The 288,358-nt window shown below is 44.1% G+C and overlaps 4 protein-coding genes across 8 annotated transcripts; 1 reads left to right on the top strand and 3 right to left on the bottom strand.

Annotated features, from left to right (window-relative positions):
• Window positions 1–35,992: 35,992 nt before the first annotated feature.
• LOC120978909 (putative ferric-chelate reductase 1) lies at window positions 35,993–41,221 on the bottom strand. The gene is made up of 5 exons (XM_040407331.1): window positions 41,136–41,221; window positions 40,640–40,779; window positions 38,846–38,937; window positions 37,218–37,308; window positions 35,993–36,125 (listed from the first exon to the last, which is right to left on the bottom strand). Exons 1-5 carry the CDS (start codon window positions 41,173–41,175, stop codon window positions 36,057–36,059), a joined length of 432 nt encoding a protein of 143 aa, XP_040263265.1. The 5' UTR covers window positions 41,176–41,221; the 3' UTR covers window positions 35,993–36,056.
• Window positions 41,222–74,921: 33,700 nt separating this feature from the next.
• On the bottom strand, window positions 74,922–91,235 carry LOC120978908 (putative ferric-chelate reductase 1). Of its 2 annotated transcripts, none has more exons than XM_040407329.1 (6): window positions 91,132–91,235; window positions 85,361–85,569; window positions 82,233–82,372; window positions 80,975–81,066; window positions 75,684–75,771; window positions 74,922–75,440 (listed from the first exon to the last, which is right to left on the bottom strand). In XM_040407329.1, the coding sequence occupies exons 1-6, from the start codon at window positions 91,143–91,145 to the stop codon at window positions 75,375–75,377; spliced, it is 609 nt and encodes a 202-aa protein (XP_040263263.1). In that variant the 5' UTR covers window positions 91,146–91,235; the 3' UTR covers window positions 74,922–75,374. The 2 variants fall into 2 exon arrangements, with proteins under 2 accessions (XP_040263263.1, XP_040263264.1); XM_040407330.1 differs by lacking the exon at window positions 91,132–91,235 and adding an exon at window positions 87,906–88,075 and having other exon boundaries at window positions 85,361–85,571.
• A 53,374-nt stretch (window positions 91,236–144,609) lies between these two features.
• AGL (amylo-alpha-1, 6-glucosidase, 4-alpha-glucanotransferase) lies at window positions 144,610–286,556 on the bottom strand. Of its 4 annotated transcripts, none has more exons than XM_040407326.1 (34): window positions 286,515–286,556; window positions 243,935–244,078; window positions 233,669–233,879; window positions 231,904–232,070; window positions 231,020–231,223; window positions 223,311–223,492; window positions 220,561–220,675; window positions 220,343–220,466; window positions 220,118–220,220; window positions 219,068–219,165; window positions 216,782–216,921; window positions 211,485–211,672; window positions 208,139–208,262; window positions 204,464–204,627; window positions 200,244–200,345; window positions 198,907–199,062; window positions 198,624–198,774; window positions 197,051–197,175; window positions 196,229–196,341; window positions 185,508–185,642; window positions 183,075–183,205; window positions 180,496–180,632; window positions 180,183–180,316; window positions 178,349–178,524; window positions 175,754–175,856; window positions 175,119–175,344; window positions 173,217–173,328; window positions 172,987–173,122; window positions 170,591–170,703; window positions 169,944–170,155; window positions 166,242–166,339; window positions 148,012–148,099; window positions 147,793–147,926; window positions 144,610–145,372 (listed from the first exon to the last, which is right to left on the bottom strand). In XM_040407326.1, the coding sequence occupies exons 2-34, from the start codon at window positions 244,014–244,016 to the stop codon at window positions 145,255–145,257; spliced, it is 4,602 nt and encodes a 1,533-aa protein (XP_040263260.1). In that variant the 5' UTR covers window positions 244,017–244,078; window positions 286,515–286,556; the 3' UTR covers window positions 144,610–145,254. The 4 variants fall into 4 exon arrangements, with proteins under 4 accessions (XP_040263260.1, XP_040263257.1, XP_040263261.1 ...); XM_040407323.1 differs by lacking the exon at window positions 286,515–286,556 and adding an exon at window positions 244,389–244,528; XM_040407327.1 differs by lacking the exons at window positions 208,139–208,262; window positions 286,515–286,556 and adding exons at window positions 206,372–206,495; window positions 244,389–244,528.
• Window positions 256,625–266,270, top strand: LOC120978907. Its single transcript, XM_040407328.1, has 3 exons — window positions 256,625–256,776; window positions 259,914–260,285; window positions 265,905–266,270. Exons 1-3 carry the CDS (start codon window positions 256,707–256,709, stop codon window positions 266,159–266,161), a joined length of 699 nt encoding a protein of 232 aa, XP_040263262.1. The 5' UTR covers window positions 256,625–256,706; the 3' UTR covers window positions 266,162–266,270.
• Window positions 286,557–288,358: the final 1,802 nt, after the last annotated feature.

The raw sequence follows: 288,358 nt of genomic DNA, 5'->3' as shown, positions 1-288,358 counted from the left end.
GCCAAGTCAAAATGTGCCATGCTGATAGACTCATACCCAAAAAGACTGAGTGCTGTAATAAAATCAAAAGGTGCTTTAACAAAGTATTAGTTTAAGGGTGTGCACACTTATGCAACCATATTATTTTATTTTTTTCTTCCCTCTACCTAAAAGATTTCAGTTCAGTTTTTCAATTGAGTTGTACGGTTTATAGGTCACATTAAAGGTGGAAAAAGTTCTGAAATGATTTATCTTTGTCTCATTTTTTTACATCACAGAAACCTGACATTTTAACAGGGGTGTGTAGACTTTTTATATCCACTGTATATATACATATATATATATATATATATATATATATATATATATATATATATATATTTATTTATATACAAAAAAAAGCAAATGATGAGGCAGCACTCCAAATTCAGTAAAGGGTGTTAGATCTGTTTAGTTCCCCAGTCGTAACGTTTCAGCCCAGCTCAATGAGACCTTTTATAGCAATATAATGATGTAATGTGCAAACCTTAAATACCCACAAGTTAATTATAATACATGATTGAATAATTAATAATCGATAGACATGATCCAGTGAAAATGAATACATAAACGTGAATCCAAAACATACATGATCAATGTGTATCATATTCAATATCTCATAAGTTGCCCTAGAATACAGATAAATTGATTGAAAAAAGTATAATAAACTGCCCAGTGCATAAATAATTAATGACCTACCCTGTGCCTCGTGCAATTATTCTAAAATCACAAATAGCAACAGCTGTATTGTAAAAAAAGTTTATCCTTTACACCTACTACATCGTTGGTGGTTCCAGTGGGAGGGATGGCGTCCCCAGCTGCGCAGTGCGCATGTCAGAGCCATCCTGCCACTTCCACCCGCGTTTGCCAGGGCGTATATCACGTGATCCCCGGAGCGTCATCACGCAGTCACGTGAGCGCTCCCAGGAACTCGCAGTGACGCCAAGGGGAGGAGGGGAAGAAGCGGGCGGTCACCTGACCGTCATTGTCACCTGACTGGGCCGTACATGTTAGCAAACATAAATCATAATATGGCCAGAATAAGGAACACCCACAACGAACATAATACCTAAGCAAACTGTCTTATATATATTAATTAATAGTGAAATAATGTAAGGCACATGACTTAGCAGAAATAGGGAAAAAATTCCCATTAATAGGGTTCAAAAAAGTAATACAAAAATATAAGGGGGAGGAGCTAACCATTATCCATGGCCAGGCAACTACCCCTATAGCGGAATGTAAAGGTGAGGATTGGGTGGAGTACACACCAGTGTCAATGGCTGAGTTCCTCACACCTATTATGACCTCCTGTGGGGCGGCACAAGTTTATGTCACCCCACATGTGGCCAAATTCTACATCCCAACACAATCAAAGTATAGTATATGTTTGTTATTATTTAACATTCCCGATCAGGGTACTGTTAGAACTTTGAACCCACCGTCACAACAAATAAAAGTGCATCCTAATAAAAGGTATGCTGGTCAGAAATGCATGTGCCTTAGAGGTGATAATCCTAAAGGTGTTCCAGTTGAGGTCCATGGAGAACAGCTAAATAAACGAAAAATGTAGATCTTACAAAAATTCCAAACTGGTACGAGCAGGATGTAGTGGTGATGAAGAGACAAAGGTGATGAATATCTGTATAGAAAAAAAGAAAAATGTAAAAAAGACGAATCAATAGAAAACTGTGATATCTCAACAAATTAACATCAATTCTACCATAGCAGACCAAATAACTCTAACCAAACAGACCCCATTTAAATTCTGTATTGAGACCCATTTACAAAACTTTGTTTTCCGTCCAGCATAACGGAAACCAGACGGATCCGTTCTGTTTGCCCATATACTTCTATTATGACTGATCAAAATGGAATGCTTCTAAAGGTTTCCGTTTTGATTTCCATCTTATGGATTCCATTATTTTCAGTTATAACCATGTTATAACGAAAAGCCATAATGGAATACATAACGGCGATGTGAACAAGCCTTTATCTTCTGTCATGAAGCATGGTTAGGTGAAGGGGGCCGTTACCTTGTCGCCCCATTCCAGGAGGACAGAGCTTCTTTTTTTTCTTTCAGGTTTTTTTTATACAGGGAGAACTTCTGGGGGAGCAGAAGACAGGTCTCCTGGATTCTTCCTGATTCGCTCTCCAACAGAAGTCGCTGTACACTGCGTGCAGAATTATTAGGCAAATGAGTATTTTGACCACATCATCCTCTTTATGCATGTTGTCTTACTCCAAGCTGTAAAGGCTCGAAAGCCTACTACCAATTAAGCATATTAGGTGATGTGCATCTCTGTAATGAGAAGGGGTGTGGTCTAATGACATCAACACCCTATATTAGGTGTGCATAATTATTAGGCAACTTCCTTTCCTTTGGCAAAATGGGTCAAAAGAAGGACTTGACAGGCTCAGAAAAGTCAAAAATAGTGAGATATCTTGCAGAGGGATGCAGCACTCTTAAAATTGCAAAGCTTCTGAAGCGTGATCATCGAACAATCAAGCGTTTCATTCAAAATAGTCAACAGGGTCGCAAGAAGCGTGTGGAAAAACCAAGGCGCAAAATAACTGCCCATGAACTGAGAAAAGTCAAGCGTGCAGCTGCCAAGATGCCACTTGCCACCAGTTTGGCCATATTTCAGAGCTGCAACATCACTGGAGTGCCCAAAAGCACAAGGTGTGCAATACTCAGAGACATGGCCAAGGTAAGAAAGGCTGAAAGACGACAACCACTGAACAAGACACACAAGCTGAAACGTCAAGACTGGGCCAAGAAATATCTCAAGACTGATTTTTCTAAGGTTTTATGGACTGATGAAATGAGAGTGAGTCTTGATGGGCCAGATGGATGGGCCTGTGGCTGGATTGGTAAAGGGCAGAGAGCTCCAGTCCGACTGCAAGGTGGAGGTGGAGTACTGGTTTGGGCTGGTATCATCAAAGATGAGCTTGTGGGGCCTTTTCGGGTTGAGGATGGAGTCAAGCTCAACTCCCAGTCCTACTGCCAGTTTCTGGAAGACACCTTCTTCAAGCAGTGGTACAGGAAGAAGTCTGCCTCCTTCAAGAAAAACATGATTTTCATGCAGGACAATGCTCCATCACACGCGTCCAAGTACTCCACAGCGTGGCTGGCAAGAAAGGGTATAAAAGAAGAAAATCTAATGACATGGCCTCCTTGTTCACCTGATCTGAACCCCATTGAGAACCTGTGGTCCATCATCAAATGTGAGATTTACAAGGAGGGAAAACAGTACACCTCTCTGAACAGTGTCTGGGAGGCTGTGGTTGCTGCTGCACGCAATGTTGATGGTGAACAGATCAAAACACTGACAGAATCCATGGATGGCAGGCTTTTGAGTGTCCTTGCAAAGAAAGGTGGCTATATTGGTCACTGATTTGTTTTTGTTTTGTTTTTGAATGTCAGAAATGTATATTTGTGAATGTTGAGATGTTATATTGGTTTCACTGGTAAAAATAAATAATTGAAATGGGTATATATTTGTTTTTTGTTAAGTTGCCTAATAATTATGCACAGTAATAGTCACCTGCACACACAGATATCCCGCTATTCAGCTTTGATATTAATGAGTTTTTTGGGTTCATTGAGAACATGGTTGTTGTTCAATAATAAAATTAATCCTCAAAAATACAACTTGCCTAATAATTCTGCACTCCCTGTATTTAGTTACAGCCAACAGACGCTCAGCTTTACTTTGTGGGGAATAGTCGGTGAAATTTACCCCGACGTCCAGAGGTCGCTTGACCCTTCCTCATTCACCCCTCCCTCTCCCTCCAGTATTCTGTTTGTTCCGTAACACAGCCTGCTTATAAAGACTGGCAATACACTGCAGGATTTTAAGAGAGTGGGTGTTTTGGATTGACAGGGGCTCTTTGGAAACGTAGGGCCCGGGGGGGGGCGGACACAAAAGTGCCTACTATAATCCGCGATTGCTGACACTAACATTGACATGTAATACTGACACACAGTAAATCTACAGCTAACAGAAGGGATTAAAAAGCATGTGTTTGGACTGCCATAACATGCATTAAAGGGACATTTTGTTCTCCACTAGTTTATTGGTGCTGCCTCCATTTCTTTATTTTGTTCCACTAAGGAGCCATTTGGACACAGCTCCTGCAGGGGCATGCACCGTTTTTTTGCTTTACTGAAGGGTGCTGTCAGGGCTGGCTCCAGGTTCATGTGGGCCCTGGGGCGATAAATCTCAATGGGCCCCCTTGTGACATTTGTCAAATGTCACCGTGTCATCTGAGAGTGTTAAAAAACGGAAGAGTGGGCTCCCTGCTCAGACGCGCCTTTCCCCAGTGGAGATAGGGGAAAGCACCCTGTTCTAAAAATTAGCCGCAGCCTATACTAGGCTTCCAGGCTCTTTATTAGTATATCCCAATTCAGGCCACTAGGTGGCAGCACTAAACTGTGATATAATGATTTCTTTACAGAATAATGGAGCAATTTCCATTATTCTGTATCAGTTGCAATCTGATGAAAAGTAATAAAAAAAAAGTAAAAAAAAAAAAAAGTTAAATCATACCACTTTCCCCAAAATAAAAATAAACAAAAAAAGAATAACATTATAGGCATCGTCACATACGAAAAACACCCATACTATTAAAATATAAAAAAAAAGGTTAGCCCATATGGTGAAGGATGTAACAGAAAAAAATAAAGGCTGAATTGACGTTTTTTTCATCACTTTATCTCCCAAGAAAATTTAATAAAAAGTGATCAAGTCATACACACCCCAAAATGGTGTTGTCAAAAAAGACAGATTTACGTCAAATAAGCCCCCATAAATCTCCGTAGACATAACTATAAAAAAAGTTATGGGGGTCACCGGGGAGCAGGGGTTCTGTTAGGGTTGCCACCTTTCCCAACAAAAAATAATAGTTACACAAAGAAGGTTGGTGTGTCTATTTAAGTTTTATTTAGCCTCTATATTTTTAAATGATTCTGCTGGGATCACAGCCATCTACATTAAAGTCAAGAACCTTAACCACTGGGCTATATGTCTGTGAAGGTTCTCATTTATCCAGGTCATGGTATATCTGTAAAGAATAAATCAAGGCAACTGGACTTACTGTAGATTTCTTGAAAACGTTTCACTCGTTCTTCCAACGAGCTTTCTCAATTCTGAGTGACTGTACAAGAATTCTCTGGGAATAAATATGTAACTGAATCAACATCTGGTAATTATACCCAGCATGGGGTCAGAGGTGTTGATTCCACTATCCTAATTGGAGTCAGTAGGTGATAATGACCTCCACTGGGCTATAGCACTTCAGGTTATGTACTATGTTACTATGTTAGGTTAACCCACTGTAACTATATTATGGCTAAAAACCTCAGTAGTAGTTTCCCACATAATATGTATTCATATATATCAGAGGTATGATTTTATATATTTATTTTTTTGTAATTACACATTTATTATGTGCCATACATTTTTTTACAATTACTAAAAATATATATATATATATTTCTGCTGTATAGGAATACCTAATACATGAAAAACTACTATGAAGTTATTCTGTCTCAGCTTAGCATTGAGCTCAATAGCTCAGTGGTTAAGGTTCTTATCGTTAATGTAGAAGGTTGTGAGTTCAAATCCAAGCAGGAACATTTTAGAAAGATAGGGTAATTAGACTTAAATACACATGGTGTCCCCAAGCATACTGACAATGCTTGGGGATACCCTATTCATGGTCATAGCACTGATTCCAAATATGTACATATCCATATATGGAGTCAGAGCAGGGACTCCCAAGCCAGGAAGAGTCCGGACTCTTCGGGATTCCCCACTGTTCAGTCATCTGCAACTGGACCTGAATGGGCCCCCCAAGAGCAGTGGGCCCCTGCTTTGCCGGGTGCTAACGCCGGCCCTGGATGCTATATGCTTTTCTTTTTATTTTACAGAATGAATTAGCTATGAATCTTGGGGCCCTACACAGTGATGTAGATGACAATAAATTACACCTTTTAATACTGACTGCACGATACCTACAGAACATATTAACTATGAATGTGGATGCACTAGAATGTAATACAATCTCCCTATAGGTTAAGTTCCAAGTCTTCACACTGAGTTTGGGACACCAAGTGGGATGAATATGATTAGGCAGAGTGGCCTGGGTATACCTGGGTATATTTATCATGATCTGTGACAAATTAATTCATAATGAATTTAATTTCTTGTCGAAGTTCAGCAAATCGGCAGAAATTTAATTTTTCTAAACTTCGCTCATCTCTAGCTTTAATGATAGGTAATAAAAATGTTTGCTTGTAGGTAAGGTATGGGGCATTAATGGAATATCTTTTAGTAAATTGGCCCATCCTTGTTCTAAAACCCCACCCAGATCTTTACACCTTTTCTGTTCAGACTTATGAGGGTAAACAGTCAATACATCATTTCTTAAAAATGTATATAATTTAGGTGAAATTCTCTTTTGTATTTTGTGATGACATGATGATATTTAAAATATGGGCATCTTATATCTTTAGCCTCACTGGACAAACAATGTTGCAACAAGCTGATATACACAACCAAAGATGTTAGGCTAGCTTGTAAATGAATATGTGTGTGGATAAGTAGAAAACCTAAAAAGTCTCACACATATATAATTGATAAATCTTTATTAATAGAAAGACAAAAATAATGAGTAATACATATGCAGCGGTTTCAATTAATGGTAAAAAGTGCAGGAGGATAAAGTGACAAGTGCACGGAGCCACCAATAGTCCTAAACTGGTAAGTCAGATAATGCATGAGGCTGAATGAGACAAAGTGTTGTCTATGCTGATGTGATGAATGGTAGTAATTACCTATGAATAACCACACAGAGGACACAGTCTCAATTGCGCCACCACATGTCACAGAAAAATACATAAGTCGCAATAATATTGCAGGGAGGTCAGCCGAACAAAAGATCACAAAACCGTGACCAATTGCTGACGCGCCTGCAACAAGCAATACAAAATACAACTGACAGTGGAGCAGCCTATACTAACCAGGAAAGGATGATGTGATGGCTCCTAGCCCGACGCGCGTTTCGCCTCGCTTCTTCAGCGGGCGTATGGCTTGTTGCAGGCGGGTCAGCAATTGGTCACGGTTTTGTAATCTTATGTTCAGCTGACCTCCCTGCAATATTATTGCGACTTATGTATTTTTCTGTGACATGTGGTGGCGCAATTGAGACTGTGTGTCCTCTGTGTGGTTATTCATAGGTAATTACTACCATTCATCACATCAGCATAGACAACACTTTGTCTCATTCAGCCTCATGCATTATCTGACTCACCAGTTTAGGACTATTGGTGGCTCCGTGCACTTGTCACTTTATCCTCCTGCACTTTTTACCATTAATTGTAACCGCTGCATATGTATTACTCATTATTTTTGTCTTTCTATTAATAAAGATTTATCAATTATATATGTGTGAGACTTTTTAGGTTTTCAACAAGCTGATATAACCTGAAGATATCTGAAACAAGACATATTTGGTAAATTATACTCACTTTATAATATTTCAAAGGGTTCAAAATGTAATCATCACTAAATAATTCACCAGCATTTTTGATGGCAGTGAGGCTATAAATTACAGTTTAAAATGTAAGCCCATCAAAGATGGCTAATTATCTGTCAGTGAGAATGTGTAGAACTTTTGGGAACACAACCATTTTAATTAACCTGAAATCTATTCTACCATAAATGACAAATTAAATTTTAACTAGAAGTTTGCAAAATGGAAATGGAATAGATTTCATCCCGTTGAGAATACAATATGAGAATATAGCAAATAATTTTAATTTAGAAATTAAAAAAGAATTACATGTTTATAAGATTGTCACCAGCAAAAAATAGAATGTTATCTTTTTTTTTTTTTTCAATTTATGGTTTTTATTTTCATAAAAAACACATGTAGAAAAACACGTAACATGTAACATTACAGGTACATATATCTCATGCACAAAATAATTTTAAGAGAACCCGGTGAAGTAAAGACGTTATCATCAGTATATTACCCCAGTAGTACTTGTAGGCCAGATATTGAAAAGACAGCTCAATGCGTATAAATCAGGCAACTTAATAATCGAGAGGGGGGGGGGGGGGGGAGGGGGAAAGGGAAAAAGAAGGGGGAGGGAAGGAAGGCAAGAAAAATAGACAAGGGGATAAGGGGAGGCAATTCCATGGCATGATATGTCATATGCTTAATTGAAATACATTATGAGAAATGCCTGAATTCTTTCCACGGATTCCAGATTTTTAGAAAAACAGATCTTGTTCTCAGTTCCCAATGAGAGATTTCCTCCATTCTATATATTTGGTCTATCTTAGCATACCAACTCTAAAGGCTGGGAGTATCTAGAGTAAGCCATAGTTTCGGGAGAAGTAGTCTAGCTGCGCTTAGCATAAGTAAGAAAAGAGAAGCTTTATATTTAGGAATTTTCTGGACTCCCAGGGAGAGAAGGGTTAGTTCCGGGGTACAGGAAATATTAGTCTGGCATATTTTGTTGATGGTCTTCAGTATCTCCTCCCACCACCTCCTGATCACACTACAAGACCACCAAATGTGAAAATAAGAACCTTTCTCTGTTTGACATCTCCAACAGAGATCTGAAGAGTCTCTGCTGTACAGGCAGGTTTTGTCTGGGGTTTTATACCAGCGGGATATAATCTTATAGCTATTTTCTTGCGCTCGGGTGCATCTAGAAATTTTATGTGGGGAAATCAGTATGGAGGAAATCTCAGCTTCTGATAGGGAGCGTTGTAGATCTCTCTCCCATAGGCCTACCATGGCTGGTTTGGGGTCGGAAACTGAGCTTTTTAGGTTCCTATATATTGTGGAGATAGTCTTGGGGGGGTATAGCTTAGTGTTTAAGAGTTTTTCAAACCAGGAGAGTTCAGTATGGGTCGGAGTTACTGAGCTTAATTTTTAGAAGGGCGCATAACTTTTGGTCAGGTAGCAAAGTCCCCTCTGAGTCTACCAATGTCTCTATAGGGGAGTCAGAGGTGTGCAGGGAGGGGGGAAAGCTATCTCTAAGCTCTTTCGGAGCAAGGGAGATTATATCCTTAATGAGTAGCAGAGGGGAGGGGTATGGAACCTTTATTTGCTACAAACCAGTTCCAAGTTTTTAAAGTATTCCTAATCACAGTATTAGGAATAAAGCGTAGACTAGGGAGAGGTTTTCCTGATAATAAAAGGGCCCTTAAAGGAGTGTTTAGGAATGAGTTTTCCAGTATAACCCATGTTTTGGAGGGGGGGATCTAATCCGATCTATAATCCTAGACAGGAGAACAGATCTCATGTATATTTCAGGGTCAGGTAACCCTATCCCTCCAGCTTTTTTTGGCTTGGAAAGAGTAGAGAGGGAGATATGAGGAGCCTTGCCTTGCCAAATAAATTTACGTATATGTTTGTTCAAAAGATTATAGAAAGACCTGGGTAATTCTATAGGGAGAGTCTGCATTAAATATGTAAGCCTTGGCATAATGAGGGACATAAGAAGGTTTTTTCTCCCAAACCAGGATAGAAAGGGGAAATCAAGTGAGTCCAGTTGGGCAGTAATGGATGCTAATAAGGGTTTAAAGTTTAGAGCATAAAGGTCCGTTAAAAAGGGGGTAAGTTTAACACCTAAGTATGTTAATTGCTGGGTATCCAGTTAAAGGGGGTGGAGGCCTTGAGGGAGGAGAGAGTCGCACGGGGCAAACCCATGTGTATCACCTGGGACTTAGTGGGGTTAACTTTAAAGTTGGATATGGACCCAAATCTGCTCAGAAGCGAGAGAATTATGGGCATGGATTTCAAGGGGTTAGTTGTAATAATCAAAAGGTCGTCTGCGAAGGCAGCCAACTTAAATTCCAGTCCCCCTACATGAAGGCCTCGGATGTCTCTCTCCCGCCTCAAAGCCTGTAGAAGTGTTTCCATAATAAGGACAAAGATAAGAGGGGAAAGAGGGCATCCCTGTCTAGTTCCGTTACTAATTGGGAAGTTAGATGAAGGGATTCCGTTGACCAACACGGACGCCGAGGAGTGGGTATACATCGAGAAGACTGAGTTGATAAAAGAGTCTGGTAATTGAAATTTTTGTAGTGTGAGACGGATATATGACCAGTCCACCCTATCAAAAGCCTTCTCGGCGTCCGTGCCGATCAAGATTAAGGGTGAGGATTAATAAGAGGCATAGAAAAGGGAGTTCAGGACTTTGGCAGTATTATCCTTGCCCTCTCGGCCCTTAACAAAACCCACCTAGTCCGGATGGATCAGTAAGGGGAGGAAGTTATTCAAACGAAGGGCGAACATTTTGGCTAGAAGCTTTAAATCTACATTGAGTAGAGAAATGGGACGATAGTTGGAACAGGAGGAGGGATCTTTCCCGTCTTTAGGAATTATAGTGATGGTGGCCCTAGTTATGTCTGAAGATACTGGCTTTCCCTCCAGAGAGGAATTATAAATTGGGAGAAGGAAGGGGGTCAGAATGCTTTGAAAAGCGGAATAATATGGAATCAGGAGGCCATCCGGACCTGGGCATTTCCCACTTGGGGCAGATTTTATGGCTGACTCTAATTCTTGGGTCGAGAAAGGCCTGGTGAGAGACTCTTTCTGGGAAGGGGTCAGTGTTGGGAGAGTGAGGGATTCCAGAAAGTGGTTGATACGGGGTATTTTCTCCTCAGGGTAGTATTTTAGCTTTTGGGAGGGGAGGTTATATAGTGACTCATAGAAGAGTTTAAATTGGCCAGCGATTTCCTCAGATTTAAACAAGGACGAGCCTTGGGGGGTTTTAATGCATTGGACAAATCGGGACTCCCTTCTCTGTCTAATCCTCCTCATCATGTATTTAGAAGCTTTGTCGACATGAGCGTAAAACTTCTGCTGAGAAGATAAAAAGTATTTAGCAGAGCGTTCATTCAGGAGGTTCTTAAGTTCAGTCCTTAGAGAAAGGAGTTCCGACAGGTGCAAGGCAAGGTGGGATTGTTTGTGTTTCTTCTCTATAGTGTGGATCTGTGACAGAAGAAGATTCAATTTTTTCTCTGTTTCTTTTTTGAGGAATGAGCAGAGGCTTATGAGCTTGCCCCTGATATAGGGCTTGTGAGCATCCCATAACGTTTGGGGGGATATATCTGGGGTGTTATTAATAGAAAAATACTCCTCAAGGTGGGAGGCTATCTGGTTTTTGTGGGTGGTATTGTTTAGTAGCGATTTATTAAACCTCCAGTTTGGGGTTCTAGGAGGGGAGGATAAAAGATGCAGTTCGCATGAGATTGGAGCGTGATCAGATAATGTGATGTCACTAATCTTGGCTAGCTTGCATAATTGTAGTTTTTCTTTAGGTAGGAAAATATAATCTATCCTGGTATATGTGTCATTTGCTGCAGAGTAAAATGAGAAGTCTAATTCGTCTGGGTGTAAACACCTCCAAACGTCTACCAGGCCCAAATTAAATATTTTGACTTGGAGAGATCTGAGGTTTCTATGAGAGATTGAGGATTTTTTCGAGGAAGAGTCCAGAAGTGGATTTAGTGTAAGGTTAAGATCCCCTCCTAGGATTAGGGAGCCTTCCACGTGGTCCTCTAATAGGTTAAGGAGGGAGAGAAGCCAATCTACTTGACCTGAGTTTGGGGCATAGACATTCACTAGAGTGAAGGTTTATTGGCCAATTGTGCCCTTCAGGATAAGGTATCTGCCTTCTGGATCTAAGATTTGTGAAGGAGGGTGAAAGGGAAGTTTTTGCGGAACCCTATGCTCACACCCCTTGAGGCAGCACCACTAGCCCCACAGTGGAACCAAGTGGGATATTTGGCATAAGAGAGATTGGGATATTGGCCGTGTTTGAAATGGGTCTCTTGGAGAAAAATAATAGAGCCATTAGCTTTTTTCAATAGTGAGAATATTCTACATCTCTTAGAAGGAGATCTCAGTCCCTTGACATTATAGGAAATCAGGTGAACGTCCGTCATCATCTTATATAAGGTGTGATAGGGGAGAGATTAGAGGACGTCAACCTGATTCCCCAAACAAAGGTGCTGCCCTACAGAGCGAGAGACAAAGGACAAGCAAGTAAAACAAAAAAGACCTGTTTGATGAGGGGAGGAGACCGAGAGTGCATAGTAGTAATCTGACATCTAGCGTCTACAGGGCAGCACTGGGTTATCCTGTGGTTAGAGAAGGAGTACCTGTCACAAAAAAAAAAATTGAGAACAAATAACAAAAAACAAAACAAGAGCTTGAGAACAAGCTCAAACCTGAGGTTACTGTTAAAGCATGATAGAGCAAAATACAATAACTTTAACATTGACATTGACGTCGGAGGGGGAATTAGACTAAACGTCATGTAATTATGTAGATAATACCCTTAAAGGGCCAATACTACTGGAGAGCTAGATAATAGGGGGAAAGCAGGTAATCATTTATCTGGCAGAGAGAGTCTCTTAGGGGTAGAGGCGGGGTAATTTTTCTTGGTCTTCTGTGATCTTGGGGTGCGCAGGGTCTCCCAGGAAGATATCGCAGGTAGTGATGTTAATGGTGGAAGGCTCTGGACCATCTCCCAATTTTCTATGTCCAGAGGAGGAATTTTCAAATGGATATAAGCCTTTTCTAAGTCCCTATAGGAGGAGATGTTGACACGCCGTCCTTCATATGCAAAAGACAGACCGAACGGGAAGGTCCATCTGTATATGGTGTTATGTTGACGGAGCCATTCCGTTAATGGCTTCAGGGATCGATGCTTCTTCAAGGTGGACTGCGATAGATCTTGAAAAACAGTCATAGGGTTGTTCTCCCATCTCAGAGGATCTACTTGCCTGGCTCCGGATTTGCAGGCAAATTTGGATGACTGTGTGTGGAACATCTACTGGGGACACTGACTCGGGTATTCCACGGAAACGCAGGTTGTTTCTCCTCCCTCTGTTTTCCTGATCCTCAACGGCTGCGTACAGTGAGTTAAGGTGATTCTGGCACATCATGAGACTATTAGCTGCTTCTGATTGATGACTGATGATGACAGCCTGATTTTCTTCTAGGCCTTCCACTCTTCTGCCTATGTGGCGGACATCTTCCTTGATGGAGGCTAAATCTAGGCTGATGGGGCCCAGGGTGTCTAATAAAGCCTCTTTAAGGTAGGAGCGGGATATGGGGAGGCTATCAGGGTCAGGAGAAACATCTCTTACCCCATCTGATTCGGCCGCTTCTCTGGCTGATCTGCTGTTGCCGCTCCTAGGAGTGCCGGGCACCATCTTGGGATCTTTATTCACAGCAGCAGCTGCTGCTTTTTTGATAAATCGATCCATATCGCCAGGCTGACTGGCGGAACGAGCTTGACCTGCTTGGTCAGTAGGCTTTTGGCCACCTATCTTGACCATTTTGGCGACCAGTGGAGCAGGAAATCCAGGCTTTTTAGGGTATATCTGCAGGAGAGCAGCGCTTCACATGTCCGCTCTGTTTTGGCGCTAGCTCCGCCCCCAAAAATAGAATGTTATCTTGAATTGGATTCATATTGAAATCCCACAAGTGACACAACAAAAGTCAGGGCTGAAAGCGGGTGCCCTTAGTGTATTCTCTGATTTGATAAAATATTATTGTGGACCATTATTGTCTTGCACAAGGATTGTTATATAGAATCTTTAGCCAAGTTATAAATGTCTCTCAAAATACAAGACCATTAAATACAGATCAGATACATTTTAATTTTTGACAGCTCCTTTAGAAAATGAAAAGTAGAATCTAATTGGTTGCTATGGGAAACTAAGCCAGTTCTAATTTACATCAAAATGATAAGTTTTTCTATAAGGCTACTTTCACACTTGCGGCAGAGAGATCCGGCAAGCAGTTCCGTCGCCGGAACTGCCTGCCGGATCAGGCAAAATGTATGCTAACTGATGGCATTAGTAAGACTGATCAGGATCCTGATTAGTCTTAAAAATGCCTGATCAGTCGAAAAAATGCATTGAAATGCCGGATCCGTCTTTCCGGTGTCATCCGGCAAAAACGGATCCGGCATTTATTTTTTCACCTTTTTTTCAGTCTGCGCATGCGCATATCGGAAGGACGGATCCGGCATTCCGGTATTCTGAATGCCGGATCCGGCACTAATACATTCCTATGGGAAAAAATGCCGGATCCGGCATTCAGGCAAGTCTTCCGTTTTTTTAGCCGGAGATAAAACCGTAGCATGCTACGGTTTTATCTTTTGCCTGATCAGTCAAGACGACTGAACTGAAGACATCCTGATGCAAACTGAACGGATTACTCTCCATTCAGAATGCATGGGGATATGCCTGATCAGTTATTTTCCGGTATAGAGCCCCTGTGACGGAACTCTATGCCGGAAAAGAACAACGCAAGTGTGAAAGTAGCCTTAGCACTGCAGGATTTTTGCTATTGAAGAGTGAAACTTTCCACTTACAGCACCTACACTCACACACAGAACCCTGAGTGACAGTATACTTTCCCTGTCTGATAAAACCTTGACTTTTCTACCTATTAATTCAATCTGCCTAACCAAATATGTCCCTATACTGTCCCTATAGCACTCTAAGGGCTCATGCACACGACCGCGTGCTGGCCGGGCACCGACCGTGGGGCAGTCGCATGCAGATCGCGGACCCATTCACTGGGGTCCGCGATTCCCATCCGATGGTTCCGCACCACAAAAAAAGTAGTACATGCTCTACTTTTTTGCAGTGCGAATGCATGGACAGGAAACCCACAAAAGCACTCCGTAGTGCTTCTGTGGGCTTCCGATCCGTGACTCCATTCCGCACCGCATCTCGGATTGCAAACCCATCCAAGTGAATGGGTCCGCATTGGTGGTGCGCGGTGCACACGAGGTTCACACAGCTGGTGCCCGTGTATTGCGGACCCGCTGCATGCAGGCCGCAATACGGCCATGGCCGGACAACAGCCGTGTGCATGAGCCCTTAGATTGAAATGGTACAGGCTCCGTTTTGTGCTATTCCTCTTAAGCGAATCACCAAAACTTTGGAATCATTTGGCAGCAGAATTTTTTGTGAAGTTCGCATTGAATCCAATAAGATCAGAATTTATTTGCTCAAATCTAATCCAATTGTTATCTAAATCACAATTATAGACAAGCACAATCTAAGTAAACTAATACCACAAAAACAGTTGTACCATTCATGTTATTTATTATGCAAATTGCATAAACATCAACAGTGAACAAAAGTAACTACTTTAATGAGCTTAATAGCAAAAGGTGTTTAAATTAAGGAGACAAAATTGTACAGTGCTGCCCATAATTATTCATACCCCTGGCAAATTTTGACTTAAAGTTACTTTGACGGGAAATTACATAGGTATCTCCCAAAAGATAATAAGACGGTGTACAAGAGGCATTATTGTGGAAAAAAAAAACATTTCTCAGCTTTTATTTACATTTGAGCAAAAAGTGTCCAGTCCAAAATTATTCATACCCTTCTCAATAATCAATAGCCTTTATTGGCTAATACAGCAATCAAACGCTTCCTATAATTGCAGACCAGCTTTTTGCATGTCTCCACAGGTATTTTTGCCCATTCATCTTTAGCAATGAGCTTTCAGGTTGGAGGGTCTTCTTGCCATCACCCTGATCTTTAGCTCCCTCCACAGATTCTCAATTGGATTCAAGTCTGGACTCTGGCTGGGCCACTCCAAAACGTTAATGTTGTTGTCTGCTAACCATTTCTTCACCACTTTTGCTATGTGTTTTGGGTCATTGTCATGCTGAAATGTCCACTGGTGCCCAAGGCCAAGTTTCTCTGCAGACTGCCTGATGTTGTCGTTGAGAATCCTCATGTAATGCTCTTTTTTCATGGTGCCGTTTACTGTGATTAGGTTCCCTGGTCCATTGGCTGAAAAACACCCCCAAAGCATTAGGTTCCCACTAACATGTTTGACAGTGGGGATGGTGTTCTTTAGGTTGAAGCCTTCTCCTTTTTTACGCCAAATAAAGGAAACATCATTGTGACCAAACAATTCAATTTTTGTTTCATCTGACCATAACACAGAAGACCAGAAGTCTTCTTCTTTGTCCAGATGAGCTTTTGCAAAGGGCAAGCAAGCTTTTGTGTGCCTTATCTGGAGAAGGGGAACCCAGCAGTGTGCAGTGTTCGTTAGATTGTTTGCCTTGAGACATTACCACCAGCAGAGCGCAGATTCACCAGGATGGCCTTGGTGGTGATCCTTGGATTCTTTTTCACCTCTCTAACTATCCTCCTGGCAAGCACAGGTGTCACTTTTGGCTTCCGACCACGTCCTCTGAGATTTTCCACAGTGCGGAACATCTTGTATTTTTTGCTCAAATGTAAGTAAAAGCTGAGAAATATTTTTTTTCCACAATAATGCCTCTTGTACATCGTCTTATTATCTTTTGGGAGACACCTATGTCATTTCCCGTCAAAAAATTACTTGCTGGTTGAATAAAAGTAACTTTAAAAGATAACTGTTGTATTTTTTTTTTTTTTGGAGTATTGGATTGTGGTGATTAATATCACCTTGGTGGCCCTATTTCAACTTTTCACTGTGTATTCAATTACCCCTTAAATCCACATTTTTTGTTCCCTGTACAGCCTACTTTTACCTGTGCTTAAATTATAAAATAGGGTTGCTAGGCATGGTCCGTCTATCTGTTGATAGACAGAGCACGTAGCGTGCAGGGTCACATTACTGACAGCCAGGGACTGTAAGTAAATGATTAAAGCCAGGTCCTCCCCAGCAGCTGAAAACAGTGCCTGGGCTGTGTGCACTTCTCCCTGTTCCTGCGCTTGGCAGACGCTCCCTCACTCAGCAGAGCTGGAGAATGCAGAGTTGGTGCAGCGCTGACCAGACCAGGGAAGGGAGATCTGCCATGTGCACAGTGCTTAAATGAAAGCAACATGTGGTAAGAGGACCCCTTTGTGCTGCAGGAGACACTTTTGGGGGGCTATTGTTACTGGCTAGTGAGTGAGTTAGTGATGGCAGGCGGGATTAGCCTCAGGGTGAGGGCAGTGGCGGCCATCTTAACTGAATAGTGAAATTGCAGTTTTATGCAGACTGGTTGCTAAGGTGTAAAGGGGGATTATTAATCACCAATATTTATGCAAATATCGGTAATTAATATTCATAAATAGGAGGAGCCGTCTATTGATGACTTCGCCTATTTATACCTTTATATAACAATACAATATTTTCCCTGTACTTTACCTTACGCTAATCACTAAAACTAGCTGCATGCGCCTTACTGAACTAACTATCGCCAATAACTACACGTTACACAGATAGTTACAAGTAAAACAAGATATTTATTAATACCAACAATACACTACGCACGCAATACACTAACAATACAGCACTAAATATACAGCACTAAACTACACTACACGGTTCCAAAATTCCACCCACAATAACTATACAATACACTCACACACAAATATTAACAGCCCACCCACCTGGTTCTATTTACTATCCCTATGTGGTACGACGAGGGTTGACAGTGGCGCTGCTGGGGTGAATACAGGCCACAGACTCAGAATACAAGGGTAAATACCCTACAAGTGTTAGGGGTACAGAGAGGGGGTGTATATGGGTTGCACAGCAGTACAAGGGTGATCAAGGGAATCAGGGGCACAGCAATGCAAGGGTAAATCAGGGGAATCAGGGGCACATCAATGTAAGGGTTAATCAGGGGAGCAATGTAAGGGTAAATCAGGGGAAACAGGGGAGTACGGGTCTGGATATATAAGGGTTAAATAGGGGGGAAATCGTTGGTGGGATAGCGGTAGGGGATCAGGGGTTTAAGGGTTGATATCGTTGGTGGGATAGGGGTTAATAAAGGGGGTGATACTCAAGGTTTAGTTGCTCGTTCATCCAGGGGTTTGCTCGTTCGTCCAGGGGTGGTCTCCTTGTGGGGGGCGGCACCGCTCTTCTTCTTAGTACAGGGACCGCCGGATATTTATGTCCGGCGGCCCGCACTGCCGCACCGCCCACATGATGGCCCGCGCGCGCCACCATTGGAGACACGTGGGCCGGCGCAGTGAGATGACGTCACCGCGCCAGCCCGCACGTCCCCGAATGTGCACGTCGGGGCCGCGCTATATGGTAACAGGCGGGAGAAGCCTTTGATCTCCCGCCTGTAGCATTTAGCATTCCGGACAGCGTGATGGTAATTGCGCTGCCAGAATGCGCATAATAGAAGGAGGGGAGACTTCTCCCTTCCTTCTATCATGCATAATTATCTCCAGCAGCGCTGGAGATAATTACAACAAAGGGCTCAGATTCTGTTGAATCTGAGTCCTTTGTAGTCATCAGGGTGACCGGACCTTTGTCCGGTCATTCTGAGGCAATCAACCAGATTGCATCTGTGTGAATGCTTGGGGCCCATTCACACCGATGCACCTGGTTTCAGGTATAGGGGGTGATGTATAATACATATAAGGCACAGATGATAATATATATATATATATCATAGAAGGGGGCACAGCTAAAGGGGGCACAGATGATTATATATATATATATATATATATATATATATCATAGAAGGGGGCACTGCTAAAGGGGGCACAGTCTAAAGGGGGCACAGCTATATATAATAAGGGGAGCAAGGGACCTATAAAGGAGGCACATATTTCCCACAGGGACCACCATGAGCCCCTGTGGGCCACCATGGGCAGACGTGCACATGCCCCGTGCAGATAGCACGTGTATAGACGTCAGGCAGCTCTTTAATCCAAGCGCTGCAAAACGCTTGGATTAAAGCTTCTGCCCATGTCCTGCTACTGTCACGGACAACATACAGTCTAGTAATGCCGGCAAGGGACCAATCAGAGTGGTCCCTTGCCAGCAATTGATCTTAATCAGATCGCGGCAGTGAAAAAATGCAGATCAGAGCCTGAAATCAGGTAGTGTCCTCGTGCCCCCCGATCTGTGCCCCCTTCCTGTGCGCCTCCAAGCCCCCCCTTGTCCCCGCCTGCCCCTGATGCAGTTTCCCCCGCCCCATCCATATTCATGCAGCCTGCCCCTGATGTGGTCCTCCTCCCCCTTTCCAGCGCTGCCCCCTGCCCTCTGCCCCGATGCGGTGCGGTCCCCCTGCTGTGTTTGATGGCGGCGGCTCCATTCCTTAGCCGCCGCCATCAGCAGCGAATGTCAGCTCTATGCTGACACTCTGCTGTAACCCCATAGATGCCGCGGCAGCGGCATCCATGGGGTTAATAGAGGGAAGGGCAGCGCCCGATGGTTGCCATGGCAACCGGACGCTTTAAAAAGGCGTCCGCTGTTGCCACCTACAGGACATCTGATAGTACAGCCATCAGCCCCACTGGATCTTCAAGATTATTGTGTTAAAGTGAAATAAATAAAAAAAACATATTAGGTATCGCCGCATCCGTAATAACCTGCTCGATAAAAATATCACATGATCTAACCCCTCAGATGAACACCGTAAAAAAAAAAAAAAAACTGTGCCAAAGCAGCTATTTTTGTCACCTTACATCACAAAAAGTGCAACAGCAAGCGATCAAAAAAGCTTATGACCCCCAAAATAGTACCAATCAAACCGTCACCTCATCCCGCAAAAAATGATACCCTATTTAAGACAATTGCCCAAAAAATAAAAAAGCTATGGCTCTCAGTCGACTATGGAGACACTAAAACATCATTTTTTTGGTTTCAGAAATGCTATTATTGTGTAAAACTTAAATAAATAAGAAAAAGTATACATATTAGGTATTGCCACGTCCATAACGATCTGCTCTATAAAATTGTCACATGACCTAACTCCTCAGATGAACGCTGTAAAAAAATAATAATAATAAAATAAAAACTGTTCCAAAACAGCCAAAGTGTAATGATGAATGATCAAAAAATCCTATGTACCCAAAAATGGTACCAATTAAAACCTCAACACTTTCTGCAATAAACAAGCCCCTGCACAGGACGATCGACTGAAAAATAAAAAAACATATGGCGTTCAGAAAATGGACACACAAAAACATAATTTCTTTTTCAAAAATGCTTTATTATGTAAAACTGAAACAAACAAAGAAAGAAAGTAGACATATTTGATATCATTGCGTCCGTAACAACCTGCTCTATAAAAATAGCACATGATCTACCCTGTCAGATGAATCTTGTAAAAATAAAAATAAAACGGTGCCAAAACAGCAATTTTTCGGATACCTTGCCTTACAAAAAACTTAATATAGAGCAATTAAAAATCATATGTACCCCAAAATAGTACCAATAAAACTGGCACCTTATCCCCTAGTTTCCAAAATAGGGTCACTTTTTGGGAGTTTCTACTGTATGGGTGCATCAGGGGGGTTTTAAATGGGACATGGCATCTAAAACCAGTCCAGCAAAATCTGCTTTCCAAAAACCATACGGCGCTCCTTTTCTTCTGCACCCTGCCGTGCGCCCTTACATCAGTTTACGACCACATGTGGGGTGTTTCTGTAAACCGCGGAATCAGGGTAATAAATATTGAGCTTTGTTTGGCTGTTAACCAGTGGCGACTCTAGGAACAATATATAGGGGGGGGGCACAAAGATACCACAGTCAAAAATGGGGGGGCAAAAACAAAATAAGTATATACAAATAAGATTACAAAATACTAGAGAATTGCGGTATGCAGGGATACATTTATAATAAAACAATTTACTTACAAAAGAAGCTATTCAGTCGTCTGCTGTGCTGTCCTCTGCTTGCTTCCGCAGATTATTTCCCCTTCTTTCTGTCTCTCGTCAGTGCGTAGGCGCACTGTTATGGTGGATCTGTGGAAGACACACTGTTATGGGGGCATCTGTGGATGACACTGTTATTATGCCTCTCATTAGCCCTCATTATGCCTCTCATCACTCCCATATCAGCCCCCATGCCTCTCATTAGCCCCCATATCAGCCCTTATGCCTCATTAGCCCCATTATAAGCCCTTATGCCTCATTAGCCCCCATTATTCCTCTCATTAGCCCTCATTATGCCTCTCATCACACCCATATCAGCCCCCATGCCTCTCATTAGCCCCATATCATATGTACTATAGCTTCACCACACTGAGAACTGCTCAGAAAGCTAATATACATATTGCTGCTTTATTTACCAGCACAATATACAGGCGAAACTCGAAAATTTTGAATATCGTGCAAAGTTCATTTATTTCAGTAATACAACTTAAAAGGGGAAACTAATATGAGATAGACGCATTACTTGCAAAGCGAGATATTTCAAGCCTTTATTTGTTATAATTTGGATGATTATGGCCTATAGCTTATGAAACCCCAAAGTCACAATTTTCAGGTACCCTTTGCTCAGGGGGTATGGATTAATTAGCTGACTAGAGTGTGACACTTTGAGCCTAGAATATCGAACCTTTTCACAAAATTCAAATTTTAAGCTGCATTAACGCAATTCCTTTTAATTTGCATTACTGAAATAAATGGACTTTTGCACGATATTCTAATTTTTCGAGTTTCACCTGCATGATTATAAAGACACCAGTAATATGTGTTAGCTTATAAGCATAGAAAAGACATACATCCCTATGTGGTAATGCTATAGCTTGGTGGTAATTTTTTCTTTGCATGTAGAGATCCTAGGTTTGAATCCTGGGAGAGACTTCAAGGTTTTTTTCTTCAGATATTTTTTTTCTTCCACATTTAACCCCTTATAAAAGTCTATTTTTTCTTATCCACATTGAGAATATTTTCTTTTAGAAAGCTAATAAATATTACTGGGTTCTTTATAATCATAAATATGTTTGTGAATAAACTAGTAATGGATTTCAGGTTTCTAAGAAAAAACACTATTCTCAATATAATAAGTCTTTATTATTATTATTATTATTATTATTTATTATAGTATAGCCTTTTATTATGGCTTAAATAAAAGAGAAATAAAAATAAATTGAATTTAGAATTATCTATAGAGATGTCGCGAACATAAAATTTTCTGTTCGCGAACGGCGAACGCGAATTTCCGCAAATGTTCGCGAACGGGCGAACCGGGTGAACCGCCATTGACTTCAATAGACAGGCGAATTTTATAACCCACAGGGACTCTTTCTGGCCACAATAGTGATGGAAAAGTTGTTTCAAGGGGACTAACACCTGGACTGTGGCATGCCGGAGGGGGATCCATGGCAAAACTCCCATGGAAAATTACGTAGTTGACGCAGAGCGTGGTAAGGTAAATTCGCAATGCGATTAATATAACCTGTATTAATCACATTGCGATTACAACTTAGATCTGAGTTCCTAATGGTTGTATTGCTAGAATATAATGAAGATTGAGAAAATAGTGCTATATTCGTCAATTCTAGCAATACAACCATTAGGAACTCAGATCTAAGTTGTAATCGCAATGCGATTAATACAGGTTATATTAATCGCATTGCGATTACAACTTAGATCCAGTGGCGTTGCGAGGGGGGTGCGGTGGGTACGGGCCGCGCCGGGTGACACCAGTCTGATAGGGTGTCATCTGCGGCCCGCCGGAGCAGGAGTTCTCACTCACAAGTTCAACTTCTAAACTTCGCAAGCAAGCAAGCACGTCGCGCCGTCACGTGGTAAAGGGGGATGGGGGTGTGACTCACTGCAGCCTGGTGAGTGGTGGGGCGCCGCGGCAGCTGCCCTGCAGGAGTCTGGTGCCGGGAGGAGGAGGTAGGTAGAGCGGCTCTGACTTTATAGACCAAATTATTTTAATAATACCCCAATAATAATAAGTTAATACTCTAACCCCATTCATAAATTACTGTGGATTATTATAGAGATGGCCCCAGGACAGGAGACATAAGGGGTTGGGTTGAACTGTGGGCTGGGGACACCTGGCCACATTTACTAATCTTTGCTCAGGGGGGCCCTCATAAATATAGACCCACATGGTGTGGACTGGTCATTTATACTAAGGAATATAGTTTAAACGTTTATGTGTAAAAGAGAAAATAAGAAGTCAGCTCCAATCAGATATCTGCACATAGACCAAGACTCTGGGTCAATGCAGATATCTGATTGGAGCTGACTTAGTGACTTCTTTTTTTTTTTCTCTTTATCTCTTTATTATGGCTTCGGGGGGGGGGGGGGGCAGGGGTGACACCATTTTCGACCGCACCGGATGACACCAGCCATAGCAACGCCAACCATTAGGAACCTAGCTCTAAGTTGAATTCGCAATGCGATTAATATAACCTGTATTAATCGCATTGCGATTACAACTTAGTCAAATTTGTGACACTGCAGCTTCAGAATGAATCGAAGATGGATGCAGTCCTTGCTTTTTGATAGGAGGTGGGAGGGTCTGGGAGGGAGGGTATGCTGATTGGCTGGAATGTGTCTGCTGACTGTGAGGTACAGGGTGTTCTGTCCCCACATGAAGGCGAATGAAGGTGTAACTGATAATGACTTTGTGACTGTCCTACCTTCGTATCCAAGCAGTGGAGCAGACCGGACCGGCAGATGCTCAGGTTAGATGAATCCAGATGTAGACATGAGGATGCAATCAAACGTGGGTTTATTTGATCCAAAGCAGCGACATACGGTGATGCAATACAGTGATGCAGTTGCAGAGTAGATGCTGTCATGTGGATGTCTTTCCTGAGGCTAACTGCTGGTCAAAAACTGATGCCTTCACAAGCCAAGGTGTGTGTCTCCAGTCACAAAGGAATGCACCACTGAAAAAATGGCTACAGGAAGTGACAAGAACCAAGGCTGCTAAAACCACGCCCAGCAGAGAAAAACTTTATTTAACAAGAACAAGGCGTGCAGCATACGAATTCCGGCCAGCAGATGGCAGCAGAGAACAATAGATAGAAACAACATAGTAAAGAAGAGATAATAATACAGTGTAGGAATTAAATTTGAAAGAACAGCATACTCCCTGTCTGAAATTCACTTCGGGGATTTCACTACGACGAATGTCCATAAAATATAAACAACCTGTAAAAAGAACATGATAGAATGCAAGTTAGATACAGTCCTGTTCACCCAGCAGGGACGTTCTCGATGGGTAATATTAAAATGAGTTCGTTGATTGGTCTTGAGGAGGATTGAAAATCCAGGTGCAACCTTTTTCCGCCAACTGATCTTGAATGGACTGATCTTGAATGGCTGCACAACTTATCTGAAAACCGAAGGAGTCAGCCGAGAGATCCCATCTGAGGCCCAAACTCCTCTGCACAGGTGGACTGTCCAGTCCCAAGTTAATGTCCTTGAATCCTGGTGCATGATCGCCTGATTCAAAGGCCCTCATAACGGCCAGGCTGTTTGAAGCAATTTTGTGTATTCTAAGCTTAACTTGGTACAACATACTTTGAGTCCTTTTGAGCAGATCGATAGACGCTTCTTTAGTCGGTAGTGATTTGAGTCCATCGTCTACGTAAAAGTCCTTTTCTACAAAGTCTCTGGCGTCTTTACCGTACTCGGATTCTCCCTCTAATGCAGTTCGCCGAAGGCCGTAAGTTGCCACGGCAGGTGAAGGGCTGTTTCCAAATACGTGTACCCTCATTCGATATTCTGCCATCTCTGCGTTGGTGTCGTTATTCTTGTACCACAGAAACCTGAGGAAATTCCGGTGGTCCTCTCTGACTACGAAACAGTGGAACATCTGTTCAATGTCAGCGGTGATGGCAACGAGCTCTTTTCTGAACCTCATCAGCACTCCAACTAGGTTATTCGTCAGATTAGGACCTGTGAGAAGGACATCATTAAGAGACACACCTTGATGTTTGGCGCTTGAGTCGAAAACAACCCTAATTTGATTAGGTCTCCATGGGTGATACACTCCAAACGAGTGTACCAGCACTCGTCGTTCTTCCCTAAGGATAGAGCTGGTTCTGCATGGTTGTTGCAGAATATTTTGTCGATAAAGGCAACAATGTGTTCTCTCATCTCAGGCTTACTGTTCATGGTACGCTGAAGAGAGTTAAATCTAGATAGAGCTTGTTCCCTATTGTTCGGGAGTCTCACCCTGGTAGCTCGGAAGGGTAATGGAGAAAACCAAGTGATTGGTTTCGTCTTTAAGGAACTCATTGTCCATTATCTTGATAAATTCTCTGTCCTCTACTGACAAAGCTACTTTATCATCGTCCTTGCTTGTGTGAAAGACTAATCTTCCCAAGTTGTCGGCAAAGGAGGGAGGAATGTCGTCAGGTGGTTGTATGAGGTCTGGAGGCTTCTCTTTCACCTCATAGTGATGAGGGCAAGGCTTAATGCAAGTTGTGCGTCCATCTCCACGAACGTACGTTTTGAAAGAGCGGATTCTTGGTTGATCCAAGCATACATTTCCTATGACCACCCATCCCAAGTCCAGTCTCTGGGCGTATGGTGCATAGTCGGGACCATTACACTGTTGACGCACCTTGTGTACCCTTAGATTGTCTCTGCCAAGCAGGAGTAGAATCTCAGCGTTGTTGTCCATAGGTGGGATAACGTTGGCTAGGTGCCTTAGGTGTGGATAGTGAAATTCAGCTTCCGGGGTAGGAATTTCATCCCTATGGTTGGGTATTTGATCGCATTCGATCAGCATCGGTAGAGGTATTTCCGTATTTCCACTGACGGAACAAACAATGAATCCTTGTGCCCTCCTGCCGCTAGTCTCTATGCGACCCGAGCAGGTGTTTAAGATGTAGGGTTCTGACGGTCCCTTTATTCCAAAGGCTTCATTTAGGCCCTGCTAGGGAGCGGTTGCTTTGGTCGTCAATGATGGCATACATTTTTACTGCCTTTTCTAGTAGCCCCTCCGGGTAGACCTTGATTAGGCATATGCGGGCACAACATTTCTCACTCTGGCCCTCCCACATACGTCCAAGCATGAGCAGGAAACAGCAGTGGCTGTGTTAGCGTGGTTCTGGGGCTCCCCGCCATGACTTTGAGCAGGACTGGTGGTGACAGCAGCCGGCGAATCCCTTGTGAGTGGAGTTGGGTGCATAGCTGAGGCATGTCTTTCACTACGACACTCCTCACACTTGATAAAGGATTTACAGTCCTTAGCCATCTGCTCCAATGAAGCACAGCACCTGAAACATACCCCAAGCTCGGTGAGGACTTTCTCACGCTCCTGTATGGTTTTGGATCTAAATCCTCTGCATTTGTTCAGTGAGTGTGGTTCTTTATGAATGGGACATTCACGGTTGAAGGCCTTGTCTCCTGATGAGGTAGTGTACTGTTTACCAGTGGGTACTGCAGATGATGGTAGGTTAGTCTTTCTAACATTCACGCTGCTCTTAAAATCTCTGTGTTTATGCACAATACTTTCATACCTTGATGATGGTGTCACTGAAGCTGTAGTATTGAACTCCAGGAAGTCGAGGCTGGGGTCATTCCTCATCTGGGACTGTTCATCGGTGAACCTACAGAAATGAATAAATGGGGGAAAATGACATCATGCACTCTTTTGTACCTTGAGACTAATGCCGCGCACTTCTCTTGCAGGCTGTATGGTAACTTCATGACAATTGGGTTCACCCCATGGGCTGTATCCAGGTAGTACAGCCCGAACAGCACACAGGGTCAAAGTTTGCTCAATGATAATGTATAGGGGGCGGACCGAACATTGCATATGTTGCGGACCGAACATTGCATATTCGCTGGCGAATAGTTCGGGACATCTCTAATTATCTACACACATGACAGATCACTTACCAATAAGCTGTAACATTATCACATTGAGAAATATGTTTTTCTATGCTTATAAGCTAACATATATTACTGGTGTCTTTATCATCATATATTGTGTTTGTGAATAAAGCGGTAATATGTAGATTAGCTTTCTGAGCATATCTCAGTGTAGTGAAGCTATAGTACATAGTCTACAGTCGTGGCCAAAAGTTTTGAGAATTACATAAATATTGGAAATTGGAAAAGTTGCTGCTTAAGTTTTTATAATAGAAATTTGCATATACTCCAGAATGTTATGAAGAGTGATCAAATGAATTGCATAGTCCTTCTTTGCCATGAAAATTAACTTAATCCCAAAAAAAACTTTCCACTGCATTTCATTGATGTCATTAAACGACCTGCTGAGATCATTTCAGTAATCGTCTTGTTAACTCAGGTGAGAATGTTGACGAGCACAAGGCTGGAGATCATTATGTCAGGCTGATTGGGTTAAAATGGCAGACTTGACATGTTAAAAGGAGGGTGATGCTTGAAATCATTGTTCTTCCATTGTTAACCATGGTGACCTGCAAAGAAACGCGTGCAGCCATCATTGCGTTGCATAAAAATTGCTTCACAGGCAAGGATATTGTGGCTACTAAGATTGCAAACAAGAGTAGGATATGGCGGCACTGCATATATCAGGTGAGTCAAACCGGCCCTGTATACTGGCTCAAATAACGGCACTGCAGTGAACATATACTTCGTACGTGGTGCTCAGCATGAAAAGGAGGAGCTGGGTCAGATGCAACAATGTAGAAGAAATAACTGAGAAAGTATGTGGCACTCACCGAAGTATGCAAAATGTTGCTCTTTATTAATCCTCCATTCAGGACCAAGTGAGTGGGGTGCTGGGACGGACAGGCTCCTGCAGATGATTAGCGGCTACGGCCGTTTAGCGCAGTGTATCGCGCTTCTTCTGGCCGCTCTACTCGTCATAGCGCAATACTGCGCCATATATAGGCGACCCTTCAGGGACCCTTTGGACCCGGGATTTAAATATTACAGTTCAAATAGCCAGAGGCTAATAAGTTCCCGTTTAAGGTCTATTTTAAAACATAACATTTACTTCTTTATTAAAAGATCTATGGGAAGAAAAGAAAATGTTCTTAAAAATAAAATGCAGTTTAGCTCTACGGCACTGGGGTGATATGATAATTATATCATTATTAGTGCTTCTATTTGCAGTCTCTTTTCCTGTGTTTTTCTTTTCCCTGTCTTTGGAGATCGGATATCACTCTATTTTTTTTTGCAGTACACTAACACATGGACACTGAGTCACAGCTTCACTTGCCTAAAACCTAAATGGCAGCTCCCCCTTTGATAGTAGCTCCATTCCCCTGAAGACGCCACAGTAGGGGTAAAACATGTTGGGGGAGCTGCCATTTAGGTTTTAGGCAAGTGAAGCTGTGACTCAGTGTCCATGTGTTAGTGTACTGCAGGCACGGAGCACTTGGACACAAACGGCAGGGGAAACTCTAACCTAGTAGCAAACTAGGAAGGAAGGGAGGAAAAGGATATCATAGGAAAATAATCTTAGACAGGTATATGGAGACAGAAAGCAGATAGCTCACCATGTCAACAGATAGAGAAAAAATAGAGTGATATCCGATCTCCAAAGACAGGGAAAAGAAAAATACAGGAAAAGAGACTGCAAATAGAAGCACTAATAATGATATAATTATCATATCACCCCAGTGCCGTAGAGCTAAACTGCATTTTATTTTTAAGAAAATTTTCTTTTCTTCCCATAGATCTTTTAATAAAGAAGTAAATGTTATGTTTTAAAATAGACCTTAAACGGGAACTTATTAGCCTCTGGCTATTTGAACTGTAATATATAGGCGACGCCCCACAGCCGGTATCATGTGCGGCAGCTGTGCGCCGCCAGTGGGTGACGTAAAAACATATATATGACGGGGGAAAAGAGAAAAAAACAAAACACACAGATACATGAATAAGCAGCAAAGGTTGGGTTAAATCGCGCTGGCAATACAGTCATTCCACATGCAATATTCACTTTTGTATGTGACAATCTTAGTCTATACAGCGCCATAAGGAGAGAGCTAGGCGCGAGGGAGTTAATCTCTTAAAGGGACCTGAGGCCTATTATCCAAAAAACTGGCTCACACCTGAAACTGAATTTCTTGGCATCTCACTCTTAAAGGAACACGGACATGTCGTTCCTATCGTTCAGTCCTGCCGCGCCAGTGGCTTTGGTAAGAAGAATCCACCTTGCTTCCCTCTGCAGGAGCAGCCGGTGGCGATCCCCTCCCCTAGGGATGGATCGAACCTGTTCCACTCCTGCAAAGGAAAGACAACGCGGACGGCCACCATGCGCGGCCCTGACATGCTCAATCAGGCGGGGACATCCTCTACCTGAACGAACGGAATTGACATGTTCTCATATTCGCTCGAAGAGTGGGCGAATTGTTTTACCGATATAGAATCTATTACATGGACAAAATACGGCGTACACGACATAGGGTGTCTGACACGTTATGAAGTCCCGTACCACATGTTGAACCCCTCCTATTTGCAGCCACTTACTAGACACATTTAATGCGCAAAAAGAGCAATGCCCATATTTATGATTGCCTTCAGGTTTTTTGCTGGTGAGCCACGTCTCCACCTGAGACGTGCGGAATACGCTATTCACCAGTTTATCTTTAAGGGTTGCGCATTTTCTGAATGTGACTAATGGTCGCTGACTAGAGAGGTTGCTCAAAGCTGGATCCCCTTTTAGAAGGTCCCAATTCTCATATATTACCCGCTTAATGATATCTGCGGCAGGACTGTACTTAAATGCAAAGGCAAAGCGGGGCCGCTCAGTATTTCTGTTCTTTTCCACCAGCAATGTGCTACGGTCAAGTGCAGCAGCCTTCCGTAGGGCTGCTGAGACTATTCCCAGCGGGCAACCCCGATCCATAAGTCGGTTGCTGAGCTCTTCAGCTTGCCTGTGGAACCCGGCTTCAGTGTCGTTGATCCTCCTCAAACGGACAAATTGTCCGTATGGGACGGCTTTCTTCACCGATGGCGGGTGAAAGCTGGTCTGGTGAAGCAGCGAATTGGTCGCTGTGGGCTTGCGAAAGCCCGTGGTGTGTAATACACCATCCCTCACTGTAATACGCACATCCAGGAAGTCAAGCGACTCACCCCCAAAATTGAGGGTGAATCGCATGTTCATCCTGTTGTGCGTGTTGAGGTAATCCACAAACTTGCGGCACAACTCCTCGCCACCTGACCAGACCAGAAAAATATCGTCCACATAGCGTAGAAATAGATGCATAAACCGCAGGAAGGGGTTACCCACCGAAAATATGTAAGTCTCTTCAAATACCGTCGGGTACAGGTTCGCAAATGTGCACGACACGGGCGTGCCCATTGCGGTACCTAGTACCTGGCGGTACCATTGACCATCAAACTGGAACACATTGCTGGTGAGGACCAGTTCCAGTGCCTCCATGATGAAGCTGTTAAACGTGGCATCTTTATCACTCATACTCAGTACTATGTTAACAGCCCGGAGTCCTAGATCGTGAGGGATCCTGGTATACAGACTCTCGACGTCCAAGGACACCAGGCAGAACTCCCTCCGCCACTCAAAGTGTTGGAGTGCTCGGAGGAAGTCCCCGGTGTCCTTGAGATACGTCGGAGTCCCCACAAGGAGTGGCCTGAGGAGCCAGTCCACATAGCCAGATAGTGGTTCCGTCACTGACCCAATCCCGGCCAATATGGGGCGGCCTGGGGGCTGGGTCAGCGACTTGTGAATTTAATTGCCTACCTGCCTCCTCCATATAATACTCCCTGGTCATCAGGACCACGTTCCCTCCCTTGTCGGCCGGCTTAATAATGATATTATCCTGTTGTTTCAACCACAAAAGGGCCCGATACTCTTCCCCAGTGACATTCGGGGGTGCTGCTGGGTAAATCAGCGCAAGTATCTCTCTCAACACCCGTTTGTGGAACAGGTCTATCGCTGAGCCTGCCGGCATGGGAGGAAGGAAAGTGGACCCGATGCCACTGGTATACTTATCTACCTTACTGCCACTACTGTCTAACGTGTCTGTCTCCATGCTACCTAGAAACTGGATACACTGTATCTCCTCTTCATTGAAGCGACCCTTAAGATGGAAATCGGTCCCTGTAATTGTCGCTGGGATTTCCCCTGGCAACTGAAGTGCATTGCTAGAGGGGGATTCAGCAAACATTTTTTTCAAGAATAATTTGCGGATAGACAGGAACAAGTCAATCTCAAAGTCCACAGGGCTGAACTGCTCAGCTAGGCTGAATCCCAACCCTCGATTGAGGAGGGGGATGCAGCCCGGGGGCAGTTCTAAGCCCGTGAGTCCTGCCGCAGATATCATTAAGCAGGTAATATATGAGAATTGGGACCTTCTAAAAGGGGATCCAGCTTTGAGTAACCTCTCTAGTCAGCGACCATTAGTCACATTTAGAAAATGCGCAACCCTTAAAGGGAACCTGTCATGTGGAAATTTGATTATAATCTAACTAATTATATACAATCATTAACTACTAAAAAGTGCCTTAGATGTATTCACTTACTGGTGTGACAGATGGTTACCTCATAATATACACACAAAGATGCCGCATGCCACATGCTAATGAGCTGATTTGAGTCCAGCGTGATGTCATTGAGTCCAGCGTATATTTAATTCAGAGCTATAGCCACTCCCCTGCCCACCTGCTGCTGGTTCATATGGAAACAAACTGTCACTCAGCAGCAGGTGGGCGGGGAGAGTCAGGAGATCATGAATATTCATGACTCATCATTATCAGCTGGAGCTTTTCAATACAAGATGTTGGCAGATTGACTGGGTCAATTAAAGAAAGTGACCCAGCATTGTGCTAAGAGAATGAATCACTTATTTATGTTGCCCTTAGTTAGGACACCATAAAACTGGTGACAGGTTCCCTTTGAAGATAAACTGGTGAATAGCGTATTCCGCACGTCTCAGGTGGAGACGTGGCTCACCAGCAAAAAACCTGAAGGCAATCATAAATGTGGGCATTGCTCTTTTTGCGCATTAAATGTGTGTAGTAAGTGGCTGCAAATAGGAGGGGTTCAACATGTGGTACGGGACTTCATAACGTGCCGGACACCCTATGTCATGTACGCCGTATTTTGTCCATGTAATAGATTCTATATCGGTAAAACAATTCGCCCACTCTTCGAGCGAATACAAGAACATGTCAATTCAGTTCGTTCAGGTAGAGGATGTCCCCGCCTGATTGAGCATGTCAGGGCCGCGCATGGTGGCCGTCCGCGTTGTCTTTCCTTTGCAGGAGTAGTACAGATTCGATCCATACCTAGGGGAGGGGATCGCCACCGGCTGCTCCTGCAGAGGGAAGCAAGGTGGATTCTTCTTACCAAAGCCACTGGCGCGGCAGGACTGAACGATAGGAACAACATGTCCGTGTTCCTTTAAGAGTGAGATGCCAAGAAATTCAGTTTCAGGTGTGAGCCAGTTTTTTGGATAATAGGCCTCAGGTCCCTTTAAGAGATTAACACCCTCGCGCCTAGCTCTCTCCTTATGGCGCTGTATAGACTAAGATTGTCACCATACAAAAGTGAATATTGCATGTAGAATGGCTGTATTGCCAGCGCAATTTAACCCAACCTTTGCTGCTTATTCATGTATCTGTGTGTTTTGTTTTTTTCTCTTTTCCCCCGTCATATATATGTTTTTACGTCACCCACTGGCGGCGCACAGCTGCTGCACATGATACCGGCTGTGGGGCGTCGCCTATATATGGCGCAGTATTGCGCTATGACGAGTAGAGCGGCCAGAAGAAGCGCGATACACTGCACGAAACGGCCGTAGCCGCTAATCATCTGCAGGAGCCTGTCCGTCCCAGCACCCCACTCACTTGGTCCTGAATGAAGGATTAATAAAGAGCAACATTTTGGATACTTCGGTGAGTGCCGCATACTTTCTTAGTTATTTCTTATACATTGTTGCTACTAAGATTGCACCTCAATCAACAATTTATAGGATCATCAAGAACTTCAAGGAAAGAGGTTCAATTCTTGTTAAGAAGGCTTCAGTGCGTCCAAGAAAGTCCAGCAAGCGCCAGGATCGTCTCCTAAAGAGGATTCAGCTGCGGGATCGGAGTGCCACCCGTGCAGAGCTTGCTCAGGAATGGCAGCAGGCAGGTGTGAGCGCATCTGCACGCACAGTGAGGCGAAGACTTTTGGAAGATGGCCTGGTGTCAAGAAGGGCAACAAAGAAGCCACTTCTCTCCAAAAAAAACATCAGGGACAGATTGATCTTCTGCAGAAAGTATGGTGAATGGACTGCTGAGGACTGGGGCAAAGTCATATTCTCTGATGAAGCCTCTTTCCGATTGTTTGGGGCATCTGGAAAAAGGCTTGTCCGGAGAAGAAAAGGTGAGCGCTACCATCAGTCCTGTGTCATGCCAACAGTAAAGCATCCTGAGACCATTCATGTGTGGGGTTGCTTCTCATCCAAGGGAGTGGGCTCACTCACAATTTTGCCCAAAAACACAGCCATGAATAAAGAATGGTACCAAAACACCCTCCAACAGCAACTTCTTCCAACAATCCAACAACAGTTTGGTGAAGAAAAATGCATTTTCCAGCACGATGGAGCACCGTGCCATAAGGCAAAAGTGATAACTAAGTGGCTCGGGGACCAAAACGTTGACATTTTGGGTTCATGGCCTGGAAACTCTCCAGATCTTAATTCCATTGAGAACTTGTGGTCAATCCTCAAGAGGCGGGTGGACAAACAAAAACCCACTAATTCTGACAAACTCCAAGAAGTGATTATGAAAGAATGGGTTGCTATCAGTCAGGAATTGGCCCAGAAGTTGATTGAGAGCATGCCCAGTCGAATTGCAGAGGTCCTGAAAAAGAAGGGCCAACACTGCAAATACTGACTCTTTGCATAAATGTCATGTAATTGTCGATAAAAGCCTTTGAAACGTATGAAGTGCGTGTAATTATATTTCACTACATCACAGAAACAACTGAAACAAAGATCTAAAAGCAGTTTAGCAGCAAACTTTGTGAAAACTAATATTTGTGTCATTCTCAAAACTTTTGGCCACGACTGTATATGATATGTAGATGCTATGACACAGCTCTGCCCTCAGCATGTCTAGCCCTGTTAATCAAGGGGAGGGGGGAGTGTAGCACAGGGGGTGTTATAAAGCAGCAATGAAATGATTCAGCCCCCACCTCCTGGTGCTCCAGGCAGTATGTCTAGTTTAATAGGGTAGATCCTGGTGACAGAGCCACTTTAAATAAAGGTACACAAAACCTGGTTACTGACAAATCAGTTCTTCTGATGAAAGATTAGCTAGTGTTAACCATGCCTCAATGTAAACATTTCAAAAGACCTCATAAGACATGTTAGGCTAGTTTCACACTAGCGTTTACCATCTTCCGGATGCTACCTGACACCCGCTGGCCCTATTGACTATAATGAGGACCGGCTGAGATCTGGTCACAACCTGGCAAACATGTCAAGAATCGGCTAGACGAAAACTGCTGCACTTAACGGTTTTCATCTGGCCGATTCTCTGCATTTTGCCTCTGCCGGTACCCTTTATAGTCAAAAGGGGCCATGCTTTGTAGGATTTTCCAGCTTCAGATTCAGACATCTCCAGCATACTGCTCCCTGTCAGACCAGCCTGCCGGAGATGGTAAATGCTAGTATGAAACTAGCCTTCTAGAGACACATGGAAGCTGGAAAATCCTATAAAGCATGGATATAACGTGGGTCTACATTATTTTACAGTTAGACAAATTGTCTACAAATGTAGAATATTTAGGACAACAGGCAATCATGAAAGAAGTATGAAAGAATCTAAGGGTAACAGCAAAAGACCTACTGAAGACTATAAACCACAGAAACCTCTGTTTATGTGTCCACTATTAGAAAAAACTGAAGGACACCACAAAGATAGTCACTGCTGCCCAAAAATCATTGCAGTGTGGCTCAAGTTTGTCCAAGACCACCCCGGATGGTGCACAATGCTTTTGGGAAATGTTTCATAGACAGATGAGACTAAAATGGAATGATTAGCACAAATGCACAACAATATATTTCGAGCATAGACAACACTGGACACCAACACCAAGTTTGGTCAGGGAATGTTTCCTGGAAGAATTTTTTTTGGAACACCCAAGAAAAACCAAAGATAATAAATTTCATTTCACATAATTCAACTTTGAGTAAAATTGTACAATTGTGGCCTTCACTTTTTCTGGGAACGCTAGTAACCTTTATATCTGCCGAATAGATAAATAAATCTATCCTCAAGCATTTTTTGACGGAAACGGGGTTGAATTGTAGTCTATTTGCATTGTACCAACAGAATCCTCCAGTATATTTAGATTTTCTCATATCATCTCTAATAAATTGACTATCCACCTTCAATTCACCAACCTTGTGCGGACAACTGTTGCATTGCTACAGTCTCCTGTAAGGTAAAGTTTTCAGCTGATGAGAACTTGTTGAAATCAGTTATAATCACATGTAGTGTGGACATTTTTGAAACCATTGAAGCTTTGTCCATTAGTGAATTAGAAACTGCAGCCTCTTATTCTGCAATACAGAGGTTTTGTATTACCATCCCTTTTCCTCCTTCAGGAGCACCTCCAATGAGCATTAACGGTGCCAAAGGATCCACCAAGCAATACCAAGCAGAATGGCCAGCTCAGTTTGGAAGCATTCAAGGCCAAGCACAAATGGTGGAGCACAGCCAGACAGGTAAGTTTTAGCATTGCGGAAGTGACTTCACATCTGCTCAACATACACCCACCATCCTTTCATTTTACAACATCTCATGGTTGCTATTTTGCTGACCAGCCCATAAGAATTGGTGTAATAGAAGTTGCTTCTTCTCTTCAGCTCTGAACACATTAGGTGGACATTCAGAGAGTGGAATGAAAAGGACACCATGACATCATGAAACCAGAATATCAAGACAGGAGCATTTTTAAAATGTTGGCAATCGAAAAATGTGTTTTGTGTGATCTTTTATGAAGTGTAGTGTGAAATTTCATTTTCAGATTTTTTATTTTTTTTTTGCATGTAATGCATACTTCATGTTACCTGTATTTTTTGCCCATTTTAACCAACGGTTATTGTTAAATTATAATTGTCTAAAAATACAATTTTAATATTTATTATACAATAATAATTGTGCAAATTAGAAAAAAAGAAATATGAATAAAATGTAGTACAAGTCAGGATTTGATCCAAGTAAGCTAACAGGCAATGAAAGGTACATGGTAGGATAATTCCTCTATTTAGGTATCTCTATCTTGAGGATTTAAATGTATGCTGATGATTCTGCTTTCTTGTATATTCCTCCACCCAAATGTGATGATCTTGAGATCTTCATTCAGTTGTTTTATAATTGTGTAAAGAATGTCAGCAGGATCCTGAACAATATTGATATGTATGTAATACACAGGGAAGCCTGAAAGACAAACCAAGGCACAATACATAATGGAAATGGAGAAACAAGACATGGTGGAATCTAGTGAGAAGCTTCAGTAGATGTTTCTTATCCACCCAGTATTTTATGCTTACAAGTTCAACCTGTATTATAAGGGTTTTTTTCTGGCCAGTAAAAAATTCTCTCAGCTGTGGAAAGAGTGACATGATTTTGTCATGTGCCAGCATCACAAGGATGGCACTTCATAGCAGGGGAAGAAATAGACAGCAAAAGAGTTCCTGTCCAAGAACAATGTAGTGTCCTTCAGCATGGATCAAAGCCATGCATCAAAGTTTGGCAGACAAACAACATTTATCACCTATCAACCCAGGTTGAATGGGATGGAACTGCAATACCTGACACAGACTATGGATAATAGTTTTACTGTTTCTGAATTTAAAAAAACTGACATTTTTCTAAGCTCATGCGACCTCTTGAGGCTTCAAAGTCACTGCACTATCTCATTTAATAGAGAATGGTGTATCTAGCAAATTTCTAAATCACTTCATTTAAATATGTCTGCATCCACTTGAAAATAAGTTAAAGTCATGGCCACAAGGGGTCCCCTGCATGTTGTCAGCAAGATCCATCCCTGGTTACAGAGACAGAATATGGCTGGCAGGAAGTGGGGGCCTGTCAGAGCTAGTTCAGATTGTGAGCCTGATAAAACAATTGCTTCTACGCAACTTCTGAACATTACAGGAGCCTTCTGCATTTCTGTAAGTGTGATCTCCAACTACTTAGCTTTTCTGTGAGCTCCAGAGCTGAAAACAAATGTAGTGGAAAGTACGGGAAGTGAGGTCACTGCATACTGTACACTTCTGGCAGAAGGGAGACACCCCCTGCTTGTAAGTGAAATGCATCTAGCTATGCAGCAAAGACAGGGCATTGTATGGCTGAAAAACACTAAGAAAACCCAGATATAACTCTTCCTTCACAGTTATGATTGTACAAAGCACAGCCATTATGCAAACTTTTTTTTTTTTCTAAACTCAGGTATGATTTGTAAAGTATGCTTTGGTCACTTGGTGGATTCTTAGTCACTCAGTGGAAAAAGTCTTAAAATTAAGTTACCATTATGTGGGATCCTCCAGAACCAGCATATGTGAGACTTGGTCCAGCAACATTTGTCCAGAAAATAGATGTATTTCTCACAACTGTGGCCCTAGAAGAAGTAAATGAAATGGTCTTACTATTTGAAGACCTGAGTATGTTCATTAGTTTAATCTATTGTAACGGGGAACCGGCGATGCACTTCCCCTCTGCAGCGCCGCCGGCATCCCGCGAGGACGGGGAGAACCCGGCTGCACACGCTTCCTGGGCGTGGCCGGCGTCCTCCATCCCCTAGGCAATGAGCATGTGGGGAACTGAGTGCCAATATTGATGAGTGCTCAGCTGTTCTGAGTTGCGGGGGATGGGTCATGTGAGGCTGGCCACGTCACTTGACCCATCAGGAGGACCTATTTAAACAGGTAACCTGCTGGCCACAGGTTGCCTGTGATTGGTCTTGCTACCCTTACCAGCAGTCTTCTATTGTGCATTTCTGTGTTCTTGGACCTCAGCTCTGTTTTTGATCTCGACCTTGTGACCTCCCTGGATTTGACGTGACCTCTTGGAATCTGACTCCGGATTGTGTTTTGACCTCGTTATTGTATTGCTCCCTGTTTTCCTGCGTGACCTCCTGGCTTTGACTTTGGCTTGCCTGACTCTGTTACGGTATTCCTCTTATCTTCTTAGGCCCCTGTATGTATATAAGCGAGGGACCACCGCCAAGTTGTACGCCGTCGGTTAGGATGGGCGGTGCAAGTAGACAGAGGTCCGGTGGAGTTTAGGACAGCACTTATCCCTCCCCTCTGTCATGACACTATTCTAGTTTGTTCGCAAAACTAGGCCCATTTACCCTATATTAGCCCAGTGGTCCGTGCCAGCGCTGCTGCCCCTGCCCGTGGGCAGGGGCTCCGGGCTACCTCTTTCCCTCCTGCTGCCATGCGCCGTGCTGACAAGCGCGGGCAGCAGGTAGCTTAACTGTTGCATCTGTGCTGCATGCAAGAGTTTACTTCCTGCTGGAGACCTGTACTGTTGTTAGGGCTTGCATGGGTGTGTCTCTCCTCACTTGTGAGGCAGCACGTACACGTCCTCTGTCTCACCAACCTATGTCTGGATTGCAGGAAGTATTTAAAGGTGCTTCCTAACACAGGAAGATGCCTGAGATACTCATGGTCACTAGCTTGCCTAGTTCCAAATGTGTAGGTGTTTTTCAAGTTCTGCTTTGCTGTGTACCGGACCCTGCTTTTGTAATTATCGGATTTTGCCTGTTTGCCGCCTGCCTCTGACCTTGGACTTCGTTTACGAACCATGCCTGTTTGCCACCTGCCTCTGACCTCAGACATCGTTTACGGACCTTGCTTGTTTGCCGCCTGCCTATGACCTCGGATTTCATTTACGGACCTTGCTTGATCTCTGCCTGCCCTGATCGTGTACTTCCCCTCGGTGCTTGCAGCGGTATCTATGACCACCTGGTCAGCTGCCACTGACTTGGGGACTGCTCTGGAGTGGCAACTGGAAACTACCCTAATGGCCCAAGCCTATCCTCACCATCAGAGACTCTAGTGAAGACCAGGTAGTTGCTTAGTCATGCCCTCCAGAGTATAGCCAGTCAGTGGCGCAGTAGGTCCACGCCCGCTTGCATAACACCCTATTACCTGAGTTGGATGTTTGAGATGTTTTTCCCTGGTGCGATCCAGGTCACCTCCACACTAGTTTTGGTGTTGTCAGATGTGTGACTCACTGCACTCTGTAAAAAATATGTAACATTTAGATGGTTATAATAATCTTAATTCAATAAAATACAAAATTTTACATTAACAAACTGAAATGCTGTGGATTTCCTACTGCAGATTTTCGTGTAATAAATCCACAGTATTTTACAGCACCAGCAAAGTGGATGAGATTTTAGAAATTGTAAAAAATTTGCAACGTAATTTGCTGTGCAGATTTGAGATATGCAGCTTGTCAATTTATACTGAGGGTTTCCCATGTGAATTTCATCCTTTGCAATGGAGAGGGTGAAATCCACAGTCATCTGTGTGGCAAAAAACGCATACAATACATGCAGTTTTTGCCATAGTTTTTGCCACAGTTTTGGCAAAGTACGCAACAGGATTTTTTGCTGTATTTTTCATCACATGTGGTTATATACATTTTCAGTCGCTGTAGGCCAAATGCCCCCTATATACATACATACTCAGCTTGGCACAGCTGAGCACGAATGTATATTCAATTGAGAAATGTTAGAAAGTCACTGTCAGTTGGCTTTGCTGGTGGCTTATCCCTTAGGACAAGCATGCTCAACCTGCGGCCCCACAGCGGTTGTAAAACAACTCCCACAATGCCCTGCTGTAGGCTGATAGATGTAGGCTGTTCAGGCATGCTGGGAGTTGTAGTTTTGCAACAGCTGGAGGGCCGCAGGTTGAGCATGCCTGCCTTAGGAGAACAAAAGAATCGGACATTAAAACTGAAAGTGCCTGATCCTTCTCTCATCCATTACCAGCTGCAGTGTGGAAGCATTTTAGTGTCAATACCCTGTCCTCACAACCTTCTGTTAAACTTCATACAGATCACCACTGGTCATCTGCAGGAGAATACAGGCATGGCAATGAATCATATCACACTTGTTCTCGTGGGGTTGTGAAGTGCTATTGACATCATACATGTTGCTTCTTTATATACTTTGTATATCACTCATAGGAGATAGGTATATTGTCATTTTTACAAGTTTCTATCTCTGGTTATATTAATAGCTCTTACTGATTAAATGCAGCCTTAGGCTACTTTCACACTGGCGTTTCTGGGTCTGCTTGTGAGATCCGTTTCAGGGCTCTCACAAGCGGCCCAAAATAGATCAGTTCAGCCCCAATGCATTCTGAATGGATAAGGATCCATTCAGAATGCATCAATTTGGCTGCGTTTGGCCTCCGCTGCGTTTTTTAGACGGTCACTAAAACGCAGCTTTCAGCGCTTTTGTGACCGTCTGACTATGCAGGGCCTAACGGATCCGTCTAGACTTACAATGTAAGTCAATGGGGACAGATCCGTTTTTCACTGACACAATATGGTGCAATTCAAAACTGATCCGTCCGCCATTGACTTTCAATGTAAGTCAGAACAGATCCGTTTTGACTTAGACTTTTTTTTTTATGAATAATGCAAACGGAACCGTTATTAACGGATACAAGCGTTTGCATTATTCGTGGTGATCCGTCTGTGCAGATACAAGACAGATCCGCACCGAACGCCAGTGTGAAAGTAGCCTAAGTCAAGTTCACAAAAACAGACTCGCTGCAGAAATATCTGCAACTGAAAAATCCATTCCATTCATCTGAATGTTCGAGCAGCATGTACAAGCATTTCTACAAGTCCTAGTCTGACAAATGGGCCAGTGACAGAAATTTCTGCAACAGGTTAGAATTTTGGAGAAATTTACCCTAAAAACTCACCGCAGCAGTGGTGCAAGTTAGGGTCTGTACTTCTGAGCCACTGATTTGGAATGAGCCCAGAGGAGTGTTACTGTCCAGTTCACGGGCTTGGATCAGAAAACCTTCGATAGGGTACTCTTGTGATGTATTTTGGAGTGTGACTGTTACATAATATCAAGAAATAGAGGGTTTAGTTATATGACAAAAAAAAACTGTAAACCCCTTGAAGACATAGTCAGTGTATAAGGTGCCCGTACACATAGTAGCTTTTGCCACAGAGTTGAGAATACTCAGCCAAAACCATATGGGAATTGTCAGACAAAGTGTGAAAAAAAATTGCTTTACTTATTAGAAAAATGCATCGGAAACCACAGAGATTCGCAGTAAAACCATATACAGTTTTGGTTACGAGGCCCTCGCCTGCATAGCAAAGAATCGGGCACCCTCATGTTCCAAGTGTCCTAAGTGCATCTGCCTTGGTGGTGGTGCCTGTCAATTTATTAAAGACATTTATTACCTGTGATTTTCTCTCCTGACAGGTAACTGGTTTTTGACATGGTCAGAGTGTAAGGGGCACTGCTGTTCTGAGCTGGGAAACCATGGTTGGGTATCATTTCCACACAGGCTGCTTCAACTTTACCATTGGGATAAGCAGTGACTTGGAGAGGAAACAGGACAACAAGGGTGACCACAGTGTGTCGGAACGAAGGATTCATCTAGAATAGAAACAACGTTCTTAATTACATTTCTGGGTGGAAAAGTAATAACACTTTTATAATATTTTTATTATTTTGTTTAACGGAAATCTCCTTTTAAAGGGGTTGTACCACATTTTTAAGTTATCCCCTGGCTATCTCTGGCTTTGCCACAGTGTTCATTCCATTAAAGCGAGGGAACAGAACCCCATTATTGTGATTAGAGGGGTCCCAGTGGTCGGACCCCCAGCAATCAGCTCGTCATTCATTATTCACTGAAAAGGATGGGTATTCTGATCTTAACCATGAATAGCTGGAATGAAAATACTCATTAAAACATTAGGTGTTATGGAAATAACATAACATGGGAGGGAGAAGTGAAGCAATGTTAACCTGTGGTTCTTAAAGCCCACCAGTGGAATTGGTGGTGGTTCTGAAGACCCTCACTACAGATATATTACTGTGTTCAGATATCCGTCCATAAACAGCTGTTTAACCCCTTAAGGACACATGACGTACCGGTACGTCATGGCTTTAAATCGTGATGCCGGCGCCGCGGGGGTTAATCGGAACGGGATGCCGGCTGAAATCATTCAGCCGGCATCCTGTAACAATGCAGGGGGGGGGTCATTTGACCCCCCCGCATCGACGATCGCAGAAAACCGCAGGTCAATTCAGACCTGCGGTTTTCTGCGTTTCCGGTCCATTCGGGTGTCCTGTGACCCGATGAACCGGAAAAAGACTGCGATCGGTGGCGTAATTATACACCACCTATCGCAGTCCGAGGATTTGGAGAGGCGGTGCTGGCCCTGGTGCTGAACGCCGCTGTCCAGGGTGCTGATTGGTGCAGGGGAGAGAGGCGCGAGATTCAAACTTCCTGCACTCCCCTCTCCCCTCCTCTTCCTGTCCAGCACCCTGACCGTGCAGCATCGTCCAGCACCAGCTCCTGTGTCACCCAAATCGCATCCATCACCCTCCTGCACCCATCACCACCCAGGTAGGTTAGGGTCAGTGAGGGAGAGGCACCTTTAGGCAGGGATAGAAGAAAAAAGTTAAAAAAAAAAAAAAAAGCACATTTATTCCAAACTTTTTTGTTTCAGCTTTCAGACCCCTGCCACTTGCCCCCCCGCATCTCCCCCACCACCAGCCCCCCCACCCCACCAACCCCTCCACCCCCCCCCCCCCCCCCCCCGGCCCTTCCCCCACCACCACTTTTTTTTTTTCTGCGTGCGCTGACTGGCCGGCACTCTTAGCGTCCGGCCACTGTTAGCGCATCGTCCGCCCCACCGCTGATCAGCGTTGAACCGCTGATCAGCAAGTTTGAACTTTTTTTTTTTCCTAAACACTTGCCCATTTTTTTGCCTGGACTTTTTAGTACGTGAACACCCGTGCCCCCACACACACGCACATAGAATAAAGGTTTACACGCACGCACATACACACGCACACACACACACATCCATGGCCCGCCGGATGTTCTCGGTGGCGGAGGCATACGCCCAGATTGCCTCCGACTCCGAGAGCCCCAGTGAGGATGAGGATGACCCCACGTTTCTTTTGTCATCCGCATCCTCCTCATCATCATCGGATGACGATGAGCCACCAAGGCGGCGGAGACGCCGCCAGGCGGAGCTAGGGGCCCCACATGCTAGGGATCCTGTGGCCCACCCTAGTACGAGCCGCCCTGGGGTTCGTACTGGTTTCCCGGCCCACCAAATAAGCCCACCGGAGCCCCCTGCCGATGAACTTAGCTGGTGTCCCCCAGTGGACTTTGAGCCCGAGATTCCGGATTTTGCTGGCAATCCAGGAATCCAGATTCCCACAGTGGGGTTTACTGAAATTGACTTTTTTAGTTTTTTTTTCAGTAACCCACTGGTGAATCTGATGGTGGAGCAGACGAATCTGTATGCCCAACAGTTCGTCGCTCAAAACCCGGGCTCATTTTTGGCTAGACCCGGTGGCTGGACGCCGGTCAGTGCAGCAGAGATGAGGACATTTTGGGGCCTCGTGCTGCATATGGGTCTAGTGCAAAAACCCAGTGTCAGGCAATACTGGAGTAGGGACATACTCTACCAGACCCCACTGTACAGTATGGCCATGACACGCTCCCGGTTTGAGGCCATCCGGAAATGTCTGCATTATTCCGATAATGCAGCATGTCCCCCCCGAAGTGATCCTGCCTATGACCGGCTGTATAAGATACGGCCGGTCATCGATCACTTTGGGGCCACATTTCAGCAGGCCTACGTACCTGAAAGGGAGGTCGCGGTTGATGAGTCTCTCGTTGCGTTCAAGGGGTGACTCAGTTTCCGCCAATACATTCCCACAAAGCGGGCGAGGTATGGCGTGAAGCTATACAAAATTTGTGAGAGTACCTCAGGGTACACTTACAAATTTCGTGTGTACGAGGGGCGAGATTCCCGGATTCAACCCCCAGAATGTCCCCCCACTCTGGGTGTTACCGGGAAACTCGTGTGGGACCTTATGTACCCACTGCTGGATAAGGGTTACCACTTGTACGTGGACAACTTTTATACCAGCATTCCCTTGTTCAGGTCCCTTGCCGCCAGATCCACGTTCGCTTGTGGGACCGTGCGGAAAAATCAACGCGGCCTCCCTGCCCACCCCCTCCAGGTACCTATCCCCAGGGGTGAGACCCATGCCCTTACCAGTGGAAGCCTGTTGCTGGTCAGGTATAAGGACAAGAGGGATGTCCTTATGCTGTCCACAATCCACAGTAACAGCACCACCCCCGTCTCTGTGCGAGGTACCGCGGCAACGGTCCTCAAGCCCGATTGTATCGTCGACTACAATCGGTATATGGGAGGAGTTGATCTCTCTGATCAAGTCCTCAAGCCATATAATGCCATGCGCAAAACCCGGGCATGGTACAAAAAAGTTGCGGTCTACTTGGTACAGGTTGCCATGTACAACTCTTTTGTACTATCCCGAAGCGCTGGCAGCACAGGGACATTCCTCCAATTCTATGAGGCAGTCCTCAAGGCCCTGATCTTTTCGGATCGGGAAAGAGCAGTCCGGAGTACCTCGGGAACTGGAGGCGCCCGGATCGTCCCTGGCCAACACTTTCCAGGTGTGGTCCCCCATACTGGAAAGAAGGGACGAACCCAAAAAAGATGCAGAGTATGTCACAAGAGGGGGATACGGAAGGACACCACCACTCAATGTGACACTTGCCCCGATCATCCGGGCCTCTGCGTTATCGATTGCTTCAGGGAGTATCACACTTCCATGGAGTACAAAATTTTTATAATCTCCAACAGTCCCCTAGAGAACATAAAAAACTATGTCTCTTAGACTTTGGAGACACAGAAAAAAATTTTTTTCCCCAAAAAAATATTAGTTTTAGTGCTGGCATCCTCAAACTGCGGCCCTCCAGATGTTGTAAAACTATAACTCCCAGCATACCCAGACAACCTACAGCCATCAGCAGGGCATGGTGGGAATTGTAGTTTTACAACATCTGGAGGGCCGCAGATTTAGGATGCCTGCTTAGTGTCTCCAAAGTCTGAGAGCCATACATATTGGGCATCGTCGTGTGCGTAAAAGTCGTCGCTATAAAAATAACATTTGACCAAACCCCTCGGATTAACAGCGTTAAAAATATAAAATAAAAACGGTGCCAAAACACCCATTTTTGGGCAAAATTTCCATTTGAATCCTTTTTTTCCAGTAATAAAGCAAGGGTTAACAGCCAAAAAAACTCAATATTTTTTTGGCCCTGATTCTGTAGTTTGCAGAAACACCCCATATGTCGTCGTAAATGGCTATATAGCCGCACGGCAGGGCATAGAACGAAGGGAACTCCATATGGTTTATGGAAGGCAGATTTTGATGGACAGTTTTTTTTTTGACACCATGTCCCATTAGAAGCCCCCCCTGATGTAGCCTAGACTAGAAACTCCAAAAAAGTGACCCCCATCTAAGAAACTACACCCCTCAAGGTATTCAAAAGTTACTTTACAAACTTTGTTAACCCTTTAGGTGTTCCACAAAACTAAATAGCGAATGTAGAAAAATTTTAGAATTTTATTTTTTTGTTACCTTGCCTCAAAAAGGTGTAATATAGAGCAACCAAAAATCATATTTACCCCTAAAATAGTCCCAAAACAACAACCACCTTATCCCGTAGTTTCCTAGATGGGGTCACTTTTATGGAGTTTCTACTCTAGGGGTGCATCAGGGGGCTTGAAAGGGTACATGGTGTAAATAAACCAGTCCAGAAAAATCTGCCTTCCAAAAACCGTATGGCATTCCCCTTCTTCTATGTCCTGCCGTTTAGCCAAATAGTAGTTTACGACCACATTTGGGGTGTTTCTGCGAACTACAGAATCAGGGCAACCCATTTTGAGTTTTGTTTGGCTGTTAACCCTTGTTTTACTCCTGGAAAAAATAGATTATATTGGAAAATTTTCAAAAAAATAGAAATTTCTAAATTGTTTCTCCATCTGCCATTAACTCTTGTGGAACACCTAAAGGGTTAACAAAGTTTGTAAACCCAGTTTTGAATACCTTGAGGGGTGTACTTTCTTAGATGGAGTCACTTTTTTGAAATTTCTATTCTAGGGGTGCAACAGGGGGCTTCAAATGGGACATGGTATAAACAAAACCAGTCCTGCCAAATCTGCCTTCCAAAACCCATATGGTGTTCCCCTCCTTCTATGTGCTACCGTTCGGCCAAACAGTAGTTTACGACCACATATGGGGTGTTTTTGCAAACTACAGAATCAGGGCAACCCATTTTGAGTGTTGTTTGGCAGTTAACCCTTGTTTTACTCCTGGAAAAAATGTATTATATTGGAAAATTTTCCAAAAAATAGAAATTTCAAAATTGTTTCTCCATCTGCCATTAACTCTTCTGGAAGACCTAAAGGGTTAATAAAGTTTGAAAAAACAGTTTTGGATACCTTGAGGGGTGTAGTTTCTAGAATGGGGTCATTTTTGGGAGGTTTCTATTATCTAAGCCTCACAATATGACTTCAAACCTGAACTGGTCCATAAAAAGTGGGATTTTGAAGATTTTTGAAAAATTTCAAAATTTGCTTCTAAACTTCTAAGCCTTGTAACATCCCCAAAAAATAAAATATCATTTCCAAAATGCTACAAACATGAAGTAGACATATGGAGAATGTAAAGTCATAACAATTTTTGGGGGTATTACTATGTATTACAGAAGTAGAGAAACTGAAACTTTGAAATTTGCAAATTTTTCAAAATTTTTGGTAAAAATTGTATTTTTTTATGCAAAAAAATTAACTTTTTTGACCCAATTTTAGCAGTGTCATGAAGTACAATATGTGATGAAAAAACAATCTCAGAACGGCCTGGGTAAGTCAAAGCGTTTTAAAGTTATGAGCACTTAAAGTGACACTGGTCAGATTTTCAAAAAATGGCCTGGTCCTTAAGGTGAAATAAGGCTGTGTCCTTAAGGGGTTAAGGGTGAATATCTGGTTTGGTTATATTCCCTTGTCAAATCCCAAGGCTTGTTGGAAAGTTGGATCATGACTTATAGGGAGCCACTTCCAATAGATGTCAGCATTGAGATGGTTCTCTTTCTTGGGAGATACCTCTTTGCACAGTTCAGGTGCAGAGAAAGAATAGTGCTTTATTTAGCCTGCAAATGTACTATCAGTAGATGGATCTTTTTATACAGTCTTTTCCGTATCTTTTTTTTTTTTGGTTGTTTTTTGTTTTGTTTTTTTTACTCCCTGTCTTCTAAATGTCATAACTTTTTTTAATATTTACATAGCGATACGAGGACTTGTTTTTTGCGTGACAAGTTGTACTTTCTAATGGCACCATTTAATTTGCCATATCATATATTGAAAAACAAGTCTGGTGAGATTGAAAAATGTTTTAAATTCCACCATTGTTTGTTAGATTTTGTTTTTACTGGCATTCCCTGTCTGCTAAAAAAATGACATACAATCCTTATTCTACAGGTTGCAGGTTCTGCAGAGGTTTTTAACCCTATAATGACTGCCCATTGGTGGGTCCTCAGCCTACAGCGACAACTTTTGGTATCACTGGAGTTGTGGGTGGTTAACTGCTCCGGCCTCATTCCTGCGCAAAGAACCAGCTGTTACTAACACTCCTTCATAGCTGGGGTTGAAACTCCAATTCTTGCTGTTAGCCCTTTGATTGACACAGTACATGTTTAAACTCTATTTTAAGTCTCTGTAGGGGCTTATACCATAGACTGCAATGGTTTACCATTTATATGTTCCTATTGAGCACTGTCTGATCTGATCCCATTGAGGATGGGTTATTTGGGCACTGGAAGCAGCCTGCTCCCAGCAAGGGACCTTTCAGATGCTGTGGTTGCACACAGATGCTGTGGTTGCAATTAATAATATATATGCTTTATATATATATATATTCTGCTAACATTTCCTGCAGAGGAAGTACATAAAAGGCTGCATGAGCTGCCACCAGTTAATATAAACATTAAGTGCACTGAAGTGTATGGAGTAGCAGGGGTATAGTTGGTTGATGAGTACAAGTCCTTGGTGATAATAAAGACAGGGGCAATTGACCACGGCATATGATAGGTTATAGGTCTTTGATTTCAGTACCATGATCCTGCTGGACTGCTACTGTGACTTGCATCTACAAAGGGAGCCCTCTGTGCTCGGTGAAGAAGGCCCTCTGCATCCTGTAAATGACTGCGGACATTCCTGTACCGAGATAGTCCTGTATCGGGGTAGTCATGCTGCCCTAGCCTACTGTGACAAGAAATCAACTGTAAAGCATGGAAGCCTGGCATTAGAGGGACACTAAACCTGAATCTAAACAAATAAAAAGAACAACAGACAAAATGTACCATGTTCTCCTTTTTTTCTTGCTCCTCTTCTGTGCGATATTACAATTGCAGACCATAAAAAATAATAGAAAATCAGTGTATTCTTCTCTTAGGCTGTAGGCTTGTCTTCTCCCCCTCCCTCTTCCCCATCTGATTCTAGTGCACGTGAACCAGGAGGTTTAGGAGGAGAGAGATGGATTTAGGCTTCATACTTTGTCTACACAGTGAGCGTGGACATTTTATTTTTATTTATTTTTGAAAGAATGTATTAGTTACCAATAGTATTAAATAAATACAGTGCCAGGTGTAGTAATAATACCAGTATTAGTACACACAGTAACACCAGCCAGCTGTACTGACAGAGGCAGAGGCAACAGGGACAGAAGTATACGTACAAATTTTCCTTACTGATATATATATATATATATATATATATATATATTCAAATCACCCCCTTTTCCCCATATAAAAATAAACAATAAAAAAAAAACAATAATCTTTGGCATTGCCGCATCCAAAAACACCCATACTATTAAAATATAAATGTATTAATCCCATACGGTGAATGCCATAATGGAAAAAAATCTAATTTGCCGTTTCTTCGTTACTTCACCACCCCAAAAAAAATATTAAAAAGTGATCAAAATGTCATACATACTCCAAACTATAAAAATGTGTTATCCCTGTAATTGTACTGACCCAGAGAATGACGTTAACAGATCAGTTTTACCACACAGTGAATGCCCTAAAAACAAAACCCATAAAACTATGGTGGATTTGTGTGTGTTTTCCAATTCCACCCCATTTGGAATTTTTTTCCACTACATTGTATGCAATATTAAATGGTTCAATTACAAAGTACAACTAATCCCACAAAAACAAGTCCTGATACAGCTACATGAATGGAAAAATAAAAGTAATGGCTCAGGGAAGGCATAGAGTAAAAAACTAAAATGCAAAAACAGAGAATTTGCGTGTCAGAAAGGAGTTAAGATACAATGTTATAACCAAGCTTTGGAAGTGGTGGCCAAGAACTCTACCAAAGCACTATGCTATAAAACCTTACGTGTGTGTCTGGGATTGCTATCACTTATGGCAAGAATTAGAAAATACAGTAGAGCTGCTAATTATACAGCTCCAGCTTAATGCCTATTCTGTAACATAAAAGCAGCTTTACCAAAAGTTGAACTTAATAAAAGCATATAAGCAAACTGCACATAAAAAAATCCTCTAATAAATGAGTCTAAATACCTCTACACTTAAGGGTACATGCAGACTGCAGTGTTTACACGGATCTTCTGTGCAAAATCGGCACCAATATCTGCATGTGCTATTTGCAGATTTTGATGCGGATTTGCTCCAGATCTTATCCTTTGCATTGCAAAGGATGAAAATCTGTATTGAAAATCCTCCAAAAAAATTGACATGCTGCAGATTTCAAAATCTGCACTGAAAGTCAATTTCCACACTCAGAATTTCTGCACCGTGTGTATAAGATTTTGAAAATGTCATCTACTTTGCTGGTACTGTAGTATTACACTGCAGATTATACACAAAGAAAGTGGAGTGTAATGGAGTGTAATATGCATGATGCGCATGTACCCTTAGGGTATATGCACAAGGTACTTAATATTTGTGGATTTTGGTGCGGAAAATCCGCAGTGTAATACAGTACAAGATAAGTAGTTGGGATTTCCAAAATCTCATGGTTATGCAGCAGAAATATTCCAAGCTGAAATTGACCTGCGGTGTGGATTTTGAAATCCACAGCATGTCAATTGTTTGTTCAGATTTTCAGTACAGACTTCATCCTTTGCAATGTAAAGAGTAAGATCAGGGGCAAATATGCATCAAAATCCTTGACAAAACTTAGAAGTAACACAAAAATTTTGGTTTGGATTTGGTGCAGAAACACCGCACCACAGAAAAATCGCACAAAGATCCACACAGAAAATCCCCATAAACTACATTGCCATATGCATGTACCCTAAAGAGTCTGCTTAGAATCTCTGTGTTTTCAAATATAAGTCACAAATTAGAAAAAAAAAAAAAAGACCCAGTACTCCGTGCAGACTGCACGGTCAAAATACCCCATCTTCTGTAATGAACGGTGCTCACCTGAGAGGGTTGAGTGTAACACAACAACAGCCAAATATTATGGAGGCCTACCTGGGCTTGAGGATTCAGGATGCAGCTGCCAGGAACCCACCATCTGAGGAGGACGCTCAGGGACGGATATTCAAGACATAAAGAAAAACTGAAGAAAAAAAACGGGTCCAAGGATGGTGCACTTTCCATGTACCTGATGATTGTTTTTTTTTTCCAAAACACATTGTCTACTGGACTAAAATGGTGATATGCAAAAGACTGATGTCCCTTTATCTTCATTGGAACTTGTGTAGAATTGTTTGGGAAGCCCACCATCCTTGCAAAACCGCTGGAGCAATGAGCTCACCGCTTTAATGTGAAGCTCCGTGCTCGGATCCAGGAGAAGCAAGTCCAATTTCACATAAATAGAAGAGGTAAATCCAGCACTTAGAGAATACAAATCTTCTTTATTAGGACAAATTTAAAAAGTTCATATGCATCACAGGCATACATCCCCATAATAATAATCTTTATTTATATAGCACCAACATATTCTGCAGCGCTTTACAATCAGGGGGTTCAAGTACAAACAGAGTCATAAATAACATAACAGCAAGCAAGTCAACAATTAAAACAAGAGGAATGAGAGCCCTGCTCGCAAGAGCTTACAATCTATGAAGAAATGAGGGTGACACAATAGGTAAAAGTGGTTATTTAAACAATGGTCCGACCATTAACAATGGTCCGACCGTTTACATCTACTCCCCCGTTAACTCAATGGGGGAGTAGATGTAAGGCTGCATGAGCCAGTCACCAGCTCTTTTATTCATGAGATATAAAAGTTCATATGCATCATAGGCATACATCCACATGGACAACGTCTATATGCTTCGGACTGTACCTACTACTGTAACCTAGAAACATATAGATGTTGTCCATGTGGATGTATGCCTGTGATGCATATGAACATAATTTGTCTTAAAAAAGAAGATTTTTAATCTCCACGTGCTGGATTTACCTCTTCTATTTTTGCACCATCCTTGGACCCGTTTTTTCCTCAGTTTTTCTTTGTGTTTTTAAATATAAATCAGAGACATTCTACAAAAACCACATAGCTTTACTCTAAAAAAGACTTACTTTTTATGCTTCTATTACCAAAACCACACATTTTCACTGAGGAAAATAAACTGTCAGATAAAATGCAGAGTATAATTCCCCAGTAAAAGTGCCCTGTTTGACCCAGGAAGAAGTGCAGTGGTGTCTTAAAAATATAGAAATGGACAAATCGCCGGGACCAGATGGCATACACACCTTTATCTTAAGAGAATTAAGTAATGTCATAGGCAGACCCTTATTTCTGATATTTAAAGACTCTATATTGGCAGGGAGTGTTCCACAGGATTGGTGCTTAGCAAATGTGGTGCCAATATTCAAAAAGGGGTCAAAAACAGAGCCTGGAAACTATAGGCCGGTAAGTTTAACATCTGTCATGGGTAAACTGTTTGAAGGTTTTCTAAGAGATGCTATCTTGGAGTACCTCAATGAAAATAAGCGAATAATGCCGTATCAGTATCGCTTCATGAGGGATCAGTCATGTCAAACTAATTTAATCAGTTTCTGAGGAGGTAAGTTCTAGAGGGGTACCATGGGGGTCAGTATTGGGTCCTATTCTCTTCAATATTTTTATTAATGATCTTGTAGAAGGCTTTCACAAATTGCTTTGCTAAAATATCAATTTTTGCAGATGACACTAAACTGTGTGAAGTAATTCACACGGAAGAGGACAGTATACTGTTACAAATGGGTCTGAATAGATTGGAGGCTTGGGCAGAGAAGTGGCAGATGAGGTTTAACACTGACAAATGTAAGGTTATGCACATGGGAAGGAATAATTCAAGTCACCAGTACATACTAAATGGTAAAACATTGGGTAACACTGACATGGAAAAGGAATTTTAGGAATTTTAGTAAACAGCAAACTAAGCTGTAGAAACCAGTGTCAGGTAGCTGCTGCTAAGGCCAATAAGATAATGGGTTGCATCAAGATGCCCATGATGAGAACATACTGTAGTCCTGCCACTTTACAAATCACTAGTCAGACCACACATGGAGTACTGTGTACAGTTCTGGGCTCCTGTGAACAAGGCAGACATAGCAGAGCTGGAGAGGGTTCAGAGGAGGGCAACTAAAGTAATAACTGGAATGGATGGACTACAGTACCCTGAAAGATTATCAAAAATAGGGTTATTCAGTTTAAAAATATATAAATATATCAGGGGTCAGTACAGAGATATCTCCCATCATCTGTTTATTCCCAGGACTGTGACTGTGACAAGGGGACATCCTCTGCGTCTGGAAGAAAGAAGGTTTGTACACAAACATAGAAGAGGATTCTTTATTGTAAGAGGAGTGAGACTATGGAACTCTCTGCCCGAGGAGGTGGTTATAGTGAATTCACTAAAAGAGTTCAAAAGGGGCTTATCAGGGGCTTTTCAGTACAGCATTATACCATTATTTAGTCATACCATTACTAGTCATGCCTCTTTAAGCACTGAGATGCAAACCCACATTTGCTAGGTATCGTTATGTGAAAAATTGTATTTAACATTAACATAAAACAAAATTATATGTTACCTAGTAAAATGACAGGTAAGAAAATAAAGCTCCTATGCATTACAATAATTAGGGTGCCATACAATATGAAAACTATACATTCACTTACAGACCACACAATGTAAACCAGTTTCTGCCGGGAAAATAATAATTGCATGTAGCAATTCACGAATAATAGGGAGATAGGTATTGTTATATAGACATAATTCTGTTTCTTTTATCAATTACATTCTAACATTGATATACAATTGCTGAAGAAAAGCTGAGAATGATGATATTCTGAAAAGACCAGAATCCTTACGATCTTACCTTGTTTTTACAGAGTTGATCTGCCCGCACTAACTCAAGATCAGGTTCTCACTGCTGTTCTACAGCATGAAGAGCAGTCTTATAAATAATGCAGGTATGGAGTTTGGGGAGGGGTCACCTGTCTATATTGTCTAGGACTATGTGCTGTGTTATTGTACTTGATAAGTCAATTAGAGAGAAAAAACAAGTAAAAAAAAAACTGACGACCAGAACACAAGAATTTGAGACATTAAAACATAAACCTCATGAGATAGAAAAATATAAAGTAAGTAATAAAACGTTTACAAAAAGTTGAATGTAGCAAGGGATGTATTAAAGGGGTTCTCCTACCCCTATGAATAATGCCTGTTATAAAAAAAAATGCTAAAAAAATAAAATGTAATATACTTGCTGTTAACATGTTGCGCTGTTTTCTCGCCATTAGTGCTGTAGTCCACCAGGGTTCCCTCAGCAGCACAATGCTGCGTTGTACATTGACAATGGTTGGCCGCAGCAGTGGAATCAGTATGCACACCTGCTATCAAAACCTATGCACACAGCCCTTCAAAACCATTTGCTGCCCTATTACCCAATTTGATTGATTCATATTGAGCGGAACATCGCTATGTTTAATGTACAGTTGGATTGAGAATACAGTATTTGGACAATGACCATAAAACTTGAGTCTTCATTTAATCCATTAAAAGCGATGCAGGTAGATAAAGTCTACACGTTTTGGACAGCACAATCCGTCCTTACAAATGACATATTAAAACGCAGGATAAACTTCACTTTTAAAAGAGAAAACACACCTCCAAACAAATCACTCCCACTACCTTCATTGCTGCTCTTACCCTGTTCATTAACCCTTCCTAATCCCGTTTTTTTTTATATATACAGTTTGGCATGATTTTTAATACGTCATGAGTAAGGACGTATCTACCTGTATCCCTTTTAATGGATTAAATAATGACTCAAGTTTTATAAATGAAGTGCCGATTTAGAAACTTTTCTTTGAATGAGTTACTGCAGCTAAAGCAGCTGTTTCCGAGCACCTTCCTTGATGGGTGCAGCTACACATGGAGGTCAAGTGGTCAGCTGAACTGGTTTTTCTATTCATTTATTTACATTTGGAAAATGACACAGTTTTCATAGATTTTCAATAGATTTGAAACAAAGCCATCAATATGTGATGAAAGGGGTTGAGCAGCGTTTTTTAAGTGATGGCCCATCCTCAACATACAATATTGACATTGCCCTGTAGTTCATGTAGTTCATGTTAGCAATGGGAAACATGCAAGTGTTTAATAGGGGGTAATTGGGACCACATAATCAATCATTTTATCAGAAAAGGGTAAACTAGAATCCTTATGATAAAGGGGATTTCACGCACTTCAAGTTCCACAGCGTTCTTCCCTAGAAGAGTAAGAGACTTTAAGGAAGACTGCTGTCCATGATAAGGCATTATCATTATCATTTTTTATCATTGTTTCTAATAGTATTCATGAAAAAAACTCTTTGCTTTCATGTAGAAATCGGTGACACCATGGAGGTTTATCTGATGTCCATGGAATATTATAAACAGTGTATTCAGGATCTGTATTACATTGACACTCATGTGCTTAAGGCCTTATAGTTTTATGGTTTTGGTTATCTTTTTAGATGATAAAAGAATGCTCTAAACTGTAAGCATTGAGCCAAGATCTTTATATGATGCTGAAAAATGCCAACCTATAAATTTTGATAGAAACACAGGTTTGCCCCATGCACTGTATTTCTTGCCCTGAACATATCCGTTTTTGGTGGCCCCTTCACACACAAATTTAATTTGGTGGGGTTTTTTACAGCTAAAAAGAGGTCATTGGCTTTTTCAAAATGTGTATAAATAATGTGTCTGTTTCCATGCTAATTTTCCCTATACAGTCGTGGCCAAAAGTTTTGAGAATGACACAAATATTAGTTTTCACAAAGTTTGCTACTAAACTGCTTTTAGATCTTTATTTCAGTTGTTTCTGTGATGTAGTGAAATATAATTACATGCACTTCATATGTTTCAAAGGCTTTTATCGACAATTACATGACATTTATGCAAAGAGTCAGTATTTGCAGTGTTGGCCCTTCTTTTTCAGGACCTCTGCAATTCGACTGGGCATGCTTTCAATCAACTTCTGGGCCAGTTCCTGACTGATAGCAACCCATTCTTTCATAATCACTTCTTGGAGTTTGTCAGAATTAGTGGGTTTTTGTTTGTCCACCTGCCTCTTGAGGATTGACCACAAGTTCTCAATGGGATTAAGATCTGGGGAGTTTCCAGGCCATGGACCCAAAATGTCAATGTTTTGGTCCCCGAGCCACTTAGTTATCACTTTTGCCTTATGGCACAGTGCTCCATCGTGCTGGAAAATGCATTGTTCTTCACCAAACTGTTGTTGGATTGTTGGAAGAAGTTGCTGTTGGAGGGTGTTTTGGTACCATTCTTTATTCATGGCTGTGTTTTTGTGCAAAATTGTGAGTGAGCCTACTCCCTTGGATGAGAAGCAACCCCACACATGAATGGTCTCAGGATGCTTTACTGTTGGCATGACACAGGACTGATGGTAGCGCTCACCTTTTCTTCTCCAGACAAGCCTTTTTCCAGATGCCCCAAACAATCGGAAAGAGGCTTCATCAGAGAATATGACTTTGCCCCAGTCCTCAGCAGTCCATTCACCATACTTTCTGCAGAAGATCAATCTGTCCCTGATGTTTTTTTTTTGAGAGAAGTGGCTTCTTTGCTGGCCTTCTTGACACCAGGCCATCTTCCAAAAGTCTTCGCCTCACTGTGTGTGCAGATGCGCTCACACCTGCCTGCTGCCATTCCTGAGCAAGCTCTGCACTGGTGGCACTCCGATCCCACAGCTGAATACTCTTTAGGAGACGATCCTGGCGCTTGCTGGACTTTCTTGGACGCCCTGAAGCCTTCTTAACAAGAATTGAACCTCTTTCCTTGAAGTTCTTGATGATCCTTTAATTTGTTGATTGAGGTGCAATCTTAGTAGCCACAATATCCTTGCCTGTGAAGCCATGTTTATGCAACGCAGTGATGGCTGCACGCGTTTCTTTGCAGGTCACCATGGTTAACAATGGAAGAACAATGATTTCAAGCATCACCCTCCTTTTACCATGTCAAGTCTGCCATTTTAACCCAATCAGCCTGACATAATGATCTCCAGCCTTGTGCTCGTCAACATTCTCACCTGAGTTAACAAGACGATTACTGAAATTATCTCAGCAGGTCCTTTAATGACAGCAATGAAATGCAGTGGAAAGGTTTTTTTGGGATTAAGTTAATTTTCATGGCAAAGAAGGACTATGCAATTCATCTGATCACTCTTCATAACATTCTGGAGTATATGCAAATTGCTATTATAAAAACTTAAGCAGCAACTTTTCCAATTTCCAATATTTATGTAATTCTCAAAACATTTTGCCACGACTGTAAATGAGGGAAAGGAAAAAAAAATGAAAAAGCACAATTGCTTCAACAAGTTGCGTAAAAAAATAAAAATAAGCTGTATATATTTTTAAAAAGTAACCAAATTGAGAAAATAACACCACTAGCTAAAAAGTACATGTGTCTCCTGTGTTTCATATTTCCCATACACTTTTAGCTAACATCTAGAGTTGCTGTTTTTACAACAAAAATCTCACCAAAAAAGCATGTTCTAAAAAAAATCTCAAAACATGCACAAGTGGAGAAAAACAAAAAATACTATGTGTAAATCCAGCCTTAGATGGACTTATTGCTTTGAGTCCAAGCTGTTAATAAATCTTGAGCTGTGTTTTACAACCAAATGGCTGAGGGAAAGAATGAAGATCTTGACCTTTAGCACAGAGTTCCTGAGCTTTGACAGCCACCACAACTAGAGTTGAGCGAACCCAAACTGTAAAGTTCGGGTTCGTACCAACTTTAGGTTTTTCGGCACCCACACCCGAACCCGAACATTTACGTAAAAGTTCGGGTTCGGGTTCGGTGTTCGGCGATTTTTATGGCGCTTTTTGAAAGGCTGCAAAGCAGCCAATCAACAAGCGTCATACTACTTGCCCCAAAAGGCCATCACAGCCATGCCTATTATTGGCATGGCTGTGATTGGCCAACTGCAGCATGTGACCCAGCCTCTATTTAAGGTGGAGTCACTTAGTGCCGCCCGTCACTCTGCTCGGATTAGTGTAGGGAGAGGCTGCAGCTGCTGTGAGGGAGAGATCAGGGAGCTATCTTATCAAGAACTGGTTTATGTACTCAGTGATCTACAGAAAAAGTGTTTTGTGGGTGCAGTGCACAATTTTTTTAAGCCTGCCCTGAGCCAACTACTGCTGAAAACAAACGTTTTTTTCTTCATTTCATCAATATCAATACCTGATCGGCAGCCATTTTATGCAACGATAGTGCACCAGCATAGGCTATATGCAAGTCCAGAAATACAGCTTTGGCATACTGGGGTGAAAAAACCCTCTAATATACTGCACATCTGGGATTAGACAAGCATAAGTGACTGTCACATTTAGGACAGAAATACAGCTTTTTGGTTAGGGTGAAAAAAGCCTCTAATATACTGCACATCTGTGATTACACGTGCATAAGTCACTGGCACATTTAGGACAGAAATGCAGCTTTTGGTTACTGGGGTGAAAAAAGCCTGTAATATACTGCACATCTGTGATTACACGTGCATACGTCACTGTCACATTTAGGACAGAAATACAGCTTTTTGGTTACATACTGCACATCTGTGATTACACGTGCATAAGTCACTGTCACATTTAGGACAGAAATACAGCTTTTTTTCTTACTGGGGTGAAGAAACCCTCTGATATACTGCACATCTGTGATTACACATGCATAAGTGACTGTCACATTTAGGACAGAAATACAGCTTTTTGGTTAGGGTAAAAAAAAACCTCTAATATACTGCACATCTGGGATTACACGTGCATAAGTGACTGTCACATATAGGCCATAAATACGGCTTTTTGGTTACTGGGGTGAAAAAAAGCCTCTAATATACTGCACATCTGGGATTACACGTGCATAAGTGACTGTCACATTTAGGCCATAAATACGGCTTTGGCATACTGGGGTGAAAAAAGCCTCTCATATACTGCACATCTGGGATTACACGTGCATAAGTGACTGTCACATTTAGGACAGAAATACAGCTTTTTTGTTAGGGTGAAAAAACCCTCTAATATACTGCACATCTGGGATTACACGTGCATAAGTGACTCCCACATTTAGGCCATAAATACGGATTTGGCATACTGGGGTGAAAAAAGCCTCTCATATACTGCACATCTGGGATTACACGTGCATAAGTAACTGTCACATTTAGGCCATAAATACGGCTTTGGCATACTGGGGTGAAAAAAGCCTCTCATATACTGCACATCTGGGATTAGACAGGCGTAAGTGACTGTCACATTTAGTCCAGAAATACGGCATTTTGGTTACTGGGGTGAAAAAAGCCTCTGATATACTGCACATCTAGGATTAGACATGCATAAGTGACTGTCACATTTAGGCCAGAAATACGGCTTTTTGGTTACTGGGGTGAAAAAACCCTCTGATATACTGCACATCTGGGATTAGACAAGCATAAGTGACTGTCACATTTAGGCCAGAAATACGGCTTTTTGGTTACTGGGGTGAAAAAACCCTCTGATATACTGCACATCTGGGATAAGACGTGCATAAGTGAGTGTCACATTTAGGCCACAAATACCGCTGTCATATAGAGTTTTAAAAAATAAAATAGAGTGCAATACCCTACATCAGGGTTTATATTGGCGGTTAATTATTTTTAACATACTTAACCACTTTTTACTTTGCTTTGTGAATGCTAACTATGAGGCAAACATCTAATAAGGGACGCGGTCATGGTCGTGGTGGTGGTGTTGGTGGAGCCTCTGGTGCAGGGAGAGGACGTGGCCATTCTGCCACAGCTACACGTCCTACTGAACCTACTACCTCAGGTCCCAGTAGCCGCCAGAATCTACAGCGATATTTGGTCGGGCCTAATGCCGTTCTAAGGATGGTAAGGCCTGAGCAAGTACAGGCGCTAGTCAATTGGGTGTCCGACAGTGGATCCAGCACGTTCACATTATCTCCCACCCAGTCTTCTGCAGAAAGCGCACAGGTAGCGCCTGAAACCCATGCCCATCAGTCTGTCACATCACCCCCGTGCATATCGGGGAACCTGTCTGAGACTCAAGTCATGCAGCAGTCTCTTATGCTGTTTGAAGACTCTGCTGGCAGGGTTTCCCAAGGGCATCCACCTAGCCCTTCCCCAGGGGTGGAAGACATGGAATGCACTGACGCACAACCACTTATGTTTCCTGATGAGGACATGGGAATACCACCTCAGCACGTCTCTGATGATGACGAAACACAGGTGCCAACTGCTGCGTCTTTCTGCAGTGTACAGACTGAAAAGGAGGTCAGGGAGGAAGACTGGGTAGAAGACGATGCAGGGGACGATGAGGTCCTAGAACTCACATGGAATGAAGGTCGTGCCACTGACTTTCAGAGTTCGGAGGAAGAGGCAGTGGTGAGACCGAGCCAACAGCATAGCAAAAGCGGGAGCAGGGTGCAAAAGCAGAGCAGCCATCGCCAAAACAGTTCGCCTGCTACTGGCCACCGTCAACAGGGACCGAGCACACCAAAGGCAGCTTCAAGGAGTTCCCTGGCACCGCACTTCTTCACACAATGTGCTGACGACAAGATCCGAGTGGTTTGCACGCTGTGCCATCAGAGCCTGAAGCGAGGCATTAACGTTCTGAACCTTAGCACAACCTGCATGACCAGGCATCTACATGCGAGACATGGGCTGCAGTGGAGTAAGCACCTTCAAAACCAAGAAAGGGCTCAGGCCCCTCCTGCTCCCTCTTCTGCTGCTGCCTCGGCCTCTTCCTCCGCCTCTGCCCAGCAAACAGAGGATGTGCCACCAACAACACCACCTCCGTCACCAAGCATCTCCACCATGTCACACGGAAGCGTTCAGCTCTCCATCTCACAAACCTTTGAGAGAAAGCGTAAATTCCCACCTAGCCACCCTCGATCCCTGGCCCTGAATGCCAGCATTTCTAAACTGCTGGCCTTTGAAATGCTGTCATTCAGGCTGGTGGAGACGGACAGCTTCAAACAGCTCATGTTGCTTGCTGTCCCACAGTACGTCGTTCCCAGCCGCCACTACTTCTCCAGGAGAGCCGTGCCCTCCCTGCACAACCAAGTATCAGATAAAATCAAGTGTGCACTGCGCAACGTCATCTGTGGCAAGGTCCACCTAACCACAGATACGTGGACCAGTAGGCACGGCCAGGGACGCTATATCTCCCTAACTGCACACTGGGTAAATGTAGTGGTGGCTGGGCCGCAGGCGGAGAGCTGTTTGGCGCACGTCCTTTCGTCGCCAAGGATCGCAGGGCATCATTCTTTGCCTCCTGTTGCCTCCTCTTCCTACTCGGCTTCCTCCTCCTCTTCTTCCCCCTCCTCATTTGGTCAGCGACAGACCTTCACCACCAACTTCAGCACAGCCAGGGGTAAACGTCAACAGGCCGTTCCGAAACTAATGCGTTTGGGGGACAGGCCCCATACTGCGCAGGAGTTGTGGCGGGGTATAGAACAACAGACCGACGGTTGCTGCCAGTGGAACTCAAGCCCGGCCTGGTGGTGTGCGATAATGGGCGAAATCTCGTTGCAGCTCTGGGACTAGCCGGTTTGACGCACATCCCTTGCCTGGCGCATGTGCTGAATTTGGTGGTGCAGAAATTCATTCACAACTACCCCGACATGTCTGAGCTGCTGCATAAAGTGCGGGCCATCTGTGCGCGCTTTCGGCGTTCTCACCCTGCTGCTGCTCGCCTGTCAGCGCTGCAGCGTAATTTCGGCCTTCCCGCCCACCGCCTCATATGCGACGTGCCCACCAGGTGGAACTCCACCTTGCACATGCTGGAGAGACTGTGCGAGCAGCAGCAGGCCATAGTGGAGTTTCAGCTGCAGCACGGACGGGTGATTCGCACTGCGGAACAGCACCTCTTCACCACCAATGACTGGGCCTCCATGCGAGACCTGTGTGCCCTGTTGCGCTGTTTCGAGTACTCCACCAACATGGCCAGTGGCGAGGACACCGTTATCAGCGTTACAATACCACTTCTATGTCTCCTTGAGAAAACACTTAGGGCGATGATGGAAGAGGATGTGGCCCAGGACGAGGAGGAGGAAGAGAGGTCATCTCTAACACTTTCAGGCCAGTCTTTTAGAAGTGGCTCAGAAAGAGGATTTTTGCAACAGCAGAGGCCAGGTACAAATTTGGCCAGCCAGGGCCCATTACTGGAGGAGGAGGAGGATGAGGAGGAGGATGGGGATGAAGCATGTTCACAGCAGGGTGGCATCCAACGCAACTCGGGCCCATCACTGGTGCGTGGCTGGGGGGATACGGAGGACGCAGACGATACGCCTCCCACAGAGGACAACTTGTCCTTACCTCTGGGCAGCCTGGCACACATGAGCGACTACATGCTGCAATGCCTGCGCAACGACTGCAGAGTTGCCCACATTTTAACGTGTGCGGACTACTGGGTGGCCACCCTGCTGGATCCCCGTTACAAAGACAATGTGCCGTCCTTAATTCCCTCAATGGAGCGTAATCGGAAGATGCGCGACTACAGGCGCACGCTGGTAGACGCGCTCCTGAGAGCATTCCCGACTGACGCCAGGGGACAAGTGGAAGCACAAGGCGAAGGCAGGGGAGGAGGAAGAAGTCGCCAACGCAGCTCTGTCAGCGCCAGCACCTCAGAAGGCAGGGTTAGCATGGCCGATTTGTGGAAAAGCTTTGTCACCTCGCCGCAACAACCGGCCCCAACTGCTGATATGGAGCGTGTTAGCAGGAGGCAGCATTTGAACAACATGGTGGAACAGTACCTGTGCACACGACTACACGTACTGACTGATGGTTCTGCCCCATTCAACTTCTGGGTCTCCAAATTGTCCACATGGCCAGAGCTTGCCCTGTATGCCTTGGAGGTGCTGGCCTGCCCTGCAGCCAGTGTACTCTCTGAATGTGTATTTAGCAGTGCAGGAGGCGTCATTACAGACAGACGCAGCCGCCTGTTCACAGCCAACGTGGACAAGCTCACGTTCATTAAAATAAACCAGGTTTGGATCCCACAAGTCTTGTCTGTACCTTGTGCAGAATAGACATTTATACCACCATCAAACATACATTCTTGTACTCAAGTCAAGTGCAATGATTCTTTGTTTTCTTTTTTTTTAATTTGGCCCAATACATTGTTGGCTACCTGTTCCTCCTCCATTGCTTCCTCCACCTACAACAGCACATTCACCGCCTCCTCAACCTCCGACTCCATATCCACCTCCTTCTCAGAGTTGCAAGTTAATAATTTGTAATTTTTTGTTATTTTATTTCATTTTAAGTTACTTCCCTATCCACATTTGTTTGCAGAGCAGTTTCCATGCTCTTAGGGTCCATTCACACGTCCGTTTTTTCTTTCCTGATCTGTTCCGTTTTTTCAGGAACAGATCTGGACCAGATCTGGACCCATTCATTTTCAATGGGTCCTGAAAAAAATCAGACATTGAGCTGTCCGTTTTTTTCCAGGACCCATTGAAAATGAATGGGTCCAGATCTGGTCCAGATCTGTTCCTGAAAAAACGGAACAGATCAGGAAAGAAAAAACGGACGTGTGAATGGACCCTAAAGCACATTTTACTGCCTTTTACATCCCTCTAGCCTTTTCAAGGACTATTTTAGAGCCATTTTAATTTAAAAAAAAGTGGCAATTTTAGTGCCCTAAATTGAAAAAAATCTTATTTTCAATTGTCGGGTGACATTTTACCATTTTTGGCGTATACAAACCCCTGCTGTGCCTGGGTAACAGGGGTCTAAATCTCTCAAAATCCTCTGTTGTATTGCTGGGTGACATGAACCCCCTTTTGCCGTGAATGAACCCCTGCTCTGCATTGCTGACATGGGCCTAAATCTCTCAAAATCCTCTTTTGTATTGCTGGGTGACATGAACCCTCTTTTGCCGTGAATGAACCCCTGCTGTGCCTGGGTGACATGGGCCTAAATCTCTCAAAATCCTCTGTTCTATTGCTGGGTGACATGAACCCCCTTTTGCCGTGAATGAACCCCTGCTGTGCATTGTTGACAGGGAACTAAATTTAGTGAAAACATCTGTTACTGATCGGAAGATGCGCGACTATAAGCGCATGCTGCTGGTAGCATTCCCACCTGACAGCGGGGGCACAGTGGAAGCACAAGGTGAAGGCAGAGGAAGAGGTCGCCAACGCAGCTGGGGCACCACCAGCACCTGAGTAGGCAGGGTTAGCATGGCCCAAATGTGGAAAAGCTTTGTCAGCCTTGGAGGTGCTGACCTGCCCTGCAGCCAGTGTATAGTGTGAACGTGTGTTTAGCACAAGAGAGCATTATCACAGGCCACAGCCAATGTGGACAAGCTTACATTTATTAAAATGAACCAGGCATGGATCCCACAGGACTTGTCCGTACCTTGTGCAGAATAGACTATTATACCAGCCTCAACCATCCATTCTTGTACTCAAGTGCACTTATTCTTAGTTTTATTTTGTTATATGTCCCAATATTTTGGGGGATACCCCAATTAAAAAATAACACAAATCAGTGTTGGCTACCTATTCCTCCTTCACCGCCGCTTCCACCTACACCGCTACGTCAACCTACACCTCCACATACAGCCATCCACCGCCTCCTCAAACTCCTACTCCTAGATCCAGATTGTTATTTAAAAATTTTCTGTATTTTATGTTATTTTAAGTCACTTCCCTATCCACATTTGTTTGCAGAACAGTTGCCATGCTCTTAAGCACATTTTGATGCCTTTTGCAGCCCTCTAGCCCTTTCCAGGACTATTTTAGAGCCATTTTAGTGCCCAAAAGTTCAGGTCTCCATTGACTTCAATGGGGTTCGGGTTCGGGGTCAAGTTCGGGTCAAGTTCGGGTCCCGAACCCGAACTTTTTTTTTCAAGTTCGGCCGAACCTGCCGAACCCGAACATCCAGGTGTCCGCTCAACTCTAACCACAACTATTGTGTAGAAGTGTCATCAAAAATGTTTAAGAACTGACACTAGTAGTGATGGGCGAACATCGGCCAGGACGATTCGCGAACGCGCGTTCGCAATCAAATGTTCGCGAACCGCGCGTTCACGGCAGGCCCCATTCACTTTAATGGCAGGCGAACCTGAAAAACCTTCAGGTCATATTTGCAGCCAGCAAACACTTACTTGAAGTACACAAATAGTACCACAACATGGACAGTGATATACCAGAGGGGGATCATTGGCAAAAATTCCCACCAAAAATATGTATTTTAATCAGGGGCCATTTTTATGCGTCTTAAAGGGAAACTCTCAAAAATGTACCCTGCTGGACCCTAGAAAAATTTAGTTTCCTAGCAGTTTGATGTATACAAATGTGCAGCACTCCATGTTTTTGCATCCTGCATAGTCCATTAAAAAAATGCACACGTTAACATATTTTTTTTTTTTACCATGGAACTGTATGGTAAACGGACGCCACTGTACGGCATCAGTCTGAGGCATCTGTTAGCGCATACATTTTTGGTATGCATTAAATGGATGGCAAAAATAGGATGTGAACCCAGCCCTAGTGTCAGAATAAGCACAAGTACACAGTGGAGCAGCGTGGCGGAGAGGGGAGGCCGCCATGTACTGACAGATCGCTACCTGGTCCTGGTGGTCAGGGATGAGGACTGTGTTTCCCAAGGATCATTTTCTACTGAGAAATACAGGGAACAGTATAATACACTAGAATCTATATAATATAAAGATATTAGCCCTACCCCCGAATAATAATACAATTAGGTGGTCATTTATTATATAGAAATACGTCTATGTTAGGCTTATTTCTGACACAGATTGTGGCGCAAAGGTCCTTAGCCCCGCAATCTGCATATTTTTGGCGCTCATGCTAGGTTTAAAAAAGGATGGCGTGGGCAGGGAAAGGGATACAGTTATAGCCATCCAGTTATTGGAATCCACCGCCATACATTGACCGATAACACCTCTGTACAGTGACCGGATAACACCGCCATACCGTGACCGGATAAAAGGGTATAAGAGGGCACAGTACAGGGAATGACTAGGGGCACTTCACAGGGTGTGGTAAGAGGGCACAATGCAGGGTATAAGGGGGCACAGTACGAGGTGAGGGGCACAGTACAGGGTGGGGGGTACAGTCACATGACCCTGTGACATTAGAAGGTCCTTATGGTGAATGCGGTTCATACGCCACCATAATGAGAGGCAGAGGAGTGAGACAGGGGTGTGATTATGTGGCTAGAGATAAAAAAATATAACTGTCGGACAGTACAGGCCCCAAAAATTAGGCAATAGACATTCACCTGACAGCAAAGAACTTTGGATTCTGTGGCTGGAGGTACATTAGGCGGTCACAGGATAAATATGTAACTGTTGGCCAGTATAGGTCTCAAAAATTATGCAATAGGCATTCACCTGACAGCAAATCAAGCATATACAAGGTGGAGTTCCAGCGCATCGGGCGCATCGGGCAGTCACAAATCAGACGTCTGACGGGCAAGTGGTGTCGCCGCTGAACGTCAGCAAGGCGAGCCATGGCCGTGTAAGATCTTCTAAAATGGCCAGAGATTTTCGTGGCCTGCCGCAAGACGTCCTGGACCCCAAGGTATTTGGCAACGAATCGCTGCATGACTAAGTTCAGGACGTGTGCCATGCATGGCACATGTGTCATTTTGCCCTGTTTCAGCGCGCTCAGCGGATTGGCACCGTTGTCATACACCACTTTACCAACTGTCAAATTGAGCGGGGTTAGCCACTGATCGGCCTGTGACCGCAGAGCTGAAAGGAGTGCAGGACCAATGTGGCTCTTGGCTTCCAGGCACAACAGCAGCAGGACAGCATGGCAACGTCTCACCTGGTACGTCGAATAGGTTCTGGGGAGCTTGGGGGGTGCAGCGGAATAGGCAGTAGCAGTGGAAAAGGAGGAGTCAGCCGAGGAGGAGATGGAGGATGGAGTAGGAGGAGGAGAAGAAGAGGCAGGCCTGCATGCAATCCGTGGCGGTAAAACCAAATCCACACGGGTGCCACGGGTTACATGCTAGACTGCCGTCAGAAGGTTCACCCAGTGGGCAGTAAAAGTTATGTACAGATGTAGAAGGTTTAGCACTCCAGCTCTTAAGTCAAATTTCTTAACTCATCGCGTTATCTTGAGACAAAAGCCATTGAAAAGCAATTTGAAATGAGCCGGACCGTGGGTGCAGTTACACGGACGCCAATTATGCAGTGGGTCAGGATATGGGTATAATAGTCTATGGTTTTTGTTTGTGACGCCAATTGCAGCGTGTGCAGGGTACTAACACAGGGCCCTTTAAGGTGTTGCAACTCACGTACCAGGTTAGGAATGCCAGAGTGGGCTAATGTCTCTGTGTGAAAGTGGCAATAGTGTCAATGGTGTCTTCTACCTTGGTACGGCTGGACTCCTGGATCCTGGCTCACTTGCAATAAAATGAGTGTTGCTAGTAGGAGTAATTGAGGGATTTAGTAGCAGAAATTGAGATCCAGACTTGGAATATAATTCAAACTGGTCTTTACTTGATGCAGCAGTAATCCATGTGAGATACAGCAATAGTCTGAAGTCCCAGCAGGTATTGGCAATGTATGGCAGGAATCTATCTTCTGCTTCTATCATGTGCCTGGAGCTCTCTGCAGGATAAGTCGTCAGCTTGTGGCTCTGTAATGTGGCAGGAATCTATATCTTCTGCGCTATCTGTCTTCTGCTGTGTTGGGGACTGACTAGCTGAGGAGGAATCTGGCTTCTCCAGGTCTCTGGACGGTACTCACAGTTGTACTCACAGGGTATGGAGTTCTGGAGGTGGCTGCTTGGTTTCCACCAGCTGAGGCTGAAAGGCTCAGACTGGAAATGGTGATCTTTCGTCTCAGCCGAGACAAGAGACTGGCTTGGATACCTATAACTGGGAGCTCCTACTTGCACAGCCATCCCCTAGCCGGGGTGGCTGGCACACTAACTGAACTTCCTTCCCCACCCATGAGGCAGGATGTGGGAAAATTCCACACCTCCTCACAGAGGGGTGGGAGCTAAACTGGAATGTACTATTCCAGTCTAGAAATGCTAAACTGAACTAAGTCCCTGGTAACACATTGCTGCCACCTGCTGGTGTACATGGAAAATTACAGCAATATTCATGTAACAAGGATTTCAATGCACATTAGTGAGGATGTGATGTTAAATTACACAGGATGACTGTACAAATACACCTAACAGGTTGTAGCGGGGTAAAAGATTTTTAGTAACATAACTCTGGGATGTTACAAATTGAAGGTGTTTGCTTAGATTAGATAACACAACTCAGAAATCTCAGAAAACAGGAGTGTTAACTCTACTCCATCCGTACCTTCCCTGCCCGTGTTTGCTAGACCACGTGTCTGTGGTCAGATGTATCTTGGCACCAACACTGTGTGCCAGAGATATATTAACTTGCCGCTGAACGTGGCCATATATTTCAGGGATGCCCTTTCCCTCGGGGACCTTCCATTGCGGTGTGCCAATGGCCACAAATTTTCTAAAGGCCTCTGAGTCCACCAATTTATATGGCAGTAGTTGGCAGGCTAGCAGTTCCGACAAGCCAACGGTCAGCCGTTGGGCAAGAGGATTATCCGGTGTCATTATTTTTTTCCGCTCGAACATTTGGGCCACGGAAACCTGCCTTGTGCCAGATGAACGCGACGAAGGCACGGTGGAAGGTGGAGGACAAATGGGAGGAGAGAGGAGAAGGAAAAGAGGCAGGACGTGGAGCGCTGGGAGTGTGGCTTTATGGGTTCTGATGGCGTTGCTCCCACTGGGCTCGGTAATGGGAGGCCAGGTGCCTTCTTAAGGAGGTCGTCCCTAGGTGAGTGGTGGGCTTACCGCGACTTATGCGTTGACAGCACAGGCTGCAGATGGTAACACTATTATCAGCAGCTGACATGTTAAAAAAAATCCCACATTGCGGAGCCATGTCCTGGCGTCCTGGGAGCGCAAGATGTGACTGTGCATGGTGGATGGCTCGCTCCAGATACATTTGCAGTCTGCTTTTTCCCTCCTGTGCACTGCAAGTTCTGCCTGCTTCTCCTTCTTATCCCTATCTGCTGCTCTGTCTCTCCCTCTGAACTCCCCTCCTCTTACTCTCTTGTGGGCTCCCACGTGACGTCCATCGAGACGTCATCATTGTCATCTTCACCACCACTGACATTAGAGATCTCGGAGTAGGCAGCATCAGCGGGGACCACCCTCTTTCGGCCGATCTGGGTACTGTCGTCAGACCGCTATGTGGCGGCCGTTGCTACCTCCTCATCCGATATCAAGAATGGCTGCGCATCGGTAAGGTCTAGGAATGGATTGGAAAATAATTCCTCTGACTCGAGTGGAGGGGCTATGGTGGTGGTGTTGTCTTTGGGGGTGCACACAGCAGAGAGTGAGGAGGGTGCAGATACAGAGGATGAGGAGGGTGCAGAAGCGGAAGGCTGAGTGAGCCACTCAACCAACTCTGGTGTGTCCTTTGAAGTTATCGCACGCACCTTCTCCAACTTTCCACTTAGGCTCCTGCCTGGTGCACCTGCCCGACCCCTACCATCCCTGCGGAACGGTCTGCCTCTGTCTCTGCCTGTCATTTTCTAAATGACCCTCTGCCTAAGTCTGTAGTGAAGAGCAGTATTTGTGGAAGAAGGTATATCGCAGCCCTCAATCAGTATTTGGTGGAAGAAGGTATATAGCAATAGCACCCCTCAATCAGTATTTAGTGGAAAAAGGTATATGGCACCCCTCAATCAGTATTTGGCAGAAACAGGTGTATAGCACCCCTCAATCAGTATTTGGCGGAAACAGGTGTATCGCAGCCCTCAATCAGTTTTTGGTGGAAGAAGGTATATAGCAATAGCACCCCTCAATCAGTATTTAGTGGAAGAAGGTTTTTGGCACCCCTCAATCAGTATTTGGCAGAAACAGGTATATAGCACCCCTCAATGAGTATTTGGCGGAAACAGGTATATAGCATTCCTCAATCAGTATTTGGCGGAAACAGGTATATAGCACCCCTCAATCAGTATTTGGCAGAAACAGGTATATGGCACCAATCAATCAGTATTTTGAGGAAGCAGGTGTATTGCACCCCTCAATCAGTATTTGGTGGAAGAACGTATATAGCAATAGCACCCCTCAATCTTTATTTTGTGGAAGAAAGTATATGGCACCCCTAAATCAGTATTTGGCAGAAACAGTTATATAGCTCCCCTCAATCAGTATTTGTCGGAAACAGGTATATGGCACCCCTCAATCAGTATTTTGTGGAAGCAGGTGTATCGCAGCCCTCAATCAGTATTTGGTGGAAGAAGGTATATAGCAATAGCACCTCTCAAACAGTATATTGTGGAAGAAGGTATATAGCACCCCTCAACCAGTTTTTTGGGGGGCAACAGGTATATTACACCCGTTGCAATTAGTTACTCCAATAGCGTTTGTCCCTCTATCTAGCTGCAGTATCACAGCAAAACCGCACATAACTGCTGCACAATACAAATACACTATAATTTCCATGTTAGAAAGTATATTATAAGTATATCACACCCCTCTATATCACACCTATCGATAGCACACCTATACCAGTCCATAAAAGGACTTTTGTGGCCCTATTAGCTAGCATTTGGTGTTCCTAACTGTCCCTGCTCCAAAATGCAACCTCTCCCTACACTGGCAAAGCACATAATGTAAAATGGCTGCCAGATCGGGTTTATTTATTGGGTAGGGGGAGTGTCCATGTGCTCAAACGTCTCAATTGGCTGTCCTGATGGATGTGTCATGGGGAAAAGTTCAGAGCTATGCAAAAAAATATGGCACGTGCCGCATGTTCGGCGAATTGCAAACTAGAAAAGTTTGCCGAGAAACGACCGCTGGGCGAACCGCAAAGCCATCTCTAGACACTAGTGTAATCATGTAATCAGGTCAGATTGTTTGTTGAAATGATACAACTGGTAAATTATCATGCTGATCCGGGAGAAAGCAAAAAAGAATGTGCTTGCACAAAGTACAAAAATTAATGACCAAATATGCCATAATCTATAACCTGTATGTAGGACTTTTTTCCATCTAAAATAACAGATCTCTCTGAGGGAAATGGCTAAAATAGATGCCAAATGTGCATAACTGAGTATGACGGATGTTTAAAATAAAGGATCATTTAAAAAAAAAGATATTCTGATGGATCAGAAGAATGGAAAAGAAAACCGTGATGTGAACCTAGCCTAAGTCCTACAGCTCTTGTCTGTGTCCTGATATTCATGAACTCCCAGCTTTTCATGAATATCAGGACTCCTCGGCATGAACTGGAGTCCCAGTACAAGACTTCAGCAAAACAGCTGGGTCAATTACCATATTTTCCCCCCAATAAGACGCACTTTTTCCCCACAAAAGTGGGGGGGAAATTGCAGTGCATCTTATGGGGCAAATGCTGCAGTTTACAATGATACACCGCTGACTGCATGCTGCACAGCACGGCCAGCGGGTGTATCAGTGGGGAGGGAGGAGGGGCTGGGGGCCAACATCTAGTTTTGAATGGCAGCGGGGCCCGGTGCAGTCACTGTATTCTATTGCACCGGGCCCTGCTCACAGTAGTAATCCTATCTATAACTGTAGGCATTGTTTAACAATAATCTTCAATACATCCATTAATCTTCACTTACTAACGTCCGTATCAAGCAGGAGGCCGGGCGGGCACTGGCAGCGTAACTCACTACGTCACGCTCCTGCTCCGCCCACTTTATGAATGAAGCAGGCGGTGCGGGCGAGTGACGTAGTGAGTTACACTGCCAGTGCCCGCCCCGGCCTCCTGCTTGATACGGACGTTAGTAAGTGAAGATTAATGGATGTATTGAAGATTATTGTTAAACAATGCCTACAGTTATAGATAGGATTACTACAGTGAGCCAGGCACAATAGAATACAGCGACTGCACTGGGCCCCGCTGCCATTACAAAACTAGATGCCTGCCCCCACCCTCTGTATTGGGGTTCATTCACACTACACAGGGACACTGTTATGGAGGGGATCCACAGATGCCCCTCATAACAGTGCCATCCACAGATGCCCCCATAACAGTGCCATCCACAGATGCCCCCATAACAGTGTCATCCACATATCCCCCATAACAGTGTCAGCCACAGATCCCCCCATAACAGTGTCAGCCACAGATCTCCCCATAACAGTGTCAGCCACAGATCTCCCCATAACAGTGTCAGCCACAGATCCCCCATAACAGTGTCAGACACAGATCCCCCATAACAGTGTCATTTACAGATCCCCCATAACAGTGTCAGCCACAGATCCTCCATAACAGTGTCAGCCACAGATCCCCCCATAACAGTGTCAGCCATAGATCCCCCATAACAGTGTCAGCCACAGATCCCCCCATAACAGTGTCATCCACAGATCCCCATAACAGTGTCATCCACAGATCCCCCCATAACAGTGTTAGCCACAGATCCCCCCATAACAGTGTCAGCCACAGATCCCCTATAACAGTGCCATCCACAGATGCCCCCATAACAATGCCATCCACAGATGCCTCCATAACAGTGTCATTCACATATCCCCCATAACAGTGTCAGCCACAGATCCCCCCATAACAGTGTCAGCCACAGATCCCCCCATAACAGTGTCAGCCACAGATCCCCATAACAGTGTCAGCCACAGATCCCCCATAACAGTGTCAGCCACAGATCCCCCATAACAGTGTCAGCCATAGATCCCCCATAATAGTGTCATCCACAGACCACCATTAGTTCAAAACCCACCAAAAGCACACCTTTTGGTTAAAAAAATTTTTTTTCTTATTTTCCTCCTCAAAAACCTAGGTGCATCTTATGGGCCGGTGCATCTTATAGGGCGAAAAATACGGTAGATAAAGTGACCCATGGTTTTCATTTCATAAGGGAATCTGTCACTAGTTTATGCAGCCCTTAGTTAGGACACCATAAAAGTGGTAACAGATTCCCTTTAAGGTGAGTGTTATTTTACCTAGTGTTTTACCAAGTGAGACAGAAACATTGAGAGAGCTAATCTTATGAGCATTAATTCACACAAAGGCTGGTTGGGCTAACAGTGGAGGAGCGAGGTTTGCAGGGCCATTTTGCATACCATCACTGATGTAGTGTAAGGCGCAGTGAGCCTTGGAAATGTTGAGGAGAACTACAGTTCAAGGTCTGTTTTGGAATTAAACTCAGCATTCTTGCCGTTAAAGCATTGGATTTTGCAGGAAAATCAAGGGAGTTCTCACAAAAAGAAATACATCAAAATGTAATTTTATTTTTCTAAATTGTTAAAACAAAATATTACACATCTATAGCATCGCCACAATCATAACTACCCATACAATGCAGTTAACATGTTAAACTGTATGGTAAACTAAAAAAAAACATGTTCATTGACTTGATGCGTTGTCTATGTGAGATTGTAAATAAAGGACTTTTGGTATATTTCAACTCCATTAATTTTGGACTACTTCATTCCAGTTCAGAAGCTGACATCGCCGCACCTGACGTCATTCTGTTTTGTTTATGCATGGTGAACAGCTTAAAAAATACAAGATGCAACAGACATATTTGATTTTTTACCCGTCTCCCTCCAAAATTAAATAAAGTTAAAGGGAACCTGTCACCTGGATTTAGTGCATAGAGCTGGGGACATGGGCTGCTAGATGGCCGCTAGCACATCTGCAATACCCAGTCCCCATAGCTCTCTGCGCTTTTATTGTGTAAAAAAACTGTTTTGATCCATATGCAAATGACCTGATATGAGTCCTGTATCCGGAGATGAGTCGATGAGCTAGCGCATGCGTAGTTCGTTCCCTGTGCTGATGCCAGTACAGGGAATGAACATGATGCCAACACTGCGCATGCGCTAGCTCGCGCATCGCGAGATTTCGGCGCTCCAGCTCTGTGACGTCAGCCAGCAAGGAGGAGATTTGAAGGACGCGGGGCGGTGCTGGGCTCCTTTCTGCTTGACTCATCTTTGGATACAGGACTCATATCAGGTAATTTGCATATGGATCAAAACTGTTTTTTAACACAATAAAAGCGCAGAGAGCTGTGGGGACTGGGTATTGCAGATGTGCTAGTGGCCATCTAGCAGCCCATGTCCCCAGCTCTATGCACTAAATCCTGGTGACAGGTTCCCTTTAATCAATAATGTACCCTTAGATGCTGCTATTAAAAATATGACCTGGCACCATGGAATGTGGTGACACAATGGCTACTATTTTTTTCTTTAAATCATGTTATAATTGTGTAACACAAAAGTAACAAAAAACCCATAGAATAAGGGTAACACGTTATTTATGCTGCATGAAGCTAAATACTGTAGAGTGCAGCAATAAGCTATATGTACTCTAAAATGTTACTGCTGCAATATACAACTTATCATGCAAAACAAAACCTTCATATTGCTACATCCAAAAAAAAAGCTATGGCTCTCTGAATACGGTGACACGTAGATGAAAAACATGTCTGTAGTCCTTAAAGAGAACCTGTCACCTAAAAATGTATACAAGCTGCAGGCAGTGTGTTACATAGTGTTGAGCGTGAATATTCGAATCGCAAATTTTAATCGCGAATATATTACATTGCCGATTTTCGCAATCAAGAAAATAATGACTGGAGATCACGAATTCTCAAATTTGTGAATTTATGGTAAATATTCGGCCAAAAATTAGCGAAATATCGCAAATTCGAATATTGCCTATGCCGCTCATCACTGGTGTTTTAGAGCTGAGCAGATTGACATATGGTTTTGTGAGAAAATGTTTAATAAAACTTGTAATTTTACACATAAATCTCTGCTCTTTCTGAGCTCAGGACGGCCTATTCAGCTATTATCAGTGATTGATAGCATTCTCTGTAAATATATATACAGAGATCGCTGTCACTGATAAGAAATGTATAAATTTCAAGCTTTGCTTAATTTTTTCCCACAAAACTATATATCAACCTGCTCAACTTCTGCTTTATAACATGTAGATCGCACTCAATTTCGTGGTGACAGGTTCTTTTTATCTTGGTCTATAAAGATCATCTTTCTGCATGATGGACCCTATTAAACCAGGCATTCTTCCTGTTAGGGATGATCATGCTGAGTGAAAATACTCTTCTCTTGTTGTAATCCATGGCCCCATTTACAAGAAATCTGAGGTTTATTCGATATTCTAATTAGGTAGTCAGTGCATTGATGGGCAGGCCTAGCCCCTCGGAGCACTACTTTATCGCCCCTTTTCCCTCTTAACCACTCCTAATGCAGATGTTGTGTCTGCACATGCACAGCTTCAACCTCAGTATCAGGGAGGTGACTGCACATGCACCAATTGAACATTCACCGGTAGATAAAGGAAAAATAACTAGGCGGGGGAAAGGTAGTGGTGAAGTGGTGCTCTGAGAGCTTGGGTCTACCCCTTGGTGAGTGAATACTGATTTCATTAGCATATCAAATAAACTGCAGATTGCAACCAAAGGGGACTTGTTCCTCTCAGCATGATTAATCCTACCAGGCAGTACACCTTGTTTTACATGTGCGCTGGGAATTTCGGTAGTGTGTTCTGGTAGAGGAACAGACTACTAGCGTGCACTAGTAGTCTGTTGGACACTGGTTTTCCTTTTTGGCCGTGTAGTAAAATAAAATAATATTATTGTCATAATATGTGGACAAAAGCAATGGCAAAGCATGAGGTATATTGATAGACTAGGCAAGGCTCTGTTCATACTGCCACTGAGTTTTGTTCAAATCAGATTCCAGTGTTATTGCCAAAAATATAGTGTAGCCTGCAGCACTGTTCATGCCATCAAGAACAGTAGAAACCAAATGGAAATCTGACATCATGACATTTATGTGAAAGATCTATCGCAGCTATTGTTAGGAACAGAATACATGGTTGTAGGGTGTAAAGAGCCTGAAGCAGCTATTCACTTAATCATAGGACACTTGTCTTAAAAAGCATTCTAGAAACACATACAGAAAATAATATTTTTGGCTTTGAGTCTTCACATGGCAAGCAGAATCAACATTGAAAATATCACTAGAGTTTTTAGGGCCTTCAAATGGTACATCAGGTTGGATTTGCACTATTCAGAAGGTGAACAGACCATAGAACAGGGCAGTGCTGCACAGTAGTAGTTGGATTAAGGAGGAAGCCTGAAAGACAAAACATATAATGTAAAGAAACAATACAGCTTTCTAAGACATTTCGGATATGGGAATCCTTGTACTATGCAGGTTTCATTTAGTTTAGAACATAGTTAATAATCATGAGATTTCTTTGTATGCTGCCCAACCCCACTTTACTAATTGTTTTACTGGACACCAGCCACATCTAGGAAAATTATAACCTTCTCTTCTAAAGCATTTTAATATTTTTAAATTTTTAAATTTTATTACCGAATGTTGCGGTCCTGCACCAGTAAGTGGGATGATATCACTTAATACATTTGTCCAAATCTTTTGCGTATATTGCACCACTGTAGCCCTAAAAAAGATAAAAAAAAAGGTCAAGTTTAGCAGCCTGCATAATTGTCATATACTTGGGGCTTTTTTTTTTTTTTTTACAAGGGCCAATATGGCGAGTGTGATGAGAAATGAAGACATACTTTTTTCGCTTATTGGCTACGTTTATATGCAGTAATCATCACTACTGCATGGGGATGAACAATCGTTACTATGGTTGTTCATCCCCATACAGTTTCATTGTTTGTTGGCAGCACATCAGATTTCTAACAAATTTTCTAGTATTCACACAAATCAGTAAACATTGCCATTTTATAGATCAAAAGACAGTAAATATAAGGAAGGAGAATCATATGAGCCTGCCTGCACCCCAGCCTGGCATGCTTGACTGTAATGCCTTGTCGTCAGCCTCAGCCAATCATGAGGGACTATAGCTGTGATGTAGGGATGACTCAGTGGACACGTTATAGGCACAATATACAGTAACATCCCAACCAGGGATGTGTTTTCTGAGCTTTTACATAGGAGAGATAAAACACCTGGAAGGTAGAGCTCTCAAAACACAGAATACATCTAATTTAGTGTCAATGACATTTTATTGAGTGCTGAGGCAGCCTCTCATTTCTCAGTACTATGCCTCAAGCTACAGAGACTAACCATATCTACATGAACCATATCTAAGAGAATCATCTTAATACATAATACACTACTCCAAGAAAGGAGAGAGTGAACAGAGCTGGAAGTTCCAGGATCTGTAATGGCTCAGCAAACTGAGTCAGTAAGGTACATTGCAGCCTAAAGGCTTGTAGACTACTGCTGTAAGTGGAAAACTGCTAATCAACACTGAGACAAAACCTGGCCAGTCGTATCTTAAACCCTGTATGCCCCAGTTGCAGATTACAGACATTTCCCAAAGTATTATTGCCAGCCTCAGATTCTGCAGAGAAAAAGAGTGGGAGTACGTCAATCGTAAGCCTTGCCCATACCCATACAAAGTCATCTGGGAAGATTTACACTGTGAATTGTTGGAACTGTGTTGTGATATTTTTAGAAGTACTACAAGCCTCATTTTGCACTTCAATAAAGAGTTTATTGCACTTCAGTAAAGAGGCATTTATTTTGCTACACCTGGTCTGGTCACTGCATCATAAACCCAAAAACTTTACCACCAAGGGCACCCCAACTATCATCAGGTGGGAGCCCCAATATCAGGGTGTTCCCCAAGAGAAGAAACGGTGTGCCTTCATTTCACTGTCCTGGCCCTAGGGAGTGATGGTGTGAGCCACTGTGATAGACTTTTGCAGCTACAGCCATTATCATTCTTATGCTCTGCTGTGGCTCCTCAGGGGCTTGTGTCACTGCAATGCAGTCACTTCCAAACCTCTTAGTGGATTATACTACCTTTAGGTAACTGATGACGTGCACCTTAATGCAGGATACCTAACTGCCATTATTTAAAAAAATAATAATAATAATTACCCTGCCTTGTGTTGGAGTATGTGAGTTGCTCATTGGAAAGGAAGGTGCACAGCATCAACAATATGTGGAGCAGCAATTGAGACTAGGGACTGTACATGTCTTTCAAGGCCCGCTAAGCCAATGTTTTGCATGGAAGTGTCGATTATGCACCACAGCAACGAGGTCAGCGGATGCCACAGACATCTATCTCCACAGTTTGGTTCCCACAGCAGGCACTTATCCATCTCCTCTATCTCACCCTTAATAGACATCTTCCCATCCTGGACAGAAACAGGGTAGAGCACTCCCTCCTTTCATATGTGTAAGTGTTTGCCATGCTGTCTTAGCACTAATGAGCCTGGACGAGAGAGGCTTCACAGCAGATCTGTTGCTATTCTGCATCAAGCAGCAAATTTCTCGCTGGATGTCTTCCCACCAACTACAATTGGGTAACGTAGTCAGTGACAATGGCAGGAATCTGAAAATGTATTATGGCTTGCAGAAGGTGCTGATCCTTTCCAGGAGAGTGTCTGCACATTTAGCCATCCTCCTTAGACTCGAAACAAAAGTCTGCTTTTGAGATTCTTGATGTGCGTTGTTCCAACTTGTTGGAATTCAACCTTGCATAAGCTGTACCATCTGTACAAGCCGTGTAAAACGGTCAATGATTACATCATGCGCTAGACCACATAGCAGGGGCCATGTACTATTTTGAACGGAGGCAGCTCTTTGGGTAAATGTGTCACGTGAACAGGTGTCATGCTCTTCATAGAGACCACCAGATTTGTGAGTAGGGACAACAGCAGTATTAACAATGTCATCTCCCTGATATACTGGAGCAAATGCTCACACTGATGCAACAAAGGATAACGGAAGAAGAACAGCCTCCACTTCCTGCTCAATGCCATGTGACTGATCCCGCACATACAGGAAGACATGGAGAAAGATGAGGAGGTAGCCTTGGAGGAGGATTAGGAGGAATTGGTGGTAAAGGGGGACATGGAGTTTTCACAGGCACAGCTAGGGGAACAGGCTGACACTCATGGTGGTACACCATGATGATGATAATGACGACAACACTGGCCATGACCATCTATCGTAGTGCAAGGTGGAGAATGAGACAACTGAGTGCTCGGGCACGATGGCAAGCATGAAAAGGTGCATGCTTGGTTGCTTACATGCTGACAGGTTTATCGTTAGTATCAAGCAAAGTAATCACTATTGGATAACCAAGCTTTTAGATATTTTCTATAAAGGGAAAATGGGGGATTTTATTTCCTGCTTCCAAAAGGGAGGCAAAATTGGCATATTAACAGGATATACCCAGCTCGCCGCAGATTTCATGGAGCAGACGCCTGCTGGCTGCATGTCTGCCCAGGAGCCCCTCTCGACTCCCCACTGAGTCACCGCTCTACCGCCTCTGCCAGTGCTACCACTACACCAAATAGAGTAACAGAGGCAGCACCACCAGCTGCAGCCAAAAAAGTTTGTTGAACATGACAATACAGTTTTTTTAACTTCTGCATAAACCTGAAGCACATTGACAAACAGGTGCATACCGCCTGAACAACCACATTCAGTTGCACAGGGACTGTGCTCTTTCTCAGATACCCTGAACCCTGAATCAGTAATGGATCTGTGAGTATGTTCACACACCCCTGCCCGATGCCACTGAATATATGATTACTAATGCTGAGTTCACATTACAGAGCTTGGAATTGTCTCCTGTGTTTGCTCTTCTCCCTACAGATTCATGTGAGCAGCACATCCCACAAGGTGATCTGCCGTCTAGAGACAATGCTTTGATGTGCCATATAACAGATGCCGTCACTAAACGAATGAGCATTCCTGAAAATTGCCTTGTGTAAAAGGTCATTAGGATGTGCACCCTCATGAGGCTTGAATTTTGGTTACATGAAATTGCAGCCTGCAGGCCCGTGGGGGAGGCATGGGGGGCAGTGGTGGTGGTAGTCCTCACAGTAGCTAAACCCCAGCTCCAGATCACTGCCAGACCACATGTTCAGCTGAATGAAGGGGTGCAACCCTTCCTCCCCTCAAGTCACACCCTGGACGTTGTGGGGTCTCCTGTCTGGTGGTGGCAGGGGAGCCTCTTGTGTTATGTATGCAGGTATGCATCGGGCTGCAGGGCAGAAAAACTGGGAAGGAATGAGAAAGGGTACATGGATTGGGAACGGAGACCAAAGACCAGACCGGATTGGTTACTGTACAACCTTTACTGAATTGACGATAGGGGTCACAATACAAATACAAGCAGCAGGCACAGTTCTTCAGTATTTCACAGAGTATTCTTTCCTTAAAGGCTGGATATAGGAGGTAGATATGAGACTCTCCTTGAGTCTCTCTCTTTTTGTAGATACTAGCAATCTTCCCAAATGACCAAAAGCATGCCATTCCTCAATATTTATTTTCAGTTCCCAGCTGTGGGGTGTAGTCTTAGATGAGATTACCAGTTACCAGTGTGGAGGCACCAGAAGAAATGAACCCTAACCATGGGCAGTAAAGTCTAAAGCCATATGCATGCATTAAGGCTGTACTACATACAGCGATACAGCAGCCAATAGTCGGGAGGGAAGTGTACCTTCCCAGCAATTCCCTTCAATTGCTTGCTAATAAATGCAGCAATCTCCTCCACAGTATGGGAAGGAGCAACCACTAATGCCATCCCTGGTCCCTATGCTGATTAGTTGTTTGCCAACGGCATGATCTGCCGCCGACAAAAAATCTTTTTTACACAGTTTAAAAATCTTGATTGCCAGATAAACTAGCATTTACTCGTTTAATGCTTAATCAGCAGCAGTATTACACTGCCAGATCATCACTAATGAGCGTAAGTGATGATCTGGTTGACTATCTGTCAGCCTAATACAGTCTTTACCTTTACTGACCAAGTCCAAGCACGGCCTTCATGGTCCTCAATCTTCTGCAATAATTCAGTGCTTCTTTTTCTCAGAGGTAGTTCCCGGCAAAGTTATTTTTTTAGCAGCTTTCACTCTCAGGAATCATATTTTCCAGGGGAAAGATTTTGTCTTGGCCCACTTTACTGCAGCACACTCTAGACAGGTCGGGGGAGATTTATCAAACTAGTGTAAAGTAGAATGTAAAGTAGAACTGGCTTAGTTGCCCATAGCAACCAATCAGATTCCACCTTTCATTTTTGACAGCTCATTTGGAAAATGAAAGGTGGAATCTGATTGGTTGCTTTGGGCAACTAAGCCAGTTCTACTTTACACCAGTTTGATAAATCTCCCCCATCCTCTCTCTTGCTTGTTCAGCAGAAGATTCCACTAACCAAGGGAAAATGGGACTAATACTAAGAAACTTCCAGATAACTTTCTCCTTCAATACATAGCCTTTTGGGTTTACATAGTACATAAAGTCAATCACAGTGAACATCCTAACAGCTCTGAGCGCGAATGTTAGGATAAACCTTGCAGTCAACTATAATGTTCACCTATAAGCAGTGAATGGTGGGTCACTGCAGAATCTCAATAGCAATGTTCATCCGAGACGCAATGACTGTTATTTGGGACACAAACGTAATGATGTCACCAAGCTGGGACCTTGAATCACTAATCTTTCCTTGAAAAAAGTTTTCTATAGTTGCCATGGGAGCTTTTCCTTAATTATAATTTATATGTTAAATAACAAATTCACTTTCTTGGCATACATAACGAGAATATCATATGTGATGGTTTGGTGGAGCCAGGACACATCTACGGTGCCAATCCCCCTAAAAACACCATTACCTGAATTGTATGTCTGTAGAGGCTTTTGTTGGAGGAAGCCAGATCACTGATACATTTGATTTCATCGAGCGAGATGTGTGACTCACGGCACTCTGTTAAAATATCAAGCCATATAAAAAATATATATATGATCATTAATATTGGGTAATAATATACTGTATGAATACCTCACAGTCATATTTAGTCCCATAATAACCCTTGTGTCTCTTACTACTGATTGTATTGCACCCTAAATAAAAAAAATTATGGCTATTGTTTTTGTCAGTTCTCATTCTAGTTTGTTGTGTTCCTTTTTATTGTTCTCTTAGAATAGATATATGTTTATTCCCAGCATGCACAAAGTTGAGTTAGGCTACTTTCACATCTGCGCTTTTGCTGCCCGGTTTTGAGATCCGGCATAGGATCTCAAAACCACAGCAAAGCGCCTCCGTTATTATAATACACCCGGCTGCATCCATTTAGAATGGATATGGTTGTATTATATCGAAAATGAACACCACAAAACCATTGAAAGTAAATGGGCGCCGGATCCGTTTTTTTTTCGTGTCCGAAAAAACTGGATTCAGCACTGGTTTCTGGTGCTGGATCTGGCACGTTCAGTTTCCCATGCCACACTGCTTGGAGCAGTTTTGTGTCCGGCATGAGAACGCAACAAATCGGAACGGAAAGCACTCTGTTCCGGTCTGTTCAGTTTTGTCCCCATTGACAATGAATGGGACAAAACTGAAGCGTTGTGCTGTGGTTTTGAGACCCTGTGCCGGATCTCAAAACCGGACAGCACAAAGCAGAGATGAAAGTAGCCTTACTGTTGGTTTTCCAACCACAATTTTCTCCCACAATGAACTCCATGTCCCCTTGTGCTTGTGCGCAGTTTCTTGTTATAGGTAATCTATGAAATTGGCTGACCTGCTGCGTGTGCGCTTGGCATCTGAAGGCATCTGTGTTGATCCCATGTGCATATGTGTCCGTATTACTGAGAAAAATGATGGTTCAATATAGGCAAATGAGCCTCTAGTAGCAACGGGGGTGTTGCCTTTGTTTCACCTCTGGGGCATCTAGTACTGCTAAATGGCACCAATCTATGGGCATTATATGACACTAATAGAACTGGACTCAAAGGTCTCTTGCAGTGCCGAAATAACTGGAATGCAGCTCTATGTTAGTTGCTTAGTGCCCTCTTAATGTATTGTAATGATGAATTCTATGACTAAGAAGGTTGCAACAGAAAAGTGACTTGGCAAACCTAGATCACACTTACATCAAGAGTAGTGCAATTCAGGGTCTGGGCATCTGAGGTCATGACTACGAATGTGCCCTGGGGAGTGTCACCACCAGGTGCACGAGCCTGAATCAAGAAGCCTTTGAAGTCGCTTGTACCAGGTTCTTTGTTAAGAGTGACTGCAAAAAAAATATATAATAATAATAATGTATCAGTATAATAGTGACTAAAGAGAAATTCAGTAACTACCCAACAGAAGAACATCTCATTGAAGGCCCCGTCACATACTGAATGTTCAGAGATCCGGTTCAGTTCCCCTCTGGTGAGCAACAGAAAAACCTGGAGGGAAACTGAAGTCAGAACTGATCCCATAGTATTCTGTGGTATCATTCTACTGCATCCAGCCCATCAGTCGTGATGTCGGATGTCATATGACACCCGACAGAAAAACGCTGCATTCTCGGTTTTTCTGTCTGGCGCTATCAGTTTACAGACACCAGATCTGTGCACTAAAGTACAGTACACACGCCCCAGCCAGCCCACATTCGTGTGCATGAGCCCTAACACACTGCAACAGAGACATCATAAAACAGAGCCAGGGACTACATGTACTGCCATGTGTATGAGACCTATGGCTATGTAGTGGACTTGGAGCTCTGTCTCATGAGCTCCAACCTCTGTTCACGTAAATCACTGCGGCACAGAATTTTGCACCTACAGTATCTAGAATAAGAAAATCTAAATTGGCATGCACCTCAAAGGGGTTGTCTGACCCCCAAGGTAAAATCCACAAAGACCTGGAATGTGGAAAGCTGTGCCCCCTAACAGCATGTGACCACCAAGGCCAGTAAACGGCTGCGGAGGTGATGATGGTAAGTTTTGCACAAGGGGGCAGGACCACAACGTCCGACACATTTACTATAATCATGCCATAATACTGGAATCAATTCTAACAACTGAGATCTACGCCAGGTGCTAGATGGCACAGATTTCAGTTTATGTTGCATGCAGCTCATAATAAACGAGTCGCATCTTACTCCAGCGGGCTAAGACTAGAGTGTGAAATGCCAGTCTTTAGTAAATGAGTGTCTATGATTCCAAATGCCTGTTCACATGTATGTCCAGCCCTACAGTCTCTTTCGCCTATACAGTCTCTTTCTGCTTATAAAACTGATCCCATGGTTTTCTATGCTAAAACATACCCTTCTTTCCATGGCCAGAAGTTAGAAAATGCAATATGTAAATAACATGGCAAGTGCCCAGTGGGTGGTCCCCGAGACCGGCAAGTGCACAGGCAAATGCATTGCACATCCACAGTCCGGGGGTTTTCACAATGCATGCATTTAAGTGCAGGGATGTGTGATACAAGATAGTGATGAAGAAGAGACAGATGGAGGTGCGGAGTTGGAGTTAGTGAACCTTCATTCATGGAAAAAAATGTTCTAACAACTATTGAAGTTCTTTCACAATGCTGGTAGAACTTATCTAAAATAAATGGAGCTAACAGTCTCTTTTCACTTGCAGCAGATGTTGATGCAGAATTTGCTGTACCAGAAAATCAGCTCCATTCACCTGAATGGAACTGATTTTCAGTTGTAGATATTCCTGCAACAAAATCTGCACAGGGATCCCATATGTTCAAGAGTAATTTCTTGAAATTTCAGATCTTTAATTTGTTGTCTGATCCCTATTAATAAAAGAAAGCCATTTACTTGTTCACCGATGCTCTGTTCCAATACTGAGCGTCCCTACCCCCTGCCGGTGCTTCAGGTCCTCTATTGACTGAAAGCGTGACATCCTATCTGTCGTCACATGCACTGCTGCAGCCATTCACTGGTCTCAGCAGTCACATGCTACTTGGGGACACATCATAGAAGCATAGAAACATAGAATGTGTCGGCAGATAAGAACCATTTGGCCCATCTAGTCTGCCCAATATACTGAATACTATGAATAGCCCTTGGCCCTATCTTATATGAAGGATGGCCTTATGCCTATCCCATGCATGCTTAAACCCCTTCACTGTATTTGCAGCTACCACTTCTGCAGGAACGCTATTCCATGCATCCACTACTCTCTCAGTAAAGTAATACTTCCTTATATTACTTTTAAACCTTTGCCCCTCTAATTTAAAACTATGTCCTCTTGTAGCAGTTTTTCTTCTTTTAAATATTCTTTCCTCTTTTACCTTGTTGATTCCCTTTATGTATTTAAAAGTTTCTATCATATCCCCTCTGCCTCGTCTTTCTTACAAGCTATAGATGTTAAGGTCCTTTAATCTTTCCTGGTAAGTTTTATCCTGCAATCCATGTACTAGTTTAGTAGTTCTTCTCTGAACTCTCTCCAAAGTATCAATATCCTTCTGGAGATATGGTCTCCAGCACTGAGCACAATACTCCAAATGAGGTCTCACTAGTGCTCTGTAGAGCGGCATGAGCACCTCCCTCTTTCTACTGGTAATGCCTCTCCCTATACACCCAAGCATTCTGCTAGCATTTCCTGCTGCTCTATGACATTGTCTTCCCACCTTTAAGTCTTCTGAAATAATGATCCCTAAATCCCTTTCCTCAGATACTGAGGTTAGGACTGTATCACTGATTTTATATTCTGCTCTTGGGTTTTTACGCCCCAGGTGCATTATCTTGCACTTATCAACATAAAATTTTAGTTGCCAGATTTTTGACCATTCCTCTAGTTTTCCTAAATCCTTTTCCATTTGGTGTATCCCTCCAGGAACATCAACCCTGTTACAAATCTTTGTGTCCTCAGCAAAAAGACACACCTTACCATCGAGGCCTTCTGCAATTTCGCTGATAAAGAATTGAAACAATATGGGTCCCAGAACAGATCCCTGAGGTACCCCACTGGTAACAATACCACGGTCTGAATATACTCCATTGACTACAACCCTCTGTTGTCTGTCCCTCAGCCACTGCCTAATCATCACTGAAGCCAGTTGAATGGCTGCAGCTGTGCATGTGACAGAGGGGATGTCACAATTCTGATCCGCAGTGGACCAGAAGCAGCAGAGATGGGACCCTCAGCACTGGAATGGTGTGCCTGTGAATGGGTAAGCAGGCTTTTTTTTTTTAGGCTCATTGCATTCTGGGCAATAACTGATTTATCATCCTAATTATGGCTAATTTGCAAATGTATTGATCACTTACCTCTGAATCCCAATATTCCTGTGTGGTTCACACTAGAAAAGCTAAGACTATATGGAGGAAAGGAAGGATCAGCATCTGCATTATGATTTGGCATCATTGTCTTACAAGCCGGTTCCACTCTACCATTTGGATATCCATTACAATGCATGGGAAGAAACGTGAGCAACAGCAAAGGCAAGATTCTCACCGGAAGATCCATTTTAGCAACTCTGCAGGGGATAGAAAGACAAAGCATTCTACGTTTAACATACAAGTGCTTCATGATGTATGGTCTTGTCTTTAGGTCCAACCCAAGCTTAGAAGATTCCTGCATACAGATTCATGTACTGGGTAAACACTTTGTGCTACACCACAACTAACACAATGAGAATGTTCAAGGTACACATAATGTAGTAGATAACATAGAGATAAAGATAATGTAGTAGATGACCTGCAGTCCTGTGTAACATCACAGATAACACAATGATAACTCTCTGAGTAGAGATAATGTAATAGATGTCATCTGCAGTTCCATGTAGCACTACATATAGCATGAAGTGATAATGCGAAGTACATATAATGTAGTAGATGTTATCTGCAGTCCTATGTAACACCCCAAATAACACACAATCATCATTTTCTAAACAAATAGACACATAGGTTGAAATTTAGGTTTAATTATAATCCTCAATGCCATTTGCTATTAGATAAGCAACCAGACATTTTTAAAAGCTGACTTAGCTGGGTTTCCATATTCAGGATTTCAATTTTTCAGTTTATCTGATCTTTCTTTATAACAATTTAGAGTTAACAAATTGCCGCTTAAAAACTTTAGTCCATCATTGTATGTAGTGCAGTGCATTATGCTGTCAGTAGAGACTGTGCCTCTGGCACAGCTTATTAGACATAGACAGATGGCAGACCAGGGGGCCTTCATTGGACCCCCGACTGCCAAGTACAGACACTGGCACTTCTCAATCTCAATCACGGCGGTGCAGATGGCTGACAGAGGGAGCCCCCTTCTTCTAAAGCCACCTAGATGCCGCAGTCACTACCAGGGCTGATTCTAGGTGAAATGGGGCCCTGGGACGGAAAACAATAAGGGCCCCCCCCCCCACATGACACTTGCTGACTTTGATGACGTCACTTGGCAGCAGCACATCTCTCCACCCCCCCCTCCCCAAAATGCACATTTCTCCAGTCCAACTGACTCCAAACAGAACCAGGGCAGGCTAGTACACTGGCACGGGTAAGATGGTGCCTGTGGGATGGATCCAATCCAGTTTAATCAACCAACCTACCAGACTGGGATGGATTCCGATCCAGTTTAATCAACCAATCAGTTACTGGTAGGTTGGTTGATTAAACTGGATCGGATCCATCCCAGGCACCATCTCACCCGTCCCTGTGCCAGTGTACTAGTCTGCCCTGGTTCTGTTTGGACAGTTGGACTGGAGAAATGTGCATTGGGGGGGGGGGGGGCAATTACTGGTAGGTTGGTTGATTAAACTGGATCGGATCCATCCCAGGCACCATCTCACCCGTCCCAGTGCCAGTATACTAGCCCGCCCTGGTTCTGTTTGGACAGTTGGAGTGGAGAAATGTGCATTTGGGGGGGGGGGGGCAGTTACTGCCTTACTGGTAGTACCAGTAACTGCCCCCCCCCCCCCCCCCAAGTGCACATTTCTCCAGTCCAACTGACTCCAAACACAAACAGAACCAGGGCCGCAGGGCGGGCTAGTAGTACACTGGGACGGCCCGGACGGGTGAGATGGTGCCTGGGACTAAGTAAGTGAGTGGGAAACTGGGAATGGATGGATCATGGATCCGATCCAGTTTAATTAACAACAATATAACCAACCTACCAGACAGTAACTGTAACTGGTCTGTGACTGTGTTCTGTAGACTGTACACTACTTGGAAGTCAGTGGAACTTGGCTGGCTGCCTTCTGTGGGCGGCGGGCCCCGGGCCTTCCCTGGCGCTGGCAGAGTCAGACTGGGCTGTGACTGGCTGGCTGCCAATGGCGCTTGCTCCTTCTTCAAGACCAAGTTCTCGGCTCTGGGGGGCGGAGCCTATGGCAACGTCAGCCAGACGCGAGATGTGCCTGCTTGTGCTGTGCATGCCGCTCCAGTCTCGAATCTCTTAAAGAGACAAGCAGCGCAGCGCAGGGGGGCCCCTCCAGTCCAGTTTAATTACATTACTCCGTTTTCAGACTGGACCGCCCGGGACTCCTGCAGGGTTTTTATTAGCACTGTCTGCAGACAGTGCAGCGCCGCCACACACTCCTGTCCGTCCCACTCAGAATAGAATTATAGATAGTAGTTGCGGGCCGGCGCTGGGGGCCCCTAAGGAGTCGGGGGCCCGGGGGCAATTGCCCCCCTTGCCTCTATGGAAGCGCTGGCCCTGGTCACTACTCACTAGTCACTAGTCCACCTAAGAACCTAATCCTTTGATCCAACATTATCCACCATACTCATTGCACTCAAAAGCAGCTCTATGTGTTCTCCTATTCACTCCTATTTATTTAAGATGGCTGGACCATTATACAAAACAAGCACTTTTACCTTTTGTGTCACCCGTATTTCCTTAGAGATTGTAAGCTCTTGCGCACAGGGTTCTCCTCCCTTTGAATTGTTGATTAGCTTGTTTCTTTCTAATGTCTGGTTTTGTATTCACCTGTATCCACTGACTGTCAAAATTGTGGAATAGGTTGGCACTAGGGATGAGCGAATCGACTTTGGATGAAACATTTTACTTTCTACCAAACTCGGGTTTGGTCCCAAGGTACCACTTGGAACCGAAACTCAGTTCAATAAGATTTTTTACAGTTGAAATACATTTTTGAAGTTATTACCCGAAGTCTCGCGTTGCTTGGTGAAGCAATAACTTTGGCTCATCGTACAGTATTGTAACGAAGTCGCTCATCCCTAGTTGGCACGATATAAAGATTATTATCCCAAAAATTGTTGACAGATACACTTTCAAATGAAACCTTACTTTTGTTAATCATCTTGTGACTCTCATTAGATGTTGTCCTTCATTTTAAGCAGATGGGCAGCTCAAATCTGACCAAGGGCAACATCTGCATGGAGTTTGTATGTTCTCCCCATGTTTGCCTGGGGTTCTCCCCTGGGTACTCCGGTTTTCTCCCACAATCCAAATACATACTGATAGGGACCATAGGTTGTGAGCCCGGCTAGGAACAGTGAGTGATGATAATGTCTGTAAAGCTCTGTGAAATATGTTGGCGCTATATAAGCAAGAGAACGGGCAGAGAAAGGGCAGATAAAATAAGACCTACTGGTACCTCACCCATGCCTTTCTCCAACATCTTGGCACACGCTGCTGCAAAAAGCATTTCACTTCTTCCATGTACAAATTGAAGCAACATTTATAATTTTGACTTTTATGATTTGTTTGGGGACCATATTGCTCAAAAGGAGGCAAGGAGCTATCATTTATGCTAAATATTTTGCATTTCATGTGATTATTTGAGCAAGAAGAATGTCATAATCCCAGAAAATGGAGAAGTAAGGTACATTTTACAAGAAGGAGTTTTGTTTTGCATTTACAGTATTTTGCAGCATTACACTTGTGAAATAGGCATGTTCCTGTTTGTCATACCGTTCAAAGTAAAACTGCACTCGACAGCTGTTAGGTAACATACATCCACTAGAACATAAAAATTCCTACTCCATATCTTCCATGTATAATAAAATGGAAATATTTATGACCCAAAAATATTACATTCCATACACATGGCAAAGGTTGCAACCTGCATGTACAGAATGTACTAGGAGTTCACTGAGTTTATTAAAGGGGTTGTCCAGGTCCAAAGCTGAACCCGGACATGTCCTCATTTTCACCCCAGCAGCCCCCCTGACTTGAGCATCGGAGCAGTTCATGCTCCGATGCTCTCCTTTGTCCTGCGCTAAATCGCGCAGGGCAAAGGCATTTTTTGGAGTTCTGGTGACGTACTGGGCTCTCCTTAGGGCTGCCAAGCGGAGGCTTCCGCCCAGCAGCGAGCCCGGCGACGTCACTGGCACTGTGCGGGCTTTATCGATGCCCTAGCCTGTAAAATGGCTAGTGCAGGGCTAAAGCTTGCCCATCAGAGCCAGTGACATCACCGAACACACTGGCGGGCGGAAGCTTCCGCCCGGCAGTGTGTTATTGTAAACAAAAGAGCCCTTGCCCTGCGCAATCCAACACAGGGCAAGGGAGCACATCGGAGCATGAAACGCTCTGATGCTAACATCACGGGGGCTGCCTGGGTGAAATTATGGGTATATCCGGGTTCAGCTCTGAACCCGGACAACCCCTTTAAGTTAGATTACAGCTGTTTATTTTCATCCAGTGCAGCCTCAGTACATATATAGAATTATATGTATGAATGCCTAAAGAACACTGTCTAGGTAGCTGTCAACCTAGAAATCTTCTTTCCAGGTTACAAGAGTATTGGTACAAGATATAACTATATACAGTATATAGTGTAAGCCTCCTCAAGTATAGACATATAGGATAAACAGATACAGTAAAGTAAAAGCTTACACTGTGGGGGTCATTTATTAAGATCAGTGTTTTAGACAGGGGCAGGTGGGAAGACATTTTCACTGTCTGGTCCTGTCAATCAAAGTGCAGTGGGTGCAGCAGTTGCAGAGAGCACAGAGCCTCTAGGTGTAATGGTAATGCCCCCGTTGCTCCTAGAGGCTCATTTGCATATATTAAAACATAATTTTTCTCAGCAATGCGGGCACATATGAACATGGGGCCAACACAGATGTCTTCAGCTGCCAAGCACACATGTAACAGGTCAGCCAGTGTCATAGGTACAAATCTGCTGACAGACGCCCTTTATGGTGTAGAAGTTGTTTGATCCTTCATTGAAGTGACTTTTATTGAAGTGTGTGACGCAAAAGTCTATGATTAAAGAGTATCCGAACTTGAAATTGTGCATTTATCAGCAAAAGACGGCAGCAAAGATAGCTTTTCATAAATCTGTCCCATTGTATAAGCCTATATATGGTACGCATGCATATAATTTACTCACATATAGTATACACGCATATAGCATATGAGCATATAGTATATGCATAAACAGTATAGTCTATACAGGTAGAGTAAAGATAAATATTGTGCATAAACATACTGTAATATAATGCACATATAGTATATATAAATATCGTGTAAACACATCCTATATACTATATGCCTATACAGTATAAACACATACTGTAAGCATATATAATAGTTATTGCATCTCCCTGTGTTTATAAAATAATTAAGAACATTTAGAATATCAATAATGTGAACACAATCACATCTAGTGCAACTCAGCGATGCAGCACTATATAATGTATGCAACCTGTTGGGACAAGGGCTTGGCAAAGTAGATAGCTGCCTAGGGTGCCATTGAAGGGGTGCCATTGAAATATTCCATCAAATTAAAATAGATTTCTTTGTACAGCCAATTGGATACTGGATCAAATTGTGGAAATGCTGTAGGTTTTGGGGTCCTATAGACATGAAATAATTAATTGTCCATCTTACAGATATTATGCTGAACTTTAGAAAAGTAAGAGGCTTAGGGGGCACATTCTGAAAACCATGCCTTGGGCACCAAGGAAACTTGTCCCTTGCCTCTTCATATTCTCTGTAATAAAGAGTCCTTCTAATTTCCTGGAGTGATATTAAAGCTGGTTTACTATGCTTCTAAATGTTAATGTCACATTCATGACCTAATAGTATACAGAGAGGAATGCGACCTAGCACCAGTAATGAAAGTTATACTCACCTCCTGGAGCTCATAGAATGTGCTATTCTTTAGTTCCACTGTTCGTACCTTACAATTTGGACTTCTCCTTTGCTCTGCTCCACCCATATGATTCACTATTTCCTTCATGTTTGGTGAAATCCAGGCATATATTAACTGCTAAGTAGATAAGAATACACAATAAAGATTATGTTTGAACTTAAAGTGAATATTCCTCGAGTACAGACATGTTATTACCTAATAAATCCCTACATTTCTCCTCCAAGGTTGACAGCTGTGCAAAAACATGTACAATAGGTCAGGCAACAATAACATAGTGTAGGAGAAGAGTAAATGGGGGCAAATTCTACTTATATAACTATACATGACAGTGTAGATAATTATTTTGTTGGCCCAACTCCTTGCCTTCATGGGTACAGGGCTTTTTCTTCACATAAACCACCAGGGGAGGACCATAAATGCTACAGGGTCAATATCCATGGACCCATCCCAGCCCTCCTTAAGGCCACTGGCTAGGTCTGTGATGGCTAACCTTCGGCACTCCAGCTGTGGTAAAACTATGACTCTCAAGATGCACACTTGCTTGGCTGTTGTCAGAACTCCATAAAAATGAATGGAGCATGCTGGAAGTCGTAGTTTCACCACAGCTGGAGTGCCAGAGGTTAGCCATCACTGTGCTAGGTACATAACAATCTGATGGCCTATGACCTGCATAGTTGATGGCAGTTTGAAATGGGACTCAGGTATTTAATTTTTTTTTCCTTGGGGGCAATGCTAGGTGAAGTCTAGGCAACATGCAGAAGGTAGGGCTGGCTTGGAGCTATGGCCCGCATCCCACCTCCTAAACTCGCTGCTCCATATCTTAATAAGAGACAACTGGAGGAGGAGGACAGAATATGACAGCTATTGATGGCCACCACAGAGGAGCAGCTTCTGAGACAGCATTTTATGTTGCACATTTGTATTTGGTCCTGCTGGGATTATACTTTGAGCTGCTGTTAAAGGGTTTCTATCACTTCGTTTCACCTATTTAGCTTTCAGACACTAGCGATCCGCTAGTGTCTGCTTTATCTAACCATCCTAATATAACAGCTTATTGTCCTGCCGTTTAGCTAAAAAAATAACTTATATAGATATGCAAATGAGCCTCTAGGTGCTATGGGGGCGTGATTAGCACCTAGAGGCTCCGTCTACCTTAACAAACTGCCGCCGCCCAGCGCGTCCCTCCAGCCCGCCCATCTCCTCCGGAATGCGATGCTCCTCGTATTCGGCGCATGCGCAGTGAATGTCTGATCGCTTCCCTGCTCAGACATCTCCACTGCGCCTGCGCCGATGACGTCATAGTGCTCCGAGGAACAGGCGCAGTGGAGATGTCTGAGCAGGGAAGCGATCAGACATTCACTGCGCATGCGCAGAACAGAGACGCGCACGGAGAGGATCGCTTCAGCTGGAGATGGGCGGGCTGGAGGGACGCGCTGGGCGGCGGCAGTTTGTTAAGGTAGACGGAGCCTCTAGGTGCTAATCACGCCCCCATAGCACCTAGAGGCTCATTTGCATATCTATATAAGTTATTTTTTTAGCTAAACGGCAGGACAATAAGCTCTTATATTAGGATGGTTAGATAAAGCAGACACTAGCGGATCGCTAGTGTCTGAAAGCTAAATAGGTGAAACGAAGTGATAGAAACCCTTTAAGGGAGATATTAATTATTAATATTTTGGATAACACCAATAATTAATATTCATAAATAGGCGTGAGTCGTCTAGTGATGCCTCCACCTATTTATACCTTGAATACAAATACACTGATTGCCCTACTCTATACTGAACTATACAACAAAAAGACTACACGTCTACAGTCTAATTATTGCTTATAATTATATATATCTATATCAATTGGAATAGATATATATATTTATAGCAGCACACAGTAATATATATATATACAGGGAGTGCAGAATTATTAGGCAAGTTGTATTTTTGAGGATTAATTTTATTATTGAACAACAACCATGTTCTCAATGAACCCAAAAAACTCATTAATATCAAAGCTGAATATTTTTGGAAGTAGTTTTTAGTTTGTTTTTGAGTAAAAAATCGTAAATGGAATACAGCGGTTCACCCCTATCTCGTATGGATAGGTGCTCACCCTCCGGTCCTACCCTCAGGACCTAAAAGGATTGTAAGACGTATAGAAAAGTGAGGGGGCACACACACAAGGGAAACACTGAATGAATGAATAAATGGTATTTAATATTCTAAAAACAAACCCCTAAAATATATATAAAAAGTACATATATATGATGTAACAGCCTATAATACACACTTCCCAATGCAATATCTATTGTGCACCGGCCTGCACACTACTATGGGTACAATGTGGTCACGCAAAGTTCATACAAACAATGTCCCAATTTAGGTTGTAATGTCTATGACAACCTATATAATGCTGTGTGGGGGATGTGGCAGCACAAAATGTCCCAATAGTGGTAGTGGTATTGGATATCCGGAAGATAGCACCAATGAATCAATGAACTATGTCCAGGTAAGATGGAGCACTAATGGTGACTGGATGACAATGTCCAGTGTTCAGAGATGCGTACCGGTGAAGCACATATGAACTAGCCTCCAAGTTACTTACAATGTCCAGCCGCTTATGCTCTCCCGGTCTCACCCTTCCTTGCTGCCTGGCCGCAGCGCTGGTCTCCCAGGTGGCCGAGCACGGCCGACTGTGGCGTCCCACGTGACCTGGTGATCTGGGGTTCGGGGCGGACGCTTAGATGACGTCACTGCTGTGCGGCGGTAATTTCAAATTTAGAGGTAGATCTCTTGCGCTTACAGCTTGATATCCAGTTGCTTTGTTCTTGTCTTGAATCCACGCTCACTCTGTAATGCCAGACGCGTTTCAGTTTGTTTTTAGTTTTAGCTATTTTAGCGGGATATCTGTGTGTGCAGGTGACTATTACTGTGCATAATTATTAGGCAACTTAACAAAAAACAAATATATACCCATTTCAATTGTTTATTTTTACCAGTGAAACCAATATAACATCTCAACATTCACAAATATACATTTCTGACATTCAAAAACAAAACAAAAACAAATCAGTGACCAATATAGCCACCTTTCTTTGCAAGGACACTCAAAAGCCTGCCATCCATGGATTCTGTCAGTGTTTTGATCTGTTCACCATCAACATTGCGTGCAGCAGCAACCACAGCCTCCCAGACACTGTTCAGAGAGGTGTACTGTTTTCCCTCCTTGTAAATCTCACATTTGATGATGGACCACAGGTTCTCAATGGGGTTCAGATCAGGTGAACAAGGCCCCACAAGCCCATCTTTGATGATACCAGCCCAAACCAGTACTCCACCTCCACCCCGCTGGCGTCTGAGTCGGACTGGAGCTCTCTGCCCTTTACCAATCCAGCCAGGGCCCATCCATCTGGCCCATCAAGACTCACTCTCATTTCATCAGTCCATAAAACCTTAGAAAAATCAATCTTGAGATATTTCTTGGCCCAGTCTTGACGTTTCAGCTTGTGTGTCTTGTTCAGTGGTGGTCGTCTTTCAGCCTTTCTTACCTTGGCCATGTCTCTGAGTATTGCACACCTTGTGCTTTTGGGCACTCCAGTGATGTTGCAGCTCTGAAATATGGCCAAACTGGTGGCAAGTGGCATCTTGGCAGCTGCACGCTTGACTTTTCTCAGTTCATGGGCAGTTATTTTGCGCCTTGTTTTTTCCACACGCTTCTTGCGACCCTGTTGACTATTTTGAATGAAACGCTTGATTGTTCGATGATCACGCTTCAGAAGCTTTGCAATTTTAAGAGTGCTGCATCCCTCTGCAAGATATCTCACTATTTTTGACTTTTCTGAGCCTGTCAAGTCTTTCTTTTGACCCATTTTGCCAAAGGAAAGGAAGTTGCCTAATAATTATGCACACCTAATATAGGGTGTTGATGTCATTACACCACACCCCTTCTCATTACAGAGATGCACATCACCTAATATGCTTAATTGGTAGTAGGCTTTTTATCCTATACAGCTTGGAGTAAGAGAACATGCATAAAGAGGATGATGTGGTCAAAATACTCATTTGCCTAATAATTCTGCACGCAGTGTATATAATCACACTATAACACAACACTATACTGTCCTAACTACGCTAACACAATCCCAAGTCCTCCCCAGAATCTAACTACAATTATAGTTACTTACTCACTATTTAGCAGCAACCCACCCAACCTGGCTATCCTATGTGGAGACAAAGGGGTTAAAAACACACTGCAGGGGATATTAGCCCAGTAAATAGTTAATACAGGGCTATAGCAGGGGAAAAGTGGTTGGAATGCAGGGCAGAGGTACAGCAGGGGTTAATGGACTGCCACTTGGTTTTGCAGGGCAGGGGAGCAAGGGTTAATGCAAGGGTGGCGTTGGTGGTATAAGGGTATAGGGTGTTGGTGGTATTGGGCAGGGGTTAATGCAGGGAATACAGGGTCAGGGAATGCTGCGTTGGTGGTATAGGGAATGCAGGGGTTAATGAGTGCAGGAGTTTGTTGGTGGTATAGGGAATGCAGGGGTTAATGCCGAATGCAGGGGTTAATGCAGATCGTTGGTGGTATAGTGAATGCAGGGGTAAATGCAGCGTTGGTGGTATAGGGAGGCAAAGCTGGGGTAAAAGATACTTGCTCGCTGTCCAGGGGTTGATTCTCTTCTTGCGTCGGGTGGCACGGCTCAACTGCTGTGCGTCGCACGGCCTTGGTATTTAAACCCGGCCGCACTCGCTCCCGTCTTCCCGCGCTCAACCCAGTCCACGTGGGCTGGCGCGGTGATATGACATCACCGCACCAGCCCGCGCATCCTGGTGCGCGCTTCCAGGCGGGGGGATCCTTTTATCCCCCCGCCTGTGAAGATAATGCATACCTCTGGCGCTGTAATTACAGCGCCGGAGGTAAGCGGCACACAGGGGCATGGGAACTCTTTGTTCCCTTGTCCCTGTTAGGCATAACATCTCCGGCGCTGCCGGATATGTTATCAAAGGGCAGAGGATCTTTATTGATCCTCTGTCCTTTGAAGAGGCCGAAACTGGACATAATTGTCCAGTTGTTGGCCTCTCCCTCCTGCACGCACATTCCAGAGGGGGGGGGGCATCAATGGGGGATCTTCTGGCCACTTTTTAACCCTATATATATATTTATAGATGCTTGGGGCACATCCATAAATATATATATATATATATATACAAACCGGATTCCAAAAAAGTTGGGACACTAAACAAATTGTGAATAAAAACTGAATGCAATGATGTGGAGATGGCAAATGTCAATATTTTATTTGTAATAGAACGTAGATGACAGATCAAACGTTTAATCCGAGTAAATGTATCATTTTAAAGAAAAAATACGTTGATTCCAATTTTCACGGTGTCAACAAATCCCAAAAAAGCTGGGACAAGTAGCAATAAGAGGCTGGAAAAAGTAAATTTGAGCATAATGAAGAGCTGGAAGACCAATTAACACTAATTAGGTAAATTGGCAAAATGATTGGGTATAAAAAGAGCTTCTCAGAGTGGCAGTGTCTCTCAGAAGCCAAGATCGGTAGAGGATCACCAATTCCCACAATGTTGCGCAGAAAGATAGTGGAGCAATATCAGAAAAGTGTTACCCAGCGAAAAATTGCAAAGACTTTGCATCTATCATCATCAACTGTGCATAACATCATCCGAAGATTTATAGAATCTGGAACAATGTCTGTGCGTAAGGGTCAAGGCCGTAAAACCATACTGGATGCCCGTGATCTCCGGGCCCTTAAACGACACCACAAACAGGAATGCTACTGTAAAGGAAATCACAGAATGGGCTCAGGAATACTTCCAGAAACCATTGTCAGTGAACACAATCCACCGTGCCATCCGCCATTGCCAGCTGAAACTCTACAGTGCAAAGAAGAAGCCATTTCTAAGCAAGATCCACAAGCTCAGGCGTTTTCACTGGGCCAGGGATCATTTAAAATGGAGTGTGGCAAAATGGAAGACTGTTCTGTGGTCAGACGAGTCACGATTCGAAGTTCTTTTTGGAAATCTGGGACGCCATGTCATCCGGACCAAAGAGGACAAGGACAACCCAAGTTGTTATCAACGCTCAGTTCAGAAGCCTGCATCTCTGATGGTATGGGGTTGCATGAGTGCGTGTGGCATGGGCAGCTTGCATGTCTGGAAAGGCACCATCAATGCAGAAAAATATATTCAGGTTCTAGAACAACATATGCTCCCATCCAGACGTCATCTCTTTTAGGGAAGACCCTGCATTTTTCAACAAGATAATGCCAGACCACATTCTGCATCAATCACAACATCATGGCTGCGTAGGAGAAGAATCCGGGTACTGAAATGGCCAGTCTGCAGTCCAGATCTTTCACCTATAGAGAACATTTGGCGCATCATAAAGAGGAAGGTGCAAAGAAGAAGGCCCAAGACGATTGAACAGTTAGAGGCCTGTATTAGACAAGAATGGGAGAGCATTCATATTTCTAAACTTGAGAAACTGGTCTCCTCGGTCCCCAGACGTCTGTTGAGTGTTGTAAGAAGAAGGGGAGATGCCACACAGTGGTGAAAATGGCCTTGTCCCAACTTTTTGGGGATTTGTTGACAACATGAAATTCTGATTCAACATATTTTTCCCTTAAAATGGTACATTTTCTCAGTTTAAACTTTTGTTCCGTGATTTATGTTCTATTCTGAATAAAATATTAGAAGTTGGCACCTCCACATCATTGCATTCAGTTTTTATTCACGATTTGTATAGTGTCCCAACTTTTTTGGAATCCGGTTTGTAGATATACATATAAAACTGGGGGTCTGAATGGGCAGTAAATAAGCCCACATAACATAAGTGTGTATACATAGACATGCGCGCAAATCATTCACACATATCTATACTCACACATACATGGGGCATAACATACAAGGGACATACATATGTCCCCACTTGCCATACAGGGAATATATATATATCCCTAATGGCCATATAAAGGGGCCCATATATATACCCACCTCAATGAAGGGGCAGATACATATATATATATATATATATACACCCACCTGACTTCCCTCTACAGCTGCAATTTGGTATTAACCCCATCTACTCTTGTTGGCTCTGCCTACTTGTGTCACCTACAACATGGGACCACTTTTAGTTTTTTTTACTAGGGCCACTTTAAGTCCAGTCATAGTTTATAAGGCTGAAAAAAGACATCTGTCCATCCAGTTCAGCCTGTTATCCTGCAAGGAGATACAGAGGAAGGCAAAAAAAAACTGTGAGGTAGAATCCAATTTTCCTTACTTTAGGGGAAAAAATTCCTTCCCGACTCCAATCAGAATAACTACCTGGATCAACAACCCATCTCTAGTAATTATAACATGTAATATTAAATCTCTTAAGTCCACCTCTGAGAACCACAAGTTCAGCAAACAAGTAAGAAATAAAGCCAGGCACCTGCTCACCATACAACAAGCGCCTTACATTTTTTTATTCTGATTCACGAATTGGAAATATGAGACCTTAAGCCTCATTCACACAACCATATTTTTGGTCCATATCCATTTAGCATTTTTTGCGGATCTGATGCAAATTCATTCATTTCATTGGGGCTGCAAAAGATCGAGACATAACACCATGTGCTGTCCACATCCATTTGTCCATTCCACCAACCAGCAAAAAAAGATTTCCATTTTGTGGACATGGATAGGACATTTTTACCGGAGTCAAAAAAAAAATGGTGGCATGAAAACGGCAGGGATCCATGTTTTGGGGATCCGTGGTTTACTAACCACAAAACACATCTGGTTGTGTGCATGGGGCCTTATTCACCCATCTGTGTCCATTAAAAAATCAGTCAGTGTTTCAGCCATAAGAATGTCCCTGAAGGGTTCATATTTGGTCCATGTGTGTCCATTCTGTGCCCCCCGTGTTGCATTCATTTTCCTCTACTAGCTTGAAAATAGGATTTCCAGAGCATATTTTAACAATTGTAAGTGAAAACTATGGATGCTTAAGATGGCCATACACATTAGTCTAAAGATTATGAAAACTGACAATTTCAACCAAGCTGAACATTCGTCAGTTGAAATGTAACAATGAACAATCATTGTAGCCGACCAATGATAAATCATTATTTTCTGAAAAGAATTTGCGTTTAATATTTTTGTCTTATAGTCCAGAGAAAAGATATTTCATTCAAGGAAAGACCTTTCTTGAACAAATGATCTTTCTTTGAAAGCACGTTCCAAGAAAGATCTTTCATCCATCACCCGATTGCATTGAATGTGTATGGGCAGTTTTAAAAACTCTAACGGCCAATATGGACTAAAATATGTATGGTCATTTCTGTGAAACAAGTCTTCACCAGATGTTTGTTTGTGCAACTGCTGTTCAACCATCAACTAACTTCTATCTAATGTGTATGGCCACCTTTAGACTTGGGGGTGTTTGGTCCACTTCAGAGATCAAAGTTGTGCATGTCTTCATTGTCAGTACAAAAACAAGGGTGTGTGACTAAAAACACCCAAATCAATGAATACATGTTCTGTCCATAATTTACTGACATATTAATAAGCCTGGACATTACAAGTAATGCTACAGTTCTGCCCCAGAGTTTTGTCTAATGAATGCTGTTCTTCATGGAGCAGAGATCATAAAGTAGATTGCATTACTTAAAGGGGTTATCCCATGAATTAATGTAAAAAATGAAAATCAGACATCCTATAGTACATAACAATCCCTTTCTAACAAAACTAGAACCAGCCCTGTACCTCACATGGATCCAGAGATCTCCCCATTCATTGCTCTGCTGTATTTATATCAAGCTGAAAGCTCAAGGAGTGTCTTTTCTGCTGCAGCTAAGGGGGCGTGTCCATGCTCTCCCTATTACAACTCAGGAGGATGAAACTGAGCATGTGCGGCCATCTCAGTGAGCAGCTCAAAGAAATAAGAAAAAGAACAAACAGCAGGTGGCGGTATACAGATACATTTAATTGAATAACTCAGTGGGTATACAACATTTTTAATGACATGCAATTACACAAGTATTCATATCCAGGTGCTGGTTTGAAAACTGTAGAATATTTTTCGTTGGACAACCCATTTAATTCATGAGAGTGATTGATGACCTGTAAAGACATGTTTACAAGAGCTGGATTGGGTGATATATCCAATGCTTTAGGTAAAGAGGTTTTCTGGGACTTAAAGGATGTATAATAAAAAATAAAAAATTAAAAAATGATGGCATACTTACTCTTTTTCAAGTATAGAGTATACCACTAAGGACAGTGATTGACTGCAGCAGTCATGTTCCATACATTTGTTATGTCACCACTGCAGTCTGTAAATAAGAGGTGGCAGGAGCGGCGCAGAGAACAGCACCAGAGAAAGAGGTTAGTATGCCAAAGTTTTTTTTATTTTACACTATTCAGGGCATATCCAAGATTTTTAATAATCTCAGACAACCCCTTTAGCTATTGATCAACGCATAGGTCATCAATATAAGATTGGCAGGGCTCAATTCCTGGCAAAAAGCTATTTCTAGGCGCTGCAGAGCCAGAACCAAGCACCAGAACTACAAAGCTTTATACACTGCATAGTGGCCATGCCTAGTTACTATAGCACTGACCCAAACTAAGGAATGGAGCAGTGCTGCAGTAATCAGGCATAGCCACTACTATACGCTCTTGAAAACCGCTAACTGGAAGGGATGCCGGGAGTCAGACCCCTGACAATCTACTATTGGGGAGCTATCCCAAGGATAGTTCCTTCATTCTAAATCATGGTACACAACAAAATATGTGATATCACATTCAATTTTATTTACCGTATATACCGGCGTATAAGACGACTTTTGAGCTCTATAAAATATTTTCTAGAGTGGGGGGTCGTCTTATACGCCGGGTATGGCGGGCGCTGCAGTGCCGGGACGCCCGAATTATCAACAGAGAGAGCCCGGGCTATTGCCTTGTATCCCCAGCAGCTGAGAGCTGCGTTGTAACCGATGGCATATGCCCCCCCTGCGCTGTACCTTGTATACCGCCCCCTGCTCTGTACCTTGTATGCTCCTTGTACCGCCATCCCCCCGGCCGCTCGCATCTCGCTCCTACGCATGTACGAGATTTCATGCGGCGATCATGGATACACGGGATCCTCACGGCCGCTCGCATCTCGCTCCTGCGCATGTGCGAGATCTCCGTGTGGCGTATCTAAGTGCAGCGCAGATGTGCATATGTGAATGTGAATATGAATAACATAACAAAAACATGTTCAGGGTATAGGTGGCACATGTTTAGGGTCTGGGAGGCAGGAAGGGAGGACAAGGAAGGTGGTGGGATGCAGGGATGGTGGTGATACCATGGGATGGCGGTGGTACCTAGGGATGGTGGTGGGATGCAGGGATGGCATGCAAACAGCATGTCATACTTATTTGAATTAAAGAGGACCTTTCATCTGAATCAAGTAAGTAAACTGAATATACATACATGGAGAGCGGCGCCCAGGGATCCCCCTGCACTTACTATTATCCCCGGGCGCCGCTCCGTTCTCCTGTTATAGGCTCCGGTAAAGTCACAGTTAGACTCCACCCATTTGAGCCTGCCGCGGTCTCCTTCTCCTATGCTGTAGCGATGGCCAATCGCAGCGCTCAGCTCTTAGCCATGCTATGAGCTGAGCGCTGCGATTGGCCAGCGCTACAACATAGGAGAAAGAGACGCCGGTAGGCTCAAATGGGTGGAGCCTAACTGTGACTTTACCGGAGCCTATAACAGGGGAACGGAGCGGCGCCCAGAGATAATAGTAAGTGCAGGGGGATCCCTGGGCGCCGCTCTCCATGTATGTATATTCAGTTTACTTACTTGATTCAGATGAAAGGTCCTCTTTAAAATTACCATATTGAAATCAGATCTAATGCTTTTTACATTTTTCTTTGGTGTGTGTTGAAAAAGGGGTAGTCTTATACGGCGAGTATATCCCAAACTCTATATTTTCAGTGTAAAAGTTGGGGGTCATCTTATACGCCCAGTCGTCTTATACGCCGGCATATACGGTATATAAAGTGCATCCAGAAGGTGTTCAGGCAACCTGGTCTGTCCCACTATGTCTACTTTTAAACAGGGCATCACAAACAGGTATCCCAAATACAAGTATGCCAGCTTCATGGCAATAGACTGATCCTAGACTGAACATTGTGAAAGCATTCAGAATGTGTGAAACTACAATTGCCAGAGGGATTTATGGAAAGGGTTGCCAGGCTAGGAGATATTTTACAGATGCTTAAGAAATATCTTGGAAGTGCCATTTTAAAGTGCAGTTCCATTTTACAGCTTTTATTAGAAAATAGCACATACAGTTGCAAGAAAAAGTATGTGAACCCTTTGGAATGATATGGATTTCTGCACAAATTGGTCATAAAATGTGATCTGATCTTCATCTAAGGCCTCATGCACACGACAGTTGTTTTTTGCGTCCGCAAATTGTGCGTCGGTCAAAAAAAACAAATGCGGCACCCGTTTTTTTTGGAGGATCCGTTTTTTTACACAGATCCCTTGTAATAAATGCCTATCCTTGTCCGCAAATGTGAAAAAAGTAGGACATGCACTATTTTTTTTGCTGAAGGGAAACACGGACAACGGACGCGGAACACAAACAGATGAACTATCAGCATTTTTTTGCTGACCCATTGAAATGAATGGGTCCCCATCCTATCCCCAAAAATAACGGAACGGAGGGCGAGAAAAACAACTGTCGTGTGCATGAGGCCTAAGTCACAACAATAGACAATCACAGTCTGCTTAAACTAATAACACAGAAAGAAATAAATGTTACCATGTTTTTATTGAACACACCATGTAAATTCACAGTGCAGGTGGAAAAAGTATGTGAACCCCTAGACTAATGACATCTCCAAGAGCTAATTGGAGTGAGGTGTCAGCCAACTGGAGTCCAATCAATGAGATGAGATTGGAGGTGTTGGTTACAGCTGCCGTGCCCTATAAAAAACACACACCAGTTCTGGGTTTGCCTTTCACAAGAAGCATTGCCTGATGTGAATGATGCCTCGCACAAAAGAGCACTCAGAATACCTACAATTAAGAATTGTTGACTTGCATAAAGCTGGAAACGGTTATAACAGTATCTCCAAAAGCCTTGCTGTTTATCAGTGCACGGTAAGACAAATTGTCTATAAATGGAGAAAGTTCAGCACTGCTGATACTCTCCCTAGGAGTGGCCATCCTGTAAAGATTACTGCAAGAGCACAGCGCAGACTGCTCATTGAGGTGAAGAAGAATCCTAGAGTGTCAGCTAAAGACTTACAAAAGTCCCTGGCATATGCTTACATCCCTGTTAGCGAATCTACGATATGTAAAACACTAAACAAGAATGGATTTCATGGGAGGATACCACAGAGGAAGCCACTGCTGTCCAAAAAAAACATTGCTGCATGTTTACAGTTTGCACAAGAGCACCTGGATGTTCCACAGCAGTACTGGCAAAATATTCTGTGGACAGATGGAACCAAAGTTGAGTTTTTTGGAAGAAACACACAACACTATGTGTGGAGAAAAAGAGGTACAGCACACCAACATCAAAACCTCATCCCAACTGTGAAGTATGGTGGTGGGGGCATCATGGTTTGGGGCTGCTTTACTGCGTCATGGCCTGGACGGATTGCTATCATCGAAGGAAAAATGAATTCCCAAGTTTATCAAGACATTTTGCAGGAGAACTTAAGGCCATCTGTCCACCAGCTGAAGCTCAACAGAAGATGGGTGTTGCAACAGGACAACGACCCAAAGCATAGAAGTAAATCAACTACAGAATGGCTTAAACAGAAGAAAATAGGCCTTCTGGAGTGGCCCAGTCAGAGTCCTGACCTTAACCCGATTGAGATGCTGTGGCATGACCTCAAGAAAGCGATTCACACCAGACATCCCAAGAATATTGCTGAACTGAAACAGTTCTGTAAAAAGGAATGGTCAAGAATTACTCCTGACCGTTGTGCACGTCTGAGCTGCAACTATAGGAAACGTTTAGTTGAAGTTATTGCTGCCAAAGGAGGTTCAACCAGTTATTAAATCCAAGGGTTCACATACTTTTTCCACCTGCGCTGTGAATGTTTACATGGTGTGTTCAATAAAAACATGGTAACATTTAATTATTTGTGTGTTATTAGTTTAAGCAGACTGTGATTGTCTATTGATGTGACTTAGATGAAGATCAGATCACATTTTATGACCAATTTGTGCAGAAATCCATATCATTCCAAAGGGTTCACATACTCTTTCTTGCAACTGTATATCAGTCCCCCAAAGCTGAAATATCAAACAAAGAATGTATAGTAAAAGTAAATTTTTTAAAAAGATTTTCCAGCGCAGTACAAATTTGTGGTAGTAATGGTCAGAGAGGCTTAAAACATAGAAGAAGCAAAACCGCCACTGATCCCCCTACCACAACTTAGGTTCTTGCTGTTCTCTACTTCTTGCTCACATCTTAACACACAGGAAATTACTCAAAATGTCCTCTGGCTGAGCAGAACTTCAAGGTGTTTTCCTGAGTGTTGAGATGGATGCTGGTGAAGTTATTGCTTTTGCGGTATATGTTTAAGCCACTCTGACTCAGCTGCCACCAATTTTGTTTTTAAGTCCGACATTATTTGCTAACTAAATTTATATTATGTATTATTACGGGTCAGAGCTTTGTTTTCTGTTACAGAACTTTAAATCCCTTACTTTCTTCATATAATTGCATTGGTCAATGATTGATTGAAGAAGCATCTGAAGGCATTTCCTGCCTGTCAAGCTGAGACCAGGAAGTGGCAGGCGCAGAAGACATGGTTTGAACAGCAGTGGTGGAAGATCAGTGAGGCTGAGTATAGCTTCTATTTTATTTTAAACCCACTGTGAGCAATGGATCACATGAGGAGGAATTGCTCCCCTGGGTATAATCACGCTACAGTGTTTGGGTTTTTTGAGCATTTCCTCCCATTTAGGCCACTTTATTTTAGTGATTTTTCTTTATATGTATGGAATGTGCCATTGCGCAATGCTGGTAACATTCTTGTGCACCTGGTAGCCTGTGTCACATGGCCTGTTATAGGTGGGGCTTGCAGCCCTATCTCTTCTCCCACTGCATGAGTGATCTCACTATGGAGGTACAGTAGAGACCAAAAGTTTGGACACACCTTCTCATTCAAATAGTTTTCTTTATTTTCATGACTATGAAAATTGTAGATTCACACTGAAGGCATCAAAACTATGAATTAACACATGTGGAATTATATACATAACAAACAAGTGTGAAACAACTGAAAATATGTCATATTCTAGGTTCTTCAAAGTAGCCACCTTTTGCTTTGATTACTGCTTTGCACACTCTTGGCATTCTCTTGATGAGCTTCAAGAGGTAGTCCCCTGAAATGGTTTTCACTTCATAGGTGTGCCCTGTCAGGTTTAATAAGTGGGAATTTCTTGCCTTATAAATGGGGTTGGGACCATCAGTTGCGTTGAGGAGAAGTCAGGTGGATACACAGCTGATAGTCCTACTGAATAGACTGTTAGAATTTGTATTATGGCAAGAAAAAAGCAGCTAAGTAAAGAAAAACGAGTGGCCATCATTACTTTAAGAAATGAAGGTCAGTCAGTCAGCCGAAAAATTGAGAAAACTTTGAAAGTAAGGGCTATTTGACCATGAAGGAGAGTGATGGGGTGCTGCACCAGATGACCTGGCCTCCACAGTCACCGGACCTGAACCCAATCGAGATGAGCTGGACCGCAGAGTGAAGGCAAAAGGGCCAACAAGTGCTAAGCATCTCTGGGAACTCCTTCAAGACTGTTGGAAGACCATTTCAGGTGACTACCTCTTGAAGTTCATCAAGAGAATGCCAAGAGTGTGCAAAGCAGTAATCAAAGCAAAAGGTGGCTACTTTGAAGAACCTAGAATATGACATATTTTCAGTTGTTTCACACTTGTTTGTTATGTATATAATTCCACATGTGTTAATTCATAGTTTTGATGCCTTCATAGTCATGAAAATAAAGAAAACTCTTTGAATGAGAAGGTGTGTTCAAACTTTTGGTCTGTACTGTATGTAAAACTTGGCTGTGAGTTAGATCTTAGCACCATTCAGACCGTGTTCACAGACCATAGGTAGTCTAGTGGTAGGCCACACTGAGATACCTTGACGGTGGTGCGAAAGGGCTCCGTTGTGTTCCTGACTGGAATACATTGGCTAAAGTCTCAGTTCTTAACATCAGCCTGAGTGATTAGCCAGTGTTGTCAGTTGCATATCATTGTGTTGCACCTTTTGCAGTGATTTATGTCACTGTGAGCATATATTTTAAAAAAATTGTTGCTGGACAACTTATGGGCCACCACTTCTCACAAATCACTGCCCTGATTATTCATCCTCAATTCACAGCCAAAATCTGTCTTGAGAAACGAGATGGACTAACAATTCACTGAGGGATTAGGTTACGTGCTGCTCATAACATGCTATGGTGAGGTGGGGGGGGGAGTGAACTGTTAGAGGGAGATGCTGGTACAGGCTCTAGTAAGTTTTCTCTGTCAGAAGTGCTGGATTCACAGAAACACTGCTCCGCTCTGCTTACAATGAACTCCACCCTGCAGCTGATTATGGGGGAGTGCTACAAAGACAGAGGAGCAGTCTCTCCTCTTCTCAGTGCACAGTGTATATGAGACATCATAGCAGCTAGTTTACAACCACTAGCTTAGGGAAAACTGAGAATTAGAGCCTACAAAGGGGCAATCAGTTGATAAATGCAGGGTCATATGATGGCCAGATATAGTGGTATCCTTCATGCGCACACACGTTACAGCTTCCATTTGAATTAACATGAATTATTTGTAGACACATAAATTTAGCTGTTTTATTAATCTGCAAAACCTCTATGAGACCATGTACCTCAATATCCTCTGATCTCATATGAAAGCAAAAGGAGTTTTTTGTCTGTTGTCAGAAGTTTTCTCCACTACAAGCATTGCTCCTAGGGCAAAATATTCCCATACACACAGAGTCTGTCAGAGCCTGTACATCAGCATGCAGGGGCTATATAGAACCTACTAAAGAAGCAGTCCAGACTTTATACCATTATGCACAAAACCTTAGTATCAAGGTGGTTTTTCATGCAACAGGCACCTGACGAGGTTTGTCATTCTTTTGAGCTTGACTGAAGAAGTTCTATATTCTTTACCAGAGTTTTTCACTCTGGTGGCCGGGACCATGGCTGGTGCTTATTCCTATAGTGTGCAAGCATGGCCACCACTGCTGGATTGCAGCGTGGTCAAAATCATGGAAACAAGCAGTGCATAATGTGATGGAAAAATAAATCAAGCCAGCAAAAGAAGCAATATGGGCAATCACAATACATTACTACTTGTATTAACTTTCTCTACATGAGAAAGTGAGACAACCCATTTAAGGCTGCATTAGACTGGCTGATAGTCTGCCAGATCATTGCTAACGAGCATTCTTAAGAATGTTCTTTAGCCGTGATCTGCTAGTATAATACTGCCGCCGATTATACAATAAATGAGCAAAGGCTTTTAAGCAGTCGTAAACGGGTTTTCCGGGTTCAGAGCTAAACCCGGACATATCCTCATTTTCACCCAGGCAGCCCCTCTGAGATGAGCATTGGAGCATTTAATGCTCCGATGCTGGATCGCGCAGGGCAAAGGATTTTTTGTTTATAACAACGTACTGCTGGGCGGAGGCTTGCACCTAGCAGTGTTCTCGGTGATGTCATCGGCTCTGATAGGCGGGCTTTAGCGCTGCCCTAGTCACATCACCGGACTCACCGCGGGGCGGAAGCCTCCGCCTAGCAGTCCTTATAGAGAGCCTGGTACGTCACCATATCTCCAGAAAATGCCTTTTCCCTGCGCAATTCATAATTTAACACAACCAATTTAAGTCGGTCAAACTATAATGAAGTAATGGGCTAAACCCTTGGTCAATATTAGAAATCACAGTGAATGGGTAGCTTTATAATATTTAAAACATAACATTTATTAATGTACGTAGATAAAATAATGGGCCCTACTATGCTTGACAAAAATGAATAGTTGCCACTAGTAACACTTATCTCCTGAAAGAATGGGCGGAGATATGAAGGGACCAATAAGGGATAGTAATAAAGTAAGGAGATAGGATGAAGGGTAGCCAGGTACCAAGGCAGAGAGACACAGTGCTGGGTCGAAATCCCTAGATCACCCTGTCTCTCTATATCCTCCTCCTATCTAACACAGTATCCCTATTGCAACCCTTCCTTAAGATGGACTGCCCAGCTTTGCCCGATAGCCAGAAATGGTCCTTAAGGTGGATACCCTAGCACCAAGGGAGGGGGCAAAAGAAAAGCTGGCAAGGATAAATGTGATGAATCAAGAGCAAGCGAATCCACAACTGGTGTGAAATCACCTACAGTACCAGACACGTTCATACACAAAGTAAGATATGTTATCCAAAATAATTAACACTTAATGATGATGGTATAGTCCCGACGCGTTTCCTCAGTGTTACCTGATTCGTCAGGGGACAAAGTTATATCTAGAGAGCCCTTAGGCTGGGCTCAGTTATCCAACAAAATAGGGTCACAGGGGGCACACTGATAAATCAAACCCACAAAGCTTTTACAGTCTCCCTAAGTGGTGGAGAACTGTACAGCAAATGAGGTATGAAGATGAACAATTGTGTGACCTCCAATCGGCCAACCGTTGTAGAGTTAAAGACCGAGACACCCTCTATTTTGAAAGGCCTGTGGTGATTCCTGGTATTAAAACCTCTATCCGTGTGGAAAAAGAGATCTAAGGTGCTCAATGTTTAATACACACCAATGTCTAGGTATAGGTGTCTAGACCTGGAGGATAAACCATGAATAACCAGAGGGCAATTCAGCGCAGGGAAAAGGAGAGCAACATCAGAGGGTCTGCCTGGGTGAAATTGTGGGTATGTCTGAAATCATTGCTTGCTGGTGGCAGATTGTGCTGTCTAATCACGATCTGCTGCTGGCAAACAACAAGTCAGTATGGGGACGAGTGATGGTATTAGCGATCACTCCTCCCCATACTGAGGAGGAGATCACAGCAGTGGTCTCCTGCACTAATGAGCAGCCGATTGCCGGGAAGGAACAATCACCTGCTAAATCTTTTAATGTAATACAGCCTTTATTTTGAGATCGCACTTCGGGTGTAATGTAATATTCCTAGAAAACCTGTAGCACTTCATTCATTGCTAATGAGCTTCCTCCAAGTTATTCACACATTGAAATGGATCCCTTCACCTTGAGCTATGTAGCTGCAGTTTCACAGGTCACACCCATGAGGCCGAACAAAGACTTTTCGTGATGAATCCCTTGTCAACAACTTATTATTAAGTATCTGAGCTTTTATGCTGTATATGACCTATTATCTTATAGACCCAGAAAAAGGAGCATGTTTCCCCTTATTTAACCCTTATTTTTTGTTTAGCAGCAGGAGACAGAGTTTTTATATGCTAAATTACATCTTATCCAATCCAGCAACCAGATGTTACATGTGATTTAAAGATAAATAGAAAACTTCCATGGAGTTGGCAGTGCCCTTTGCCCTATTGAGCCCATGTTTTGTCACATGCCATATATCTGGCATAAATGATTAATTTTCCCCTTTCTTTAACAGACAAAACCAAGCATGCATACTGTATAGCTTACATCAGTTTACATATGCGTAAACAGGTTTTTTATGTAGTGGTTCGTTTGGGGCATATTGTATGTCAGACAAAAAATACACTTTTTGTGAAATCCACCTAATATCACATGAAATGTATTCATCACATAAAATGTATTCATCGCCGCTCAACAGGACAGGTGATAAATATCAGATTGCAGGTGTTAGACTGTAGGAACCCCCAACAATCCCAAGAGCACAAGGGTCATTCAGACTTCATAAGAGTTAATGAATGAATAAATAGGACTGCATACCATTGTTTCCATACTTTCAGTAGATGTAGGGAAATGCCTGAGGGAGTACCAGTAGCAAGGACGAATTCTGTTAATCTATCAATTAGTGATAATCTCCTGAAATGTATGGGAAATACTGCATAATGAACTAAAAAATTTGACTTGATGGTAAACCCTGCTAAGACTACATTCACAATAGCGTTTTAAAATCCCCAGATCCGGCATTGCACCACAAGAGCCCCTTTGACTATAATGGGATCCAGCGCGGATTTGGTCATTTTCCAGCATAAATGCAGTCTTTCACCCAGACAAAAAGTTGTGCATGTACACATGCATTTTGTTGGAATGCAGCCAGATTCCCGTCAGATCCCATTATAGTCAATAGGAATCCAGCGGTGAACAGCACTATCTGGCTATGCCGGATAAGGTAAAATCCGGTAGCTTGTTGCTCTGCCAGATCAGGCTGGCAGATTTCTAAATGCATGTGTGGTTACCCTAGTTTGATCACTTGATTCAAAGAAGTTACAACATTAAATTAATTAGGTTTTTTTGTGGTGATTCATAGAGTTTATAAAAGACTGCAAACAAGTCTCTGCAAAGTAAGGCTACTTTCACACTTGCGTTTTTGCCTGATCCGGCAGGGATAACATAACCATCTGCATCCGTTATGAACGGATCCTGCTGTATTATCTTTAAAATAGCAAATTGACTTTACAACAGTTTTAATGCCGGATCCTTTTTCTATTGAGTCAGAGAAAAAGGACCTGGCAACATTGACTTGCATTGTGTGTCATGCCATATCCATTTTGCTCCGCATCCCATGCCGGACAGAAAACCGCAGCTTGCTGCTGTTTGCTCTCCAGTATGGGAACGCAACCAAATGGAACGGAATGCATTTTGGAGCATCCTGTTCTGTTCAGTTTTGTCCCTATTGACAATGAATAGGGGCAAAATGGAAGCGTTTTTCTCCGGTATTAAGATCCTATGATGGATCTCAATACTAGAAAAGTTAAATGCAAGTGTGAAACTGGCCTAAAGTACATTTATTACAATGCCTAAGCCCAAAATAAGAGAAACATTTCAAAGGGTGAATATTATAGCATGCACTGACAATGTATCAAAGGTATAATCTACTAATCTAATTTATCCAAATTCTATGCCATGGATTAGCCAGTGGCTTTATACACATACATAGGTAATAAACACATACGTAGAGCAACTGAATGAAATAATTTTTAATGACCCAAATATTATAAAAATAAATAAATAAAACAAATAGGAAATATGTCCATGGAGTCCGAATACACCACTGCTTACCTTCAAATTATCATGAAATCAAATGATAAAATATTGTCACCTGCGGTTGCCAGCTGTTACGGTCATGTACAGGAGGTGTGGATTCTCTAAACCTCAATCGATTTAATGCTGGCTAGACTAGGAAGCAGCATCTACGGGATTTCTTGGTCATCACCACCCTTAACCCCCACCAGGAGACATGGACTTTGCTACAGAAAGATCAAGAGGTTCAAATCCACAGAATACTCTTTGATTGGTGGCAACAGCATTGATGGAGAAGAATAATAATCAGGAATGGAGCCAAGGGTTATAACCAGTATAGCGGTTAGAATGCAATTGGCCAGACGACAAGACAGGAGCATAGTCAGGAATGTAGCCAAGGGTCATAGCTGGGAGTAGAACAACAGGTGCCAGATGAATAATTTCCGGTTGTATGCAGACACACTATCAATTAACAAAGAACAGGGTCAATCAGGATCAGAAACACTAGGACCAGGAGACAGAAAAGTTCGCCAGTCATAACACCAACACTAGGAACAAGAGAAAAGTTGCCTATCACAAAGTCGCTAACCAAGGAGAGCTACAGCTAAATCTGAGGCTGCAGCTAAGATCAGGACCAGAGGAGGAGGTGTTCGGGTAAAGCCACACATGATAAAAGGACCCCCGCTTTGAAACTTGGTGAGGTGAGTAACATCACTAGGGGGAGCTCGCTGCATACAGATTTAGGGGCTGTTCACATCTCATTTTTGCTGACTGTCAAGCGTATACATTTGCAATCATATTGAAACGTATGGCTTGATGTATATGTAAAACAGTGACAGGAAAAGTGATCAGTGATCGTTTATTTCCCCAAGTGGGCCCCTCCTTGAGTTGCACAGGCCCTAGGGAGCAACGGTGAGAGGACAGCCACTCTGATAGACTGTGTCACTACCACTCCCATTCTCCACTCTGGCTCCTCAGGGACTTGCTGTATTAGCAGAGCAGTGGTTGATTTGTGTTTTAGGCCTGAATGTAAAGGCTCTATATATTTTTTGTGCAACAAAATAAAGAACAGGCAAAGCCCTGTTTGACATTTACTTCTATGTCACGGTCTCTGACTGCATTTGATCTAATCTTCCAACCATTACAAAGCTAATTCCCACAGTACTAATAGACTATAGACTAAACATAGTGAAAAGGTGCATTCCATCAACTCAGTTTGTCCTTGTTTATGTTTCTATACTTTTACTGAAGAATAGCATAATTTATCCTACTACCAAAACCGTGTACTTGACCTATACGTTACCATTGCAGTCTATAGGAGATGGATGGAAAGGTAGAACGTAAAGTATCATGTTCTCATCTGTTACATGTACTGTATCTGTTTTTCAAAAATGAATGCCTGCCGAACATTCTTAACTAGACATGTTAACTAAACTAGTAGTGTTAAGCCGACACCTTCAATTGCTTTTCAATGTTTTGGGATATCACAATGAGTTAAGAAATATGAGTTAAGAGTTTGAGTGTTAACTCTGCTACATCCGCCGGTGAGTTCTGTAAAAGTTGTATGAATCCATAAGAGTGCCATCTATTGGACACCTCGAGAATCTGCACATACCTCCTAGAACATTTCAGACAATAAAACCTTAAGAAATCTATGGGGGTCATTTATCAAACTGGTGTAAAGTAGAACTGGCTTAGTTGCCCATAGCAACCAGTCAGATTCCACCTTTCATTTTGGACAGCTCCTTTAGAAAATGAGGAGGAGGAATCTGATTCGCTGCTATGGGCAAGAAAGCCAGTTCTACTTTACTCCAGTTTGATAAATGATCGCCTATGTCTTTTCTTTAAAACAAAAGTAGATTATATATGCACAGTGAACAATGTGCCGTATGCCGTTTCACATTACTGTAGTTGCATATCCTTGCACATATCAGGCAGTGTGAACATTGTGTGTTCAGGAAGAAGTTGCACAGTATAGTGCAATCTGAGATCCTTTCAAGTGCTAGTATGACACCATAATTTCAAAGGGTGATTCTAGTTACAACAAGCCAACCCAATGCTTTTTCAACACAGTTAAAGAGCTGTAGAGTTGTACTACTGCACCTTGTCCTTTTATGCTTTTGACCTTTTTTTCTATATTAGTTATGTTCTGTTGGAAAAATATCAGAACGGACAACTAGATTTAGGTAAAATGCTAATCCCTTCCCTTTCCTGTGACATCTGGTAGATGTTTAAATTTGTCCATCCACTGTATGATAAACATTATATCTACTGCCATAAATATCTTCTATAGTCCCTCTTTAAAATTTATACAAAGACACTAGCAGTTCTTTACTAGTTTAATTGATTAATTAATAGTGAACAGAATTTTTATTTCCCTCTAAAAAGGGTTTTCTGTGATTTTTATACTGATGACTAGAGATGAGCGAATTTTCGAAAAAATTCAGTTCGATCTGAATTTATTCGTGGCGAATTGCTTTATAAAATGCCTATTTCCTGGCGGCAAAGAGCCTGTGTAGTGGTGTAGAACACTGTGCCTTGCAGTAACACACATAGGGAGTCTGCTGTGGTAGAGATACAATACTATGAGTCAGTATGACATGCAGATTACAGGCGTCGCTCTTAGAATCACTGCACACATCACTTATTTGGGCAGTTGCAGGGCAAAAACTGACCAAATAACTCAAGTGTGAACTCAGCCTTAAAGGTCAATGTTAGCGTTAAGAAGAAGCGCACTCCTTTTACACTGTCGGCAGCTGATTCCACATACGGTAGATGTCAACAGAACCTGTTCTATTAAACGCTTATACAAGTAGAGCCCCACTGACAGAGTGGAGAGGGTGTCAGCAGTAAGTTTGTGTTGACGTCACTGATTATTTTGCCCTTCCTCTGATCCGTCAGAACAATAACCCCAAAAAAACTGATCCTGTCTGTTGAGCATCCACCTTTCACTCGGTCAGCATTTGGTCTGTAATCCATCAGTTTCGCTAAAGCCAAAAAAAACAGGAGTGGATCCAAAAAAGAGATGACACGTGAATGGAATATTTGCATGTCTTCTGTGTTTTGTACCCACTCCTGCTTTTGGCTACCAAACCATAAGCCAATTCTGATGCAACATAGGGACCATGTCATGCAGACCTTACAGCTGTTACATAGACAGGATCCGTTGTGCGTCTCATTTTTCCTTCCTTCTGACAGATCAGAAGAAGGGTCAAATAAATGATGATGTCAGCCAGGCCAAAAGGCAAAATAGTGACCAGTCATGAAGTGAGGAGGGTGGGGACAGCATGAGAAGTCCACAGAGTGGCCCTAAGACATAGTGGTGAGGTGGAAGCAGCTGAAGGAGACCACAGAGTGGCCCAATGACAGAGTCTGGAGGTGGCAGCAGAATCAGGAGGAGGCCACAGAGTGCACAATGAAAGTGTGGAGGTGGCAGCAGCATATAGAGGCCACAGAGTGGCACAATGACAGAGTGTGGAGGTGGCGGAAGCATCAGGAGGAGAAAGAATGGCACAATGACAGAGTGTGGATGTGGCGGCAGCAGCAGCATCAGGAGGAGGCCACAGGATGGCACAATGACAGTGTGGAGGTGACAGCAGCAGCACCATGAGGAAACCACAGAGTGGCAAAATGAGTGTGGAGGTGGCAGCAGCATCAGGAGGCCACAGGGTGGCACAATGACAGTGTGGAGGTGGAAGCAGAATCAGGAGGCCACAGAGTGGCACAATGACAGAGTGTAGAGGTGGCGACAGCAGCAGCATCAGGACGAGGGCCACAGGGTGGCACAATGACAGTGTGGAGGTGGCAGCAGCATGAGGAAACCAGAGTGGCATAATGACAGTGTAGAGGTGGCAGCAGAATCAGGAGGGGGCCACAGGGTGGCACAATGGCAGAGTGTGGAGGTGGCAGCAGCATCATCAAGAGGCCACAGAGTGGCACAATGACAGAGTGTGGAGGTGGTGGCAGTAGCATCAGGAGGAGGCAACAGGGAGGCAAAATGAAAGTGTGGAGGTGGAAAAAGCAGCATCAGGAGGCCACAGAGGGGCAAGGTGAAATGGTGTTTAGGTAGCAGCAGCATGAGGACACCACAGAGTGGCAAGGTGACATAGTGTGGAGGTGGCAGCAGCATCAGGAGACAACAGAGTGGCAACGTGTCATAGTTTGAAGGTGGTAGCAGCATCAGGAGACCACAGAGTGGCAAGATGACATAGCGTGGAGGTGGCAGCGGAATCCGTAGACCACAGAGTGGCAAAGTGACATAGTGTGGAGGTGGCAGCAGAATCAGGAGACCACAGAGTGGCAAGGTGACATAGTGTGGAGGTGGCAGCAGCATCAGGAGACCACAGAATGGCAAGGTGACAGAGTGGAGAGGTGGGTGGCAATAACAGTACCAGCTGTAGATGGTGGGTGAAAGAAGGAGCACCTGGCATCAGATGTGTGGCATCAAGTGTGTGGCAGCATCAAAATAGTGGCTGAGGCAGGTAGCCAGAATAAACCAGTCTCTTTTGTGAAAGTGTTGGTATGGCACCATGGATGATCGAGTCTAATGCATCAGGCATTGGTGGGTGGAAATTCTGGCTGATCCACGCCTGATTCATGTTGATAAAGGTCAGTCTCTCCACATTTTGGGCGGACAGGCGAGTTCTTCTTGGGGTAACTATGGCCCCCGCTGCACTAAACACACGCTCTGATGCCACACTACTGGCCGGGCAGAACAGCTTTTCCAGGGAAAACTCTGCCAGTTGCGGCCACAATTCCAGTTTGGCTGCCCAGTAGTCCAGCGGATCTTCAATGTGGGGTGGCAAGGTGCTGTCCAAGTATGCTGTCCAGATGATGGCGCAGATAGGTAGCGGCCAACTGACTACATAGGATGTCTCTATAGTAGTTCAGTTTGTCCTCCCTCTCAGCGGGTGTAAAATTATGACAAGACAACAACAGAATTCCTGGATATCGTTATCATATACCAAAATAATCAATTACACACATGAACCTACTTTAAAACAGTCGATACAGTCAGTCATATTCATTATACTCGTTTTCATAATAAAGAATGGCTACAAAATATTTCATATGGCCAATGCAAACGCATTAGACCCAACTGCACGAGCGACCTGGACTACAAATCCCAATCTAAAATACTAGAAAAGAGGTTTAGTGATAAAGGCTACCCCAAAAAAGCTAGTCAAAAATGCTATACAAAAAAGCATGTCGCAAAATGAGTCTCATGCCCGATGCAAAACCATTGCAGACAGTAAAATACGTACGGTTTGTCACACAGTTTAACACATCAAACAAATACATTCAAAAGAGTCTTGAAAAAGCAATGGCACATTCTATGTCAGGATCCGCATTTATCCAAATATCTTCCCAGTGGGCCCAAGATTACCTACAGACGTGCCCCTACTATTAGAAATATTCTTGCGCCAAGTAAACCGAAACAAGATTAGATGCGACAAGACACTTATAACACCAAGTATCCTCTAAGATTGGGGAGTTTTAAATGTGGATCCGTACGATGCTTATGCTGCAAAATTATAACCATTAACCCCTTCCCGACCTTTGAAGTACTGTTACGTCAAGGGAACCACTGAGTTCCCGCAATTTGACATAATAGCACGTTATAGTGATCGCGCGGGCACCGGAGCGGTGCGCGCGCGATCATTGCAGGGGCCCGGCAGTCCGTGGTAGACGGGCCCCTGCTGTATCCGCCGGCATCGCTGTAAAAGCTGATGCCGGCGGATTAACCCCTTCTATGCCGCGGTCCGCGCTGACCGCAACATAGAAGAGGTTTGTGTAAGGTGAACGATCGCATCGAGTCCCCGCACTGCTGTGGCGGGGACCCGAAGCGACACAAGGCAGCACGATGCCGTGCAGAGGCTGCTCAATGCCTTGCATAGCATCGGGAACTGCCTTCTATGGGAGCCGAGGAGATCCAGCCTCAGACTGGGTCTCCTAGGCAACCTGTTAGTGTATGACTCAGTGTCATACACTAACAGGCAGGGCCGTTTGAAGGAATTTGGGGGCCCCAAGCAAAATAGACATGGAGGCCCCCCCCTCCACGCCCTCCCCACCTTACGCACGCAAAGCCTACAGGAACCACAGTATAGCCATACAGTTTAAGTTCACCCACACTTTATATAAATAAAAAAGGAGGTTTACAGTGCAAATACTGCTGTTGCATTTAATGAGCATGAAATTTGAACAGTGCCATCCACAGATCCCTCCTCCCCTAAACAGTGCCATCCACAGATCCCTCCTCCCCTAAACAGTGCCATCCACAGATCCCTCCTCCCCTAAACAGTGCCATCCACAGATCCCTCCTCCCCTAAACAGTGCCATCCACAGATCCCTCCTCCCCTAAACAGTGCCATCCACAGATCCCCCCTCCCCTAAACAGTGCCATCCACAGATCCCCCCTAAACAGTGCCATCCACAGATCCCCCCTAAACAGTGCCATCCACAGATCCTACCTAAACAGTGCCATCCACAGATCCCCCCTCTCCTAAACAGTGCCATGATGGCACTGTTTAGGGGAGGGGGGATCTGTGGATGGCACTGTTTAGGGGGGATCTGTGGATGGCACTGTTTAGGGGGCGATCTGTGGATGGCACTGTTTTGGGGGGAGATCTGTGGATGGCACTGTTTAGGAAGGGGGGATCTGTGGATGGCACTGTAGGGGGATCTGTGGATGGCACTGCCATCCACAGATCCCCCTACAGTGCCATCCACAGATCCCCCTCCCCGACGCTCACAGCAGTATATTTATAAACTAATCAGTAACTACTTTAACTTTAATCATTGCTCATTGCTGAGCTCTTTACTTGGATTATTTGGATATCTTACTTTGTCTTCGCTCCGGTAATAGCAGGCAGTGCGGGCGGGCGGCGCTCACTCACTGACGTCACGCGCCTGCGCCGCCTAGTGGGAGGAGCAGGCGAGTGACGTCAGTGAGTGGGCGCCGCCCCCTGCACTGCCTGCTATTACCGGAGCTAAGACAAAGTAAGATATCCAAATAATCCAAGTAAAGAGCTCAGCAATGAGCAATGATTAAAGTTAAAGTAGTTACTGATTAGTTTATAAATATACTGCTGTGAGCGGCGTGGCCCTGTATATTCTAACCCCCAGGCAAGCGTCCCTGTCACCATGGGAACGCCTGAGGGTTAGAATATTCCATCGGATTTGAGTTTTTACGATCTCACTGAGCTCGTAAAACTCAGATCCGATGGTATATTCTAACCCCCAGGCAAGCGTCCCCATCACCATGGGAATGCCTGGGGGTTAGAATATACCATCGGATCTTCTGAGTTACTCAGCCTTAAAGGAAGCAAAACAAGCACCTGCTCTGCTTGGCCCCGGGCCAGCTCGGGGCCCCAACCAGCTCGGGGCCCCAAGCAATTGCTTGTTTTGCCTGTCTGTTAGCGACGGGCCTGCTAACAGGCAATGCATTACAATACAGATGTATTGTAATGCATTGCAGAGGGGATCAGACCCCCAAAAGTAAATGTCATAAATAAAGTAAAGTAAAAAAAGTAATAAAAAAAAGGGTTTTTAATAAAATTAATAAAGTAATAAAATTAATAAAGTAAAAAAGAAAAAAAAAGCCCCTTTCCCCTTATTTTATAATAAAAAACAGAAAAAACAAAAACAAAACACACATATTAGGTATCGTCGCGTCCGTAATGACCGGCTCTATAAATATATCACATGATCCACCCTGTTCGATAAACACCATAAATAAAATAAAATACAAACAGTGTAAAAAAAGCCACTTTTGTCACCTTACATCACAAAAAGTGCAACACCAAGCGATCAAAAAGGCGTATGCCCCCCAAAATGGTATCAATAAAACTGTCACCTCATCCCGCAAAAAATGAGCCCCTACCTAAGACAATCGCCCAAAAAATAAAAAAAACTATAGCTCTCAGAACATGGAGACACTAAAACATAATTTTTTTTGTTTAAAAACTGCTATTATTGTGCTAAAGTGAAATACATAAAAAAAATATACATATAAGGTATCGCCACATCCACAACAAACAGCTCTAGAAAAATATTATATGACCTAACCACTCAGGTGAACATCGTAAAAAAAAAAAAAACGGTGAAAATTTTTTTTTTTTGTCACATTACATCACAAAAATTGCAACAGCAAGTTATCAAAAAGGCGTATGCCCCCCAAAATAGTACCAGTCAGACCATCACCTCATCCCGCAAAAAATGAGACTCTACCTGAGAGAATCGGTCAAAAAATAAAAAAGCTATGGCTCTCAGACTATGAGACACTAAAATATCATTATTTCGGTTTAAAAAATGCTATTATTGTGTAAAACTTAAATAAATAAGAAAAAGTAGACATATTAGGTATTGCCACATGCATAACGATCTGCTCTATAAAAAAGTCACGTGACCTAATCCCTCAGGTAAACGCTGTAAAGATAAAAAATAAAAACGGTGCCAATTTTTTTTGTTTCCTTGCCTCACAAAAAACGTAATATAGAGCAATAAAAAATCATATATACCCCAAAATAGTACCAATAAAACTGGCACCTTATCCCGTAGTTTCCAAAATGTGGTCACTTTTTTGAGTTTCTACTGTAGGGGTGCATCAGGGGGGCTTCAAATGAGACATGGTGTCAAAAAACCAGTCCAGCAAAATCTGCCTTCCAAAAACCGTATGGCATTCCTTTCCTTCTGCGCCCTGCCGTGTGCCCGTACAGCGGTTTACGACCACATATGGGGTGTTTCTGTAAACTACAGAATCAGAGCTATAAATATTGAGTTTTGTTTGGCTGTTAACCCTTGCTTTGTAACTGGAAAAAAATTATTAAAATGGAAAATCTGCCAAAAAAATGAAATTTTGAAATTGTATCTCTATTTTTCATTATTCTTGTGGAACACCTAAAGGGTTAACAAAATTTGTAAAATCAGTTTTGAATACCTTGAGGGGTGTAGTTTCTAGAATGGGGTCACTTTTTTGGAGTTTCTACTCTAGGGGTGCATCAGGGGGGCTTCAAATGGGACATGGTGTCAAAAAACCAGTCCAGCAAAATCTGCCTTCCAAAAACCATATGGCATTCCTTTCCTTCTGCGCCTTGCCGTGTGCCCGTACAGCGGTTTACGACCACATATGGGGTGTTTCTGTAAACTACAGAATCAGAGCCATAAATATTGAGTTTTGTTTGGCTGTTAACCCTTGCTTTGTAACTGGAAAATAATTATTAAAATGGAAAATCTGCCAAAAAAGTGAAATTTTGAAATAGTATCTCTATTTTCCATTAATTCTTGTGGAACACCTAAAGGGTTAACAAAGTTTGTAAAATCAGTTTTGAATACCTTGAGGGGTGTAGTTTCTAGAATGGGGTCATTTTTGGGTGGTTTCTGTGGCGAAACCAACCTCGCCACTGTGTTTCGGAGGGGGCTGTTTGCCAGCCTCCTGCCCCAGGATTATGGCCCATACTAACTTTGACGGAGAAGACAGACCGGCCGCACAGCTTAAATCTGTGGAACTGTTTTGGGCAGGAAAGCCATGCTTGCGGCCGGCCAAATGTGACTTCGATGGAATTCGGGAACCCCTGCTCGGATCTGGGTGATTTTTGGATATGTTGTTCACCCGGATCAGAGCTATCCATGGATGTATACATTATGGGGATGTGTGGGGTTTTGGGGGGTTTTCTGTGTTTTGGGGAAAAATTTGCGTTTTCTGTCTGTGAGTGATTAAGTTAGCCCATTACGTTTGGTAATTGTATTTTGTTGATTGCGTCTCAGACAATGCCAGTGTGTTAGTTAATTGCGTCTCAGACAATGCTCATTGTATTTTGTTGATTGCGTTACAGACAGAGGGAAGGGGATTTTGTGTACAATTGCTGGGAAGGTTTGAATACTGTAAATGCATGTGATTGGCTGTTTTTACAAAACCCTGTGGGTGGTAACCTTGTTGGAAGATGTGTATAAATCAATGCTTGTGTGTTCAAATAAAGAGAGTTCCTGTTTTTATACCTTCATGAAGTTTTGGCTCATGTTTGGGGAATGGGATAACTACACTCTTGTAAGAGCTTGTTCATGGTTCCTGCTCTCTGCATTTAGGAGAGGTTCACCCACTGGAGCCTGGAGCCTTGTCGTAGGTCCAGGGTGGGTAGGAGACGGCGAGACCTCCACCAAGCTTCGGCGGTTCGTGGGGTCTGCAGTGCTGACGGTGTCAAGTGGAGTGCTTGGAGTCCTCTGGAAGCACTAGGAGCATCTATCAACGGAGGTACCCGGTCGGGGTGCTAGGCGTTCTGTTACAGTTTCTATTATGTAAGCCTCACAAAGTGACTTCAGACCTGAACTGGTCCTTGAAAAGTGGGTTTTTGAAAATTTCTGAAAAATTTCAAGATTTGCTTCTAAACTTCTAAGCCTTGTAACATCCCCAAAAAATAAAATGTCATTCCCAAAATAAATCCAAACATGAAGTAGACAGATGGGAAATGTAAAGTAATAACTATTTTTGTAGGTATTACTATGTATTATAGAAGTAGAGAAATTGAAACTTGGAAATTTGCTAATTTTTCCAAATTTGGTATTTTTTTATAAATTAAAATTAATTTTTTGGACTCCATTTTACCAGTGTCATGAAGTACAATATGTGACGAAAAACAATCTGAGAATGGCCTGGATAAGTCAAAGCGTTTTAAAGTTATCACCACATAAAGTGACACTGGTCAGATTTGCAAAAAATGGCCTGGGCAGGAAGGTGAAAACAGGCCCGGGGTTGAAGGGGTTAAATCCACTCACAACAACGGCAGTATATTTCCAATTAAACATAGTCTTACATGTCACTCCTCGTATGTCAAATATTTGATAGAGTGTGGATGTGGCTTACAATATGTTGGACGTACGCAAGTATTACTTTGCCATGTCAACCAACATAGGCACAACATTTAGAAACAATATTTAAAACAGTCTATCTAGACATTGTGCCTCCACACTGGATAAAGCGAAACATCCTCTGAAAATTACCCCAATTGATTTTATATTCAACCCTCATGGTCTTAATGAAATCAGTGAAACCATTTTATATTCTCCAGGTATTTTTGTTTTACGTTGTATCCTTGTGACCATTCCTCTATTATTCCTATTAGAAAATAAGTAAGATTTTTTTTTTTCTTTTTTATATACTCTTAGCTCAGCATTTCTTGTTTGGCCACACAAATCCACTTGCTGATCTAATATGTTCAAATATATATATATATATATATATATATATATATATATATACACTGCTCAAAAAAAGAAAGGGAACACAAAAATAACACATCCTAGATCTGAATAAATTAAATATTCTTCTGAAATACTTTGTTCTTTACATAGTTGAATGTGCTGACAACAAAATCACACAAAAATAAAAAAAATGGAAATCTAATTTTTCAACCCATGGAGGTCTGGATTTGGAGTCACACTCAAAATTAAAGTGGAAAAACACACTACAGGCTGATCTAACTTTGATGTAATGTCCTTAAAACAAGTCAAAATGAGGCTCAGTAGTGTGTGTGGCCTCCACGTGCCTGTATGACCTCCCTATAACGTCTGTGCATGCTCCTGATGAGGTGGCGGACGGTCTCCTGAGGGATCTCCTCCCAGACCTGGACTAAAGCATCTGCCAACTCCTGGACAGTCTGTGGTGCAACGTGACGTTGGTGGATAGAGCGAGACATGATGTCCCAGATGTGCTCAATTGGATTCAGGTCTGGGGAACGGGCGGGCCAGTCCATAGCATCAATGCCCTCGTCTTGCAGGAACTGCTGACACACTCCAGCCACATGAGGTCTAGCATTGTCTTGCATAAGGAGGAACCCAGGGCCAACCGCACCAGCATATGGTCTCACAAGGGATCTGAGGATCTCATCTCGGTACCTAATGGCAGTCAGGCTACCTCTGGCGAGCACATGGAGGGCTGTGCGGCCCTCCAAAGAAATGCCATCCCACACCATTAATGACCCAATGCCAAACTGGTGATGCTGGAGGATGTTGCAGGCAGCAGAACGTTCTCCACGGCATCTCAAGACTCTGTCACGTCTGTCACATGTGCTTAGTGTGAACCTGCTTTCATCTGTGAAGAGCACAGGGCGCCAGTGGCGAATTTGCCAATCTTGGTGTTCTCTGGCAAATCCCAAACGTCCTGCACGGTGTTGGGCTGTAAGCACAACCCCCACCTGTGGACGTCGGGCCCTCATATCACCCTCATGGAGTCTGTTTCTGACCGTTTGAGCAGACACATGCACATTTGTGGCCTGCTGGAGGTCATTTTGCAGGGCTCTGGCAGTGCTCCTCCTTGCACAAAGGCGGAGGTAGCGGTTCTTGCCACAGCTCGCATTGATGTGCCATCCTGGATAAGCTGCACTACCTGAGCCACTTGTATGGGTTGTAGACTCCGTCTCATGCTACCACTAGAGTGAAAGCACCGCCAGCATTCAAAAGTGACCAAAACATCAGCCAGGAAGCATAGGAACTGAGAAGTGGTCTGTGGTCACCACCTGCAGAACCACTCCTTTATTGGGGGTGTCTTGCTAATTGCCTATAATGTCCACCTGTTGTCTATCCCATTTGCACAACAGCATGTGAAATTGATTGTCACTCAGTGTTGCTTCCTAAGTGGACAGTTTGATTTCACAGAAGTGTGATTGACTTGGAGTTACATTGTGTTGTTTAAGTGTTCCCTTTATTTTTTTGAGCAGTGTATATATATATATATATATATATATATATATATATATATTTCTGTATTATTTATTATTATTTTTTGAGTTAATTCTTTTTATCTGGTCTTACCTATACTTATTATATTTTTTTTTTACATTTTCCTTTTGGCTATTTGTCTTTGTTACTCTCTGCCTTAAGAAGTGCTGCAAATTGCCATCCAAAGGGCCGTTTTCACTTTTAGTGGGATCGGGACTCGGCACCGCCTGATAGCCGCTCCACCCCGCTACATAGTGAACAGTCTGACTACCCACACTGAGGAACGAAGGATATTCCATCACTTTTACTGCACATCCATTTCCCTAATCAAGTAACAGTTAGGTATCTATATATCTTTTAGACACAATGACCATTAACATTGTAACAAACACAGAGCGCAGAGCTGGTAAGGGAACGTGGAGCCTTCTGTAGAACAAGCGCTGGACGCGATCGCTACAGCTGTTCCCTGCAAGCGCTACTTGTAAGACTGTAAACTAAGAAAACAAGCATGAAATATGTAAATGCTTATTACTACAAAGGAACCTTGTACCATGGACTATATACAATGTATTATGGACTTGGTTAATTATGCAGAACACGCCTCTGTTGCTCCCCTCCCCTTTCTGCCCCCTGACCAGCCCGCCAAAAGTGTTTTTAAATTTCCTTGTGTATGTCACTTTGTTATTGTCCTGATGAAGGGGACGCTCCGTCCCAGAAACACGTTAAACGTTTATTATATTTTTAGTAAATTAAAGAACAACATTTAAAGAACACTGCTTCTCCATCCATATTCCTGGCAGCGCCGACCAGTGGGTTCCATTCTTTTCTTCACATTATATACAAAATCATCCTGGTACTCATTCATTCGAGCCAGGGGGGAACCTGGGCAGCAGCTCAGCATCACCTTATGCTGGTAAGGATTAAAAAACAGCAAAGCCATCATAGCTGTTGTGCAAAGCGAGAGATTTCAAGCCTTTACTTGTTATAATTTGGATGATTATGGCTTACAGCTTATGTAAACCCCAAAGTCACAATCTCAGGTACCTTTGCTCAGGGGATATAGATTAATTAGCTGACTAAAGTGTGACACTTTGAGCCTAGAATATTGAACCTTTTCACAAAATTCAAATTTTAAGCTGCATTACTGGAATAAATAAATATATATCTATATATATGTAACACTGTAATACCATTCTACTGTGCAGATAGAGGTCAACAACCTTAAGACAGTAAAGTAGGCAACACTTTAAATATATGTATATTTGAAAATTGTATAATTTCCTATTATATAAACAAATACATAAAAAAAAATATTCTGCATACAGTATTCTGACAAAAAAGATATGTCCCCAGGGTCGGACTGGCCCACCGGTGAATTCCTCGGTGGGCCCTAGCCTGCACTGTCTTACAGACTCATTTACAGGAATGTAAGTGCCCTGCCAGCTAATGTATATACAGTCAGGTCCATAAATATTGGGACATTAACACAATTCTAACATTTTTGGCTCTATACACCACCACAATGGATTGGAAATGAAACGAACAAGATGTGCTTTAACCACAGACTGTCAGCTTTAATTTGAGGGTATTTACATCCAAATCCAGTAAACGGTGTAGGAATTACAACAGTTTGCATATGTGCCTCCAACTTGTTAAGGGACCAAAGGTAATGGGACAGAATAATAATCATAAATCAAACTTTCACTTTTTAATACTTGGCTGCAAATCCTTTGCAGTCAATTACAGCCTGAAGTCTGGAACGCATAGACATCACCAGGCGCTGGGTTTTATCCTTGGTGATGCTCTGCCAGGCCTCTACTGCAACTGTCTTCAGTTCTTGCTTGTTCTTGGGGCATTTTCCCTTCAGTTTTGTCTTCAGCAAAAGAAATGCATGCTCAATTGGATTCAGGTCAGGTGATTGACTTGGCCATTGCAGAACATTCTACTTCTTTCCCTTAAAAAACTCTTTGGTTGCTTTTGCAGTATGCTTGGAGTAATTGTCCATCTGCACTGTGAAGCGCCGTCCAATGAGTTCTGAAGCATTTGGCTGAATATGAGCAGATAATATTGCCCGAAACACTTCAGAATCAGAATTCATCCTGCTGCTTTTGTCAGCAGTCACATCATCAATAAATACAGGAGAACCAGTTCTATTGGCAGCCATACATGCCCACGCCATGACACTACCACCACCATGCTTCACTGATGAGGTGGTATGCTTAGGATCATGAGCAGTTCCTTTCCTTCTACATACTCTTCTCTTCCCATCACTCTGGTACAAGTTGATCTTGGTCTCATCTGTCCATAGGATGTTGTTCCAGAACTGTGAAAGCTTTTTTTAGATGTCGTTTGGCAAACTCTAATCTGGCCTTCCTGTTTTTGAGGCTCACCAATGGTTTACATCTTGTGGTGAACCCTCTGTATTCACTCTGGTGAAGTCTTCTCTTGATTGTTGACTTTGACACACATACACCTACCTCCTGGAGAGTGTTCTTGATCTGGCCAACTGTTGTGAAGGGTGTTTTCTTCACCAGGGAAAGAACTCTTCGGTCATCCACCAGTAGTAGGAGGGTATATGTTTAGTCAAAGTGACAGGTACCACGCCCCTTTTACACGCCCCCTTTTATATCGCTTGATATTAATTTTATATCGCTTGATATTAATTTTATATCGCATGATATTAGGTTTATATTGGTTATCACTTCTCCGATGCCTGCTAATATCAGTCCGTTTCACAAATGCAGGCAAAAGCACATTGCTTAAATCAAGACGTGCTCAGACCCATCACAGGCTGTATTCTTGTAATCGATACGTTTCTAATGCAAAGGTCATGACAGCTTACTACAAAGGCTTTGTTCTACAAGGTCGTGACAGCTGTTTTAGACTTTTCTACAGACATGCTCATTAAAACGTCTGGACAATCCACAGGCTATATTCTTGTAATCGAGACGTTTCTAATGCATAGGTTACCCCATCTATCTAAATTCTATCTATCAATTTATCTACCTATCTATCCTTATATCTATCAATTATCTATCTTTCTATCTACCTATCTATAGTCTATCTTTCCACCTATCTGTTATCTATCTATTCATTTATCTATCTATCAATTTATCTACAGCTCTATTCTTCTATCTTTTAATTATCTATATTTCTATCTATCTACCTATAATCTATCTTTCCATCTATCTGTTAGCTATCTATCTATCCCTTTATCTATATATCTATCTATGTTTCTATACATCCATATACCTCATCTATCTAAATTCTATCAATTTATCTATATATATTTCTATCTACATATCTATGTATCAATTACCTATATATCTATTCTGTCTATCTACAGACATGTCAGGACATGTCCTAATATAAAGTCTATACATATATCTATCCATCTATCTGTTATCTATCTATGTAGCTAAACAACCATATACCCCATCTATCTAAAATGTATCTATCAATTTATCTATCTATCTATCTATCAATTATCTATCTATCTATCTCATATCTATCTATCTATCTATATCTCTATCTATCTATCTACCTATCTATAGTCTATCTTTCCATCTATCTGTTATCTATCTATGTATCTATACATCCATATACCCATCTATCTAAATTCTATCTATCCTTCTATCTATCTATCTATCTATCAACTATCTATCTATCTTTCTATCTATCAATTTATCTATCCAACTATTAATCTATCCATCTATCTGTTATCTATCTATGTATCTATACATTCATATACCCATCTATCTAAATGCTATCCTTCTATCTATCTATCAACTATCTATCTATCTTTCCATCTACCTATCTATAGTCTATGTATCCATCTACCTGTTTTCTATCTAGCAATTATCTATCTATCTATCGACTTATCTGTAGTCTAGCTTTCCAGCTATCTATATTTATAGTGCTTGATATTAAATGTTATATTGCTTGATATTAAATTTATATTGCTCAATATAAAATTGATATACTGTTGTGCACTGTCACAGATGTCCTAAGACATATCCTACACAACCAACCCCCAACACTCTGTGTCAATACACACCTTAATATTTCTCTGTGCCAACCATCCCCACCACTCTGTGGCAATACACACCGCAATGTTGCAAAGTTGTATTCATTTAAAATGTTTACACAATACAAAATTTCAAAAATGTTGTACAATATGCTGTAGAAATGTCAAAATGATCAATTTATCCGTATATCTATCTATCACAATCTAACGTTTCAATGAATAAATATTTTATCTATTTATCTATCAATCTATCTAACAATTTATCCATTTATCTATCTATCTTTCTATCTATTTCTAACCATCTAGCTACTATAACTATAAAGTCTATACATATATCTATCCATCTATCTGTTATCTATCTATGTAGCTAAACAACCATATACCCCATCTATCTAAAATGTATCTATCAATTTATCTATCTATCTATCAATTATCTATCTATCTCATATCTATCTATCCATATCTCTATCTATCTTTCTATCTACCTATCTATAGTCTATCTTTCCATCTATCTGTTATCTATCTATCTTTCCATTTATCTATCTATCTATGTATCTATACATCCATATACCCCATCTATCTAAATTCTATCTATCCTTCTATCTATCTATCTATCAACTATCTATCTATCTTTCTATCTGTTATCTATCTATGTATCTATACATCCATATACCCCATCTATTTAAATTCTATCTATCCTTCTATCTATCAACTATCTATCTATCTTTCTATCTACCTATAGTATATCTATCCATCTACCTGTTTTCTATCTATCAATTATCTATCTACTTATCTGTAGTCTAGCTTTCCAGCTATCTATATTTATAGTGCTTGATATTAAATGTTATATTGCTTGATATAAATTTTATATACTGTTGTGCACTGTCACAGATGTCCTAAGACATATCCTACACAACCAACCCCCAACACTCTGTGTCAATACACACACAAACGTTTCAATAGATAAATATTTTATCTATTTATCTATCAATCTATCTAACAATTTATCCATTTATCTATCTATCTTTCTATCTATTTCTAACCATCTAGCTACTATAACATGGCTATCTATCAAACATCTATCTATTTACATTTCTATCTATCAAACATCTATTTATCTTTCTATCTATCTAACTGTCTGTCTTTCTATCTTTCTTTCTATTATTTATCTTTCTATCTATCTATCTATCTATCCATTTTATCTAACAATTTATCCATTTATCTATCTTTCTATCAATCTTTCTATCTATCTAACTGTCTGTCTTTCTATCTTTCTTTCTATCTATTATCTATCTTTCTATCTATCTATCTATCCATTTTATCTAACAATTTATCCATGTATCTATCTTTCTATCAATCTTTCAATCTATCTAACAATTTATAAAAAAAAATTGTCTAGCTACCACATATCTATTTATCTAATTATCTACCAATCTATTTTATCTATCTATTTATCTAGCTGCTAATATCTATCTAACGTCCAATCTATTTTCCTATCAATCTATCCATTTATCTAACAATTTATCCATTTATCTATCTATCTTTCTATCTATTTCTAACCATCTAGCTACTATAACATGGCTATCTATCAAACATCTATTTACCTTTCTATCAAACATCTATTTATCTTTCTACCTATCTAACTGGCTGTCTTTTTATCTTTCTTTCTATCTATTATCTATCCATCTTTTTATCTATTATCTATCCATCTTTCTATCTATTATCTATCTGTCTTTCTATCTATTTTATCTAGCTTCTAATATCTATCTAACGTCCAATCTTTCTATCTATTTTCCTATCAATCTATTCATTTATCTGTCTTTCTATAAATTTTTCTATCTATCCAGCTATCTAACAATTTATCCATTTATCTATCTATGATCAATTTATCCGTATATCTGTGCCAATATAGACAGACAAACCCCACCACTCTGTCAATACACACAGCAATGTTGCAAAGTTGTATTTATTTGAAATGTATACACAATTCAAAATTTCAAAGTGTTGTACAATATGCTGTAAAAATGTCAAAATGATCAATTTATCCATATAGCTATCTATCTTTCTATCCTTGTAACAAACATGGTCGTCAAATTTGTCAACCTGCCCGCCGCAGATGGTGCATTTTAAACCGTTACATTTGTGCTCATCGCCGCAGTCTATATATTTGTAACAAAATCCTCAAAAAGTTTTTTTCTTACAAAGAGCTTTATCACTAAGCGACAGGTTTCTATGTGTTTCAAAACAATCCTCTGAACGGCAATACGTCCTACATATCGGGCACCATGTATCATTAGACTGCTCAACACAATTCAGGCTCTGGCACGCTTTACAAAACTGCATACACCCGTGTCGATATTTATGTTTGTATACTGTGCAACAAACGTCGCAAAAAAAATCAAAACCGATAAAGGCTTTTAGATTTTTTATGCCATAATAATGCTTTTCATGGTGCAATATATAGACGGTCTTTTCTTTAGCGGTGCGGGCTGTGTGATAATAACGCCACTGCCCCCTATTGTGGTACAAAATTTTAATTGTGATGTTTAATTTTTATATTTTTTTTCAAATTCAGCAACGTCAGTAAAAGACACCAAATACCACTCGGGTATTTGTAAGTCTCTATGCAGTTGTTGAGCTTTCTCTAACAAGGCGACGTCGCTCAAAGCAGCACCCTCCAAAATAGCGTAAACACTAGCGGCCAGACAGACGTTATTATCGTAATTATTAAAATCGTATAAATGTTGTTTTTTACAATCAATAATCCGACTATACGCGACACCGCCCAAACGTCTTCTGGCCCCACCACGGCGACACCTGACAATGATGACAACTAGTTTAAGTGTATTACCGCCTATGCACTCCGCGTTACTCTGTAAAGCGTTAGCGATATTGTCCATAAATGTTTCCGCTCTAAATACATCTCTAGAATACCTATTAGAAAAAAATCTAATCAAACGTTTCGCCGCCGTCTAAACGCAATTGTATGAAATCACACGGATCGGCGTCCCGTAAAACCCTATCTATGGATAGATAGAAAGTGGAAAGATAGGTAGATATATAGACAGCTTAATGGCAAGATAGATATAAAGATAAATGTATAGATAAATTGATAGATAAATAGATATGTGATAGAAAGATAATGGAAAGATAGATAATAGAAAGATAGATAGAAAGACAGCAAAAATAGATAGGTCGATATATAGATAGATTGATAGAAAGATAGATAGAAAGATAGGCTGTTAGATAGATAAGGCTACTTTCACACTAGCGTTAGGAGCGGATCCGTCTGATGTTTCATCAGACGGATCCGCTCCTAAAATGCAGACATTCGCATCCGTTCAGAACGGATCCGTCTGCATTAAAACTTAGAAAATTTTCTAAGTATGAAAGTAGCCTGAGCGGATCCGTCCAGACTTTACATTGTAAGTCAATGGAGGACGGATCCGCTTGAAAATTGAGCCATATTGTGTCATCTTCAAGCGGATCCGTCCCCATTGACTTACATTGTAAGTCTGGACGGATCCGCTCGCCTCCGCACGGCCAGGCGGACACCCGAACGCTGCAAGCAGCGTTCAGGTGTCCGCTCACTGAGCGGAGCGGAGGCTGAGCGCTGGCAGACTGATGCATTCTCAGTGGATCCGCCTCCATAGAGAATGCATCAGGGCCGGGCGGCTGCGTTCAGGACCGCTCGTGAGCCCCTTCAAACGGAGCGCACGAGCGGACACCTGAACGCAGGTGTGAAAGTAGCCTAAATAAATTGGCAGATATTTAGATAGATTGTTGATAGATAAATTGTTAGATAAATAGATATGTGATAGATAGAAAGATAGTGGAAAGCTAGACAGTTAGAAAGAAAGATAAATAGATGTTTGATAGAAAGATAAATACATGTTTGATAGATAGCCGTGTTATAGATAGATCGCTAGATAGAAAGATATGTTGTTAGAAAGATATTAGAAGCTTTATAAATAGATATACGTATACATAGATATATGCATAAATAGACAGATAGATAAATTGATAGCTGTTGGAAGCTAGATAAATAGTTGTATAGATAGATAGGTTGTTGATTGATAAATTGATAGATAGATAAATAGATATGTTATAGATGGAAAGATAATGGAAAGATAGATAATAGATAGAAAGATAGATAGAAAGACAGAATGGATAGATAGATAAAATAGATAGATTGGTAGATAGTTAGATTGTTCATAGATAAATTGATAGATAGAAATGACGAAAAACGGGCAGCACTCCGGACTTGTGGAAATTCAGTGATGTTTATTCAGTGCAATGCAGCATTTCAGCCCTCACAATGGAGCCTTTGTCAAGCTTGACAAAGGCTCCATTGTGAGGGCTGAAATGCTGCATTGCACTGAATAAACATCACTGAATTTCCACAAGTCCGGAGTGCTGCCCGTTTTTCGTCATTTCTATTGGTGTTGTTCTGTGTCCAGGAACATTGGTGGATTTGCACCCGGCATCTTATAGAGTGCTGCTGATTGTTTTTGCTTTTTCTAAATTGATAGATAGATAGATAGATGTCTAGATAAATTGTTAGATAAATAGGCAAATAGATGAATAGATAGATAAATTGATAGATAAATAGATATGTGATAGCTAGAAAGATCGTGGCAAGATAGACGGTTAGATAGAAAGATAAATAGATGTTTGAAAGAAAGATAAATAGATAGATTGATAGAAGGATAGAAAGATAGATAGCTATATGGATAAATTGATCATTTTGACATTTTTACAGCATATTGTACAACACTTTGAAATTTTGAATTGTGTATACATTTCAAATGAATACAACTTTGCAACATTGCTGTGTGTATTGACAGAGTGGTGGGGTTTGTCTGTCTATATTGGCACAGATATACGGATAAATTGATCATAGATAGATAAATGGATAAATTGTTAGATAGCTGGATAGATAGAAAAATTGATAGAAAGATAGATAGAAAGACAGATAAATGGATACATTGTTAGATAAATGGATAGATTGATAGGAAAATAGATAGAAAGATTGGACGTTAGATAGATATTAGAAGCTAGATAAAAATAGATAGATAAAATAGATTGGTAGATAATTAGATAAATAGATATGTGGTAGCTAGACAATTTTTTATAAATTGTTAGATGGATAGATAGAAAGATTGATAGAAAGATAGATAAATGGATAAATTGTTAGATAGATAGAAAGATAGATAATAGATAGAAAGAAAGATAGAAAGACAGACAGTTAGATAGATAGAAAGATTGATAGAAAGATAGATAAATGGATAAATTGTTAGATAAAATGGATAGATAGATAGAAAGATAAATAATAGATAGAAAGAAAGATAGAAAGACAGCCAGTTAGATAGATAGAAAGATAAATAGATGTTTGATAGATAGAAATGTAAATAGATAGATGTTTGATAGCCATGTTATAGTAGCTAGATGGTTAGAAATAGATAGAAAGATAGATAGATAGATAAATGGATAAATTGTTAGATAGATAAAATATTTATCTATTGAAACGTTTGTGTGTGTATTGACACAGAGTGTTGGGGGTTGGTTGTGTAGGATATGTCTTAGGACATCTGTGACAGTGCACAACAGTATATCAATTTTATATCAAGCAATATAAATTTAATATCAAACAATATAACATTTAATATCAAGCACTATAAATATAGATAGCTGGAAAGCTAGACTACAGATAAGTAGATAGATAATTGATAGATAGAAAACAGGTAGATGGATAGATATACTATAGGTAGATAGAAAGATAGATAGATAGTTGATAGATAGAAGGATAGATAGAATTTAAATAGATGGGGTATATGGATGTATAGATACATAGATAGATAACAGATAGAAAGATAGATAGATAGTTGATAGATAGATAGATAGATAGATAGAAGGATAGATAGAATTTAGATAGATGGGGTATATGGATGTATAGATACATAGATAGATAGATAAATGGAAAGATAGATAGATAACAGATAGATGGAAAGATAGACTATAGATAGATAGATAGATAGATAGATAGAGATATGGATAGATAGATATGAGATAGATAGATAATTGATAGATAGATACATTTTAGATATATGGGGTATATGGTTGTTTAGCTACATAGATAGATAACAGATAGATGGATAGATATATGTATAGACTTTATAGTTATAGTAGCTAGATGGTTAGAAATAGATAGAAAGATAGATAGATAAATGGATAAATTGTTAGATTGATAGATAGATAAATAGATAAAATATTTATCTATTGAAACGTTAGATTGTGATAGATAGATATACGGATAAATTGATCATTTTGACATTTTTACAGCATATTGTACAACATTTTTGAAATTTTGTATTGTGTAAACATTTTAAACGAATACAACTTTGCAACATTGCGGTGTGTATTGCCACAGAGTGGTGGGGATGGTTGGCACAGAGAAATACTAAGGTGTGTATTGACACAGAGTGTTGGGGGTTGGTTGTATAGGATATGTCTTAGGACATCTGTGACAGTGCACAACAGTATATACATTTTATATCAAGCAATATAAATTTAATATCAAGCAATATAACATTTAATATCAAGCACTATAAATATAGATAGCTGGAAAGCTACACTACAGATAAGTCGATAGATAGATAGATGATAGATAGAAAACAGGTAGATGGATAGATAGACTATAGATAGGTAGATAGAAAGATAGATAGATAGTTGATAAATAGAATTTAGATAGATGGGGTATATGGATGTATAGATACATAGATAGATAACAGATAGATGGCTAGATTGATAGTTGGATAGATAAATGGATAGATAGACTATAGATAGGTAGATAGAAAGATAGATAGATAGATAGTTGATAGATAGATAGAAGGATAGATAGAATTTAGATAGATGGGGTATATGGATGTATAGATACATAGATAGATAAATGGAAAGATAGATAGATAACAGATAGATGGAAAGATAGACTATAGATAGGTAGATATAAAGATAGATAGAGATATAGATAGATAGATAGATAGATATGAGATAGATAGATAGATAGATAGATAATTGATAGATAGATAAATTGATAGATACATTTTAGATAGATGGGGTATATGGTTGTTTAGCTACATAGATAGATAACAGATAGATGGATAGATATATGTATAGACTTTATATTAGGACATGTCCTGACATGTCTGTAGATAGACAGAATAGATAGATAGGTAATTGATACATAGATATGTAGATAGAAATATATATATAGATAAATTGATAGAATTTAGATAGATGAGGTATATGGATGTATAGAAACATAGATAGATACAGTTGCAAGAAAAAGTATGTGAACCCTTTGGAATGATATGGATTTCGGCACAAATTGGTCATAAAATGTGATCTGATCTTCATCTAAGTCACAACAATAGACAATCACAGTCTGCTTAAACTAATAACACACAAAGAATTAAATGTTACCATGTTTTTATCATGAACACACCATGTAAACATTCACAGTGCAGGTGGAAAAAGTATGTGAACCCTTGGATTTAATAACTGGTTGAACCTCCTTTGGCAGCAATAACTTCAACCAAACGTTTCCTGCAGTTGCAGATCAGACGTGCACAACGGTCAGGAGTAATTCTTGACCATTCCTCTTTACAGAACTGTTTCAGTACAGCAATATTCTTGGGATGTCTGGTGTGAATCACTTTCTTGAGGTCATGCCACCGCATCTCAATCCGGTTGAGGTCAGGACTCTGACTGGGCCACTCCAGAAGGCGTATTTTCTTCTGTTTAAGCCATTCTGTTGTTTATTTACTTCTATGCTTTAGGTCGTTGTCCTTTTGCAACACCCATCTTCTGTTGAGCTTCAGCTGGTGGACAGATGTCCTTAAGTTCTCCTGCAAAATGTCTTGATAAACTTGGGAATTCATTTTTCCTTCGATGATAGCAATCCGTCCAGGCCCTGACGCAGCAAAGCAGCCCCAAACCATGATGCCCCCACCACCATACTTCACAGTTGGGATGAGGATTTGATGTTGGTGTGCTGTGCCTCTTTTTCTCCACATATAGTGTTGTGTGTTTCTTCCAAACAACTGAACTTTGGTTTCATCTGTCAACAGAATATTTTGCCAGTACTGCTGTGGACCATCTAGGTGCTCTTGTGCAAACTGTAAACGTGCAGCAATGTTTTTTTTGGACAGCAGTGGCTTCCTCTGTGGTATCCTCCCATGAAATCCTTTCTTGTTTAGTGTTTTACGTATCGTAGATTCGCTAACAGGGATGTTAGCATATGCCAGAGACTTTTGTAAGTCTTTAGCTGACACTCTAGGATTCTTCTTCACCTCATTGAGCAGTCTGCGCTGTGCTCTTGAAGTCATCATTACAGGACGGCCACTCCTAGGGAGAGTAGCAGCAGTGCTGAACTTTCTCCATTTATAGACAATTTGTTTTACCGTGGACTGATGAACAGCAAGGCTTTTGGAGATACTTTTATAACCCTTTCCAGCTTTATGCAAGTCAACAATTCTTAACCGTAGATCTTCTGAGAGCTCTTTTGTGCGAGGCATCATTCACATCAGGCAATGCTTCTTGTGAAAAGCAAACCCAGAACTGGTGTGTGTTTTTTATAGGGCAGGGCAGCTGTAACCAACACCTCCAATCTCATCTCATTGATTGGACTCCAGTTGGCTGACACCTCACTCCAATTAGCTCTTGGAGATGTTATTAGTCTAGGGGTTCACATACTTTTTCCACCTGCACTGTGAATGTTTACATGGAGTGTTCAATAAAAACATGGTAACATTTAATTCTTTGTGTGTTATTAGTTTAAGCAGACTGTGATTGTCTATTGTTGTGACTTAGATGAAGATCACTTCATGTTAGGATCATTTTGGGAATTAAATTTTATTTTTGGGGGACGTTACAAGGCTTAGAAGTAAATCTTGAAATCTCAGAAATTTTCAAAATCCAACTTTTTAAGGACCAGTTCAGGTCTGAAGTCACTTTGTGAGGCTTACATAATAGAAACCACCCAAAAATGACCCCATTCTAGAAACTACACCCCTCAAGGTATTCAAAACTGATTTTACAAACGTCGTTAACCCTTTAGGTATTCCACAAAAAATAATGGAAAATAGAGATACAATTTCAAAATTTCACTTTTTGGGAAGATTTTCCATTTTAATATTTTTTTTCCAATTACAAAGCAAGGGTTAACAGCCAAACAAAACTCAATATTTATGGCCCTGATTCATTAGTTTACAAAAACACCCCATATGTGGTCTTAAACTGCTGTACGGGCACACGGCAGGGCGCAGAAGGAAAGGAATGCCATACGGTTTTTGGAAGGCAGATTTTGCTGGACTGTTTTTTTTTTACACCATGTCCTATTTGAAGCCCCCCTGATGCACCCCTAGAGTAGAAACTCCGTAAAAGTGACCCCATCTAACAAACTACACCTCTCAAGGTATTCAAAACTGATTTTACAAACATCGTTAACCCTTTAGGTGTTCCACAAGAGTTATTGGCAAATAGAGATGAAATTTCAGAATTTAAATTTTTGGGCAAATTTTTAATTTTAATCCATTTTTTTCCAGTTACAAGACAAGGGTTAACCGCCAAACGAAACTCAATATTTATGGCCCTGATTCTGTAGTTTACAGAAACACCCCATATGTGGTCGTAAACTGCTGTACGGGCACACGGCAGGGCACAGAAGGAAAGGAATGCCATATCGTTTTTGGAAGGCAGATTTTGCTGGACTGGTTTTTTGACACCATGTCTCATTTGAAGCCCCCCTGATGCACCCCTAGAGTAGAAACTCCAAAAAAGTGACCCCATTTTAGAAACTACAGGATAGGGTGGAAGTTTTGTTGGTACTAGTCTAGGGTACATATGACTTTAGGTTGCTCTATATTACGCTTTTTGTGAGGTAAGGTAACAAGAAATAGCTGTTTTGGCACCATTTTTATTTTTTATTTACAACATTCATCTGACAGGTTAGATCATGTGGTATTTTTATAGACCAAGTTGTCACGGACGCAGCGATATCTAATTTGTATACTTTTTTTTTTATTTATGTAAGTTTTACACGATTTCATTTGTGAAACAAAAAAAAATCATGTTTTAGTGTTTCCATAATCTGAGAGCCATAGTTTTTTCTGTTTTTGGGCGATTATCTTGGGTAGGGTATGATTTTTGCGGGATGAGATGACAGTTTGATTGGCACTATTTTGGGGCGTGTGTGACTTTTTGATCGCTTGCTATTACACTTTTTGTGATGTAAGGTGACAAAAAATGGTTCATTTAGCACAGTTTTTATTTTTTATGGTGTTCATCTGAGGGGTTAGGTCATGTGATATTTTTATAGAGCCGGTCGATACAGACGCGGCGATACCTAATATGTATACATTTTTTTTATTTATGCAAGTTTTACACAATAACAGCTTTTTTAAAACAAAAAAAAATGATGTTTTAGTGTCTCCATATTCTGAGCCGTAGTTTTTTTATTTTTTGGGCGATTGTCTCAGATAGGGGCTAATTTTTTTGCGGAATGAGGTGATGGTTAGATTGGTACTATTTTGGTGGTGTGTGGGGGGGGGTTAGCTCTTCTCCGGGGGTCATTCACACAGATACGACTTTAGCACACCAGGCTTCAGGTCCAAACAGTGCATTTATTTTACACACTCCAACCAATACAGGTCATCATGAAGTTGCAGCTTCACCTAACACGTGACAGCCACATAAAATAATAAACACTTGCCCGGCTAGGCTCTAACTAACACAGAGTTTCCTGACTCACCTAGGTCACAGTTCACACCCTGTGAACTCGTGCGGCTTTGTCATCCAATGTCCCACAGCCTCCTGGCTGTACAGAGCACAGTATGCCCACTGTCTCTAGTTCACTGTTTCTTGTGGGGGATTGGGGCTCAGTAGTCTGCCTGACTATGGCCCTGCGACCCTCAGAGGTGTCGCTGTGTCCCCCAACTCCAGGCTATCTCCCAGCCCCGTGGTCCCTCAGCATTGCCCAGCTGAGACCACACAGACAGAGCCTCCAGGCCTCTGTCTACTGGTAACACAGTTCCGCTCTTTCTGACACCCTGGGAGGTGCTTTATGCCAGGCTGATTACCTCCAGCTTCTCTCACCTGTGGTGGAATAGGGGCGTGGACCGCACTATCCACCCCTTCCTTGCCTCCAACCTGCGTGAGACCTGTCACTGTCTCACAGTGGGCACATGCCTTTTTTTGATTGCTTGCTGTTGTACTTTTTGTGATGTAAGGTGACAAAAAAATGGTTTATTTAGCACAGTTTTTATTTTTTACTGTGTTGATCTGAGGGGTTAGGTCATGTGATATGTTTATAGAGCCGGCCGATACCATTTTTTTTAACTTTATTTGGGGAAAATGACGTTTTTGTTTATTTTTACTTGAAACTTTTAACTTTTTGGGGGGAAAACTTTATTTTTTCACTTTTTTTTTGTCCCACTTTGGGACTTCAACTTTTAGGGGTCTAATCCTTTACAATGCATTCCAATACTTCTGTATTGGAATGCATTGGCTGTATGAGTAATACAGTGTGTATTACTCATACAGCTTCCTGCCTGTGAGAGCCTCAGCACTCCAGTTCAGGAGGTGGGTGGTGGAATGTGAAAGAAACAGTAAGGCCTCTTTCACACGGGCGAAATTTCCGCATGGGTGCAATGCGTGAGGTGAACGCATTGCACCCGCACTGAATCCGGACCTATTCACTTCAATAGGGCTGTGCACATGAGCGGTGATTTTCACGCATCACTTGTGCATTGCGTGAAAATCGCAGCATGCTCTATTTTGTGCGTTTTTCATGCAACGCAGGCCCTATAGAAGTGAATGGGGCTGCGTGAAAATCGCAAGCATCCGCAAGCAAGTGCGGATGTGGTGTGATTTTCACGCACGGTTGCTAGGAGATGATCGGGATGGGGACCCCATCATTATTATTTTCCCTTATAACATAGTTATAAGGGAAAATAATAGCATTCTTAAAACAGAATGCTTAGTAAAATAGGACTGGACGGGTTAAAAATAAATAAAAAATAATTTAACTCACCCTAATCCACTTGTTCGTGCAGCCCGGCTTCTCTTCTGCCTTCATCTGTGACGAAAAGGACCTGTGGTGACGTCACTGCACTCATCACATGGTCCATCACCATGGTGATGGATCATGTGACGGACCATGTGATGAGCGCAGTGACATCACCACAGGTCCTTTTCCTCCTGCACAGCAAAGATGAAGACAGAAGAGCAGCCGGGCTGCGCGAACAAGTTAAGGTGAGTTAAATTTAATTTTTTTAACCCCTCCAGCCCTATTGTACTAAGCATTCTGTATTAAGAATGCTATTATTTTCCCTTATAACCATGTTATAAGGGAAAATAATACAATCTACACAACACCTAAGCCAAACCTGAACTTCTGTGAAGTAGGCTGGGTTCGGGTCTGGGTACCAAACATGCCGATTTTTCTCACGAGCGTGCAAAACGCATTACAATGTTTTGCACTCGCACGTAAAAATCGCTCATGTTCCCGCAACGCACTCGCATCTTTTCCCGCAACGCCTGTGTTAAACCAGCCTCAGCCATAGTGTCACATGCCAGTCTCCAAGATAAAATAGGTATTTACTGTGGAAAACCCCCCCAGTAATTTTTCTGCCTTTCCAACTGGAAATTGCAACTCCCAGAATGTCCTGTCAAATGCAGACCTTCAGGACCTGCTGGTAGTTGTAGTTTTCCACACTGCAAAAAGCTGCACCTTTAGGGTCCATTCAGACTTCTATAAGTGTTTTGCGGTCCACAAATTGCAAAGCCTCAAAACACATATACTGGTTGTGTGCGCTCCACATTTTGTGGACCGCACGTGGCCGACCCTGTGATAGAAATGCCTATTCTTGACTGCGATTGTGGGCAAGAATGGGACATGCTCTATCTTTTTTGCGGTGTCGCGGAACAGAATGAATGAGTCCGCACCCGTTGTGCAAAATTGCGGAACTGATGCAGACCCAGAACTACGGATGTCTGAATGGATCCTTAGAGTGCCTGCACGTGATGCAGATTACATGTTTTTCCACATGGGTCCTCATGCCAACAAACAGCAGCGTAATACAGTACCAGCAAAGAGATTAGATCTCATGTACACTTTGCTTTTTTCTTCAATGCCGAAATTGACCTGCCGTGTGTTTTTGAAAGACACAGCTTGTTAATTGTTTGTACAATTTTTTGGGAGATTTCAACCTTTGCAATACAAGGGTGCAAATTGTGAGAAAACCGCAGCAAATTCGCCCAAAACACATGCAGTTATGCACAAATGTGCAGATTTTCTGTTCATATACCTGTAACCATGTGCAGGAAACACCAAATTTGCACCAAAAACTGCATGTGTTACTTGTTTTTTTTGTTGTTGCAGATTTGCTGCAGATTGCAATGGGTGAAATGTGCCAAATGATCACACCAACAGTTGACATGACTTCTAAATGCAGGTTAGTTTCTGCACAGAAGTTGTACATGTCTAATCTAATACGTTTAATACTGGTACTGTATTACGCTGCGGTTTTTCCATATAAAACGGAAACAGAAGGCATACGGAGTACCTTCCGTTTTTTGGGCGGATCCATTGAAATGAATGGTTCCGTATACGGAACACAAAAAACGGAACGTAAACGGAAAAAAAAGGCCTTAATGGGGCTTGCAGAAATCCACATGCTAACTGCCCCATTCAAATAAATTGAACTGATTTTCATTCGCAAAATATTCTGCCACAAAATCTGCACCCTTAGGCTTATTGCACTCCGGGCGTGGCCATATTGCGGACCGCATTTGCGGATACGCAATACACAGGCACCGTTCCGCGTGCATTCCGCATCACGGATGTGGACCCATTCACTTCAATGGGTCCGCAAATCCGGAATGGTGTGGAACGGAAGCACGGAACGAATCCCTATGGAAGCACTATGGAGTGCTTCCGTGGGGTTTCGTCTCGTACTTCTGTTCCACAAAAAGAAAGAACATGTCCTATCTTTTTGCGGAACGGCCGGATCGCTGACCCATTACAGTGAATAGGTCTGCGATCCGCTGCGGCTGCCCCACGGTCGGTGTTCGTACATTGCGGCCCGCATTCGTGTGCAAGAGGCCTTACATTGCAAAAATGATGGTCACCGATGTTGCATGTATGGTGTTTGGCCATGCGGCAGCCATTAGGTGGAACAGCGTCCTTACGACCATGGCACCTCTTAGTAATATATATATTATATAGCATTTCCAGTACATGGTGACAGTGTATAAAGTAAAACACAAAAAAGGTTTTTTTCTATGCCACAATTTTTTTTCTTTCCCATTCCTTTACAAAAAATAAAAGTAAAGGTTAGATTGTTCATGACAGGTCCTCTTCCAGTGCTTTTCATGACCAGGCACATTTTCCTTTTTTTTAAAAAAAAAATTAATTTATTTATAGTACATACATTTTTGACAGCCATAAGGTTTTTTCGTTCATTACATAAATAATTTTTATTTGTTGGATTTCTTATGACTGTCATGAAGATTCCATTTATTTCTTTAGGATCACCGCTACTTAGCGATACTGGCCGCGACAGCTGCTGTGCGGCCAGTGTCACCGCGTGGCCCTATCCTTATGATATATTCACTCCAATAAACTTTTTCAGTTGCTGGCCAACATTTTCTTCACTTTGAGTGTGAATCAAAAAGGTGTATTTTAAGAGACCCCTAAACAAATGAAATGTAGCTAGAAAAGAGATAGTAAAAAGGTCAGTTCCCAACAGAATCACTCTGATTTTTGTTAAGTGTTATATAGAGCTGGCCTGTTTTTCTGGCAAGCTTCCTGGTTATGAAGCTCTGCGAGAAGGAGGGTTTACATGTGTTCTCTGCTCGTGTTGGAGAGATTTTATTTATTTTCATAACTGTATCTATATGTGTAAAAATGGGGGGGAAAAAATTATAGCAACTGTTCATGCTTTGTAAACAATGCACACTTAAAGGGTTTCCACCACCACATTTTCACCTAATTAGCTGTCAGACACTAGCGATCTGCTAGTGTCTGCTGTACCTAACCATGCTATTGTAATTCCTTTCTCTGCAGCGGTTACCCTAAAAAACGTAGTTTTATTGGTATGCTAATGAGCCTCTAGGTGCTATGGGGGCGTCTTTTCAGCACGTAGCGAGTAGGCTGTCAATCTAGAGGAGAGGGGCGGGCTGGAGCACGCTGGGCGGCAGAAATGGTGAGTGGACGGAGCCTCTAGGTGCTGAAAAGACGCCCCCGTAGCACCTAGAGGCTCATTTGCATACCAATAAAACATTTTTTAGGGTAACCGCTGCGGAGAAAGGAATTACAATAGCATGGTTAGGTAGAGCAGACACTAGCAGATCGCTAGTGTCTGACAGCTAATTAGGTCAAAATGTGGTGGTAGAAACCCTTTAAGGGTACTTTCACACTTGCGGCAGAGGATTCCGGCAGGCAGTTCCGTCGCCGGAACTGCCTGTCGGATCCAACAATCCGGACGCAAACGGATGGCATTTGTCAGACGGATCCAGATCTGTCTGACAAATGCATTGAAATACCGGATCCGTATCTCCGGTGTCATCCGGAAAAACGAATCCGGTATTTATCTTTTTTTGCATTTTTAAAAGTTTTGTGCATGCGCAGACTGGAAAACCAGATCCGTTTTGCCGAAACAATTTCAATGGAAATGAATGCAGGATCCGGCATACCGGCAAGTGTTCAGGATTTTTGGCCAGAGAGAAAACTGCAACATGCTGCAGTATTTTTTCCGGCCAGAAAACGTAAGAGGGACTGAACTGATGCATCCTGATGCAAACTGAACGGATTCCTCTCCATTCAGAATGCATTAGGATAAAACGAATCAGTTTTGTCCCGGTATTGAGCTCCTGTGACGGAACTCAACACCGGAAAAGAAAAACGCTAGTGTGAAAGTACCCTAAAATAAAAAAAAGACCTTTATATAATAACTTCTACAATAATCCAAAAATGATGAAGTTCTATCACAAGTGCGCTGTGTATATTTTCTTAATAAGGAAATATCCTCCTTTTCCCGCACTAGAATGCAAAAGTTGAATCACACGCATATTGACAAATTAGTCCTGTGTCTAAGGCTATTTTCACATCTGCGCTTTCCCTTTCCGCTATTGAGATCAGTCATAGGGTCTCAATAGCGGAGGAAAACGCTTCAGTTTTGTCCCCATTCATTGTCAATAGGGACAAAACTGAACTGAAGGGAATGGAGAGCACCAGAATGCATTCCGTTCTGTTTCATTGCATTCCCATGACGTCTTGGGATGCGGAGCAAGCAGCGTTTTTGAGTGCATCCTGGGATGGGGAGCAAGATCCGTCATAACTGAAAATGTAAGTCAATGGAGATGGATCCGTTTTCATATTGGAGGAATATGGTCAAGATAGCATAAATATACTGTATACAAAGTGAGACAAGGACAACTAACAGTATAGGCTTTATTGCACAGGTTTACGGTTAAAACAATCATATCTAAAGTAAACACCAAGCATCATCTCACACATTCCACACCACGATGATATGATCAGGAAGACCGTCATATACTTTCCTTGGTAACAGACTCAAGTAAATATGATGTTATCATACTTAAAATGGATACCTCCGACCCCACTGAAATCTGCACTTTTATTCATGCATCTCCTCGACATTAAAAATGGATTTTGCTAATGCCTGACCCCGTCATACAGTGTAATGCTTGACAATTATAATTCTAGCTCATTTTGTACCGTCCAGGCACTCCTACCTAATCACACGAGAGCTTCTACCGCAGCACCATTGTGACCAGGAATCTGATGACTGTATTTACATCGTTAAGAACAGAAACCCTCACAAAGCACTGTGCAATATGGTGACGGCAGGACTGACATGGGTTACGTGCAAAGTAAACAAGCATTTCACACAACGATATCTGCTTCAGTGAAGAACATATAACTAATCCCTGTGGTAAGTGTTGTCACATCACGTTGAGGTCAGGTGCTTGCATATACTTGTAGTTCCTCCAGTGCTCGTGACCACTTCATCCAGCTACTTCTTACAGTAAAACAAGACATGAGGGTGGAGTGGTCTACAGGTCATGTAGGACCTCGAGCACTACAGATATGGACCAGGCTTGTGTCTCACAGCTGAACGGACAGTACTGACCATTCTCGTTGGTTAGTTCAGGAAGGCCTTTCCAGGAGGATCTAGAGAAGACAAATTCTCAACATTACACGGCCAGAGCACACAGTACAAAACAGCACATACTGTAGCTACCGTATCTGCAAGCTGCTGGAGCTGAATTACCACTGTATTTCAGAGGACTACATTAATACACATTCACATTTATATACAGGTATATGTTGAATATCTTTGTGTATATCTGACAGGCAAAGTAGGAAAACCAGGCATTTTATGACTTGCAGGCTTTAGGAACAGTAGGAAATAAGGGGATCCCATTCTGACATTATATACCTAGATTTACCTAGGATTGTATGCTAAACTGAACCCAGTGAAACCCAAACTTATTCAAATATAATAGACGACAGAGATTTCAGTTTTCTACTTATTGCAGCAGTCTAAACTGAATAACATTTTCAAGTGACCAGTGCATTTTTTATCACTAAAACAATTCTTAGTAATTCTGACACATAAACTGAATTAAAATATTCAACTTTCTTAACAAGTTGAAACTTGAAAACCCCATGCCCCGTGCCCAGCCACGCCCGCCTGTGAAGGAGCCCAGCACAGCCTATGTCCTCCGAATCTCCTCCTTTCATCAACGATAGATAGCCGTAATCTCGCGATGCGCGAGATCGCGCATGCGCAGTGCCGGTATAGTGTTCCTTCCCTGTGCTGGCATCAGCCTCAGGGAAAGAACTGCGCATGCACGATCTCGCGCATCACGAGATTATGGCTATCTATCGTTGATGAAAGGAGGAGATTCGGAGGACATAGGCGGTGCTGGGCTCCTTCACAGGCGGGCGTGGCTGGGCACGGCTGGGCTCCAGGAAGGTTAGTACAGCCCCTTGGGCACATTCAAGACTCATTTACATATCTATAAAATCCTTTTTTAAAGAAATTAAAACCACACAGCCCTATAGGACAGATATATTGCGGACATGCTAGCGGCTAGCTGTGCATGTCCGTATCTCTACAGGCCAAAACCTGGTGACAGAATCATGAAAAAAAAGTGCTGAACTAAGAAAATGTCATTCCACCTCAGACTACTGAAATATGTAGAAGACTAGAATCTCTGTGTTCTATTATATTTTCATTCATTTGCGTTACACAATGTGTTAATAAAGCACGCTCCTGCTGTCTAACATACAATCCATTCCCATTTTGCCCGTGACATTTCATTACATATATTATCCCTGTAACATAGCTGTATTCTATTGGTTGCTATGACAAGCTTGTAGACAAATATATCCGTAACTTAGCTGAAGTGATAAACCGCAGATCACGTTTCCTACTGTACATCTGGTTACTACTACTGGTGCCCAAGTGCAAATACAACACATCACAGAATGCACAATACCGGTACAGGCTGTGCTAGACACTGAGCCTGAAGGGGATGCATGCAGAACTGCACTGGGCTATAACAAATGGTGGATGGTTGCATTCACAAATACGGTACGTGTTAATGGTCCAAGTGAGTTGCCCATTATTTTCTCAAAATCCATATATTAACTTTAAAATGGCTTCAAGTTGTTTATGGCGTTAAAAGGGTTGTCTCACTCAGACAAGTCCTCTTCATATGCTCTGTTAGAGAACACAGACGTTAGGCTGCTTTCACATTTGCGCTTTCCCTTTCCGCTATTGAGATTCCTCATAGGATCTCAATAGCGAAGGAAAATGCTTCAGTTTTGTCCCCATTCATTGACAAAACAGAACTGAACAGTTTCATTGCGTTTTTGAGAGCGCCCTGGGATGCGGATCGGTCATCACTCACAAGGTGAGTCAATGGAGACGGATCTGTTTTCTCTGACACAAAAGAAAACGGATCCGTCCCCCATTGACTTACAATGGTTTTAGAGACGGATCTGGCATGGCGATTTTTGAGATAATACAACCTGATCCGTTCATAACGGATGGAGACTGTTGTATTATCCATGACAGGTCCAGCAAAAACGCAGATGTGAAAGTAGCCTTATAGAAGTTTATCTCCTCCTCAGGACTCCCCATCTGTGAGCCACTATATATCAGCAGCTCCAGTGGACTCCATGGATTACACAAGGTACATGCCTATTCATTTCAATAGCTACTAAGTAAAACAATTCTCAGAGGGGATTGTATGGCTGGCTACAACCTCCGCTGATCTCCATGGGTTTCAGAAGGTCACTTGTGGTTATCAGCAGTAGTAGTCTTCATGGCCTTTTAAAAGATTTTGCCAAATAAATTTTTTACCACTCCTATAAGTTCTCAGGGTGGACCACAGACCACATTCTTTTACCTAGGATAGTACATGTATCCACCTTCTGTCCTTTTCATATCCAAGACCATTGCCAGGAGAGACAGTGGTCCCGGTGAAGGGACAAAAGCTGTAGCATCCACATGAAGACTATGTGAAAAGACCCAAATGTCCCTTATGTTACCATTAATGCTATAATGAGACTGTCCTCACCTCTCCAGATGTGTGTAGTGACGTGACAGTACATTCTTCACTAACACCACAGTTTTCTGGTAGGTTTCCTGGTCTATCAACTTGGCAAAGTGCAACTTGGCACGCAGGAAATACCCGATGGGCCAGAGCCATTCCTGGAAAACAAAGCAGGCTTTACATCAGGATTTGGCTCAGTACAGGGACTTAATAGAGAAAAAAAAAATGCACAATCGGCCTTACCGGTCCCTGGTGGTAATTAAATCCTTTTGCAACATTATAATTATCATTATCCAGAGCATTGTCATATACTCCGCAGTAAACCATGTCACTAAAAAAAGGCAAAGAGAAGAATTAGTTAGTGGCGTACATTATGTCATCTTCACAAATGATGATTACCAACAGGAAACAGATGACCACTAGGCACCCGGTAATGATACAGTATATACAAGAGGCTGTACGGTGGCACTGTGCGCCCCCTGCCGTTAGGTGCAGACCTAGGCACTACATGTGCTGCTCTATAGTGCCCAAGGCCTGCATAGTGCATTAGGCCTAAGATCTACATGCTACAAAGATATCCATCTATGTTAAAATCACATAAGACATTTCTATAGGGACATACATTTCTGTTTGCGACAAGGTGAGGCCCGAAGGTCTCTGCTCGTGTGACAAACCTCCCGCTCATACCTGGGGTAAGGTGAGTGGATCTCATGAATGATTAAAAGTTGACATGGCCTTACAGGTAAATGCATATTATAAAAAACGTGAATTATGCACATTGGTTGCAGTTACCTTGCAGAAAGGATAAATGAGGACTGCTAAGTCTGTCTTCATGTGTTTGTATTTTCCAATAACACAAGGGAATACAGACAGCAATAATGACAATTAAGACAGGATCTACCATCTGCTCAGAGGGATGAAAGGGGAATTATCCTCACAGATGGCCTTACTTCTGTCTGGGGCATTAGAAAAGGCAGTGATTGGCATAGAGGGCATTGGGACGGGAAACACAGAGACCAGTAAGCGCTGAGAATGAGGCTAATTACTGGGAATACGTGTTTGTTCCCAATAATGATCTGTGTAATCATGAGTCTGAATGTAAAATGCTCAACATTTGTCGGGTAGTCACATCTTTTATGTGGCACCAAAAATCCTCATCACATCTCCCTGTGTAAAGAGGGGAAGCACAGCTGACAATATGCAGACTGATTGGGGGACGAAGGATCGTAACAATCTTTTGTCCCCCACTCACTTTGTTTAATTTACACCATATGAAAGGCCCTTTAAACGAGAGCCAATAGCTTGCATACTGGCGCCCATTATTAGCCAAGGCCATGTAACAGGCTTAGAGATGAGCTAATCCATTCCATTCGCACAGAATCCAAAATCCTCACGCTTCATGGTAACGAATCAAATCTTTTCCTAAAATGGCTGCTGCACGTGTTAGGACATCAAGCAAGGAACTCTGGGAACGAGGGATCACCCACAATGCCATGCATGCAGCCAATCAGCAGCCAGCCAGCCCTGTGATGTCACACCCCTATAAATAGCCTCAGACTCAGCTATTTTCCAGTGTACTTGGTGCAGGGAGAGACATCAGCAGGCGCTAGGGAAAGTGCTAGGAAAGACTTTAAAACTTTTATTTTGCTGTATAGAAGTTCAGGGAAAGGATAGGGAGGAATCAATCCACATTATTGAAGCAGACCAGGGTTCAGTAGGGGAGGTTACAGCCTGGGTAATAGGAACAGTCCTATTACACCTTGCTGCACTGACTGGGGATCCAAATTGACATACAGCTCTGTAATTCCTGCAAACCGTTCTTGTTATTGGGGTGCAAGTGCTGTTTGATACAGTCATTAACAGGGTTTATTACAAAAGGAAATATTTATACGTCTTATTTGCGCTTGTGCGGTGCAGTTATAGGTTCTAAAGCATTTTACGGTGTGTATAAATGGAAAAAAATAAGGGCCTATTTGCCGTTCAGCGGTGCAATTATATGTTCTAAAGCCCTTTTTAGTGTGTATTTTTTTTTTTAATAGCGTTTATTTAACATTTTGCATATTAATACAACACTCCCCAGGGGGAGAATAGAAAAAACCAATCCTTCCATGACCCATGCACTCGCATTGGCAAGTCCAATATTAACATATATCTTGACCTTAAAGGACATATAAATGACTTCAATACAAGGTAACGCTGTTTTCACCAGATTAGTTCTAGGACTCACTCAACCACATGCACACTCACATTCGTACCATGGGTGATTCGCTCGCCATTACCAATGACTCAAGTTGTGCCCTCCGCTTGGACCCAAAGGCCCCAGATATTATCAAATCGATCAGGCAATCCCCTTGCCTCATATGTCAACTTGTACATTTGCAGGTCTTTATTTATCAGGAGAACCCATTGGCTCACTGTAGGACACTTGGGCGGTTTCCAATTCAAAAGTATATTCTTCCTCCCATAGAACATCAACAATCTTAATAATATTCTGTTATATTTGGAAGGAGTGGCGTCAGAGACTAGCCCCAGTAAACATATTACAGGATTACAGATCCCTGGGAGCCCTAGCTTAACGCTAATAAAATTACATATCCCCTTCCAGTATGACTTCATCACCGGGCAGAGCCACACCATATGAAAGAAAGAGCCCCTTGCCTCACCACATCTGTCGCAACCAGGATTCGGTATTTGCCGCATCTGATAGAGATGCAGTGGGGTCAAGTACACTCTGTGCATCCACTTAGCTTGAATGAGCTGATCTCTAGCACTTATAACCGACGTTTTCCATCTCAGGCGCCACTCTTCCAAATGAGCGTCTTCCAATTCCGGGATATCCTCAGCCCATTTAACAAAGGAAGCTCTAATAGGGGATTCTTGCATTTTGACAATTTCAGCATAAAAGGAAGATATAGGTTTGCATGGGATTTTCCTTCTGGCTACTGACTCTAATGGGCCACATTCTAATTTTAAGGACAGGGATTTAAATTGTTTCTCACAGGCATGCCTCAATTGGAGGAAGCGATAAAAGCTTGTCCGTGGCAGCTGGAATTCAGCCCGCAGGCTCTCAAAGGAACGGAAGATCCCTTCATGGAACAGTTGCGTTAGGTACTTAAGGCCTTTCCTAGGCCAGAATTCAAAATCGGAAAGGTGCAAGAGCTCTGGAAGAAGCCTGTTACGCCATAATGGGATATAAGGGGACCAGGTGTCCCCCGCCTGATTTTCAGCGTGTATCTCTACGAATCTCACCCAAGCCTCGCTAACTGTCACCATAGACTCTGTATAAAGCCCAGGACCTGTGACCTTCCCCCCCCTGTATACCAGATTAGTCAGAGCTTCGAAAGAACCAGCTAGCGCCGCTTCTAATACCACCGCTGGGTTATTGGCATCCGCCCTAATCCACCAAGATGCATACATTAGGCGCGTAGCTATGTAATATAAAAACATGTCCGGAAGCTGCAAACCCCCCTGTACGTAGGCCTTCAGTGTCTTTCTCGCAATTCTGGGGGACCGATGGAGCCACAAGAAACGGGACAAGATTCTATCCAAAATGTCGAAGTGGGACTTAGGGATCCTAACCGGAGCTGCTCTATAAATATACAGAAGTTTGGGTAACAACACCATCTTAACAATGTTAATCCTTCCCACCAGGGTCAAGGGAAGGTTCTCCCAGGCTTCCAGCTTGCGCGTGACATATTCCATAGTGGGCCTCAGATTCAATTGACAGAACTGCCTAGGGTCCCTATGGATATGTATTCCTAGGTAAAGAAAACTTTCCACCACCTTCAGAGGTGACACCGGGGAAATGTCCACAGGTTCATCCACGTCTATAATACATAAACTAGACTTGGTCCAGTTTACCCGTAGTCCCGAGTATCCCCCATATCCATTCACCACATCTAGCAGAGTCTCTAAGGAAGGGCCAGGGTCAGCCAAGTAAACTAACAGGTCATCCGCATAGAGTGATACCTTCTCCTGAATCCCGGCTATCGTCCACCCCTCTATCAGAGAGCTATTGTTAATCAGCTGTGTGAACGGTTCCATTATCAGGGCGAACAACAAAGGGGACAGAGGACACCCCTGCCTAGTGCCCCTGTACAGCCGGAAGGGCCTGGACGTGACTCCATTCACCCTAATCCTCGCTATAGGTGCCTGATATAACAATTTGACCCATTTAATAAAGGAGGGAGGGAACCCAAAGCGTAACATTGTCTCCCAAATAAAATGCCACTCCACTGAGTCAAAGGCCTTTTCGTTATCTAGGGCTGCCAAGACTCTAGAACCCGCATTATCATGCCTGACCTGCAAGTTGGTGAATAATCTCCTAAGATTTATGTCAGTCGTCTTCCCGGGCATAAACCCAGATTGATCTGGGTCAATAATGGACAATATTACCTCACCCAGACGCCTAGCCATTACTTTGGCCAAGATCTTGGCATCCGTGTTTAGAAGGGAAATCGGCCTGTATGAAGCACACTGATCCGGAGGCTTCCCAACTTTGTGAATTACCACGATGGTCGCCTCCCCAAAGGAAGAAGGCAACTTCCCGGACTCACATGCATAATCAAATAGCCTGAGTAAACGTGCAGATTGTAGTGCAACATCCAACCTGTACCATTCAACCGGGAAGCCGTCCGGACCAGGTGACTTCCCAGGCGCCATGTCCTCAATTGCTGCTCTGATCTCCCCATCATCAATAGCCCTCCCTAGATAACTACTGTCAGCCGCAGCCAAAGGAGTAAGAGGGATGGATTGAAGGAACGAACGAATCTCCTCTGGGGAGGAAGTGGATTTAGAACTGTATAGGTCAGTATAGAACTGAGCAAACTGTTCACAAATATCTGCCGGTTGATATACCTTCAAGCCATCCCCGCCGGTAATGTGTGGAACTACCGTTTGTGGCACCTCGGTCCTAGCCAGGAAAGCTAAGGCACTCCCATTTTTGTCACCATCTGCAAAAACTAGGCGCCTCTGGAACAGCAATTTCTTCTGGGTATACTCAGTGAGATGCAAGTTAAGTTTCCTCTGAGCCTCATCCCATAAACTACGGTTCACACTATTTGGGTCTGTGATAAAGGCTTGCTCCTTCCCAACTACCTCGTTTTCTAGTTTAACTCTAGTGGCATTCAGCTCTTTCCTGTATGATGCAATTGCCTGAATCAACGTACCACGTACCACAGCTTTAAAAGCCTCCCACTCCACCAGAGGATTAGTAGAGCCCTCATTAAGTTCCCAATACTCCTTCATCCCCTGCTGTGCGGCCCAACTCACCGGCAACACCTCAAGCCATTTGCTATTAAGTCTCCATACCCTTTCTGCAGGCGCAAGTGGCTGTCTCAGAATCACCAGCAGGGGGGCGTGGTCAGAAATGCCTCTCGGCAAATATTCCGTGGCTACCAGCGAGGACAGCAGCTCCCTACTAAGAAATACTAAATCAATCCGGGAGAGCGCTGCATAGGAAGCTGAATAACAAGAGTATTGCCGAAGGTCAGGGTGCATATACCTCCAGCCCTCTGTTAGGGCAAAAACCTCTGCCCAGGAATTCAATGCGTCCGTATGTGTCCCTCCTGGGCGAAGCCTATCCATCGAGCGGTCAAGCACCGCATTATAGTCCCCAAGCACAATCAGAGGCACCGGAGGTAACGCTGCAACCCGTTTCATAATTTCATCCAACACATCCCTCTGAAAAGGGGGGGGGACATACACCCCTATCACAAGATAATCAATGCCTCTGATTGCAGCATGAAGGATCACAAAACGCCCCATCATGTCAGTCTGAACTGAATAAGAACGGAAGGGAAGGGCTTTCGCCACCAGAATTGACACACCTCTCGCTCTAGAACTGTATACCGCATGGTAGGCTGCTCCCACCCAAGGTCTCTTCAGTGCCAGCAATTTCCGCCCCTGCAGATGTGTCTCCTGCAATATCAATAAATCAGGGTTATGTTTCTTTACAAAATTGAAGACAAGGGATCTTTTAATTTTATCATTTAGTCCCCTGACATTCCAGGAGACAAACCGACAGATTGCCATTATGGTGGAGAGTCAAAGTTATATCCCACAAGGAAAACGCACCACCCAAACCATACATACACACAGTCACACTCATTCTTCAGGAATGCAGTAAAACCATCCCAACATGCCCAGAACTGCGGGCAACTCCCCCCACCCTGCCCAGATATCCCCAACCTATCCAAGCCTGAATACCCCATACTCAATCTCCTCTCTAGTAGGTCTGAACGGGAGGCCCGTGCTGCCGCCCACCACTCTAGGTAAAACTAAGAACTGAACCTAGGCAGTAGGACAATCTAACTATAGCACCCTCAGCTCCCACATATAAAGTGACCATCCTGAACATGAAATAAGACTCTCAGTACACAAGTCCCAATTTACTCAGCCCCTGTGGTCCAACCAGTCAGACGCCTCCTCTGGCGTGGCGAAGAATTTCACTACTTCTCCATCCTGGACTCTGAGACGCGCGGGATACATCATGGCGTAGACGAGGCCCTTCTCCCGCAACCGAACTCTCACTGCTGTGAATTGCCTGCGTTGTTTCTGCACCTCTGTGGAGAAGTCCGGGTAGAAGGAGATCCGGACATTATCAAAATAAATGTCTTTCATACGACGGGCCGTTGCCAGTATAACATCCCGGTCTCTATAGTTGAGCACTTTAAAGATAAAAGGGCGCGACGGGGCTCCAGGAGGCAGAGGACGAGTAGGTATCCTGTGCGCCCGCTCCACTGCAAAAGTCCCTGATAGGGTAATTGGGCTCAGGATTTGTTTGATAAGGCGCTCCGTAAATTCCTCAGGGGATGGACCCTCTGCCCTCTCTGGTAAGCCCATAATCCTAATGTTATTTCTCCTATTTCGATTTTCGGCATCCTCCACTTTTGCTGCCAGAGTTTTAACCTGATTTTGGAGAGCCCGGACCACCGAATCCTCACGTTGAACAGTATCCTCCACCTCTCCCAGCCTTCTCTCCACCTCTGTTGTTCTCTCCCGAATCTTATCAATGTCATGTCTGAGGAGAGTTAGGTCGGCCTGTACATGGTCAATTTTGACCGTGAGTGTCGTTTGGCAGTTAGTAATGGCCGCCATAACTTTGGCAAGGTCCACCTCTGTACGTGGAGTAGAGGCCCCAGCTTCTTGGCAGTCTGTTTGGCTCATGTTGTCGAGCATCAACTTAGGAGGGATAGCAGGCCCTGAAGTGCCCGTTTTGCGGCCCATAAAACCTCCTGCAAGCACCACACTTGATAATAAATAGGAAGCGCTTCAGCAAGTGCGGCTGTGGCCTAATACATGTGCCCGGTCCCTTTATACTGCGGCAAACGGAGTTTCAGTGTCCCCAACCAGCGACACACCGCCCCAGGAAAGTGTCCTTAGCAATGCAGGAGAGGAGAAAGTTCTTTACCTGGAGCGCAGGCCTCAGAGGGAGAAGTGCGGTCGTCTTCAGAGCAACAGCCAAGATGGCGCCCGCAGCTCCAAGCGTGCAGGAACCACCGTCCGGTCGGGAAGAGAGGTAAGTCCAAGACACTGGAGTAAGTCCACAAGCTCCGCTCGACCTCCGGTGCAGGTGAGTATAGCGGGATACCGTTTTTCACCGGCACCGCCACCGATAGCACCAGCCAGCTGGTAAGGATGTCCTCTGGGGAGAAGGCCCGGCTCCAAGGTGGCGTCCGGCAGCAGCCGCAGGGCCCAGAGACAGGCGAGCTTTAGGGGGGTCAAGCACAGGGACTCACTGAGGGTCTTTTGATCAGAAATTAGGTTCCACCAGAGCGGATGGTCAGGATACCAACAGGATTATACCGGAGCTGAAGCGACCTGCGTCCTCACTCCATGCCGGTCAGGCCACCCTTTTTAGTGTGTATTAGTGGGAAAAAAGGGCTTATTAGCCGTAGTGTGGTGAAGTGAGAAAATTAAAGACTGTTTTGGGGTGTTTTATTTCCATTTTTATTTATTTGATCTAACAGTATGTCAGACAGAGAAGTGCCAGGCCCTGCACAGGGCAGTGGCAGAGGCCTAAATGTTTCTGGTGCAGGCACAGGTCGCAGCAGAGTAAGGGGGCGTGGCAGCAGGAATGGCAGCGAGAGGCCTGAGCTCCCGGTGTCATCTAGCGGTCGTGTCTTGACCAGCAACCCAGCGGTTCTTGAATGGTTGACTCAGTCATCCACTTCATCCCAAGTGACATCAGACACCCCCAGCCAAGAGTCGGTGGGTTCGTCAGACACAACACTTAGTTGGCATGGCCCAAGAGCATGCCCTGTGCCCTCACCTGCCCTCAACCTGCTTCTGTTCTTTTCTGTTCCCTCAGCCAGAGAAGTATTATATGCTGTGGGCTCAGCTCCACTATACAGCGAGGACGAGCTACTAGAGGACAGTCAGCAGCTACTGCCCAGCCAAGATGTGGAGGAGAAATCCGCTGCTTCCTCCGGTAGGCGGGCAAGAAGTGATGAGGAGAGTGGCGTGGGAGCTGGTGTTGAGAACGGTCCTGACCCAGAGACTGTTGAGGAGGACATCAGTGACGTACAGACAGTACTCGATGATGATGATGTAGCTGATTGCACTTGGGAGCTGGGTCAATTAGGGGCTTCATCATCATCGGGAGAAGAGGGTGGCAGCTTGCCCGTGAGGCAGCGGTGGAGCCAGCAAGTCGCTAGCGTGGCCAGGAGTCAGCAGGGTGGCAGTAGTGGGAGGTGGGAGCCAAACGTGCCCGGGGTAGACCACCCACTTGGCAGGAGCATACCTGACCGGAAAGTACTGGTGCAGGGGTTCACGGAAGCAGCGGCGGTAGCAGTCAGTCAATGCAGAGTGTTGGGGGGTAAAATTACCTACAGTCAAGTCCATAAATATTGGGACATCAACACAATTCTAAAATTTTTGGCTCTATACACTACCACAATGGATTTGAAATTAAACAAACAAGATGTGCTTTAACTGCAGACTGTCAGCTTTAATTTGAGGGTATTTACATCAAAATCAGGTGAAGGGTGTAGGAATTACAACAGTTTGCATATGTGCCTCCCACTTGTTAAGGGACCAAAAGTATTGGGACAATTGGCTTCTCAACTGTTCCATGGCCAGGTGTGTGTTATTTCCTCATTATCCCAATTACAATGAGCAGATAAAAGGTCCAGAGTTCATTTCAAGTGTGTTATTTGCATTTGGAATCTGTTGCTGTCAACTCTCAAGATGAGATCCAAAGAGCTGTCACTATCAGTGAAGCAAGCCATCATTAGGCTGAAAAAAACAAACAAACCCATCAGATAGATAGCAAAAACATTAGGCGTGGCCAAAACAACTGTTTGGAACATTCTTAAAAAGAAGGAACGCATCGGTGAGCTCAGCAACACCAAAAGACCCGGAAGACCACGGAAAACAACTGTGGTGGATGACCGAAGAATTCTTTCCCTGGTGAAGAAAACACCCTTCACAACAGTTGGCCAGATCAAGAACACTCTCCAGGAGGTAGGTGTATGTGTGTCAAAGTCAACAATCAAGAGAAGACTTCACCAGAGTGAATACAGAGGGTTCGCCACAAGATGTAAACCCTTGGTGAGCCTGAAAAACAGGAAGGCCAGATTAGAGTTTGCCAAACGACATCTAAAAAAGCCTTTACAGTTCTGGAACAACATCCTATGGACAGATGAGACCAAGATCAACTTGTACCAGAGTGATGGGAAGAGAAGAGTATGGAGAAGGAAAGGAACTGCTCATGATCCTAAGCATACCACCTCATCAGTGAAGCATGGTGGTGGTAGTGTCATGGCGTGGGCATGTATGGCTGCCAATGGAACTGGTTCTCTTGTATTTATTGATGATGTGACTGCTGACAAAAGCAGCAGGATGAATTCTGAAGTGTTTCGGGCAATATTATCTGCTCATTAGGGGTGCACCGAAATTTCGGCAGCCGAAAATATATCGGCCGAAAATGCACCTAATCCACTTCGGCCGATATTGTTACATATCGGCCGAAAATATGGGGTGTGGGATTTGTCACCCACCATCTGCGGGCGGGCGCCGGGCGGGCGGTTTACTTTGTCACTGCATCTTTATTTTACCTTACAATCGTGAGGCTCTAGTAACTAACAACTCTGCAGGCAGAGCGGAGGGCGGCGTAACGTCACTTACTCACGTGACGCGCCTGCTCCGCCTCCTTCATTCATAAAGTGGGCGGAGCAGGTGCGTCACGTGAGTAAGTGACGTTACGCCGCCCTCCGCTCTGCCTGCAGAGTTGTTACCGGAGCGTCACGATTGTAAGGTAAAATAAAGATGCAGTGAGTGATTAGTCTGCTGTGAGCAGCAGGGCCGGGGCTGTTATGGGTAGGGGGATCGGTCTATGGCACTGCTATGGGGAGGGGGGATCTGTGCACTGTTATGGGGAAAGGGATCTGTGCACTGTTATGGGAAAAGGGATCTGTGCACTGTTATGGGAAAAGGGATCTGTGCACTGTTATGGGGAAAGGGATCTGTGCACTGTTATGGGAAAAGGGATCTGTGCACTGTTATGCCCATAACAGTGCACATATCCCCCTCTCCATAACAGCGCCACCCACAGATCCCCCTCTCCATAACAGCGCCACCCACAGATCCCCCTCTCCATAACAGCGCCACCCACAGATCCCCCTCTCCATAACAGCGCCACCCACAGATCCCCCTCTCCATAACAGTGCCACCCACAGATCCCCCTCTCCATAACAGCGCCACCCACAGATTACCCTCTCCATAACAGCGCCACCCACAGATCCCCCTCTCCATAACAGAGCCACCCACAGATCCCCCTCTCCATAACAGCGCCACCCACAGATTACCCTCTCCATAACAGCGCCACCCACAGATCCCCCTCTCCATAACAGCGCCACCCACAGATCCCCCTCTCCATAACAGCGCCACCCACAGATCCCCCTCTCCATAACAGCGCCACCCACAGATCCCCCTCTCCATAACAGCGCCACCCACAGATCCCCCTCTCCATAACAGCGCCACCCACAGATCCCCCTCTCCATAACAGCGCCACCCACAGATCCCCCTCTCCATAACAGCGCCACCCACAGATCCCCCTCTCCATAACAGCGCCACCCACAGATCCCCCTCTCCATAACAGCGCCACCCACAGATCCCCCTCTCCATAACAGCGCCACCCACAGATCCCCCTCTCCATAACAGCGCCACCCACAGATGAATTTCATTCATGAAAAAGAATTATTAATAAAATCATTAAAAAAAAAGTATTTTAAAAGTATTTGGGCAAAAAGGCAGTTTCGGTTTCGGTTTTCGGTCAAGGGCATCCTGAATTTTCATTTCAGTGCACCCCTACTGCTCATATTCAGCCAAATGCTTCAGAACCCATTGGACGGTGCTTCACAGTGCAGATGGACAATGACCCAAAGCATACTGCAAAAGCAACCAAAGAGTTTTTTAAGGGAAAGAAGTGGAATGTTATGCAATGGCCAAGTCAATCACCGGACCTGAATCCGATTGAGCATGCATTTCACTTGCTGAAGACAAAACTGAAGGGAAAATGCCCCAAGAACAAGCAGGAACTGAAGACAGTTGCAGTAGAGGCCTGGCAGAGCATCACCAGGGATGAAACCCAGAGTCTGGTGATGTCTATGCGTTCCAGACTTCAGGCTGTAATTGACTGCAAAGGATTTGCAACCAAGTATTAAAAATTGAAAGTCTGATTTATGATTATTATTCTGTCCCGTTACTTTTGGTCCCTTAACAAGTGGGAGGCACATATGCAAACTGTTTTAATTCCTACACCGTTCACTTGATTTCGATGTAAATACCCTCAAATTAAAGCTGACAGTCTGCAGTTAAAGCACATCTTGTTCGTTTAATTTCAAATCCATTGTGGTGGTGTATAGAGCCAAACATGTTAGAATTGTGTCGATGTCCCAATATTTATGGACCTGACTGTACTTGGCAGTTTTTTGTTAAGCCGTCGGAGGAGGTGAACATGGCCATTTGTAGAATCTGTGGGCAGAAGGTGAAGCGTGGCCAGGGTGCCAATGTTGGCACCGCGACCAGTGTCAACAAATGCAGCGTCACCATAAAGTGGCCTGGGAGAACTGTGGCTCCGATGTGGTGGTCCAGCCTTCCGCAGCAACCGCTGCATCACCCAGTGGCTCGTACCCGATTTCAGGCAGTCAAGGCCCCACCACCTCAGCCGAAGGGAGCTGTCTGTCCTTCGCATCATCTGCTGGTCCTGATGCTCCTGCTCCTCCTTCTACTCGTCAGTCATTCCGTCAGCAATCGATCACCGAAGCGATTGCCAAGAGACAACAGTATGCGAGCACTCATCCAACGGCGCAGAAGCTAAATGTGCTCAAGGCGAAGTTGCTGGTGATGCAGTCCCTCCCTTTCCAAGTGCTGGACTCTGCACCTTTTAGAGAACTGATGGCTTGTGCTGAGCCGAGGTGGAGAGTCCCAAGCCGTCATTTCTTTGCCAAAAAGGCAGTACCAGCCCTGCACACGTATGTAGAACAGAAGGTGAGCCAGTCCTTGAGCTTGACGGTGTCTGCAAAAGCGCACAGCAACGCCAACGTGTGGAGCTGTAACGGTCAGGAACAATACATGTCATTTATGGCCCACTGGGTGAATGTGGTTCCTGCCCAGCCACACCAGCAACTTGGCCAGGTGACGCCACTTCCGCCTCCACGTTCTCATGCCGTTGGTCCTGCGGCAATGTCCTGCCTCCTCATCTTCCACCGTGTCCTCAGCCTCCACTGCAGGGACAATTCACAGTGCATACCACATGTGCAGGGCACGGCAGTGTCATACTGTTCTTCACCTCGTTTGCCTTGGCGAACGGAGTCACACAGGGGAGGAACTGCTCCGTGTCCTTCATTAATAAATAAAATCCTGGCTTTCTCCGCGACAACTCATAATCGGAACCATGGTGACCGACAACGGGAAGAACATGGTGTCGGCGCTGCGTCAAAGAGGGCTGTGCCATGCGCCCTGCATGGCACACGTGTTCAATCTGGTTGTCAAGTGGTTCCTGAAGTCTTCCACCCGTCTGCAAGACATCCTATGGCCAGGAAACTTTGCTTGCACTTCAGCCACTCGTACACCGCAAAGCACACCCTCCTTGAGCTGCAGAGCTGCATCGGCAGAACGGCATCCCCCAACAAAGACTGATATGCGACGTATCCACCTGTTGGAATTCCACCCTACATATGTTGGATCGACTATGCGAACAGAGAAAGGCTATAAACGATTTCTTGATGATCCAAATGGACAGGAGTACTCCCCTGTGTAACTTCGATGTCAGCCAGTGGCAGCTCATGTGTGACACCTGCTGTTTGCTCAGGCCCTTTGATGAGGCCACGTTATTTGTCAGTCGCCAGGACTACGGGATAAATAACGTCATTCCACTGCTACATGTACTGGAACAGATGCTGGTAAATCTGGCTGGTCGGGGGACTGGAGACGTGGCGCCTAGATCTCATGGCCACATGAGCATTGTGGAGGCTGAACTGGAGGAGGAGGAGGAGGACATTGGAGCACAAGCAACGTGTAGCGAAATCTGTGGTTTTTATACACAGGTGACAGGAGACGAGGAGCAGGAACAGCCAGAGGAGCTACAGGGCGATGAGGAAGACGAGGCAGAGGATCCAAACACACCGTATGCAGTGGAGATGGAGGCAGGGAGTCCCTCAGAGTCACTTGCACAAATGGCCCGATCCATGCTCACTTGTTTGCGTAGTGACAGCCGAATTGTCAACATTCGGCAGAGGGATGACTTTTGGCTCCCCACCTTGTTGGACCCTCGCTACCGGTCCAAAATGGGGGTCTTTTTTACACCCGCTGAGAGGGAGGACAAACTGAACTACTATAGAGACATCCTATGTAGTCAGTTATCCGCTGCCTATCTGCGCCATCGTCCATTCTCTTGCAGGTCTGACCGGGGGCCCTCTGCGCTCAGGTTCATCTGCCATGGCTGCTGTGGCAGAGTGGGGGGAGGAGAGGTAGGAGCAGTTCCAGCTCCATCCGCAGCAACTTGAGTCTAAAGTTGCTGATGAGCAGCTTTCTTCACCCGCCTAGTGAAGAAACTACTAGCAGCAGAAGCAGCTAGACCAGGAGCAGGACCGAACCAGCAGGTGGTGGCATACTTAGACAGTACCCTGCCACCCCACATTGAAGATCCACTGGACTACTGGGCAGCCAAACTAGATTAGTGGCCGCAACTGGCAGAGTTTGCCCTGGAAAAGCTGTCCTGCCCGGCCAGTAGTGTGGCATCAGAGCACGTGTTTAGTGCGGCAGGGGCCATAGTGACCCTAAGAAAAACTCGCCAGTCCACTCAAAATGTGGAGAGACTGACCTTTATCAAGATAAATCAGGCATGGATCAGCCAGATTTCCACCCACCAATGCCTGATGAATCAGACTAGATCATCCATGGTGCCACACCAACACTTTAACAAAAGAGACCGGTTTCTTCTCAGCTACTATTCTTATGCTGCCACCCGCCTGATGCCACACATCTGATGCCAAGTGCTCCTTCTTTCACCCACCATCTTCAGCTGGTACTGGTTTTGCCACCCACCTCCCCACTCTGTCACCAGGTCACTCTGTGGTCTACTGATGCTGCTGACACCTCCACACTATGTCACCTTGCCACTCTGTGGTCTCCTGATGCTGCTTCTATCTCAACACCATGTTACCTTTCCACTCTGTGTCCTCCTGATGCTGCTGCTGCCACCTCCACTCTGTCATAGGGCCACTCTGTGGACTTCTCATGCTGTTCGACACCCTCCCCACTTCATGACTGGGTCACTATTTTGGCTTTCGGCCTGGCTGACAACATCATTTATTTGACCCTTCTTCTGATCTGTCAGAAGGAAGGAAAAATGAGACGCACAACGGATCCTGTCTATGTAACAGCTGTAAGGCCTGCATGACATGGTCCCTATTTTGCATCAGAATTGGCTTATGATTTGGTAGCTGTTGAGGAAGGGTTGAGACACATGAATATATATACATATATGCATGCAAACACGTGCATGCATGTATGATATCTATGCATGCATTAATGGTCACTTTATAGGATGATGTGCGCAGATGTGCCCAGCATCTGGGCACATCTGCCCTTAGTGGCCCACAGGGGCTCATGGTGGCACCTGTGGGAAATATGTGGTCCCTGGAAGCTGTGCCCCCTTATAAGCCCGCTTATAATATATATGTGCCCCTGATAGATATGTATATATATAATCTATGTCCCTTATATTAGTATATACATGTGCCCCATACATCCATACACATGTATATTATGTATGCCTTTCATATATACATGTGTATGGGCCCAAGTATGTGTAAGCATAGAGATGTATGTATGCCCCCTTGTCAGCATACATCTCTATGTATATAATATATGTATAGGTGGGCTTATTGCTGCCCATTCAGACCCCCTGTTTTATATATATGTATATATATATATATATATATATATATATACACATATATATATATATATATACTTGTGGATGTGCCCCAAGCATCTATAAGTATATATATACAGTTAAACTGCCCAGAAGCTCCAATGGATGCCCCTCCCCTCTGGAATATGCCTGCTGGGTGGGGAGAGACCGAGAGATGTGCGATATCCCCACAGGCGGGAGGATCAAAGGATCCCCCTGCCTGGGAGCGCGGGCTGGTGCGGTGCATGGACCTGGCTGCAGGTGTGCATGCACATGCCTGCAGAGCGGGAAAACGGGAGCGAGCGCCGGGGGGTTTAAATAACCCATCGGCACTGCGCTCTGGAGTTGGGGACCGCCCCCTGAAAGTGAGCGCATCCAGCGCTGAAGTGCGGAATCAATTGCCTCCCCCCGATATAGAAGAGAGCGCAGGCAGCCACCCGGGCTGCGCTGCGCTAGGACACAGGACCCCCGACATCCCTTCCTGAAGGAGAGAGCTTCCGGCATTGAAAGTACACAGAGGAACGCAGGCAGTACTCACTTGCTGCTCTGCATTAGCTCCACCAGGCCAGAGGAGGGGAAGACCGAGCAATCGATCTGCTTCAGTGAAGACAGGAAGGAGAGGGAATTGAGCAGTGTGCTGAGTCCTGCTGGATGGCTAAGTAGCACTGCCCCATTAACCCCTTTAGTGCCCTGTCCCCCTGCCCTGCCCAAACACCCCTGCAAGTCCCTGCAGAGTATTAACTCCTTCCCTGATCCCCTGCTTGGCATCAACCCTGTCCTGTCCCTGCAGAGCATTAACCTCTGCATTCCATGTGTTAACCCCTTCACTGCCTGAGCAACCCTTTCCTGTCCCTGCAGAGCATTAACCTCTGCATTAACCCCTATACTGCCTGATCCCTGTTAACCCCTACCATACCAGGTGTTAACCCTTTCTGGGTTACCCCTTGCCCTGCCTTTCCCAGAACCCTGTGTTCCTTGGCCTGCAGCTATTAACCCCTGCAGTGCCACAATTGTGTGATTCACCCTCTTCGTACCCCATAGGGATAATAAATAGAACCACGTGGGTGGGCTGTTAATACTTGTGTGTGTATGGTACAGTTAGTTTGTGGGTGGAATTTGGGAATGTGTAGTGTAGTTTAGTACTGTATATATAGTGCTGTATTGTTAGTGTATTGCGTGCTTAGTGTATTAGGTGTTAATAAATACTGTGTTTTATGTATAACTATCTGTGTAACGTGTGGTTATTAGCGATCGTTAGGTTAGTAAGGCGCATGCAGCTAGCTTAGTGATTAGCGTAAGGTAAAGGCAAAGTATTGTATTATTATTATAATATAAAGGTATAAATGGGCGGAGTCATCAATAGATGGCTCCTCCCATTTATGAATATTATTTATTGATATTTGCATAAATATTGGTGATTAATAGTCCCCCTTTACAGTAGCTAAAAGGAAGAATGGGTACAAAAAAGAGAAGACATGCAAATATTCCATTCACGTGTCATCTCTGTTTTGGATCCACTCCTGTTTTTTTTGGCTTTAGCAATACTGAAGGATTAATGACCAAATGCTGACCAAGTGAAGGCGGATGCTCCACAGACAGGATACATTTTTTGGGGGTTATTGTTCTGACGGATCAGAGGAAAGAAAAAATAATCAGTGACGTCAACACAACCTTACTGCTGACATCCTCTCCACTCTGTCGGGGGCTCTACTTGTATAAGCGTTTAATAGAACAGGTTCTGCAGACATCTATGTGGAATCAGCTGCTGACGGTGTAAAAGGAGTGCGCTTCTTCTTGGGGCTAACATTGACCCGTAAGGCTGAGTTCACACTTGAGTTATTTGGTCAGTTTTGGCCCCGTAACTGCCCAAATAAGTGAAGTGTGCAGTGATCCTGAGAGCGACGCCTGTCATCTGCATGTCATACTGACTTACAGTATTGTTCAACTACCCCAGCAGACTCCCTATGCGTGTTACTGCGTTTTTTAACGCTATTTGCCACAAATAAATTCAGATCAAACCAAGTTTTTTTTTAAAAAATCAGCGAACCGGCCGAATCAAATTTTTGAGAAACTCGCTCATCCCTAAGCAGGACCTTAAGCATCAAAATGGAAGCATTGGTGGATCAGTGAGGTCTTGTTTCTTCTACAGGTGAAACTCGAAAAATTAGAATATGGTGCAAAGTTCATTTATTTCAGTAATGCAACTTAAAAGGTGAAACCCACATATGAGATAGACTCATTACATGCAAAGCGAGATATTTCAAGCCTCTATTTGTTATAATTTGGATGATTAGGGCTTATAGCTTATGAAACCGTAAGTCACAATCTCAGGTACCCTTTGCTCAGGGGATATGGATTAATTAGCTGACTAGAGTGTGACACTTTGAGTCTAGAATATTGAACCTTTTCACAAAATTCTAATTTTAAGTTGCATTAACGCAATTCCTTTTAATTTGCATTACTGAAATAAATGGACTTTTGCATGATATTCAAATTTTTCGAGTTTCACCTGTATTTAACCCACTCTGAGCCCTTTGACACAACTTTTTCCTCACTGCATGACCCCTCACAATTAAATTAGGATTAAAAGTGTTAACACTTACATATGGATCATTTGCACTAGAAAAGTTAAAGCAGCATTACAACTGGTTGCTGTGGGCAACAAGGACGCTTTTTTTTGTGAAAGGTTGCCTTCACATATGGCAGAAAAATCCTATCCATATGTCCTTTCTTTTGCCGTATTTTGCGAATCACTGACTCATTCAAGTCAATGGGTTCCGCATCCGCAGCACAGCATTCACCCGGCCGATGCCTGTGTATTGCGGCCCGCTATTTGCTCCATAAGTGAGGTCAGTTTCCGGTGCATAAAATGTGTTTTCTTCTAAAATATGACCATTTCATGCATTGGCCGGGACTTACTTATGACTATTATTACAAGTCTTTCTCCTGATTACTTGTATCAATAGTTGCAGAAACTGAAATACATTTTATTCATTAACACGTGTAATAAAAGAAAATAAATCTATTTCACCATCCCTGGACATCCACTTACTCTGGATCAAGCGTTTTCATTCCTAAAGGTCCCATCAATTTCTTCTCTACAGCTTCAAGAGCTTTCCATGCATTGGAAGGTGTGAAGAGCTCCGGAGCCTGTAACATGTGGTAACAAGTTTAATACTACAGTCGTGCGATATCCAGGATAATCTATGTATCATCTTTCATCAGGACAGAACGCTAGGTACATAGGCAATCCAGCTTGGATGGCAGCATGAATTAATATCCATGATTTGTTATAAAAGGAGTTTCTGGTTCATGAGTCCACTGATCAAACTTCATAAAAATGAATAAATAAAAATGTAATAAGCTCACAATATTATTTTCCAAGTGACGCTACATGTTCCCTGATCCTTGGTCCCCTTTATATAAAACCTGATGGCATGTCTGTGCCAATTGCTGCCAGCCATGGTGTTGTTTCCGCAGCGTAATCCGCAGTCAAAACGCCAACAACAGCTTCTCCTTTAATTCAGTAGGGAAAATGCCACCATCGGCCCATGGTCTTTTTTCCCCACTGCTGATTTCCAATACGCTTCAGAAGTGGCATGTTATTTATTTCAAGTGGATTTTACCTACGTTTTCCATTGAAGTTAATGAGAAAGGGCTAAAATGGCATATGCCAAAAACACGCTGCTCACAGAGGGGGATCAGCCTACTGAAGATAGCTCTAATCATCAAATGAGGTTTGGGTGCTATTCTTATAAAGAGGCCATCCCAGTTAAGGGCTCTTTCACACCCGCGTTCTTGTCTTCCGGCATAGAGTTCCGTCGTCGGGGCTCTATGCCGGAAGAATCCTGATCAGGATTCTCCTAATGCATTCGGAATGGAGAGAAATCCGTTCAGGATGCATCAGGATGTCTTCAGTTCCGGAACGGAACGTTTTTTGGCCGGAGAAAATACCGCAGCATGCTGCGCTTTTTGCTCCGGCCAAAAATCCGGAACACTTGCCGCAAGGCCGGATCCGGAATTAATGCCCATTGGAAGGCATTGATCCGGATCCGGCCTTAAGCTAAACGTCGTTTCGGCGCATTGCCGGAGCCGACATTTAGCTTTTTCAGAGTGGTTACCATGGCTGCTGGGACGCTAAAGTCCTGGCAGCCATGGTAAAGTGTAGCGGGGAGCGGGGGAGCAGTGTACTTACCGTCCGTGCGGCTCCCCGGGCGCTCCAGAGTGACGTCAGGGCGCCCCAAGCGCATGGATCACGTGATCGCATGGATCACGTCATCCATGCGCATGGGGCGCTCTGACGTCATTCTGGAGCGCCCCGGGAGCCGCACGGACTGTAAGTATACCGCTCCCCCGCTCCCCACTACTACTATGGCAACCAGGACCTTAATAGCGTCCTGGGTGCCATAGTAACACTGAAAGCATTTGGAAGACGGTTCCGTCTTCAAATGCTTTCAGTACACTTGCGTTTTTCCGGATCCGGCAGGCACCTCCGGCAACGGAAGTGCATGCCGGATCCCAACAACGCAAGTGTGAAAGAGGCCTTAGATGGCTGGATATTTAAAGGGGCTTTTAAACACAAAAAAACACTAATGGCATACCAACTAGACATAAACTTATTGTCTGATTAGTAGAGATCTGATCTTTGGGACCACCACTTATCCTGAGTAAGGGGCAGCAATTTAATTCCTACACAGTGTCTGGTCCAGAGGTACTGTGTACGTAAGATACTGAAAGGTCCACTGCTCTTTATAGGGCATCTGTCAGCAGATTTGTACCTATGACACGGGATGACCTGTTACATGTGTGCTTGGCAGCTGAAGACATCTGTGTTGGTCCCATGTTCATATGTGCCCGCATTACTGAGAAAAAATGATTGTTTTATTATATGCAAATGAGCCTCTAGGAGCAACGGGGGAGTTGCCGTTACTCCTAGGGGCTCTGTTTTCTCTGCACTTTGAGTGACAGGGCCAGACACTGTATATGTCATCACATCTGATCCTGTTAAAGAGCAGAGGACGTGGAAGTTGCAGAGAGAGCAGAGCCTCTAGGTGTAATGGTAACGCCCCCGTTGCGCCTAGAAGATCATTTGCATATGTAAAAACCTAATTTTTCTTAGCAATGCGGGCACATATGAACATGGGACCAACACAGATGCCTTCAGCTGCAAAGTGCACATGTAACAAGGCAAACTTGACTTTTTCACTTTTCATGTCCGGTGATCCTCCAAAAATCAAGGAAGACACACGGAAACAAAAACGGAAACGTATCACGGAACAGCTTTTTGTGGAACGCAAAAAAATACTGTCGTGTGCATGAGGCCTTAGGAGGGAGAAACGTTTCTAACCGTGGATTCATCAAGAGAACAAGTACATTTAAAGGGGTTGTCCGAGTCATTTTTTTGTTCTTTCTATGTTTCTAACTAGGCAAATGTAACAGCTTTCCAATTAAGCTCCATTCACACATCCATGTGTGTTTTGCAGATCCACAGATCCTCAAAACACAGACAGCGTTCTGCATTTTGCGGACCACACTTTGCCGGCACTAATAGAACATGCCTATTCTTGTCCACAATTCCGGATTGGGGCCGCACAATAGAAATGAATGGGTCCGCAATTCCGTTCCGCAAAATTGGGAACGAAATTGCGGACGTGTGAATGGACCCTAACTCACTTTATCTCCAGTGGCTGGTTTCTCAGATTTCACTGAGGGTCACATGACCTGTGATGTCAGCTTCTCTCCCTGCTCTGATAATGTTCGTGCACAAGCCTGAGAGAACTGTACACCAGACGTCACTGTGCTGGCCACGCCCCCTGCACTGCCGGCTGCTGCTTATTGCTCTCTCCAAGATTCTTAACCCCTTCAGCTGCACAGAGTCAGGGCTGAAGTGTTTACTGTGTAGCTGCAGGCAGTAAGGAGACAAATGCTGGGCATAGGAGCTGAAAGAGAAGTTCTGCAGAGCATTGCAGGTAGGGGGAAGATCCTGTGTGTATTAGCAGTGTCATTGTACAGCTAGGACTTGTAGTCCTACACATACAACATGCTGCTGAGTCTCCCAGCAGGCAGACATGTCACTCAGGGCAGCACTTGTATTCACTCCCATAGCAGTGCAGGGGGAGGCGCGGAGATTGTTGTTTTAGCAAGTAAACAAAGGGCCAGACGAGAACCAGGGAAATCAGGAAATAGATATTGTTTTTGCCTAAAACTTGCTTAGCTTTATATATTGCTGACCATCAGATTTACAGTGCTATATATTCTTTTTCCATAACTCAGTCAACCCCATTAGGCCTCATGCACACGACAGTTGTTGTGTTCCGTGTCCGTTGTTCCGTGATTTTCTGCGGGCCCATTGACTTTCAACGGGTCCGTTGAAAACTCGGAAAATGCACCGTTTGTCATCCGCATCCGTGATCCGTGTTTCCAGTCCGTGAAAAAAATATGACCTGTCCTATTTTTTTCACGGACAACGGTTCGCGGACCCATTCAAGTCAATGGGTCCGTGAAAAAACACAGAGGCACACAAGATTGTCATCCGCGTCCGTGATCCGTGTCCGTTTTTTTCCTATCATTTTCAAGGCAAACTTGACTTAGATTTTTTTTTGCACTTTTCATGTCTGGTGATCCTCCAAAAATCAAGGAGGACACACGGAAAAAAAAAAACGGACACGGATCACGGAACAACGGAACCCCGTTTTGCGGACCGTCGTGTGCATGAGGCCTTAAGAGAATAGTCTAAGCCCTACTAAACACTCACCACCACCATGGCAATAGGGAAGTTTGGCCGGAGCTGGTAATCACACCAGGGACTAGAGGCTCCATAGCTATCCTTATAAATTCCACGCTTGTGAACCAGGTCTGGACGTTGTTCGTTTGGATCAGAAGGGTTCTCAGAGACGTAGAAATATCTTTCAAAGTGATTTTGTATGTGCTGATTCCACTCATTAAAGGTATACAGCACCTCTTTTCCTGATTATATTAGACACAAGAAGACAAAAATGGTAAAGTTCAATTGTGAAGACAAGATAATGGTTTTATTTGACTCATTTCTATAGCACTGACATATTCCTCACAATCTAAGTTCCCTATCGGTATCTCTTTGGTGTCTTTTGTAAACATACAATACTCCATGCAGATGTTGTCCTTGGTCGGATAAGAACCATGGACCGTGGTGCTGCGAGGCACCAGTGCTAACCATCGAGCCACCGGGCTGGGGATCATTCCGTTGAAAATCCTGCTGAAGAGAACTGAATCTGCTCTTCCTTTCCAGCCTGCGACCATGGATTAAAATCCATAATTGCTTACATGCATGAGAAATGAAAGTTGCGCGATTACAGAACTAGCTAGGTAAAACAATGCTCCATGTGGTCACGTTATTCTGCAATATCTTTCGAGGTTTCTCACCTTCCCTCTGGACTGTGACTCCTTTGTATGGATATACACCCTGCTGATGTAAGTCCCTTAGCCAGCGCACAGTTGATTTGCTTAGGCCGACAATCTCCACAGCAGAGCCATCCCTGAATAGGAAATTAAGGAGTGAGATGTCGCCATCTAGTGTTAGAATATAATCAGCACAGCCTAAAACTTGGAAAGCTTGGAAGCAGCAGCCCAAACAGCAGATATGTACATCAAGGGGAGGATAGGTGGTATTGCAGTAATAGTATGAATAGTGTGATCAGTTTCATATATCTGTACCTTACGTTATAATGGATTCCAGCTCATCAGGTGACATTTGCATCCAACCATAAGATAGCCGCTCCTTTGACAATATACATAGCATTATATTAGGTAGAGAAACTGGCCGGCAGTATTGGTGGAACACGTGTACTTCCAGCTGTTGTCTGCGTTTTCTTTGTACTACTGTTACATGTAAACCTTAACAGCTGCAGTTTGTTGCAGTGTATCAGTGTATGAAATAAAGAGCCACTGATTTGGAGTCCAAGGCAGGCGACTGACTTTTGTTTTTGTATCTAGCTCACGATGCAAATGCATTTCAAATTGTAGCCGAGTGAACATAAGCCTATAGCTATATGGGTTTTCAGACTCCGAATGTGAACACAAATGTTTCCATTCACAGACAGCTGCCATAGATGTTGAAAATGGTTTGCAATTTAAACACAAAGTACAATAATTTTGAACCAACAGCCAATATACAGCATGTAAATCCCCCCAAACTGGTGTTTGGAGGTGCTGTACACCACTTTCACCTTCCTGCTGAGTTGGGCTGTATGGAGGCGTTTCTGGAGGAAAGCCCTGGCAGACAGCAGCTCTCATCCAATTGGAAATTAGTTGTGTTCAGGGCTGTGGAGTCGGAGGCAATTTTGGGTACTTGGAGTTGGAGTCGGCAAAAAATGAACCGACTCAGACTCCTACTAGATTTAAATTGGAATAAAAAAAAGCAAGTTTAAATGTCCCAATTCACAAAAAGTTATAATCAATTACCGTATTTTTCGCCCTATAAGACGCACCTAGGTTTTTGAGGAGGAAAATAAGAAAAAAATAATTTTGAACCAAAAGGTGTGCTTTTGGTGGGTTTTGAACTAATGGTGGTCTGTGGATGACACTATTATGGGGGCATCTGTGGATGGCACTGTTATGGCGTCATCTGTGGATGGCACTGTTATGGGGGCATCTGTGGATGGCACTGTTATGGGGGCATCTGTGGATGGCACTGTTATGGGGGCATCTGTGGATGGCACTGTTATGGGGTCATCTGTGGATGGCACTGTTATGGCGTCATCTGTGGGTGGCACTGTTATGGAGTCATCTGTGGATGGCACTGTTATGGGGGCATCTGTGGATGGCACTGTTATGGGGGCATCTGTGGATGGCACTGTTATGGGGGATCATTGTGGGGGCATCTGTGGATTGCACTGCTATGGGGGCATCTGTGCATGACACATATATAGCATCTTATCTTATGTGTCATCCACAGATCCCCCCCATAACAGTGTCCCTGTGTAGTGAATGGGGGCCGCATCTGTTTCTGTAATGGCAGCGGGGCCCGGTGCCTGCTTCATTCATAAAGTGGGCGGAGGAGGCTCGTGACATAGTGAGCTACGCTACGAGCGCCCACCCGGCCTCCTGACTGCCAAGAAGTTAGTAGTAAGTAGTACAAAAATACGGTACTTCTCTACTGTAAGAATAAAGGCCAATGCATGCAGTCCGTCACGTTACCGCAAAACGAACACGTTAAGTGACCATGAAGAAGCATGCTTTTCATATGCTTCACTATATGGCACGCAACACACAGTTAAGGAGCGGCAATACTTATACTTTCCATTGTGTTGTGTTCCGCTGTTACAGGGAACGCAACGCCCATGGTTAACCGTCCTAGCCTCTCGCTGATAACTGATTAAGTAAATAGGTTTTTTGCAGGACTAGACACTTGTATAAGTGAAGGGAATGGAGGGCCAATAGTTCAAGACTGAAGCTGTAAACCATTTGAAAAACTGCTGTCATTCAGCTAAGGCTATAAAAACTTGTAAACTCAGATTGTTAGCTTAAACTTTAAACATGACTACGGGATTCTACTAGGGAAATCATGTTTTACAATAAATGCCCCTTCCTGGATCCCCCCACTGCCCGATCTTCAGCAGAAGATCAGCACACAAAGGAGAAGGCAGCAGCTCCTAGCCAGTAGTTCTGTGGTAATAACATGTATGCTGCCTTTCTTTCATATTAAATACAGAGGAGTCGGAGTCGGAAGTACTGAGGAGTCGGAGCATTTATCTACCGACTCCACAGCCTGGTTGTGTTAATAGATGAAATAATAGAAGCAAGACAAAGCAGATGAGCACCTTGGTGTGGCTGGGATTCCTTTATTTCGGGCTCTTTCACTTTCCCCCATTTTGTCCATCCATGTCCCACAGTTCAGTCGGTTCCCTCCATACACAAAGCCAGTCACCGGATCAACCCCAGCACTGATGTTAAAACCTAAAAAAAATAAAACAGACATGAAGTATATCATAAGCTTGTTCTTATAGGTCTGGTTCTGGGGGTGAAATAGTGCTGCATTTACAGAACTCACCTTCATCTCTCATGTTCCTGTCAATCTGGGGCCCTGCGTTCCTTTCTCTGAAGTTGATACCTAGTGCATGGCGCTGCAAGGCTTCTTGGATAACCTCATACAGGAGCTGATCCTTTATATATAAAAAAAAAAAAAAAAACATAAAATTTTTTTAGTTTTTTTCTGGAGTTTTTACAGTTTTGTTTGTGTCTTATTTTTGTGTTTTCAGGTAAAAAAACAAACAAACACTAGCTCCACATACTGACGTCTATGGGAAATATTAAACGTACAACAAAAAGGGCACCTTTATTGCAGATCCGCAAAACACAGATGCAGTCCATGTGCAAATTTTTATATTTTTGTTAGATGGCCTAGAGAGAGCTGCGAGAAAGCCGCGGCACTACTGCGAGCGCCAAGGTCTTCTCAAACAGCTGATCCGTGGGGGTCCCGGGTGTCGGACCCCCACAATCAGACACTGATGACCTATGCAGAGGATAGGTCATCATTAAAAATATCTTGGAAAACCCTTTTAATCACGGCATGGCAACATCAACATACTGATGGGAATGCGTTGGCTGGGAACGTGATGCTATCTATGAAATATAGTATTCAAGGTTTTATCCTGTGTGTGCTGGACCATTTCTACCTTGGATTGGCTACGTTGCTGGAGCGAGTCTTGTGCACTGGAGTCTCAGCCTTTTCCCTGGCCAGCTGGACTGCGCTCTTCTTATTTGCTGTGATTTTTTCATGTACTCCTCTCAGGGCCGGACTGGCCTACCGGGAAATTTCCCGGTAGGCCGCTGGCCCTGGGGCCGCTTTAACTTACGCTTTGCTTTTTAGGTTAAAATAATTCTATTGTTTTGTATATTTTTGGATACTTTCACTCTTGTCCTTTGGAAATGTTGAGCAGATGCAGGCATATCTGCTAGGGAACATAATGACACTTAGGCCTCATGCACACAAACGTATTTTCTTTCCGTGTCCGTTCCGGGTTTTTTTGCGGACCGTATACAGAGCCATTCATTTCAATGAGTCTGCAAAAAAAACAGAAGGTACTCTGTGTGCATTCCATTTCCGTAGGTCCGTATTTTCGTTCCGCCAAAAAATAGAACATGTCCTATTATTGTCTGATTTACGGACAAGGATAGAACTGGTCTATTAGGGGCCAGCTGTTCCGTTCTGCAAAATACATACAGTCGTGTGCATGAGGCCTTAAGCAGACTGTCTGCTTCTGCCAGAGGCATTTAACTCCTTTCGTTTTTTTCTTTTTTTTGTGTACCTTAGATGAGGAAACCATGCCTGCTGGAAAGCAATAATGCCTCCTCTAGTTCTCCATTGCGGAATAAGGCCTCATTTCCACATCAGTGTTCGGTCAGTGATTTCCATCAGTGATTGTGAGTAGAGATGAGCGAACTTCTGTTTTAAGTTCGGCGTCTAAAGTTCGGCTTCCGGTTAGCGGACGATCCCGATATGGATTCCGAATTCCGTTGTGGTCCGTGGTAGCGGAATCAATAATGGCCATTATTGATTCCGCTACCACGGACCACAACGGAATTCGGAATCCATATCGGGATCGTCCGCTAACCGGAAGCCGAACTTTAGACGCCGAACTTAAAACAGAAGTTCGCTCATCTCTAATTGTGAGCCAAAACAAGGTGCGGCTCCAAACACAGAACAGGGACAGATCTTTCCCTTATACCTTATGTCTGTGGAGGCTCCAGTCCTGGTTGTGACTCACAATCACTGATGGAAATCACTGACCAAACACTGATGTGTGAATGAGGCTTAGGTCAGCTAGTTTTAATCCTATGGTTGATCGGTTTAATAGGCAACTTGCTGTGAACTAATTGCTCATGCGTTTTCAGCTCCACCTCCGTAAATGATTGAGAGCGAAATGTGGATAAAAGGATATAAAAAGCATACCACTTGTCCTGCAGGCAAATTAGTAGAATCATCCTTGGGGTACATTCTGGAGACGGGACACTTCAGTATTGATATGCCACTAGGCACAAGGTTGCAGTAATCTTGAATACACTGTAGCCACCACCACACAGCATCTCGGCAGTTATATCGGGCGTAGGTGCCTTGGCCAAGAAGGTTGGGGATCAGCCCATGCCTCAGGGTGCCGGCAAATGCAAAAATAATGTTCCTGAGGATACAACAGTTGCAATTAGCGTCACACCTGGAAAGTACAAATACTTTACAAAATGTGTGCATTAATGAAGTGGAAAACAAGAAGACCCCACTATTTAATGGGCTGTAAGAGGAAAAAAACGGAATGTAACAAAACGGCATTGCATGTGTCAGAGTGACATTATTTCCTAGGTGGGCGATTTCCCTGTGACTATGAACTGAAAGCCAAAACTGCACCAAACTGGTATAGAAAATACAGAGCCGGCTATCGAAATATTACAGACATTCAGAACTGCAGTAAAGCAGGACCACAGAGTGACTAGACTGCCCTATGGAAGACGGTGACTGATTAGTCAATGAAATGATGTCTCTATAAACATCAGTGTGAACAGTACGATCGAGCGATTAACACATTAGTTTCCAACCTAGCCTCGATGTGCCGTCCAGTGATCAGCAGCAAACCCCTCAGGGAGATAAACGTGTCTCTGCCCCAACAGCGGAAAATTCCAGAAGAGAAATGAGGAAGCCCTTAGAAATAAAAAATAGAAAACACTATCAGATTTTTTTTAGCCTCTGCACTTTTCTACCTTATTTCTTTGTATTGATTAAAGGGAGTCTGTGGCCCCAATTCTGGACTATTATCTGCAGTAATACAGGAGATACGGAGTCCAGATCGCCATTCATTGACTTACTGCCCCATCCCCCCATTGTCAGCATTCAGGTCTGCACTAAAAAAGCACAGTCCGAACTGCTGAGCTAATGGGGAGGACTCTGCTGAGCTAACATAATGGGGAGGACTCTGCTGTGCTAACTTAATGGGGAGGACTCTGCTGAGCTAACATAATGGGGAGGACTCTGCTGTGCTAACATAATGGGGAGGACTCTGCTGTGCTAACATTATGGGGAGGACTCTGCTGTGCTAACATAATGGGGAGGACTCTGCTGTGCTAACATAATGGGGAGGACTCTGCTGTGCTAACATTATGGGGAGGACTCTGCTGTGCTAACATAATGGGGAGGACTCTGCTGTGCTAACATAATGGGGAGGACTCTGCTGTGCTAACATAATGGGGAGGACTCTGCTGTGCTAACATAATGGGGAGGACTCTGCTGTGCTAACATAATGGGGAGGACTCTGCTGTGCTAACATAATGGGGAGGACTCTGCTGTGCTAACATAATGGGGAGGACTATGCTGTGCTAGCATAATGGGGAGGACTCTGCTGTGCTAGCATAATGGGGAGGACTCTGCTGTGCATACGTAGCTGTCCTGACAATGTAAGTCAGCGCAGCTCTAAACGCTGACAGCAGGAGAACGTGGGGGGGGGGGGGCAGTAGGAAAATAAAGAGGAGCAGTATGGACTTCTTATACGCAGTACTATCCATGTAGTACAGCAGATAATAGTCCACAATTGTGGTGACAGATTCCCTTTAATCAGGTCCCATATATAGCTTCAAGTAAAATAATAATTTTGGAAATATAGAAATAGGAAATTAATAGTCAATGCAATGTAATCTGCCCAGTGCAAGGCCTCAGCAGGCAGTATATGATTTAGGGTAGGTTCCCACCTCTGTTTAACTGACCAGCCTGCCAGAGTTCACTGGATCCACCCTAGCCGAATACCACTGTTCACCGCCAGATCCCATTGACTATAATGGGATCCAACTGGTGCTGGTTTATGGCCAGAAAAGAAACCCGGCATTTTGCCAGAAAGCAGACGGATCCCATTACAGTGAATATGGTCCAATGGGCTAGGCCGATTCAGTGACTTCCAGCAGGCTGTCCTCTGCCGGAACAGTTAGGCTACTTTCACACGAGCGTTTCTATTTTCCGGTATTGAGATGCGTCATAGGGTCTCAATAGCGGAAAAAAACGCTTCCGTTTTGTCCCCATTCATTGTCAATGGGGACAAAACGTAACTGAACAGAATGGAGTGCACCAGAATGCATTCTGTTCTGTTCTCATACCGGAGAGCAAACTGCAGCATGCTGCGGTTTTCTTTCCGTCATGGGACGCGGAGCAAGACGGATTCGTCATGACCCACAATGCAAGTCAATGGGGACGGATCTGACACAATCTGACACAATAGAAAAATGATCCGTCTCACGTTGACTTTCAATGAAGTTCATGACGGATCCGTCTTGGATATGTTACAGATAATACAACCGGATCTGTTCATAACAGATGCAGATTGTTGTATTATCAGTAACGGAAGCGTTTTTGCTGAACCCTGCCGGATCCAGTAAATACGCTAGTGTGGAGGTGTGAATCTAGCCTTAGGCTTCCTCTCATTGATTTACTAGAAATCCCTTTGTCATGCACTGCCCCTTCACCGTGGGTAACACAGTCTATCACTATTACCCAGAGTTCTCCTTTAAAAGGGTTGGACACTTTATCCCAACTTTAACAAATGTGCTGGAAACAGCATTATATTCAGTTTACAGATATACTGTTATAAGGGCATCTGCATTTTTCTACCTTGCAGCAATGGCTCCCTATGTAGTACAATCAGCTCCCGCTGAGAAACAGTGATCCTGCCCCAACATGGCTTCTGGTGGAGGGGCACATAGCTAGACTTGTCTATCAGCGGTCACCATTGTGTAACACTGCGTGCATGCACAGTAAAATGCACTAGTTCACACAGCATATTATAAAACGGGATACCTGCATCCACCACTAGGAGGAGCTCAGAGCATAGGAAAGTATATGGTTACCAATGATACTGTGTCAATGGAAGCTGTAATTAATCTCTTTGTAATGAGCTCCCCCTAGTGGTAGCTGCTGGAAAAGTCAGTAAATCTATGACAGGAGAAGCAGTTCAACGTGAGGCCCCCTCCACCGGGGCCCCTCAGGGTAGGTACTCCACTGACCGACCCCTTTAAGTTGTGTCCCAGGCAAACCACCTAGTAAATGCACAGGAAATATCTCTACTATATTAAAGTAGACTCGTTAGACATACAATTGACCCAGACGCTATGAAACAAGCTGCGATCTTGTGGGCTTAGATTCTCAAAACTCACCAGCTGCTAATGAGGGACAGCACTGCTCCTTCTCTTCTGTAATGTTGTTGGTACGGTATGGCACATCGGTTAGAGAAGGTGACAGGACAGGAAGGGAAGGAAATCGTCCGACTCCGCACATCTGCACTGATCCCAGAGCCAAGTGCTTCACCAAGGTAGACCCGTTCTGGACAAAGCTACGGTAGAGAAACACGCACGACACTCACATAGAGAATGGCCGTATACATCCTGATGTCACCTCAACAGATCAGAAGCTCCGTGCTGCAAGGTTTCATTAGTCCAAGCAAGAAAAGGCGCATAAAACATCAAATGCATTCCATAGTCTGTGACCGAAAGTAACACCCAAAGTAAGCATTTAAAGTATTAAACATTTAGGGGCACATTTATAAAGAACGGTGTTACAGACGCCCCATGCTGGCGGTGGATCCGCCAAAGTTATGAAGAGGCGCAGGCTTCTCCGTAACTTCAACGCATCCAGTTCCTAATGTAAGACAGCTTCCATTTTCTACTTCCATTGGTGACGCCAACAATTTTAGACCTGGCGTGAGCGGAGGAAGTCGCAGATAGTTGCGCCGCCATCTGCGCCTGAAATTCGCCTGAATTTAGGCGCATTTCAGTATAGTAAATGACCCCTTAGTAATTGTAGTTATGGGCAGTTTATACATTTATCGGCATTGAAGCTTTGATGATCACTCAGGAGGAGCTGAAGGGGAGCTCTCTGATGGGTTTGACTGTGGTCTTGGAAGACTCCTTTAACTCCTTCGTGACCAGCCTGGTTTTGCCTTCATGACCAAGCAATTTTTTTTCATCGTTTGCACTCCAAGAGCTAATTTTTTTTATTTGCCCATCAATGAGATCGATTTTTTTATTTGTCCATGTGAGGGCTTGTTTCTTGTGAGACAAGTTGTAATTTTAATGGCATCATTTTGGGGTACACATAACTCAATTAATTTTTATTAACGCTTTATGGGGGGAGGAGATGAGAAAAAACAGCAATACCGCCATTGAGCTTTTATGTTGTAAATGTTGTGACATTCTCTTTGTGGCATAAATACCATGATAACTGTATTCTCTGGGTCAGTACGATTACAGTGATACCAAATACTTATAGTATTTTAAAATTTTACTACTTTTGCACAATAAAAAATGGAAAATGTTTTTTCACTGCCGCATCCCAAGACCCATAACTTTTTTACTTTCATTTCTACAGAGCTGCGTGGGGTCTTGATTTCTGTCAGTCATTTTGGGGTACAAAATACTTTTTAAATCTCATTTCATACAATTTTTGCGGTGAATAAGCAAAAAAAACAAAAAACATAAATTCTTCTTTGCTTTTTGGTGTTCACTGTGCAGGATAAATTACGTTATAATTGTATAGTGCGGGTCGTTACGGACACAGCAATACCAAATATGTGGAGGAGATTTTATTTTTGCTACTTTTTTCATTGGAAATAATTTTTTCAATGGAAAAAGTGTCTTTTTTTTTTGGAGATTTAATTCTTTATTTCACTTTTATTTTTACCATTTATTAGTCCCACAAGGGGACATTGAGATGCGATCCTCTAAGCACTTCTATAATACACTGCACTACTTATGCAGTATAGTGTATTATACGGTCAGTAAGCTACGCCTCTGGCATGTGAGAGCCGAGCTCTGGAAATCCAAGCAGCACTTAGACTAAGCTGCTGTAAAAAGGTGGCGGCCTACCGTGAGACTCCTTAGTGACCACCTATGCGCCTTTTTACAGAGGTCACAAAGGGGCCTCAGGGTTAACTAAAACATTAAAAAAGATCCAGATTAGTCAATACAACTTATTGATTTGTATGTCTCATACCTGGACATTTGTTTCCAAGCCGCTTCCAAAAGGGTTGTGTATGCTCCCACCAAAATAGCATCAAAATAGCATGGAATCAGATAACGTGGAATCTGCTTCAAGTAAGAGAACATTGCTGCAAACCATTTGCCCACCTTGAAAACAAATTCATAATTCATTTTAATGAGATCATTAGACATCTAGGTCAGCTTATTGCATGAACTTGTGTAATATTTTATTAGTTACGACTGCATCTGTGGATTAATTCAGACACTTACTGAGAAAGAAGATTGTAAAGCTACATTAACTGTCTATATACTGTATTACTGCTTACATCTGCACATGGTCCTCCACGAGCAATAAGGCGATCGCTGATGTAATCAATCATCCAATCTCCAGACCGAAGATTATCACAAAATGGATGTCCCAAATCATTTTTAGGTCTCATGTCAGCCATGACAGATAATAAACCTGGGAACGACATGAAATAGTTGTTAAAGCCGCACTATATAAAGACATTCTATGTAATGTACAGACAACATAATCGCTGGCCAGTACAGAATGAGCTGATATTTTACCTCTTCAATTGTACACTTGTCCTTTTATTATAACATTCTACAGAACGACATTTACATATATATATTATTATCCTAGGTATCCCCCTCTGCGGTGAAATCTCAGAAATTACTGTCAGCTTGCTCAGACTCATGGCATCCTAGAGGAACATAGTATAAATGTACAGGGTATAATCAAAGGGGTTGTCCGATTTCGCCTATTGATGGCTCATTCTCAGGATAGGTCATCAATATTAGATCGGCGGGGGTCCGACTCCCAGCATCCCCGCAGATCAGCTGTTTGAAGAGAACGCAGCTCTCATGCTCTCTTCACTGTTTACCTGCCTGCCGTCTACACTGCAGCGGCTAGCAGTGTACAGGTGAAACTCGAAAAATTAGAATATCGTGCAAAAGTCCATTTATTTCAGTAATGCAACCTAAAAGGAATCGCATTAATGCAGCTTAAAATTAGAATTTTGTGAAAAGGTTCAATATTCTAGGCTCAAAGTGTCGCACTCTAGTCCGCTAATTAATCCATATCCCCTGAGCAAAGGGGACCTCAAAATTGTGACTTTGGGGTTTCATAAGCTGTAAGCCATAATCATCCAAATTATAACAAATAAAGGCTTGAAATATCTCACTTTGCATGTAATGAGTCTATCTCATATATTAGTTTCATCTTTTCAGTTGCATTACTGAAATAAATGAACTTTGCACAATATTCTAATTTTTTAAGTTTCACCTGTAATTACAACTCCGCCGTCCTGATCTCTTTAATGAGAAGAACCAGTTGTATTTACACTCTGTCCCATTTAAATGATTAGCACGGAGGTGCCGTAATTACACCTGCTCGCTGCTGCAATGTCGATGGCAAACAGGTATAAAGTGAAGAGAATGCAGCGTTCATATGAGCACTGTGTTCTCTTCAAACAGCTGATTTGTGGGGTGTCATGAAACAAGACCCCCACGGATCTGATATTGCTGACCTATCCTAAAAATAGGTCATCAACGTTGGAAACCGGATAACTCATTTAATGAGGCAGAAGGTAAGGTTAGGGTACTTTCACACTAGCGTTTTTGTTTTCCGGTATTGAGTTCCGTTTATCCTAATGCATTCTGGATGGAGAGCATTCCGTTCAGGATGCATCAGTTCAGTCCCTCTTACGTTTTTTGGCCGGAGAAAATACCGCAGCATGCTGCAGTTTTCTCTCCGGCCAAAAATCCTGAACACTTGCCGGAATGCCGGATCTGGCATTCTTTTCCATTGAAATACATTAATGCTGGATCCGGCCCCAAGTGTTCTGGATCCGTTTTTTCGGTCCGTGAATGCGCAGACCTTTAAAAATGTGAATACCGGATCCGTTTTTCCGGATGACAACCGGAAAGACGGATCCGGTATTGCAATGCATTTGTCAGACGGATCTGTATTCGGATCCGTCTGACAAATGCATCAGTTTGCGTCCGGATTGCCGAATCCGGCAGGCAGTTCCGGTGACGGAACTGTGAAATCCTCTGCCGCAAGTGTGAAAGTACCCTTACATACAGTCTATGACAGTACGTGAAGAAACAAAGGCTGTAAAAGAAAACACGCAGTTAGGCCACAGTTTGTATCCATTGTGGTATTCAGATCAGGAAAACATTTGGGGCTTTGATTACGTTTTTGCTTTAAGCCACAATTTAAGTTTATTGTAGACCTGTTAATCCAATAACATTAAAGGGGTTCTGCACTTTCATTTAACTGATGATCTATCCTCTGGATAGATCATCAGCTTCTGATCGGCGGGGGTCCGACACCCGGGACCCCCGCCAATCAGCTGTTTGAGAAGGCAGTGGCGCTCCAGCAGCGCCACGGCCTTTTCACCGGCCCACTGACGTCACGACTAGTATCAACTAGCGTGGGCGGGGCAAAGCTCTGTTCACTTGAATGGAGCTTAGCCCCGCCCACGCTAGTGGATACTAGTCGTGACGTCAGTGGGCCGGCGATAAACAGTGAGAAGGCCGCGGCGCTGCTGGAGCGCCGCTGCCTTCTCAAAACAGCTGATCGGCGGGGGTACCGGGTGTCGGACCCCTGCCAATCAGAAGCTGATGATCTATCCAGAGGATAGATCATCAGTAAAATGAAAGTGCAGAACCCCTTTAAAGATTTAGTAAAATGGCAATAAATATTATAGAAAGTGTATTACATAAAAATGTATTGACTTGAGCAATGACAAAAACAATCCTATCAAGAAGGATGAAAAACACAACGATAAATAAACTCGATATTCAACTTATTTTTTGTTTTTTATTTAAAAAATACACATTCTTCCACCAACATTGAAGTATAGCCAGTACACAGATTAAAGTACAATAACCTCACCTTGCAGACCAGCATATTTTAAAGGGGTCCAGTTTGGTACGTTGTAACAACCACCCCCATCTTCCTGCTCCTCTGCATCACAGCGATATAGTACTTGGTTAAGGTCAGCCAAAGAAAGCTTAGACGCAATGCTAAAGGAAAAAGGATCAACCATTTATAATTAGAAATGATGAGAACATCATGAAATTGGGGATTACATTTTACACAGACATTCTAATCTAGATTATATCCACTATGGATTGTGAACATAAATGCTAGTCTTTGTAAGGCTGAGGTCTACATAAAGACCGTAAAAAGAAGCATTTAGGACACTGGCGAAGCAGAGCATAAGCGGTGTGCGATTCATTGACTTCCCTGAGGCAGAGGCCTAGACATGTACTGCAGCAAATGTATATATCGTTTGTGACCAACTTAACATTTCCATTACTAGACGGGCACGTTAACCAGCGAAGCCACGGCACCATGTGAGATGACATGTAGAGAATTGCAGGCAGTAAGTATGACGCTACTTGTAAAGAAAGTATGAAAACGAATTATACATTTTTTCAAGAGCTTGAAAGCCATATAAAGCTGAGATACAACATCCTGTAGTCTGCTTACAGGCTCACAGAGAAACTTACCCCGGCTGGAATGCCATATTAGAAATCTGACTGGCTGAATCTTCAGATTTTATCTTGGATGTGCTGGTTCACCTTCTTAATGCAAAACATGCGCACTGCTAAAGCAAGTCGTTTTGGCACTGTACTACACCAACAGTCTTGACATGTCATAGCGACATATCAAAGGTTTTGATCGGCGGTGGTCTGAACGCTGAGACCCCTGCCGATCACTAAAATGAGGAGAGAGAAGAGCTCGCTCTCCTCACTTCATGAGACAGAAGCGGGAAGGACTCAACAGAAAGTCTATGGGCTGATCTCAATTCTGCCTCCTGCAGCGATGGGAGAGAGCGTGCCATGTAAGGGCTTCTCTCTCCTCGTTCTAGCAATTGGTCGGGGTCTCAGCACTCAGACCCCACCAATCAAAACTTTTGATATGCCGCTATGACAAATCAAAAGTTTTCCAAAGTCCAGTGCCACTTTAAGGGAACCGTATACCTACAGGCTAACTCTCGCAGAAAGACAAACAGCACACAGGCCCATAGACATCAGATGAAAGTTTACGTCGCGCAGTTTTGATTGTTTCAGACAACTGACTTTAGTTAAAGTCGAAGCCTGACCTCTGCTGATTTTTAGCTCTTTAGTAGCTTCTACCATATATAGCTGGGGTTGCAGTCTGAAATATCATACTTAATATCACACTTAATACTTGTTTTGGATTAGAAAACCAATTTTTGCCCAACTACAGGAATCTATGTTCATTAGCTAGTCACCCTCATAAGTAGGACTACACGCATAAGCCTATGGTATAACTAAAAAGTAAATACCTATAAATTACTACCAGACCGCTTATAAATCAATATCAATTTATTACATGATTGCAAAAACATATATAACCTACATAATTAAAAAGGAGTATAAGTGCAAGGAAAGGCCGGCATCATCTGGAGGAAGCACACAGCGGATACAGAGTTCATATATATGTCCATATACACAAAAGCATAAATTCACAATAAAGTGCAAGTGCAATTATATCACATAACAATCAAATGGACAAAGAACAGTTACCCATGCTGTGCTCCCTCCAGGATGGCGCCAGCGTTACGGCGAACCTTCGTCTGGGAGTCTGGTGAATTTATGCTTTTGTGTATATGGACATATATATGAACTCTGTATCCGCTGTGTCCTTCCTCCAGATGATGCCGGCCTTTCCTTGCACTTATACCCCTTTTTAATTATGTAGGTTATATATGTTTTTGAAATCATGTAATAAATTGATATTGATGTATAAGCGGTCTGGTAGTAATTTATAGGTATTTATTGATTTATTTAGTTTTGGATTAGGATTGAGGTCTTTTATCTGATGCATAGGCTGGGGATACATGGTGATATGTGTAGAGTGAAGATCGCAATGTCACATTGCAACATCAAAAGTAATGACTGTCCGTGGGGTGGCAATGTGACATGCTATGACCGCAAAGTTGGAAATCAAATCAGCAGCAGAGTTCTGGTTGTAAGTCGCATGTGCGTTTACCATCACAGACCATGGAAGTCAAGTGCAACTGCCATATGCTTGTGACTTTTTCTGTCATTTGGCTGTGTTTTTACAGACAAAGCACTGCTCTAAAATTGCTGGGTGACAGCCAGATGCCGATAAGTCGCACCAATGTTTTTGGTTACACAACTTCTCAGATTTGCTGTCACGTGGCGCGTCAGCATGTAATCCGAGCCTTCTAGCTAGGTATGATAGTAATCAGTGACAGAAAGAATAGGATAAGCGGCAGATAGCAATCACACATAATAAAAGAATAACATTAATTCTGGGTATAATACTCACCTTTCAAATGGAACCGTTAAGATTGGATATTGTTGGTCGTCTTCCAGACTGCCTGACCTGAAATGTGGCCGGAACTGGATCAAATGATTGCGCAAGATGCCCACAGATTTCTGGGCACTGGGATCCAAGCTTACCCTGCATCAAATACAAACATAATGAGGCTAATTAATAAAGTCATTGCATAAGCTGAATTAAATAGGGGTGAAGGAATATAATAAAGAGAGTAACCATGTATTATCTTTTATGTTATAGTGCACCACACTAAAACACAGGCAATTTGATACCAACATAAAAAAATAAAGATGTTTTTTGAGTTACAAGTTCCAGTCCTAGCACTCCAGATAATACAAGTGGATGGGTGCGTGCCTTCGAGAGGTTAGGTCCCACTCTACCAAAAATTGATAATTTAAAACAAAAAGAAGATGGAGACAGAATTCTAAATCACTCCGCTAGATTTAAAATGCTGTCTCCATCTTCTTGTGGCTTTATGCTCCAACCTTGTTCAGCATTACACTAGGGATATCGTGTGACTCCAAATTATCATCCAAATCAATAGTCACATTATAATTACCTTGAAAAGTGGCACTTCTATTTATGTGTATGGATACGGATGACGTCAGTGCTATGGCTGTACGCAGTGCCCCTCTATTTACAGTAAACTTGAAGAGTTTACACCGCACAATTGTCAGGCCCATTAATGGGAACCAACATTACTATGAATGCTGTTTCCCAATAATCTGCCCATGAAAAACTGCCCATACACATTCAATAGCTCTACGTCTCCCTCCCGGCTTCCACATACACGTTTGGCCGAGTGCATGCTACGGGGAGAGCGCAGAAAGCTGCTGTCAGACACTTCTGGAGCCGGCTTATTTCCCTGGAGAGCAAAAGGATCTAACCATAATATTCATTTCGCCCAATCCTCGTCTCCCCCGACATCATCAGTTAGGGGAGAGTTGGAAGCTCCCCAAATACATTTGTTTCTGAGAACAAAGGGTTCGGCCGACAAAAGTATAATGTGTATGGCCAGCTTCAATGTGCTGCCGATCACCAAAACTCTGTTCACACAGCTCAAGCTGCTGCTTAGAAACAAAGATTATGTATATACAGTACAGACCAAAAGTTTGGACACACCTTCTCATTCAAAGAGTTTTCTTTATTTTCATGACTATGAAGGCATCAAAACTATGAATTAACACATGTGGAATTATATACATAACAAACAAGTGTGAAACAACTGAAAATATGTCATATTCTAGGTTCTTCAAAGTAGCCACCTTTTGCTTTGATTACTGCTTTGCACACTCTTGGCATTCTCTTGATGAGCTTCAAGAGGTAGACCCCTGAAATGGTATTCAAACAGTCTTGAAGGAGTTCCCAGAGATGCTTAGCACTTGTTGGCCCTTTTGCCTTCACTCTGCGGTCCAGCTCACCCCAAACCATCTCGATTGGGTTCAGGTCCGGTGACTGTGGAGGCCAGGTCATCTGGCGCAGCACCCCATCACTCTCCTTCATGGTCAAATAGCCCTTACTTTCAAAGTTTTCCCAATTTTTCGGCTGACTGACTGACCTTAATTTCTTAAAGTAATGATGGCCACTCGTTTTTCTTTACTTAGCTGCTTTTTTCTTGCCATAATACAAATTCTAACAGTCTATTCAGTAGGACTATCAGCTGTGTATCCACCTGACTTCTCCTCAACGCCACTGATGGTCCCAACCCCATTTATAAGGCAAGAAATCCCACTTATTAAACCTGACAGGGCACACCTGTGAAGTGAAAACCATTTCAGGGGACTACCTCTTGAAGCTCATCAAGAGAATGCCAAGATAACGTAGCGTAGCGGTATGACGTAGCGGAGCAGCTGCGTGGGCGTACTGCACGTCCGCATGGGTACCGCCCCCTCACCCACCTGCCTCGTCCCGGCATCTCGGCGCCCTCACCGCCTCGCTCCCTCCAGCGCGGTCTATTGGTGTTGGACTGAAGCCGTGAACTACCTGCCACGACACCGGCTGTGTGCGGGGTGAGAGACCGAGCGACCGAGTTAAGACCTAGGCGCACACCTGCACGCCTGCCAAGCTGCTGGGTAGAGGCCCTGCTATGTCCTGGAAAAGGTTTGCTACGGACAGAGGTGGCCCCCGGGAAAAGTGCCTGACGTCCGCCTGATGCCTGATCGTATCTGGGTGAGCATAAGAGGCCGCTGAGAGCTGGGACTGCGGATTGTAAGACCATCGTCGGCGGATTGCTGTGTACCGGAGACGTTTACTGGCGGTGATACACCCTCCCTGGCCGCCTGGCTGAAAATTGGTGAGATCGCTCCTGTTTTAACCTATCCACTGTCACCCCTCCTTATTAATTAACGTTCAATATACTAACCCTGTGTGAAAGGAGGGTTGCCGACCGATTGATCCGGTGTGGTCGCTGGTTATTATATCCGCTGGGGCCACGGCTCCGGTGTACCCTGATGAAATGGCTATGCGGGACGGCTCTATACCAATCCCCGTGAAGCGGATAGCCGGAAAATGAGGGTTGGAATCCCTGGTACAGTGGTATGAGCTAGCTGGGTGTTACATGACTCTCTTATTCTTCAACTGCCTTGCCCTCTAACGGCTAAAGTCTACATTTATCTCTCCCGGTGATGCAAAATCAACCACATGGTTGTAGGAGCGTGGAGTTATAGGGGTCTACTGCTTGCTATTTCCCCCCATATCAAGTCAACAGGGGCTCCTTTAAGCAGACGGGCCAAGATTGGCTGGACTGTCCCTGCGACAATCCGTGTTGCGGACTACATCTAATTATATTGGAACTTCAAGGGAGGATATTACCCGTTGATTCCAATTTGGGGTCCAATTGTCAAAAGGTCAAATCGGGGACTCAAATTGTTATAAACAGTGGTGTATGCGGAGAGCGGCGAAGAGGACCGGGACCCACTTGATTACTGACTCCACCTGTACCATTGCTGCGAATAGGTGTCTAACCTCCGTCAACACCACCTTCCGCACGTTATTGCTGGGCAGGGCTCTGACACTTATTGATTTTATGTTATATGTATAATTGTCTTTGCTTTGGATATTTGCACGTGTTTCAGCCCGCTAGGTCCTGGCCGGTTGGAAGGGAGAGGGGACGCTTGGTATAGGTCGATGCTGGTATACCCCTCCTAGACTGGCTTGGAAAAATCAATGCTGGGTATACATATAACTCCATTCTGTAATTGAGTATAATGTTAGTTAGACAACCAGTGGTCGACCCGGTGCTGGGATATTTGTGATAGGGGGCGACATTGTGAGTTGGCCGCTCCTGGGATACTCCGCCTCCCTTATCCCTCCCCCATTTGTTTTATACGGTGTACCCCCGTTCACTAGGTCTGAGACAATATGCCACCTAAATATAACAGGAGATCTGGGGGCATGGGATCCCCTAAGGCGGGTGATGGTAATAGCCCACAGGCGAGAATGGACAAATATTTGAAATCACCTCCACCCAAACATATCGGGGGGGGGGGGAAACATTAGAGCCGGTGGAAGTGCAGGCAGACCCGCCGGTGCAGATAGAACAATATATGGGACTTGACAGGGGTAGATTTGACACCATAGAGAATAAGTTGGCGGACATACTGTCGGTTGTTCAGATCACTAACCAATCAGTCTCAGATATCTCCACCACTGTACAGACACTACAGGCGGAGTTTATTCTTATTAGAGACGACATGAATAAAATCAGAGCCGGCATCACACATGTAGAAACCGGGCTATCGAAGGTCAAAACAGAACAGCGACAGATGACTATAAAAATAGCCGAATTGGACAAAGAAAATAAACGGATTAATGCGAGATTAACAGATATGGAGGATAGAGCACGCCACAACAACCTGAGAATAGTGGGTCTTCCTGAGGGTGTAGAGGGGGGGAACCCCGTAGAGTTTATACAAAAATGGCTGACTGACATGCTGGGAACCCGTGGGGACATTCCTGCACTCTGTGTTGAGAGAGCGCACAGAATCCCCGTTAAAAAACCCCCGCCGGGTGGCCCCCCTCGATCCCTCTTAATTAGAATATTATCCTCTAGTGATAGAGACTGGGTGCTTCGGTGTAAGAGGGAATTAGGAGAGATTGCCCTTAATGGACATTTGATACAGATATACCCCGACTTCTCCAGGGACACTCAAAATAAGCGTAGGGAGTATTTCGATATTAAGAAAAGGTTACGAGATGGTAATATTAAATACTCTATGTTATACCCCGCTAAGCTAAGACTGGTCTATAGAGACACCGTAATGTTTTTCCATTCACCCAAAGAAACACTAGAATGGCTAGACACCGTTAGGGATTAGATATTAAGATGCAGGCTGATGCGGTGAGAGGCTGACCCGACGTAGGGGGTGGGGGGACATTGGGGGTGGCCCATGGACGGATGGGCGAAATGTAAGAGGTTGACAATGATGCTTTCCATCAGTGAACCAGTAAGGGGGATGCGGTGGGGTGGGGGAGTAGGGGGGGGTGCGTGAGACGGGGTGGGATGCGGGGATCGGGTGGGGGTGGGTTCTGGCCTGGTTGCGGCTGCCCTTGGGGGGCGACGTACGCTTCTTTTATAGCTCCATGACATGACGAATAATAGAGTTATGATATGGAATGTGCGTGGACTGGGTGATAGAACGAAACGGGTTGTGGTCTTCGATCTGATTATTCAACATCTTCCCGCAATAGTTGCCTTATTGAAAACGCATGCCACACCTGATATCCCAGAATATCTAATAAAGAGATGGGCGGGGCATCAGTTCCACTCCGGCTTTTCGTCATATTCCCGAGGGATCAGTATACGTACATCAAAGCATTGATTTTATCCTACTGGACCAATCGATTGATAGAGATGGGAGATTCATCTTCCTCTATGCTCAATGGAACGGCAGAAAGTATGTCCTAGCTTTCTTGTATATCCCCCCACCATTCGCAATGACAGTCCTAAATCAGTTGACGGTTTTCATGTATAATAGAGAGCGGTCCCGGTACTAATATGTGGCGACTTTAACTGCGTGCTGGACCCGGCGTTGGATAGAATTTCAACTGCGGGGAAAAGTTCGCAGGGAAAGCACGCCCTACTTCGAGGGTTTTGTGAGGAGATAGGACTAATAGATGTCTGGCGATGGCTTTATGGTCACAAACAGGTGTTCTCTTGCTTCAGTAAAGCATATAGTGCTATGTCCAAGATTGATATTGCCTTGGCCAATGGTGAGATGCTCGACTTCATTTTAAAAATGACATATGAGATCCACGGCATCTCCGATCATTCACCGATTTTACTGGTGATGAAGATCGGGCAACAAGCCGGGACTATCAGACCGTTCAGATTGAACGAGCACTGGCTAACCATACTAAACGACTCCGTAGGGATTGACAAAGAACTTATACAATTTTGGCAAGAGAACATCGGCACAACACATGTCCATTTTGTTTGGGATGCCATGAAGGCGTTTATCCGCGGGCTATACTTCTGCAGAATAAAAAGGAAGAAAAATGAATTCTTTAAAGAGCAAAAAAATTTGGAAGCAAACATTGCATATTTAGAGGGTTGCATCCGAATACATAACGACGCGAGCACACGCACTAAGTTAAAATCCGCTAAAGACCACTATATAACCTATATGAGGAAAAAAGCTTGCAATCAATTATTTTTTATGGGCTATAAACACTTCTGTGAGGGCGGTAGCCCGGGTAAGCTATTGGTTTCTATCATAGCAAATCAAAAGCCCCCCCAAAAAATTAGACAAATACTGACAGGTGACGGGCGCAGATTGGAAAGAGGAGTGGAGATGGAGGGAGAATTTTTGAAACATTTCAGCAATCTTTACTGTTCCGGAGCGGATGATACGGAGACCAAGATAGACGATTTTTTAAAACAGGTCAAGATCCCGGTACTGTCGGATTCGGACTCGGCCCCCTTGAGCGCCCCAATTTCTCTGGGTGAGCTACAGGCGGCTTTGCATGAGACCCGGGGCTCTTCGGTGCCCGGATCGGATGGACTCCCGTTTGGCATATACAAGAGCCATGCGGGGGTGCTCCTGCCCGGGTTGCTGCAGGTCCTGAATGAATCTAGCAAATGTGGCAAGCTGCCCCCGTCCTTGACGGAGGCAACTGTTACGTTGATCCTGAAGAAGGGGAAAAATGGAAACAAAGTTGATGATTATCGCCCTATATCGCTGCTTAACGCAGTTTATAAAATAATTGCAAAGGTTCTCTCTAACAGGCTAAAAAAAGTAATAGCTGGCCTAGTCCATACAGAACAGACAGGGTTTATCCCCGGGCGACAGATCCAGACCAATATACGCCGGACCATTCTCAACATTCAGATTGGAGGGGGGGAGGACCGCTCCATCCTGTCTTTGGACGCCGCTAAGGCGTTTGATCGGGTGGAGTGGTCCTTCCTCTGGCGCGTCATGCATAGGATGAATCTGGGTCAGGAATTTATTGGATGGGTCAAACTGCTATATAGCGGACCAACGGCCAGAATTAATGTTAACGGGGTGCTTACCCCTGCCGTCTCCCTAAAGCGGGGGACACGATAGGATGCCCCCTCTCTCCACTCCTCTTTTCAATTTTTATGGAACCCCTCGCCTGCAGGATACGGGCTGAACCTAGTATAGTGGGGTTTGGGGGGAAAGGGATGGACAATAAGATCTGTCTATATGCAGACGACGTATTGCTCTATCTGAATTACGGATGGAGAAGCGTCCCAGATGTTATGCGGATAACAGAGGAATTTGCTAGAATTGCCGGATATGAGATAAATTGGGTAAAGTCTGTACTCTTCCCCCTGAATCGGATGCCCCCCTTGAATGATCTCAGGGTCAGAATTATTGCCCCAACAGACCACTTAGACTATTTAGGGATAAAAATTGGCAGCACCATCAGGGACTACAATATATTAAATGTTACCCCCCTAGTCGAGAAAATAAGGGAAAAAATAAGGGTTTGGCAGAAACTTCCGCTCTCGCAGATTAATAGAATTGCGTTGATTAAAATGGTTCTGTTGCCTTGGATATTGTACACGGTTAGCTCTTGCCCTGCCTGGATCGAGGATAGTGTTTTTAATCTGATTGATCGATTGATAAATGATCTGATATGGGGCAGAAAAAGGGTCCGCATTAAGCTACAATACCTGCGAATGGCGGCAAGTAACGGTGGCCTAGGCTTGCCTCACTTTCAAATCTATTACTTGTGTTCACAACTACAGTGGTGTGTCAATACGGGGGATGGAGTACTATTATCCCATATTTTAGGGCAACGTCAACAGCATACATACAATATATTCAGCATATTGGAATCCGGGCTTCTGGAGTGTGCAGATTTTTTCTGTCCCATCGGGGCAGCGCTACAGAAGACCTGGAATAAAATTAAGGTACTCACCCAGGCCCCTCAAGTCCTGGATTTTACCCCGCTATGGGACAACCCTGCGTTAACAGAGTTTTTGGCCCTTAATGAAAATGACTATTGGACTCGGAGAGGTATTACGTTATTTTCACATATATACACGAAAGGGAAAATTAAATTAATAGGGGAACTGTTTCAGCAGACACCAATAACTGCATTAGAACACTATAGATATTTCCAATTACAACATGCATTAGCATGCAGACTTAAAAAAATACCTTTGATAACAACCACTCAGAGGTTTTTATTATTTTGTTATAATATAGTAGGGAATAAAGTTAGGGTCTCATTAATATATAGGAGATTTATCGAGGAATTAAGCACGGTCACTAAATTTAAAAGTGTAGATAAATGGAAGGTGGATATAGGGGAATGTAACCCTTCACAATGGCGGGAAATATATCAAAACATTAAGAAGGCTTCCCTCTCACGACAACACCGGTTGACACAATTTAAAATAATACACCGTTTATATGTTACCCCGAGTCTCTTATCTAAAATGTATAGTAACAAGGGACAAGAATTTAGTTGCTTGAAATGCTCTCTTGTAGCTGCAGGGTTTGTACATATGCTGTGGGATTGCCCAGTTATCAAGACCTTTTGGGGCAGCATATTTCAGGAGATGGCGGCACTAAGCGGGAATAGCCCCCCCTTAACCATCCAAGTAGCTGTGCTTGGACTTCTCCCCCCCCCCCTTCCCCCGAGTACAAAAAAAAAACTACCAAAAACGAACAGGTTTACTGGCTGAAGGGATTTCTATTGGCCAAGGTAATAATCTTGATACAATGGGTGAAAGATAGACCGCCAACAATAAATGAATGGCAAAGCTTAATGGCAAGAGTAACAGACTTTGAGTGTATGAAACGGCGCGGGATGAGCTATATTACAGAAATAGGTTCATAGACAGGGGAAGTGGCGAGAAGAAATATCCGGACTGGAACTGATGACCCCCCATTCTCTGTGGCCAAGCCCTAATATAAATAAATTTTCAATCACCTCTAAATAATAAATAATCATTATAACTAGTCCACATTAAATAGGATCTGGCCCTATGAAGGTCCGAGAAATACCCAAGAGAGGGGCATGAGCGTCCTACCGCCCCTCGTGGCGGCCGTACCAGGCCAGGTATGTTGGGTGGGGGGAGTGGGGGGGGGGGGTTGGCTTTGTTTTGATATGTGTGACAGAGAATTGACATTAATTTAGGGTATCTTTTGATTTAGATGCCTTTGTATGTATGTACGTTGCCTAGCACCAAAGTAACACATTGTTTAAATGTACCTGTCATACGTGCTCACTCTCTGTGACCAGATATCTTTTTTACATTGTTTTTATTTAAGAAAAGCAATAAAGACATTTAAAGAAAAAAAAAAAAAGAGAATGCCAAGAGTGTGCAAAGCAGTAATCAAAGCAAAAGGTGGCTACTTTGAAGAACCTAGAATATGACATATTTTCAGTTGTTTCACACTGAAAATTCCACATGTGTTAATTCATAGTTTTGATGCCTTCAGTGTGAATCTACAATTTTCATAGTCATGAAAATAAAGAAAACTCTTTGAATGAGAAGGTGTGTCCAAACTTTTGGTCTGTACTGTATATATATGCAGTAGCCATCACTCAACCCAATACAGTGGAGGTGATTGCTGCATGTAAAGTCAGCTCATATCTCCACTGACTTATGCAATGTTTGATGGAATAAAAGTGATCCTTTAACCCCTTAAGGACCTCCGCCGTAAAAGTACGGCGGAGGTGCGGTCCACAAACATTAAACATTTTAAATAGCAGAGACCCGCGGCACATGTATATGATCAGCCATAAGGCTGATCGCATACATTTTCCCCTTCAGATGCTGTGGTGAAATGTGACCACGGCATCTGATCATGCCGGAAGCAGAAGTCGCGCGCTTCGGGTCCGGTAACAGCGTTCCCCGACTGAGATCGGGGAACCTGTTACAACGCTGGAATACACCGAAGCCTCAAGCAGGCTTCGGTGTCTATTTCAGGAATATACCAATACAGGCCACTAGGTGGCAGCACTGTATTGTTATATTCCAAATGAAGTGTCCAATGATGGCTATATAGCCATCAATGAACACTATGGGCAATCGAATGATTGGCAGTTATTGTCACCCAAGGTGACTTAAAAAAAAGTTAAGTAAAAAAAAAAAAAAGTACAAAAAAGTTTTACACAAATATAAAAAAATAAAAATAAAAAATAAAAGTCCAAATCACCCCCCTTTTTTTAAAAATAAAAATACTTAACCAATAAAAAAAATAAACATCATGGGCATCACCGCGTGCGAAAATGCCCATACAATTAAAATATAACAATATTTATGGCATACGGAAAACGGCGTAATGGAAAAAAATAAAAACAGCCAATTTGCCACTTCAACTACCCAATAATTTTTTTATAAAAAGTGATCAAAAAAGTCGCACACACTTCAAATTGGTATCACTGTAAAGAACAGATCGTCTCGCAAAAAATGAGCCCTCACACAGCCCCGTACACATAGGGGTCAGAATATGGCTATACATATTTTTTTTCCTCAAAAGGTTTAAAAAAAATAATTCAGTATTAAAACGCAAGAAAAATTATACAAATGTGGTATTGTTGTAATCGTACTGACCTGGAGAATGAAAATAACAGGTCAATTTTACCGCATAGTGTACAGTGTAAATTATTTTAAATCTTTTTCAGAATTGCGTTTTTTCCCAATTCTACCCCATTTGGAATTTTTCTTCCGCTTCCTACTACATGGTATGCAACCGTAAATGGTGCCATTAGAAAGTACAACTTGTCCCGCAAAAAATAAGCCCTCATAAGGCTATGTAAATGGAAAATAAAAAAGTAAGCACTATGGGAAGGCAGGGAGTGAAAAACGAAAACGCACAAAAAGAAAATTCCAGGGTCCTCAAGGGGTTAAGGACTAAAACACATTTTCATTTGGAATGAAAATTAGAATCTTTAAATTTCTTCCAGCAGTTCACTATGTATCAAATGTAAAACTTTTTAACATGCTCATTGTTTTCCAGCATCGATCTGCTTATGATTCATTGCCTACTTCAGCTATTGGTCCCTTCTCAATAACTGCCTGCTTGGACGGCGCACGTAAATGCGCCTTTTAGCATTAGATCATCAGATCAGATGCCGCAGGTGCAGACTTAGGACCTGAACTACATATTTTTTAATAGATTTGTTTTTTTTTTTTACAACTTGATGGAGAAAGTCACCATATAGCCATAGCCTGAGAGAATGTGCAGCTGCAATCAGAAATAGATACATTAATTGTAGATTAATACCTGAATATAATGACACTTCCTGGAGTCAAGTTCTCAAAGTCTATTTCTTGGACGTACTCATTGGGTCCTTTTGTTGTCACTCCAGCTTGTCTGACTATTTTACTATCTTCGAGCTGCAAGTTAAAAGTACATTAATTATTTGAGTTAAGTACATCAAAAAACTCCAGCATAATTTCAATTAGAGATGCAATTAAGAAAATCTTTATCCAAAAGCAGCCGTGTCTGTGACGTTTCAGCCACAATGGCATTTTTCCTGTCATCCCCAGCAGCAATAGTTCGAAAAACGCCATCGTGGCCAAAACATCACAGACACAGCTGCTTTTGGATAAAGATTTCCTTAAGGCCTCATGCACAAGACTGTTCCGTTTTTTGCGGTCCGCAAAACACAGAAGCCGCCCGTGTGCGTTTTGCAATTTGCATAACGGAACAGGCGGCCCATTGAAGAAATGCCTATTCTTGTCCGCAAAACGGACAAGAATAGGACACGTTATATTTTTATTGCGGGGCCACGGAACGAAGCAACGGATGCGGACAGCACACAGAGTGCCGTCCGCATCTTTTGCGGTCCCATTGAAGTGAATGGGTCCGCACCCGAGCTGCAAGAACTGCGGCTCGGATGTGGACCAGAACAACGATCGTGTGCATGAGACCTAAGTGCATCTCTAATTCACATTGTGCTGGAGTTTTTGGATGTACTTGAAGAAAAGGGGTGGAAACCCTACTCCATGCACAACACATTTGCAGTGTGCCACAAGGATATTAATTGGATATTCATCGCAAAACTGGAATTTGGCAGAGCCTTTCAGTAATACAGCAACTTACCTGAATGTGTTCCCTGATCTCTACGGTGTATTGTGGCAAGCCATTAATAAAATGTTTATCCTGTTCGTACGGCTCTGCGCTTCGCTCCACTGTCCGGGCTTCTAGGATTACTTCTTCTATTTTTCCTTCACAGAGCGAAACAGCAATATGCTAATGAATTGTTATATATACACCATATATCTTATAGGTTACTGACAATAAACAGGGATCCAGGGGTACTATTTCTAGTAGGTGTAATGAGTCTTAGGCCTCTCTCACACGAGCAAGTCCCACGCATCAGACTCCCTGTGTGTGTCAGGGAGAGCACCCGTCCTGACCTCCCAGAACTGCCGGGGTCGCATAGCATTATAGTGATTTATGATGCTACGTAACCCTTACAGTTCTGGAATGTATTGGATAACACTGACATAATGCTGCCAATGTTATCCAATACATTCCAAAACTGTAAGGGTTAGATAGCATCATAAATCAATACAATGCTATGTGACCCGTCAGTGCTGGGAGGTCAGAACGGGTGCTGCTGCATACTCACGCTGCGAGTACAGAGTGTGGCACTCGCTCGTCTGAAAGGGGACTTATAGGCCATGCTAAGCTCCTCTGGGAAATGCAAATTAGCTACAGCTTTTTCTTTTCTTTTCTGGAAGGAGAACTCACTTGCATGACAATAGACCCTGAGTACTGAAAAAAAAAACAGAACCTTCCACAGACCGTGTAACAGTGTCCAAAATGCTCAGCTGTTATTTCCAAACTAGAAGAGTTTTCCACTTTATAAATCTTTGTGGGAGAGAAAGTAGCCATGCAATGACTTCCTTCCATCCATATAGGTCTGTGATGGCTAACCTCCGGCACTCCAGCTGTGGTAAAACTACGACTCCCAAGATGTACACTTGCTCGGCTGTTCTCACAACGCCATAGAAATAAATGGTGCATGCTGGGAGTTGTAGCCACCACTAATATAATCTCATAGGGTACTGTTTTCAGCCACCTGGCCACCCCAAGGGTAACTCATTGAAAGTTACCCAGGAAGAGAGAAGGCTTTCCATCCCATCCTAATCAGAAATGCTGGGAAGTATTGGTTGACAAAGGAGCAGGGACTAAGCATACTAAATATGTAATTTATCCAGATGTTTTTGGTTCCTTACACAAGTTTTTTAGGGCTGCACAACAGTTGTAAAATAGTTTACCTATTTGGGATGGTTGTACAAAACTTCAACTTTAAGCTCTCTTCAATTAAAGAGGTATTCCTTCTGGGACCCTTAATTATCTCCAGAACAGGGGTCTCCAACCCCGTCCCGCCTGGAGAAGCAGGCACTGTAAATAAAGAGGTGTATTATACTCCTTTAGTGTTCTGTGCTCAGCTGTTTTTGGAACTCCCATATAAGTGAATGGGGAGAACCATGCATGCCCAGCCATCTCTCGATTCACTGCGGCTGCCTCACCAGGCAGGAAAGGGGTCCTATGGACATTCAGTAAATGTCGAAGATGGGAATACCCTTTTAATCCACAGTCGTCTTTTTTTAAATCCACTGCACTACAGAAGTTGTGTTCTTGTATACAACCCATAGGACTGTACCTGGAATGCACATCTGTGGGACCTCCTTGCTGTAGAAAGAAGTTTTAGGGTCTCTAAAAGCTGTCCTTGACACGGAAACCACTGACTGGTGTGTATGGGGACAATGACGGGTAACTGCTACAATATCTTCATCTACTTGATCGACATAGACCTTGTAGGAAAATTGGGACAAAATAAAAAATAAGAAAAGCTGGATATGGTGACAATGGTAGACAAGTCTATGATTGAAAACGTGATCAAATACAGTAAAATGCATGAAGTTCAAGCGTGATGGGATAGTTACCTGAATGAATCCACGGGCTGCCAGCTCTTGGTGGAGTTTATTCAAAGCTCTCTTCCCAGCGATGATTCCGCTACGGGCATTTACCTCTCCAGTGCTGGGGACAGCCACATTGGGGTTCCACTTAGTGTAAAATCTTTCCTCGGACACCACAGAAATCTGCATGGGGTAAGTAGAGCATTGTGTAATTAAACCTAACATTCATTTAAGTTCAAAATACAGATAGTAAACATGAAAGGCCCTCTGTCAGCAGTTTTGTCCCTATGACACTGGCTGACCTGTTACATGTGCACTTGGCAGCTGAAGGCATCTGTGTTGGTCCCATGTTTGTATGTGCCCGCATGGCTAAGAAAAATGATGGTTTAATATATGCAAATGAGCCTCTAGGAGCAACGGGGGTGTTGCCTTTACACCTAGAGGCTCTACTCTCTCTGCAACTTCGGCTCCCTCTGCACTTTGACTGGCAGGGCCCGGTGTGATGACATTTTTACTGCTTGGCTCTATCAATCAAAGTGCAGAGGACGCAGCAGTTGCAGAGAGAGCTGAGCCTCTAGGTGTAATGGTAACGCCCCCGTTGCTCCTAGAGGCTCATTTGCACATAAAACATAATTTTTCTCAGCAATGCGGACACATATGAACATGGGACCAACACAGATGTCTTCAGCTGAAAAGTGCACATGTAACAGGTCAGACAGTGTCATAGGTACAAATCTGCTGACAGATGCTCTTTAAATAAGTTTAACTGATCCAAATGTAAGCCTAATAGGCTATCTGTTATAGTGGAGCCACCAGGTGGAGAGCTATGGCAGGGCATCAGAGTGGAGTTCAATAAAAACCATCTTGAAATGTTGATTATTTTTATATTTTGGGGCAATTAAATCCTAATGAACTCTTAAAAACAAAATCATGCATGCAGTCTTCCAAGCATTGTTTTTAACTAAAGCCAGACGTGGATCTGAATGGAAGGTAAAGTATACAGCTTTAAATATCTAATCTCATCGAAATCCAAGATCTCTCTCGTCTGTTTTGTATTTGCTCCTGTGCTTGTTCTCCGAATTTTACAAAAAACGTTTGCTTTAACAATGCACTTTGTCATAAGAGCCAGCAGCTAGCACCCGAATGGCAGTTTAGCTACAGCAGGTCTGGGTTCCCTTTCTTATAAGGGAGGTGGGAGGTGGACTTATGCACTGTGTCCTCCCCATTGAAATGAATGGGAGGTACTGAAAACTGGAAGCTGAAGCACTCATGGTTTAGTCACGGAGCTCATTTAATCCAGATGTTTCCCATCTTTTCCATACGGTTACAAAACCTTTAAACAGATTTGAAAGGTAATATCTTACCTGGTGTGGCACCAGTTCATCATACCCCCTGGTACTCCCAGTCGCACAGCATGCCATAGACACAATAGCTGAAGAAGGCAATGAATCATATGCAGATCGATGCTGGAAAACAATCAGCGTGTTAAAGAGTTTTATAGTTGCTACATAGTGAACTGCCAGAAGACATTTAAAGAGTCCAACCTTGCATATTAATAGTGCAAGTGAATATAAGAAACTTTGTAATAAATTGTAAAGGGTTTAGGCTACTTTCACATCTGCGTTTTTGCCGGATCCGTCAGGGGTTCAACCAAAATGCATCCGGTATATAATACAACTGTCTGCATCAGTTCATAATGGATCCGGTTGTATTATCTCCCAAATGAACATGACAGATCAGGCACTAAATAAATTGTAAGTCAATGGGTGTCCAAAAATACGGATCCGGCATGAAACACAAGGTAAGTCAATGGTGCCAGATCAGTTTTTTTCCGGACACGACCATCAGTCTCCATCTTGATCAGTATCCCATGACGCACTCAAAAACGCTGCTTGCAATGCTTTTGTGTGGGTCTTGGGCACGCAACGAAATGGAATGCATTCTGGTGCACTCCAGTCGGTTCAGTTCTGTCCCGATTGACAATGAATGAAGACAAAACTGAAGCGTTTTCCTCCAGTTTTGAGATCCTATGGCGGATCTCAATCCCAGAAAGGAAAACGCGAATGTGAAATTCTAAAAAAAAAAACATCCAATGCCCAGGCCCCCTCATACATTATACGTACCTGTTTGGCCACCGCTGTATCTTCCCGTTGCGTGGATTAAAACATCCGGCGGCGGGGGTGAACATCCAATAGCAGGCTGGCTCGTCACCATTGCAGTCTGCTATTGGCTGCTCACCCCCTGTCGCCGGACGTTTTGAACCGCGCGAAGGTGAGATGCAGCGGCGGCCCTGCAGGGATCTGGAGCGACGTGGGTGTCGGGGTGCAGGTAAGTAGATTGTATATGAGGGGCCCGGGCATGGAAGAAATCTTTTAGAATTTGGATAACCCATTTAACAGACAAAAAGGCTTTTTTTTTAAATATTTTTAATATTTCCATTTTCATATACTAAAAGACATTTCTATAACTATCCCTCCCGATACCCAGAAGGGATCTGGCTGTGGTACGGGCTGTTCACATAGTCTAGCAGATTTTGCAGACACTAAAATCTGACGCATATTCCGTGGCAGAAACCTCTTTGGTTTCTGCACGGTTTATTACGTTGAATGGCATAGACCGGCTTGACGTTTAGCTGCATTGAATGTAGTTAAACCATGAATGGACACCTTCCGCGGCTTCCAGCATCATCTGTCTGGAAACTGTGCCAAGAAGGGAGACGTCCTTTCTTGGCGCAGTCGTGGCTTTAAACGGCCAGCCACTATGGTGCGCAAACATTTTTGCAGCTAAAAACTCAGTGTGACCAAGATGGTTGTCATCAGGACGTCTGTGTGTACCGCATGAAGTTCCTGACTGATCCCCTTTAAAGGGAACCTGTCACGTTGAACACAATGTGTGAACTGCAGACAATATGTTATAGAGCGGGAGGAGCTGAGCAGACTGATCTATAGTTGTGCGAGGAAAGATTCAGTATAACTTGTATTTCATTCATTTAAATTTCTGCTCATTCTGGGCTTTGAAGTCCAGGAGGCGGTCCTATCAGTGATTGACAGCTCTCTCTGTATACACAGTCATAGAGGGAAGGCTGTCAATCACTGATAGGACCGCCTCCTGGACTTCAAAGCCCAGAATGAGCAGGAATTTAAATGTATAACTGAATATTTTCCCACAAAACTATATATCAATCTGTTCAGCTCCTCCTGCTCTATAACATGCTGCCTGCAGATCAGACATTGTGTTCAATGTGACAGGTTCCCTTTAAATACCCAAACAACAGCTTACTGTGTCACTACTGAACACTGTCCCTTAGAATAATAAAGACTGCTTTGTTAAATGGTAACCTACCCCCATCACTATTATTAGTTTAGCTCTTGGTTATCATCCATACACAATTCAGTGCCAATTAATGGCACTTAATTATTTTCTGCCAAGAATGCTTAAAGTGTATCTAAATAGTCAAACTTTTTTCTTTAAAACTATTCCCAATCCCCTAAAAATAATTTTTTAAATATTTTTTATTTACTGATTTTATTCTCCTCTTCCTATCAACACAGGCCCCTGAAGTTGGGGCCTGTTCTCTGCAGTGTATACAGGATCAGTACATCGTAGCCATGTAGGGATTCTGGGGGTCATTATTAGAGCGTTTTAGACGGTCGGTACTAATAAGCCCTTTAGCTGGCGGTGGATCCGCCAAAGTTATGTAGAGGTGCCGGCCTCTACATAACTTCGGCATATCCAGCGCCAGTATAAATGTATGCCAGCTTCCTTGCTGGCTTAAATTTAGACCATTTTCTACGCCTAAAGCAGAAATGATGAATGAGACGGGTCTGCCAGTCCGTCCCCTTCCCAAGCAACGCCCCTTATTTTTAGACCTAGCGCGAGCGGGGAAAAGTAGGTGTATTTCTGAAAATGATCCCCTCTGTGTTCTACAACAGAAGTCGCGGTGAGGAAAGGACAGGCAGGAGCACACATCGCGGCTCAAACCTGTCCTCGCTCCACTAAAAGCACATCGGTGCGGGGTCTACTGGATTGCTAATCCACATCTGTCATACTTCCAACCATGTCTCCTCATAGGGTGTAGTTACCAGCACTTTGAGGATTTTGACTGCATGGCGTTAACAGGTCAGATGTTTAAGCGGAATCTGTCAGCAGATCTGTACCTATGACACTGGCTGACCTGTTACATGTGCGCTTGGCAGCTGAAGGCATCTGTGTTGGTCCCATGTACATATGTGCCCGCATTGCTGTGAAAAATGATGTTTAATTACATGCAAATGAGCCTCTAGGAGCAACGGGGGCGTTGCCATTACTCCTAGAGGCTCTGCGCTCTCTGCACCTGCCGTGTCCTCTGCACTTTGATGGGGCCAGGCACATTTTCACTGCCTGGCCCTGTCAAAGCTGTATAAGGGCTGTGTACTAGCTTGTACACACTGTGATACCTTTTGGCGCAAAACCACAATAGCGAAAGTCGTCTTTTTAGAAATATTTATTTGTTCAGGTGACAACGCGTTTCGGAGTAAAAATACTCCTTTGTCAAGTCTTAAGCCGCGCTACACAAGGACAGGACCCGGCACCAGCAATTGGACCAGCCCTGCCAATCGTGTATGCCCGGCCCTTAAGACTTGACAAAGGAGTATTTTTACTCCGAAACGCGTTGTCACCTGAACAAATAAATATTTCTAAAAAGACGACTTTCGCTATTGTGGTTTTGCGCCAAAAGGTATCACAGTGTGTACAAGCTAGTACACAGCCCTTATACAGCATTCTATATCACTCCTCTGGAGTACTGGCGACTCCAAGGATTGAGAAAGATACCGGCAGCATACCTCATCTGGATCAAATTTTTACTCCCCCCCCCCCTGCCGCCTTTGCAAGTGTTGTGCTGATACAAGCACAAACACCAGAAGGTGAGTGTAATTACTGATACAGTACTCTATCTAACACTATCTACCAGAAACTACTACCCTATGAGCGCCTTGTTTCCCGTTTATCTCGCCAAATTAGCTGGCCCTGTCAAAGTATAGGTGGCATTGCAGTTGCAGAGAGAGCAGAGCCTCTAGGTGTAAAGGCAACGACCCCGTTGCTCCTAGAAGCTTATTGCTATACATTAAAAAATAATTTTCTCAGCAATGCGCGCACATATGAACATGGGACTAAAACAGATGCCTTCAGCTGCCAAGTGCACATCTAACAGGTCAGCCAGTGTCATAGGAACAAATCTGCTGACAGATGTCCTTTAAAGACACACGTTTCACCATAAAATTAACACGGCCAAATATCAGTTTGAAAAATCCTGGAAATTTGTAGTTCCACTTGCTGTTTCACTGTATACTTTATTGAGGTGCAGCAGGTTACCTGCAGGTATCTGACAGTGTTCTTCAAAAGGGGTTGTTTGAGATCAGAAAACAATAGAAACAGGGCCACCCATCCCGGTGAATACAAGGCATGGCACAATGGACAATTTTCTCCTGTTATACAACCAGTTTTCATTATAATAAAATCTATACATACTAGTGACATTATATAGTAAGAAGCTCTTCAGATAATTTAACCCCAAAGTCTCGATAAATAAATAAAAATGTCTTACTGTAATGGGACTCTCATTGTCATGTGTGACGTCCATAAACATGGCATGGGCAATTCCAGGGACCAGTGGCCTGAGGGAAGGCTGCACAAAGGATCCCACCGGTTCACCACCATAGCGATACACCAGCCGGCCTTCCTCGTGACTGTTGTATGCACTCATGGCCTCTGTCGGAAAAGATTCTTGTCATTTATCACTTACCAACCAAGTGAAAAACAGATAGCAATGTGTCTGTTATAGCTTCAACTTCCTGATCGAGCGCCCAGACTGAACGCCATAATGTAGCTACAGAAATCATGATGATATTGTGGTGATTATATAGAACATCATATGCAAACCTAATTTCTATAGTATAGCGCATATTTGTAAGAAGTATATTATATGTATATGCATTGCATAAACCTTAATCCCTACAGTTAGCAGTGGGACTGGAGGAATATAAAAGTAAGGCAGGATGTATATCACACCCCCCCGTGCTGACACTGATTTCCCGCAAGGATTTACAAAAATGATAAATCCAATGATACAGCCTGATGACAGGGAGTAAAAGCAAGGCTATGTTTTCTGTTTGGAGCCTCCAATGCATGGACACCCCAATGGGACCAAGACAGAGCCCCCTGTATGCCACCACGGATCTCATTGTGTCTTATACGGTATAATACCAAGGGGCAGTAAAAGGACTAGTTAAACATAGGCTTTTGTGGAGCTGATTCCATGAATTAAAAGTAAATTAGGAAACTACTGATCATGCAGTTAGTTACCCTATTGTATCTATTAAAAACACCCCCAGACAAGTGGTAAAAAAAAAATGTAGGTTTTTTTTTTTTTGGGGGGGGGGGGGTTGGCCCTCCCCTCCTCCCTTGGCTGGACCTGTAAAGGAAAGATGACTTCTCTGCTTCCTGCGGTGGCTCCCCACTCCTTCTCCTCCTGGCCTGCGATGTTCTGCTGGGCACCCTCAATACCAACATCCGTTTTGATGCCAGCTGCAGCCAAGCACTGGCTGCACCAGTGACCAGCTTCCTTTAGGTCACAACAAACGGTCACATGACACAGGGGGATCGAGTCTCCGGTTGACATCGAGGGAGCGCTGCACAGCATCACAGGCCTGGAGAAGAAGAAGTGGGGAGCCGCGCTGGGAAGCAGGTAAGTCAACCAAGTGGGGGGTGTACACTACGGACTTTCTGCAGTGGACCTGTGTATGGAAAACTCCACAGTGAATAAAATAGCAGCATCGTAGATGTAATATAAAAAAAAAAAATCGCATAACTTTACACGTGGTGCGGATTCTAAATCCACAGCAGGTCAATTTATGCTGCAGATTTCTGCAGTGGGTTTCACTCTTTGCAATGCAGGGTGTGAAATCTGCGGCAAACCCACAGCATTTCCGCAACGGATTCCGTAACGACATCCGTACTATTCAGTGTGAATTTGTCTGCTGCGACAGTCCAGCAGATCCACTGCGGACACGTTGTGTATGGCCATGCTCTTAATGGTAAGAAATAGCAATGACTGATGGCTAATAAGAGAACAAGCTTTTCGGCCTTTGCCCCGAGTTGTATAATGCAGGACACGACCCATGGCGGCCTATAGGGTCACACTGTACTTCTGTATCCCACATCACATGTGGCATTGCTTCTAGGTGTCAATGCAATATAATGCTATATGAAGGCACCATATAGAGTGTCTATGGCCTGTACTACAGTGGTGTATGGGAGGCCTAGCTCAGATGGGTATGAACTCTATGAGTCTACTGAATCAGATTCCTATTCTAAATTGTGTTTCCTATAACGAGTGCACAACTTCCAAGGTTCAACAATTACAAAAACAATGAAATCTTTACGATATACATTATCCAGTTAGAAAAGCAGAAGTCTTAGCGGAGTTAATGCATGCAGAAACCCAGCAGCCTACCTCGTATGAGGGAGCTGATGCCCAGCCTAGTGACAAACACATTGTCCAGATCCTCACTCCCAGTGAACAGCTCAGCTACTACATACAAGTCCGGCCGCAGCTTCCTAGCAGCATCCAGCAAGTACTACAAACAGCAGGGAAGACCGGGAGGAACAAGAGAAAGGGGGGGAGACCAGAAGGTGCGTGCAGAAGAGAAGGGGGGGAGACCAGAAGGTGCATGCAGAAGAGAAGGGGGGCGGAGACCAGAAGGTGCATGCAGAAGAGAAGGGGGGCGGAGACCAGAAGGTGCATGCAGAAGAGAAGGGGGGCGGAGACCAGAAGGTGCATGCAGAAGAGAAGGGGGGCGGAGACCAGAAGGTGCATGCAGAAGAGAAGGGGGGCGGAGACCAAAAGGTGCATGCAGAAGAGAAGGGGGGGGAGACCAGAAGGTGCATGCAGAAGAGAAGGGGGGGACCAGAAGGTGCATGCAGAAGAGAAGGGGGCGGAGACCAGAAGGTGCATGCAGAAGAGAAGGGGGGCGGAGACCAAAAGGTGCATGCAGAAGAGAAGGGGGCGGAGACCAGAAGGTGCATGCAGAAGAGAAGGGGGGCGGAGACCAGAAGGTGCATGCAGAAGAGAAGGGGGGCGGAGACCAGAAGGTGCATGCAGAAGAGAAGGGGGGCGGAGACCACAAGGTGCATGCAGAAGAGAAGAGGGGCGGAGACCAGAAGGTGCATGCAGAAGAGAAGGGGGGCGGAGACCAGAAGGTGCATGCAGAAGAGAAGGGGGCGGAGAACAGAAGGTGCATGCAGAAGAGAAGGGGGGGAGACCAGAAGGTGCATGCAGAAGAGAAGGGGGGCGGAGACCAGAAGGTGCATGCAGAAGAGAAGGGGGGGAGACCAGAAGGTGCATGCAGAAGAGAAGGGGGGCGGAGACCAGAAGGTGCATGCAGAAGAGAAGGGGGGCGGAGACCAGAAGGTGCATGCAGAAGAGAAGGGGGCGGAGAACAGAAGGTGCATGCAGAAGAGAAGGGGGGGGAGACCAGAAGGTGCATGCAGAAGAGAAGGGGGGGACCAGAAGGTGCATGCAGAAGAGAAGGGGGGCGGAGACCAGAAGGTGCATGCAGAAGAGAAGGGGGGCGGAGACCAGAAGGTGCATGCAGAAGAGAAGGGGGCGGAGACCAGAAGGTGCATGCAGAAGAGAAGGGGGGGACCAGAAGGTGCATGCAGAAGAGAAGGGGGGCGGAGACCAGAAGGTGCATGCAGAAGAGAAGGGGGGCGGAGACCAGAAGGTGCATGCAGAAGAGAAGGGGGCGGAGAACAGAAGGTGCATGCAGAAGAGGAGTGCAATGAGGAGAGGATGAAGGTCGACAAGAAACATGTGCCACAAATCAAAAGAAGTACAAATGAATGAAGGGAACAAGAGCAGAAAACCAGAAGAATGGAGGAGTGGAAGTAAGAGGTGAGACAGGATGGAGAGAAACCAAGAAAATAGTAATGAAGGGATAAAAACAAGAATAAACATAAAAGACAAGACGTAATGGTGCAGATAAGAAGTGAAGTAAAGAGAAGGAATTGGGGTAAGTGAAATGCTAGGCACAGATTTGGGGTAGACATGGAGGTAAGTATCCATGCATGGACAGCACAGTGTAAAAGAAAGGTAAGAAATTAAGGGAAGAAAACCATGAGGAGCAGAGAGTTAGGGGGTAGAAAAAGAAAAACATGGCAGCATTTAGTATGTGACTGCAGCATTAACATCCTTCAGAGCAGCAGCTCCACAAGCAGATACCTCGAATGAGGCTGGTTATCCCCAGGCGGTTGACAAACACATTGTCGATATATTCACTGCCTGTGAAGAGCTCCGCAATCACATAAAGATTGGGTCTGACTGACCGGGCTGCGGCCAGCATTTCCTACAGATACAAAGTGCTATGTATGATACACATCGCAGACTTCACACAAGTGGGACATTTTATTTTTACATTCACTTATTCATAGACACGAGTGTACCTAAGGCCCAGTTCACACTTCAGTTATTTGGTCAGTTATTTCCAGCAGTTATTATGAGCCAAATCCAGGTGCGGGTCAAATAAAACACAACAGGAGGAAATCTTTCCATTGCACCTCATCTCCGAGTAGGCTTCACTACTGGTTTTGGCTCACAATAACTGATGGAAATAACCAACGTGTAAACTGGGCCTTACAGCCATTTATACAAGGAGGAGGAGAGAGATCAGTATAAAAGTCTTCAAGAAATGTAATCTCAAGTCATTCACTTTATTAGTGACATCTGTCAGCGGATCTGTACCTATGACACTGGCTGACCTGTTACATGTGCGCTTGGCAGCTGAAGGAATCTGTGTTGGTCCCATGTTCATATGTGTCCGCATTGAGAAAAATTATGTTTTAGTACATGCAAATGAGCCTCTAGGAGCAACGGGGGCGTTACCATTACACCTATAGGCTCTGCTCTTTCTGCAACTGCCGTGCCCTCTGCACTTTGATTGACAGGGCTAAATAGTGAATACATCATCACGCCTGCCTTGCCCTGTCAATTAAAGGGCAAAGGTTGTGGGAACTGCAGAGAGCACAGAGCCTCTAGGTGTAACGGCAACGCCCCCGTTGCTCATAGAGGCTCATTTGCATATACTGAAACCTCATGTTTCTCAGTAATGCGGGCATGTATGAACATGGGACCAACACAGACGCCTTCAGCTGCCAAGTGCACATGTAACAGGTCAGCCAGTGTCATAGGTACAAATCTGCTGACAGATGCCCTTTAAACAGTGTGTACACATATTGACATATTGTATAATATATAATGCTATTACTTATTTTGGTTCAGTAGTTAATAAAAAAAAAACTGACTTTTATAATATGCAAATTACCTGTCTACCAGCAAGTAGGGCGGCTACTTGCTGGTAGCAGCCGAAACCTCCTTTCATAATGACGCCCCCTCCTCTTGTTGATTGACAGGGCCAGCGAACTCGCTCGTCCTCTGGCTGGCCCTGTCTGCATTCAAAATCTGGCGCCTGCGCCGTACCTGTCTTCAGTCGGCGCAGGCGCACTGAGAGGAGGACGCTCGCTCGGCTGCTCCATCCTCAATGCGCCGATGACGTCACATCTACACCCTGCTGGTAGCAGCCGCATCCTCCTTTCATAATGACGCCCCCTCATCTTGTTGATTGACAGGGCCAGCGAACTCGCTCGTCCTCTGGCTGGCCCTGTCTGCATTCAAAATCTGGCACCTGCGCCGTACCTGTCTTCAGTCGGCGCAGGCGCACTGAGAGGAGGACGCTCGCTCGGCCGCTCCATCCTCAATGCGGCTGCGCCGATGACGTCACATCTACACCCGGCGCAGGCGCACTGAGGAAGGATCGGCCGAGCGAGCGTCCTCCTCTCAGTGCGCCTGCGCCGACTGAAGACAGGTAAGGCGCAGGCGCCAGATTTTGAATGCAGACAGGGCCAGCCAGAGGACGAGCGAGTTCGCTGGCCCTGTCAATCAACAAGAGGAGGGGGCGTCATTATGAAAGGAGGATGCGGCTGCTACCAGTAAGTAGCCGCCCTACTACTGGTAGACAGGTAATTTGCATATTATAAAAGTCCGTTTTTTTTATTAACTACTGAACCAAAATGAGTAATAGCATTATATATTGATATATCGCAGTATAGGGATTATAAGTAGCCAAAAAAAAAAAAAAAAGACTTTAAGTAAGAAAGAGCAGAGCTTTAAAGGACTTCTGTCACACCACTAAAGAGTCCAGTGGGTGGTCCTACTTAGTGATTGGCAGCTTTGTCTGTATGCAGTCATCCAGGGAAGGCTGTGCATCACTGATAAGACCGCCCACTGGACTCCTCAGCATAGAATGAGCAGAGATTAAAATGAATAAGTTACAGGTTTTACTAGATCTTTTCTTATAAAACTATAGATGAATCTGCTCAGCTCCTCCAGCTTGTGTTTTAAATATATAATCACATGTATTTATAATATATTTTCTATTCATATTTAATATGTATTTACAGATGAATAAAAACTATGTAAGGTATTTTTGATTCGTTTTCAAACCTTTTAAAATTCCTCTCAAATACATTTAGCATTGGTTCACTTTTAAAGAACCTGCACATATATAAAACAATTTGATCATACAGATGGGTAGTGGCAGGGAAATTAAATTCCCTACTGTTGCCCAGAAAAGCCATCAGCAGAGAATACACTGCCTATGCCACTCTTCTGCTGAGATACTGACATGGAAGCCTGGGGGAATTTCAATTCACTAATTTTAAAGGGGTTGTCTCACTTCAGGAAATTGCATTTATCATGTAGAGAAAGTTAATACACGGCACTTACTAATGCATTGCGATTGTCCATATTCCTTAATTTGCTGGCTGGATTCATTCTTCCATCACATATATACACTGCACGTTCCAGAGATTATGGTCAGCACGGCAGCACAGATACAAGGTGGCTGGGCTGACAGCTGCTGTGCATGCGTGTCCATGTATGCTCCCATGATCTCGGCTAGTGTTGAGAGAAGCGAGCTTCAGATGCGTCATCCGAAGTCGCTTCGTTCAAAACTTCAGAATAACCTTTTGAATAACCTTGGTAGTTGATTTTTAAAGTGGAAAACCACTTTAAAACTTGAAACCGAATTCGGCTTTGGTTCCAACTAGTAGTCGGAACCGAAGCCAAGTTCGGTTTTAAGTTTTAAAGTGGTTTTCCACTTTAAAAATCAACTACTGAAGTTATTGAACGAATAACTTACTTCAGTTCATTGGAGCCCAAACATTGTAATACTGTACGGAGACAGACCAGTGCTTTTTCCTACAGTGTACAAGTATGGCCACCGTTTCTGGGTTGCACGGTGGTCATAACCCCTGGATACGTGCAGTGTATAATGTGCTGGAAATTTTTTATCCAGTCAGCAAAGGAGGCAATATGGATAATCACAATACATTAGTAAGTGCCTTGTATTAACTTTATCTACGTGATAAATGCCACATGAAGTGAGACAACCCCTTTAATCTTTTTTTCACCATGGGCTAGGAATCACTGCTGAGGCTCACATCATCACACCTTGTGTCTTTGGCCCAAACATAACACAGCGTGACATTTCACCATATGCAGGGCTACATACCTCAGCAACGTGAATAGGGGTAGAATGGCAGTTGTCAAGACGAACTCCATGAAAGTGCGTGGCAGTGATTTCTGTGTATTTCCTCATGTGATTCCACAGATACGGACAGTCTGACGGCTTGTCACCATAGCGCAGCTTTACGCTGTCCCCCCAGCAAATAAGCTCTCTGCGCAGGTACACATTGGAATCTGGAAAAAGAGGAATTGTTTACTGGCTGCAACCGTGTGTAATGCCGATTAGTATGCATTTATGTCACTCGGCACCACCACTTGGAAGTGGCTCCCTAGGAGTCAAAATCTCTTTTTAGCAAGCCTTGGAATAGAATGAGGGAAAACAGCCAGGCCAGATTTTTTTACAGCTGTTCCACGGTGCTTGCCTCTCATCGGTACACAGTAGGACTCTGGCTCGGGTCAGTGCGATGCCTTGAAAGTAGCTTAAAGTGTAACTGCCGGTTCATTTTTTTATACCCTAATGGTATAGTACACCCTGCTGTGTAAGTGTTTTTGTGCTTAAAAATGTAATCATTTTCAGTTTTACCTGATAACTCCCACAAATGTGTGCTACTCTCCTATTCTGCAGCCTCTTCCCACAGCGCTGTCATGTGCAGCCGCCTCCTCTCTGACGGGGAGAGCACTGGAAGGAGGAGGAGCACAGTGCCTGGAGGGGGAGGGCTGCTTTAGATGCTGCTTTCTCCTGAATGTTAGCAGCTAAAAACATGCAACTGGTTTTGTTTGAAAGCTGACATTCCAGGCTTTCATACAAGACCAGAATGAGAGCAAAAATCCAAGCAACAGAGGAGAAATCACTGTTAGAAATCGAGTCAGGAATAATTGCGGGTAAAACCTGCTTTTATTTTCACTTTCAGCTTCATCCAAAGCATCCCGATTTCTATCAGTGATATCTTCACCTGTACTGAACATATTGCTGTCATTCTGGTATTGTCTGAAATCTTGGAATGTCAGCTTTCAGACAATACCATATCTCTAGCTGGTACCAAACCAGACATATGAGCTGCTAAAGCAGTCCGCCGTCCCCGTCCCCCCGTCCCTGTCAGTGTGGAGGAGAATGAGGGAGCAGCTGCAGAGCTCACAGGTGACTATTAAGAAGCTAAAACAAATGCTTACTGATTTTATGTAATTGTCTATGGTTAGCTGTATGTGAGAGGATACACACTGCCCTGGGGTAGTGGGGAAGTTATCTGCATTGTGATTGGTCTTGTCTGTCTCTGGTTAGCTGGATGTGAGAGGATACACACTGCTCTGGGGTAGTGGGGAAACTTATCTGCATTCTGATTGGTCTTGTCTGTCTCTGGTTAGCTGGATGTGAGAGGATACACACTGCTCTGGGGTAGTGGGGGAACTTATCTGCATTCTGATTGGTCTTGTCTGTCTCTGGTTAGCTGGATGTGATAGGATACACACTGCTCTGGGGTAGTGAGGAAGTTATCTGCATTCTGATTCGTCTTGTCTGTCTCTGGTTAGCTGGATGTGAGAGGATACACACTGCTCTGGGGTAGTGGGGGAAGTTATCTGAATTCTGATTGGTCTTGTCTGTCTCTGGTTAGCTGGATGTGAGAGGGTACACACTGCTCTGGGGTAGTGGGGGAAGTTATCTGCCTTCTGATTGGTCTTGCTAGTTCATGTGAGGAGAGCAAGGGCTTATGGAAGTGAGGGAAATACAGGATGGCCTCAAGGACATGGCAAAGATCACCACAAGAAGTGCAGCAGAGCCCATCTTAGGAAGATGCTGAAATAGAGGCACAGAGAATTAGGGTTGCTAAGGGTTGAATACAGACATCAGAAAGGTAAAATTAACTGAAAAATTAAGCTTCATAAATATCTTCCCTTCAGCATCACATATGTTAGGAATTTCATTTTTGGTAGTGAAATGGCAGTTACACTTTAAGTAGGGTAATTGATGCTCATTAGGAAACTGAGACATAACAGGTGGCATACTGCCCTAAAGAAACAGCTATCTCACATATAGTCTGTATGTAACTAAACACAATTTTGATATATTTTCATGTAATTTCTTTAGGCAAGCATCTACAGGGAGTGCAGAATTATTAGGCAAATGAGTATTTTGACCACATCATCCTCTTTATGCATGTTGTCTTACTCCAAGCTGTATAGGCTCGAAAGCCTACTACCAATTAAGCATATTAGGTGATGTGCATCTCTGTAATGAGAAGGGGTGTGGTCTAATGACATCAACACCCTATATTAGATGTGCATAATTATTAGGCAACTTCCTTTCCTTTGGCAAAATGGGTCAAAAGAAGGACTTGACAGGCTCAGAAAAGTCAAAAATAGTGAGATTCTTAAAATTGCAAAGCTTCTGAAGCGTGATCATCGAACAATCAAGCGTTTCATTCAAAATAGTCAACCGGGTCGCAAGAAGCGTGTGGAAAAACCAAGGCGCAAAATAACTGCCCATGAACTGAGAAAAGTCAAGCGTGCAGCTGCCAAGATGCCACTTGCCACCAGTTTGGCCATATTTCAGAGCTGCAACATCACTGGAGTGCCCAAAAGCACAAGGTGTGCAATACTCACAGGCATGGCCAAGGTAAGAAAGGCTGAAAGACGACCACCACTGAACAAGACACACAAGCTGAAACGTCAAGACTGGGCCAAGAAATATCTCAAGACTGATTTTTCTAAGGTTTTATGGACTGATGAAATGAGAGTGAGTCTTGATGGGCCAGATGGATGGGCCCGTGGCTGGATTGGTAAAGGGCAGAGAGCTCCAGTCCGACTCAGACGCCAGCAAGGTGGAGGTGGAGTACTGGTTTGGGCTGGTATCATCAAAGATGAGCTTGTGGGGTCTTTTCGGGTTGAGGATGGAGACAAGCTCAACTCCCAGTCCTACTGCCAGTTTCTGGAAGACACCTTCTTCAAGCAGTGGTACAGGAAGAAGTCTGCATCCTTCAAGAAAAACATGATTTTCATGCAGGACAATGCTCCATCACACGCGTCCAAGTACTCCACAGCGTGGCTGGCAAGAAAGGGTATAAAAGAAGAAAATCTAATGACATGGCCTCCTTGTTCACCTGATCTGAACCCCATTGAGAACCTGTGGTCCATCATCAAATGTGAGATTTACAAGGAGGGAAAACAGTACACCTCTCTGAACAGTGTCTGGGAGGCTGTGGTTGCTGCTGCATGCAATGTTGATGGTGAACAGATCAAAACACTGACAGAATCCATGGATGGCAGGCTTTTGAGTGTCCTTGCAAAGAAAGGTGGCTATATTGGTCACTGATTTGTTTTTGTTTTGTTTTTGAATGTCAGAAATGTATATTTGTGAATGTTGAGATGTTATATTGGTTTCACTGGTAAAAATAAATAATTGAAATGGGTATATATTTGTTTTTTGTTAAGTTGCCTAATAATTATGCACAGTAATAGTCACCTGCACACACAGATATCCCCCTAAAATAGCTAAAACTAAAAACAAACTAAAAACTACTTCCAAAAATATTCAGCTTTGATATTAATGAGTTTTTTGGGTTCATTGAGAACATGGTTGTTGTTCAATAATAAAATTAATCCTCAAAAATACAACTTGCCTAATAATTCTGCACTCCCTGTATATATCATTGTCAATGGTAATGATACATATATAGTATAGCAATTTCTTAGTAGAAACAGATTAAATCATTTCCCGTCTTCTTTCTTCCTTGCATTATTAGCAGCAGGTGGACACAGTGAATACAGCAGTAAATATTTAAAGGCCCTCTCTCAGCAGGTTTGTACCTATGACACTGGCAGACCTGTTACATGTGCACTTGGCAGCTGAAGGCATCTGTGTTGGTCCCATGTTCATATGTGCCCGCATTGCTGAGAAAAATGTATGTTTTATTATATGCAAATGTCCCTCTAGGAGCAATGGGGAGTTACCGTTACACCTAGAGGCTCTGCGCTCTCTGCAACTGCTGAGTCCTCTGCACTGATTGACAGGACCAGGCAGGCATGATGACATTTTCACTGCCTGGCCCTGTCAATCAAAGGGAAGGGGTGTGGCAGTTGCAGAAGTGTAACAGCAACACCCCCATTGCTCCGAGAGGCTTATTTGTATATAGTAAAACATCATTTTTCTCAGCAATGCGGGCACATATGAACATGGGACCAACACAGATGTCTTCAGCTGCCAAGCGCACATGTAACAGGTCAGCCAGTTTTATAGGTATAAATCTAATGACACGACAAGTACTATATCTGAACTAAGAGAGCATATGTAACATCATTGTTGCGCTGACAAAATAAAAAATTAGCTTTTTTTGTTTTTGCTAGTGGTACATTTAGGTACTTACCATTTATATTATAATGAGCTGAGACTATACCTGTTAGTATTTGTTAGGTTAGTTACATATTCTAAATCTGGCCATCAATGTTAGATTGCATGCTCCTCATGCATACTTGGCCAAGCATGCAAGTGCATGGGAGGTGGCAGCAAGTGCTGTCACCCAAACAAGCTATTTAAAATGCTTGGCCAGCTAACACACACAATTTGCAGAGCTGAATATTCATGTTAATGGGAAAACTACAGATGTCTGTAAATTCAGGATCTCCAGCTACTGTAATACGACAGGTAACAGTGTGGCCAATCGGCAAAAAGTATAAGGGTGCGTTAACATGTACCCCATTATGCAAAAATCACTGCAAAACCACAGAGTGTAACGAAAACAATGCTCAGCTCGCCACTCCACAGTCTGAAGGAATGGTGCTGTGCTTGGATAGCTGGGGAGGCAGTCCAATGGCAAACAGAGGCTGTGACATCCAGCACCAGAATCGACTGCAAAGCAGGGAAAGCACACGGAAAAAAGAATCTGTGCTGAATCTCCCATTGAAATGAACGGGAAGCATAAAAAAACACCTCAATGTTTTTTTTGCATTGTACTGAAGTGAACAAAAAAGAGACACATAAAAAAAAATGCACTGAAAAAAAATTATGTGCGATACCGCACTTATTTTTTCAGCATGTTTTTAAATGTGAACATCACCAAACAGCAGATATTTAAGCACCCTGTAACCATGTATATGCTATTAATAATGCTATAATATAATCATCTTATCTATATAACAGTGACACGAAGCAGAGTAATAAAGCAATATACTTATTCATCAGCATCATCTCCTGTAAAATGCTAAAAAAACACAATTTCCGTAATAAAAAGTTTTCATAAGCATGATTATACAAATATATCAAATATGTATAGGTGCTCCCTAGCTATCCATAGAATATCCTTATAAAAACAGACCACTTCAGAGAGTCTTATACTGTAAAGTGAACTCTACCCGGTCCAGCAAAATTCTTCAAGGGATCATCCCCCATGACCCAGCCGTTGTGTGCCAGGAAGTAGCATCCTTTCTCTGGCTGGTGCATAAGTGGCTCCTCCTCTTCTAAGGACATATTTCCAAATGGGAAAGTGAAATAACTGGAAAAAATAGTTTCAGAGTAAGGCCTGGGCTACACCATAACTTCAGTAGAGAGACTGACAAAAGTATTGGAGTCTGTTACCTCCCTGGAGTCCTACTAACTGCAGTACTACCGTTAACTCCTGATCCTTAATTTCCCTGTTCTTCCTCGGCACTGAAAATACAATGAGAGGACTCGTAAACAACGTGCACACAATGGAGAGGACTTCTAGGTGTGCGCTCATGAGTCCTCTCAATGTATCCCAGGAAGGGGGCCTAGTAATGCAGATTTAAATAAGTGATCAGGTCTGACTGCAGCAGTGCTATTCAGGTAGTACTGTACTTCATAGGGCTCCAGGGAGGTGACGGGCTCTCTTTACACATCACAAACTAAAAGATCCCCTCACTTCAATATGGTGCTAACTGATGTAAATGTATGTTTGGCTAATGGAAGCCCCTTATATGTAAAAACATCTTGGAGGAATTTTATCAAATCAGATATGTCGTTTTTTTTGGCCCAAAACTGTCCAAAGTCAGGTTGATTGCAGGGTTCTGTAACATTTGGTGAGACTCAATACTTTTCAAAGTGTCTATGTTTAAAGGGAGCTTTAGTCTCTCTGCGCATGCGCCGGGCGCGCGCGCACGATGGAAAAGCCCGGCGCATGCGCAGAGAGAGGAAAGCGGCCGGCTGAGTGCGGGAGCCGGAGACGGGATCGCGCAGTGACAAGGAGCGCACCGCGCATGCGCGAGACTTGCACGATCCCAGCCTCACAGCAGGATGTCAATCCCAGTGAAGGGAGGACGGGTGAGGGGCGGGCTTAGCTTGACTTGAAGCAAGGAGGCCGCTGCCCCCTTGACTTCAAGCTGACTCGGAGGATAGAGAAAACACAGATTAAAACAGCGTTTTTATAAAGTATACAACAACTAGTGGAGGAATGAAAAACATGATTAGGAACACACTGGGGGCTACTGTAAGGTAATGATGTCGGATTAAAATGTGTTTTGGAGGTGACAGGTTCCCTTTAAGAGACAAAAACGTATAAACCACATTGCACTCATACCAAATATATTATTAAGTGGCGCCAGTTCAGACGCACAAAGCAAAGACAAACTTAAAAATGACACAAAAAACAACCACAAATGATAAATGTCTCCCCTGGTACATAAGTCCATGCAAAAGTTGCATTTGAAATCAGTTGTGCTCCAGTAAAACCCTGCTTCTACTATACATTATTAGGTGGGCACTGAGATAAGGGCACCTCAATAAAAGCCCTTATGCTTTCTGTTCACAGTATCTATTCAGTGACAAACACATGCCCGGTTACAAGAGGAGTATATGCCCGGCAGTGCCATCCTGTCTGGTAATCACTTAGAATTTGCTTTGACTTCAGTTGCTGTTGACACTGGATTCTTCCTGTCCTCAAACAGCTCAAAGCACAAAAAAAAACTGCTAAATTCTGTGGGTTCCACTTAACACCTCTAGCAATGACTGGCAGCAACACATTTGTGCTGTGAGTGACGGCAGCACAGGTTTGGATCTGTGACGCTCATGAATTGGCAGAAATAAAATAATTGACCTAAACAATTAATGGAATGACTGTTTTCAACACAATCAATTGACATGTAACTGAAAAACTAGCAACGTCCATCGTACCGTGGGAAAATCTTTTGGGGAGATTTATTAAGACTGGTGTTTCCTTCGCCAGTCTAGATCACCAGTGCTCTGGCATAAGATTGGCCTGATTTATTAAGACAATGGCCTGATGAAAATGTAACGTACACGTCGAAACACGTCGCCTTTTTATTGGTTTCTAAATCAATCATCAGTCGTCTGATCAGCAGCGCCGATCTCCTGTCTAATTTATTAAGAGGCACAGGCTCCCCAATACATTAGGTGCAACTCTGGCCCTTTAAATCTATGCCAGCCAGAAGCAGGGGTAGACTTGAGATATAGTTCATGATATTTCTAGTGTAAATTGTAGTAAACTTTAGAAAAGTGTTGAAAAACAAAAAAAAGTTGCAAATTATAGCGCAAATATTGCTTTCCCCATAATTTGAAACTTTTTTTTAGGACACAAAGGTGGCATAAGAACCTTGATCTCCCCCTTTATATCTGTAACCAGAATAACTAACTGATTCCAAACAATCAAGTATAAATGTGGATACCTGGTGACAATGGGATCTTTCCTTGTGACAGCTCCAAGCTTTGGACCCTGATTTGCCAACCGTTCATACGTCATGGTCCCCAAAATGCAATTCACTGCCTAAATGCAAGAATAAATAAACAAAATGTAAAATGTGTCACTCTTCAGGAGTAATAGTATGGGTAAAAACTGCATTAAACAGCAGGCGCGGTGAGGAAGCTGGCAGCCTGCGAGCGCCTTTCCCTCACCGCGCCTGCGCCGAATACTGAACGGCGTGAGATTTCACCAGAGCACAGGGCTGGCAGACAGATGCGAGCGCTGCCTGGCCCTGTCAATCAGGACTTGGAGGGAGGCAACAAAGGTGGGAGAACGGAGCCTCTAGGAGCAGGAACAACGCCCCCCCCCCCCCCCCCCCCCCCCCCCCCCTAGAGGCTAATTAGCATATTATAAAAGTTCGATTTCCGGCATAACGGGGGCAAAGATAAAAGTAGGAATAGGCTAGTTAGTTTTAGCTGACATTAGCACATCGCTAATGTCAGCTAGCTTAATAGGGTTAAATCTGGTGACAGAAACCCTTTAAATCAGGTCAGTATGATTACAACATAAACCTGACAGACACTAGTGAATTGAGTCATGGCAAACTCAAACCAAATGGACCACCTACTGGCCTGGCTTTAAATGAACAACAATTCTGTAATGGACAGATGGACCACAGCCTGTGTACGACCTCCACCTGTTGTGGTGAGACCTCCACAATGGACCTCCACAAGACTGGAGCACAAAGATGCAAGGAGGCAAATTCCAACCCCACAAAATGTTTATACATAAGGACACACTGAGTAATTCTGCCATTCTGGTGAACTTTGGAAAGTGCCCATTGAGAGGAAGCAGAGTGGCAAAAACTACAGGCACATTATAATGCTGTCCCTAGGACTGTAGCATTTTAGTCTCTAGATTTCAGTGCTGCAGTTATGTAAACTGGAAATTCAGTGTATTCATACTGTACAATATAAGAACCGATGAGCCCCTTTACCCCGCGTACACTATGTAACTCAATGGTTTCTTAAGACACCTGTTCATGGTGGAAGTTCATCTGCCTGTGTTTCTCCGCATTCAGTTCTTCAAGCCTCTTGCGGAACCAAGCGCAACATTCCTCTATAGCTGCCGGCCCATTACTGCAATCACAAATGAGGTGCACACGTTGGTCTACAATTACTGACATTAAACGGTATTTGATAATATCAAGATGGAGAACTATAATATGGCACCTACTAAGAAATCTACATAATAGACCTACCTGTTTGGTATGAACGTGCTCAGAGCTGTGTCCATATCCACAGTGCTTCCAAAGCGTCTATATTGCGGGTCCTGGATAATTACTAGCTGTTTTTTATCAGATTTTGCTACCTGCTTCTGTGCACCTGCAATACAAACAATTTATTGTACTGAAGTGTGTCATTATAGCTCATAAAGTATATATATATAAAAAACTCTAAAGTAAAATGTGTGCCGTACCTGGAGATGTGAGCAGGGCTCTGAACTGTTCAACAGCCTTAGCCACATTGACCTGGTAAAACTCCCAGAGTTTGAGTTTAGGGAATATTTCCTCCCATAGGATGCCACGGATATTCTGCAAAAATCAACAGGACAGACTAAGCATATCAGACAGTCACAAGGTTGTGGTCAGAGTACAGTAGACCATACAAATTAGATTTGAGCGGACTGCCTCAGCATCTAATGTGTATGGAGGTGTCTCCAGGTTTCCTTAACAGCAGATGTCGGAGGACAAAAGTATCAGGCTGCCGAATTTCAACATTTGTTCTTGCCCGGTAGAGGTTTATTCTCTTTTCCTCATTCATAACACATGCGCACTTGGACAAGCTGAATGTGTATGGGGTGGGGGGTCCGAAGGAAGAGCATTTGGCTGACCACTATCTAAGGCTACTTTCACACTCCGTTTGTGAGATCCGTTCAGGGCTCTCACAAGCGGTCCAAAACGGATCAGTTTAGCCCTAATGCATTCTGAATGGATAAGGATCCGTTAAGAATGCATCAGTTTGCATCAGTTCTGCCTCCATTCCGCTCTGGAGGCGGACACCAAAACGCTGTTTTGTGTCCGCCTGACGATGCGGAGGCAAACGCTTTCACTGACACAATAGAAAACGGATCTGCCCCCCATTCACTTTCAATGGTGTTCAAGACGGATCCGTTTTGGCTATGTTAAAGATAATACAAACGGATCTGTTCTGAACGGATGCATGAGGTTGTATTATCGGTGCGGGATCCGTCTGTGCAGATCCATAATGGATCCGCACCAAACGCGAGTGTGAAAGTAGCCTAAACTGTATAGCCACCTTTACCAAGGTCAACACAGTCCAGTCATCCGCACATTTTTTCATGTTGCTTTAAATAATGCAAATAATTATTCCCACGGCAGTTTTTAAAGGCGGTGCAATTTCCTTATCTCACTTTCATTCTAGAAGCCACACCTAATATATCAGTATTTCATTCTTGGATAAGCCACCGCGCATTATCACCAAGTACAACATTCTATTTATTTAGCAGGGCATGTCCATTATATCACATCGAAAATCAGAATCACCAAGTTCTACACTGGGTCCACCTTTCCAAAAAACGTGAAATTTATGCCGACAACTGAACGAATGGAACATTTGTATGCTTATTTGTTGGCAAATTTTTGTTTCAAATTCAACTGTTTTAGAGTTGTTAATATTTATAACACAGAAAGATTTTGGTTCAGAACTAGTGATCTGGCCAGACCCTTAATAACCTCAATCTCTACATTAGGTTTGGCAATTTTACATTTACATCCTTTACCTGGGTTTTCAACCAGCTGACCGCATAAGCATCCAATGTATTTTCGAAAGAGGGTATGCAAATCAGCTCTTAGCAAGCTCCGTCTCTAAGGCTGAGTTCACACGGGCGTTGCGGGAAAAGGTGCGGGTGCGTTGCGGGAACATGCGCCATTTTTCCCGCGCGAGTGCAAAACATTGTAATGCGTTTTGCACGCGAGTGAGAAAAATCGGCATGTTTGGTACCCAAACCCGAACTTCTTCACAGAAGATCGGGTTTGGTATCGGTGTTCTGTAGATTGTAATATTTTCCCTTATAACATGGTTATAAGGGAAAATAATAGCATTCTGAATACAGAATGCATAGTAAAATAGTGATGGAGGGGTTAAAAATAAATAAATAATAATTTAACTCGCCATAATTCACTTGCTCGTGTAGCCGGCATCTCTTCTGTCTTCATCTTAGCTGTGTGCAGGAAAAGGACCTGTGGTGACGTCACTCCGGTCATCACATGGTCCGTCACATGATCTTTTACCATGGTGATGGACCATGTGATGACCGGAGTGACGTCACCACAGGTCCTTTTCCTGCACACAGCTAAGATGAAGACAGAAGAGATGCCGGGCTGCGCGAGCAAGTGGATTAAGGGGAGTTAAAATTATTTATTTATTTTTTTAACCCCTCCAGCGCTATTGTACTATGCATTCTGTATTCAGAATGCTATTATTTTCCCTTATAACCATGTTATAAGGGAAAATAATAATGATCGGGTCTCCATCCCGATCGTCTCCTAGCAACCGTGCGTGAAAATCGCACCGCATCCGCACTTGCTTGCGGATGCTTGCGATTTTCACGCAGCCCCATTCACTTCTATGGGGCCTGCGTTGCGTGGAAAACGCACAGTATAGAGCATGCTGCGATTTTCAAGCAACGCATAAGTGATGCGTGAAAATCACAGCTCATGTGCACAGCCCCATAGAAATGAATAGGTCCAGATTCAGTGCGGGTGCAATGCGTTCACCTCCCGCATTGCACTCGCGTGGAATACTCGCCCGTGTGAACTCAGCCTAATGCCAACACATGGAAGGTAGCTATCTTATAAGTCAATGTTCAACCTTTTAAACAGGCCTTGAGACATAACTTAGATAATAACAAAGTCAGCATCTCATCTGCAGACAGCTGTTCCAGGGTGATTGCTTCTCATTAGTGCAGAGCAGACATTATTGGCTTAACTGGGCCAATCAGCCCGAAACAGCTGTCTGTTGATGAGGTACTGGCTTTGTTATTATGCAAGACATGTCTCAAGGCCTTTTGAAAAGGCTGAACATTGACTTACGGGGAAGCTACCTATGTGCCCATATTTACCAATATGCTGTGCACAATACAACATAAATCTTTAACGACAGGACATTTTTATGAGAGCTAACGACATTTCACTCTCTCCAACTTACATTTAGCTGCTGGTCAGTTTGGATTAGTGCTGGAAGTCCTCGGGCAGCGTACTTTCCATCTGCCACACTGCAGGTCAGGTGCCATAGCGCTCGGTCTAGAAGCCACGCTGGCTTAAGATGTGGTGAGTTTACAAGGTTGAAGCCACACTCTGGGTGTTCTTGAATCCATTTGCTGTTAGAAGCTGTTGAAAAAATGAGTAAAATTAGTTCAGTTACATCGTGTAATAAAAATATGGAAAGTGTCAAAATATCCACAGTAAGGCAACTGCCTAAAGGTCAGAAAAGAAACAAAAAAATAATAATAATAGAAAAATAATTTAAAAAAACATGTTAATATGAATAAATTTCTAAATTCCTAAATGTCTTTATTAATCTATAATGGATTGTTTGATCTAGAGGCGATCAGTAGAGAATTTAAAATGGCCGCTGTCAGATTCCATCACATGGAATCCGTCCTAATGACAGCAGGACAGCGCGAGTTAGAATGCAGAGCAGGCGCTGTATGGAAGCTCCTTCTCTGCTTTATCAGCTCTGTCAAACACTACAGGCCTCATTAATATACACCACTTTTCTGTCGTGAAAAAACAAGATTTTTGTGAACTCACCTGTAAAATCTCTTTCTCGCTTAGTTCATTGGGGACACAGGACCGTGGGTATAGACGCTTGCTGCCACTAGGAGGCGACACTAGGCTGAAAAAATACGGTAGCTCCTCCCCGGCAGGCTATGCCCCCTCCAGCCTGGAGAGAGCATGTCAGTTTGTGCCCAAGCAGTAGGAGCAGTAGAAACATGTGCGAAGGAAAAGTAAACGCAACAAACGCCAGCGGGAGTGAACCCGAGCTGAATACCCGACCGGCAACCAACTACCACCACTAACAATAATAAAATACTGGGTGGGTGCTGTGTCCGCCAATGAACTAAGCGAGAAAGAGATTTTACAGGCGAGTTCGCAAAAATCTTGTTTTCTCGCTCGTATCATTGGGGGACACAGGACCGTGGGACGTCCCAATTCAGTCCATAGGGAGGGAAAAATATATAAAAATCACACGCCCATGGAAAAAACGCCCTCGAGAATGCTTAATACACTGCCGCCTGCGAGACCCTGCGGCCCGGAGCAGCAACTGCCGATGCCTAGGAAAGCACCTGGTAAAACTTGGTGAACGTGTGCCAGGAAGACCAAGACGCTGCCTTATACAACTGTGAAGCTGATGCATGGTGGAGATGAACCCAAGAAGCGACGACCGCTGGTTGGGTGTACCGTAACTCCGCTGGGCGGTGCCTTGCCCCGGGAGCGGAATGCCTCAGCAACTGTCAAACAGATCCACCTGGAAACGACCCCTTGGAGGCCGTCGAGCCTTTACAAGGACCTCCAGGAATAACTAGGTATAAGTCCGTACGGCGGAAAGAGCTAGTCATGGACAAGCAAACCTCCGAATCCCATGGCTGATGGAGAGCTCGCTCTCTAGAATGCAAGGGAGAAGGAAAAAAGAAGGGAAAACAATGTCTGTGTAGACGTGTAAGGTGGCGACTACCTTCAGCAAAAAAGAAGGTATTGGGCGGAGCACTGCCTTATGTGGGTGAATGACAAGAAAAAAATACACATACAAGAAAGGCGCTACCAACTCCGAAATTCGTCGGGTGGAAGAGACCGCCACCAGGAATGCCACCTTCTCAGAATGAAAAGCGGAGAAGAAGACATTGCAGAGAGAGGTCATGTTCCTCACTGAAACGCCACCAAACGACCCACAGCCCACCAGCCGAGTCCGGAACATGGCTGGAAAGAGAAGGCCACAGAACCAATACCCCGTGCAAATGCAGATGAGGGGAAAGTAGTAACGTAGGAGCCACCAAGGCTTGCGGGGTGGCCGCGAACCCTGAGCTAGAGAAGGAAAAAGACGGGAGAAAAAAAAAAGAGGCTAGGGCTAAAGCCCCTTCTCCAGCTGAGACTGGCGCTATACAGAAGTAGCCACAGGATCTAGTGGCAGTGCCATACTCCACCTGAGGAGGAAGCCATGCAAGGGGAGCCACACGTCTATTGCTAGCACCAAACTCCCGCTGAGGAGGGGGCCACACAGCATTGCTAGAAGAATCCGCCACCTGACGAAGGAGCTGTGCAGGAGGAACCATAGTATGTAGTGGCAACGCAAAGACCCCTCATACAGTAGTAGTCACAGCATGCCCCGCCAGCGCAAAACTGAGGGGGAGGCCTGAGGACATCCAGTAGAAGCCATGGTACCATACTGCCCCAGTTAAGTAGAGCTTACCTTAAACACTCCACCTGGGAAGGGCGCCGAACAGGAGCAACCGCCAAAACTAGCGCCAGGGTAGAACCCCTACCTGAGGGGGATGCCCCACTGCAGCGACTACGAACTCTAGCACTAGCGTAAAAGCTGCACCTGTGGAGAAGAACAAGCTGTAGTAGCTAAACCAGAATGCCAGCATAACCACTTTCCAAGATAAGGAGGAGTGGTGGATAGAGAATACAGAGTCAGTAAACACTCGACTCGCTGGAACATAATCACAATATTATGTGCAATGGCGTACGCACTACATATTGTTGAGGACAAATACCATGACCGACTGGAACGGTGGAGGCCCATGGAGATGGGGGGGTCTCCAGGACACAAAATGGTTGCTGGGTAACCCCCCGAGAGGACAGAGGTTGTCATATTCATGCCCCAAACCAGCACCGAAAAGAAAAGAAGGATACAACGTGGAATTAGCCACAGTATCCACTGGCGGCACCCATATACCACTAGATGAAGAGTACAGGGCACCAGCGGGTACCAACTCCTGCCATGCTCCACTTGTGAAAGAAGCTAAGGCATCTAGAGCTGTGGGGTAGTTGAATTGCAGCATCCCAAGATGCTTAGTTATCCCCCCGTTAGCGGATCACTAGTGGAAGGGGGTAATGCAACAGGAAGCATGGTGATGGCAATGCGACTGATGAAATAGCATCCAGTGGTAGTGCAATACTCCGCTTAAGGAAGGGGGTAGTGCGACAGTCAGAACCGTATCCAACGGTAGTGTAATTACTCCACCTATGGAGGGGGGTAATGCCTACGGCAAGCACTGCACTCAGTGGTAGTGCAATTACTCCACCTATGAAGGGGGGGTAACGCACTGTATCCCGAGGTAGTGCAAGTACACATCCTATGGAAGGGGGTAATGCATATGGCAGGAACTGAAACCAATGGTAGAGAAATTACGCCGCTTATGGAAGGGGGTAATGCATATGGTGAGTCCTGTACCCGGTGGGAGTGCAATTACTCCACCTATGTAAGGGGGTAATGCATACGGTAAACACTGTAACCAATGATAATGCCATAACGCCATCTATGGAAGAGGCAAATGAATACGGCAAGTACTGTACACAGTGAAAATACAATTCTGCCACCTACGGAAGGGGGAACGCCTACGGCTGGCACTGAAACCAGTGCTAGTGCAGTTAGTCCACCTATAGAAGGAGGTAATGCCTAAGGTAAGTAGTAGTAGTAGTGCAAATACTCCGCCTAAGGAAGGGGGTAATGCATACGACAAGTACTGCTATCTACCGTGGACACAATCTTGGAAGACTGTACCGGATTCCTGTCAGAGTCCGAATCACTGATCCCCCCTCGGACCGAACTTCTCCAGGGAGGGTGCGTCTGAGCGTGACCCTAGGAAGGAAGGGTGGGGTGCAGAGGTGACCGAGTAGGAAATATGTCCTGCTCTGGCCCGCTTGAGCGCAGTTCTACCTCTCAGAATCTTGCCCATGGCAGTTGCAGGCTGCACCGGTGGGGATTTATCAACCAAACTACCCAGGGGGTGGAATGGGAACTTCTAGAGGTCCATCCACCGGATTGCGCAGGTGGTGCTTTATCAACCAAACGACCCCGGAGGGTGGATTGGGAAGTTCCAGAGATCCGCCACTGGATTGCGCAGGTGGAGAATTATCAACCAAACGACCCAGGAGGGCGGATTTGGAATCCTTCAGAGGTCCTTCACTGGATTGCGCAGGTGGAGAATTATCAACCAAACGACCCTGGAGGGCGGATTGGGAAAGTATGAGAGGCCCTCCTCTGTCCGAGATAGGACACGGGCCCAGTCTGGTACCATACAGACAGGGTGGTCCTGCGGTGATGAGGGCTGAGGGGGGCAGGACCCGTATGGACGTACATTTTTTTTAATTTTTTTTTATGAAAGAGGCAGGAAGGGGTTAAATTCATCAACATTAAAGCACATTGCACTGCAGATAGAAACCCCAGATAATCCGGTGCCGGCCTCAAAGAGGTGGCTGGCCATGAAGGGTTAAAACTGCCTTGAGGACCGAGGGCGGGGCTCAGCGGGCTTCTGGGGGAGGGGGAAGCTAGGCGGGAAGAATTAGCACCAAATCCCCGCCCATACCAGGGGATAAAAGCTGCAGCCTAGTAGGCCGCGAAGCCGTGACCTACAGTTTTGTCGCACGGCCGACCGGGATGCACTGCCGGTCGACCGGAGCACAGAGGGACCTGCAGCGGTGATGCGAAATGCACCCGCTTGCGCACACCGGCCGGGGGTGTCCACCCCGCAGGCCGGGAAGAAAACAGCGTGGGCCGGAGTGAACACACAGGTAGGCCCGAAGTGAAGCCGGGGCCTAAATTTTGCGGCGCCCGGCAGACCGTGCGGGCGGTAACCCTTCCGGAGCGGCGCGCTTGGCGCCCGCTCCCGAAAAGGGCGGATCATGGCGCTGGATATCGGGGAGCGGGAAGCCCCCTCCCCTCCCTGCCTGTCCGACAGGTGCATGAGCCCGGTCCACAGCGGCGCGCTCGGCTGCCAGCTGTGTTAGAACTGCGCCTGCCAGAGGACATGGTCCATTAACCCCCTATGTGCCCGTGTAACCCGGGGGGAGTGAGAGGGAATGCCTTCAGAGGTCCTGGGCTACGATAAATGGAGCCCGTTGCCTGTTAACCCTATGGATCCCTTGAAAACGATTGCCGCCAAAGAAGGAGGGAGGGGGAAGAGGGTTAAACATACTTACCTAGTCCCGTGTACTCACCCCATCTTCCTCCTCTTCTCTTCACCCTCCCTAAGTGGACCCGAAAGGTCACCTTTTCCAGCAGGGTCACCACCTCAGCAGCTGGCACCGGAGTGGCAGGAGTCTGGTATGGCGGGAGGGTCTTTTTCTTTGGCAGATCTAGGTGACCCCTTGGCTGGCGGGAAGCAGGGGAGCTGGGCTGCCCTGGATCCTCCTTTTGCTTCTGTGGGGACGTCGGGCGGTGAGGGAATCCGACTCCGGTCTTGCTCCCCAGGACAACAGAGAGGCTAAAATCAACTATGGAAGCCGCCTGCATAAGGCAGGGAGGTCTGACTCCTACAGACACTAAGCTAAAAACTGACATGCTCTCTCCAGGCTAGAGGCCATATAGCCTGCAGGGGAGGAGCTAAGTCTTTTTTCAGCCTAGTGTCGCCTCCTAGTGGCAGCAAGCAGCTATACCCACGGTCCTGTGTCCCCCAATGATACGAGCAAGAAAGTAGCATTTCTCCACTGCCTTCACCAATTTCCTAAAAAGGGGGTGTAATGAGGGTCTGGAGGGGGAGGGGCCAGCGGACCAGCCACATTTATCTTCTTTTATGGCAGTTTTCTAATGCTAAAATTCAGTTCAGGCGCATGGACTGCCGAAGACGTATGACGAGACGTATGGCTTGTTATAAATTAGGCACAGCCTTTGGCAGCATGTAGGGTTATTACAGACGAGCGTACGATAAATCAGGCCCCATATTATCATCTGTACCTGCCTGAAAGCTCATACTCACTGGAATGAAGGACCACACACACTCTGGGAAGTGTTGGATAATGACCCACCTCCCACACAGCAGCATATGTTCCAGTGAGTACAGGTGAGCTCAGAGGCAGGTGCAGATAACAGCTGAAGTCTGTAGGTAATATAGGGAGCTTCCATACAGCCCCTGCTCCTGCTCTGCATTCTAACTCAGGCGTCCTGCTGTCATTAGGACAGATTACATGTGAAGGAATCTGGCAGGGGCCATTTTAATTTTTCTACTGATTTCCCCCCTAGACAAAACAAGCCATTATAAATTAGTAAAGGCATTTACGAATTTATTCATATTAACATGTTTTTTCAATATTTTCAAGTTTTTTTTTCCCGTTGTATTTAAGATAAGAAACTGTATGTATTTTACATATGCTCCAATAATGTTAGTCAATAGAAGAGACTGCTCATAGATGGGGTGATCTTAGAATGGTTATATATTCAGAACAGCGTCCATGAACTGCTGCCTGCATGTAAGATCTGCATCTGCACCTTGGTGTCCCGCAAGGCTCTGTCCTAGGACCCCTGCTCTTCTCTATTTACACTTTTGGCCTGGGACATCTCATAGAGTCCCATGGCTTTCAGCATCACTCTTATGCTGACGACACACAGACCTACCTCTCTGGTCCAGACATCACCACCTTACTATCCAGAATCCCACAATGTCTATCTGCTATATCATCCTTCTTCTCCTCTCGCTTTCTAAAACTTAACATGGATAAAACAGAGTTCATCATCTCTCCCCCATCTTGCTCAACCCTCCCAACAGACCTATCTATCACGATCAATGGCTGCACACTCTCCCCGGTCAACCAAGTCCGCTGCCTTGGAGTGACCTTGGATTCTGCCCTCTCCTTCCGACCGCACATCCAAGCCCTTTCCACCACCTGCCGCCTCCAACTCAAAAACATCTCCCGCATCCTCGGTTTCCTTAACTTTGAATCTGCAAAAATGCTTGTACATGCCATCATCATCTCCCGCCTAGACTACTGCAACACTCTCCTCTGTGGCCTTCCATCTAGCACTCTTTCACCCCTCCAATCTATTCTCAACTCTGCTGCCCGACTAATCCACCTCTCACCCGGTTACTCCTCTGCCTCTCCCCTCTGCCAATCCCTTCACTGGCTCCCCATTGCCCAGCAAATTCAGTTCAAAATACTAACAAATACATAAAAGGCCGTCCACAACCTGTCCCCTCCCTACATCTGAGCTACTTTCCCGATACATCCCCAAACGCAATCTCCGATCCTCACAAGACCTTCTTCTCTCCTCTCCTCTCATCACCTCTTCCCACAATAGCTTCCAGGATTTCTCTTGTGCATCCCCCACACTCTGGAACTTGCTACCCCAACATATCAGACTCTCTCCTACAGTGGAATCCTTCAAAAGAAACCTGAAAACCTACCTCTTCAGACAAGCCTACAACCAGTGACCCTGCTGCCTCTATACTGCCATGACCAACTTCACCCGCACCTACTGTGTCCTTCTCCCATACCATGTAGATTGTAAGCCCTCACAGGCAGGGCCCTCTCTCCTTCTGTACCAGTTTGTAACTCGTCTTGTTCATGATTAATGCAATTGTCTGCATTATGTATGTGCACCCCTTTTCATATGTACAGCGCTATGGAATGAATGGCGCTTTAATAATAAATAATAATAACAATAATAATGTAAATAAACCACTTCCCATCTAAGCTTTCTTAGACATGAAATTGGACTTTTGGTAACTCCACGACTAAGATGTTTTTGAAAGATTGAAAATCCTACAAAAGGGAATTATTCATTTCAGACTCTGACGACTAGTTTCCTTGCCTGGTGTTTGCTAAGTAGTAACTCAATATGTTTTCTGAATGTGTCACTAGAAGTGCAGGTTTAATTCGATAATATGGGCATATACCAATCATAGCTGGCATTCTCACCTGTGTGGTTATACACGACATCAGTGATGCTCAGCATGTTCCATTCTTTCCTCATCTTCTCCACCAGTTTCCCAACGTCACTCCAGTTATAGGTCTTTCCAGGTCTAGAGAAGTCTGGATTTAGTTGCAACTGGTCGGCCAACGAATAACAAGATCGAGAAGTACCCAGTGTCTGCAAGGGTGTAAAATGCACCATATTGTAGCCTACAAAATAATTACAAAAATGACATTATAAATCAATCAGATAATCATAATATTGTTTATTTAAAAAGGATTTATCCCACAAAAAATATTCTACTGTACATCTTTCAAACCAGCACCTGGATCTGAATACTTTTGCAACTCAATGGAATTTAAAATTTAGCACAGCCACTGAGCTATTCAATAAAATGTATCTGTACAGCGCCACCTACTGTTTTTTTAATTTATTATTTCTTTGTCCTGCTCACTGAGAAGGCCGCACATGCTCAGTCTCATCCTCCAACTGCCTCCTGAGCTGTGATAGGGAGAGCTGAGACACGCCTCCTGAGCTGTAGCAGAAAAGACACGCCCCCTGAGCTGTCAGCTTGATATAAATCTAGCATAGCAATGAATGGGGAGATCTCTGGATCCATGTGAGGTACAGGGCTAAGACTATCATGTACTATATGATGTCAGATTTTCATTTTTTATATTAGTCATGGGATAACCCCTTTAAGCACTGTAAGACCCACTGTGTTAGCGTCTTTTTACAGGGGCAGATTTCTGCCAATTAACGAGTGTCATTTACATACAGCAGTCATTGTAAGTAGGGGATGTTTGTCCCCATACAGATTTCATTTGTCGGCAGCAAATCCCATTTTCGTTTGGAACCTGAAGAAGATAATACTAGCCACTGATGTTACCTGACTCCTTGGCTACCCTCAGCCTGTCCTCCCACTCATCAAATGGCCCCAAGCATTTGGACAGGAAAGTCTGAATAGTGATGCAATCCAAGGCAAGGATATGGTTATCAGCTCCGACTCTCAGTACCGGATCCACTATGATGTAACCGTCACCACTGCTCTGTTTGCTGCAGCAGAAAAAAGAATTCAACAGTGAGAACAGCCATAAAAGTAGAGACAGTAAATTAGAGGGTGCAGATATGTAGCTGACATACATTAGAGCTAGATATACTAGATATATTACTATCTTTTCTACAGTTAATTGGAGGTACATTGCAGTACACTGCTGTAAACAGTATAGACAATAGGGCAGATTTATTAAAGGGGTTGTCCGAGTCATTTTTTTTAATGGCCAGGAATCTATAAGAATAATATATATTTTAAAAAAAATAATTGTACTGTCCCGAACCACTTGTGTTCCAGCTCCTCCAACCTCCTGCTTCATGGCTGCAGTCGTGACATGCCTGTATAACACACAACTGCTGCAGCCAATCACTGGCCTCAGTGGTTTAATGCCATATACCAGTGATTGGCGGTATATGAGCACATCATGGTTACAACCAAACCATGATGTCATGGATGCTTGCCTAGATGATTATGTCATTGGAGGCAAGGCTACGTCCACATCTGCGCTTTAGCATTCCAGTACTCTGTTCTGGCAGAGGAGCAGAGCACCAGAACTGCTGTATCTGCTACACTTGGACTCTGCCGAGGCCCGCTGGATCCTTACTCACTATCATCGGATCCGTTAGGTGTCCTGCAAAAATGCTGGCCTCCTGCCGGAAAAAAAAGTTTTTTATGAAGATCCACAGGAACCATTATCCTATTAATTGACATAGCATTGTTCAGAAGGGGTTAATAGGAGCTACTGGTCCCAGTGCCCAGTGTCCTCACCCAGACCTGTGGCTGTAGGTTACAGTCATATCTGCACACATACAGGATGACAGGAGCATAACAGAAAAGGTGACGCATCTCTCTGCAGCGTCAAACCCATATCTATTTCTAAATGTCATTTTCCAAAGGGGTTGTCTGGACGGTAATTTTCTTTTAAAGAGGCAGAATGGCATTAAAAAATAAATAAAATAAAAAGTTTTCATGTGCACTGCATTCTTGGAAAAGGTTTCTTAAAGGCCCTCTGTCAGCAGATCTGTACCTATGACACGGGATGACCTGTTACATGTGCACTTGGCAGCTGAAGACATCTGTGTTGGTCCCATGTACATATGTGCCCGCATTACTGAGAAACATGATGTCTTAATATATGCAAATGAGACTCTAGGAGCAACGGGGGCGTTACCATTACTCCTAGGAGATCAGTGTTCTCTGTAAATGCTGTGGCCTCTCCACCTTAAATGACGGGGATAAGCAGTGTAAACATGATCATGCCTGCCTTTACCCCTATAAAAATACAGAGGGTGCAGTAGTTGCAGAGAGAGCAGAGCCTCTATGAGTAATGGTGACGCCCCCGTTGCTCCTAGAGGCTCATTTGCATATATTAAAACATCATTTTTCTCAGTAATGCGGGCACATATGTACATGGGACCAACACAGATGCCCTCAGCTGCCGAGCGCACGTGTAACAGGTCAGCCAGTGTCATGGTTATAAATCTGCTGACAGAGGCTCTTTAAAGGTAAATGCTCACTTTAACAAGAATAAAATTAACAAAGCTAAGTAAACGCATTGTAACATAGAATAGGTTAAAAATTGGTCCTTTCTTTAACTTACGATAGGTTGAATTGATACTGAAATGATCCAGCAATCTTCAAATCTATTTTACAAAACTTGTCGGAATCCTCCTCCCGGCCACTTGGGTTGTGCCACGGCAGAGGATAGAAGGTCTGCCGATCAAAGGTACCGCCAGGTGGCGGGTAGTTGGTGTGCACCGTGACATCTCTCCCTTGTAGGGTGGATCCCAACCGGAATTGAAGCTCAAACCCTGAAAGAAGACAACAAGTTGAGCATAGGGGACTTTGTGTGGGAAAGATTGGAACCAGATTTTTTGGGCGTAATGGCTACCTGCCTCCGGAGATTTGTCCAGCCCAGATCTAGCATACAAAGAAAGAAGCCATCATTTTATCAACATATTTCGCCTACAACTATGGAAGAGTATTTATGGAGCTGCGTCTATTTCATATGCAGCATAGCCACAATAATTCAGCTTGAGGCAACTTTCACTTCCACCAGGTGATCATAAAACAAGTGTATGACACTAAAAGGTCACCTCCAGGCGGGTAAATGCAACGACCGCTAATATTAGCCTGCCCTGCAGGACTATAAGTCATCGGTGTCTTGTTTCTAAGGGTGAGGACACCAGGGGAATACTTGTCTTAAATTAACTTGGCCTTTTACCAACAGAGAGATGTCGGTAGTCTTAAAGTCTGGGATAAGGTTAGCTATGCACACTGTACAGCCCTCCATACAGGATGACTAGGAACATGGCACAGATACAAAGACAACTCTATGGGGCACATTTATTAAGACCGGTGTTTTAGATGCCCTGCGCTGGAGGTGGATCGCCGAAGTTATGTAGAGGCTTACGGATCCACCGCCGCTTCTAAATGTAAGACAGCTTCCTTGCTGTCTTACATTTAGACCTGTTTCTCCGCGTAAAGCAGGCATAGATAATGGTGACTGAGATGGGACTGGCGGCCCGTCCCCTTCCCCACCCCACAATTTTAAACCTGGTGTGAGTAGGGCAAATTCACAATAACAGCGCAACTATCTGCGCCTGAAATACGCCTAATTTAGGCATGTTTCAGCATAGTAAATGACCCTCCATCTAATTTACCAATATGATTTTGTCTGCTGTGTCCAGGTGTTGTCCAAATGTAGAATGGACAGCAGCCACACTGAACACTAAAGCCTGTATTACACCAGGCAATCGTCGCTCGTCAGTGATGATCTGGCAGTGTAATACTGCCGCCAAGCAAACGCTCGTTCATCGAGCAATACAAATCTTTTGACAGGTTTAAAAATTATCGTTTGCCGGCGGCAGATCGTAGTGTCACCACAATCTGCTGCTGGCAAACAACTGGTCAGCATGGAGACGAGCAATGGTATAACTGTGGAGGAGATTGCTGCATGTAATAGCAGCATTCTCCTCCACTAGTGAGCAGGCGATTGCCGGGAAGGAACGCTTTCTTCCTGACAATTGCCAGCAGAATCGGGTTGTCTAATGCAGCCTTAACCCCTTCAGTTGAATGGGTATACTGACATGACCGGTTTTCTGCATGGATCATTCAAATGAATGGGTCTGTGGGGAAAAAAATGACGACACGCGGACTCCATCTATGTGCAGTCCATTTTAAAAGAGGTCTGTGTTTCCATCTGAAACAAGGACAGGATTTTCTATCGCTCGTCTACAAGGGGCCTTCCTTGGAGGTTTACTTTGAGATCGATGAACGCGGATACATCCACAAAGGGGCATATGGATGACACTGTGTGACCTCCGTGTTGCATCCATTTTTTTTTCTTCCATGCGTTTTCTGCATCCATGTTATCCATTCCGTAAAAAAAAGATAGAATATGTCCTATTCTTGGGCACTAATGTAGACCACAGACCCATTATAGTCAATAGGTCAGCAACCAAAAAAAAAGATGCAACACACAGACGTCACATAGAAGTTGTCTGTATTTTGAGGATCTGCGTTTTGCGGACTGAAAAATGTATACAGTTGTGTGTATGCCCACTGAGGCCTAAGAAAAATATCTATCTAAACACACTGGCCCACATTTACTAATATAATTGTGTCTGGTGCTTTATACTTCGTCAAGCTTTAGACCCATGTACAGTATGAAGCAAATGTGGTAAAAGAATAATACACTGCACCACGCTCATCAGCGCTGTGTGGCCTAACAGGAAAGGGATATGATTTAGCAAAACTTTGGTGTAAAGTATACTAACCAATGATCGGTGTAAAGTTACCAGATTTACCGTTCTGCATGAGCCACTGTGATTGGTGCATTTCAAGACTGCCCGTCTAAGTATACTTTGTCTTTATGTTAGAAAAGATTAGTAAATCGGCTCCATTGTAGTGACTCAGCTAAAAGTACTGTGCAGAAGCTATGGATTAGGAGCAGTGATAACACAGGGTGGGACTTGGTTTAACCTTTTTATTTGAGTTCTTATTTGAGTTCTTATTTATCAGTACAAATAAAAGTCACATTTTAGGTTGTAGGTTGGAGAATAAGAGTATTAATGGCCAGTAGGCAATTTGTGAATAATAGGTATTAATAAGTACAAGCCCCTTACCGCCCCTAAGTACAAGCCCCTTACCATCCCTAAATATAAGACCTTTACCACTCCTGAGTACAAGCCCCTTACCATCCCTAAATATAAGCCCCTTACCATCCCTAAATACAAGCCACTTACCATCCCTAAATACAAGCCCCTTACCATCCCTAAATACAAGCCACTTAACCATCCCTAAATACAAGCCCCTTACCATCCCTAAATACAAGCCCCTTACCATCCCTAAATACAAGCCCCTTACCATCCCTAAATACAAGCCCCTTACCATCCCTAAATACAAGTCACTTACCATTCCTAAATACAAGCCCCTTACCATCCCTAAGTACAAGCCCCTTACAATCCCTGACGTCACAGAGCTGGAGCGCCGAAATCTCGCGATGCGCGAGCTAGCGCATGCGCAGTGTCGGCATCATGTTCATTCCCTGTGCTGGCATCAGCACAGGGAACGAACTACGCATGCGCTAGCTCGCGCATCGCGAGATTTCGGCGCTCCAGCTCTGTGACGTCAGCCAGCAAGGAGGAGATTCGGAGGACGCGGGGCGGTGCTGGGCTCCTTTCCGCTGGACTCATCTCCGGACACAGGACACATATCAGGTTCATTTGCATATGGATCAAAACGGTTTTTTAACACAATAAAAGCACACAGAGCTATGGGGACTGGGTATTGCAGATGTGCTAGTGGCCATCTAGCAGCCCATGTCCCCAGCTCTATGCACAAAATCCTGGTGACAGGTTCCCTTTAATAGCTGTTGGCCAAGTGCTTTTTTGGCAGATAGTTCTGGAAGAGCGGAGTAAGCCAGTGCCAGACACCTCTGGTGATGGCTTATTTCCTGGAAGAACAAAAATATGGGGGTTGAAATTCAAGCTTCTCATATACATCAGACTGTGGTCATACCCACCAAAAACAGCTGGTTTGACTGACAATACTCTCATGTGTATGTGAGTCTTTGGCCCCTGTGAATTGCTGGCAGCCTCAGACATATGGGTAAAGGTCACATCCCACAGTTTACTTCCAGTTGTAGGGGTAGACGCAGCCATGGTAAACAAAACCAGTCACAAAATATCTGTTGCTCTTTCCACCATTCGATAATGGCAAGTCCACCATGCAAAGGCTTAATTTTATATGAAGAATTTCAGTCAAAGAAACCCAACAATTCTTGTAAAGGATTTTACACCATGCTTGTTGCAGACCAAAGGTTTCTCTAGATTTTCTACTCGGGCTTCATGAGCCAATCCACAGTGATGCTGGGGCCACACCAGCGACCAGATAATACAGTGCAGCACACATACAGCCAGGTCCATAAATATTAGGACACCGACACAATTCTAACATTTTTGGCTCTATACACCACCACAATGGATTTGAAATGAAACTAACTAGATGTGCTTCAACTGCAGACTGTCAGCTTTAATCTGAGGGAATTTACATCCAAATCAGGTGAACGGTGTAGGAATTACAACAGTTTGCATATGTGCCTCCCACTTGTTACGGGACCAAAAGTAATGGGACAATTGGCTTCTCAGCTGTTCCATGGCCAGGTGTGTGTTATTCCCTCATTATCCCAATTACAATGCATTTGCATTTGGAATCTGTTGCTGTCAACTCTGAAGATGAGATCCAAAGAGCTGTCACTATCAGTAAAGCAAGCCATCATTAGGCTGAAAAAACATAACAAACCCCTCAGAGAGATAGCAAAAACATTAGATGTGGCCAAAACAACTGTTTGAAACATTCTTAAAAAGAAGGAACGCATCGGTGAGCTCAGCAACACCAAAAGACCCGGAAGACCACGGAAAACAACTGTGGTGTATGACCTAAGATTTCTTTCCCTGGTGAAGAAAACGCCCTTCACAACAGTTGGCCAGATCAAGAACTACAGAGGGTTCGCCACAAGATGTAAACCATTGGTGAGCCTCAAAAACAGGAAGGCCAGATTAGAGTTTGCAAAACGACATAAAAAAAAAAAGCCTTTACAGTTCTGGAACAACATCCTATGGACAGATGAGACCAAGATCAACTTGTACCAGAGTGATGGGAAGAGAAGAGTATGGAGAAGGAAAGGAACTGCTCATGATCCTAAGCATACCACCTCATCAGTGAAGCATGGTGGTGGTAGTGTCATGGCGTGGGCATGTATGGCTGCCAATGGAACTGGTTCTCTTGTATTTATTGATGATGTGACTGCTGACAAAAGCAGCAGGATGAATTCTGATTCTGAAGTGTTTCGGGCAATATTATCTGCTCATATTCAGCCAAATGCTTCAGAATTCATTGGACGGCGCTTCACAGTGCAGATGGACAATGACCCAAAGCATACTGCAAAAGCAACCAAAGAGTCTTTTAAGGGAAAGAAGTGGAATGTTATGCAATGGCCAAGTCAATCACCTGATCTGAATCCGATTGAGCATGCATTTCACTTGCTGAAGACAAAACTGAAGGAAAATGCCCCAAGAACAAGCAGGAACTGAAGACAGTTGCAGTAGAGGCCTGGCAGAGCATCACCAGGGATGAAACCCAGCGTCTAGTGATGTCTATGCGTTCCAGACTTCAGGCTGTAATTGACTGTAAAGGATTTGCAACCAAGTATTAAAAAGTGAAAGTTTGATTATTATTCTGTCCCATTACTTTTGGTCCCTTAACAAGTGGGAGGCACATATGCAAACTGTTGTAATTCCTACACCGTTCACCTGATTTGGATGTAAATACCCTCAAATTAAAGCTGACAGTCTGCAGTTAAAGCACATCTTGTTCGTTTCATTTCAAATCCATTCTGGTGGAGTATAGAGCCAAGAATGTTAGAATTGTGTTGATGTCACTATATTTATGGACCTGACTGTATAACCTCTGTATCACTGCACACAACACCTTAGAGCAGCACCATATAATACAGAACAGCACAATATACCTCCCCAGTAGCTTCAAACAAATACCACAGTGCAGCACAACATGCCCTCCTAACAGCACCAAACACCACAATATAGCGCAAAATACCTCCCTAACAGTGCAGCACAAAATACTTCCCTAGAAGCCCCCAATACCAAAATGCAGCACAAAGTACCTTTCTAGCAGCACTAAAAAAATATGACAGTGCAGCACACAATACCACCACAGAATCCCCAAATACCACAATGCAGCATAAAATAACTCCCCTGCAATACTAAACCTCATAACACAGCATAAAACCCCTGGCACCTGCCTGCCCATCTGCTGAGGCTAGCTGCCCTCTAATGTAATGGCTGCCATGTTTTCTGTCCTCCTCCCACTCCAGTTGACTCTAATTAAGATATGGAGAAGGGAGCTAAGGAGATGAGACTTGGGCCACAGCACCAAGCAAACCCTACCTTCAGCAGGCTGTCTGGTCTTCCAAAGCTGTACCAGGCCTACCTTCTCCTACCAGTGCCTCACAGTTTGGGAAGTGCTGTACTATGGAGAGAGGCACATTTCTGAAACCGCACAACTTCCGGGATTCTCCTGAAATAAATAACCGGTAACTACTTTCCTCAAAGATCTCTCGTTACTGCTCCTGTTCTCCCGGCTGGGATCTACTTACCTGGCTACAGCGGTTACAAGATGATATCAACACATGACCTCTGCAGCAAATCACTGGCCTTGTCAGGTTCACGTGTTGTCAACATGAGGTCACTGTTGTAGCCAGGGGTAAGTAGATTTTGTCTGGGAGAACGAGAGTGTCGGTAAGATATCTATAAGCTCTTTATTTCAGGAGGATCCCAGGGTTGTCCAGTTTCCTCCTGAAACCACACAAGCCCTTTAAAAGAGACATGGACATTTGACCAAGTGTATACATTGACAACAGGGAAAGATAACCGTTGGTTGACCATCATGTATGGCGGAAATATTTACCTTTGTGCCTTATATACAACAGGATACAGAACAGTAAGATAATGAAGAAAGAGAACGCTTTACTTCATACATAAGTGCTGTAAGCCAATCTTTACTTCCTTTAAAGAAAGAGGTCAACTTGCATCTAAGAAAGATTGGATATTACTGTGGAGTTCACCCCATGACTTGCAGAGTATTCCTGCCCACACACACTACATTATTTTTTATAACCTACACATCGAATATAGACAAAATGTATACATTTGCAGGATGAAATCCTTGGAAATCTCATTCTCCTGTGTCACATTCCTTTGCGCAATTCCTGATTACCCACGGATAATCTGTAGAGATTTTGATGCTTCATGCCGAGCGTTCAGCTAGTAGTCTGCCATGATCCATAGTTTAGCGCACAGTGAGCTGATAGCCAATGGCATTGTACTGTGCCGGATCATAAATGTTTTTGGTGGTACGGTTGGATCATCGGTCCATTTGTCATCCACCTAGAATCTCATGTCTGTGGCCAGCTGTTCCTGACTCAAGACCTAAGCCTTCAAGATCTGGGCAAGTGGATTACAAGCCAATTAGCACATGTCTGTAAGTACAAGGAGTCAGCGAAGACATGGTGGGATAATAGAAACAAAGGAACAGCTGGGGGATGGGACAGACTAATATCCTTGTGCTATACCATCACCTATATTGTCTGCCATTGCCCTTACTACAGGAAGAAGTATTTGCAGTAGTATGAGAATAGATAGATAGATAGATAGATAGATAGATAGATAGATAGATAGATAGATAGATAGATAGATAGATAGATACAGTTGCAAGAAAAAGTATGTGAACCCTTTGGAATGATATGGATTTCTGCACAAATTGGTCATAAAATGTGATCTGATCTTCATCTAAGTCACAACAATAGACAATCACAGTCTGCTTAAACTAATAACACACAAAGAATTTAAATGTTACCATGTTTTTATCATGAACACACCATGTAAACATTCCCAGTGCAGGTGGAAAAAGTATGTGAACCCTTGGCTTTAATAACTGGTTGAACCTCCTTTGGCAGCAATAACTTCAAAGAAAAGTTCCCTGTAGTTGCAGATCAGACGTGCACAACGGTCAGGAGTAATTCTTGATTATTCCTCTTTACAGAACTGTTTCAGTTCAGCAATATTCTTGGGATGTATGGTGTGAATCGCTTTCTTGAGTTCATGCCACAGCATCTCAAGCGGGTTGAGGTCAGGACTCTGACTGGGCCACTCCAGAAGGCCTATTTTCTTCTGTTTAAGCCATTCTGTTGTTGATTTACTTCTATGCTTTGGGTCGTTGTCCTGTTGCAACACCCATCTTCTGTTGAGCTTCAGCTGGTAGACAGATGGCCCTAAGTTCTCCTGCAAAATGTCTTGATAAACTTGGGAATTCATTTTTCCTTCGATGACAGCAATCCTTCCAGGCCCTGACGCAGCAAAGCAGCCCCAAACCATGATGCCCCCACCACCATACTTCACAGTTGGGATGAGGTTTTGATGTTGGTGTGCTGTGCCTCTTTTTCTCCACACATAGTGTTGTGTGTTTCTTCCAAACAACTCAACTTTGGTTTTATCTGTCCACAGAATATTTTGCCAGTACTGCTGTGGAACATCCAGGTGCTCTTGTGCAAACTGTAGATGTGAAGCAATGTTTTTTTTGGACAGCAGTGGCTTCCTCTGTGGTATCCTCCCATGAAATCTATTCTTGTTTAGTGTTTTACATATGGTAGATTCGCTAACAGGGATGTTAGCATATGCCAGAGACTTTTGTAAGTCTTTAGCTGACACTCTAGGATTCTTCTTCACCTCATTGAGCAGTCTGCGCTGTGCTCTTGCAGTCATCTTTACAGGACGGCCACTCCTAGGGAGAGTAGCAGCAGTGCTGAACTTTCTCCATTTATAGACAATTTGTCTTACCGTGGACTGATGAACAGCAAGGCTTTTGGAGATACTGTTATAACCCTTTCCAGCTTTATGCAAGTCAACAATTCTTAATCGTAGGTCTTCTGAGAGCTCTTTTGTGTGAGGCATCATTCACATCAGGCAATGCTTCTTGTGAAAAGCAAACCCAGAACTGGTGTGTGTTTTTTATAGGGCAGGGCAGCTGTAACCAACACCTCCAATCTCATCTCATTGATTGGACTCCAGTTGGCTGACACCTCACTCCAATTAGCTCTTGGAGATGTCATTAGTCTAGGGGTTCACATACTTTTTCCACCTGCACTGTGAATGTTTACATGGTGTGTTCAATAAAAACATGGTAACATTTAATTCTTTGTGTGTTATTAGTTTAAGCAGACTGTGATTGTCTATTGTTGTGATTAAGATGAAGATCAGATCACATTTTATGACCAATTTGTGAAGAAATCCATATCATTCCAAAAGGTTCACATACTTTTTCTTGCAACTGTAGATTAGTCCTCAGGGGGCATTCACACAACCATATGTATTTTGCTGTCTACACATCGCAGATCCACAAATTAAGGATGACGTCAGTGTGATGTCCATATTGCACCCATTTTTCTTTTTTTTTGTGTGGATCCACTGACTACAATGGGTCCGTGGTCCGCATTAGCAGCCAAGAGTAGGACATGTTCTACCTTTTGCAGAATGCACAATACGGATGCGGAAAGTACACAGAAGACAAAAAGTTTGGATGCTACACGGAAGTCACACAGACGTCATTACGTATTTTGCAGACAGCAAAATACATAGAGTCGTGAGAATGCCCCTTTATGCACTTATCCGTGTCTGATCTGCATTTCTTTGCAGATTCCACACAGACCCAATCATTTCTATGCATCCGCAAATAAAACGGACAGCATCCTCATCCATATGTCCGTTTTGCAAATTATAAAACTTCCTATTTTTTCGGTATCGCAGACATGAATAGTGATGTCTAGTAACGGGAGTAAGAAAAATGCAAACTGCACACGGAATGTGTCTGGATTTTGGGGATTGGTGGTTTGCTCACTGCAATACGGACACGGTCATATGCAGGACTTATATCTCTGTCAAATAATGTCAGAGGTTGGAGTCTGAGACTTTGTCATTTGCACCTGAATCTTCTGCAAACATAAAAGAACAACCACAGGCTGCATTTTCCCCTTTTGCAATTGCTTTCCAAGTGTCAACATTGCGAGTGTCGTAACAGCAGCTTGATGTTATTTCATTACCGCAGCGCTGTGCAACTGCCCTTATTCCTCTGAAGCTGTGAACCTAATAAAAGATAGTGGAGAATCCCAAATACTGTTATTATTTTCTGATAAGGCCTCATGCACACAGCCGTAGGCGCTTTTGCGGTCTGCAAATACGGATACCGGCCGGGTGCGTTACGCATTTTAGCAGAACAGCATGACCTGCCCTCTGTAGAACTATCCTTTTCTGCAAAACGGACAAGATTAGGACACGGTCTACTGTTTTTGCAGGACCGCGGAGCAGGCATACGGATGCGTGCTGTCTGCATCTTTTGCAGTCCTATTGGAATGAATGGGTCCGCATCTGATCTGCAAAAAATGCGGATCGGATGCGGATCAAAACCACAGTCGTGTGCATGAGGCACATTCACATTCTCCTCTGCTGCACCCAAATCTATCAGCATTGAGTCCACTGACAGACCGTGGATTTCTAAGGCATTTACAATTCTCTGTATAGCTGTGGGCTACAACAGGTGAAGTACGCGTATTAGGAAATGACCACTTCAGCAATACCTGCTAGAATTTGGCGCTAGCTTTAAATAATGTTAGCCATAGACCTCTATATTCTCCACCAGAAACAAAACACAGAAAATGTTAACGACTACGGTCCATGTTTTATGCCAGTGTGTAAGTGAAGAGATCACTGGGACGTGCTCTGCGCTGTCTTACCTTGCTCGAGCCGAAAGAGTCTTTTCTCCAACTTCTCCATGTCATTAAGGAACAGAACCCGGACCTGCTTAGTGGGCTCCATGGTGGCTTCCTGGGGTTGGTTTCCTTGTCAGATCACGGGTAGTTGTGACATAGAAGCAATCCCTGCAGAAATACAGAAAATAATAAAGCACAAGGTGTTAAATAAAGAATTGTGAAAATAACACAAACCCATAAAGGTGGGTGCACACTTACATCGCTGAAACCTAGAAAATCTAAGCAACTAGAAACACTGGCAGACTGTCCCTGCAGGGCTATGACAAGGAGACACTAGACTGCCAGCTGGGATCAGTGTGGAAGGTGCGCTGCCAGAGACACAGTGTGCCAGAGAAACAGAGGAAGCCCTCTAACATCATGTTGGCACGTAAAGAATCCTTGTGATCCAGCAAACAATCTAAATATATATGCAGCTCACCTCCTCCTGACGTACCCCCCCTGCAAAGACCCTCCAAATGTCCCTGAGCCTCAGGCTGAACGCAGGACGTGCAGAGTCAGGACAGTGCAAAGAGCAAAGACCTCCCAGTGTCCTTCTCACATCTCAGCCCTCCTCCTCTGTGCCCAGTAACAGGCCCACATTCACCGCCCGGGCCCTCCCTCTTCAGCCTGAACACACACACCTCCCAGTGCATGCCCAGTATATATTCCCAGTGCACGTACTGAGCAGTGTCAGAGACACTATAACATCATTCATGTGCTGCACAGATCGCATGACATAGACAGGTCAGACAGCAGGGCAGAGCCCGCGGCTGCCAGGGGCTCGGAGCAGCACTTGCCCCTTGCAATGTTGTAGGTTATGTACACTGTAAAGGCAAAAAAAAGCTTTATCTTTTTTTTTATGTAACATCGGGTATTTGTACTAGTGAAAAATGTTATTTTACTGTTACAACAATATTTATTACTTCTATATATACTCATTCATTTTAGGGCTCATGCACACGACCATGTTTTTAGTCTGGACCCATTCACTTGTATGGAGCTGTGTGCTCTCCGCATCTGTATGCCCGTTCCGTGGCACCCAATAATAGAACACGTCCTATACTTACGGACAAGAATAGGACTGTTCTTAGAGAACAGGCTATCGGCGTGTGTATTCTCACATCCGTGTTTTAGCACAGTCCATGGGTCCGTGGTTTTAGCATCGAAGCTTGCTCTATTCTGTCCATGTTCACGGATCCATCACGGCATTACAATCTATGGGGCTGTGAAAAACACAGACACAACACGGATGTCATCCAGGTTTCATGGACCATTAGGAGGAGATGCTATAAAAAAATATTTTCAGCTGTACAGTGTCTGTGAAACACAGATGACACATGGAGAGCGAAAAACGGACAAACACGGATCCTTCATAGCATCTTATCCCAGATTTCATCATGGACGTGTGAATGAGGCATTAGGTCCCAGGGTAGGTTCACACACATTTTCATCCTGCCCATTTCATTGGGAACGCTGGAAATGGATTCTGCCTCAAGAGTGTAGATGTCACTTCTTTTTTCTGCTGCGCGGTTTGTAAAACTGCAAGAGCCTGTTCACATGGCGAAATCCGCAGGCGGAATTTTGGTACAGACATCGTGCCAAAATTCCATGGGCAGCTGTGTGGTGTCTGCATGCCCATTTTTTTCAATTGGAGGCAGAGCTGCAGTTTGCGGGCTGGCGTTTTAAAGCCGCGACCACCCCAAGAAGGGACAAGTCCGGATAGATGCCGCTTGAAGCCATGGTGGGTGTCCGCTCACAGTTTAGCTCAATTCAATGGAGCTAAGCCGTAAGCTGCTCCCCGGCATTCAAAGTAAACTACTGTGGCAGAAACCACGGCGGATTCTGCTGAGGATCAGGCAGTGGATTTTGACAGCATCAAAATTCTCCATGTGAATGTACCCCAAGACGAAAAAAAAGCACCTTATGAATAAACAAGAGATTTCTCCATTTAATTCAATACAGATAAATTGAAAGCGTTTTGCCATGGTTTTGGGGCATGGAATTCACATCAAAATCCACAGCAAAAAATGACACGCGGATTTTCAATCCAATCCTATAAAATGTCCCCCCATATGCCAGGCCCCTCACACTGAATATACTTACCTGGCTCCCCGCACCACTCCTGGTCCCCGCACCGGCGGTGCAGGGACCCGGATTGGCGCAGGGAGCGGTGTAAGTATATTCAATGTGAGGGGGGGACATTTTATAGGACTGGATAACCCCTTTAGGCCTCATGCACACGACCGTTGTTTGGGTCCACATCCGAGACGCCGGATGCGGACCCATTCACTTCAATAGGGCCGCAAAAGATGCGGACAGCACTCCGTGTGCTGTCCGCATCCGTTGCTCTGTTCCGTGGTCCGCAAAAAAAATATAACCTGTCCTATTCTTGTCCTTTTTGTGGACAAGAATAGGCAGTTACGGTATATCAATGGCTGTCCGTGCCGTTCTGCAAATTGCGGAATGCACACAGACGCCATCCGTGTTTTGCGGATCCGCAATTTGCGGACCGCAAAACACACAACGGTCGTGTGCATGAGGTATTTGGTTTAAATCTGCCCTCTAGTGGTTGTTTTCTTGTAAGACAGGTTCATATTCACTAAGATTTGTCTCATTGGTTTGCGCATAAAAAAATTGCCCAAATGACAAGAAAAAAAAAAAGACACAACTCACAACCTTCTCTCTTTCAATGCAAAAAATTGCACAAGTTCCCCTTCAAAACAGACGAGAAAAATAAGCCTGGTCAGGAGCGGAGTAGAAATAAGACTGTTTATGGACTTAATTCAGACGCAAAAAAAGGCGCACCAACATAAATATATCGGAAATAAGGCGCAATACAAAGACAACTCCAAAGTTAGTCTCGAGATAAAAATTAGATGAACAAGGCACAAATGACTCCTAAACAGGCGCAAAATCAGTTGGTAAATGAGACTTAAAAAATGAGACAATCTGAGACAGCTTTTATACTCCTGAAAACAGGCGCAGACCCTATAGTAAATGTGCCCCAGTGACATGCAGAAGACACACTGGGGGAGATTTACCAAAACTGGTCTTTAGTTGCCCATAGCAACCATTTAGATTCCACCTTTCATTTTTCAGAGCTCCTTTGGAAAGCTGGAATCCGATTGGTTGCTATGGGCAACTAAGCCAGTTCTACTTTACACCAGTTTTGATAAATCTCTCCCACTGAAATGACTGAAGGGGGCTAATCTGTGTTTGGATCCACTTCCGTGGCAGAAGTCCGAGGGTCAGCTGCAGCTAACTACCAGTCGTATTTTTCCAACATGCATTTAACATCATGTGAACATAGACTTAGACCTAGTCCACCATTCAGTGTTTGGCCAAAACCAGGTGCAGGTCAAAAACACAGAACAGGAGGGAATCTTTCCAGTATACCCCATCTCTGTGCAGACTCCACTCCTGGCTTTGGCTCGCAGCCACTGATCAATGACCAAATCACTGACGTGTGAACAGGGGCGGACTGGGAGCTTAAAGTGGCCCTGGAAAATACGGGGCAACACAAGCAGGCAGGCATATAGGCAGGGACAACAGAAGTAGATGACACCCCAGCAGAACCAAATACTACAGTGCAGCACAAAATACTGCCACCCCCACTGCAGTATTCCACTGTATTAGGCCCCTTGCAGACGAGCGTGTCCGGATTAGGTCCGGATGCGTTGTGAATGTGTTCAGTGAAAAATGAGCGATTTTGCATTCAGTTGTTCAGTTTTTATTGCGCGGGTGTAATGCGTTTTGATGCGTTTTGCACGCGAGTGATAAAAAACTGAATGTATACAAACAACATCTCTTAGCAACCATCCGTGAAAAAAAGCATTGCATCCGCACTTGCTTGCAGATGCCATGCGAATATAGAACATGCTGCGATTTTCATGCAACGCACAAGTGATGCATGAAAACCAACGCACATGTACACAGCCCCATTGAAATGAATGGGTCCGGAATCCGTGCGGGCGCAATGCGTTCGCATCACGCATTGCACCTGTGCGGAATACTCGCTCGTGTGAAAGGGGCCTTACTGTCCTGATGACTGCGATCCTGTTGAATGCAGGAGGGCACCTGTGGCCACCAGCCAGGTGCATAAGTACCAGAAGCTCCTAGCATTAATTTCTATTAAGAGCATCAGATTGCTAGATATCCGGCTAGCGGCCATAAGACGGGCTCGGGTGAGCCCCAGGGCAAAGGCCCACCAGGAATTTTCCCTGTAGAGTCTATGGCCAATCCACTCCTGAGTGTGAACTATCCCTAAGGCCTCTTTCACACAGGCGTCGCGTGTGAGGGCCGGATAGGATGCGGGTGCGTCGTGGGAAAATCGTGTGATTTTGCCTGCGAGTGGGGTGAGTTTCGTATGCGATTGCGTTGCGTTAGGCCTCCTGCACACGACCGTTGTGTGCACCCGTGGCCGTTGTGCCGTTTTCATTTTTTTTTCCGCGGACCCATTGACTTTCAATGGGTCCGTGGAAAAATCGGAAAATGCACCGTTTTGCAGCCGCATCCGTGATCCGTGTTTCCTGGCCGTGAAAAAAATATGACCTGTCCTATTTTTTTCACGGCCAACGGTTCACGGACCCATTCAAGTCAATGGGTCCGTGAAAGAACACGGATGCACACAAGATTGGCATCCGTGTCCGTGATCCGTGGCCGTACGTTACTTTTTATACAGACGGATCCACTGGCCACCAACGAGTTAACTACAGGGGAGGGAGGGGGGCACTGGCCACCAACGAGTTAACTACAGGGGAGGGAGGGGGGGCACTGGCCACCAATGAGTTAACTACAGGGGAGGGGGGGGGGGCGGCCGCACTGGCCACTAATGTGTTAACTACAGGGGGGGGGACTGCCCCCTGCTGCCTGGTAGCACATGCCAGGCAGCAGGGGGCAGTCATGTACACAGTAATTTTAGTATATTCTAACCTGAAGCGTCCCCATCACCATGGGAACGCCTCTGTGTTAGAATATACTGTCGGATTTGAGTTTCACGATGTAACTCAAATCCGACGGTATATTCTAACATAGAGGCGTTCCCATGGTGATGGGGACGCTTCAAGTTAAAATATACCATTGGATTGGAGAAAACTCAGATCCTATGGTATATGAACTCCTGACTTTACATTGAAAGTCAATGGGGGACGGATCAGTTTGAAATTGCACCATATTGTGTCAACGTCAAACGGATCCGTCCCCATTGACTTGCATTGTAATTCAGGACGGATCCGTTTGGCTCCGCACGGCCAGGCGGACACCAAAACGACTTTTTTTTCATGTCCGTGGATCCTCCAAAAATCAAGGAAGACCCACGGACGAAAAAACGGTCACGGATCACGGAAAAACGGGACCCGTTTTTGCAGACCGCAAAAAAATACGGTCGTGTGCATGAGGCCTTATTCAGTTTTTTCTGCGCCAGAGCAATGCATTTTGCACTGAATGTGGTACCCAGACCCAAACCTGGACTTCTTCACAGAAGTTTGGGTTTGGGTTAGGTATTCTGTAGATTTTAATATTTTCCCTTATAACATGATTATAAAGGGAAAATAATAGCATTCTTAAGAATGCTACGTAAATAAGGGGTGGAGGGGTTAAAAAAAAAAAAAAAAAAAATGTGTCTGGTTTGCAAAACGGAACAAACCGGATCCGGAATGAAAAATCTATGTAAATCAATGGTGCTGGATCTGTTTGTTTTTTTTTGGTTAGCGAATAAACCGTATCCGGCGCCCACTGCGTTACAATGATTTTCATACCGGATCCGGTTTGTACGATTTTGATTTAATACAAACGGATCCGGACAAAACGGAAGCATTAACTGGCACAGATCTTTTTCTTTCCAGTTCTGAGTTCCTCTGCCGGATCGCAAAACCGGAATTAACAACGCAAGTGTGAAAGTAGCCTAAGGGGCGATAATAGCATCTATTTGCTTTGGTGGTATGGCCCTAACTGGTGGCATCGCGGGGGGTGACCCACATGGCGCTTTTCACTAATGTGCACCATGGGAAATGTCAGAAAGGCTTTTATGAAGTTGTGTCGATATAACTAATATTAAGGTTAATGCCAAGGACACACACCCATCGGGCACAGTCCCAGCAGTGAATCAGACACGGAAGACTGTATATTGACTCTTTGCCTCTGATAGTTTTCAAGCTCTTCGATTCTTTTTAACGGAGCCAACCACCTAAAATGAGTCACTTAATATCAATGATAATTCTTTCTAATGTCTCAGGGTAAAGATATGAAACTGCATCCAGCATCGAGCCTTGTTTTCACATCAGTAAAGCTGCACACAACATAACTACAGGGGACTCGGAATTCTGGATCCGGTGTTCCAATATTGTCCGTATCACACAATGATCCTATCGGCCATTACTGAGGTGAAGCCTTTCCTGCATCTGCCACAAGTATACAGTAAGGCCTCATGCACACGACCGTTGTTGTGTTCCGTTCCGCAAAATGGGGTTCCGTTGTTCCGTGATCCGTTTCCGTTTTTGTTTCCGTGTGTCTTCCTTTATTTTTGGAGGATCTCCAGACATGAAGAAAAGTAAAAAAAAGTCTAAGTCAAGTTTGCCATGCAAATGATAGGAAAAAAACGGACGCGGATGACAATCTTGACGGACTGGAACCACGGATCACGGAGGCGGATGACAAACAGTGCATTAGCCGAATTTTCAACAGACCCATTGAAAGTCAATGGGTCCGCAGAAAATCACAAAAAACGGAACAACGGACACGGCATAAAACAACGGTCGTGTGCATACAGATAACTGCACACTTGGAGTGAATTTCAAGGAATTGTGGGGACCTCTTGAGTACCTCATTGTCACAGGGGAAGGACTGCTGAACAGGAGTTAATTCATATAAAGAAAACTCAAGCTTTAGTTTCCAGGTAAATGTTGATTTTCTTCTCCATTTATGTCTAAGGCTAAAAATGTTCTTGATTTTCTTTAGTTCCCAAGGTGCAAAGCATCACGAAAGCTACGATGACAGGGTCCTTTTACATGGACCGATGTGTCAGGCAATTATCGGGAACGAACCAGAACTTCCCGTTAACCGCCTGATCGTCAGAGGAGGTGAGGGCTGCCTTTACATGCAGCAATCACCTCCGCTGTATTGGAACAAGGGATCCCCATACAAAAACAATGATCACCCGATGGACGAGCATTCAGTTACACAGTCCTATTAGGGCTCATGCACACTTGAATGGGTCCGCAATCTGTAATGCGTCCATGGCCTTCTGCTCCGTATCTTACAGAGCGCTTCTGTGGCATTTCGGACTGTGCCTCTGCCCCACAAAAAAATAGAACATGCTCTATTTTTTTGTGGTGTGGACGGAAGAATGGAGAACCCTAAGATTTACCATGGGATGCCTATAAGGCCTCATGCACACGACCGTATTTTTTCACGGTCCGCAAAAAGGGGTTCCGTTGGTCCGTGATCCGTGACCGTTTTTTAGTCCGTGGGTCTTCCTTGATTTTTGGAGGATCCACGGACATGAAAAAAAAAAGTCGTTTTGGTGTCCGCCTGGCCGTGCGGAGCCAAACGGATCCGTCCTGACTTACAATGCAAGTCAATGGGGACGGATTCGTTTGACGTTGACACATTATGCAATTTCAAACGGATCCGTCCCCCATTGACTTTCAATGTAAAGTCAGGAGTTAATATACCATAGGATCAGAGTTTTCTCCAATCCGATGGTATATTTTAACTTGAAGCATCCCCATCACCATGGGAACGCCTCTATGTTAGAATATACTGTCGGATATGAGTTAGATCGTGAAACTCATATCCGACAGTATATTCTAACACAGAGGCGTTCCCATGGTGATGGGGACGTTTCTAGTTAGAATATACTACGAACTGTGTAGATGACTGCCCCCTGCTGCCTGGCAGCACCCGATCTATTACAGGGGGCTGTGATCCGCACAATTAACCCCTCAGGTGCTGCACCTGAGGGGTTAATTGTGCATATCATAGCCCCCTGTAAGAGATCAGGGGCTGCCAGGCAGCAGACCCCCCTCCCTCCCCAGTTTGAATATCATTGGTGGCCAGTGTGCGGCCCCCACCCCCGGCCCCCCCTCCCTCCCTCTATTGTATTATCATTGGTGGCCAGTGTGCGGCCCCCCCTCTATTGTATTATCATTTGTGGCCAGTGTGCGGCCCCCCCCCCGATCATTGGTGGCAGCAGAGAGTTCCGATCGGAGTCCCAGTTTAATCGCTGGGGCTCCGATCGGTAACCATGGCAACCAGGACGCTACTGCAGGCCTGGTTGCCATGGTTACTTAGCAATATTACAATATTAGAAGCATCATACTTACCTGCTGCGCTGTCTGTGACCGGCCGGGAGCTCCTCCTACTGGTAAATGACAGGTCTGTGCGGCGCATTGCTTAATGATCTGTAACTTACCAGTAGGAGGAGCTCCCGGCCGGTCACAGACAGCGCAGCAGGTAAGTATGATGCTTCTAATATTGTAATATTGCTAAGTAACCATGGCAACCAGGCCTGCAGTAGCGTCCTGGTTGCCATGGTTACCGATCAGAGCCCCAGAGCGATTAAACTGGGACTCCGATCGGAACTCTGCGCTGCCACCAATGATCGGGGGGGGGGAGGGGGAGAGAGGGGAGGCCGCACACTGGCCACCAATAATATTAATACAATAGAGGGGGGGGGCGGGGGGGGGCGCACACTGGCCACCAATGATAATACAATAGAGGGAGGGAGGGGGGGCCGGGGGAGGCCGCACACTGGCCACCAATGATAATACAATAGAGGGAGGGAAGGGGGGCCGGGGAGGCCGCACACTGGCCACCAATGATAATACAATAGAGGGAGGCAGGGGGGGCCGGGGGAGGCCGCACACTGGCCACCAATGATATTACAATAGAGGGAGGGGGGCCCGGGGGGGGGGGGCGCACTGGCCACCAATGAAATTAAAACTGGGGAGGAAGGGGGGTCTGGCAGCCCCTGATCTCTTATAGGGGGCTATGAGATGCACAATGAACCCCTCAGATGCAGCACCTGAGGGGTTAATTGTGCGGATCACAGCCCCCTGTAAGAGATCGGGTGCTGCCAGGCAGCAGGGGGCAGTCATGTACACAGTTCGTAGTATATTCTAACTAGAAGCGTCCCTATCACTATGGGAACGCCTCTGTGTTAGAATATACTGTCGGTTCTGAGTTTTCACGAAGTGAAAACTCATCTCTGAAAAAGCTTTTATGCAGACGGATCTTCGGATCCGTCTGTATGAAAGTAACCTACGGCCACGGATCACGGACGCGGATGCCAATCTTGTGTGCATCCGTGTTCTTTCACGGACCCATTGACTTGAATGGGTCCGTGAACCGTTGTCCGTCAAAAAAAATAGGACAGGTCTTATTTTTTTGACGGACAGGAAACACGGATCACGGATGCGGCTGCAAAACGGTGCATTTTACGATTTTTCCACGGACCCATTGAAAGTCAATGGGTCCGCGAAAAAAAACAGAAAACGGCGCAACGGCCACGGATGCACACAACGGTCGTGTGCATGAGGCCTTAGTCTGCGGTATAGAAATCCCCACCTAAATGACTCAACTACAACTAAAATTTCCGCTCTTTAATTGCTCAACACTGCCTGTAGAAGCTTCTTACACCAACCTGATCTCCACAAGGAGAGCCAGTATCTTCTAACATCTTTGTGGAAGTACTACCAGAAGGAAGATTACTCCACACTTGACCTGTGTGTGCAATAGAAACAGCACAGATTAAAATACAAGTTTCCTCTATAACTTTAGGCTGGACTCTCAGAATTAGATCCTCCAGTGACCGCAGAGTTCAGGAGACGCTGGACCAGTACTAAACTGGGAACACTGACGACAGTTAGAAGCCACACCCTCTGCACTTTGATTGACAGGGCCAGGCAGTGTTAACGTGATCACACCTGGCCGGGACTTCTCCTAAAGTCACAGAAAGTGCAGAGGGCGCAGCAGTTGCTGAGAGAGCAGAGCCTCTAGGAGTAATGGTAACGCCTCTGTTGCTCCTAGAGGCTCATTTGCATATTATAAAACATAATTTTTCTCTGTAATGCGGGCAAATATGAACATGGGACCAACACAGATGTCTTCAGCTGCCAAGTGCACATGTAACAGGTCAGCCAGTGTCATAGGTACAAATCTGCTGACAGATGTCCTATAAAATGACAGATGTCCTGCAATCTAACTCACACTACTACCTATATTGTTTATTGAGATTGTGTGGCTGTGTGTTTGATCTATCCCCTCCTGGTCATATAGCGTATAGTATTTATACTTTTCAACACTTTAGAGACCATTCAGTTTTAGAAGGCATGCTTGGGCTTCTTTCACACCTTCGGCCGGTGTTTTAGCCGGCAGGTCCGGCAAACAATGTCGAGAACCGGTCGGAAAAACAACGCTGCGTGTAGCAGTATCTGTCCGAATCCCGGTATATTTGCTGGCTAGAGGCCAGATCTCCGCCAGACCCCATTGTAGTCAAGGGGCCGGCAGGCATTCCATTAGGCTGGGTTCACACTTGAGCGTTTTACAGCGCGTTCAAACGCGCTGTAAAACGCTCAACACATGAAAACCAATGCTTCCCTATGGCCCTGGTTCTCACTTGAGCGTTTTACAGCGCTGAAAAACGCGCTGTAAAACGCCCTACGCTCAAACAAGTACTTGAGCTTCTTTGGGGCGTTTTGACGCGCGTTTGTGGCCATAGGACATTGCAGTCAATCACACAAACGCGCGTCAAACGCGCGTTTACTATTGCACAAAACGCGCGTCAAAAACGCGCGTTAAACGCGCATATCGAAGACGCTCAGGTCTGAACCCAGCCTTACTGTCCGGGAATGCTGGAACCAGAGAGCTCCAGCAGGCTGCTCTCTGCCGGAATCCCTGCCGACAATGTGAAAGTGGCCTTAGTTCACATTCACAAACATCCTTGTGCAGATTCCGGCATACATCCAGTAACTACTGAGCATTATTCTAAGAGAAAATCATTAGAAACATTAAGGTCCCTTTCACACGGGCGAGTTTTCCGCGCGGGTGCAATGCTTGATGTGAACGCATTGCACCCGCACTGAATCCTGACCCATTCATTTCTATGGGGCTGTGCACACGAGCGGTGATTTTCACGCATCAATTGTGCGTTGCGTGAAAATCGCAGCATGTTCTATATTGTGCGTTTTCCACGCAACGCAGGCCCCATAGAAGTGAATGGGGCTGCGTGAAAATCACAAGCATCCGCAAGCAAGTGCGGATGCGGTGCGATTTTCACGCACGGTTGCTAGGAGACGATCGGGATGGGGACCCGATCATTATTATATTCCCTTATAACCATGGTAAAAGATCATGTGACGGACCATGTGAAGAAGTTCGGGTTTGGGTACCAAACATGCCGATTTTTCTCACGCGCGTGCAAAACGCATTACAATGTTTTGCACTCGAGCGGAAAAATCGCACATGTTCCCGCAACGCACCCGCAACGCCCGTGTGAAAGAGGCCTAAGTGTTTTATGCCTTTGCACTAGTGCCCCCTAGTGGCAACCAGATATAGATGTCCATAGTCTTTCATGTAAAGCTACTTTCAGGCTGGGTTCACACTTGAGCGTTTTACAGCGCGTTCAAACGCGCTGTAAAACGCTTAACACATGAAAACCAATGCTTCCCTATGGCCCTGGTTCTCACTTGAGCGTTTTACAGCGCTGAAAAACGCGCTGTAAAACGCCCTATGCTCAAACAAGTACTTGAGCTTCTTTGGGGCGTTTTGACGCGCGTTTGTGGCCATAGGACAAACGCGCGTTTACTATTGCAAAAAACGCTCGTCAAAAACGCGCGTCAAAAACGCGCGTTAAACGCGCATATCAAAGACGCTCAGGTCTGAACCCAGCCTTACACTCCTGTTTTGGCTTTCCGTTTGTGAGATCCGTTCAGGGCTCTTATAAGCGATCCAAAACAGATCAGTTTGAAAAGGATCCGCTCAGAAAGCATCAGTTTACATCAGTTCAGCCTCCATTCCGCTTTGGAGACGGAGACCAAAACACTGCCTGCAGCATTTTGGTGACCGTCTGATGAAACTAAGCCAAACGGATCCGTCCGTTTTCTATGAAACAATCTGGCCCAATAGAAAACGGATCCGTCCTCCATTGACTTTCAATGGTGTTCAAGACGGATCCGTCTTGGCTATGTTAAAGATAATACAAACGGATCCGTTCTGAAAGGATGCAGACTGTTGTGTTATCTGAACTGATCCGTCCATGACGGATCCGCACAAAACGCGAGTGTGAAAGTAGCCTAAAGCGCTTGATCGACTTCGGATCGATTTGCTCAACACTAGCCGTAACATAACAGAATGTGAAGATAGTGAAGCGGTCTGAAGACTTTCCAAATGCATTGTAGCTGGGCATGGTTACAAGAGGGATTTATTTACTGGGTAAAAACCCGTCAGGAGAGTCAAAATAGAAGAAAAAACATGGGAAGATGTACATCAAGGAAGCAGATGCACATTTGGTACAAACCGTAGTAATCTAGGAAAAACCCTTTGAGGTCTTCTAACTCCTGGTCATTAAAGGTTTAAAAAAAATTACATACAGTATTTAAATGGCCTGATAACCCTTTTAGTTTCACTTCTCTGTGACTACTGTACACACGTGACTGTAAAAGTGAAAGTGAAAATCATGAGCAGCATTTAAATCTGCGTAGGACAGTCCACCCTTCTACACAGCACAGATTTCAGACACAGAGAATATCTACGTACCATCATGGAGGTCTCTCTCTACTCAAACATTATCTTAATGATCTCAATGATCGGCTTTGCTGCAGAATCTGGAGGTAAGTGTACGCCCCAGCATCCATCGCCGCGTGTTGCAGTTTGAGTCCGAACAATTCTCACTATTTTTGCCGGAATGCGTCCGGATCTCTGTGTCGCAGATGTGAAGGCAGCCTTAACCGCTTAGTCACCAGCCTGTTTTGGGCCTTACTGACCAAGCGTTTTTCCTACTTTTTTTTTTATCGTCGCCTTAGGCTACTTTCACACTGGCGTTTTGGTTTCCGTTTTTGAGATCCGTTCAGGACTCTCACAAGCATTCTGAATGGATAAGGATCCGTTTAGAATGCATCAGTTTGGCTCCGATCAGTCTCCGTTCCGCTCTGGAGGCGGTCACCAAAACGCTGCTTGCTGCGTTTTGGTGTCCATCTGACGAAACTGAGCCAAACGGATCCGTCCTGACACACAATGCAAGTCAATGGGGACGGACACAATCTGGCACAATAGAAAACGGATCCGTCCTCCATTGACTTTCAATGGTGTTCAAGACGGATCCGTCTTGGCAATGTTACGGATAATACAAACGGATCCATTCTGAACGCGATGGTGAAAGTAGCCTTACAAGAGCTATGACTTTTTTATTTTTCCGTCTATGTAGCTGTTGGGGTGTTTTTTTTTTACGGGACAAGTTGTAGTTTTTATTTGGTGTCATTTTGGGCGTACACATAACTTTCTGATTAACTTTTATTAACTCTTTTGGGAGGGAGATGGGAAAAACAGCAATATTGTTTTAAATAAATTTTACAGCGTTAATTTTTCGGTGTAAACAACATAATAGGTTTATTCTCTGGGTCAGTACGATTTAGGGCTGCAGCTAACGATTATTTGAATAATCGATTAGTTGTCGATAATTTCATCGATTAATTGGGAAAAAACACCAAAATGACAAAAAAAAAAAGGGGTTTATATGATTTTACTTGAAAAATGATAAGGCCATATTAAAACTAATTGTGGATGGCACTGTTATGGGGGGGATCTGTGGATGGCACTGTTATGGGGGGATCTGTGGATGGCCCTGTTATGGGGAGGGGGATCTGTGGATGGCACTGTTATGGGGGGGATCTGTGGATGGCACTGTTATGGGGGGGATCTGTGGATGGCACTGTTATGGAGGGGATCTGTGGATGGCACTGTTATGGGGAGGATCTGTGGATGGCACTGTTATGGAGGGGATCTGTGGATGGCACTGTTATGGGGAGGATCTGTGGATGGCACTGTTATGGAGGGGATCTGTGGATGGCACTGTTATGGAGGGGATCTGTGCACTGTTATGGGGAGGGGGATCTGTGCACTGTTATGGGGAGGAAGATCTGTGGATGGAACTGTTATGGGGAGGGGGGATCTGTGGATGGCACTGTTATGGGGAGGGGGATCTGTGGATGGCACTGTTATGGGCGGGGGATCTGTGGATGGCACTGTTATGGGCGGGGGATCTGTGGATGGCACTGTTATGGGGAGGGGGATCTGTGGATGGCACTGTTATGGGGAGGGGGATCTGTGGATGGCACTGTTATGGGAGGGGGATCTGTGGATGGCACTGTTATGGGGAGGGGGATCTGTGGATGGCACTGTTATGGGGAGGGGGATCTGTGGATGGCACTGTTATGGGGAGGGGTATCTGTGGATGGCACTGTTATGGGGGGGGATCTGTGGATGGCACTGATATGGGGAGGGGGACCTGTGGATGACCATGCTATGGGGGGGATCTATGGATAAGACTATATAGCATCTTATGCTATATGTGTCATCCACAGATCTCCCCCATAGCAGTGTCATCCACAGGTCCCCCTCCCCTTAACAGTGCCATCCACAGATCCCTCTCCCATAACAGTGCCATCCACAGATCCCCCTCGCCATAACAGTGCCATCCACAGATCCCCCTCCCCATAACAGTGCCATCCACAGATCCCCCTCCCCATAACAGTGTCATCCACAGATCCCCCTCCCATAACAGCCCCGGCCCCGCGGGTCACAGCAGTATTCCTTAACCGGCAGTAACTTTTACTTTAAATCACTACCTCTTTTTTACCTTACAATGAAGCTCCAGTAACAGGCAGAGCGGGCGGCGGCGTAACGTCACTTACTCACGTGACGCGCATGCTCTGCCCACTTTATGAATGAAGCAGGCGGAGCATGCACATCACGTGAGAAAGTGACGTTACGCCGCCACCTGCTTTGCCTGTTACTGTAGCTTCATTGTAAGGTAATAAAGATGCAGTGATTTAAAGTTCAAGGACCCGCAAGCAAAGCGCCTGACCGCCCGCATAGCAACAAACATGTTATCGAATATTATCGATAACAACTATTAATCGTTGCAGCCCTAGTACGATTACAGCGATACCAAATACATATACTTTTACTACTTTTATACAATAAGGAAGAAAATCTTTTTGCATTGCCACTTCCCAAAACCCATAACTTTTTTATTTTTCTTTCTATGGAGTTGTGTGAGGGTTTTTGCGGGACAACTTGCAGTTTTCATTGGTATCATCTGGAGTAAATTACACTTTTTGATAGCTTGTTTTTTCGAAAGCTACTAAGAATAAATTAGCAATTCTGTAAATAATTATTATTTTTTTTTTACAGTGTTCACCGTAGGGGATAATTTACATGATATTTATGTAGTGCGGGTCATTACGGACGCGGCAATACCAAACATATGGGGTAAATTATTTTCAATGGAAAAAAGCGTATTTTGTATGGAATTTGTTTTTATGTTTTTCCATTTTTTTTAACCTTTGCTGCAGAATCTGGAGGTAAGTGAAACTGTCTCTGTATTAGGGCTCATGCACACCAACGTATGTATTTTGCAATCCGTGTGCATTCCGTATTTAGCGGAACGAAACAGCTGTCCCCTAATAGAACAGTACTATCCTTGTCCGTAATGCAGACAATAATAGGACATGTTCTATTTTTTTGCGGAACGGAAATACGGACATACGGAATGCACACGGAGTAACTTCCGTTTTCCTTGAAATAAATGGTTCCACATACGGTCCGCAAAAAAAAAACAGAACGGACACGGAAAGAAAATACGTTTGTGCGCATGAGCCCTTAACTAACCAAACAAGTCATTTTCTGAGTATATTGTGTGCCTCATATTATTCCACCTGAAAATTCATTCTCTGTTTTTAACTACCAGGTGTCCCAATCTGGTCTTCAAAGCAACAAGTTACAGCCGGTGAAGGGGGCACTGCCGTCCTGTCTTGCCACTTCTCACCTGAAAAGTTGATGGATAATCTCACAGTGGTTTGGGTGAAGAGAACAGCAGGAGCGGAGGATGCTGTGGTACATGCCCAGGGCTCGCAGAAAACATTTCACAATCAGAGTGCAGCTTATTCAAACAGGACTGCAATGGACAAGGACTGGTTCCAGCGCAACGATACTACTCTGAACGTGCACAGGATTAGAGCGATGGATGCTGGGGAGTACAGCTGCTGGATATTACAGCCTCCACCAAGTCTATTAACTGCCTACAAATGCTGCACGGTCAGACTGTCTGTGGAGTGGAAAGGTGAGCACGCCGCCCATGCAAACGCTGCGCTTTTACTGAGAGGACAGTCAAGATTGTTAGATATACTATTTAAAAGGGTTGTCCAGGATTTGAAAAACATGATTGCTTTCTTCCAAAAACAGCACCACCCCTCTCCACAGGATGTGTATGGTATGCCCCTTGGACTTTAACCCCTTCGCTACCAGCGCAGTACATGTACGGCGCTGGAGCGATGTGTAAAGTGGGCGTCATGGCCGGCAGGTCTCTGCTGTTTCAAACAGCAGAGACCTGCGGCTAATTACCGTGACAGGCAATAATGCCGATCGCAGTAATTAAATGCTTTAGATGCCGTGACCAAGTGAGATCACGGCATCTAAATGCGCAAAAACCTGGAAAGATGCAGAAATGAATACCGAATTTATTCCCCGAAAGTCTCACGCAACTTTGGGTGAAACGAAGTTTGTCTGCACAGAGCAAATTGTGCTGTAAGGAGACAGCATTAAAATCGAAGTGTTTAAAGGGGTATTCCTATCTTGCTTTTTCAGCTTACCAGCAGTAGATGTCCTGTTAACTTCCTGGTTTGGCTCAGGCAGTTGAGTGAAGGCCGGCCACGCCTCCTCAGGACTCACCCTGAGAGCTCAGTCCTTGCGTGCCGTTCATGTGGATGGATGGATGAGTCATCCTTCTGGCAGCCTGCAGAGTATGTAAAGCCCATCCCCCTGCTTATGGGGGGCGGCATCTGTGAATGGCACTTATGGGGTGGGGGCATCTGTGGATGGCACTTATGGGGTGGGGGGGCATCTGTGGATGGCACTTATGGGGTGGGGTGGGGGGGGCATCTGTGGATTGCCGCGTGGACTCCTTCTGGGCACCAGAGAGCACGGCGTCCTCGGTTGCTATGACGCCGTGCGCTACCTCCTGCTGCCGGAAAACAGTAATACACTGCTATGATCTAAGAGTGTATCACTGTATTCCGGCTGCAGGAGGGAGCGCACGGCGTCATAGCAACCGAGGAGGCCGTGTGCTCCGGCGCCCAGAAGGAGTCGGCCCGGGACTAATAGGGCATCATATCAATCACTAACCTCTGCCACTGTGGTCTTCCAGGGCCCTCCTTCCTCCTCTAGCATCTGCAGGACAGCAGCGTGGCAGGCAGACCGTTTCTCTCCCCGGCACTATCTCCAGCATGCAGGGTCAGACACGGCTGTTTTACAAGTGATCTCTTTGGGCATGCGTGCGCGTTCTCGAGCGGCCGGCTGGGGAGAAGGTAGGACATTGTGCGCAGGCGCGGCACATACAAGCCCCGCAAGTATGTGGCCGTAACCAGAGGATACAGGTAGACAACACAGGCGCAGATGAAGGGATTTTTCAGGAGAACGGTGAAAGTTAGGAAATAGAAGTTATTTAGAAGATTATTCAAGGACACTTGGGGAAACTGATTAACAGCAATTAATGAAATGGGAATACCCCTTTAATCAACTTCAGATTGATGATCCGACGCTCGATTCGCTCAACACTAGCCGCAACATAACAGAATGTGAAGATAGTGAAACGGTCTGAAGACTTTCCAAATGCATTGTAGCTGGGCATGGTTACAAGAGGGATTTATTTACTGGGTAAAAACCCGTCAGGAGAGTCAAAATAGAAGAAAAAACATGGGAAGATGTACATCAAGGAAGCGGAGCACATTTGGTACAAACCGTAGTAATCTAGGAAAAACCCTTTGAGGTATTCTAAGGCCTGGTCATTAAAAAAAATGACATATTTAGGCCTCCTGCACACAAAAGTTTTTTTTTCCGTTTACGGGCCGTTTTTTGTGTTCCATATACGGTCCGTATACGGAACCATTCATTTCAATGGTTCCGCAAAAAAAGACGGAATATACTCCGTATGCATTCCGTTTCCGTATTTTCGTTCCGTTGAAAGATAGAACATGTCCTATTACTGCCCGCAAATCACGTTCCGTGGTTCCATTCAAGTCAATGGGTCCGCAAAAAAAACTGAACACATACAGAATGTACTCCATATGTCTTTCGTATCCGTTCCGTTTTTGCGGAACATCTATGGAAAATGTTATGCCCACCCCAATTTCTTCTATGTAATTACTGCATATGCCATACGGAAAAACGAAACGGAAACACAATGGGAAAAAAAACTGAACGGATCCTTTAAAAACTAACTGGAAAACACTGAAAAAGCCACACGGTCGTGTGCAGGAGGCCTTAAATGGCCTGATAACCCTTTTAGTTTCACTTCTCTGTGACTACTGTACACACGTGACTGTAAAAATGAAAGTAAAAATCATGAGCAGCATTTAAATCTGCGTAGGACAGTCCACCCTTCTACACAGCACAGATTTCAGACACAGAGAATATCTACGTACCATCATGGAGGTCTCTCTCTACTCAAACATTATCTTAATGATCTCAATGATCGGCTTTGCTGCAGAATCTGGAGGTAAGTGTACGCCCCAGCATCCATCGCCGCGTGTTGCAGTTTGAGTCCGAACAATTCTCACTATTTTTGCCGGAATGCGTCCGGATCTCTGTGTCGCAGATGTGAAGGCAGCCTTAACCGCTTAGTAACCAGCCTGTTTTGGGCCTTACTGACCAAGCGTTTTTCTTCCTTTTTTCATCGTCACCTTAGGCTACTTTTACACTGGCGTTTTGGTTTCCGTTTGTGAGATCCGTTCAGGGCTCTCACAAGCGGTCCAAAACGGATCAGTTTTGCCCTAATGCATTCTGAATGGATAAGGATCCGTTCAGAATGCATCAGTTTGCCTCCGTTCCACCTCCATTCCGCTCTGGAGGCGGACACCAGAACACTGCTTGCTGCGTTTTGGTGTCCGTCTGACGAAACTGAGCCAATCGGATCCATCCTTACTTACAATGTAAGTCAATGGGGACGGATCCATTTTCACTGACACAATAGAAAACGGATCCGTCCCCCATTGACTTTCAATGGTGTTCAAGACGGATCCGTCTTGGCTATGTTACGGATAATACAAACGGATCCGTTCTGAAGGCGATGGTGAAAGTAGCCTTACAAGAGCTATGACTTTTTTATTTTTCCGTCTATGTAGCCGTGTGAGGGTTTTTGCGGGACAACTTGCAGTTTTCATTGGTATCATCTGGAGTAAATTACACTTTTTGATCGCTTGTTGTTACGTTTTTTCGATAGCTACTAAGAATAAATTAGCAATTCTGTTATTTTTTTATAGTGTTCACCGTAGGGGATAATTTACATGATATTTATGTAGTGCGGGTCATTACGGACGCGGCAATACCAAACATATGGGGAAGATTTTATTTTTGCAATTTATTTCACTAAAAAGCTTATTTTCAATGGAAAAAAGCGTATTTTTTATGGAATTTTTTATTTTTTTCCTTTTTTTTAACGACTTAGTTGTCTCACAAGAATATAACAGACGATATTTTGATTGCTTTTAAAATACAATGAACTATCCCTATAGTGCATTGCATTTTAAGGTCAGTGTTAGGGCTCATGCACACGGCTGCTGCCTGGCCGTGGCCGTATTGCGGCCCGCATACAGCGGGTCCGCAATACACGGGCACTGGCCGTGTGCATCCCGCATCACGGATGCGGACCCTATACACTTGAATGGGTCCATAATCCGGGAGATGCGGTGCAGAACGGAAGCACTACAGAGAAAATTGTGGTCCCCCAATGCACGGAAACGGCCGCACAATGGCTGTGTGCATGAGGCCCTATACTGATATTGACCAGCCTGCTGGAAAACACTAGGTCCCAGCCAGCCTTTACACACAGAGGGAATGGGCTACCAAAGTCACCGCTTACATGCAGCAGACGCCATTGCCAGCGGCATGTAAAGGGATTAACAGCCCGGATCGGCACTCCTGCCGGTCTGGGCCGTTAGAGCAGGAGTGCGGCTCTCATGTTACAGCTGAGCCCCTGCTTTCCGCTGCATGGGGGACCTGTGCAGCTCTTAGACCGGGCCGCCATGAAAAAGCGATGGCCAAGCCTAAGGCCCCTTTGTGACCGCCGTAAAAAGGCATATGGGTGGTCAATAAGGGGTTAACTGATTTTGGTTTTTCAACTTGAATGCCATGGACCTGCTCACAGTTTAGCCCCAAAGAATGAAGGTAACGGTACTTTCACACTTGCGTTGTTGTCCGGAAGGATCTCAATACCGGAAAAACAGTTTCTGTATAGTCCTCATGCGTTCAGAATGGATCAGTTCAGGATGCATCAGCATGTCTTACGTTCCGGAAGCATTCCGTTTTGTGATGTAAAATATGAGAAAAAGAACTGGATCGCACATCCTCAATACTATGCTTTTATCTACTGCTTCTCAGCATAATTAACATCGCTTCATAGCGCAATTTGTCGTATACCTACCCCTATGCTGCATGCTCTACATGAGGCATTAGTATACAATTTGATCAAAAAGCATAGGCCCACTCACCGCGACAAGATTGCGGGGGCGCTGTTTGGCTACTGGGGCCTGCTGCCTGCTGGGGCAAATTTAGAGTAGTGTCCCATTCAAAGAGGCAACCTTGTCGCGGTGAGTGGGCCTATGCTTTTTGATCAAATTGTATACTAATGCCTCATGTACAGCATGCAGCATAGGGGTAGGTATACGATAAATTGCGCTGAGAAGCGATGTTAATGATGCTGAGAAGCAGTTAGATAAAAGAAGAACATGTCCCTTCTTGGCGTGGTTGTGGCTTTAAACCACTGCACAGGCTTCCGATGAAAACAATGGGAGATGGATGTCACTGGAAACTTGGAACAGAATCTATGTGAACTGCCTTTAAAATGTCCGTTTTGAAAGGATGACGTTTGCCATTCAATGATAAGCACGTGTCCATCATATCAGGTGCTGCCAGGGGCATGGGGTCTGGCAGGACATGTGTTCCATGCACATGACCGTGTCCGTATTTCAGTCCACAAATTACATACAGTACGGATACCTTCTGTGTGCATTTTTCTCACTACCATCAACAGAAATATTGAATGCAGACCAGAATAAGACACGATGTATAACTTCCAGAATGGCCATACGGATCCGCAAAAAATATGAACGTGTGTCTGGCCCCCTAGATAAGAATGGATCAGTGTGCCATCTGCAAAAATGATTTTAAAAAAAGTGTGCATGAGGCATGTTCACAATGAGTAGATTTGCTGTGAATTTTTATATAAAAAAAAAAAAATCAGCATAAATTTTTTTCAATAATTGGTTATTGGAACTCAACACATTGGGGGTCATTTACTAAGATTGCTATTCCAGTTTTTGACACACAAAGACTATATTTTGTTGCATGGGCATTTTTACGCCATGCTCGCCTCTTGGGAGTGGCGGGGACAGGCTGGAGCATAAGCCCCATTATTTTTACTACCAGAGGTGCGCCTAATGCATGACGAGGCCTGCGCCTCCTCATAAATTAGCTGCGCAGGTAAAAAGCCGCCTTTACTAAATGACCCCCATTGCAGAAAATATCTACATAGATGTGAAAATCTGAAGCATGTTCTATTCTGCTGCAGAAAGCTGTCTGGTCTCAGTCTTGCCATTACAAATAGTGAGATCCACTGTCCAGTCTGGAGGCGGAGGGGGCACTGAATACCTAATGCATACTGACATCACCTTTATTTTATTTACAGATGACCTGAAGCAACTTATTGTGGCCTGGAGCCTTTACCTCCTTTCCATCGCTCTCTGCATTTTCTTCCTGAATAGTTGCAGACGGCAGAAAGCAGCCCCTGATAGGATCCATGAACCACCTGCAGATCTGCCAGCTTGCTACAGTATATGTTCTATAATCAAAAGAAAGTGTGATGCGGCCGCGGCCGTAGTAACGAGCGGCTTTGAAGGGATTAAAGTCGGCATCCCAGGTGTTCTAGGGCAGTGGAGGGGTTAAAGGGAACCGGTCACCATGAAAATGCAATGTGAGCTACAGGCATGGTGTTATAGAACAGGAGGAGCTGAGCAGATTGATATTTAGTGGGAAATAATTCAGTATAATTGTAATTTATACATTTAAATTCCTGCTCATTCTGGGCTTTGTAGTCCAGGAGGCGGTCCTATCAGTGATTGACGGCCTTCCCTCTATGACTGTGTATACAGAGAGAGCTGTCAATCACTGATAGGACCGCCTCCTGGACGTCAAAGCCCAGAATGAGCATAGATAGAAATGGATGAAATACAAGTTTTACGGAATCTTTTCCCATAAAACTAGATATCAATCTGCTCAGCTCCTCCTGCTCTATAACCTGCTGCTCAGACACCATGTTCTACTTGACGGGTTCCCTTTAATGCTGCATACCTTGTGTCTAATGGGTTAATAACAGCTACCGCCTGTTTTTACACCGGAAGCTGAATGCTGATCACATGCGCCTTATACTTCTCATAGAGATCAGAGCGGATGTGAATTCAGAGACGCACAATTACAGCTCATGCACACGACCGTTGCAGATCCATAAAACTCAGAGAATGCAATGGCGCCGCAAAAGATGCGGACAGCACACTGTGGGGCACATTTTCTAAAGTGTTTGCATCTGTTTTTAGTCTAAAAAAAGGCTGTTTTAGACTGTCTTATTTTTTTTTGTCGCATTTACTACTGAAATGGCGCCTGTTTTATAGATTGATTTGCCCTGTTCTCCTATTTTGATATATATTTTTTATACTAATTCAGAAGTATTCTCACGTTTACAACTTTTTTTTTATTTTTATTTTTTCTATTTATGTAGGTGCACTTTTTTGTGCCTGAATTTGACTACTTTCACATTAGCATTTTCAATTCCGCTACTGAGATCCGTCATAGGAAGAAAACGCTTCAGTTTTGTCCCCATTCATTGTCAATGGGGAAAAAATTTAACTAAGGGTACTTTCACACTTGCGTTAAACTTTTCCAATATTGAGTTCCGTCCTAGGGGCTCAATACCGTAAAAAAACTGATCAGTTTTACCCTAAGGCCCCTTTCACACGAGCGAGTATTCCGCGCGGATGCGATGCGGGAGGTGAACGCATTGCACCCGCACTGAATACTGACCCATTCATTTCTATGGGGCTGTGCACACGAGCGGTGATTTTCACACATCACTTGTGCGTTGCGTGAAAATCGCAGCATGCTCCTCTTTGTGCGTTTTTCATGTAACGCAGGCCCCATAGAAATGAATGGGGTTGTGTGAAAATCGCAAGCATCCGCAAGCAAGTGCGGATGCGGTGCGATTTTCACGCACGGTTGCTAGGAGACGATCGGGATGGAGACCCGAACCTTATTATTTTCCCTTATAACATGGTTATAAGGGAAAATAATAGCATTCTGAATACAGAATGCTTAGTAAAACAGGGCTGGAGGGGTTAAAAAAAAATAAAAAATCATTTAACTCACTTTATCCACTTGCTCGCGTAGCCGGCATCTCCGTCTGACTCTTTTACTGTATAGGACCTGTGGAGAGCATTAACTATAGTTAGTGATTCACCATGGTAAAAGATCATGTGACGTACCATGTGATGACCAGAGTGACGTCATCCCAGGTCCTTAAACTATAGTTAATGCTCTCCACAGGTCCTATACAGTAAAAGAGTCAGACGGAGATGCCGGGCATCGCGAGCAAGTAGATTAAGGTGAGTTAAATGATTTTTTATTTTTTTTAACCCCTCCAGCCCTGTTTTACTTAGCATTCTGTATTCAGAATGCTATTATTTTCCCTTATAACCATGTTATAAGGGAAAATAATACTATTTACAGAACACCGATCCCAAGCCCGAACTTCTGTGAAGAAGTTCGGGTTTGGGTACCAAACACGCGCGATTTTTCTCACGCGAGTGCAAAACGCATTACAATGTTTTGCACTCGCGCGGAAAAATCGCGGGTGTTCCCGCAACGCACCCGCACATTTTCCCTAAAGGCCCCTTTCACACGAGCGTGACAGATTAAGTCCGGATTCCTTCAGGGTGCATTCAGTGAAACTCGCACCATTTTGCAAGCAAGTTCAGACAGTTTTGTATGCGATTGCGTTCAGTTTTTTCGTGATAAAAAACTGAAGGTTTACAAACAACATCTCCTAGCAACCATCAGTGAAAAACACATCGCACCCGCACTTGCTTCCGGATGCAATGCGTTTTTCACGCAGCCCCATTCACTTCTATGGGACCAGGGCTGCGTGAAAAATGCAGAATATAGAACATGCTGCGATTTTCACGCAACGCAGAAGTGATGCGTGAAAAACTCTCTCATGTACTGTACACAGACACATTTAAATTAATGGGTCAGGATTCAGTGCGGGTGCAATGCGTTCACGTCACGCATTGCACCAGCGCGGAAATCTCACTCGTGTGAAAGGGGCCTAATGTATTCTGAATGGAGAGCAATCCGTTCAGTATGCATCAGGATGTCTTCAGTTCAGTCACTGTACGGCATGCTGCGGTATTTTCTCCGTCCAAAATTCCGGAACACTTGCTGGAATGCCGCATGCAGCATCATTTTACAATGAAATGCATTAATGCCGGATACGGCCCCAAGTGTTCCGGAAAAACGGATCCGGTTTTGCGGTCTGCGCATGTGCAGAGCTTTAAAAATGTGAAAAAGATAAATACCGGATTAGTTTTTCTGGAGGACAACCGGAGAGCCGAATCTGGTATTGCAGTGCACTTGTGAGACGGATCCACATCCGGACCAGTCTGCAAATGGTATCTGATTGCATACAGATTGCCGGATCCAGCAGGCAGTTCCAACGACGGAACTGCCTGCCGGAATCCAACAACGCAAGTGTGAAAGTACCCTAAACTAAACGGAATGCATTCCGTTCCGTTTGGTTGCGTCCCCATCATGGACACAATAACGCTGCAAGCAGCGCTTTTCTGTCCGTGATATGGTGCAGAGCAAGACGGATCCGTCCTGACACACAATGTAAGTCAATGGGGACAGATTTGTTTTCTCTGACACAATAGAAAACGGATCCGTCCCCCATTGACTTTCAATGGTGTTCATGACGGATCGTCATGGCTATAGAAGACATAATACAACCGGATCCGTTCATGACGGATGCAGGCGGTTGTATTATTGTAACGGAAACATTTTTGCAAATCCATGACGGATCCGGAAAAAACGCTAATGTGAAAGTAGCCTTTGTTGCAAAAGCAGTCAAATTTCTAGGCCACCCCAGAACTGGTGTACTTTTCTTCTTGTTTTTTGTGGTGAAGTGCAACTTTTTTGCATTTCAGGGAGACATGTGACTTTTCTTGCAAACATGTGACTTTTTCATGAGCAAATAAATGAGACCGGTACTTTCACAATTGCGGCAGAGGATTCCGGCAGGCAGTTCCATGGTCGAAACTGCCTGCAGGATCCGTCAAAACGTATGCAAACTGATGGCATTTGTCAGACTGATTCGTATGACAAATGCATTGAAATGCCGGATCCGTCTCTCCGGTGTCATCCGGAAAAACAGATTAAATCGCATTGCACCCGCACGATAAAAACGGAACAACTGAACGCGATCGCAGGCAAAACTGAATGACTTTGCCTGCGAAAACGCGCAGTTTTCACTGAACGCATCCGGACCTAATCTGGACATACTCGTCTGCAAGGGGCTTAAGAAGTAGCCTTTTCATGGAGACGTGCACCTATTCTCAGCTCACTTACGCAACATTTTCATGCGCGTACTAACTAGACCAGTCTTAGTGAATATGAACCTGTCGTACTGAAAAACAACCACCAGAGGTCAGACTAATAATACGTCTAGTCCAGTGGTGCCCAACCATTTTTCGTCTGAGGGCTGCACTAGACTTGGTATAAATTTTGCGGGCCGGAACCAGGTAGCTTTGCCAGAAAGAAATGCAAACTCTGTGAGGGGGCACATGTGAGCATTACTACTGTAAAGAGGGCACATATCTGGCATAACTACTGTGAGGGGGCACATATCTGGCCATAACTACTGTGAGGAGAGCACATATCAGGGTATAACTACTGTGAGGAGGGCACATATCAGGGCATAACTACTGTGAGGGGGCATGTGTGAGCATTACGTCTGTGAAGAGGGCACATATCTTGGCATTATTACTGTGAGGGGGCATGTGATGTATACATGTGTGTAATGTATGTAGTGCAGTATGTGATGATCACACACTGAACTACATACATTACACACATGTATACATCACATACTGCGCTGTCACCTTCTCTGCAGGTCTACCTTGATGTCTGGTCTTTAGGCTTCAGTCAGATCCTCCACCGCCATGCTTGCTCCGTGTGCCCGACACCACCAGGAGCTGGCCCCTCCTCCTTTCATCTCCTGCCGGCTTCTCCTACAGCAGGTTGCTCTATCGCTCCAGTGCCCGCCCAATCTTACCAATCAGGGACGTAGCTAGAAATGACTGGCCCCCATAGCACAAAAAATGTATGCTCCCGGACCTCCCATCCCTTCCAGAGCTCCCACCCAAACATGCCTCCAGGACCTCCCACCCCAACATCCCCACACCCCTCCCTAGATCCCCCTGCAGTGTCGTCCACAGATCCCCCCCCTTCAGTGTCGTCCACAGATCCCCCCCCCCCTTCAGTGTCGTCCACAGATCCCCGCCCCTTCAGTGTCGTCCACAGATTCCCCCCCCTTCAGTGTCGTCCACAGATCCCCCCCCTTCAGTGTCGTCCACAGATCCCCCCCCTTCAGTGTTGTCCACAGATCCCCCCCTTCAGTGTCGTCCACAGATCCCCCCCCTCAGTGTCGTCCACAGATCCCCCCCCCCCTTCAGTGTCGTCCACAGATCCCCCCCCTTCAGTGTCGTCCACAGATCCCCCCCCCTTCAGTGTCGTCCACAGATCCCCCCCCTTCAGTGTCGTCCACAGATCCCCCCCCTTCAGTGTCGTCCACAGATCCCCCCCCCCCCTTCAGTGTCGTCCACAGATCCCCCCCCTTCAGTGTCGTCCACAGATCCCCCCCCCCTTCAGTGTCGTCCACAGATCCCCCCCCCCTTCAGTGTCATCCACAGATCCCCCCCCTTCAGTGTCGTCCACAGATCCCCCTCAGTGTCGTCCACAGATATCCCCCCCCCCACCCAGAGCCGCCTCCTAGCTAATTTATTCACTGCACTTGCCTCTGTGAAATTGAAAAGAAGCGCCGTAATCTCGCACAGGCGCACTGGCAGAGGCCAGGAAGACGGTGCATGCCCACTTCGATGCCTCTGCCAGTGCGTCTGTGCGAGATTACGGCGCTTCTCTTCAATTTCACAGAGGCAAGTGCAGTGAATATATTAGCTAGGAGGCGGCGCTGGGCGGGGAGATTGCAGGCACAGGCAGCATCGCTTTGCTGCTTGTGCCGTTCGCAGCGTGCCCTGCGCTGATAAAGTCCGGTCACTGCGCGGGCCGCATGACACGGCTTCGCGGGCCGTAGGTTGGGCATCACTGGTCTAGTCTAATTCAGGAAGTGCTGGGGGACTTTTTATAAATACTAGGCAAAAGACAGACTAAGCAAATACACATGTGTACTTTATGCCGAAAAACAGGGGAGCTTCATAAATGAGTATCAGTGTGTAATTTCTGCCTATATTAAACCCCCGTGTACTGTAATATTTGGACATGTTCATAATTGGCTTCTCTTTGTATCTAAACACATTACTATGAGTGCAATAAAACACAACTTATTGGATGTGGTCGATATGTTTTATTTTTCCCTTTTTGCAGCAGTTAGGCCTCGTTCACATTTCCATGACGTGTTTGATCCATGTGTATGTTTTGTTCCCTCCATCTGTCATTCATATTCCACGGGCAACGCTCAGCTGAAAATTAATTTCATGAACATTTCCTAGCAACAATCCGTTGATTCCGTGTTTTTTCACGGACCCATAGACTATAATGGGCGTGTTTGGTCCACATCACGGACCAAAGTAGTATGTCTCCATAATTTTTTTCACTGAACCCTGTATCAGTAAAAAAATAAAATAAAAAATAGTGGTGTGAACAGACATTACAATAAATAGGTACGTGTGCTGTCCGCAGAAAACGTGTATATCACACATCAGTGAAAAATGGAAGTGTGAACGAGGCCTCCCTTTACCACTTCCTACTGCTCAGGAAGTTCCTATAGTCTTAGTACGGTATCATGGTTCACAGTACTAGACATTACTAAAGTGTTAAAGGGGTATTTCCATTTCAGGCAATGGGGTCAGTGACAGGATCTTGAACTTTAGGGCTTAGAAGGGAATGAGAAGTGTCACAGGGTTGTTTTGGGTTATTTGAGAGGTGAAGTACTTGTTGAGGCAATGTTGAGGGCCGAATTGTATGTTTTGAGCATAAATTTATAACGGAGGAAGTCTGTTGATATTCGTGATTTTCTCCATAAGCGTCCTGCACATCTGGAGCACTGCTGGAGAAGACATGTTTCAGGTGTGTGCCAGGGTTGCCGTGTTCTGTTGAAAAAAATCTGAGCAGAATCCGTGCTGATTTTCTGCGCGATTTTGGTGAGCTTCTTAGTGCATTTTTTTCAGCTTCCCATTCATTTCAATGGAAGAATCAGTGTGGAGCATGATGCTGCTTCTTTCCATGCTGTTTTTTTCAGCAAGGAAAAAAAAAAGGTTCTGCCTCCCTTTGAAATGAATGGGAGGCTTTTTAGAGAGGTTTTTTAGCGTGAAAAACAAGAAATGTGTAAATTTCCATGCAGATTTCTGTCCATTTTAGCACCAAAACCTGTATATGTTACTTGCGGTTTTTGGTGTGGATTTGATGAGGTTTAGCCACAGATCTCACACTTTCCTTCAAAAAACATGAAATCCGCAGCAAAAATTGCAGATTGCAAAATCCGCACAGCAGGTCCATCTGTCCATCCAGTTCTGCCTCTTATCCTGCCAGTTGATCCAGAGGAAGGAAAAAAAATCCCCTCCAATCAGAATAACTCCCTGGATCAACGACCCCTCTCTAGTAGCCATATCCTGTAATATTATTACCCTCCAGAAATACATCCAGGCCCCTCTTGAATTCCTTTATTGTACTCACCATCACCACCTCCTCAGGCAGAGAGTTCCATAGTCTCACTGCTCTTACCGTAAAGAATCCTCTTCTATGTTTGTGTACAAACCTTCTTTCCTCCAGACGCAGAGGATGTCCCCTCGTCACAGTCCTGGGGATAAATAGCTGATGGGAGAGATCTCTGTACTGACCCCTGATATATTTATACATAGTAATTAGATCTCCCCTCAGTCGTCTTTTTTCTAAAGTGAATAACCCTAATTTTGATAATCTTTCAGGGTACTGTAGTTGCCCCATTCCAGTTATTACTTTAGTTGCCCTCCTCTGAACCCTCTCCAGCTCTGCTATGTCTGCCTTGTTCACAGGAGCCCAGAACTGTACACAGTACTCCATGTGTGGTCTGACTAATGATTTGTAAAGTAGTAGGAATATGTTCTCATCACGGGCATCAGTCTGATGCAACCCATTATCTTATTGGCCTTGGCAGCAGCTGCCTGACACTGTTCTTTGCAGCTTAGTTTGCTGTTCACTAAAATTCCTAGATCCTTTTCCATGTCAGTGTTACCGAGTGTTTTACCATTTAGTATGTACGGGTGACTTGCATTATTCCTTCCCATGTGCATAACTTTACATTTGTCAGTGTTAAACCTCATCTGCCACTTATCTGCCCAAGCCTGCAATCTATCCAGATCCCTCTGTAGTAGTATACTGTCCTCTTCAGTGTTAAATACTTTACACAGTTTCATCTGTAAAAATTGAATTAGCCTTTTACAAGATCATTAATAAATATATTGAAGAGAATAGGAACCAATACTGACCCAATCTGAGTGGATACATTTTTTTTACACCAGCTTCATTTCCGATTTCTGATTCGCACGCAGACACTGGGTCGCAAAAAATGTGGATTGCACATGGCAAACATCATTGTGCATTTTGTTTAATGAAATGGACAATACATTAATTGGGTGCTGTGGATCATATCTACTTCTTGGATTTTTTACATATGTGTGTACCTTTTGCCACTGAGCACCACTGGTAATTTACCCTGTCAGACTGGACTTCTATGGTGTCAATGTGTAGTGCCGACCAGCTTGCTTTTTTGGATATTTATTTATATAGCGCCACCATATTCCGCAGCGCTTTAAAATTCAGAGGGTTCATATACAAAACAAAAGACAACACAACCTAACTAGCTAATATACAACTGAAAGACTAGGAGTGAGGGCCCTGCTCGCAAGAGCTTACAATCTATGAGGAATTGGGGGTGACAAAAGTTGATTGTGCTATGTAGTAGTCAAGCCATTTTTGTACAGAAAGCAGTGGTGCAGGCTGATCTGCTTTGAGTGTGGGACTATTAGAAGATTGAGTTCAGGCCTGAAGAGTTGGGGGGGGGGGGGGGGTTATTCGAGGAAGAGTCAATTTAGGAGGCAAGATAAGCCTGCCTGAAAATATGTTTTTTTTATGGCACGTTGGAAGGTAGGGAAGTTGGGAATTGACTTGATATTCCAGGGCAGAGCATTCCAGAGAGTATGTGCAGCTCGAGAAGAGTCTTGAAGACAGGAGTGAGAGGTACGAATTATGGAGGGTTGTTATTTTAGATCACTAACAGAACAGAGAGAAAGAGCAGGGTGTAGACGGAAATGAGGGAGGAGGTGTATGGAGGTGCAGCACTGTGGTGAGCTTTTTTGGGTAAGAAGTTTGAACTGTATTCTGTGGTGGAAGGGCAACCAGTGAAGTGACTGGCAGAGGCTAGTAGCATCAGTATAACGGGTGGATGGATAGATGAGCCTGGCTGCAGCATTTAGGACAGACTGAGGGGGAAGATTTTAGTGAGAGGGAGACCGATTAGTAATGCGTTACAGTAGTCAAGACAAGAATGAATCAAAGCAACAAGAATTTTAGCCATTTCCACCAGGAGAAAAGGACAGATTCTGGAGATATTCTTGAGGTGCAGACGACAAGAGCGAGCATGTGATTGGATATAGGGAACAAAGGAAAGATCCGAGTCAAAGATGACCCCAAGACTGCGGGTGTGCTGCACAGGAGTTTTAATAGTGCCTCAGACCGAAATGTAAATATCAAGTTTAGGTTGGTTAGTAGTTGGGGGAAAGACAAGAAGTTCAGTTTTTGAGTGATTCAGTTTTAGATACAGAGAAAACATGATGTTAGAGACAGCTGCCAGACAATTACTGGTGTTTTAGAGTAAAGCAGGGGTGATGTCAGGGGATGAAGTGTATAGAGATGGTACTGAAAGCCAAATCTGTCCAATGGGGGCTGTGTAGAGAGAGAAGAGTAGAGGACCTATGACAAAACCAGGAGAATCCTCAAAATCAAGAGGAAGAGGAGAAGAAGTAGAGCCAGCGAATGATACAATAAAAGGATCGGCCAAAGAGATAGGAAGAGAACCAGGAGAGAGCAGTAAGGCCAACTGAGTGGACCATGGTGAGGAGTTTGTGGTCTACCATATCAAAGGCTGCAGAGAAATCCAGAAGAATGAGTAGAGAATAGTTGGCATTCCTTTTTGCTGTCAGGAGATCGTTAGACACTTTAGTCAGGGCAGTTTGTGTAGAGAGAAGAGGGCAAAAGGCAGATTGTAAGGGGTCAAGAAGAGAGTTTGTAGATAGATAGTTTGTTAAGAGAGAATAGATAAGATGTTCAAGGAGTTTAGAGACGAAGGGGAGGTTAGAAACAGGTCGGTAGTTAACAGCACAGGTTGGGTCAAGAGATGTTTTTTTTTTTAGTAGTGGGGTTATAACAGAATGTCTGAAAGAGGAAGGAAAGATACCAGAAGAGAGTGAGGTTAAATATTGTAGTTAGGTGAGTGAGGATAGCTGGGGAGAGGGTCTGAAGAAGGTGTGAGGGAATAGGATCACTGCTGCATCTCGTGGGTCGAGAAGAAGAGAGAAGCCTGGAGACTTCTTCATCTGTTATAAGCCTCATTCACACATCAGTGTTCCACGGACGTGTGCTGTGCATGTTCTCCACGGACAGCACACGTCCCCATTCATTTTAATGTGTGTATTCAGATATCAGTGTTTTAGCATGGTCCGTGGATCCGTTATTTTAGCACGGATGCCATCTGTGTTTCACGGATCATTAGGAAGAGATGCTTTGTAAATTATTTTTCAGCTGTTCAGTGTCAGCGAAACATGGATGGCACACGGACAGGAAAAAACAGACACACGGACCCAACACGGATGCATCACTGACCACCTTCTCACGGATTTAAGCACGGAAGTGTGAATGAGGCTTTATAGAGTCAAAAGAGGAGAGAGAGTGTATGTGGAAGTGTGGGAGAGAGGAGGATTGAAATTGGTTGGGGAGTGGGGAATATTTCCTTCTCGATATTATCTCTAAAATATGTGGCCTTGTCATCAGCGCAGAGGTCAGTGACAGGATCTTGAACTTTAGGGCTTAAAAGGGAATGAGAAGTGTCACAGGGTTGTTTTGGGTTATTTGAGAATGAGGAGATGAGAGAGGTGAAGTACTTCTGTTTGGCAATGTTGAGGGCCGAATTGTATGTTTTGAGCATAAATTCTGTTGATATTCACGATTTTCTCCATAAGCGTTCTGCACATCTGGAGCACTGCTGGAGAAGACATGTTTCAGGTGTGTGCCAGGGTTGCCGTGTTCTGTTGGAAAGTTTATATTAATATTGGAAATGCTTCATTTCGGGTGGTTTTGAGGGTATGGTTGCAATGATTGGCATCCAGGTCTGGACAGAAGGAAGAGACTCAGGTAAGAGCTAAATGTAAGGTGTCGATCAGCTGCTAGCAGTTAATGGGTGTAGGTTTCTATAAGTGTGAAAAGCAGGATTGTCGTAAGAAGAGCAAGAGGTCTTAATAGTAAATGAAAGAAGATTGTGGTCAGAAAGTGGGAAGGATGAGTAAAGTTTGAGACTGAGCAGTGATGAAAGAAAACTAGATCTAGTGTATGGCCCTGTTCATGCGTGGCAGAGGACGTTGTGATAGGCCAAGAGAGGAGGTTATAGAGAGAAAGTGAGCGGCTGATGGGGAGATAGGATCATCAACGGGGATATTAAAATCACCCATAATAAAAGTTGGCGTTTCAGAAGATAGGAAGTGAGGAAGCCAAGCTGCAAAGTGATCCAGGAATTGGTGGAGGCCTGAGGGACGATAGACAACCGCAACTCACGGGGGGATGGATGGAAGAGTCTGATGGTGTGAACCTCAAGAGGGGAATGTGAGAGAGGGTTCAGGGGAAATGACCTAAAACATGCACTGTGGAGAAAGTAGTATGCCTACTCCTCCACCATGCCGGTCATCAGGTCTGGGAATATGGGAGAAATGAAGTCCACCATAAGATAAGGCGGCAGCCATGTTTCTATAAGGGCCAGCAAGTTCAGAGAGTGTGAGAGCGCTACAACGTTTACAATAGAAAAACGTATAATGTTTTTAGTGCCGAATGAAGTTTGTTCAGTTTCGATTTAATACTACCGCATCTGAACGGAACAGAAGAATCCTAATGTATTAAATCAAAATAAAGTGTTTTGAGATCCTCTGCCAGATCTCAAAACCGGAATGCAGAAAGCATGTGTGAAAGTAGCCTATCCCAGTGCATTCTTTTCTAAATGCATCTGTGTGACTGTTCTACAAATGACAGAACAAGTCCCGTTACTGTCCGTCTGCCAGACAAGAATAGGCATCTGTAACGGTTTTCTATTGTGTCAGAGTTCAGCGGATCCGTCCCCAATGACCTGCATTGTGGGTCATGCCGTTTTGCTCTGCATTCCATAACGAAAAGAAGCATGCTGCGGTTTGCTCTCCGGTATCGGAACGCAATCAAACGGAACAGAATACATTTTCGAGCATTCCGTTCTGTTTTGTCCCCATTGACAATGAATGGGGACAAAGCAGAAGTGGATCTCAACACCGGAAAAGAGAAACACTAGTGTGAAAGTAGCCTTAAGGAGGCGTGCGATGGAGTAAGATGCGCCAAATTTATTAACAGGCGCTGGAATGTTAACAAATGGTGGGTTCAGATTGTTGCTTAGCTTTCCTTTCTTCTGATCTGTCAGAAAAACTAAAAGAAAAAACGGATCTCTTTTTTTGAGCATTTTTTTTTTTATATACTTTTCAACCCTATAGGATAACATGGGGGAAGTACCTATACTCTGCATTTGCTGACGGATTTTTCCACCATATGTGAAGGCAACTTTAGGGCTCATTCACATCAGCACTACCTATTTCCCCTATTGCCGGATTTGGCACATAACTGACACAAATGGAAACTAACAGATCCCACTGACTGTAATGGGATCCGTCCGGTTTCCGTTCTGGAGAGAATAAAGTCTTGCGTGCAGAAAGCTTTATCGCGATATTTTCGACAGTTTCCGTGACACCAACTCAAATGTGAAAATATCCTCAGTCTGATTTTTTGTTTTAAAAGTGATCAGATTTTAGCCTTAGCGGTGACCTGCCTCAGGTGAGCGGGCCTTTCCTGGCATTTCTGGGTGTCGAGCTGGGACTGGAAGCTGAGAGGAGTGCGGGCGGAAGGTCAGAACGGCAATGGCAGGGATCGGCGGAGGATAGTAATGCTTACCTGGTAATTTAACCCCCTTCTGACTTTTTTTATTTCTTAATTTAACGCTCATAAGGACCAGGGTGACAGCGATCTTTAATGGGTTGTACCGCCTTTAAATGTTCTATTAATATACTTCAGCCTGAAAAACGCTGCAGCTGTGAGGTATTCTCTTGACTATAATGATGCCCTCTGGTGGTAATCTGTCATATAGTCATGTTAACATCCTCCTACGGAGGTGGTCGCGCATGCTCAGCTCCATATTTTAAAGGGGTTATCCGGGTTCAGAGATTAACCCGGACATACCCACATTTTCACCCAGGCAACCCCCCCTAATATGAGCATCGGAGCATTTCACTTGCCCTGCCCTGTATCGTGCAGGACAAGGGCTTTTTTGTTTATAACACTCTGCCGAGCGGAGGCTTCCACCCTGCAGTGTATTCGGTGACGTCACAGGCTCTGATGTGCGGGCTTTAGCGCTGCCCTAGCCGGTTTTCAGTGATGTCACCGGGCTCACTGCTGGCCGGAAGCCTCCACCTAGCAGTCCTTATGGAAAGCTCCGGATTAACACATGTGGTGCCACTGTTCTGGGGGACATAACTCTACAACGGGATGGGGGACACAGATTCACAAATGCAAGTATGCCATGATAAGGGGAGCATAGCCAACAGGAGTATCAGGAGTATATATGTATCTCTTATTTTTATGACATTTTATATTGCAATGCATTTTCTCCACACAGCTCTACAGGGGAGGTGACATAAAAAAAAACAAAAAAAAAACAAGACTTTAACCTGCTCAGGACCGCCGTACGCAGGATTGCGTCTTTGCGGCGGTCCTGTTACTCTGGGTGGACGCGCCGGTGCGTCCTCTCGTGAGACGCGAGATTTCGGGCAAAGCCGGCCCGCGCATGCGCATCGCGGGCGGGCAAAATTTAAAAGACAAGTTCGTCATCAACCTGCCAGCCAATGATCGTCGCTGGCAGGTTGATGATTTTCAAAAAATCGAATCAGAAGCCATCTAACACATTATATTTATAAATATAATGTGTTAAATGGCTTGTCTGCTCCTCTGCTGGTCGGTTGGTTCCAGCAGAGGAGCAGACATCACTGTGAGTACCCACCAACACCACACTTAGCCCCCAGATCACCCTCCATCACCCCAATTAACCCCTTCATCGCCCCTGTCAATCACCTAGTGAAAGGGAAAAAAGTGATCAGTGTAAACTGTCACTTTTTTTTTTCCACTGGTATTGATTTATAGTTTTAGGATAGTTTAGGTCCCTTGGTTAGGTAGTTTAGCGTCAGTTAGCGCCCAGCCCACCGCAGTCACTTATTCGCTGATTAGCGTATTGCTAATCAGCATTTGTACTTTTATAGTATCTGTAAGTGATCAAAACTGATCACGGTCAGATCTATAATAGTATTAGTGTCACTTTAGTTTGCCCTCCACCCAAAACGCAGTGTTTGCCCGATCAGGCCTGATCGGTCGCCCACACGTGCGTTCACCTACGCCCGCACCGCCAAATTTTTTTAGTTTTTTGATCACTGCACAATCACTTTACAAGCGCTGCGGCGAAAAAAAAAAAATCAGTTTTGATATTTTTTATCAATCGCAGCGGCCACCGGTACTTCGCTAGCCTCCCCTTTGTAAAACAGGCTTGCTTTATTTCTTGGGTAGTCTCAGGGAATACCCCTAAATTTAGTAGTCCAAATGTCAAACAGGGGGTATTCTTCTGAAGAGGCCTACAGGATTCTGACCCAGTCGGATGAGGAGTGGGAACCCTCATCTGACGAATCTAGCGGGTCAGAATATGAACCTGTAGAAAGCAGTGGCACTCTGACCCAAAGTTCGGACGAGGAGGTTGAGGTCCCTGGCAGCACCAGGCGTACCCGGCCCCTTGTTGCTAGACCACAGGTTGCGCAGGATCTGTTTCAAGAGCAGCAGAGTGGGGCTGGCGCTGTCAGATCACGTGGTGAGGCATACACCAGCAGCGCAGCCCTTCCTGGACCTAGTACCAGCACTGCCGTACAACATGGTGAAGTAGCGAGCACCAAAAGGGCAGTTGAAGCTGGTACGGTGGCACGTGCAATAGTTACTCCGTCGCAGCCACCGCAAAGACAGGCCCGTAGAGCCCATAGAGTCCCTGAGGTGCTGGCAAACCCTGATTGGCAGTCACCAACTTCAGCCGCACCTGTAGTTCCCCCTTTCACCGCCCAGTCTGGAGTTCGGGTTGAGACAGCTCAGATCAGTTCGGCCCTGGGATTTTTTGAGCTGTTCTTGACTGTGGAGCTCTTGGACTTAGTCGTGGCAGAAACAAATCGGTATGCCACACAATTTATATCCGCCAACCCGGGAAGCTCTTATGCCCAGTCTTTCCGGTGGAAACCAGTCCAAGTTTCCGAATTTAAAATTTTTCTGGGCCTTCTCCTGAACATGGGTCTAACCAAAAAGCATGAATTGCGGTCATATTGGTCCACGAACCCGATTCATCACATGCCCATGTTCTCCGCTGCTATGTCCAGGACACGATTTGAGACCATCCTGCGTTTCCTGCACTTTAGTGATAACAGCACCTCTCGTCCGAGAGGCCACCCAGCTTTTGACCGGCTCCACAAAATTCGGCCCCTCATAGACCACTTCAACCAGAAATTTGCAGATTTGTATACCCCTGAGCAAAACATCTGCGTAGACGAGTCCCTAATACATTTTACCGGGCGCCTTGGCTTCAAACAATACATCCCAAGCAAGCGCGCCCGGTATGGAGTCAAATTGTATAAGCTCTGTGAAAGGGCCACAGGCTATACCCACAAATTTCGGATTTATGAGGGAAAAGATCAGACCCTGGAGTCGGTCAGTTGCCCTGACTACCTGGGGAGCAGAGGGAAGACAGTCTGGGACTTGGTGTCACCCTTATTTGGCAAGGGGTACCATCTTTATGTGGACAATTTCTACACAAGTGTGGCCCTCTTCAGGCATTTGTTCCTAGAACAGATTGGCTGCTGTGGCACCGTGCGACCTAGTCGCCGGGGCTTCCCCCAACGGCTCGTTACCACCCGTCTTGCAAGGGGGGAGAGGGCTGCCTTGTGTAACGAAGAACTGCTCGCGGTGAAATGGAGAGACAAGCGTGACGTTTACATGCTCTCCTCCATTAACGCAGACACGACAATCCAAATTGAACGGGCAACCCGTGTCATTGAAAAGCCCCTCTCAGTCCACGACTATAATGCGCTCATGGGAGGGGTGGACTTCAATGACCAGATTTTGGCTCCCTATTTAGTTTCCCGACGCACCAGACGCTGGTATAAGAAGGTGTCTGTATATTTAATTCTATTGGCGCTCTACAATAGTTTTGTTCTCTACAGTAAGGCTGGGAGAACACGATCCTTCCTCAAATTCCAGGAAGAGATCATCGCGAACCTCCTGTATCCAGGAGGTTCCGTGGCCCCAACCACCAGTGTAGTGAGCCGTCTACACGAGCGACATTTCCCCAGTGTCGTTGCTGGTACCTCAAACCGACCGCCACCCCGAAAAAAATGTTGTGTCTGTAGCAGGAGTGGAATAAGACGTGACACCCGCTATTTCTGTCCTGACTGCCCTGACCACCCTGCCCTATGCTTAGGGGAGTGTTTCCGGAAGTACCACACACAGGTACACTTAGTATAGGGATTGCATCTCACAGGACAGGCACACAGGGCTATTAGGGCCCTTACACTCACAGCTGCTGCAAACCTCTCCTTTCACCTGGGATAAAGTGCATAACGTACTTCGCCACATCTTTGGGCGATTTGCGCTTTGCACATTGTCCCATGGGGAAGGAGAGGTTTGTCCTATAAAAGGTAAAAAAAAATAAAAAACACCAGTAAGCAAAAAAGTTAACTTTTAGTTCAAAAAGTTAAAAAAAGTTTATATGTTCTGTTCAAAAGTTATTATAAAGTTAATAAAATTTATTGCAGTGCGGCCTGTTTTTTTCTTTTTTGTTTTGTTTTTTTTACCTTCCAGGTGGACCAACCGATCGACTAGCTGCAGCACTGATGTGCATTCTGACAGAAGCATTGCGCTGCTGTCAGATTACACGCAAGTCGGTGTATGCGGCGCTGCAAGACAAGATTTCTCGCTGAGGAGGCGGCGGTGTTCATATGCTTTGGCAAACACTTTGTATATATAAAAAAATAAAATAAATCCCGGCAATGATTTATTCATCCACATCGATTGATGTGAATGAAGAAATCTGTGCCGTTCATTTTTTCTTTCAGCCCAGAGGCTGAACGAAAAAAAAAATAATCTCATTACCCGTATGCTCAATATAAGGAGAATAGCAGAAACTCCTAATGCTGGCCATACATGTAATGATTGCGGAGACCCTCAAATGCCAGGGCAGTACAAACACCCCACAAATGACCCCATTTTGGAAAGTAGACACCCCAAGGTATTCACTGAGGGGCATATTGAGTCCATGAAAGATTGAAATTTCTGTCCCAAGTTAGCGGAAAGGGAGACTTTGTGAGAAAAAAAAAAAAAATTTCCGCTAACTTGTGCCAAAAAAAAAAAAATTCTATGAACTCGCCATGCCCCTCATTGAATACCTTCGGGTGTCTTCTTTCCAAAATGGGGTCACATGTGGGGTATTTATACTGCCCTGGCATTTTAGGGGCCCTAAAGCGTGAGAAGAAGTCTGGGATCCAAATGTCTAAAAATGCCCTCCTAAAAGGAATGTGGGCCCCTTTGCGCATCTAGGCTGCAAAAAAGTGTCCCACATGTGGTATCGCCGTACTCAGGAGAAGTTGGGCAATGTGTTTTGGGGTGTCATTTTACATATACCCATGCTTGGTGAGAGAAATATCTTGGTCAAATGCCAACTTTGTATAAAAAAATGGGAAAAGTTGTCTTTTGCCAAGATATTTCTCTCACCCAGCATGGGTATATGTAAAATTACACCCCAAAACACATTGCCCAACTTCTCCTGAGTACGGCAATACCACATGTGTGACACTTTTTTGCAGCCTAGGTGGGCAAAGGGGCCCACATTCCAAACAGCACCTTTCGGATTTCACCGGCCATTTTTTACAGATTTTGATTTCAAACTACTTTGCACGCATTTGGGCCCCTAAAATGCCAGGGCAGGATAACTACAAGTGACCCCATTTTGGAAAGAAGACACCCCAAGGTATTTCGTGATGGGCATAGTGAGTTCATGGAAGTTTTTATTTTTTTGTCACAAGTTAGTGGAATATGAGACTTTGTATGAAAAAAAAAAAACATTTTCCGCTAACTTGTGACAAAAAATAAAAAATTCTAGGAACTCGCCATGCCCCTCACGGAATACCTTGGGGTGTCTTCTTTCCAAAATGGGGTCACTTGTGGGGTAGTTATACTGCCCTGGCATTCTAGGGGCCCTAATGTGTGCAAAGTAGTTTGAAATCAAAATCTGCAAAAAATGGCCGGTGAAATCCGAAAGGTGCTCTTTGGAATGTGGGCCCCTTTGCCCATCTAGGCTGCAAAAAAGTGTCACACATGTGGTATTGCCGTACTCAGGAGAAGTTGGGCAATGTGTTTTGGGGTGTCATTTTACATATACCCATGCTGGGTGAGAGAAATATCTTGGTCAAATGCCAACTTTGTATAAAAAATTGGAAAAGTTGTCTTTTGCCAAGATATTTCTCTCACCCAGCATGGGTATATGTAAAATTACACCCCAAAACACATTGCCCAACTTCTCCTGAGTACGGCGATACCACATGTGTGACACTTTTTTGCAGCCTAGGTGGGCAAAGGGGCCCATATTCCAAAGAGCACCTTTCGGATTTCACAGGTCATTTACCTACTTACCACACATTAGGGCCCCTAGAATGCCAGGGCAGTATAACTACCCCACAAGTGACCCCATTTTGGAAAGAAGACATCCCAAGGTATTCCGTGAGGGGCATGGCGAGTTCCTAGAATTTTTTATTTTTTGTCACAAGTTAGTGGAATATGAGACTTTGTAAGGGAAAATTTTTTTTTTTTTAAATCATCATTTTCCGCTAACTTGTGACAAAAAATAAAAAGTTCTATGAACTCACTATGCCCATCAGCGAATACCAATCGCAGCGCACAGCTCACAGCCTGGGAGGTTTTTTTCTCCCAGGCTGTGAGCTGTGCACTGCGATTGGCCAGCGCTGCAGCCTAGGAGAAGGAGACGCCCACAGGACAAGGGAAGACCCGCCTACTATAACTTAAAGCGAACCTGTCACCATGATTTTGCGCATAGAGCTGGGGACATGGGCTGCTAGATGGCCACTAGCTCATCTGCAATACCCAGTCCCCACAGCTCTCTGCTCTTTTATTGTGTTAAAAAACAGTTTTGAGTGATATGCAAATTACCTGATATGAGTCCTGTAGCCGGAGATGAGTCAAGCGGAAAGGAGCCCAGCACCGCCCCGCGTCCTCCGAATCTCCTCCTTGCCGGCTGACGTCACAGAGCTGGAGCGCCGAAATCTCGCGATGCGCGAGCTAGCGCATGCGTAGTTCGTTCCCTGTGCTGATGCCAGCACAGGGAATGAACATGATGCCGACACTGCGCATGCGCTAGCTCGCGCATCGCGAGATTTCGGCGCTCCAGCTCTGTGACGTCAGCCGGCAAGGAGGAGATTCGGAGGACGCGGGGCGGTGCTGGGCTCCTTTCCGCTTGACTCATCTCCGGCTACAGGACTCATATCAGGTAATTTGCATATCACTCAAAACTGTTTTTTAACACAATAAAAGAGCAGAGAGCTGTGGGACCTGGGTACTGCAGATGAGCTAGTGGCCACCTAGCAGCCCATGTCCCCAGCTCTATGCACAAAATCATGGTGACAGGTTCGCTTTAAGGAGCAAAGGTACCGAGGCCTATAACGGGAGAACGGAGCGGCGCCCGGGGATAATAGTAAGTGCAGTGAGATCCCCGGGCGCCGCTCTATATGGCAGCATACTCAGTTCACATAGTTTATACAAGTGAAAGGTCCTCTTTAAGCTAGGGGGGCTGAAGTGGTTAAAAAAGTTCATTAACATGTCCGGTAGGTGGTAAAAACGCACGACATGGGTGAAAACACCTTTAAAAAAAAACTAGAGGGGATTTATCAAACTGGCATAAAGTAGAACTGGCTCAGTTGCCCATAGCAACCAGATTCCTTCTTTCATTTCCCAAAGGAGCGGTAAAAAATGAAAGCTGGAATCTGATTGGTTGCTATGGGCAACTGAGCCAGTTCTACATTACGCCAGTTTGATAAATCTCCCACTGTGTCTGGCAGAAAGGTAAGTACATATGGCGGATCGCCTTTGTCAAAACCGCCGCGGACTGCTGGTTTTTCCATTCAAACGCTTCAGACCCGCTGACACTTCTGCCCCTACACTACAAATGGGCACAGCCGCTGTGCCAGGAGCGCATTTTTGGCACATTTGTGGAAATAAACCGCAGTCACATGATCAGCAATGGGAGGCGGTTGGCGTGCGGCCACCCCACTGCTTTTGGCGTGAAATCTGCGCCAAATTGTGGATGAAAACAGAAACCATGCCGGATCTGCCGCTGTTTTCCGTTATAGCATAGCGATAGTCACCAACTGAGATGACATGGCTACAGTGCGGCAGTAAGTCCCTGAATGTGTGACAATGCCTGTCACTAGACAGAGAGAACTCTAATAACTGATCCCAGTGCTCCAGCTCCGTGTGCTGTCAGCTCCAGCAATGCATGGGTTAAACCCGCCCGCACTGCAGTCACATCACAGTCTACTACTCTATAAAAACCACTCACCTTCCTGTCACCTCAGCTGTTCCCAGAACGCCCTGTGTCTGACTTGTTGTCCACAATAAAGTTCATTCAATTCTTTTTTTTTTTTTTTTTCAATCAGCTTTATTAAAACAAGAACAACGTACAAAGCCAGTGCACAGCCTGATAGGCTGTAAATTCCGTTAGGGAACTGAAAAAAGTGATGGAGATGTGTGCTCACACATATATATGTCAGTAATATGCCCACATTGTGCCCCTCGGCCTCATAGAAATAATAAAAAATAAACACCACATACTTACCTTGTTCCTAGCAGCAGCAGCAGCAGCAGGACATCGGCTACTCTAGTCTGTGGAGGAGGAGGAGCCGAGGCCGGCTGGCCCCGCCCCCTCACAGACCAGAGGCGTGGAGAGCTGGCGGCAGGGAGGAATGATGCGGCAGGGAGCAGACTGCAGACTGCTCTCTGCTTCATTATGGCAACTGTCTGTGCTTCCTATGGACGCAGGGACAACTGCCAGAAAGCAGGACCTACCTCCCCGTACCGGTACAGCCACTGTAATCCCGGACTGTCCCGCCGGATCCGGGACGGTTGGGAGGTATGCAGAAGGGGGTTAATATGTGAGGTTATCATTTTTGTAACTTACTGTATACCATTTACGGAAAATGAAAGGTTAGCAGGGCACTCAGGACATCATGATAATGCTGCTAAGTAACCACTAGTGATGCTAGATCCGAAGTCGCTCCATTCAAAACTTCGGAAAAAGGGCTAGTTCACACGAACGTGTGATGCCCGTTGCCGTATTGCGGACCCGCAATACACAGGCACCGTTCTGTGGCCATTCCGCATCACGGATTCATTTCAATGGGTCCGGATATGCGGAACGGAAGCACTACGGAGTGCTTTCTGGGGTTCTGTTCCGTGCTTCCGCACCGCAAAAAGATAGAACTTGCTCTATCTTTTTTGCGGAACGGAAGGATCGCGGGCCCCATTCAACTAATTAGGTCTGTGATCCCCATGCGCCTCCCCATGGACGGTGCCTGTGCATTGCAGACTGCATTTTGCGGTAATAGCCCTAATACTGTATGGAGATTCCTCTCCATACGCTATTAAAATGTATGGGCTCCGATGAGCTGAAGTAAGTTATTAGCGAAGTCACGCGTGACTTTGTTGAATAACTTCGGTAGTTGATTTTTAAAGGGCTTCTGTCACCCCACTAAACTCATATATTTATTTTTTTGGTGTACTTATAATCCCTATCCTGCCATACATTATGTTATTAATAATTTTCGTTCAGTAGATTTAGCAAAAAACTTACTTTTATGATATGCTAATTACCTTTCTACCAGCAAGTAGGGCGTCTACTTGCTGGTAGCAGCCGCAGAAAACCGCCCCCTCCTTCTTTTGATTGACAGGGCCAGCCGCGATCTCCTCCTCCGGCCAGCCCTGACAGCATTTCAAAAATCGCGCGCCTCTGGTCATTCGGCGCAGGCGCTCTGAGATGAGGAGGATCGCCTCCTCAGCACCCTCAGTGCGCCGATGATGTCTTCTCTTTCGGTGACGCAGGCGCACTGAGGGAGTGCTGAGGAGGCGATCCTCCTCATCTCAGAGCGCCTGCGCCGAATCAACACAGGAGCACGATTTTTGAAATGCTGACAGGTCTGGCCGGAGGCGGAGATCGCGGCTGGCCCTGTCAATCAAAAGAAGGAGGGGGCGGTTTTCTGCGGCTGCTACCAGCAAGTAGACACCCTACTTGCTGGTAGAAAGGTAATTAGCATATCATAAAAGTACGTTTTTTGCTAAATCTACTGAACGAAAATTATTAATAACATAATGTATGGCAATATGGCAGGATAGGGATTATAAGTACAC

This window comes from Bufo bufo, chromosome 9 (assembly GCF_905171765.1).
Source record: "Bufo bufo chromosome 9, aBufBuf1.1, whole genome shotgun sequence".
In the NCBI taxonomy this organism is placed as follows: domain Eukaryota; kingdom Metazoa; phylum Chordata; class Amphibia; order Anura; family Bufonidae; genus Bufo; species Bufo bufo.
The sequence above is the reverse complement of the archived record's forward strand: the minus strand, read 5'-3'. Positions and strand labels throughout refer to the sequence as shown.

Bases quoted from the DNA above. Each gene is read 5' to 3' on its own strand.
- LOC120978907 (XM_040407328.1), top strand. From the start codon at position 256,707: ATGGAGGTCTCTCTCTACTCAAACATTATCTTAATGATCTCAATGATC. The intron at 256,777-259,913 runs GTAAGTGTACGC...TTTAACTACCAG, and splicing joins CTTTGCTGCAGAATCTGGAG to GTGTCCCAATCTGGTCTTCA. The intron at 260,286-265,904 runs GTGAGCACGCCG...TTTTATTTACAG, and splicing joins ACTGTCTGTGGAGTGGAAAG to ATGACCTGAAGCAACTTATT.
- LOC120978909 (XM_040407331.1), bottom strand. From the start codon at position 41,175: ATGTCAAAAACCAGTTACCTGTCAGGAGAGAAAATCACAG. The intron at 40,780-41,135 runs GTAATAAATGTC...ATTATGTAACAG, and splicing joins GTCAGGAGAGAAAATCACAG to TCACACTCCAAAATACATCA. The intron at 38,938-40,639 runs GTGAGTTTTTAG...TATTTTTTACAG, and splicing joins TAACTTGCACCACTGCTGCG to AGTGCAGTGAGTCACACATC.
- AGL (XM_040407326.1), bottom strand. From the start codon at position 244,016: ATGGAGCCCACTAAGCAGGTCCGGGTTCTGTTCCTTAATGACATGGAG. The intron at 219,166-220,117 runs GTGTCTTAAGAA...TCTTGCATTTAG, and splicing joins TGAACTTCCACCATGAACAG to GCAGTGAATTGCATTTTGGG. The intron at 183,206-185,507 runs GTGAGTATTATA...TTTTTCCTTTAG, and splicing joins TTAACGGTTCCATTTGAAAG to CATTGCGTCTAAGCTTTCTT.
- LOC120978908 (XM_040407329.1), bottom strand. The intron at 75,772-80,974 runs GTAATGGTGTTT...TATCTTTTTTAG, and splicing joins TCTACAGACATACAATTCAG to GGCTACAGTGGTGCAATATA. The intron at 75,441-75,683 runs GTAATAAAATTT...TTTGTCTTTCAG, and splicing joins GTGCAGGACCGCAACATTCG to GCTTCCTCCTTAATCCAACT.